This window comes from Tachypleus tridentatus, chromosome 1, assembly GCF_004210375.1.
Source record: "Tachypleus tridentatus isolate NWPU-2018 chromosome 1, ASM421037v1, whole genome shotgun sequence".
Taxonomy (NCBI): Eukaryota; Metazoa; Arthropoda; class Merostomata; order Xiphosura; family Limulidae; genus Tachypleus; species Tachypleus tridentatus.
This window is the reverse complement of record NC_134825.1, coordinates 164,804,218-165,092,575: the sequence shown is the minus strand read 5'-3', so window position 1 is coordinate 165,092,575 and position 288,358 is coordinate 164,804,218. Positions and strand designations below refer to the sequence as shown.

At 34.5% G+C, this 288,358-nt stretch overlaps 1 protein-coding gene and 2 long non-coding RNA genes across 3 annotated transcripts; 2 read left to right on the top strand and 1 right to left on the bottom strand.

The window, feature by feature from the left end:
* Nucleotides 1-48,014: 48,014 nt before the first annotated feature.
* On the bottom strand, nucleotides 48,015-156,846 carry LOC143229694 (uncharacterized). Its single transcript, XR_013016005.1, has 3 exons — nucleotides 156,784-156,846; nucleotides 94,928-95,043; nucleotides 48,015-48,457 (listed from the first exon to the last, which is right to left on the bottom strand). It is a non-coding gene; the product is annotated as an uncharacterized LOC143229694 (long non-coding RNA).
* LOC143229690 (uncharacterized) lies at nucleotides 127,686-131,794 on the top strand. The gene is made up of 2 exons (XR_013016000.1): nucleotides 127,686-131,099; nucleotides 131,319-131,794. It is a non-coding gene; the product is annotated as an uncharacterized LOC143229690 (long non-coding RNA).
* A 216-nt stretch (nucleotides 156,847-157,062) lies between the features above and the next one.
* On the top strand, nucleotides 157,063-265,515 carry LOC143229686 (uncharacterized). Its single transcript, XM_076462388.1, has 14 exons — nucleotides 157,063-157,549; nucleotides 199,437-199,584; nucleotides 230,713-230,780; nucleotides 233,508-233,588; nucleotides 240,958-241,128; nucleotides 243,893-244,014; nucleotides 246,912-247,020; nucleotides 247,450-247,672; nucleotides 250,771-250,835; nucleotides 252,977-253,057; nucleotides 254,473-254,655; nucleotides 258,596-258,681; nucleotides 263,150-263,261; nucleotides 264,292-265,515. Exons 1-14 carry the CDS (start codon nucleotides 157,459-157,461, stop codon nucleotides 264,387-264,389), a joined length of 1,638 nt encoding a protein of 545 aa, XP_076318503.1. The 5' UTR covers nucleotides 157,063-157,458; the 3' UTR covers nucleotides 264,390-265,515.
* The last annotated feature ends 22,843 nt before the right edge of the window (nucleotides 265,516-288,358 follow it).

Below are 288,358 nucleotides of genomic sequence, written 5' to 3'. Positions count from 1 at the left end.
AGTACATTATGTACACTGGGTAAGGACAAGAGTGTTTTAATGGTTTGAGTAATACGCCTATATAGTCCTAGAGGAGACAGTAATAGTTACAGGAGAGCTTGGACTGTACAAAGTTTGTTTGTTTTATGAATTTCGCACAAAGCTATTCGAGGGCTATCTGTGCTAGCCGTCCTTAATTTTGCAGTTTAAGACTAGAGGGAAGGCAGCTAGTCATCACCACCCACCGCCAACTCTTGGGCTACTCTTTTACCAACGAATAGTGGAATTGACCGTCACATTATAACGCCCCCACGGCTGAAAGAGCGAGCATGTTTGGCGCGACGGGGATGTGAACCCGCGACCCTCGGATTACGAGTCGCACGCCTTAGCGCGCTTGACCATGCCGAGCCATCTGTACAAAGCAAAAGAACTCTCAATTTCCTGAAGGATATGGGGACCTTAGGATAACATTTATCAAAATGTGTTTCAAAGATAGGACCAAATGTCCCAGTATCTCGTCAACACAAGGCACTTCCTATATAAGTAGTCTACTTCAATTTTTTGATGTAAACACAATTTATATTTATTATTATAATAATTGTTATCTTAATCACACCAACCTCTTTTGATTCTTGTTGTAATTTTGTACTTTTTAATGTCTGTTTGACTTTTTATGTGAATATAATGTTCTGTTGTTGGTTTTAATTTAGGTTTTCTGATAAACTCTGGTTTAATTATTTTTTTTCTGCTTATGTAAGTATGTATTATTTTTATTCATGTCTTGCATTTTTAAAACACATTTTCTTAAGTGTAATTTACGAATTCAATTTTCATATGCTAAATCAATTTCAGTTTTTAAATTACTTTTAGTATATTGTAAAATTAATCATCGAAGTTTTATGTATTTATATAATTTTTTATTTGTTTAACTTGAATTTTTATCCAGCGATTAATTCTTAGTTTATATGTCTGTGTGTCGAAGGTCCTGGTTCCGTGCAATAACATTAATCTAACTCGACAAACATTTATGGTTGCTTGCATATTTATGGATAAACTTACTAAGGCTATCTGCTGGAGTTCCTCATTTTGAACTGGTGAACAGGTGGATTGTTCGTTTAATAAATTAAGCACAAAGCTAGTCGATGCAGCCAACCTGCAGCAGCTATCTTCCGCTATCCACCCTGAATGTAGCTGTAACTGTTATAAAGCACCTGCAGCTTAAAGTGTGCAGAATATACAGGTTCGAACCCGGATAGTCAGCTCCGAGATCTAGGGTTATACAATAGGGCTAATTCATATCAAAAGAAGAAAAAACAGAGATAAAGGGAGTATTGTTATTACATATCCCATGATTTATCCATCTATAATTAATTTTCCTTAGATTATCACGAAAGTGGGTACTTTCCTGCTGTATTAATCAGATAGTACATTATCCAACACTTGAAAATACGATACCATTCACATGACACTTTTCTAGTGGTCAAAGTGCTCTCATTTTGTCTTCTAATTGGTCTGGTGAAGCTTGATTACAACCAGTTAGCTTCTTAATTTTCTCAACCAAAACACAAAAGAGATATAAAAAGAATAAAGGTTTTGACAACCAGATTACATGACCAACAAGTGAAAGTCATGACGTTCGTCAAGTCAGTCAGAACTTAAAAGTCAAATATATGTGTGTGTGTGTGTGTGTGTGTTGTAAGTTTAAAATAGAATTTAATATAGAAATGAAATATATTTATTATTTTATATCTAATCGTGTCTTCAACGCAGTTTCTTAAACTTTCTGATTGTTTTGTATTTGTTGATCATACTGTACCAGTAACATCTGTTTTACCCTTAGGATGATTTTAGGATATCATTCTATGTTATTTTTATGTGTTATTGACTTTAAAGTTTTAACAACTGATACGCTTTGAATTCTATCCGAATAGGTTTACTTTATAAAGCAAAGTAAAAAGTAAAAACTTGAACGAAGATTATAACTGAAACTTTCATTATTTCTCTTACATTTTTAGTCATATGTCATTAACATAATCGTCCTCCTCTGGGACTGGGGTAAGTCAACAGATTTACAATGTTAAAATCCATGGTTCGATACACCTCGGAGGACACGGTAGACAGAATAAAGAGGCTTTGGTGTAAGAAAACACACACACACATAAACATAATTATCTATACAAACTTCGATGTCGAAGAATGCGTTTTCTCAAATTTAATTATAACAGTTTCGTTGTTACTTATAATTCCAAAAGTATTTATTTAAACATTTGTATATCACGCTGAATAAGAGAAATGTGATTTTTAATGTTTCACAATAAAAAGAGCAAAATATAGCAAAAGAGGTTGAGAAAATAATGTTGAATTTTGTTTTCAAAGTTTACTCAAAATTCATTTAATTTCTATTTTTGGTTTTCCCTCACTCCTTTAACACACGACTGACAATAAATGCCCTGGACAACTAATCCCTTATAATTGAAAGTCTGAGTAAATGATTCTAAACCCAGATGCTGGAAGCACTTTCCCCTGGAACATATTCCTTGAATATGTTGTTTCTTTGCAAGTTTATGGCAAGAATCAACTTCCCTTGTGCTCGTGACATTTCCCACAACACCCTGCTGAGACTAAACATTAAAGGAAGACCAAATACCATAGCAGTGAAGCAATAGTTCCATTTCCACGTGAGCACCAACTTGAGCCAGCCAAAAATAATAGCTTATAGCAAGGATTCTCTGAGCAGTTGTTGAGACCATTCCTAGAAGAAGACTGTTAAGCACAGGCTTTGATGATACGATATCAGAACATAGAAACTATTTCTCCTGAACGTAAGGTACTAGAAACTAGTCGAACGTCAGAAAGATTTCGGTTAGACAAGTGGAATAGTTTATAGATGAGGGAATCTTATCAGAATATCTCAGATGTCGTTTCAAACCAGCAATACATTAACTGAAGAAATAACTATGTTTGTTACATCGAAGTAGCTAATGTTCGTAAAGTGTAATAAAATAGTATGGAAAGAACACTGAACAGTCATATTAAACAGTGACGAAACTTATAGCAATATGGCTGTAATTTAACATATTAAACGGTGACGAACCTTACTTTTGGCAATATTGCTGTAATTAAACATATTAAACAGTGACGAAACTTACTTATAGTAATATGGCTGTAATTAAACATATTAAACGCTGACGAACCTTACTTTTAGCAATATGGCTGTAATTTAACATATTAAACGGTGACGAACCTTACTTTTAGCAATATGGCTGTAATTAAACATATTAAACAGTGAGGAAACTTACTTATAGCAATTAAACATATTAAACAGTGACGAAACTTACTTATAGTAATATGGCTGTAATTAAACATATTAAACAGTGACGAAACTTACTTATAGTAATATGGCTGTAATTAAACATATTAAACAGTGACGAAACTTACTTATAGTAATATGGCTGTAATTAAACAGTGACGAAACTTACTTATAGTAATATGGCTGTAATTAAACAGTGACGAAACTTACTTATAGTAATATGGCTGTAATTAAACAGTGACAGAAACTTACTTATAGTAATATGGCTGTAATTAAACATATTAAACAGTGACGAAACTTACTTATAGTAATATGGCTGTAATTAAACATATTAAACAGTGACGAACCTTACTTTTAGCAATATGACTGTAATTAAACATATTAAACAGTGACGAAACTTACTTATAGTAATATGGCTGTAATTAAACATATTAAACAGTGACGAACCTTACTTTTAGCAATATGGCTGTAATTAAACATATTAAACAGTGACGAAACTTACTTATAGTAATATGGCTGTAATTAAACATATTAAACAGTGACGAAACTTACTTATAGTAATATGGCTGTAATTAAACAGTGACGAAACTTACTTATAGTAATATGGCTGTAATTAAACAGTGACGAAACTTACTTATAGTAATATGGCTGTAATTAAACAGTGACGAAACTTACTTATTGTAATATGGCTGTAATTAAACATATTAAACAGTGACGAAACTTACTTATAGTAATATGGCTGTAATTAAACATATTAAACAGTGACAGAAACTTACTTATAGTAATATGGCTGTAATTAAACATATTAAACAGTGACGAAACTTACTTATAGTAATATGGCTGTAATTAAACAGTGACGAAACTTACTTATAGTAATATGGCTGTAATTAAACAGTGACGAAACTTACTTATAGTAATATGGCTGTAATTAAACATATTAAACAGTGACGAAACTTACTTATAGTAATATGGCTGTAATTAAACATATTAAACAGTGACGAAACTTACTTATAGTAATATGGCTGTAATTAAACATATTAAACAGTGACGAACCTTACTTTTAGCAATATGACTGTAATTAAACATATTAAACAGTGACGAAACTTACTTATAGTAATATGGCTGTAATTAAACATATTAAACAGTGACGAACCTTACTTTTAGCAATATGGCTGTAATTAAACATATTAAACAGTGACGAAACTTACTTATAGTAATATGGCTGTAATTAAACATATTAAACAGTGACGAAACTTACTTATAGTAATATGGCTGTAATTAAACAGTGACAGAAACTTACTTATAGTAATATGGCTGTAATTAAACAGTGACGAAACTTACTTATAGTAATATGGCTGTAATTAAACAGTGACGAAACTTACTTATTGTAATATGGCTGTAATTAAACATATTAAACAGTGACGAAACTTACTTATAGTAATATGGCTGTAATTAAACATATTAAACAGTGACGAAACTTACTTATAGTAATATGGCTGTAATTAAACATATTAAACAGTGACGAAACTTACTTATAGTAATATGGCTGTAATTAAACAGTGACGAAACTTACTTATAGTAATATGGCTGCAATTAAACATATTAAACAGTGACGAAACTTACTTATAGTAATATGGCTGTAATTAAACAGTGACGAAACTTACTTATAGTAATATGGCTGTAATTAAACAGTGACGAAACTTACTTATAGTAATATGGCTGTAATTAAACATATTAAACAGTGACGAAACTTACTTATAGTAATATGGCTGTAATTAAACATATTAAACAGTGACGAACCTTACTTTTTTAGCAATATGGCTGTAATTAAACATATTAAACAGTGACAGAAACTTACTTATAGTAATATGGCTGTAATTAAACATATTAAACAGTGACGAAACTTACTTATAGTAATATGGCTGTAATTAAACATATTAAACAGTGACGAAACTTACTTATACTAATATGGCTGTAATTAAACATATTAAACAGTGACGAAACTTACTTATAGTAATATGGCTGTAATTAAACAGTGACGAAACTTACTTATAGTAATATGGCTGTAATTAAACAGTGACGAAACTTACTTATAGTAATATGGCTGTAATTAAACAGTGACGAAACTTACTTATTGTAATATGGCTGTAATTAAACATATTAAACAGTGACGAAACTTACTTATAGTAATATGGCTGTAATTAAACATATTAAACAGTGACGAAACTTACTTATAGTAATATGGCTGTAATTAAACATATTAAACAGTGACGAAACTTACTTATAGTAATATGGCTGTAATTAAACAGTGACGAAACTTACTTATAGTAATATGGCTGCAATTAAACATATTAAACAGTGACGAAACTTACTTATAGTAATATGGCTGTAATTAAACATATTAAACAGTGACGAAACTTACTTATAGTAATATGGCTGTAATTAAACATATTAAACAGTGACGAAACTTACTTATAGTAATATGGCTGTAATTAAACATATTAAACAGTGACGAACCTTACTTTTAGCAATATGGCTGTAATTAAACATATTAAACAGTGACGAAACTTACTTATAGTAATATGGCTGTAATTAAACATATTAAACAGTGACGAAACTTACTTATAGTAATATGGCTGTAATTAAACAGTGACAGAAACTTACTTATAGTAATATGGCTGTAATTAAACAGTGACGAAACTTACTTATAGTAATATGGCTGTAATTAAACAGTGACGAAACTTACTTATAGTAATATGGCTGTAATTAAACAGTGACGAAACTTACTTATAGTAATATGGCTGTAATTAAACAGTGACGAAACTTACTTATAGTAATATGGCTGCAATTAAACATATTAAACAGTGACGAAACTTACTTATAGTAATATGGCTGTAATTAAACATATTAAACAGTGACGAAACTTACTTATAGTAATATGGCTGTAATTAAACATATTAAACAGTGACGAAACTTACTTATAGTAATATGGCTGTAATTAAACATATTAAACAGTGACGAACCTTACTTTTAGCAATATGGCTGTAATTAAACATATTAAACAGTGACGAAACTTACTTATAGTAATATGGCTGTAATTAAACATATTAAACAGTGACGAAACTTACTTATAGTAATATGAAACTGTAATTAAACAGTGACGAAACTTACTTATAGTAATATGGCTGTAATTAAACAGTGACAGAACTTACTTATAGTAATATGGCTGTAATTAAACAGTGACGAAACTTACTTATTGTAATATGGCTGTAATTAAACATATTAAACAGTGACGAAACTTACTTATAGTAATATGGCTGTAATTAAACATATTAAACAGTGACGAAACTTACTTATAGTAATATGGCTGTAATTAAACATATTAAACAGTGACGAAACTTACTTATAGTAATATGGCTGTAATTAAACAGTGACGAAACTTACTTATAGTAATATGGCTGTAATTAAACAGTGACGAAACTTACTTATAGTAATATGGCTGTAATTAAACATATTAAACAGTGACGAAACTTACTTATAGTAATATGAAACTGTAATTAAACATATTAAACAGTGACGAAACTTACTTATAGTAATATGGCTGTAATTAAACATATTAAACAGTGACGAACCTTACTTTTAGCAATATGACTGTAATTAAACATATTAAACAGTGACGAAACTTACTTATAGTAATATGGCTGTAATTAAACATATTAAACAGTGACGAACCTTACTTTTAGCAATATGGCTGTAATTAAACATATTAAACAGTGACGAAACTTACTTATAGTAATATGGCTGTAATTAAACATATTAAACAGTGACGAAACTTACTTATAGTAATATGGCTGTAATTAAACAGTGACGAAACTTACTTATAGTAATATGGCTGTAATTAAACAGTGACGAAACTTACTTATAGTAATATGGCTGTAATTAAACAGTGACGAAACTTACTTATTGTAATATGGCTGTAATTAAACATATTAAACAGTGACGAAACTTACTTATAGTAATATGGCTGTAATTAAACATATTAAACAGTGACGAAACTTACTTATAGTAATATGGCTGTAATTAAACAGTGACGAAACTTACTTATAGTAATATGGCTGCAATTAAACATATTAAACAGTGACGAAACTTACTTATAGTAATATGGCTGTAATTAAACAGTGACGAAACTTACTTATAGTAATATGGCTGTAATTAAACAGTGACGAAACTTACTTATAGTAATATGGCTGTAATTAAACATATTAAACAGTGACGAAACTTACTTATAGTAATATGGCTGTAATTAAACATATTAAACAGTGACGAACCTTACTTTTAGCAATATGGCTGTAATTAAACATATTAAACAGTGACGAAACTTACTTATAGTAATATGGCTGTAATTAAACATATTAAACAGTGACGAGAACTTACTTATAGTAATATGGCTGTAATTAAACATATTAAACAGTGACGAAACTTACTTATACTAATATGGCTGTAATTAAACATATTAAACAGTGACGAAACTTACTTATAGTAATATGGCTGTAATTAAACAGTGACGAAACTTACTTATAGTAATATGGCTGTAATTAAACAGTGACGAAACTTACTTATAGTAATATGGCTGTAATTAAACAGTGACGAAACTTACTTATTGTAATATGGCTGTAATTAAACATATTAAACAGTGACGAAACTTACTTATAGTAATATGGCTGTAATTAAACATATTAAACAGTGACGAAACTTACTTATAGTAATATGGCTGTAATTAAACATATTAAACAGTGACGAAACTTACTTATAGTAATATGGCTGTAATTAAACAGTGACGAAACTTACTTATAGTAATATGGCTGCAATTAAACATATTAAACAGTGACGAAACTTACTTATAGTAATATGGCTGTAATTAAACATATTAAACAGTGACGAAACTTACTTATAGTAATATGGCTGTAATTAAACATATTAAACAGTGACGAAACTTACTTATAGTAATATGGCTGTAATTAAACATATTAAACAGTGACGAACCTTACTTTTAGCAATATGGCTGTAATTAAACATATTAAACAGTGACGAAACTTACTTATAGTAATATGGCTGTAATTAAACATATTAAACAGTGACGAAACTTACTTATAGTAATATGGCTGTAATTAAACAGTGACGAAACTTACTTATAGTAATATGGCTGTAATTAAACAGTGACGAAACTTACTTATAGTAATATGGCTGTAATTAAACAGTGACGAAACTTACTTATAGTAATATGGCTGTAATTAAACAGTGACGAAACTTACTTATAGTAATATGGCTGTAATTAAACAGTGACGAAACTTACTTATAGTAATATGGCTGTAATTAAACATATTAAACAGTGACGAAACTTACTTATAGTAATATGGCTGTAATTAAACATATTAAACAGTGACGAAACTTACTTATAGTAATATGGCTGTAATTAAACATATTAAACAGTGACGAAACTTACTTATAGTAATATGGCTGTAATTAAACATATTAAACAGTGACGAAACTTACTTATAGTAATATGGCTGTAATTAAACATATTAAACAGTGACGAAACTTACTTATAGTAATATGGCTGTAATTAAACATATTAAACAGTGACGAAACTTACTTATAGTAATATGGCTGTAATTAAACATATTAAACAGTGACGAAACTTACTTATAGTAATATGGCTGTAATTAAACAGTGACGAAACTTACTTATAGTAATATGGCTGTAATTAAACAGTGACGAAACTTACTTATAGTAATATGGCTGTAATTAAACAGTGACGAAACTTACTTATAGTAATATGGCTGTAATTAAACATATTAAACAGTGACGAAACTTACTCATAGTAATATGGCTGTAATTAAACATATTAAACAGTGACGAAACTTACTTATAGTAATATGGCTGTAATTAAACATATTAAACAGTGACGAACTTTACTTTTAGCAATATGGCTGTAATTAAACATATTAAACAGTGACGAAACTTACTTATAGTAATATGGCTGTAATTAAACATATTAAACAGTGACGAAACTTACTTATAGTAATATGGCTGTAATTAAACATATTAAACAGTGACGAAACTTACTTATAGTAATATGGCTGTAATTAAACAGTGACGAAACTTACTTATAGTAATATGGCTGTAATTAAACAGTGACGAAACTTACTTATAGTAATATGGCTGTAATTAAACAGTGACGAAACTTACTTATAGTAATATGGCTGTAATTAAACATATTAAACAGTGACGAAACTTACTTATAGTAATATGGCTGTAATTAAACATATTAAACAGTGACGAAACTTACTTATAGTAATATGGCTGTGATTCTTTCAGACAGAACACATATATAAAATATCCACTTACAGGTCAATGAAATGTAATATTCTTACTCAACTGCAGGTTTTAAAGAATTCTTCATTAAGATACTTCAGTTAATTTTTATGGTAGCTAAACAGATCTTATATATATATCCATCTACTTAAGTTTACTGATCAGGTTAAACTAGTTTTCTTTTAGTTTTTTTGGATTTCGCCAAAAGTACACACGAGATAACTGCGCTAGCCGTTTCTAATTTTGCAGTGTAAGGCTAGAGAAAAGGCAGCTAGTGATCAACTACCAGCGCCAATTATTGGGTTAGTCTTTTACCGACGAATAGTGGGATTGAGCGTTACATTATAACGATCCCACGGCTGAAGGAGTGAGCATGTTTGGTGTGACGAGGATTCGAACCCGTAACTCTCGGATTACGAGTCGAGTGCCTTAACCATCTGGCCGGGCAGGTCGAAGTAGTAGTTTCTAAATATAAATGACAATGATTTAATTTACCATTGTATATTGTAATAATATATAAAAGCTGCTGTAAAGACAACTTGATTCTATGAGTGTAAAAGCTACAAATTTGTTTGTAGAGCAATGTCTTAGATTTCTGATTCTCACAAGCGATGTACTTTGGTCGTCTATCGTATAAATCTGAGATAAGCAAAAACAGAATTTTAAATAATGGAAAACGGTTTTATTTGTTAAATACATACTTCGTTACTCGTTTCGAGAAAACCGAGACATAAAATGGAAAACATTTTAAAAAGGTTTTTAATGTACTGTTTTATGATGAAAGTAAAAAAACATGCCATTATCGGGTTTTCTTTATTGTTTTTGAAATGACCATGTTCACTGTTTTCTCTGTATGTCATTAGAATATTTAGATTTCAGATTATATCCTCGCACGTTTATAAAAATGATCATGTTTACTAATTCAGTACCATAATGAAAAAAAAAATTATTTATTTTCCACTGATAAAAAAATAAAACTCTTAAATCATTTTGGTGAATACAGAAAATTCGATTTTTAGTTTTGAAGGTTTAGTTAATTATAGCCCAATGTATCTCATGTAAACGATGTAATAGCAAATGTCCAGGGTGAAAAACACTGGTTCAACATCTCATGCAAAAATAGTACACGAAACAGTTGGTCAACTGACCTAAGAGTGAAACTAAAGAAACAGTGGGAAGTATTAGGATACGAAATATTTATGATTATCTTGGTTATTCTAAGATAATATCGACCGAGTTATGAAAGTTCACATAGCAACCGAAGTGGATATTTTCAGAGTTACGTAGTAGCACAATAAACAATGACTTCAAAGGTTGTTCTTCCGACATGGGCAGTAAAAGATGGATCGACCTAAAATGGAGGGTCAGTAGAGGGGTCGTGAAAGGACGTTTTGAGAACATTTCTCGGGTAGAGTGAAAACCATTTGTAGATAAACTCAAGGAGTTGTTGATAATAGTCGTTCCGTATTACTGTTAATTAAATAAAGCCTAACTATTAGTTGTACATAGTTTGAGAAACCTTTATTAGAAGCTTTACATGTTTTGAAGAAAGATTTATAAACTCTGTATAAAACAAATCAAGAGAATCCTCCTCAAACACATGTTAGAAAATATCGTGTACTTCGTAATAAAAACAATATAAATATTTTCTCAAGATGACTGGTATGGGTATTAAAACTTTAAATGATTTGTTTGTTTTTGTTTTTCGCACAAAGCTACTCGAGGGCTATCTGCGCTAGCCGTCCCTAATTTAGCAGTGTAAGACTAGAGGGAAGGCAGCTAGTCATCACCACCCACCGTTAACTCTTGGGCTACTCTTTTACAAACGAATAGTGGGATTGAACGTAATATTATAACGCCCCCACGGCTGAAAGGGCGAGCATGTTTGGCGCGACCGGGATGCGAACCCGCGACCCTCAGATTACGAGTCGCACGCCTTAACACGCTTGGCCATGCCGGGCCCTTTTAAATGAAATAAAATAAAGTACAGAGGAACGTTTCGACCTTCTTAGGTTGTATTCAAGTTAACAAAGAGAGAGTTTGCAACTGACCGTTGCCGGGCGTATACGTTGGGGACAAGAGTGTAAATTGGTACGGGATTGTAGGGGGCGTTGCAGCTATATGTTAGGTTATTAATTAGTATAGGAATAAAGGTGTTCCTATATATTTGTTTCCCTTCTCAGTATCTAGGTGTTTTTTTTTATAGTTACGTTATGTTTGTTAAATTGTGTTTATTTGATTAGCAGAAATAATAAAATTAATGATGAAATCAACAAAATAATCAACACTTCATCAACATCAACAAATTTCCTACAAAAAACCGTTGAAAAAATTATATGCACACATCTAGACCAACATCACAGTCAGCAAAAATAAACAACAATAAATCCCAAGATACAACTAACTACAAAACCTTATACTGCTGTATACCATATGTTCCCGACATCAGCGAAAAAATAACCAACATTTAGAAAAAAACTTGAAACACAACACTCCAGTAAAGACCAAATTTATTCAAAAACCAGAAACAAAACTCAAGTTCACACTATGTAAAAACTACACTGACAAACACAACACCAACATAATTTATAAAATACAATGCAACAGCTGTCATGACTTCTGTATTGGAAAAACAAGTAGATAAATGGAAACTAGATTCAAACAAACAAATTTCGCACGGTTTTGAACGCTGCAAATCAAATAAACACAACGTAATATAGAAAACATCCAGATACTAAGTAGGGGAACAAATATAAACAAAAAATAAAATTAAAGATGCCCGACTTATACAGCAACTAAAACCAAAATTAAACCAATATAATGAAACACCTTTCTTTATACCTGTACTAATTAATAACCTAACATCTAATTCCAACGCCCCCTACAATCCCGTACCCGTTTACACTATCGTCTCTAATACATGTGCCCGGCAACGATCAGTTGCAAACTCTCTCCTTGTTAACCTGAAGATGACCTAAGAAGGTCAAAACGTTTTTCTGTACGTTATTTCAATAAAAGTTTTAATACCCATACCAGCCGTTTTAAGAATACCGTTTTACCTCAAGTGAGTTTCTTGTCATCACAAAGATAACAATATAACTTCTGTAATTGTTCGAATATATCATGTATTTCTTATAGAAAACAAAATAAGTCTCAACTTATTGTTAGAAGATATCATGTATTTCTTATAGAAAACAAAATAAGTCTTAACGTATTGTTGGAAGATATCATGTATTTCTTATAGAAAACAAAATAAGTCTTAACGTATTGTTGGAAGATATCATGTATTTCTTATAGAAAACAAAATAAGTCTCAACTTATTGTTAGAAGATATCATGTATTTTTATGGAAAACAAAATAAGTCTTAACTTATTGTTAGAAGATATCATGTATTTCTTATAGAAAACAAAATAAGTCTCAACTTATTGTTAGAAGATATCATGTATTTCTTATAGAAAACAAAATAAGTCTCAACTTATTGTTAGAAGACATCATGTATTTCTTATGGAAAACAAAATAAGTCTTAACTTATTGTTAGAAGATATCATGTATTTTTATGGAAAACAAAATAAGTCTCAACTTATTGTTCGACGATATCATGCATTTTTAAAAAAAAAAAAAAAAACAGTATAAGTCTTGCTAATTTATAACAGTAACAAGGAGTGATTTATAACATCATGGGCGTTTCAGTTATCCTGTTTTAAAATATATATACATGAATGTGATACCAATTTATATATACATCAATAAAGACAACTCTTCTGAGCAAACTTCAAATAATTATTATAGGTAATACAGAGATTAATAGGAGGAAATCAGTACAATTACGGAGAAAAAACAGTGTCTGTGAAAATTCTGCAATAAATGTTGAAAGTTCAGTTTGATAACTAACGGAAAAACTCCCTATTTTCAAGAATAACTAACTTCTCACATATCCTATTTAGGGAACTTTTATCTGTTATCAGAATTTCTCAGCAGTGCAGGGTCGCGTGGAACTGGATGAGGCCACTACTCTTTTTCCTCTGTCTCGTTGCAGAATTCACTAAAAAATTAGTAATTCATTTCAGAATAACTCCAAACCTTCCAATTTTATAAGCCAATAAGAATAATCGAAACATTCGGGGGCATAGTGAGCAAGAAGAAGCATTTAAGGGAATGAATAACATAATGAAGTAAAAAATATATTTCATAAAAAGTTACACTGTTGAACAAAACATTTATTTTTTTACTATAGCGATAGAGAAGATAAAGGCAGTAAAAAAGAGTTAAGATACTCACAAGTAAAAAAGGGTTAAGATATTTACCAGTAAAAACAGCGAAGATACTAACCGGTAAAAAGGGTTAAGATCCTTACCAGTAAAGAATGGTTAAGATCCTTACCAGTAAACAAAACAGTTGAGATACATGCCAATAAAAAAGATTTAAGATATTTACCAGTAAAAAAGGGTTACAATATATACTAGTAAAAAAAGGGTTAAGATATTTACCAGTAAAAAGGGTTACAATATATACTAGTAAAAAAGGGTTAAGATATTTACCAGTAAAAAAGGGTTACAATATATACTAGTAAAAAAAGGGTTAAGATATTTACCAGTAAAAAAGGGTTACAATATATACTAGTAAAAAAAGGGTTAAGATATTTACCAGTAAAAAAGGGTTACAATATATACTAGTAAAAAAAGGGTTAAGATATTTACCAGTAAAAAAGGGTTACAATATATACTAGTAAAAAAAGGGTTAAGATATTTACCAGTAAAAAAAACAGTTAAGATACTTACAAGTTCTTTTGGTGTTTTTTTTCTTATAGCAAAACCATCGGGCTATCTGCTGAGCCCACCAAGGAGAATCGAACCTCTGATTTCAGCGTTGTAAATCAGGTGACATACCACTGTACTGGTGGGGGCTACTTACAAGTAAAAAGGAGTTAAGATACTTACCAATACAAAAGGTTAAGATACTTACCAGTAAAAAGAGCTAAGATACTTACCAGTAAAAAGAGTTAAGATACCAGTAAAAAAACTGGTGAGTTTTTATTCACTTTGTGCCTTAAGTCGTTTCTTACTGATCATCTTACGTCAACTACCACTAACATGTATGAAACCAAAATGGAAACTAAGTGAAAGAAGAAAAATCACATGTATCTGTCACAAGTAAAAAAATAATCTTTATCCTATTGCACACTTTAGTTATAGTCTAAAGTTGATTACTACCATAAACATGGGTTGTTGTATTGATTACTACCATAAACATGGGTTCTTGTATTGATTACTACCATAAACACGGGTTCTTGTATTGATTACTACCATAAACTCAAGAGTTTGTATTGATTACTACCATAAACACAGGTTCTTGTATTAATTACTACCATAAACACGAGTTCTTGTATTGATTAGTACCATAAACACGAGTTCTTGTATTGATTACTACCATAAACACGGGTTCTTGTATTGATTACTACCAGAAACATGGGTTCTTGTATTGATTACTACCATAAACATGGGTTCTTGTATTGATTACTACCATAAACTCAAGAGTTTGTATTGATTACTACCATAAACACAGGTTCTTGTATTGATTACTACCATAAACACAGGTTCTTGTATTGATTACTACCATAAACACGAGTTCTTGTATTGATTACTACCATAAACACGGGTTCTTGTATTGATTACTACCATAAACACGAGTTCTTATATTGATTACTACCATAAACACGGGTTCTAGTATTGAATACTACCATACACTCAAGAGTTTGTATTGATAACTACCTTAAATTCAAGACTTTGTATTGATTACTACCATAAAGTCCAGAGTTTGTATTGATAACTACCTTAAATTCAAGAGTTTGTATTGATTACTACCATAAACACGGGTTCTTGTATTGATTACTACCATAAACACGGGTTCTTGTATTGATTACTACCATAAACACGAGTTCTTATATTGATTACTACCATAAACTCAAGAGTTTGTATTGATTACTACCATAAACACAGGTTCTTGTATTGATTACTACCATAAACACGAGTTCTTGTATTGATTACTACCATAAACACGAGTTCTTGTATTGATTACTACCATAAACACGGGTTCTTGTATTGATTACTACCATAAACACGAGTTCTTATATTGATTACTACCATAAACACGGGTTCTAGTATTGATTACTAAGTGTCTTACCTCTGAGATGTGACTAACTGCGTATGTTTAAAAGTGTCTTACCTCTGAGATGTGACTAATTGCGTATGTTTAAAAGTATCTTACCTCTGAGATGTGACTAACTGCGTATGTTTAAAAGTGTGTTACCTCTGACACATGACTACTACGGCTTGTGAACGTTCAAGATCCGGAAGTACTCTTAAGTTTACCGGATTTCACTTGTGTATGATCCATCTTCCTACACTAAACATAACTCAGAACATCAAGGTAATGGTTTAAGAATTCATTTTTTCGCATAATGCGAATCTTTCGTAAGCTGAAAAAAAAAGAATAATTTCTATTATTTATACACCTATTAATGTAAGTCTCAGACTACAGCAGAGTTACAACATGAATCGCCACCTAACCAAGGTATTATATTCATTACCATATCTGAGGTTGGATGAAATGACATGTTAACAAATACTGAAGTGTAAATATGAAGCTAATTCGTAAAGTTAAAGTTCTTCTTTAGCTAACAGTTATTAGATCTCTAAATAGATAAATATTTATTATAAGAAGGAGCTGATGAACATGTGAAAACCTGAGAGCTCAGAATATTCTGCTCCCTTTTAAAATTAAAAATTTACCTGACAAGGACTGAGATGAAGTGCACTTGGCGGTTTACTCATCTTACTGCTAACCAGAGATATCAAGTGAAACCACTGAATTATTGTTTGTTTGTTTTTAATTTCGCACAAAGCTACTAGAGGGCTATCTGTGCTAGCCGTCCCTAATTTAGCAGTGTAAGACTAGAGGGAAGGCAGCTAGTCATCACCACCCATAGCCAACTTTTGGGATACTCTTTTATCAATGAATAATTGGATTAATCGTCACTTTATAACGCCCTTACGGCTGAAATGGCGACATGTTTGGCGCGACCGGGATGCGAACCCGCGACCCTCAGATTACGAGTTGCACGCCTTAACACGTGTTGAAACAACATTTCATGGCAAATGCTATATTTACAGACTGTTTCACACAACAGGCAGAATTTCGTTTTATACTGGACAGTGTGTGTGTGGTTTCTTATGGTAAAGCCACATCGGGATATCTGCTGTGTCTACCGAGGAGAATCGATCCCCTAATTTTAGCATTATAACTTCGAAGACTTTCCGCTGCTCTATCGGGGGACCATACTGAACAGACTCTTCTGTTCAGATTATTACAGAAAACTTGGTCAAAATTACTCAACATTTGGAACAAATTTGTAATTATTTTATTCACTAAGTCGTGCAGATTCATTAAACAGAAAAACACGAAATTTCTCGAATAATCCGACCAATGAGACAAATCGATTAAGTAAATTTCGGCCAACTAAAGACAGGGATGACATTTTAATTGGCGCGTGATCATTTTTATTTTCTTCTCTACTGATGTTGGAGAAGAAGAAAACAACACATTTCCAGAATATTCAATTAACAACACAAACGTAAAGACAAACATACACCTACAAACACATATACAAAACTGAAATCTGAAATCTATCTCTAACCTGTTGACTGCCAAGTATTTCAGCTGCTACAATACAGCTGTAATGCTTCTTCATTTTCTAACTTTTTTCGTGACGCCATTTTGGATCGTAAGTGAAACAATTTGTAAGTAGGTCAAATGCATGTATGATGTTGACGTCTAGCGTTGAAGTTATGTATTGTTGAGAACGAATTAACTCGTCCGTGGCACTGTGTTACCGATCGGCTTGGACGAGTTATCTCGTCTACGGCACTGAACAGATTAAACACAGGCTAGACGATTAATTGTTAGTAAACGATTTGTGTTATTCAGTGTATATTGTGACCAATAATGTTTTAGAAACCAGGTTGGAATTTGATTGTAAAATATAACAGTTATTAGAAATATAACGCTGTGAACGAGTCAGTATGTAAAAATGTCTGAAGAGAAATCTAAAATATTAAGTGGACAACAAAATTCGTAAATTTATAGCTAATGCTTTCTTTGCTCTCGTTTAAAATCTTTTGAGAAACGCGAAAATTCTTTAATCTGCAAAATAAATTTAGTTTCACGTCATGATTGCGAACTCAGTTCGTTTTTGATTATTTTCCAAAATGAAACTGTAAAAACGAAATCTGTAGGCGTGATATTTCACTTCAGACAAAGATTGCTAAATTTTCGATGTTGTTGAAACGAATAATGTTAAATCGCGGATGAATTACGAAAATTCGTTAAACATTTAAAAGCAACCTCAAAAAAAAAACACCTTTCAAAACGTTCTTTTCAAAGAACAGGGAAAGATTTTTTTATATAATTTTGCATCTTCTTTATTTCTTTAAATTACATTATAATAATCATTGTATAAGCTATACTGTAGTTCATGGAAGGGAAAACAGCACGTGGTGTATTTTAATATCACGGAGAAAGAACGCAATAATTTCTATTTCAATAACGCTGTGTTTGTTTAAATTACTCGTTAGAAAACAACCAGAAGTTAAGTAAATATATAAAGAAAGACTTAAGCTTTTTCTGAAGCAAGAAATAAACACGTTTGTAAGAGCCTTACATTTATATCCAGATACGCAATGGTTAATATAAATTCAAGAACGAGAAACAATACATGCTTCATGATGAGAGGTGTATTTCTCATACAGAGAGTTAGTTTGTTCCTTAATATCATAAACTAAGATATGACAAGTAGTGTAATATATCAGATGGTTGAAATTTGATAAGAATGTAACAATAAAGATAAAGTGAAAGCAAGTAAGACATAATGATATTAAATAATTATGGGTTGAGACATATTAGAAAGACATGATACCATTCTTTTCGGGAAGACCATCAGTGTTATATAGACTTCATAATTTGTTTTTATTTCAAAGAAAATGACGTCACTAAGTGCATATTTGTTATTTCAGAGGACATGACGTCACCAAGGCTATATTTTTACTTCAAAGCAAATGACGTCACTAAGGATATATTTCTGGTTCAGAAAAAATGAGGTCAACGAGTTTCAAACCATGAATTTTTAATATTCCCCAAATAGTTAACAAATGAACGAAAAACGTCCCTGGAAACAGTAAACAAAATGGTACCCATAATATAAATAATAAAATACATGCCGTAAACGAGTTTCTAGAAAGGGTTAATAAAAAGACGTACCGGTATTTACAGTTTAATTTTTTTGGTGTTTTTTTTAAATTTCGCACAAAGCTACTCGAGGGCTATCTGCGCTAACCGTCCCTAATTTAGCAGTGTAAGACTAGAGAAAAGGCAGCTAGTCATCACCACCCATCGCCGATTCTTGGTCTACTCTTTTATCAACGAACAGTGGGATTGACCGTCACATTATAACGCCGACACGACTGAAAGGGCGAGCATGTTGGATGCGACCGGGAATCGAACCCGCAACCCTCGGATTACGAATCGAACGCCTTGACACGCTTGGCCTACAGTTTAATTAATCGAATGAATTAGACAACGAAACTTTGAATTTTTGTTTGTTTGTTTGTTTGTTTTGGAATTTCGCACAAAGCTACTCGAGGGCTATCTGTGCTAGCCGTCCCTAATTTAGCAGTGTAAGACTATAAAGAAAGAAAAGCTAGTCATCACCACCCACCGCCAACTCTTGGGCTACTCTTTTACCAACGAATAGTGGGATTGACCGTCACATTATAACGCCCCCACGGCTGAAAGGGCGAGCATGTTTGGCGCAACCGAGATGCGAACCCGCGACCCTCAGATTACCAGTCGCACGCCTTGACACGCTTGGCCATGCCGGGCCACTTTGAATTTTATCAATATAAATAGCTGTAAGCCATTAATTAAACCTTTCTCAGAAAAAGTTCAAATATATTTTCACTCAATGATATTAATAGTAAACTTTAAATAACCCACAAAACTGAACTGATTGTTGAATATTGCTCTATATCTTTGTACTTATGGTAAAGCTGTTAAGATTATTTGTCGATGTCCGTAATTTGGAGCTTGTGGCCAGAGGAAATCGGGCCAATAAGTAGCACCTTATTATACGCATACTAAGAAATTCATTGTCACTCTTAAAACGGAGACATACTTGTATCGTGGTTGTAGAAGAAGTCATAGGTACTTCTGATATTTAAATAAAGTATTTTTGTATAATACGTTCAATATAAAGGAATAACTTCCATGTTTCCTGGTTTAACATTTCTCTTCTGTGTTCGATTATAATCTCGTATTTTGGATCATTAAAACAAAAATCAACTGGAGTTGATAAGTGTAGGACTATCTTCATTTTTGGTATACTCCAGTGTCAGACTGGTAGTGTTATATAGTACGTGTTAGGCTTCATTTCGTTCTATTAAGAATCAAAAGGTGGCGTATATTGGCGTTATCGTGATTGTCGAACTCTCTCTATATATGAAGCACATATAGCATGTTCTTACACATCTCGTGCGAGACACCAGTATCATTACACTTGTAATAATAGAACTTTCAAGATTTCGAACAGTATTATTACTTGTTATTTGCTGGAAACGACTGACGTAACGAATCAGCGCCACCAGCATTCTGATGAACAAACTGTATATGTAAGTTTCATAATACTAGGGAATTACGCTACACAATTAGCCGAAGTTACAACCGTTTCGTGCAAAACTCTCTGTTAAGAATTTGAATTTAAATCTAAAATAACAAGTTCTTTCTGAAAAGACACGAGTCTATTGGAAATCTAATATGAAAATTATTCACGGAGAGTGAGTGTTAACAAAACACTATTGTACAAAAGTACCTTGCTCTATTAATACTAAAGTAGCAATAGTTGTGAAATAGTCACGAATTCCAGTAGCGAATAATAATTCTGTATAATGAAACTTGTGATGTTGTACAGATTACACCACATTTTGGAAATGAAAACTCTAGAATCTCGTGATGTCGTATAGATTATGCCACATCATGGAAATGAAAACTCTAGAATCTCGTGATGTTGTATAGATTATGCCACATCATGGAAATGAAAACTCTAGAATCTCGTGATGTCGTATAGATTATGCCACATCATGGAAATGAAAACTCTAGAATCTCGTGATGTTGTATAGATTATGCCACATCATGGAAATGAAAACTCTAGAATCTCGTGATGTCGTATAGATTATGCCACATCATGGAAATGAAAACTCTAGAATCTCGTGATGTCGTATAGATTATGCCACATCATGGAAATGAAAACTCTAGCTGTAGCCAGAAATAATGTCATCGATTAATGTAGAGACAGAAATCTAAATAATACGTGGGTGGGTATTATATGGACGAACCTGTTTTATAAAACCTTGTGGTTGTTTTTCTTTATAAAATTTTTAATCTAAGTAGTGTTATTGTTTGTATATTATTTATTTATTTTTTGTACTCAAACTGTTTTTGTTCGACGTTAAATTTGGGGCAGCAAATAGTTAAATTGTTATGAAATTGCGTTTGCGTTTTGATAAAAAAAGTACAGACCACACTTTGTTTTCAGTGATAATATAACACAACTTTAAAACAACATCAACAATAAAACCGTTAAATTCCGAACTGGTGAGCTTTTTTATTTAATATCTGAATTGTATTGTGTTTTTGTTTTGTTTTTCTAACTTATACTTCCGACAATTATTACGTTCTATGTACGTTTCTGTATTACGAATTCTATGGAAAAATCTTTCCGTTTCGTTTATAATTAACAGAGGTGGAATATAGCAGCTCACAAGGGCTTGAAGACTTTGGAAAGCAGAGAAATCAGTTAAAACAGCCCTCATTGAAAACACAGATTTGATAAACTTGAGCAAATAACAACAGGGCAATAAAAAATAAAACTGGATGAAGTAAATAATCAGCAGATTTGGGGATCACCTGCAATACTGTGTAAAAGATGGTTGTTGTAGTTGCTGTTTTGAATTAAGCACAAAGCTACACAATGGGCTATCTGTGCTCTGCCCACCACGGGTATCGAAACTCGGTTTTTAACGCTGTAAATCTGTATACATACCGCTGAGGCATTGGGAGGGCGGCGTAAAAGATGGTAATAAAAACTGACTGGTACACTTTATAATGTTACAAACAATTTAGAAAGAGTTACTGAATTTTACGGAAATATGCGTTTGTACTTTCGTGTAGCGGGTGGTCAACTTTTGTAACGTATTTGTATTGAATACAAAAATATCGTTTATCAAATTAAAAACAAATCTGTTACAACAACAAAATGAAACGTGTTTTTTGTAAAGTTTCTGAATCACGAGACTTATTTATGTATGAAAAACTACACACTACAGACTGAGAAGTGCCAAGAAAGTAGAGTTAATTGTAAATTTACCGTTTCAGTGGTTGGTCATCTTTGTCTCTTATGTCTCTTTAACGAGTGTTCTGGCATTAACATAATAAAGAGATTGAGTGGAAAAAAGTTGTTGAAGAAAGGTTTTTAATGGAGAAGTTTTCTCCAATATTAGAATTATCAGACGTTAGTACTGTAGAGCTGCCTCGATTATGTAATTATCCTGTGCTTACACACTGTCGATTTTTTATTAAAAAAAAACAAGACATTGCTGTACATTAGTCCAGTTTTCTAGGCAACATTATGTAATTTAGAAATTTGTAGGGCCTTTGCTAATTTGGTTGTCCTGACAGTCACTATCTATAAGATCCGGCATGGCCAGGTGGGTTAAGGCGTTCGATTCGTAATCTGAGGGTCGTGGGTTCGAAACCCCCGTCGCATCAAACATGTTCGCTCATTCCGCCGTGGTGGCTTTACAAAGTGACGGTCAATCCCACTATTCGTTGGTAAAAGAATAGCCCAAAAGTTGGCGGTGGGTGGTGATGATTAGCTGTCTTCTCTCTAGTCTTACACTGCTAAATTAGGGACAGCTATCGCAGATAGCCCTCGAGTAGCTTTGCGCGAAATTAAAAAACAACACACAAACAAACACACCTCCCAGTGACCCAGCGGTAAGTCCGTGGACTTACAAAGGTAGAAACCAGGTTTTCATAACCATTGTGGTCACGGCACTCTAAAGGTTTGTGCTAAAGTACAAACAAATGATAGAACTAGAATGAAATTGCCCTTTATGTGTTGTGTCCACCGAAGGACTGAACATATTTATCAGAGAAAGAAGTATTTTTTCCGAAATAAAAATGGACTTTTGAAAATAAGTTTTATCGTAGATTTCTTTGAAAGTCCAAATAAAAGCTCAACGAATTTACTCAGTTTTCGTATTCGCAGTTTTATCAGTGGAGTATAAAATTAGGGATTTATAATACGTTACTGCTCGTGGGCGAGGATTTCTGTTAATAATGGGGTTCAACTTTTTTATTCATTCGACGAAACTAGAGATAATCGCTACTTTGCGTGTTAATACAAAAGAACAGGCGTTTCCTTAACCCGTAATCGGGTTTGGCGATGGTAGATATGACGGAAGCAAGAGGGCACGTGTTCCTCGTGTAGTCTAAATATACATTTATAAGAAGTAGAAAAAGGTAATATTGCATTATCTCATTACGACACGAATGTCTTTCTACTAAACGCTCAATAACAAAATATACTTTCGGTAGAAGTGAAGATAAAACTAGGGGGGTTTGGATAATTAAGAAAACCACTAAAGTGATAATTACACCAGATGTTTAACTATATATTTTGGATTCAACGTTTTCTGTGTTCATTCAAAAAATTCCAGGTGTTTAGTTCAGTGTAAGATTCTCTCGTGACGTCACGAGTAGACGTGTGTATGTTTAACATGGCGATACAAACTATGGCCCGTCATGGCCAAATGGTTAAGGCACTCGCTTCGTAATCTGAGGGTCGCAGGTTCGAATCCAAGTCACACCAAACATGCTCGTTCTCTCAGCCATGGGGGAGTTATAATGTGACGGTTAGTTCCACTATTCGTTAGTAAACGAGTAGCCCAAGGGTTGGCGGTGGGTGGTGATGACTAGCTGCCTTCCCTATATTCTTTGCTAAATTAAGGACGGCTAGCGCAAATAAACCTCGTGTAACTTTGCGCGAAATTCAAAACAAGCTATACAAATTAGTATTTACTAAAGAGCCACGAAAGGGTAAAACAGGTAAGTTATTAAGGCCTTAACGGCTAGTTAACTCTTCTTTACAAGACGAAATACAACGTCTTTATCTATGAATGCTATAAGAGAACAAAAGGTAAAATTAAAGTATTCATTCTACAAAAAATACAGAATATGTTACAATGACTTTTAAAGCTCAAAATATTTTATATACAATTATTATTTTAATTGGTTTTGTCGTTGTTTAGAAGAAAAATCTATAATGGCCTCTTCGCACTATGAGTATTGAAACCCAGCTTTTGGTATCGGAGAATAGCAGGATTACCACCGAGTCAGCTGAGGTTTATTGTTTTATTATTTTAGGGTTAAGGGAAGTAAACATAACATAACAAACTACATTTCATAAACAATTTCAGGACCGCAATTAATCTAAATGAACCTATGGAATGGTGAAATTTTCGATTTTGTAGCTGGCTAACCATATTCGAATCCATGCGATATCACAAAATATCCCCCGTCCACTTCAAGACGTGGGTGCGTAATAAGAGTGACAGTCGACCACTTAGCGCAAACGGTAAATTGTAGAATAGTGTTGACTGGCTAGATTCTCTGTAGTCAGTAGCTCAAAATTAGGGATGGAAACAGATAATCTCAGTAACTTTGTTGTAAATTCAAATACATATCTGTCTATTCTAGGTTAATAAATAAGTTTGTAAGTTATTGTTCTTGGTAGAGTTTGATAAAAAAAAAAACAACAACTGCTCCCTCTACACTCTATATGTTAGTTAAGCCTAAACCAAAATATGCGATTTCTCTCTTCCTTGAACTTTCAGTAGCATAACCTTTCGTTCTTGTCATCAGTTATAATGTTTTGTGGAAGTGTCACCTACAGGCAGACAGATTGTCTTGTTGAAAGAGCATAAAGAATGGCCACAAGAAGGTGAAATAATTCTTTGAGGATTTACAAGCAAAAGGAGGGACGAGCATACTGCAGCTACCTGTTTACTTATTATAGAAAGTAAAATTTCTGTCTAATCCATTGATGACCAACCGTGGCTTGTAACGTGACGCTGTGAGTTATAGCTTCTTCACAAAAGCACAGCATGTACAAAATTCTTGCTTTCACAATAATCGCATAGGTCGATCCGTTATTCACTTTCGTGATAGAGTCATCTCAGGAAGCAATTACTAAATCTGTCAGCTCTGTCCAAACGAAATAATTTATTTTAACATTATAAGATATTGTTGGCAATATGAAGAGGATTTGTAGCTGACTTAAGAGCAGTTTATAAATACGAGGTTTAACAAATTATATTAAAAGGCTTTTGGAGCCTCACTACGTCGTTACAGTCCGTGTCACTATGTTCCATTGTAGTTAATCTGATGACATTACATCTTCAAAAGAATTATAGAATAGTTTCCATTGCGAAAGGCTTCACTGTAAAGTTATCATGTTCAAAGCACATTCCTCTTCACTGCTTGCAGCTCATTATCAGTCATGTTTTAGATGGAAATTGTGTACCCCGTGATTTGTGTCACCTTTCCAGACGCGGATATTTTTTTTATAAGTTACTACTGTTATCTGAGACACGTGGATGGCTTTAGCTACTGACCTTTTGTTCGTAATTTTTGCTTTTTACAAGACATCACACAGCTTATCATGGCTGGAAAAAAGAATGGTTTGTACTTAAAGACAAAGCTACACAATGTTTTATCTGTGCTGTGCCTATTACAGGTATTGAAAAACGATTTTTAGTCTTTAGACTTACCACTGTTTCAATGGGTGGCACGACTTGTTGGAACTCTTTTTTCTGTATATTGCTGGGACCCCAAGTTGATTCATATTTCTTTGTTTATCAAACGTTATGATGTTCTTAGACATATTAAACCATCCAGACTGAACACACTTTTCTAATATAAGTAATGAATGTTTATTGTCAGAAATGGTTGTTACATGCGTTTTCCCAAAATGGTCGATTTTCAGTGGCATCACGTTACGAACGAAACGCCATTCAAATGATGACAAAATATACTTCTGATACGTGCCATCCCACCACGATTTTACAACGGTTGTGGTTTTGAAATGAATCACTGATTTTTCTTGTTCGAAACATTTTAAAATAACGTGTGTGTGTGTAGTGTGTTTTTCTTATAGCAAAGCCACATAGGCTACCTGCTGAGCCCACCGAGGGGAATCGAACCCCTGATTTTAGCGTTGTAAATCCGTAGATATACCGCTGTACTAGCGGGGGCTAAAATAACGTACCCAGTAGTTCATATTACAAACGTGGCGCCCTTTGAAATTCAGAGAAAAAATATATCTTTACTCTGTGTGTTTTAACCACACTAAATAAATCAAGTATCACTACTATGTAATGAAGCCACTCCGTGTACTGTGCACATTTAATGTTGAATCACAGTTTTACGGAACACTAACTTGCACATTGTGCAGAGAAGCGACAAGTCTGTGAGGTTTAAATAAACATGGTAATATATTCTGCTCTCAAACTTAATTTATTAGCAAACTGTCCATATTAAGTGGCATTAAAAGAACAGCGATTTAAATAAATCTGATCAGTTTACAGCTCTCTAACTGAAGTTGAGCTCACTGAGAGTCATTCATCTGTACACCGTTTTTTTAGTACACTAAGATAAACAGCTAACCTAAGTAATGCTCCAAGTCATTTCACTTGGGATACGTACATCCAGTGAAACAGCCGATGCAGCGAAATCTTGCTTCGTATCTTTTACCCCCTAAGTAACTTAGAAAACCGGCAGAAATGTACAGATGTTTTTTCTGTTATGAAATATTGATATTTCAGCTTGCCCGAGTCCACAGACAGCTCACTGTATGCAAAAAAATAAGGTAAGAGCACGTCTTTCCTGCGGACGAGGACACCTTGAGTACTCTTACATATTCTATGTTTTTGAGTAACCGTTAAATTGGAATTTTTTTCATTCTGTTAAATTCTATAAGGGTGAAATAATGTTGTTACTGTGTTACCAAGAGGAATTAATACAATTTTTTACATAATTAAAAAAAATATTTTGTTTCACAACAAAATGATTACGTTCATATAAATCACTTGTTATCATAAAATGTTCATTTCCAACCTATTAATATCTGTTTCTCCCAGCCTGGAGTTCTCGAGCAGGTTCTTGTTAATATCCGTTTCTCCTAGCCTGGAGTTCTCGAGCAGGTTCTTGTTAATATCTGTTTCTCCTAGCCTGGAATTCTCGAGCAGGTTCTTGTTAATATCCGTTTCTCCTAGCCTGGAATTCTCGAGCAGATTCTTGTTAATATCTGTTTCTCCTAGCCTGGAGTTCTCGAGCAGGTTCTTGTTAATATCTGTTTCTCCTAGCCTGGAGTTCTCGAGCAGGTTCTTGTTAATATCTGTTTCTCCTAGCCTGGAATTCTCGAGCAGGTTCTTGTTAATATCTGTTTCTCCTAGCCTGGAATTCTCGAGCAGGTTCTTGTTAATATCTGTTTCTCCTAGCCTGGAATTCTCGAGCAGGTTCTTGTTAATATCCGTTTCTCCTAGCCTGGAGTTCTCGAGCAGGTTCTTGTTAATATCCGTTTCTCCTAGCCTGGAGTTTTCGAGCAGGTTCTTGTTAATATCTGTTTCTCCTAGCCTGGAGTTCTCGAGCAGGTTCTTGTTAATATCTGTTTCTCCTAGCCTGGAGTTCTCGAGCAGGTTCTTGTTAATATCTGTTTCTCCTAGCCTGGAGTTCTCGAGCAGGTTCTTGTTAATATCTGTTTCTCTTAGCCTGGAATTCTCGAGCAGGTTCTTGTTCAGCTTTGTCAGCTAACTATTGTCAGTCTTATATATTTAATAAAAGTCACCACATGGTTTAATTTATATTAGACTTCTGGCCCGGCATGGCCAAGCGTGTTAAGGCGTTCGACTCGTAATCCGAGGGTCGCGGGTTCGAATCCCGGTCGCACCAGACATGCTTGCCCTTTCAGCCGTGGGGGCGGTATAATGTGACGGTCAATCCCACTATTCATTGGTAAAAGAGTAGCCTAAGAGTTGGCAGTGGGTGGTGATGACTAGCTGCATTTCCTCTAGTCTTACACTGCTAAATTAGGGACGGCTAGCGCAGATAGCCCCGGAGTAGCTTTGCGCGAAATTCAAAACAAACAATTAGACCCCTAGTATGATAAAACACTAACAAGCATAACCGGAAGCAAAACCAGGCCTCACACAATGATCACTTTTTAGCCGGCAGAAATAGATTACTCAAATATTTACTTAGAAGTAAATTCAGATACTATTAAAATATCTTCAGTCATGTAACCAGCAGTCGACTCTTTAAGTAGCCAATGCCAGTTTTGTAGTGTTCCACCATTAGTTAAAAATGTATTATTTTTAATGAGTTTATACAAAACGATAATTCAAGTATTTCACGAGATAGGGTACTCGACTCATAATCTGAGGATCGCGGGATTCGAATCCTCGTCATACTAAACATGCTCTTCCTTTCAGCCGTCTGGTCGTTATAAGTTACGGTCAATTTCGCTATTCGTTGGTAAAAGAGTAGCCCAAGAATTGGCGGTGGGTGGTGATGACTATCTGCCTTCCCTCTAGTCTCAAGCTACTAAATTAAGGACAGCCAGCGCAGATAGCCTTCGTGAGACTGCGCGCGAAATTGAAAATAAAATGGACAAGATACGTCACAATTAAAAGTTTCAAAACATTAGCCTTAAAACAAAGAAAATTCTAACTACCGTTTATTTGTATAACATTTAATTCAACTTACAGTTACACATAACTTATGTGAGTAAAATAATATTAAAAAAAACAAACTGGAGACTAGTATTTTAGGTTGAGTCAAAACAGAATACATTTTTGTAACTATTATAAAATACATAAAAATTACAAAATCCTAGCAACATTTGTTAAGAAAATATTTATTCACCATGAGGATAAAACACAGCAATTTCTCACGCTAAATAAACGATCTCTCTTCCTTTGTCTTTTTATAAAAAAATATATCATAATAGTAAAACTATGTTAAAAAAGGCAGTGAAGATTTGAGTGAAGGCGTACATCTGAGACTTTAAGTTCATTAATATTTAATACCATTTACGCTTTGTTCCTTTTTCAGACAGACTCTTCAGTGTGAATGCTGTTTTTAACTGTATCTAAAATTCATGAATTGGTATTCTTAAGTGTGAAAATCATTAAAGCTCTATATATTATACAAAACTTTGATTTTTATAAACAAGTTACACTCCAAGTGAATGTTTAATGATGGTGGTGTTTGGTTCTTGGAAAAAGGAAGAATATTTATTGAACATATATTCTTTCAATGATCTAGTGTATACAGATCTGAATTATCTATGAACTGCAGTTCAAGATCAATGAATGTGATTAGTCTTAGGAAATAAACGCCCTCATATAACGCACGTGGAAAATATATAACCAAAGAAACATTGACTTGCGATTAGAAAACTTATCTGACAGGAGAAACTGCAATCGAAATAAAGGTCAAGAATGAAAGCATAGTGGTTGAGGAGGATTCTCATCAGTGGCACCACATCACCATACCATACAATACCAACATACCACACCACACCAACATGCTCGATTCAGTAAATATATATATTTTTTTAGAGTTGTAACTGTTTGCGTGTTTTCTGTATCAAATCTTATCGTATATGAAATAATGTGATGTATTTTATCAGTAGAGTTATTTCATACCCTGTAGATGAACAAATTCAAACACTACAGCTATTAAAATACCACACAACATACCACACCATCTTAATATATCACACCATACCAAAATACCACACACACTAATATACCCCACATGTTGAGTGTAACTTTAAGAATCATATTTAGATACCGGTATCACCAGTTCGACATGACTTCATACATTATAACAGTTCATAAGGTTAACCCTGCATATCAAATAAAACTGAATAATTTGAGGGGTTCTCACACATAGTTTCATTATTTTACGGGCTTGAACGTTTCCGTTTCATTTTCGTGTTATAAAAATAGTGTTAGTAAAGAGCACGCCCCCTCTAGTACAGCGGTATGTCTCCGGATTTACAACGCTAAAATCAGGGGTTCGATTCCCCTCGGTAGGCTAAGCAGATTCGTCCTTTGCGGCTTTGCTATACGTAAAACACACACAAACACAGTAAAGAGCACAGTATAGTTTTAGATAAATGAATGATAAAAATATATTTAGACACTTTCTAATTATGGTACCTGCATGCTTCCTGCCAGTACGGCGGTATGTCTACGGATTTAGGGGTTCAATTGCAATCAGTGGGCTCAGCAGATAACCTGATGTGGCTTTGCTGTAATAAAACGCATTTTACGAAGTAATTATTTTAAAATATTTTAATTTTGATTTAGTTTTTACCGAAGACCGAAATATATAATTCTATCTCATTATTTCCTTTAAACACTCTGAGGGTCGCGGGGTTCAAATCCCTGTCGCACTGGACATATTCGCCCTTTTAGTAGTGGGGGCGTTATAATGTTACGGTCAATCCAACTTTTCGTTGGTAAAAGAGTAGCCCATCTGTTGGTGGTGGGTGGTGATGACTTCCCTCTAGCCTTACACTGTTAAATTAGGGACGGCTAGCGCAGATAGCCCTTGTGTAGCTTTGCGCGAAATTCAAAACAAACATACAAACTTTCAGACACTCTAAAAACTGTCCAGACAGTTACTTTTTCCTTTACTTCATCATTGTGAAATGATGTTATTTCATATAATACGCACAACGATATTACAAGTATGTGCAAAATTATAAAGAAAACAATTCATATCGCACACACCATTTATGTATAAACAGCAAAATATCAAAAACTAACACATTTAAGTTACTCTTAGAACAATTTTCTTTCTACTAGTTTCGGCATGTTCAGATAAATCTTTTCACGCAGGTGTCATTAGTTTCGTCAGTATTGATAACGGATAAGGTTATTTACAAAAATTGTCATTTTGATACATTAAAGTAATCGATTTATTGGGTTTAAAGATGAAAGAGTTTTTAAACGTACACTAGAATAAAGAAAAATATTATGTGCTTTGAGATTGTTTGTCTTAATTAAGCACAAAGCTAAACAATGGACTACATGTACTTTGTCCACCGCGGGTATCGCATTCCGATTTCTAACGTTGTAAGGTGAAAGAGTTGAGTCACAGGTGCTAATATTAATGTTAACTGTTTTCCAACTATCTAATTAAATCTTACATTTCAAGAATATTAAATATTCTATGTCCTACATATCTGAAGTAACGTTCCAAAAAAACATGCTGGAAAACATTGCTGAAAATAAATTTTTTGTTGAGGTTGTGCCAATAAAATAATCTTATTTCATTTTTAAACGTAATGATCTAATTTATACATTTTTTTCATTGAAGCTCTTGACATATGATTGCTTCTTAAAACTAACTGGTGTGTGTTTCTTACAAAAAGGTTTGATGAGAAAAACCAAACTTTCACTGACACTTCCTATAGTTCTGTTTACATCTCAAGCTATGAAAGAAACAAAAATATCACTTTGAGGAGTTGAAGGAAAAGGTAATTAATATTACTACGTTATTAATATTTTGTTATAGAGCTGACAAGGTTATTCGACCCTCCCAGTAGCGTTTCTTAAACGTTATGTGTCAGCCTGCATTATCTTCATGTCGTACGATACTGACGCTCACAAGTCAAATAGAAATTATGTAGCTTTGTAAATTAATTACAATATATTCTGCCACTTCCCTACGTTACAAGCAAGATAAACATCTTATCTAAAGAAATCCTACGCTAATTAACGTTAAGCTTTCTTTGTTTTCGTAGGAACACAAAGAAGTGTATTTTAATAACAATGATACAATTTGACCCTGGGATCACGTCAGGTATTGGCAAATTAATAAAGAAAAAAACACCTTCTATATTTGCTAACAAATAAAATAACAAAGAAGAATGCGATTATTTTAAGACTGATTAATGGTTTTATCAGTGTTATTATTTTCACCTCTTCTTCAGTAAAACACTGAGAAATACGTTCATTATTTGTCTCACTTTTTTACTATTTTTGAAACTATATTCTAGAGGTAAACTCAACTAATGTTGAAACAAATTAACAAAACATTAACAGAAATCTTTAGGTGAAACAAAACCAAACTGTTTTATTCAATGACCCTTTATTAATGTATTGTTTGGAAAACCCCTTTAAAAAGACAAATATTCCTGTTTGTTGTTTAACTCTGGCCCACATTGTTAGGGCACCAACTCGTAATCTGAGTGTCGAGGGTTCGAATCTCCGTCATACCAAACATGATTGCACTTTAAGCTGTGGGATGTTATAATGTAACGGTAAATTTCACTATTAATTGATAAACAAAGTAGCCGAAAAGTTGGCGGTGCGTGGTGATTACTAGCTAGCTAAATTAGGGACTTGTAGCGCAAATAGTCGTCGAGTTAGTTTGCGCGAAATTCAAAATAAAACTGTTTAACTTTAAAATGCAAAGATAAAGTTTCGAGAGAATGTAATGCATTATACATGATACTTACTATCCGTGATACATTATACATGATACTTACTATCCGTGATACATTATACATGATACTTACTATCCGTGATACATTGTACATGATATTTACTATCCGTGATACATTATACATGATATTTACTATCCGTGATACATTATACATGATACTTACTATCCGTGATACATTATACATGATATTTACTATCCGTGATACATGATACATGATATTTACTATCTGTGATACATTATACATGATATTTACTATCCGTGATACATTGTACATGATATTTACTATCCGTGATACATTATACATGATATTTACTATCTGTGATACATTATACATGATATTTACTATCCGTGATACATTATACATGATATTTACTATCCGTGATACATTATACATGATATTTACTATCCGTGATACATTATACATGATATTTACTATCTGTGATACATTATACATGATATTTACTATCTATGATACATTGTACATGATATTTACTATCCGTGATACATTATACATGATATTTACTATCCGTGATACATTATACATGATATTTACTATCCGTGATACATTATACATGATATTTACTATCCGTGATACATTATACATGATATTTACTATCTGTGATACATTGTACATGATATTTACTCTCTATGATACTTTATACATGATATTTACTATCTGTAATACATTATACATGATATTTACTATCTATGATACATTGTACATGATATTTACTATCCGTGATACATTATACATGATATTTACTATCTTTGATACATTATACATGATATTTACTATCTATGATACATTGTACATGATATTTACTCTCTATGATACGTTGTACATGATATTTACTATTTGTAATACATTATACATGATATTTACTATCCGTGATACATTATACATGATATTTACTATCCGTGATACATTGTACATGATATTTACTATCCGTGATACATTATACATGATATTTACTATCCGTGATACATTATACATGATATTTACTATCCGTGATACATTATACATGATATTTGAAGATTGAAGATATTAATATTGAAAATATCTAATCGTTTCAGAAATAGTTTGTTTGCTTATTTTTAAATTTCGCGCAAAGCTACACGAGGGCTATCTGCTCTAGCCGTCCCAAGTTTAGCAGTGTAAGACTAGAGGGAAGGCAGCTATCATCACATCAACATCTACTTCCAACTATTGAACTACTCTTTTATTAACAAAAAGCATGATTGAACGTACCTTACAACGTCCCCACGGCTGAGAGGCCGAGAATGTTTAGTGTGACGGGGATTCGAACCCCGCGATCCTCAGATTGTGATTCGAGTCTCCTAACCATCTGACAATGCCAAGCCTTTTCGGAAATAACTCAGCGTACAGTTGAAGGAAAAGAGCTAATACAAGTATATATAAATTAAAGATTATAACACCATATGACACAGTTCAAGGAAAAGAGCTAACACAAGTATATATAAATTAAAGATTATAACACCATATGACACAGTTCAAGGAAAAGAGCTAGCACAAGTATATATAAATTAAAGATTATAACACCATATGACACAGTTCAAGGAAAAGAGCTAACACAAGTGTATATAAATTAAAGATTATAACATCATATGACACAGTTCAAGGAAAAGAGCTAACACAAGTATATATAAATTAAAGATTATAACACAATTTGATACAGTTCAGGAAAAAGAGCTAACACAAAGATTATAACATTATATCATCATTTGGCTGCATACCGTAAACGCAAAAATGAAGTGATGATTTTCAGGCCACAACATGAAAATTAAAAGTTTCACTGGGGTCTATGGACTTCTGACTTAATGTTTCACAAATTTGTTTTCGAAACTTTTGTATTTGAATTAACCAAGAGTTTCGTACATTAGGATATAAAAAAGTGCATCGTAAACTAACCGACCGAAATAGATGGCATTAAAAATGAAAAATAAGAGTTTATTAAGTAACCTTTATGAAATACAAGTAAAATATGAAACACTAAATAAGTAAATAAGTTTTATGAAGAATATGTAACTTTAAAGTTCACGATTTTTATGAATTATTCAGTAATCGGTTCGGGATTTACATTTTCTCATCAGTTTGGGAAAGGTTTAATGATAATTATTTGTATGCATTTGTCATTAACTTTTTAACGTCTTTTATTGCTTTAAGTTCGCAATTGTATTTACTAATAGGTTCCTCATGCAAAATCGATTGACGAGCGAGTTGAAGCTTTTGTTTGCTTTTTTTCATTACGCTTCAAAATCACTTTACGAATGCAAAGTTCGACGTAGATCAAACTATACTTTAGTCTTTGAATGACGTAAGAAGTATTCTAAATTTTGAAAATTTGAAACCCATATTGGTGCTGTGTGAGTTTCAGTATGCTCTATGTATCGACCGTCTTTGATAAAATATAACTTTCTTTCTCAGAACAAAGTCATAATACAGTTTCAGTGACGTTTATCTTTCAGCGTGTTGTTTTGAGAGCTATACACTAGCACCCGGATGGTGAACATTTAGGCGTACAGGTGTCGCAGGATTCTTTTTTCATTGTATTTGATTTAACACGCTATTATATGTTTCGTTGTTTTTGAATTTCGCGCAAAGCTACACAAGGGCTATCTGCTCTAACCATCCCTAATTTTGCAGTGTAAGACTAGAGGAAAGGCAGCTAGTCATCACCACCCGCCACCAATTCTTTGACTACTTTTTTAACCAATGAATAGTGGGATTGACTGTCACATTATAACGCTCCCACGGCTGATAGAGCGAGCATGTTTGGTGTGACAGAGATTCGAACTCGCGACACTCAGAATATGAGTCGAGTGCCTTAACCACCTGGCCATGCCAGGATCCCACGCTATTAAACCTGTTCCTGTTCTACATCATTGATTCGGGTGTTTTTTATAACTCGTTTGTTTGTGGTTCCCAAAGAGAAGACCGGGAACTGGTAGCCTATGAGTTAGTTTTCCTACCTCAGTCGTTCTGCTCATCTCTAACGCTATACAATGGAGTTTTTCCTCGGTGGGAATTTTCTCCTGGTCTCTTATCTGCATATTCCTATCTATTTACTGATGTACCGTTATCTGCAGTTCTGCATTACTTATTTTTTATGAGTGATATGATGAACATCAGATATAGAAAATATAACCTTATCTGGTTATTATATTTGGTTATTCATTCGAACCTCATTAGGACGTTCTTTTAGGAGCTAATGAAACATGACACCTGGAGGCGTATATGTTTTTCATAAAATAATGAGAAAGTACGACGCTAAAGTGACAGTTTTGATCAAATAGACGTGACTAATTTATGTGTTGTGTACATGTTTAGTCTCGTGTGTTGGTGACTCATACGACACGTTGAAAGATCTCCTGAAATAACCTGAGAATACTTAGTCTATCTTAAAGGATTTATAGGCCTAACAAAGAAGGAGATGTTACTACGAAACATGACGAGCATTTTCAAACTGAATGCACAGCAGAATTTGAAATAAATTCATCTTTTTATTATGGATATGCTGTTGAATATTTCTTCTGTTTAATCTCACGTGGAGAAATGCTTATATAAACAGTTATATCGCATTAAACAGTTCTTCTTAACGTAAAAACAGCAATGTAATTAGATGGTCGCAGAAAATAATAATAGCAAATATTATGTTTTTGATAACTTGTGGAAGAGATTATCCACACAGAAATTAAACAGTGTTTAGGCATCAGGAAAACAGTGCAGTTAGATCCATGTAGAAAACAAAATAGTGAATTCTATGTTTTTAATCTTCCGTGGAGGAAGTTCATCACATATAAATTAGCCAGTGTTACTTGCCACGGAAACGGTGTAGTTAATCCACTATTCGTTGGTAAAAGAGTAGCCCAAGAGCTGGCTGTCGGTGGTGATGACTAGCTGCCTTCCTTCTAGTCTTACACTGCTAAATTAGGGACGGCTAACGCAGATTAGCCTTTGTGTATCTTTGCGCGAAATTTAAAGCAAACCAAACCAGTGTAATTAATTAGAGAAATTGACAACAGATGTTTGTCACGTGATGAAGAATAGTTTCAAAACATTTAGATCAAACTATCTTTCATTTCGCCGATCAGATAAACTGATAATAGAATTATATAAATCACATTGCATTCTGTTCTGTTCTATCAAAATGATTCGCCCCCCGCTAGTACAGCAGCAAGTCTACGGATTTACAGCGCTAAAATCAGGGGTTCGATTCCCATCGGTGAACTGAGCAGATAGCCCGATGTGGCTTTGCAATAGAAAAACACAAACACAATAAAATTGATTTAAAGAGGTACTTGAAAAGTCTCAGTTACGTTAAAAATATTTATTTTCCGAAGTTTAAAATTGTGATTATAAAACTAATAATATTATTTACAATATGAAGTTTTAACATCGAACCTTACCAACCCGAATTTAAAAACAACAACGGTGGTATTCAATACTTTTTGTAGGAAATTTTGCCGATCGATTCAAATTTTTTTAAAGATTCGTACACGCACTGTTTCCATCCTCACCTGTTTACTTTACCACGGGCGGAATACCACATCAAGCATTCTACGTTCTTCGTCTGGACCTTAATCAATTCTAGTTTTCTTACTTTTGTCACCAAACACTATCTTTCGCCTCTCAGCAAAAGTTTTCTCGAGTCCATGAAACGTTAAAAAGTTAATAAACATTTGAAGAAACCGCTTTTGATTAAATTATCTATCTTGGAATCTAAAATGAAGGAATTGGTTTTAAGTGGAATAAATCAAAATAAAATTTCATTTCGTATTCATTTTGTTGTACATGAAGATGTCTCCAGATACAAAATATTATGAAACTTTTAGTCTTTATGATTTTATAAAGTTTTTTCCAGTCGAACTCAGCTGAATAGTTTGCAAACTTTAGTTTCAAAAAAATAAATTAAAACTTAATTTATAATTAACGAATATTTGTCGAGTGATTGAAGTAAAATTTACATAAGTAATTGTTACAACTTCAGTAATAAATACAGAAAACGTTTTGTTTTACTTGCTTAGGCTTAGACCAAATTCGCTTCTTTCAAAGGCCTGGCCTGGTCTGGTGGTTAGGGTTGCTTGACTCAGCTTGAGCCCCGTCACCAAACATGCTCACCCTTTCAGCCGTGAGGGCACTACAGTGTTATGGTCAATCCAACTGTTTTTGGTAAAGACGTTGGCGGTGGGTTCCGTTGATTAGCTGTTTTTCTCCTTAGTCTATAACAGCTAAACTGGTGGCAGCTAGCATTGGGGCTCCTCGTGCGGCTCTGTGTGAAATTCAAACTAAACCATTTGTTTTTCAACCGAATGAGACAGTATGCAAAAATACTGTTTTTATTAAACTGTAATAAAAAAAATGGAGTTCAGAAATACATGTGCTAATTAACCTTACATATGGAAAATATTCCGAAGAAAGTGGGTGATATAAATATATATTTATAATAATTGGGAATTCAAATGATACGGAACTGGTTCTTTCTATCCACAGAGGAAAGAAACCAGGATTCATTAAATCCTAAAGATGAAATTCAGGTATCATCCATCTTCAAGGTAATAAGATATATGTATATTCAATATTACAGAAGAATAATTAATACTTGGACAAACACGGAATGTCACAAAACTATCAGTATTTCTTTTTATTCAAAGCTTCTGCTCCCAGGAAGAAGACTGACACAAACAAGAGCACTCTAGCAGTTCATGCTGAGTCACCACTATGTACTGAAGAGTCATCAATCTCTTTTTAAATGTGGGCAACTTGCCATCGAAATAGTCAACTTCTACCTCGAGGCTTTCCTACACGCTCGCTACTTTACCACTTTGACTGTAACTTCATCACATTTCCCTCTGGGATCCTTGTTGTACTTACTTCATGAGATTAAGAATTACTTTAAGTACTTATTGTGCACGAACTTAACCGCCATAACAGTTATACGCTAGCAACGTAATCGTCAAAGACTAATAAGGCGTAATGCTCTTTAGGCGACACAAATATTTTAAAAAAATGGACGTTTGTCATTACACGTGTGTTTAAATATGTGTGTCGAAACGAGAACACAATTCGACGTGTTCAGTTTACATTTAACTTGTTATATGAAATAAATAGCTCACAGTGCAAGAAACATGCCAAGTTCAAGTAATAATTGTAAATTTATGTACTTAAACACACAAGTATGGTTATTGTGCGTACGTACATAGATATATATTATGTTATTGTACATTTGTTTGAGCTACACATCTTTCCAATGCTATTCACGTGCAAAGCCTGAATGTTCCTTCAATTGTACTTCCACAGTTTGACTAAAATTAAAGAACCTAATGGAACATTGAGTTACAAATATACAAGTGCCACTGTTTTCAGGTTCAGTTTCTGATAGAAAAGGAATCGATTAACACCAAGCGAATATAATCTCAGAGCAATGTTTTCAAACCCCTGTTCAACTTTGAATGAAACCCCTCAAGAATTTTTAAAAGTATACTACACTTTTCAAAATATTCTTCGTAGAAGAAGTCCGTTGCTGAAGATTTGAAGTCAAGTTTAGAGAAATTAATAGATTTGTATGAGGTGGAATTTCTGAACATAATATCGTTATAATCATAGGTTGAGACGGTCAACTGACCAATCAGAGATTGAATGGAAGACAAAAGCGAAGATGCAGTCTTAGATCAACACAACGTTTTCTTGTGATCAAATAGGGATGAACATTTAAGATGTGAAGACCACTAGCTAGAGAAAATACAGACTAATTATTAGGTGAAAGAATTAAAGAACATTCAGTGTGGTAATTGCTATACCTCACAGAAATTACTAAACAATGAGGGTGATTGTTCCACTGAGAGCAACAAATTAACTTTACTTAATAAAATTCCTCAATGAAGTTAAGATTTAATACAATATTAAAATTATGTAAGTGATTGACTAAAATATATGTAGAATAACGGCCCGGCATGGCCAAGTGCGTTGAGGCGTTCGACTCGTAATCTGAGGGTCGCGGGTTCGAATCCCGGTCGCACCAAACATGCTCGCCCTTTAAGCCGTAGGGGCGTTATAATGTGACGGTCAATCCAACTATTCGTTGATGAAAGTGTAGCCCAAGAGTTGACGGTGGGTGGTGATGACTAGCTGTCTTCCCTCTAGTCTTACACTGCTAAATTAGGGACGGCTAGCGCAGATAGCCCTGTAGCTTTGTGCGAAATTCAAAACAAAACAAAACCAAAACCCTAGAAGAAGAATGTATAAAATCAGTTAACCAAACCTGAACCGACAGTTTTAAGCAACTGATGTATTTATTACTCAGTTATTATCGTTTCGACCTATACTTGATTATAATTGGACGATATTTACAATATTCAAATTACAGCAGTTCATTAACATGTAAAAATATAGAAACAGTGGTGTCAGTATATTTATTGGCTTTTTGTTTTTACTATTATGAAATTATTACTATTATTATTAAACAACTTTGACGAAGACTGTTTCTTTTTTTCTTTGAGGTTAAATTGATAAATATGAAAACGAAATTTTGCTTAATGAGGGTTTTGAGCTTTTGATTAGTAATGCTTTTGTTATTTTACAAAGGTTACTTTCCATTTTTACTTTATGTGTAAGCCTCAGCTTCCTGATCCTTTGTCAAGTTGTGCGCATGCTTCGTGAGTAAGTAACAAAAGAACATCTTGGCTTCCATCCATAATCACGCAGAATGATTAGCGGAAAGGCTGAATTCATTTTATTGGATTTAAATAGAGATTTATAGAATTAGTTTGATTATAGGAAGATACTTCGGTTCAAATATTAATTATATCTGTTACAGAAAACACCAGGTCTTATGATGACGAGAAATTGACTTGAAGTAAAAATGTAACCTAAATACAGCTGGTGTGGGTATTAAAACTTTAATCAAAATAAAATACAGAACAACGTTTTGGACCTTCTTAAGTCACCTTCAGGTTAACAAAAAGATATTTATCTATTTTTCTCACTTATCGTATTATATGTCTCTTTTGACAGAACATAAAGGCCCAGCATGGCTACGTGGTTAAGGCACTCTACTCCCAATCTTACGGTCGTGGGTTCGAATTCCCGAAACGGTCAATTCCACTATTCGTTGGTAAAGAGTAACCTAAGAGTTGGCTGTGTGTGGTGATGACTACCTGCCTTTCCTCTAGTATTACACCGCTAAATTAGGGACGGCTAACGCCGATAGTCCTCGTGTAACTTTGCGCAAAGAGAAAACAAAGTTATGTTATAGAAATTTCTCGAAAAACTGTTATTAATTTTTAATGTATGTTTATATAGACTTATGTGTAGGCTTTAACGCGTACTGCAGTAAGTATCGAAGCTCATTCGTTCTGTGATTCTCTATTTTTCTATGAGAATCAACAGCGTAATAAGAGTAGCTTTATTTCACAACCAATAGTGTAAGATAGAATGTATATACAATTGTTACAGAGGTCTGAAAGAAACCCGAAATATTCTTTCTAGGAGCTTTTACGATAGTGGCACTTAAACTACGAGTAAACAAGTGCAAAAATAGATAAATCACAAGAGAAATGTTAAATAAAGCGGACTTGTGTATACGAAACAACTCCGGAACGAAAGGTGTTTATGTTACAGGAATATAGATAACACTACGTTTCTTGATGAAGCTGCGAAAAAATAAAAGCAAACTAGGAAAGAGAAATCCATAAAAAATAGTTACATCCGTTTAAATAAATTTGAGTTAAAATAGAAAGAAAGTACAACCGATAGAAAAAACAACAACAACCGACATACAACGTAGTGAGCTCTTCAGGAGACTAAACACCTCGTGGTTTAGTTTATCACAGTTTAAACTGTGATAAAAGATCAGATATTGAACCATTTATGTAAAATTAAAGTGTAGCAAAAGAAAGAGTGGGTTTACAAATTAATTTCTGCAAATATACTATTATGATTATTCCATAAATTAATATGTGCGAAATAATATTCAATTTATATTATTTCATTTATAAAGTCTTATATATATTGTTTACTCATTGGTAAAACATATAATCAAAGATGACACGGGTATGGGTGAAAAAAATTTTGTTTTTTGTTAATGGCCTTTCAAAAGTTTTGTAAAACGACACTTCTGATACTTTTAAATGTTCAGAAATTAGCACTTACTGTAAAATGATGGGTTCCCGGAAGGATAACGGTAAGTCTTCTGATTTACAACGCTAAAATCAGGGGTTCTATATCTCTCTGTGGAAACAGCAGATAGCCCGATGTGTCGTTGCTATAAAATAAAACACACTCACAAGTAACACGATTGTTTTAAATGTTTGTTTGTTTTGAATTTTGCACAAAGTTACTCGAGGGCTATCTGCGCTAGCTGTCCCTAATTTAGCAGTGTGAGACTAGAGGGAAGGCAGCTAGTCATCACCATCCACCGCCAACTCTTGGGCTACTCTTTTACCAACGAATAGTGGAATTGACCGTCACATTATAACTTCCACGGCTGAAAAGGCGAGCATGTTTGACGCAACCGGAATTCGAACTCGCAACCCTCGAATTACGAGTCGTAACGCCGTAACACGCTTGGCCATGACGGGCCGATTGTTTTAAAAACACGTAAGACTTACACGCATTAAGAAGTTACAAAGACGGGTAGTGGTAAAGAGAATTCTGGGATATTTCAGTTAATTATTTGGTTTTATTGATAAGAATGTTTTAACATGTTATATATATTCTTTAAAATCACTTTGTTTTAAAACCAACATTTTACCAACAGAGTCAGTATTTTCATGAAGGTATGAATACACTAAGGCATGTCTCTTAACGAAATATTGCAGACGTCAATAGTTCTGGGAAGTTTTCATTGGCCCTAAGAATCTCATTTCTCATATTCGTTATCTAGCTCTCCAAATTTTGAGGCTTGTTCTGAAAGATAGTTGCTATAAAGAAACCCCACAGTCAAAAATGTGCTTGTTATACGTTTGGGGATAGAATTGACCCGAAAATTTGCACAAATTTACCCTTTGGGTTTGCCTTTTGACCAATGTAAAGCTTCCAGTGTTTCACTAGCACTCTCGGACAGCGGTCTCAGATGTTATTCAAATCACTAGTCGTGTAATGTTAAAAGGAGCAGAAAGAAACATAGGGAAAGCGATAGCAACTTGCGAGAAAAGCGCTTTATGTATTGTAGTATTGTATGGTTTTGAGCCACCCTGTATCACGTCCATACTTCTCTGAATAGAATATGGTTCTCAATATGCTTCTGGCGAGCTTCTGATTCCGTACCACAAGTATTTTATAAGTTATAATAACCTTAACTAATAATTGTTATTTATAATTTTTTCGTATTTAGTCAAATAACACAGGTCTACGAATTTAGACTTCATAAACGTTGTTTTGGTTTTCAGTAATGGATTCTTCATAATTCAGCTACTAATATTTCGAAAACAATATTCACTTTTATCTATCACGTAAGGATTTTTTTACAAATCGGGAAGAAACATAATCTTACATAAATCAACTTATTATTTCGTTTATTACAATAAACATTTTTATTATAATGTTTGTTAACAAAAATACAAAACTATGAACATTTTTATTGTAATGTTTGTTAACAAAAATACAAAACTAAAGAAAAGAGAAGATTTTTTTGTTTTAAATTTCGCGCATTTTTTTGTTTTTAATTTCGCTCAAACCCACACGAGGGCTATCTGCGCTAGCCGTCCCTAATTTTGCAGTGTAAGACTAGAGGGAAGGCAGCTAATCATCACCACCCACCACCAACTCTTGGGCTACCCTTTTACCAAAGAATAGTGAGATTGGCCATAACTTTATAACGCCCCCACGGCTGAAATGGAGAGATGTTTAGTGCGACGGGGATTCGAACTCGCGACCCTCAGATTACGAATCGAACGCCTTAACCCACCTGGCCGAGAAGAGAGAATAATATTGATATCGTACTAATATGTATCCCCATTCATCCTGATTGTTTTATGAAACTTACGTCTTTTTGTCTTCTCAAAACTAGGTTTCGTGGTCTTTTTTCATGAATTATGTGATGATATTCTGTAAAACGTCTGTACGTGATGGAGAAAAAACTGATACCCTTTCAAATTCAGTGCACAAGAATTACTGGAGAATATTTAAAAATTTGAAGACTATAAAACCATCGCAGGTCTGTGTAATTTATGTGACAAGATTAATTTAATAAAGGCATTTATTATATAAGATGTCTTGCATAAGTTAAGTAACAGAAGTTTCAACGTGATTGAATAGCATTTATATAATTCAAAAGAAAAAAACACAGTTACTTTTCAACTTGGAATTATTTAAATTGAGGGCATATTTAGAGTGACAAGTTATTCTTATGTCTTACCTTTATTTAGACACTAAGACACTGGACACGGTGCCAAATTGTTGTGTAAGACTAAATTGGAAAGCCCGGCATGATCAGGTGGTTAAGGCACTGGAATCGTAAGTTGAGGGTCGCGAGTTCGAATCCCCGACACACCAAACATGCTCGCTCTTTCAGCAGTGGGGTTGTCATAATGCGACGGTCAATCCCACTATTCGTTGGTAAAATAGTAGCCCAAGTTTTGGGGGTGGGTGGTGATGACTAGCTGCCCTCCTTGTAGTCTTATACTGCTAAATTAGGGACGGCTAGCGCAGATAGCCCTCGTGTAGCTTTGAGCGAAATTTGAAACAAACCAAAGTTATTTTAAGTTGTAAAGACATTTTAAATAAAAAAAAATAAATTTTTGAGAAAATAAAAGTGGACTGTATGAAATTATCACAATATATCTATATTCATATTCTATTACTTGCTTGAAATTAAAGTTAAACAGCTGTCCAAGAAAGCGAAAAGAAACGTGCGCTGCTCTCCTACCACTAACATGAAAACACTTCAGCAGATTTAAGAATTTGAAGTGAATATTACCAACATATGTTTTTGGCCTTTTTTTTCTAACACGAATAACATCAAGGGCTGTTCTTTTACATTATTTACCACGTTACATTTAGATACGCGTTTCAAATGCGTGCGCACTTCAACAGGAATCTGTGATGTCTTTTCTTCGAGTGAATACCTCTCACACTGATTGATTAGACTATTGAAAAATCATCACCATTCACGAAAACATGTCACGTGACTAAATTAGATTCTCTGTCCATTCACTGGGAGGCCGGGAAAAGCAGATGAAAACAACAGAGTTTAAGCTTACTCTGTAATGAAGGCTCTGGAAGTGCAAGGGTATCTTTCTCTCATTAAACAAAGTAACAGAGTTTCTCTAACGTTCCAAGTAATCAGATTTTGTTTCAGCCTGAAACTTTTCTTGAAAAGCCAGCTTTCACTACCATTACCGAGAAAAATGGATGAAGAAAATCGTGTGTGAGGAGTGAAGTCAGTGAGGAAAGGTTTCCAAAGCTATGACCTTACGGAAATATATACGGAACATTATTGAGAAAAAAAAAAAGTTTATTATATATTGATTGTTCTTTGAAAAAAATGCTGATAGACTATTTGAATTCAAAATGTTTTACAGATAAACAGTATCGTAGGATTTTATTTTGAATTAGAAAATCTAAGCGCGCCAAATCTGGTGCTGTATTTCAAAGTGTTTAGAGCTCGATATGTTGCTGCAAGCGAACTTCGAATATTAAAAAGTTGCTACTTTCTAGGAATACAGAGAATGTGTGGTAGCTGTACACGTTTTAAGATCTTATAGCTTTCAGTGTACCTGATGATCTAAAACTTCACCTTTTCCTATAACGCAGGTTTTGGTCACTACTAAGAATTAAGGTTTTAACAATAATTATGGCGGCTTCAGATGGAACACGTTTGTTTCGCACAAGTGCTATAGAACACTGCAATCTAGACAGTATACAAAGATAGAGTGTCTGCGGATTTATACGGCTAACAACCGTGTTTCGATACCCGTGATGGGCAGAGCTCAGATATCCCTTTTTGTGGCTTTGTGTATTATAACCAAAGGAACAATCAAACTGTTCGCCTACATGAACATATTCTATGTAAACTTTGTAATTATCAGATAAAATTGGGACAGGTGTAAATCTAAAATAGCGAAACTGAAGACAATGTTAAACCAGCAATAATAGATGAGACCTCAAGCTATAGGCTGATCTCTCTCCCCTCAATAATGTTCGTATTTTCTACTTTTAAACTTGGCTCAACGGAAACAAAATCACCTTCACCTCAGCAAATGGGTCGCAAGATCCACATATCTGAGCATAACGGAAAAATTTTTTCTCTACACGGTTGCAAACTGATCGCGTTTTATCCAGGAAGACTTTCTGTTCTTGGAACACTGGGCAATACTAGATTATCCGTAAAGGATTTCATCACCATCATAGCTCACTCAAGACAAGATTCCAGGGAATTTTTGGGTCAGAGGTTTACATCCATTGTCAATCTTAAGAATCATTTTAGATAAACACTTGATGCGATTCCAGAAAAGCACTTGTTAATGCGTTTACTAATGCATGTATGCAGAAGTGTTATAAAGTCATGTGGAAGCGGTTTGAGACGCATACTACATTGTATTCCTCTAATGTTCTTTGTTTGAAGAAAAACGCATTTTGAGTTAACGTCTACATAACGAACGATGCGTATAATTATGTTTATGTTATGAGTAAAGACCATAAGTTGCTAATGTATTGCAATTCGTTGTAACTACTGCATTGAAATACACTTTGATTATAGTGAAACTTTAGGTAATTAAAATCTTTTATTTATAATAATATTCAGACAGTGTATAAAAATATCACAAGATGCAAATGATGCGATTAACTCTGAATTTGAAACAGATGTAAGAAATATTCAGAGTTGCTTAAGATGTGCGAAGAAGTATTGTTTGCTTGTTGTTGTTTTTTTAATTTCACGCAAAACTACACGAGGGCTATCTGCGCTAGCCGTCCCTAATTTAGTAGTGTAAGACTAGAGGGAAGGCAACTAGTCATCACCACCCACTGCCAACTTTTGGGCTACTCTTTTACAAATGAATAATGAGATTTACCATAACATTATAACGCCCCTACGGCTGAAATTGCGAACATATTTGGTGGGTCGGGATTAGAGCCCTCAACCCTCCCACCAAGAATCGAGCGCCCTAACCACTTGGCCATCCTGGAAAGAAGTAAACACACAGATTACTACATAATTAGTCAATAAGAATATACGTAGAGGAATTATAAAGAACTCTAACAAATTTCGTACGTCATGTTGAAAACATTAACTGTGTTCATATTTGGAAACAAGTACAATACAGAGAATAATATTTCAAGTAAGCGTAGCCATTATACACAATACAGTATAAAGTTTTACTCTTTGAATTAATACTTCTCTTATAAGTTAATGTCCTACTTAGTATTAAGTAGGACATTAAATTATTCTACTTCAATATTTCAAATGAAATTTCGACCACAAGTATTCAACGTGCCAATTAATGGTTTATATAGATTGTCTTATTTAATTTATAGTGCTCAGGAAGATTGTATGAACGGAGAACAAAGCCTGCATTATCCTACATTTTACAGGTTAATATCTCTATAATAATTATGTGTATACACACACACACACACAGTATAACTCGCTGTCTTGTCTCCACTTGCTGGATTGACTGTCTACTTTTCTAGAATAATCTCTGTGTTACAAAATTCTATTTTCTTAGAAGGCAGAAATCTGATTAATCTTATTAAATCTTGTTTTATTCATGGCCCCAAAGCTTAGCAACGTGTAAATAACCAATTAACTCATATGTTTGCATCTAAATTCTACTTTCTGACTATAATTCGTATTTATTCTTTCTCTAGCAATATGTTTCGCCACACAATAAAATCCGAAGTCTTGGTAACCTTCTCGGGTGTTTATTATTCACTAATAAATAAATTGAGCTGTTTCGAGTGACATATAAGGTTTTCTTCTGAAGACGACAGTTTTCATTCTTATTGTCATCACATTTATTCCATCTTTTGGTTTTATAAAGATAAAAATACATTGTTCTTTTTACAATCCAGAACTTTCTGATGGTCCATGATTTTCATCAAAAATAGAGTTTGGCACTTTAAAAGAACGTTTTTGTTTAATAACAAAAAGCATGGAAATAGTATTTTATAATATAAATATAATACTAATATAGAGTAACATTGAATTAATAAAGTAGAGATGTTTTAATACAACAACAGCTACTAATATCAAGTATTATAAAATGTAAATATAATACTAATATACAGTAACATTGAATTAATAAAGTAGAGATGTTTTAATACAACAGCTACTAATATCAAGTATTATAAAATGTAAATATAATACTAATATAGAGTAACATTGAATTAATAAAGTAGAGATGTTTTAATACAACAACAGCTACTAATATCAAGTATTATAAAATGTAAATATAATACTAATATAGAGTAACATTGAATTAATAAAGTAGAGATGTTTTAATACAACAACAGCTACTAATATCAAGTATTATAAAATGTAAGTATAATACTAATATAGAGTAACATTGAATTAATAAAGTAGAGATGTTTTAATACAACAACAGCTACTAATATCAAGTATTATAAAATGTAAATATAATACTAATATACAGTAACATTGAATTAATAAAATACAGACGTTTTAATAAAACAAAAGCTAGTAATAGTTCAAAAATCTGGGGCCAGGTTTATCCAGTGGTAAGCGTGCCAATATATAAATTTAAGAGTTTGCACGTAGTTGCACCTACTTTGGGAACATTGGTGCGTTATAAGAGTGACAGTAATATTGCACAATTTTACTAGAGTAACCCAAAAGTCAGTGTTAGGCACGATTAACAATTAACTGACTACCTTTAGTTTATAACATCCAAATTAATAGAGACCCCTAACTCATGTAGCTAGCTTCTAACTGACTATTTCCCTCTAGTCCATAATATCACACAATCAACAGAAACCCCTAACTTATGTCGCTAACTTCTACAATATTAAAATTAATACAGACGATTAGCTTTATGTCGCTTTGACCGGGTCAGGCATGGCCAGGTTGTTAGGACGCTCGAAGGTTGGTGGCTCGATTCCTGTAACATCTGCAACAAGTCGTACCTCTGAAATGGTAAATAATGTATTTTTTCATAACAGGCTAGACTCTTAAAAATAAAAGTTAGTGGCGAAAGCGTTCAAACTTGCCAGGGAACTAAACTCAAAAAATTAAAAAAATTGATCTTTGTGTGTATAAAATGGACAAGTCACGTGTACAGAAACTGCTTCAACAAAATACCTGTTCACCAGCTGCATACCCCAAGCAGCTGGAGTATGAAATAAGCATTCCTACTGTTCCATACGAAGACTGCCTGCTAATACAGGGTGCTATCAAGCTGTTTAAACAGACTCTGAGAAGTTTTGTTTGTTTTTGAATTTCGTACAAAGCTACTCGAGGGCTATCTGTGCTAGCCGTCCCTAATTTATCAGTGTAAGACTAGAGGGAAGGCAGCTAGTCATCACCACCCACCGCCAACTCTTGGGATGCTCATTTACCAAAGAATAGTGGGATTGACCGTCATATTATAACGCCCCCACGGCTGAAAGGGCGAGCATGTTTGGCGCGACGGGGATGCGAACCACCGACCCTCAGATTACGAGTCGCACGCCTTAATGCGCTTGGCCATGCCGGGCTTCTGCGAATTAAACAAAATGAGTATATATATATAAATATGAATATATATATATATATATATATATATCAATAAAGTTTGAAGTTATAACTCTGTGACTTATAATGTAGATGTAGAATTAAAAAATACACAGAAAAATGTCAGTTTTCATGTTTTTATTTAATTTATTACAACCTTGAGGTTGTTGTGTGTGTTTTTCTCATAGCAAAGCCACATCGAACTATATGCTGAGTCCACAGAGGGGAATCGAACTCCTGATTTTAGCGTTGTAATTCTGTAAACTTGCCGCTGTAACGGCGAGGGAAGGTTGCTGTGTCATGGATGTCCAGTGGCTGAAAACTTTGCAAGCAAACAACTTAAAAAGAAACGTGGAGTTTACCGTTTATTGGGTGTTTATTAGTACTTACTATTGGTGTTCGGGTTGATGGTGTGACTTTTTTGTGACTTAGATGAATCGTTTTAGTGTAGAAAGACAAAATATTTTGATGCATTGGTTTGGTTTGGTTTGAATCTCGCGCAAAGCTACACGAGAGCTATCTGCGCTAGCCGTCCCTAATTCAGCAGTGTGAGACTAGAGGAAACGCAGCTTGTCATTACCACCCACCACGAGCTCTCGAGCTACTATTTCATCAATGAATAGTGGGATTGACCATAACTTTATAACACTCCTTCGGCTGAAAGGGCGAGCATGTTTGATGTGACGAGGATTCTAACCTGCACCCTTGGATTACGAGTCGAGTGCCTTAACCACCTGACCATGCCGGGCCTATTTTGATGTAACAGATGCGTTTTTTCCATTACTTTATTGTAATGCAATCAAAACACGGCGTAAAATTATTCCAAAATTCAATGCTTTAAAAAAAACATTTTTTTTAGTGACTATACATTCTAAGATGTTTTTATTTTATTGTTGTGTGTGTAGATTTCAATCTCGTAATATTTAAAATCGCTTAAGTTCTAAAATAAAAAGCGCGGTGAATTGAGTTTCATGTGGTACTTCCTGTGGAGAGAGAGGCCTTCTTACTGTTGAAAACATAAACATAAGCACGTAAAGTTTCCGTAAGGTTCATAAAGTAAAGTATCTTGGACACAAACATGAAAATGACTCTCTCTCTCTGGACTGAAACTGAAATACTTTACTCTGACTATAATGTGGCTGTTTGCTGTATTCACTCTAGTAATCCTGACCTCATTTTCCGTTCTTATCCATATTCGTGTCAATTCATAAGAGAAAATTGTTCATTTTACTTTTTTGTTTCTTTTTGAAATTCGCGCAAAACTGCACGAGGGTTATCTACGCTAGTCGTTCATAATTTAGCAGTGTAAGACTAGATGGAAGGCAGCTAGTCATCACCACCCACCGTCAACTCTTGGGCTATTCTTTTAGCAACGAATAGTGGGATTGACTGTCACAATGTAATGCCCTCACGGCTGAAAGGGCGAGCATGTTTGGTGTGACGGTAGCGAAAGGAACTGAACAAGTAAAACTTTTAATATATTAAAATATTCATAAGGATCACCTCAGGTTGTTGTTAATGTCTCTCATAGTAAATGGTCTAAGTAAAGTTTACACATAAAACTAACTAAAAGACTTATCGTTAGTTACGTTTGGGATGTTTGGAAGTGACATTAAAATAAATATGTTTATGATTTTTGCGTTTAAACTCGCAATATAGATATTTATAGCACATCGGTACCTTCATAAATTGTACAAGAAATAGTATACTTATATATCGAAAATGTCAACTGTTGTTTGAATATACTTCTTGCAAAATTAATTTGTACTTTTATTAACTGCAAGTTATTAGACACAATATTATCTACACAAGAACTTAGGTCAGTTCAGTAGATATAATGGACTCAAACTATTTAACACGTCCAACTCTTTCATTTACTCAATGTTTCATAATGCATGTTAACATGAGAGAATCATCAATAGCCGCGGCACTTGAAATTCTTTCAGGCAGAATTAAAGTAAATTAATTTACGAGACTCTTTTTTAGGGAGCCGATTTGAGTTTGTTTTTCTAACTACAGACTTTTAACTCAAACTTCGTCATCTATTGGCCCATTTTAGATCTAGTTACAGTTTTGGATTTAGAAGCTCAGTCCCAATTGGCTGATACACTTGACTGCACTTAAGATCTTCTAGCTGTATTTAATCTAATACTGCGTAAGATATTTTCAATTTGAGGGTAGATTTGTAGAGGTCCTGATGAGTAATAAAATCGATTCGGATATACGCGCGCCTCATGTTTGGTATTGCTGAAACACAAAACTGTAGCTAATAAAAAGAAAAACAAAGGTCTCATAGATTGATTTATTCTAATTCTGCTTAAAAGAATTTCAAGTGCCGCGACTATTGAAGATTCCCTCTGGTTTTCTTCGTTATTAGTTATATTTCTATGCGCCAGCAATACCAACAGTGGGAGAGCTGAAACCAGAATCGATTTTATTACTCATCAGGATCTCTACCCACCTACCCTTCAAACTGAAATTCTTTTAAGCAGAAGTAGAGCAAATTAATCTACGAGACGTTTGACGTGGCCAAATACACCAGTCAAAAGGGGTGACCTCTTGAGTGCCAAAGTGTAATTAGATCTTAAATCGATCAAGAGATGACGGAGCTACGAGCTAAAAATTTCTAATTGAAAAACAAACAAAACAAACCCGGAGCTATTCTAAGAGCCGATATGCCGCAGCTGAAAGAGAGTAGGAACAAATAAAGAACAGTAAGAAGTACTACTGTAATAAACTGTAGAAGAAACCCTATATAATATTTGTTACAACAAAACTGGTGACCGCTCAATTTGCTTTTTACAACAAAGCACGTTTAGTCTGCACACAAAGTAGTATCTATGTGTTTTGTTTTTGAATTTCGTGCAAAGCTACACAATGGCTAGTGTACATAGTCGTCCCTAATTTAATAGTGAAAGACAAGAGGGAAGACAGCTAGTCTTCACAACCAACCGCCAACTCTTGGGTTACTCTTTTACGGACAAATAGTGGGATTGATTGCCACATTATAACGCCCCATGACCGAAAGAGCGATCATTTTCGGCAATCCGAACCTGCAACCCTCAGATTACGAGTGGATCGCTCTAACCACCTACCTGGCCTTGCTGGGCCTCCGTTGTATCCGAATAAAAGCTTAAAACTAAAACGGTTTTAGTGGTAATAGTAAAAACAACCTAGCGATAACCTTTAATAGTGAAATCGGAAGTATACTAAAGAGATGTTTACACACATTGGTTGTTTAGTGCTTCTTGTTAGTATACTTCCGATTTGGTGGTGGACAACTTTGTAAGACATGTAACGGGCTTAATATTATATATTTATTTTAATATCTATGTGGTTTCAGTTTGATATATATTAAGAAATTAATGTAACATATATTGTTAAATGTCTATTGCGAAAGCCCTGCCTGTTCTCTAAATTTGTTGAAGATTCTGGAGAGTAAGAATCAACAATGTATGATATGTATATGTATGTAAAATACTATAGATTCACAGCATTATTGACAGCTGAGTTTTCAAGAGTCTCGCTTAATGAGCATAAAAGGTAGTCACACAACACTTGGAAAGACATATAATATTTCTGGTTCGCTACAGTCAACATACTATAAACCTTGGAAGTTATAATTGTGGTAAACGCTTATTAATCGGAAAACTACTGAAATTTCACCAGGAACGTTTATAGATTACGAACATTACAGACCGTTTAACTTCAGTGAATTAACTTCAAACGTTAGTATTTTTACGAGGACAGTAGGTATTTTGTCGGATATAAAGTGTGAAACAGCTGGTTAGCTTTCCCGTCTCGAGTTGTGTGCATGTGCATCAACATAGAATTAATTCATTCTCCGTGAACCGTCAATAAAAAATTCAGTTTCAGTATTGTTTGTAAGTTTGTAAAACTGTTTTATATAAATCATTATTTGTGATTCACATTATTATAAAATGTATTATTATTTTTGTTTAAAATCATATTTGTGTTAATAATGAAAATTTTATATATCACTCTTGTTGGTAAACATAATAAATTAGATACATATTGACATTCAATTAACTTCTAAGTTACTTCAGGTTATCTGGAATCATAACACCTAACGTCAGCATCTCGTATAATTCCAGGAGTATTTTATGAGCTTCAGATAAGGTATTCTTTCAGCGTAATCTTGTTATAACTTCCACAATTTCTTGTTGAAAGTAATTCATCACAGTATAACATCAGATGTGCATAAGTGCAGAGTCTGGTATCAGGTGCAGTACAACTGGGTCCAACACTGTGTCAACATATCCCAATAACAAGTTCGTCCCTTGGAAACACAATAACATATTTCTGTTCGGTTATACTGATTTTTCGTCACAGCATACTCAAAATTCACTGAAAACGTCTTATTGAATAATGCTGTGCTGAGAATATTGCTTCTGACTTTGAAGCATGAATCTTCTTGTTTGTTCAGACATTAAATTTTATCCTATCTTGAAAAAGCACCACAGCCGCAAAAGAAGTTGTCTTGTAATTCTAAAAGAGCTCCAGAAGAGCAGAAGTGGACCTTCTGAACCACAATCAGACTTATGAAGTCTGTTTCTTGACTTAATGATTAGCGTAAGGCCACGTATGGCCAGGTGGGTGGGTTAGGAAGTTCGACTCGTAATCTGAGGATCGCGGGTTTGAATCCCTTCGCACCAAACATGCTCACCAATCGCCCTTTCAGCCGTGGAGACATTATAATGTGACGGTCAATCCCACTATTCGTTGGTAAAAGAGTAGCCAAAGAGTTGGCGGTGGGTGGTGATGACTAGCTGCCTTCCCTCTAGTCTTACACTCATAAATTAGGTACAGCTAGAACAGAGAGCTCTCGTGTGACTTTGCGCGAAATTCATAAAACAAACAATCAAACTATTAACGCATGTGCATTTAGTAAGCTTTCAAATCTTATTTCGAATTAATTATGCAACGTTAAGCATTCGTTAAATGTTTAAGTTACAACTAGTGCAGAATAATAAAAAAAATGCTTTTGTATTTGTGCACTGACGTAACCACAAAATCTAGAAGTTAAAATTAAAAGCTGTGACAATTCCCTTTGTAATTTTTGTAACAATGTATTTATTTAGGGCTAGTTAGTACCAAGTTAGTAGATCTCAGATATTTATAAGTTTATCACAGGGAGACCATCCAGTGTTCCAAACGTACTATCATATAGAATGAGATACATACAGCTGTGAAATTTTCATCAGTTGAGATATGTTATCCATCCATGTTACCAGCGTTTCCTAACATTGTTAAAAGATGACAGATTGATGGTTACTTTACTAATGCTCAACACGTGAAGTTTTGAAAATAGAATTTGACTGACCAGTGACGAAGAGGAGCAAATTGGAAATGTTATTTTCGTTTAATCATTTCATACCGACACCTCTTGTTATTAGGTCAGTTACAACTCCATATATTTTCTTGTTTTATAAAGTGAGCCATTTAGGAACACACACCCTTTACAACTGCGTGTGTGTGTTGTTAAATTGAAATAAAACAATGGAAGAACTGGACACTATTTTAAAAGACACGGCATGGCCAGGTGGGTTAAGGCTTTCGACTCGTAATTTGAGAGTCGCAGGTTCGAATCCTTGTCACACCAAACATGCTCGCCCTTGCAGCAGTGTGGTCGTTATAATGTTACGGTCAATCCCACTATTCGTTGGTGAAAGATTAGCCCAAGAGTTGGTGGTGGGTGGGTGATGACTAACTGCCTTCCCTCTCGTCTGTCACTGCTAAATTAGGAACGGATAGATCAGATAGCCCTCGTGTAGCTTTGCGTGAAATTAAAAAAAAACTATTTTAAAAAATACATTGATTTAATCTTTTTGGTCTTCTCAACATGATGCACTCCAAGGATAATTTAAATGAATTATACCTTGTTATTATGTAACCAACCACCTCAGAGTAATAGCTTATAATAAAATACGCATTATTTTCAGTAACCGAAATAATCAAACTATCAGATAAACAGTCACCACAACTTGTTTTTACTGAGTACAAAAATATTTTAAGACATATTCCAATGGAAATAGATATTTTTTGAAAATTAAAACGAATTTATATCAACAAGTCGTGACCTAATGTAGTAAATAAATATCTTGCCACATGCTTTGTAAAGAGATTGTGTGTTTCTTTACAATTTCGCGCACAACTAGCTACACGAGGGCTATCTGCGCGGGCCCTTCAAAGTTAAAAGTGTAAAACAAGATGGAAAGCAATTAGTCATCACCTCTTACCGCCAGTTCTTTTACCAACAATTGACCGTAGCATTGAAAGGGCGAGTATGTTTGGTGTGACGAAAATTCGAACCTGTGACCCTAAGATTGCGGATCGAGCGCCATTACCACATGGCTATGTTGGGCTCGTTAGTGAACGATATAGCTTGTGAATTATTTATTGGTACTTGACACTTTATATTGTTGTTGATATATACTATAGATAAATGATTTTGGAAAGTTGTGTTGTTTTAAAGTTAAGTGAGGCCCGGCATGGCCAAGTGCGTTAAGGCGTTCGACTCGTAATCCGAGGGTCGCGGGTTTGAATCCCGATCGCACCATACATGCTCGCCCTTTCAGCCGTGGGGGCGTAATAATGTGACGGTCAATCCCATTATTCGTTGATAAAAAGAGTAGCCCTAGAGTTGGCGGTTGGTGGTGATGACTAGCTCCCTTGCCTCTAGTCTTACACTTCTAAATTAGGGACGGCTGGCACAGATAGCCCTCGAGTAGCCTTGTGCGAAATTCAAAACAAACAAATTTAAGTGTTTTTTTTCTGGTTCTTTTTCCTGATTTTATTATTTGAAATATTAATTAATATTGATACATTTTTACATTAACATTACTATTAAATCCTGACCAGGTACGTGTTTATTAAGTGTTTTTTGGTAAGTCCTAACTTTAATTTCAAGTTTTGTTACAATTCAATAAATTGTTTTATTGTTGAACCCTATATGTAGCGGCGTGTTAATAATAGATTTTTACAAAGTTTCTTTTTAAAACATTTTGAGGATAAATGCGCAAGGTTGCACAGAGTCATTTACAATTTAAGTGAGCAATAAGTTATTGAACAAAGTTACAGATTCTCTGAAAGGCATGCTTTGATCTCAAATACGCTTTTGAAGTTTTGTCAAGGTGAAAACTTTTTGTAGCGGTTCCACAGTACGTCACCTGGTGGCTAGAATCGTATAAAACGTTTAACTGAGCTACGGATATCATTTCTGCATTTACTTTGAGACAATGTGTGATGGGACACCTTGTGTTTTACACAAAACATGTTGCTGCACGTGCGACCTCTATCGACACAGACGACATGTATGTGGTTCTTGATAAATATGTGACCACCTGACAGTACACTATCACCAGTACTAATGTTAAGACTGAAGGAGATTATTACATCACTTTCCAAGCTTGCCACCCTATAACGCCCATACAGCAGGTGTAAAAAGACTCTAAACACCACCTCACTACCCATAGGTTTGCTTATATTTATTGAAATGTTTGTAGACTGGTTGTACAAGACCCCAGAAATGATTGATAACAGCTATAAGTATCACAAACAACTTATACAAGATCATTCACAAAACTCTTTCGTTTGTAAAGACGAGCAAACCAAAAGAACACAAGCTGGTTCTCAGACAAGCTGGTCAGAGAAAGACAAATTACAGATAACTCTATGAAAAAATTCCTAGCACGTGAGAGATGGAAGTTTATTGCAACGTTTGACGAGCTTTGAATGCATGTATTCCAAAACTACAACGAGAAAACAAGAAAGAGAGAGAACAATTTCTCTATGGGCCACAGGATAAGAATTTTCCAACATGAAACTCAGGACGTGAAGAAGGTATCGCTGGTTTGATAGTTGACGAAATTTGTATGTGATGTAAAGTTTAAATATCAGAAAACACACGTTCAGATCGAAGTCCGGCATGGCCAGGTAATTAATGTGCTCGACTCGTAACTAAGGGTTGCGGGTTCGGATCCACCGTCAAACCGAAAAAGATCGCTCTTTCGGTCATGGGGGCATTATAATGTAACGGTCAATCCCTCTGTTCGTTGGTAAAAAGTAGCTAATGAGTTGGCGGTGGGTGGTGATGACTAGCTGCCTTCCTTCTAGTCTTACGCTGTTAAATTAGCAGATAGCCCTCGTGTAGCTTAAAATTGCGCGAAATTCAAAACAAACAAACAGTCACACGAGACCCGACATGGCCAGATGGTTAAGGCACTCGAATCGCGGGTTCGAATCCCTGTCACACCAAAACATGCTCGCCCTTTCAGCCACGGAGGCTTTATAAAGTGACGGTCGATCTCACTATTCGATGTTAAAAAAATAGCCCAAAAGTTGGCGGTGGATGGTGATGACTAGCCTTCCCTGTTGCCTTACACTGCTAAATTAGTGACAGCTAACACACATATTCCTCGTGTAGCTTTGCGCGAAATTAAAATAAAACAAAACGCACAAAAACAGTTACACTCAGATGAACTGAAGCTGTTAATCTTGGAGAGAACGATTTAAATCAATTGTTAGCAATCAAAGTCCCGCATTGTACGACCACGTGGGAACAATATTCCATACACGACACATTTGTAAAGATATGTAGTCTACAAGTTACTCGTTTTTCTTGTAGACGTATTTTAATTAGGAACTTTTTGTGCTTAAATATGTTTAAGCGTAAAGGTGGTATTTTCACCTCGCTGGTTGCATTACCGTTCGTGCAAATAAACATAAAACGATCATTTCATTATTTATGTGTACTTTCTCGAACAAAGATAGCTATAGTGTGTCGTGTGCCAAAGATTTAAATTATTATTCAGGAAAGGAAGCTATTACCTAATCCTAAAAAAAAAACAATCAATGATTGATATTTTATGTTCTTCGAAGCAGAGATAATTGAACATACTCTTAAAACAGCTTTCACTAAAATATTAGTATAATTAAAGATGTATTTTAGAACTGGAATTTCATGCTTTGGGCAGACACGAGCAAAGCCTTGAATATGTACACTAGAGGATGTGAATGCAGTTTATAAGCAGCTAATACTTTCAAAGCATCATGAAGCTACAAAATGTATTTAAAACTATGTTTCACCGAGATTGTTTGAATTTCGCGCAAAGCTACACGAGGGCTATCTGCGCTAGTAGTCCCTAATTTTACAGTGTAAGACTAAAGGGAAGGCAGCTTGTCATCATCACCCACCGTCAACTCTTGGGCTACTCTTTTACCAACAAATAGTGGGATTGACCGTAACATTATAACGCCACCACGGCTGAAAGGGCGAGCATGTTTGGGGTGATGGAGGATTTGAACCCCCGACCCTTGGATTACGAGTCGAGTGCCTTATCCACTTGGCCATGCTGTGCCCGTCGAGATTGACTAGTAACATTAGCTAAACAAATAAATTAGAAATGCAAAATACGAATAAATAATGTAATCTTATGAGCGATCATCTGGAGTTACCCCTCAAGGACTGACATTAGCAACTAACTGGAGTAGTCGTCCCATGGATTGACATTAACAACTAATTGGAGTACTCGTCCAATGGATTGACATTAATAACTAATTGGAGTACTCGTCCTATGGATTGACATTGGCAACTAACTAGAGTACTCGTCCTATGAGCTGACATTAGCAACTAACTAGAGTACTCGTCCTATGAGCTGACATTAGCAACTAACTAGAGTACTCGTCTATGAGCTGAGATTAGCAACTAATTGGAGTACTCGTCCTATGAGCTGACATTAGCAACTAACTAGAGTACTCGTCCTATGAGCTGACATTAGCAACTAACTAGAGTACTCGTCCTATGAGCTGACATTAGTAACTATCTCTAGCATTCGTCCCATGGACTGACATTATGTAAATTCATAATTAAAAAAAGATATGTTGAAAAACGAACCCTTGAGCCCCTTATATGTAACTTTAAAAAAACGCAAAAACTTTCATAAAACTGCAAAACACAAAATGTGAAACCTCAAGTCTGTATGTATCACCCTCCACCTCCCAAAAACCAAAACCACCATATCAAATTTGGTGAGCATCCATCTACAGAGGGCGAAGTAGTGATAAAAAATGCCAATAAAAAGCGTAAACCTCCAAACTAAAAAATTGTATGTACTCCTAATTTCATGGACATACAACAGACACTATTATTATATTTATATAGATTTAATTACAACTAGGTCGAATTTATCCTATACTTCTCTGTTAACATTCTATTATGTTGTATGATACATCTCCATTTTAACTGTATTGTTTGTATTATAGGACTGATGTTAGCTATCCCTGCACTTACTTTTAACTGTATTGTTTGTATTATAGGACTGATGTTAGCCATCCCTACACTTACTTCTAACTGTATTGTTTGTATTATAGGACTGATGTTAGCCATCCCTACACTTACTTCTAACTGTATTGTTTGTATTATAGGACTGATGTTAGCCATCCCTACACTTACTTCTAACTGTATTGTTTGTATTATAGGACTGATGTTAGCCATCCCTGCACTTACTTCTAACTGTATTGTTTGTATTATAGGACTGATGTTAGCCATCCCTACACTTACTTCTAACTGTATTGTTTGTATTATGGGACTGATGTTAGCCATCCCTACACTTACTTCTAACTGTATTGTTTGTATTATAGGACTGATGTTAGCCATCCCTGCACTTACTTCTAACTGTATTGTTTGTATTATAGGACTGATGTTAGCCATCCCTACACTTACTTCTAACTGTATTGTTTGTATTATAGGACTGATGTTAGCCATCCCTACACTTACTTCTAACTGTATTGTTTGTATTATGGGACTGATGTTAGCCATCCCTGCACTTACTTCTAACTGTATTGTTTGTATTATAGGACTGATGTTAGCCATCCCTACACTTACTTCTAACTGTATTGTTTGTATTATGGGACTGATGTTAGCCATCCCTGCACTTACTTCTAACTGTATTGTTTGTATTATAGGACTGATGTTAGCCATCCCTACACTTACTTCTAACTGTATTGTTTGTATTATAGGACTGATGTTAGCCATCCCTACACTTACTTCTAACTGTATTGTTTGTATTATAGGACTGATGTTAGCCATCCCTGCACTTACTTCTAACTGTATTGTTTGTATTATAGGACTGATGTTAGCCATCCCTACACTTACTTCTAACTGTATTGTTTGTATTATAGGACTGATGTTAGCCATCCCTACACTTACTTCTAACTGTATTGTTTGTATTATAGGACTGATGTTAGCCATCCCTGCACTTACTTCATTTGAAAAAAAAAATTATAAATTGTTTGCTTGGTTTTTAATGCAGTTCTTCAACAGACATAAAATGGTTTTATTTATAACCAATTTCTAAAGACAATGAAGTTATACCTGTGATATTTATTGTTTATTTATTATTGACTGGTAATTTCGGTTTCGCTCTGTACTTAAGCTTTGTATTCTAAATACGGCTGCTATGGGTGTTAAAACTTTAAAATATAGTAGAGAACAACGTTTCGACTTTCTTAGTTCATCCTGTACTTTAGCTTCGTTACAGAAACACGTATGTTTAAGAGAAAGCTAACTACAAGGGGTAATGATAACATGATAACACTGTTTGCACTAGAATTATCATGTTTTTAAATTACTAATAACATATCTTATAAAAGCAGATGTTCCGTTTGAAACTATGACAACCTCGGTGGAATCTGTTGAAACCAGTGTGTCGGTGTTGCGTTATCATGTAATAGAAATAAATACCGGAAATAATAACAATAAATTCAAACTATTTGCTCTGATATTTAAAGACATTAACTTGTGACTTAGTCAGTATATAAATATTGTTATGATATAATACAGTGTACATACAGTATTGTAAAGTTCTGATGATCAATTTGAGCCACCTCTACATAAACAGTACTACTGCCTACCTCATATTATTATCATTAATCATGACGAAAGAGTTCCTTTATGATAGAATTACTTTGCGTAAATGAACGAGTTTCGAGTCATTTGCGTTTAACAAAAGTTATAGAATGAAAAGCGTTAGCTAAAAATAAACGTTTTTAACACTATTTAAAAACAGAAAAGCCATTAACGATAAATTACTATTAAAAATTAAACACTAAGTGTTATAATTAATTAAATAAACATGATCGAGAAAGAGATATTATTTCTGTAAAGCGTATATTTACATTTATATGATCAGTCATATAATTAAGACTATTCGTCTATTCGCGCTATCATAACAAATAAATAATTAAATAATAAATACAAATAACACATAAATTTACAAAGATCTAAGCTCCCAGAATGATGAATAAAACTGCTTCCCTATGTTATAATTTCCGTTTGTTTTTTTACTGGTTTCCAGTAAAATTTAAAACTTTACCGATTTGTACACTAATATTTTACTCAATATAACTGCTCAGCGATATGTTAATCAAAAAATCCTTTTCACAACATTAGTATTCTATAAGACCTTAAAATAGTTCTTTTAAGATCTAGATCTAAACATTGCATGTTTTCGATGTTAAATCTAAAAGGAGTAAAGAATCCATGTAATTCAAGGGAAGAATACATCTAAACCATTTCTGCCTGTTATGAAACAATTCAAAAAACAATTTTAGGTTTTTATTCTCTCAAAAATATATCAAAGCATTTTCTCCAACGCAATTTTCTCTGACACGATTAAAAAAGATTCTGAGTCATTAATAAGGAAAATGTTTGTGAATAGAAATGTTTTCAACACAATTTAATAGAAACCAGAATTCGAAATGAATAAAATCGTATTCATGGCTACATACGAGATTTCTTGCAACAAACGTAAACGGAAAAGCAAAGCACAAATACTACTACGTGTGATAAAAAGGTTTTAAACGTAGCTACTACGGCTTAAGATACTTCCAGTCGCATTAATTTAAGATGAACTTTGTTTTGAAAACAAAATTATAAACAGTATACTAGGATCATTAATGGATAGACGATATAATTTATGCCATTGTTCTACAAATTAGAAAACTTATAAATAAAGGTATTTATTGATTTTGTTTCTAAAGGACACGTCGAGTGATCGTCTGAGCTCTTTTACTGAAATACTATGTGTGTATTTTTTTAAAACAAAGCCACGTCGTGCTATCTGCTGAGTCCACCGATGGAATCGAACGCCTGATTTTATCGTTGTAAAATCCGTAGACTTACCGCTATACTAGAGGAGGACTACTAAACTACCTATTAATTTATTCGACTCGTAAAATGAGGGTCGCGGGTTCGAATCCCCGTCACACCAAACATGATCGCCCTTTCAGCCGTGGGGGCGTTACAATGTGACGGTCAATCCCACTATGCGTTGGTAGAAGATTAGCGCAAGAGTTGGAAGTGGGTAGTGATGACTAGTTACCTTCCCTCTAGTCTAGTCTTACACTGCTAAATTAGGGACGGCTAGTGCAGATCGCCCTCGAGTAACATTGCGCAAAATTCAAAACAAAGCAAACCAAACAAATAATTTATTTGTTGCGGAACACACTGTCACAATTATTCAGAGATTCCACCAACATCCTTCACTTCATTACTGAACGAAACGAAACAACTCTAAAGGAGAAGTTAAAAAAAAATTACTTAGGTTATTGACTCGTATTTGTAACTGCACTGGTGCAACCAGGAATAAATTATCTCCGCATAAGTAAAAAAAGAAAAAAGAAAAGTCTGTCCTTTTCGAACCTATAACTCATCTTTAACGTCGTAATAATGAACAGTATCCCTCAGTCTCGTAATCGGGCAGTGTCACTAAAGAACAGACAGAAGCTGTTAATTAAAGAGTAGGAAAAGGATTGGATAGGGTACAATATGTTCCTTTGTAGGCATCTCATCTAAATCCCTTCCTTGTTTTAGCTAGGATGAGCTGTAAGTTCTGAGTGATATGTAATTAGTTATAGCTAGAAGAATGATCATAAATTGATTAATAGCACTTGTACTAAAGGGAAAAACACTAGCGATAGTACCAAGGCTTGTAGAAGCTTAATGAAATGACAGTGGGTGGCTATCTACAGTCTACACATTAGCTGTTTGATTGGGGTAGGTTAGGTCGATGCACGTGCTGATACTCACACACGTTATATACATAGTAACATAAAGTAGAGGTTGGTAGTAAGAAATTCAGGTTTTTTGCTCAGACACAGTCAATTATACTAACAGACTAACACAACAAATCACAGATATACGAGCTTATAGTACATATAAGTATAGAGAATCGAATGGTTATGAAGACAGTGTGCAAATTTTAAGTTACTGTATTAATGCCATAAATAAGTCACTTTCCACTAAATATGCAAAAAATCTTCCGCGTGCTGGAAGTACTAGATTCAGTTTAATAAACTAGTTGTTTTATTTTATTTTTTTATATTTTGCTCTATCTTTTTCTCAAATGGAACTGACTTGTTTGCCCCTTATGTTTTCGTTAATGTTTGTTTGGGTCAGTAATGTGAGCAAACGTGTAGACCAGTTATTAAGTGGATTGTATTTACTTGGTATTCCGGAAAGGAACAAGAAACGATGGAAAACTATACATACGAAGTATACATTTTATTTTGTTTGTTTGTTTGAAATTAAACACAAAGCTACTCAATGGGCTATCTGTGTTTTGCCTACCACGAGTATCGAAACCCGGATTTTAGCGGTGTGGTTTCGCAGACATCTCACTGTGCCACTGGGGGGGAAGGGTATAAATTTTGTACTAACAGACGATTGCCAATAATTACAAAATATATGCGACGTGTTACAGGTGCCTTTCTGGGTGGGCGTGGTGCCCTAAATTCATCTATATTATTTTGTTTTATAATGATTACAAATACAAGGTATATTCCTATCTCATAAATTCTATATTCCTGGTCTTAACATAGCTTTATGATCTGACTATATGAATATTTTGAACCGAAGAGAAGGTTTGCACATCATTTCCGAAAAAGATATAAATTTTAATAGCATTACTTTACACACGATCCAAACAATGCCAATATATATAGTTCTGATACATTCTGTCCCCCCCCCCTATTTCATATCAACTATGGCTTTTACGTGACTTGCTGGCTGAAACCTCAATAATGTGTCAGAGAACGTTTTACACCGAGCGTTCCAGAACATAGAGGGCGTTATTCACTATAGCTTGAGTCGTTGTTCATTTATTGATGTTTCCTTTAAAGGTTTGATTTTTAAATAGTGAATTGAATATCTGTGTTAAGCTCTACAGTCATCGCACATGGTGTAACATGACACACATGAGAAAGATTACCATTGTAAACAAACTTCAGCAGACCTCTAGGAAACTGCGTAAAAAATGTGAAAGGTAGGTCAAATTAGAAACATAAATAAGTCAGCGCTTACATGGAGTTCGATCCATGAATAAAACGTGCATAGCAGCGACCTGATTTTGTTTAGGTTGTTCTGTGGTGAAATAATATTCCAGGCTCAAGTATGATCAGTCTTCGCTTTGACCATAGGATTCATTCATATGAATGAGTATCTGTTCGATACCTTTACTATTTCACCATTTTTAGAAAATTAAATACTCTAACTAAATAAAGGCAAATAAAAGTCATTCAGTGAACTATAGAATAAGACATGCATTTGTAGAAGGTGGTACTTACGATTGTTCAGGGTCACGTGGGTTAAGGCGTTCGACTCGTAATCCGAGGGTTGCAGGTTCGAATCCCCCTCGCAACAAACATGCTCGCCCTTTCAGCCGTGGGGGCGTTATAATGTTACGATCAATCTCACTATTCGTTGGTAAAAGAATAGCCCAGGAATTGACGTGAGTGGTGATAACTAGCTGTCTTCCCTCTCGTCTTATACTAGAAAATTAGGGACGGCTAGCGCAGATAGCCCTCGTGTAGCTTTGCGCGAAAGACCAAAACAAACGATTATTCAGAATATACGATATTTTTATAAACTTACGAACTATAAAATAAATTAATATATTCAAACTTTACTTTAAAAGATTTTAGTTTTTCATGTACAAAAATTCGAGATCAAAAGGTAGTTTATAAGAATTTGATGTAGTTTTGTAAATGTGAAATCTGAGTAAATTTTGCATTCTTCTGATAAATATGTTTTTTAATATTTCAACTTCTTATGCTGTAAACGAAGAAAAGTCATAATAAAATCAGAGAGAATCTATCCAGATGTTGTTAAATGAAAGAATAAAAATGCAATATCAGTAGAATGATATCAATGATATCCTTATTAGTGCTAAAACATAACCAAATTAGAACCCATGATTACATGACAAAAACAAGTAAATAAAAATATTTTTTTGTTGTCTGACTTCACATTTGTGAGTCGTGAGTTCGAATTCCCTCAACGAACATACTCGTCCCTAAAATCAACATCTTAAGCCTTATTTGTCTTTTGACTGTGGCATTATAATCCTTTTAAACATTATTCGCTTTGTATATTGTTAAATAGACTAACAATTCAAACTTAACATAATATTACCACCAAATTTAATATTATTAAACAGGACAAACTTTAAATATTGTTTGATTGTGAAAAGATTCGAGATTTACACGAAATATTTGTGGATTTATACAGAAGTAATCAAGGTGTTACAGAACGTATTGCACACATGGGCAAACTCATATCTTACTGATATACGATTCTTGTACAGATATTGTTTATATTTAATGCTTATGATGTATTATAAATTCTGCACAATATTTCTGTCTGGCCATTCACGTTAATAGCTCATTGCCCTTTGCAATGACTTAATCTGTGAACATGTTTGTTTGGCATGGTTTACGCCATACTAGAGATTCTCACACATAATTCAATAACTAAAGCATCGGAAGTTATTTGATCACCTTGCAAGAGTACCATTTCAATATGTTTTCCTGTGTTCCTCACGTTGCCATTGTAAAGAACCTTAAAACAAAGGTTTGAAACCATTTGTACATTTTTCCAGTGACTTTAATGAGACCATTTATATAATAAATACACATTTTTTGTAAGGTTAAGTCATCATCTGAACTACAGTAATCTTACTCTAACTTTAATATTATATACTTACAACTGTTTTGTTTTGTAGGGGGCGCTGAACTAGTCTTAACACTGTCTTAAGGTAAATCTTTTAACAACTTTCATTTCAAAGGAGGCTGAAGTCAAAATGTTGGTAAAATATTTGTATGTGTGTGAAGAGGTAAGTTCTATTGTACTTAGAGAATGAGCTATTTATTCATAAGGTTTTAGTTTTAGCATTTACTAAGTTACATAACGACTAATGATCTATAACTACAGTTTATCATGAATGCGTCACTTTATGACGTATTAATGTTTGTTTGCTTTTTTTGAAACACGAAGTTACACAATAAGCTATTTGTGCTGTTTTCACGACGGGTATCGAAACCCGATTATTAGTGTTACAAGTTCTCAGACTTACCCACTAAGTCATTGGGGAGCAATATGATAAATAACATATCTTGCCATAACAAACAGCATTAAAAATCTACAATTATCTTAATATCCCCCAACAAAATCTACTAGTATAAATATTTACATTTACTTTTATGGTTTTCATAAAAAATTAATACAAGGAATTTAAAAAAAAAAGGAATATAGATATTAAATAAACTGTCTTCAATATTCATGTATGCAGACGTGTCGCTAAATAAGACATAAAGAAGAAATGGAAAGAATATTTTTGTTTGTTCTTACTTGCAGTTCAAAATGGATTATTTTATCTCTCTTGTGAGAGTAAAAAAAATCATATTTTAAATTTTAAAAAAGTAATAATAAGTTAACGTATGATTAAAGTTAAAAAAACCTTTGTCGATATGAGTCGTTACTTGTATTAGATATTAATAATATAAACATAATTCATAATGAATTAAAAACAGAATATTAGTTGTTTTATGATACTTGGTGCAATCTCTACTTAATACTGTGCTTTCTCCATGTATGAACAAAATAAACAGTTTTCTTTAAGACTAGTCCAGTGAATGGACAGTTCGAGTGATTTATTGGGATGTTTCTTCATGATTCTACTGACTCCATACCGATTGATTTCAACCTTAGACCTGAGATGTACTGTCTCTCATATTTCATTTCAACTAGTGTGATTTGGGTCCGAACGCCACGTGGCGTTTGAGGCACTATTTTGTAGTTGTACGTGTGAGTTCATACGACATTATTATTTTCCAAGACTTTATTTTTAAGGTTTGTAGGATTACAATTTTCCTTTGTGCTCTGTATTTTACAAACCTGTGATTGATTTAGTAACTTTATAGCCTCGATTTTCCGTCAAATATATAGCTCCATTTTGCGGACGGATTTATAGAAATCAAAATCGTAAAATAGTTTGTTAACGTGATTTTCTTTTACAAAATATATGAATAAAGCAATATTTAAAAAAATTATTGACAAAGATAACAATGTACCCTATTTTATAATTTTGTTTCTTTTACTGTCTAACAAAGTTTTGGTTGCAATTGTTTCTTTGGTTTGTCTGATTTAATTCAAAAACTCGTTCTGAAACTTACGTAACATGCTCAACAAACAATGATTTTGCACATAAGTATACAATATTACAGATTGTGGTTTGCGAAATATGAGCTATTATGAATATGTATGATCCATGTTATTTTTTTCATGGATGCGCATTGACTATAGACGTCATAACATAACTTTGCATTTGCAGTTCTAAAAGTGGAGTCTGTTTACTGCAGCTGGCTTAGAAAGCAATTATCTTTTGTCAGTGCCTAAGTCTTTATAGCTAGTGTACAAAATAATAAAGTATGTGTAAATAGGGTTGAAATGTACATAAGAAGACGAAAAAGTCCTTTGTTTTCCGTAACGTAGGCAAACTGAAATTTGTTCTTTGGTCATATATGGATTCCTAGTTTCTTTTTTCTGTCAAATTCATGAACAAAATCGGTTTGTATAATAAGTAAATTAGCATATTAATCGCGACAGCACCTCTGTGAAAGGAGCGAGAAGTTAAAAGTTACTAACACATGCCCAAGGTGTGTACAAACATAGAAAACGGTTATTCGTTTCAAATTAAACGTTTGCTTCTTCATTCTGACGCGAAAGTTTTGACAATAGTCGAATTAGTTCATTTAACCGGAAAATGTCGGCAAGATAATAAACGGTGAACAGGAAGCAGAGGGGGCTCTGCACTCCAGCTCTAAGGGGAAAACATTTCATATGTTTTCGCCAGGGAGAGGCTTTATAGTAGTTTTAGCAGAGGATGGCGGTACCAACACAATGAATTCTTTCTCTGTCTTTAAGCTATTCATACAGGACGATTTTTTAAACAAATATCAAAACGCTTTTATCAAAGACAGGACGCGGGAAGAGCTACCGATGACTAATAGACCTATCATGAAGTGTTATCACGATCGGTCTTTAGACAGTCCACTGTAAAATAGAAGCGACTGGTAAAAGTGTTGACAATGACACAGCCTATTGTTTAATTTTACCCAACGTTTACTTTACAGGTATCCAATATTTCTTTCAGGACAATATTTTTATTGGAAGTTACTAAACAAAATCCTTCTATGAAAATCCCAACATACTACGCGGGGGATTTGCTGTTTTAACAAGACATCACAAGATATTACAGACGAGCAGGACAAGCTCATTTGAACAAACCAGCGCGTGAAGAGTTTTAGTTTTCCATCACAGCGTCGACAAACAAAATAAACTCGCACCCAGGGTTTGAGCTATTCAAAAGAAGGCTTCATGCAAAGATTTATATTACACACGTTTGAACAACTATCAAATCTGGATAGACTTCCTTTTATTTGTTAGTATATTAAAAGCACAATTACCTAGGTGGATTAGAAAACTTGGTTTTCAAAATATATTTTCTCGCCTATGGTTATCATTATTCAAGAACTTTCTTTTTGATGTCAATGACAAAGTACTAAAATAAGATAGAGATAAAAATAAATTTATGTTTACAGTTAGCCTATCAAAGCTAAGAGCTTGTTTGTTTGTTTTTTTTATTTCGCGCAAAGCTGCTCGAGGACTATCTGCGCTAGCCGTCCCTAATTTAGCAGTGTAAGACTAGAGGGAAGGCAGCTAGTCATCACCACCCACCGCCAACACTTGGGCTACTATTTTTACCAACTAAGTGGGATTGACCGTCACATTATAGTGCTTCTACGGCTGGAAAGGCGAGCATGTTTGGTGCGACCGGGATTCGAACCTGCAACCCTCAGATTACGAGTCGAACGCCTTAACCCATCTGGCCATGCCGGGCCCTTTATTTGTAATGCAAAACAAAAAAAGAAGAAACACGCTATATATTATGAGAAGGAAACTAGACTGAATATTGGTTTATAAAATCAATAGGTCAAAACAGTTGGGTCATTAACACCAGAGAGAAGTTTTCTGTGTCACTACTTGAGGCACATGTCACAGTCTTATTGCATTTTGTTTATTTTGTCACATTCATTAGTTCTGGTATAGCGAACGTTTAAACACATTTTTGAAATATGTGCTTAAACACGATTGACCTCTCAGTGGACACTAGCAATTTAAATTCGTTCTCGGATAGTTGTCTGGAAATGTGTTATTTTACCACCATAATAGTCTTTTAGAAGAGCGTAATTACGTAAGAAAGCTTTCTAATTACACGAATACACTGTACTAAATAATTATTAATAAACAACTGGTATAATATTTGTAAAATTGTTACTTTAGTAAGCTGCAAACTATTGCTGTAATATCGTGTAATTCTAAAACAATATGTATATATATATATATGAGAATGACACTTTACCTTTTGGTGACTCACAAATGTTATAACTTTTTGTGGTCATCATTTTACCAAAATGTATTTGTTTTATCCCATTTCGGCCAGGTAGTTAAGGCACTCGACTCGTAATCCAAAGTTCGCAGGTTCGAATCCCCGTCACACCAAAAATGCTCGTCCTCTCAGCCGTGGGAGCGTTATAATGTGACAGTCAATCCCACCATTCGTTGATAAAAGAGTAACTCAAAAGTTTGCGGTGGGTGGTGATGACTAGCTGCCTTCCCTCTAGTCTTACACTGCTAAATTAGGGACGGCTAGCGCAGATAGCTATCGAGTAGCTTTGCGCGAAATTAAAAAAACAAACAAACCCCATTTATTAATAATAATACTCCAGATGGCACTATTAACTTTCTAGAAACGTCAGTCTGGTTAATATTTTGAAAAAAAAATTCTACTTGGACTCGGTTGACTTTTTTATAAACAAATTAATTTATCAACTGATCGAAGGCATTAAACTTTTAGCATAATACATATAATCGTTCAAGACTGTTTTAACTCCTTTTACACAGGTAGGTGGGTGGGTGGGTGGGAAGAAGCTAGCTAGCTATGGAAATTCGCTACTTAAGTTATGAATGATGGATCTCAAATGTACAAGGAAAAATACATTTCGCTCAAGTTTGTAATTTCTATTTGAAAGAGACCACGCATTTTCTAACTGAGTGCTCTGACCGAATTTTCCTGGATTAAGTGTCCATTATGGTAATGCTTTAATGATACAATCATGCCTGCAGAGTTATTAAACCTGACATTTCGACAGAAGAATGGTTCCTTCGAAATATTAACGCATAAGCTTCCTCTCACGGAGTGATTTCTACTAGTTGCTCTGCAGGATAGATTGTATGATACGCGTTAATATCCATCAGCTGTCTAAAATAATAAGCCAAGAAACGGGCTGGTAATAAATTACTTGAAGACGATGAACAAGCAACACTGATGAATTTGCCTGTTATCGGTGGAATGTGGTGAAGTATACATGACAACGTGTAAGTATATACATTCTTCGAAGCGAGTAATAAAAGACGAAACATTATTTGCATGTGGCTAAAAGTAACACGAATAATAGAAACCCGAGCTATTCGGTTTGGGTTGGTTTGGTTTGTTTGTTTGTTTTGAATTTCGCGCAAAGCTAGCTACACGAAAGCTATCTGCGCCAGTCGTCCCTAATTTAGTAGTGTAAGACTGAAGGGAAGGCAGCTAGTCATCACCACCAACCGCCAACACTTGAGCTACTCTTTTATCAACGAATAGTGGGATTGACCGTCACATAATAACGCCCACACGACTCAAAGACGAACATGTTTGGTGCGATGGGGAGCTAGCTATTCGGGCGGGTGATCTTTCTCGTCTATATTTCATCATGCGAGAAAGGGCTCGTTTTTGACTAACAGACACACGCACAAAGATGTTGAGTAACTGAAATATTACAGATTGAGTCACGGCTACAGCAAATGAAAATACATTAACTTAGGTTTCCTAGGAAACGTGTAGTTAGACTTTAATTGAATTTAATTTCTTTGCTTATTTTATTGTTGTTGTTTTAATTACTTTATGCATAAAACTTTCTGTTTTTATATTGTAAGACTGAACACTTCGAAAGTTAATTATATTAAAAAATAAAATTTACGATATGAAAATTTCTTCACGGTTATCGATTGAATCAAACACTGTTAATATTTTTTACTTTAACTATCATCCGTTCAAATGGTGCGTGTGTGTTTCCTTATAGCAAAGCCACGTAGGGCTATCTGCTGAGTTCACCGAGGGGAATCGAGCCGCTAATTTTAGCGTTGTAAATCCGTAGACTTACCGCTGTACCAGAGGGGCCGCACAAAGGGGATCGTTTTAGAATGAAATCAGTGTGAGAACAACAAAAATAGTGATGAAAATGAAGTTAGATCCAGAATGATAATAATTGTACTTTGTAAAAACACTTACAAGTCTCTTGCTGGTTACATCTGGTAAGCAAAGCTTAGAGAACGCAGTTCTGTTCCTAACGTTTTGAAAAAGACAATGGGACTGAAAGGTACCAAACATACGGATACGCTAAATATATTTCTGACTGCTGACATGCAACAAACGATTGTAAGTTTACAAATCATAAAGCACATGATGCATATAAAAAATGAACTGTGAGTAGTGACAACAAAAATGGAAAGACTGATGAAATTGGAATCGATGCATTGATATGGCTTCTCATATATGCTGGGTTGTTGATATGATTTCTCATATATGCTGGATTGTTGATGTGGTTTCTCATATATGCTGGGTTGTTGATGTGGTTTCTCATATATGCTGGGTTGTTGCGTTCAGCAAACGAGGATATTGGGTAGCTTTCACTATGGAGAACTTTAGTAGGCCAATATTCAATGGGATTTGGGTATTTGCAAAATATCTTGATGCTTCTGCACTTTGATGACTTTCAAACCAGGAAAGATTGTAGGAATTCTGTAATCATTTAGAGTTACTCATTTTCACGAATCATTTCCGAGACCAGCCTGGAGCAAACCTGACAGTTGATGAAAAGTTAGTAACATTTTGTGTTATCCTTTCAGGTATTACATGACATCAAATCCTGGAAAGTGTGGAATCAGATGGTGACTTTGTTTTAACTTAAATAATGCTTATATTTGCTGTTTAGACATTTATTATGTCAATCAAGAAGGTCATAGTGGAACAAGACATGTTGGTATAAAGGAGCTTGCACAGTATTGTCGTGGCTCTGGATGAATGTTACCATGGACAATTGTTTTTACGAGTATACCTTTTACAAAGGAAGAACTCCAGCATACTTTTACCTTTGTTGTCACCATCAGGAAAACAAATCATAAATGCTTAAGAATTTTGAGCCATCAAAATATAGATCAAATAATTTATCAGTGTTTGGATTTGATAATAATCTAACTGTGGTTTCTAACTGTGGTTTCTAACTGTGGTTTCCTGTGTATGGAAAAAAAGAACAAATTCATGTTCTTCTCCTCACCTGTGTTTCACACACTTTCCAAAAGTAAGCTTAGTGGAAAGTTAAGTAAAAACAAAGGACTATGATACAAGGAACTGACGTATTGCTAGTTGGAAAAAATATAATTAGTTTTTTTAGTTTCTTTTACTTAAAAAGTAAATTTTTGTTGAAGTGGACATTGAAACATTTTGTAAACTAACATTGAATTTCAATTGACGTCCCATACTCAATAAAGCATATTAAAATATTCACCTTCTCCGTCAAGGTGAATTTTACATAAAGTTTGAAAAGACATCTTTATGCCAATTGGGTTCTATTTTACTCTTGTACGGGTGAGGGTTTAATCCTGGTTGATCAAGTCATGGTTGGTAAACCTCATCTACTGCAGAGTAGTCTCAATTAGAGGTTAAAGTATGTAGACGGAGTGAATGGACAGTGAATGAAGCTTCGCTACAAATATGGAAAGCGTATCATTACCACTCATTGGAGCCTTTTCCAAGCTTGATCTTTTGAGAGCTGGTTCTTCATCATCAAATATGCTTGGAACTTTCCTCTAGAATTTCTGATGTCCTTCGTCCTTTTTACTTCCGAAAGGTGTCGTTCATAAAAAAAACGTTTCATTATTTTTAAGTGCAAGCTCAACCTATGCAGAAAGAAAGGAGAAATATTCAAATTAGCAATTCGCGTGCATTGTAATCTAAATATAAATCAGATCATGTACCATAAAAATATCAATAAATAAGTGGCCTCAGTATGGATTCCTTTGTGGTATGACCCTAGTGTCATTTTGAGTCACTCATAGCTATTATTGAAAATCTTTATATAGTCACATTCTACTTTCCTTAGTCCAGATGTAGTCGATGAACTCGAGGGAAAATTACCTTCCGTAATGTGTCTGTGTCGTGCAAAAGCTCTAACAAACAAATATCATAATTGTGTGTTTATTAGTAGAGTGTTCTTCTATATAATTTTCTATCACGTGCCCTTGGTGGGACATTGCAGCGTCTGGTCATTTGACGAGTTTTCCTTTCCAATGAACTGCTTCAAATAATAACGTGCATAATTTAAATAGGTTCGCTGAAGTTTAGTATAGGTTGGTTGTTTATTTGAATTGCTAATTAAGCATTCGACGCGACCTCCGAATTTAATCAGTTACATCAAGACTCGAAAACAAACCCACTGCACTGGAGATTGTTTTGGGCAAATATTAACCAATTTTTTTTTTCTCTTTGTTTGCGAAGACCAACCGAAAGAAACTTTATTACACTAATGTAAGTGTGCCAAAATTTGCAACGACTTTTGTTTCTAGTTTCAACACTGGAATACAAATAAATAAAGCACATCGCGCGTTATCTATACCTCCCTTTTAGCTTGTCGTATTTATTCGTGAAAATCTCCGACTGGCACTTCGCCAGCACATTTTGTATAAATTCAATATATCAAATGTAAAGTTCTCAAGCCTTTCAGAAGACGCGTATACATAAACGACAGAAAAACAAAACACCAAAGGAAAGGCCAGTGTTTTTATCGACTTTTTTTTTATCACTTTGATTGTCAAATTCAGGAACAAAGAAAGCGGCATGCCCCGTCTCCGAAAACATTGTATGTCACTGCAATAGCCCGGTTTCGGGTAACTCAATCATTACTAGTAAATCTGGAGAATGAGGGGCGAGACAGTACTTATTATAATAATGATGTACAACTTACGTGTAAGATGTTTGTAAAGAAAGCGTAGTTATTTTTATTACCGAGTTCTCCATACGGTTCTGTGTTCGTATGGAATTTCTGAAATTTCGCGCAGAGTTACACGAGGGCTATCTGCGCTAGCCGTCCCTAAGAAAATCTGGAAGATTTCGAAGAATCTTAATCTTCTACACGCAAGTATTCAGTGATTTAAATACACCCATGTATTCAATATCGAAGAATCTTAATCTTCTACACGCAAGTATTCAGTGATTTAAATACAACCAAGAATAAAAAGCAAGATATGTGTCTATATAATAAACAAATAGTTTTGTCTATCGTGTGTGTATTGTGTATTTTCTTATAGCAAAACCACCCCGGTCTACCTGCTGAGCCCACCGAGGGGAATCGAACCACTAATTTTAGCGTTGTAAGCTGTACTAGCGGGGGGCCGTTTTGTCTATCATTTACTAGTCTTGTTTATCCACAATTAAAAGTGGACGCCGTCGAACGTGTCTTAATGGTGTCTCAGAATCTCAGACTGTAAGTGAGAATAATAGTACCTAGTTTATTGTTTAGCAAACCTGAAATATTCCAGTGTAATCGCTGTTTAACGTTCTCATTGTGTTGTTTCTTTATAATGAACATTTAACAAGATATATCGTTGCAAATTATTACTTTTAACATGAAAGAACGAAATGAATCAAGAGCAGTTCATTAATAATCATTCCGTTACTGCGTCACGTTTCCTAAACGTGGCCAGTTAAATCGTTAGAGAGACGTTTCGAGTATGGAAAGAGCGTTCATTACATTTTATCTAGAGAGACATTGTATTTCTTTGTTTTGTATTAGGGCTATCTTAACTACGCTAATACTTAGCGCCTGGAAGACTGAGAGGGAGGGCGACCAGTGCAATAAAGAATGGCTGGGTGAAGGAAACAATGTCATTGGTAAAATGGTCTTTCAAAAACCTTTGTTTTTGTTTTGAATTTCGCGCAAAGCTACTCGAGGGCTATCTGCGCTAGTCGTCCCTAATTTAGCAGTGTAAGACCAGAGGGAAGGCAGCTAGTCATCACCGCCAACTAATGGGCTACTCTTTTACCAACGAAGAGTGGGATTGACCGTTACATTATTACAGCTGAAAGGGCGAGCATGTTTGGTGCGACGTGGATTCGAACCCGCGACCTTCGGATTGCGAGTCGAGTGCCTAAACCACTTGGCCAAATTAAAAATAAAACTATAATATTATCTAATTTGATGTCCGCTAGGGGTCCTCAATGCTGAAATTTCGAAATTTTAAACTCGGATACTGATTTTAAAGAATCCATCGATGTTGGTATTAACGTAAATATGTCAATCTTGTCCTGAATGTTAGAAAAACAAAAATATTTTTCTCTTCATGTACGGCCAAAAAATTTTCAAATAGAAATATGCATAAAAATCTTCAGCCTTAATGTGTGCCAAGTTAAAAGTGCCTGACTAGCAGTAAATAGCCGAGAAGATAACTTCCGAGTTCACTTTGTGTGCGAGAAACATTAGATTGAAACCTGAAACATACTTAAGCTCGGTTATCGAACAGTTATACCTCTGTTTCTCAGTACACAACTATGGAATGAATAAAAATGTTATTGGTATATTGCTAACAGCGTTGTTGATATTTTGTTAGCAGTGGCGATACATTAAATTAGAAACTTGGATTCAGCATTGTCAGTAAAGAAACAAACAGACTTTTTACAGGGTGTATGTATTCTAAGTAATTTATTACTTTTGCTTTTGGCCCGGCATGGCTAGGTGGTTAAGGTGTTCGACTCGTAATATCTGGGTGACGGATTCGAATCCCCGTCACAGCAAACATGCTCGCCCTTTCAGCCGTGGGGGCATTATAATGTTCGTTCAATCCCACTCTTCGTTGGTAAAAGAGTAGCCCAAGAGTTGGCGGTGGGTGGTGATGACTTGTTGCTTTTTCTCTATTCTCACGTTGGTAAATTAGGCGCAGATAGCCCTATGTGTAGCTTTGAGCGAAATTCCAGCCAAAAAACAAAATACTACTTTTATGATATAAAAAAGTATGTTTGAACATTTTTAGCGACTAAATTCTATGTTGAAGCATTGCAACACCAACTAATATGATCGAGAACAAGACACTTTATCAAATTACTCTACAATAACTTTATATAGTAACACTTTGTCTTCGTGTTGGCTTTCTATATACTAAGCCTATTTAGTATCCAAAATGCTTTTATAATTTTCGAAATATTAGGCTTAACTGAAAAGGAGTTTGTGTGCCCATATGCCAAATGAGAGTTTGACAATTACTGTGAAGTTCTTTGCCTTCAGATCTATTATTCAAAACAATGGTAGAATGAGAAGCTAACTATCTATTGAACCTTTAATTATATATATACTTGCCACAGTTGATATGTCAATTCGTATGACATAGCGTGGTGGTTAGGAGGGCATTTGATCGCGAGTGTTATGATGTGATAGTCAATCTCACTTTTCTTTGGTAAATAGTAGCCCCAAAGTTGGCGGTGGGTTGTTTTGAATAGTTGCCTTCTTTTTAGTGTATCACTTTTAAATTAGACAGCAGTCAAATAGCTTTGCGCGACATTCAACAAATCTAACAATCAAAGCTAAGCTCAACTCTCCACATGTTTTAGTGCATTTCAAGAATTTTAAACATTTACCACGAGCGTCATCTGTGCCTCATAAGTTTAATATTCCTATTTGATCAAAAGTCTCGTTACGTTTGACACATCACTATGTTTTGATACAGTAGCGCATTTTCCATCTCATAAAACCTAAGTGACGTACTCTTCTATTTTTTCCTCTTCTTTGGTACAATTTGTGAAAGTAGTTTCTAACATAATTATATATGATTCTTCTAAGAAAACCAAATAAAACAATGTGTGAATTGTAGAAACAGAAGCATGAAGGAAACCGTAAAAGCACAAGTAAAGACTCACTGGGAAAACAATAGATAAACATACATTCTGTGTGAAGATATAGATTTAAACCTATACATTACGGTTTGTTTTTTAAACTGAACAAATCTTCTTTCTTCACTTCTTCGGCATTTGCTTTTTTTATTTTAAGGCTGTAACGAACATAAAGCATCTAGTGATACTTAAGCTATGAAAAAAGCATCTATTTCTACTTAACGGTATGAATGTGTGTTGTGTGTATACGGGTGAACTAAACTAGTGATTGGATGTTACTTTGAAAAGTGCTCTGTGTTCATGTGGAACACGTTTTTTATAAATACACATCTTATTTCAAAATATAATCAGCTTACCATTATTAAAGACTTTCTTGTTGAAACTGCTTTAACTTAATATTTTTTTTTTTTTTTGATAGGTTGTTTTGGGCAGAGTATTCATGATGAACCTTTGTAAAGTGGACAGAAACTGCCTGTTGTGGAGACACAAGTGCAGAGGATGACATTTTGAAAATTTTCTGCCTTTTGGTTTTAGGTCAGTGTGTGTGTAGGTGTTGTCGGTCTTTTATAGTATCCTGGTGGATTGTGGAGAGCATGATTGGTTGGATTATCACTATTCCTGACTGGAGTAGAGATTCACTGACCTGACGACGAAAGGTGGAATGCTTTTGAAACGTCGACTTCTACACTTGTGTTTCCACAACAGGCAGTTGCCCTCTATTCTACAAAGATTCATCTTTTTATTTGTTGTTTTAATATTTTTAGTTATATATGAGGGAAGGTTACGAATCTCAGACTTTATGATTTATTTAACTCTTTTTGCTTGTATATGAAGAAATGCATTCATTATGGCTTAAATATAATTTATTACAAACACTATGATTACTGGTTTCCAAATCTTCACGAGCTTTTAACGTCTGAAACCTAAGTTTTAAACACCAACGTTTGTTAAAAACACCTAAAAAAAATGCTTTTACTGAGAAAATGACAAAGGTTTAGTTTTACGCATTTTCTCAGTAAAAGACGTTAGGGCACAGCGGCCGTGTGGGTGAGAAGGTGCTCCTGAAGGTTTGATTTTATTTACCTAAACTACTTTTATAGTGTTTGAGTTTTCATTTCTAAATTTTACCTTAAAGTCTAAAAGGGTTTATAAGAAGCGTGTGACTTTATTTGAACGCTTCTCAGAATTATCGATTGGGGACTACATCGATTCTTGCTTCCATTCTATATATATATATATAATCTTTACGGCAACTGTGATTTCTAAACCTACTGTGTAAATAAATGTTCTGTGTAGTTAACTCCAATTTTATACACACGTTTTTCTTTTCAAGGCTTTAAATATTTTAAGCTTTCAGGTTATGTATTTCTTTTTAATTGTTTTGAAATCCACTTAAAAACGAAGCCTTGAGAACTCTGCTCTTTTGTATATCTCCTTTTATACTCGCAAAAAAAACAACACCAACAACAAATAGACGATAATTCACACTTCGGTGAAGGTAGAAAACGTAATCTCACTCATTGCTATTAAACAAAAACATTAACGTTTATCCATTTAAGAAGTGCTTTCGTTTTACATTTATTTCCAAAAAGTCGTATTTGTGAAATAAACAAAGCTAATGTGTAAAACAAACATTCCTAACTTACAAGAAAGTCTGTGACACACAGATGGTTCATTAGCATTTTGTTAGCTAACGAATAAGCACATAAAATTGAATACAAAAGCCATTAAACGAGACAACTATTGTATTTTTGAATCGAATAAATGCTCAAGATAGTTTTTTCAAACTCTATGGAATATTACAAAAGTTTCAATTGTGAGAACAAAACCACTTTGTTTCAACACAAACTTCTTAAAAATGATTTTATTAAACACTTCCAAATTGTTTCAGCTGATCTTGGAGTTAAAGTCATCAGTTTTCTGTTTAAGTATTTGTCTTTCTTCTTCCCTCCTTTCAAGATTTCAGCATTAAATTTAAATGTATTTTGATTATTTCAGCAAGTAACATTTTTAACCGAACAGTTTGTAATTGTACTTTATACCATTTTTTACCACTGTTTCGTCGTTTTTAGAACTGTACGCCACAGAGTCTTTGCCACTGTTTCGTCGTTTTTAGAGCTGTACGCCACACAGTTCTTGCCACTGTTTGATCATTTTTAGAACTGTACGCCACACAGTTCTTGCCGCTGTTTCATCATTTTTAGAACTGTACGCCACACAGTTCTTGCCACTGTTTCATCATTTTTAGAACTGTATGCCACACAGTTCTTGCCACTGTTTCATCATTTTTAGAACTGTACGCCACACAGTTCTTGCCGCTATTCACCATTTTAGAACTGTACGCCACACAGTTCTTGCCGCTGTTTCACCATTTTTAGAACTGTACGCCACACAGTTCTTGCCGCTATTTCACCATTTTTAGAACTGTACGCCACACAGTTCTTGCCGCTGTTTCACCATTTTTAGAACTGTACGCCACACAGTTCTTGCCGCTGTTTCACCATTTTTAGAACTGTACGCCACACAGTTCTTGCCACTGTTTCATCATTTTTAGAACTGTACGCCACACAGTTCTTGCCGCTATTTCACCATTTTTAGAACTGTACGCCACACAGTTCTTGCCGCTATTTCACCATTTTTAGAACTGTACGCCACACAGTTCTTGCCGCTGTTTCACACAGTTCTTGCCACTGTTTCATCATTTTTAGAACTGTACGCCACACAGTTCTTGCCGCTGTTTCACCATTTTTAGAACTGTACGCCACACAGTTCTTGCCGCTATTTCACCATTTTTAGAACTGTACGCCACACAGTTCTTGCCGCTGTTTCATCATTTTTAGAACTGTACGCCACACAGTTCTTGCCGCTATTTCACCATTTTTAGAACTGTACGCCACACAGTTTTTGCCGCTGTTTCATCATTTTTAGAACTGTACGCCACACAGTTGTTAATATAGTTACATTATTTTTAGAAATATAGATCCCGCAGTTCTTACACAAGGGCTATCTGTGCTTGCTGTCCCTAATTTAGCTGTAACGAACAAGAGGAAAGGAAGATAATCCCCATCAATCACCGCCAACTTTTGGGCTACTCGTATAACTGTGAAAAATGGGATAAATCATCACATTATGACGCTACCGTAGTTGAATGGGGGAACATGTTTGATGGAAGGAAATTCAAACCCCAGATTATGTGTCGAGTCACTAAATATCATGTCAGACAGAAAATATATAAAAGGAATAATGGTTTCGGATAACACGTTTTATCTTTTAGAGTAGTGAATATTTCAATATTATGTTAATGGAGAAAATATTATTTGAATACATTAGTAAAATCCTTACGGTCAATCCCACTACTCGTTGGTAAAAGAGTAGCCCAAGAGTTGGCGGTGGGTGGTGATGACTAGCTGCCTTCCCTCTAGTCTTACACTGCTAAATTAGGGACGGCTAGCACAGATAGCCCTCGAGTAGCTTTGTGCGAAATTCCCAAACAAACAAACAAAAAATAAAATAGAGGTTGAGAAAGTTACGTTAAAACGATTTGAAATATGCGAGTCACTGAACAAACAAACAGACATTTGAGTTGGTATAGCATGTATAAGAACTACACTTCGACGTCGAGTGACGTGAAGTAGATAGTGTGACACTGAAAATCTTTTAGACGTTCGTGTAACGGTTCTTTTCAACACAAAATATTCTTATAGTTAGATCGTAAAGATGTATTGAAATAGGGTAGTTCGAATCTTTAAGACGAGGATTCTTTGTACTTAATACTATTTAAAAACAATGGAATGCGTAACAGCTTGAGTAATAAGAGGCATCCACGTAAGTTGCCAATGTGAAAATTATTTTATTGCTAAAAGACTTCTAACGTTTAATATACATTTATAGCTACCATATTATAAGTCACTGAAAATTTTAAATTAAATTTATTTTCATAATTCAACATATTTTTATTATAAAGATGAGTGTCCGCGCCCAGTTGTAATTATGTGGTTTACTTACATCTAAATTAAATTATAATTCACAACATTTCAAGCAAGAAAAGATATTCTACTAAACTGCTACACTATTCCCTCTCTCTGTCCGCCAGTGGCACAACGGTATGTTTTTCGACTTCCAACTTACAGGTCTTCCATAATGTAGCTTTGAGCTTAATTACAAACAAGTAGACACTGTATCAGTAAACAATGTTTAAAAAGAACAACGTTTTTAGGCTTAATGATTAAGGTGCAAGTCTGTGAATCCCTGGTTTGTGTCCTATTATTGTACCCACTTCAAATGGTTCTCCGCATTCTGAGACTGTGGATGCATTATAAGAGTGACAGTGAAATCCCAGTATTCCATTGTAGTAGCTCACAATTTGGCAGTGAGGGGTGTTAACTAGCTAGCCGTCTTCCCTCTGGACGACCGGCTCAAGTGGTACTCCAGCATGTTTGTCTGAAATTCATTTAATGGAAGCCACCAAAGCTCTTACTCCTTCACTGCAATGGGCAATTTGTTTCTTTACTGTTACGACTATCACGCATAAACTTAAATCCCTTCAGTGAAGTGTATTAAGTTATTAGTAAGATATATTGGAGACTAAATAGAAAAAAGGACACTACTAATATCATGCAATTTGCTAGAGAGATATAAAAAATGGTGGACTGGCAGTAAGACAGAAATGTAGTTCTTAGCTGTGGTAAGTTATGTCACTCAGTGATAGATAACGTCGTTGAAAAAATGTAGGCCTACCATTACAAAAAAATGTGGAAAAAATATGTGGCTTAAATAAGTTTTTTTTTCTACAAAATTTATCTGCTACGATTTGACTTTTTTTTTTTTTCTCACGATTCAATAAAACCCTACAATCATTTCAGCTTTCTACTCTTCATGTATGAGATGCAGGGTAGATATTTCCGATTGAGTGCAGTATTAGTAATGTTCTTGCAAAACGAGTTTGACAGCTGCACATGGCAACGAAAATTTGATTACTACAAGATGTTTCGCCTCATCGTCATGATGGAAGGAAAAGTGAGGAAACTTGGAACGCCATGCATCAGTTACAGCTAATTTGTCGTCCCGAGCTACATTCGCATGTAAAAAATCGCAGATCATCGATGTCCATTAGGTTTTCGTGTTATAAAAAGAAAACAAAGGCTTTAAAACGGAGAAAAACAGACGAAAATGTAAGATTTCTTCTGTAGAAAAAAAGATAGAACAAAAAACAAGCGAAATTTCAGGACGTGGGAAAGACAAGTAATGGTGTTCAAGGATTAATGGATCATATTTGGTGTAATGAATTTGACATATTTAGATAACTAAAGAAGGATCGGTTAGTTTGGAGGATCGCAGATGAAAAGTTTTGTATACGGTGTTTGGTCTTCATTATGATGGCAGTAAGACAAATCAGCGACTTTAAAAATATAGTGAAATGAAATAGAACACCTTTCCAAGTATTACAGACTCCACCGCAAACAGATATTTATAAAAATAAAACAGTATTCATGTTAATTTTAATATCTAAAGAAAGGTTAGTTTAGAATTATGTCCTTTATGATGTACACAATAACGTCAGAAGCCAAGGGCTTAGCACACGAGGAATAAGTAAGTGGAATTTGTGTAAAAGTATTGAAATGGCGGGAGATAAAATGTGCTTTAGTGACAAAAGTTTCTACGGTCGTATCCTAGCGACAGAAGTATATAATTATATACGTATACAGTAACTTGTAATAAAGATCACTGGAATTCAATCAAATGAATCATTTTATCGTAATCACAAGACCATGAATTACACGTTTAATTATATTTACAAGAGATGTATATTCATCTAAGTTGTTATCCAATATACAAGTAGTCCAAAAAATTCTGGGATCGTAAACGAGTTACAGCTTTTCGTAATTTCAGATACATGACTGTTTACAGAGCTGTCAGAGAACAAGAGGTTTGATGTAGTCCAAATTTGTTTCGAATTATAAGAACAGCACGTGGGACACGTTCTGTAAAATGCGTTCCAGTGCCCGTGGTTTCAGGCTTTTCGGACGCTCTGTATGTATACATGTTATTTAATTTAGTTATTAATAGGTCACGTAGCCACAAACTTCTCCTGTGACTTACACATTTATTAAGGTAAATGTTTTATTGTGAGAAATAACACAGATTAGTAGTTTCTAGGCTTTGTCCTCTGACTTCTAACAAGTGATAATGTGTAAGTGTAACACATAACTACACAGTCACAATTAATTAACCCAATATATGCAGCGTATTTAGTATTGATGGGCTGAATAAGTTTATTCTGTTGTTTCTGTTGTTGGAAAATGTTTCCTTGTAAACTGGAAAGCGACACCCTCTGGTGTTTACCGTTATTTCGTCAGTGGGTTAGTACAATATCAGCGTAGAAATCTGTTTGGCATCATTCTTATGCGCGGCTGTTTCAAGACAGGGATCACGCATGTCGACGAATTTATTCTGGATGACGTCGTTAAATGTTCACCAATGAGAAGCCTAGTCGTGCTATTACTGTCGGCTCACTATGAGAAGCAAGATATCGATACATTATCAAAGCAACACGTGACAAACGCCTTTCTCTAAATCATCACCTATTGATCCGGCATCATGAACTGATTAAGTTGGTCATATCTTAGGCGCAATCTAATGGAGGAACTGATACCTTAGGTTTGTAGAAATAATACAGAACAGTGACGAATATTTCGCCTACATCGCTGTAGAAAGAGCTGCCAACTTCCCAAAAGGTGGCGTTGACCATCTTCTTTGCATGTTCCTTTGCAATGAAAGGTAGTTACAATAGATCCTATCAGTCTCAAGACATTGTATCATTGAAAGAGTGCACGGTGACACGCACGGTCGATCCTATATTCGAGCTATCACAAGGCGTACATTCAGACACACATTGCTTTGGAAGAATCTTATCAAAGCTTATTCACGATACAAGAGCGTACACCATAACACTCTTTATTTCAATTACTAAGTGATTATGCCCCTCGTTTTATTTTTTCTTACTGCTATTTTTCACTGAGCCAAAGTACGTATAAAAGCCTAATCGTATTTCCTGAGCTTCGAAACGTCTTTTCTGTAGCGTCAACAATGTTAGTGATTTCTAACTGCGAACGTTTCATTTAGGTTTGCTACTGCTCAGTTATTTCTCAAATAAAGAAAAGCATTGTTGGCGTTATCTTATAAGCAAAAGAATGTCTTATATTAAGAAAATGAAACATAAAACTTAATATTTTCTAAATAGCAGTACAACGAATGGGTCTGAGAACAGCTCTTACACAGAGCCTTAAAAGTTAAAACTGAAATGAAATATCAGTCTTTACTGTTTGGTTTTTATTAGAATAGTCAAAATTTGTGTTATTTAGAAAATCTTCACGTAAAAGAATGCTTATTATAACATTTGTTCTCAACAGTTGTAAATTGTATTTTCAATGTAAAGTTATACAGGCGTTGTTATTTTGAATTAAGCACAAAGCTACACAATGGACTATCTGTGCTCTGCCCACCACAGTATCGAAACCTGGTTTTTAGCGTTGTAAGTCCGCAGACATACCGCTGCGCCACTGGAGGGTATATACTGGTGAATGTGCTGTTTATATCGCAGTTAAGATATATTTGGGACAGCAAGATGTACGCTGCAGCTTGTAATTATTCAATATTAAACAAAATTATCTTACGTAATGGTGTTTTTTTAGATTTTGTAGCACATATTGGAGATATTTAGACATTTAGACAATAATGTTAGAAAAAAAAAAGTTACCTTTATTCTCCAGGTATTAATAGAATAGAAAAACTCCTTGCTTCAGTCAACGTTTAATCATCATGGCTAACAGTACATGAACTGAAACCGTAATGTTCGGGAAGAATTGTAAAAGGTTTCAATGGCGAAACGTTGTCAGACATGAATTTTTTGCAAATTGTTTGAAGAGTACAAAATCGATTTTTTTTTAACCTAAATATTTGTTCGATATTGATTTTGATCGATAACCGTACAACTGTTTTTTACTAACATTGTTGATTTGTTAAAAATTACTTAAACCAGCCTACATTTCAGTTACGTAAATCGTAATACAAAGTTGTAACCATGAAATTCAGTTGAAAGATCAATTTAAGTTTTTACCATGGAAATCGACCGAACAATTAAGCTATATCGAAAGATTTACCTACAGTGCTACGTGTTGGAAAACTTTTATTTAAAAAACAAGAATAATGCGCACAATTAATGCGAGCGGATACAGACTGTCGAATCGTCAATTGCTGAACAGATATGGGAGGTCCGCATTTATTCTGGTGAACTTTACTTATTGTATACATGATAATTGGAGTATTGCTTCCTGCAGCAAGAAATTTTACGTTTCATACAATTCGGGAAGGTGGGACGAATCTACGAAGTACGTTATTAACTTAGAAAATTAAGTAACTGAATATAAACTAATTCTAACTATAATAAGACCATTAACAGAGAGCTTTATCTTGATAAACTAGACAAGTTAATATTTTGATTTGCACGCGAAGCAGAACTATTTATCATAAGAAAACTAAACATAAAAATGTAGACTGAAAGATTTAAAAAAAAATTAGAACAATTGAAACTAACACTAGATGGCATGTATGGGGTTTTCTGGAACAGTCACATCGGACCATCTGCTGAGCCCACTGAGGAATATCGAACACCTGATTTTAGCGTTGTAAATCCGTAAACTTACCGCTGTACCAGCGGGGGACACGAGATGGCATCTAGAACATATTAAATCGTAGAACATTCTAATCACAATAATACTGATGATGTAATGACACTTAATTTAACTTAGTCAATAACAATAATCTAAAGATACATAGGAACGGAACTTAGTCATAACGTAGTTTTACTGTAACTTTAACTTATTCCTGAATGATTACCAAGGAAATTGTAAAATGAAAAAAGTATTATGATAGAATAGTTTAAGTTCAGGTCAATGACTAAAACTAATTAACACGTCCGTCAGAAGCCTAGGAGTGTCCTTACACAAAAGTGTTAAATATTAAAAGTAATTTCAACCCGGAAACTTTCCGTTTTTGACGTATCATTTCAAGACAAATTTTGTTTGTTAACCGATATTTTTTTAAAATGAAATGCAGCATCCTCAAGTCTCTACAGTAGCTGGTACTAAGGTCTAACCACTGGGAGCAAGTTCAGTATATATCAATAAAGCCACATTCTCAGTATTACTAATTAAACAATTGGTTGTTTTGAATTTCGTGCAAAGCTACACGAGGGCTGCTTGCGCTAGCCGCCCCTAATTTAGTAAAGTAAGACTAGAGGGAAGGCAGATAGTCATCACCACCCACCACCAACTCTTGGGCTACTCTTACCAATGAGTAGTGGGATTGACCGTCACATTATAACGATCCTACGGGTGAAATGGCGAGCATGTTTCTTGTGATAAGGATTCAAACCCATAATCTTTGGAATACGAGTTGAGTGCCTTAACCACCTGGCCAGGCCGGGCCACATAAATAGGTAATAGCAGAAGCATAAAAGGCTGACTATTACTTAATTAGTGTGAATTGACGGTGAGTGGTGATGACTAGCTGCCTTCCCTCTAGTCTTACACTGCTAAATTAGGGACGGCTAGCGCAGATAGCCCTTGAGTAGCTTTGAGCGAAATTCAAATCATAACAAACAAACCTTTTTATGTTTTTATGCAATTCGGTAGGAAAGATCGAAGCATCACTGTAGTCAGCAGTGGGATTAGCATACAGAAACACTGAAAGCAAATAAAACCATAATATCGTACTGTGCAGCAAGTTTCTTAAGCTCCTGATGCACTCACAGATTTGTCACCTTACCACTTCAAATCACTTTTGCCCTATAAACACTAAAACAAAGTGCAGAAATTGTTTTTCCAGCCAATAAAAATTTCACTTCAAATTACGAAAAAAGCGGATAGGGTAGTTTGTTTGTTTTTTTTTGGTTTTTTTTGAACAGAAAATGTCCCCCTTTGGCTCGTGAGGGGCCTGTTGAAGAATGAATAAATAAGTATTAGAGATAGAAATCTTAAAAGGCTTAAACAGCCAGTGCATCAGAATAAAGATAATTTATTTATTTATTCCATTTAAACAGTTAACTTTTGGATAAGTAATATTTGTATGAATCACCTCTAGTTACATAAGGTCAAAGTGTAAAGTAATGTTATTTGTTTTTTTTAGAAATAAGATAAGATGACTTCATACAGATGTATCAAAACTAAACACAAGGACAAAATTGAACTCAGCATCAAAATCTTACAAATCTATGGTGAGTTTATATAGATTATGTGCATTATATGATGCACATTTATGTGCTGTTTGTTTTTGAATTTCGCGCAAAGCTACACGAGGGCTGTCTGCGCTAGCCGTTCATAATTTAGCAGTGTAAAACTAGAGGAAAGGCAGCTAGTCATCACCATCCACCGCCAACTCTTGGGCTACTCTTTTACCAACGAATAGTGGGATTGACCATAACATTATAACGTTCCTACGGGTAAAATAGCGAGCCTGTTTGGTGTGACGGTGATTCGAACCCGTGATGTATGTGCTGTCTGAAGTAAAATTGAATATTTTGATCGTGCAACTTGTGTGTAGCAACAGGATTTAGGTTAGAAAACCAGTGAACAGACGGTCACTTTGCTATTTGCTTAATTAATTTCTCTGCATAAGCTCTATCACTTAATGGAAGCTGTGCATACAATGATCTTTAAATGTGTTAATTAATTTCAATTTCGTAAAAAAAAATACTGTATTACAAAACATTGGTATGCAACGATTTTGACATATTGTTCAAAATAAACACGTTACCCGTGTATAAAAGAAATTAATTAGCTTCTATAAATTCAAGTGGATCTACCATTTTTACCTTTTACGTGATTGGAATATCCAGTGACACGTGCTGATGAAACGTGGTTAATCTGTTAGTGGTACTATCTACGACTATAACATCTAAACTAGCACATGTTTTTAGTGTTAAACACCTGCTAGTAAAGATATTCCAAATCACGTAGAAAGTAGAAATAATAGGTTGGACACTATTTAGAAATTAATTAATTTTTTCATTTGTGACTAACCGTTTGACCAATGTTCCCTAATGTTCATTGTTCGTTTATTTACACAGTGCGGAACCAGCGCAGCCTCTGAAAACTAAGCTCTATCTTAAAGTATTAGTGCATGAACACTGGGGAATATCGGTCGAAACATCAGAAGAGCTAATAATCCGTTTGGCTCTGCAGTATGTAAGCAGAGCCAACACACAAGACATTCGATCGGTACATAGAACTTTAGACTTTCTGCTTCTTCAAACAGAGCTCAAAATAAAATATCTGAAAACAGGAACATTACTACTTAAATACGTCCCTCTGTCTCTCAACAATATCAGTCTTCTTAGAACTGAAAACTGTTCTAAGTTGACTTTCTTGTAATAATAATTGTTTTCATTTTTACAAGTTACTTATGATGGAATCTTTTTTTTTCCGAAATGTTTATTGGACGTATTTTGTTTTCTTACATTGGTGTATTGTTTTCTCATAACGCTACGTTTTCTAGCCAATGAATCTCTTCTGAAACGAAAAACAGTTTTGTTTTGTTTTTACTCTAGTCCGAAACAAACATAACGGTATGTAGTAATTGTATTGACAGGAATGCTGTTGAATTCGTGTACTTCAACTGATATTACTGTAGTTAGTAACGAATGTTCTACTTGTAAAAAGGACCTGGCATGGCTAGGTGGTTAATGCACTCGACTCGTAAACTGAGGGTCGCGGGTTCAAATCCCTCTCACACCAAACATGCTCCCTCTTTCAGCCGAGGGGGCGTTTTAATGTGACGGCCAATCCCACTATTCGTTGGTAAGAGTAGCCCAAGAGTTGGCAGTGGGTGGTGATGATTATCTGTCTTCCCTCTGGTTTTACACTGCTAAATTAGGAACGGATAGCTCAGGTACACCCTTGTGAAAATTAATTGAAAGAAATCGTCATTTTACAATATTTTCAGCATGGTGGCCGGTGTTGGCTCGCTGGACCCGCTGATTTCGTTTAATAGTCATTTTGTCACACAGACGGTGTCATTAGCTGTGTTTTGCAGTACGGTTAATCTATTTTGGGGGGAAATTTTGAGGAATATTATGTCATTCGAAATTGCGTTAGAAGGGCAAGGAGACCAGTCAAAAAACAACTTCTTACCAACTAAATAAAGAAAAAACGGTATCAGTGGGGTCTTAAATACAAGAACTGGACACAAGAACAATGGAGAAAGGTGTTATTCTGTGACGAGACTCATTTATTCTTACAGGGTCAAAGAAGTCTGCATGTTCGCAGATCTCCCGGTGAGAAACTTCAAGAATCTTACATCAATCAGTTTGTAAAACATCCCTTGAAGATGTTTTGGAGTTTTTTCAGCTTCTATGGTGTTGGAAGCTTACATATCGTGGAAGGTATGATGCGAGGACAACAGTACATCGAAGATTTGCAGAGAAGAGTCGTTCCAGAATTGAAAAATAGATTTCCAGGTAAATCTGGCATTTTTCAGCAAGATTTGGCTCCGTGCCACACATCGAAACTTGAAGACTTTTATGACTACAACACGAATAAAGGTGCTGGACTGGCCTGGAAGCTCTCCGGACTTAAATCCTATAGAAAATATTTGGGCGATTTGTAAAGAAAGACTTCAGGGAAAAGACTGTACTACGAAAGATAAGCTAATTGAGGCCATAATTGAGGTGTGGTACCGCGATCCAAAAATTAGTAAAGATTACAGTCAACTCATGGACTCGATGCCAAAGCGGATTAATGATCTTCTGAAAAATAAAGGTGGTCATATCACGTATTAATTTGAGAGTAATTTTTGGATACTCAGAAATAAAACGTAAAAAAAAATTGAAAAATCGTAATTTTCCGTCTTGATTCAATTAATTTGCACAAGAGTGTAGACCTCGAGTAGCTATGTGCGAAATTCCAAACAAACCAAACAATCTACTTGTAAAACGTTAAATTGCGTATTGCGATACAATACTCCAAGAAATCTATACTTCTATTGCTTATTGACTTGTTATACACTAGTTTAACTAGTAGAAAAAATGTAAGTAAAGTAGGCACAAAATAAAAATAACATTATAATAGTGAACTTCAATAACAAAATTTATGATTTTTGTTCTTTAAATAGGGTTAGGTTGGTCATTATTATGTCTGTTTTTGTTTTTTGAATTTCGCGCAAAGCTACTCGAGGGCTATCTGCGCTAGCCGTCCCTAATTTAGCAGTGTCAGACTAGAGGGAAGGCAGCTAGTCATCACCACCCACCGCCAACTCTTGGACTACTCTTTTACCAACGAAGAGTGGGATTGACCGTCACATTATAACGCCCCCACGGCTGGGAGGGCGAGTATTTTTGGTGCGACCAAGATTCGAACCCGCGACCCTCAGATTTCGAGTCGAACGCCTTGACTCAACTGGCCATGCCGGGACCCATTACTATGTCACAGCGTTTTATTTGTTGTTGTTTATAACGAGAAGCCAGGATTACATCAGGTAGTAGTAGAGTAGATTCCTAGTGTTACTTTGTTGTTTTATAATTAAATACAAAAACTGCAGACTTGGGTGTCTGCTCTATCCACCACTGGAATCGGAACCTGGTTTCTGGCATTGCAAGTCCAGAGACATAGTACCGCGCCACTGGAAAGGGCTTTGTTATAGAGACAATGTCTATGTGTATACATGCATTATTTAACTGAAACCAGGAAAGAAATTTGTTATAAATTTGCCAAATGTTGGAGTGGGTATGTTGACGATCGCGTGGTTAAATCTTACCTTACTCTTTAAATTTTCTCACTTTGTATATAACTGGCTGGAGAAACGTGCTTCAAAAACAGCATATTTCTTTGTATTAAAAACTATTCGATAACACTTTACTTATGTACTGTTCTAATATTAAAGTTTTACTTTTTAGCAGTTTAATCACGTACTGCTCTAACATTAAAGTTTTACTTTAACACTTTAATTTTGTACTACCCTGATATTAAAAGTATTACTTTTTAACACTAATTATGTACTACTCTAATATTAAAAGTATTACTTTTTAACAATTTAATTATGTACTACTCTAATATTAAAGTTTAATTTTTAACACTAATTATTTACTATTCTAATATTAAAGTTTTACTTTTTCTGAAGTATTCTGCTACTCTAGGCTATTTTTAATTTTTTTTTATGCACTTGTTTGTTTCAAATGTTTGCGTAAAGCTACACAAGGGCGATCTGCAATAATTTTCCCATATTTTGGAACATGTAGACTAAACCTAGTCACCAGTATCCACTGCCAACACCAGAGCTACTCTAATAAAATATAGAAACTTAATCATTGTTTTTATAATACTTCTATGAACCCAAAGTAAAGGAAAGCAATTTTTTCGCCAAAGGAAGCGAAACGCGAGTCTCAACTCTACGGTTTGACATGGTAATCTCTAGGCCTCGTCAAACCCAAAATAAATAGAAATTCGATATTTATTTGGAACTTATCAATACTTAGAGATAAAACATTTAAAAGTTAAACTACTCACTCCAATGGATACTTCTTCAAATATCCTGAGTGCTGAATATATAATTTTATTCTAATGTTTTAAAAAGCAACCTTTTTATTGTACAAAAAAAAAACCCATTAACTTTAATGTTAATATTTCAATCGAAAGCTTAAATACAATCCTTCTAACATTTATAGGTGTACGTGAATTTCATATTATCTTTACTCTCTTATATTTTAATGACATCCAATGAATTATCTATAGATTAAATAGTGTCGTTTCTGTTAAGGTAGTATTGATCTTACGGCTTGCAATAGATGGTATAACTAATACAGCGTGTTATACAACAACCTTAACTGCTTTCCAGACGTATTTGTTTCAAATAACAAAACACATGATAAATTAAAAATAAATTGCAGGTTAAATAAAGAGATGGTAGTTATCAGATATTGCTTGTTAATAGCTATCTATTTGATTATTTATAAGGCATTAACTCCATAGTTTCAGAGGGCGCTCTCTATTAACACTTATTGTTTTCTCCATCTCTCGTCTGCAATATGCATGTGTGTATGTGTGAGCAATATCATTTTTCGTAGTTGTTTTAATGTATCAAATTTGACATGCAATGAACGTGTAATTTAATCTAATGTTAGCGTGTGCTTAACGTGTACTGCTTTCAATTCCCTTCACGAAAATGTAGAAATTACATAGTCATTTATTATGAATGACAGAAAGCTTACTTGTAGCATATAAAAATTCACTTTCAATTACATTGTAGAGCTATGCTTAAAATTCTGGAGCGGTGTGTATTTTTACCTGTGAGTGTCCAGTGAAATTCATGATAAAATAACACCTTACTCCTAAATTTATTTTTATTTAAAACATTAGGATAAAAAATAAACTATACCCGCAAAAGTTTGTTTTATGTGTGATACCTATTGCAATATAGTATCTTGTTATCAGAGAACATTATTAACTGTGGCACAGTTTTCATATTTCATCTGTTTCGTCAAAAGAAAAACTTACATTTGTAAGTGTTCCCAGTGGCACAGCAGTATCTGTGTGGACTTAAAACACTAGAAACCAGGTTTCTATACCCATGGTGGGCAGAGCACTAATAGCCCTTTGCGTAGCTTTGGGCTTATTTTCAAAAAAAATATGTAAATCCTTTTAGTCAGATTTACACGTTAGGCCTACCAAATAACGTTGTTTTTGGTATCTTACAAAATTTAAAGTAAAATACTGAATATTATTTTTCGGAAGTTTTCAAACTTTGATGTTGAAATTAAAGATATGTAGATTTAAAAAAACGTTACATCATTTGCTCTAGTTTCTCTTTTATTTGTCTCACATCAGTTTCTAAATCAAGTGATGGGGGTTTCCAAAATGCATAATAATTTAAAGTAATATCAGTACCATCAATAGAGTAATTTTTAACATTAATGTGTATGATTTTTATGAATACATCGCTAATGTTTAAAGCGTGAGTGTAAAAGAAAACATTGCAATATAAATTTGTCTAATCATTTGGATTGCAAGAAAAGAGTGTTAGCTGGAACATGTTGTTATCAACAGGCAATTTTGTTGCAATGTTTGAGAGTCTGAATTGTTAGTAAATTATTTATCAAACCTTATTCTACTTTCTTCCACAGAATAATAATGTTCTCTATAGACAAGCATTTAAAATACATTATAAATCACCCATCTGGAACTGAGAGGTTTAACGATAATATAAACTGAGAAAAACATTAACTGTAACATTAAAGCACACACTTGATGATTCCCCTTACGTTGTTTCGTAAAAAAAACAACTTGCATTTATAAGTGTCGGTCCAGCATGGCTACGTGGGTTAAGGCGTTCGAATCGTAATTTGAGGATTTCGAATCCCCGTCGCACCAAATCTTCTCGCCCTTTCAGCCTTGTGGCGTTATAATGTGACGCTCAATCCCACTATTCGTTGATAAAAGAGTAGCTCAAGAGTTGGCGGTGGGTGGTGATGACTAGCTGCCTTCCCTCTAATCTCACTGTTAAATTAGGGACGGCTGGCGCAGATAGCCCTCGTGTAGCTTTGTGCGAAATTCAAACATAGTAAACTGTTGTCAGTGTCCCCAGTGGCACAGCGTATGTCTGCGGACTTAAACCGATAGAAACAGGGTTTCGATACCCGTGGTGGGCAGAGCACAGATAGCCCATCGTGTAGCTTTGCACTTAATTCAAAACACAAACTTAATAATGAGGCCTTTTCAGTTTCTGATTTTTATATTGGCTGCAAAAATATTTATTAAGTTCTGAAAAAGAACAACAACAACAATATAATCACGTGAGAGTAAAATCCAATAATATTCAACGTTCTTGTAGAATGCAAGAAGAACTTCAGTAGATTTCAACAGTACTAGTTTTCTCTTATTGTTAAGTGAAATAATAGTTCAGTATCGAATAATTGTAAAATATTTCCAGTTAAATAGTTTCTATGCTATATCCATAAATCAACATTCATACTATTTAACACTCCTACGAAAAGACGTTTCTAATCCTGATTTCTCCAAGCCCGTTCCCCTGGCTGTGGTTTCGCTAGATAGTAGATAGGGACAGTGGGAATCTCGTTAATCCATTCATTAATGGATTTAAATGGCAATTTCATTTAAATACAAAATTATTAGCCTAATACTAATAACCTTTTAAGTTGCTCTGGGGCCTATTAGGCCCCACTTTTCGTAGGAGTGTTAAACAGTATAACCTAGAAGTTAAACCACAATTTAAAAAACCCTTTTTATTGGTAATCGATATAACACTTCTTAGTTTGCCATTAAAAGCTTTAGAAATACTGTTCTACCAACGCTTTTCGGCTTATTATTGAGATCTTCTGGTGGGTCACTGTTAGGTTCCGAGGTTCGATTCCCGCGGACAGAGTAAATACCTCAATGTAGTTTTTCTCTAATAAAACAGTTATTGTAGACACACGATTAACTTACCCTTAAAGATTCTTGAATATAGGTTGTAATTTTCTTTGTGTGAACTGGACGATATCCGATATACTTGGGTTGTTGGAAGACCTTTGCAGTATGCCTTATTTTGTATTATTTAGGCTCTGTAAAAATACAACAAAAACAGATTTTAGAAGAACTAAACATGTAAAGAGCACCGTTTATCTTCGGTTTACGACTTTTGAATGTTTAAATACAATGAAAAAGAATAAATTAGATTTATTTAAAGTTTGTAATGTTTATAAGTCAGATTTTAACTTAAAACACAAAAGTGTAAATAGGGCGAATTAAACCGTTATGCTATTTTTGGAGAGTATGTATCATCTGGGGGTATCATACATACGGAGTTTGTACGAGTAAAGATTACTAGTGGTCACGACATCATATTTGCTCCTTGTATTAAATAGATGTGTCACAGAAAACAACCAGTTTGTTTGTTTCGGATATTCGGGCAGAGCTACACAAGGGTTGATGTTTAGTCAGACTATTCATGACGAAACTGCAGCTGTAAACACAAATGTGAAAAGGACGACGTTTCGAAAGTCTCGCGCCTTTCGTCTTCCATCAAACTGAGTGTCATACATAAGGGCTATCTTCGCTAGTCGTTCGAAATTTTAAACTGATAGACTACCACGAAGGAAGCTGGTCAATAACACCCACCGCCAACAGTTAGGTTACTCGAATTCATAAGTAAAATTTGGCCGTAGCTCGGTTTTAGCGTGACCATAGACTGTCGGATTCACGGTTCGGCACACTAAACACTAGGCAACGCCGTGTACATGATATAAATGTAAATATTAACATATATTAAGCGTCGTTTTTTTCACATCGGCTACGTTGCTGTTAAAGAGAAACCAGTTTAAATTGGTATAAAAATGAATACCTTGGCTAAACGATTTTTAATCATGGTAAAAAGCTGGTTATATATAAATCTATACACGTTGTAGAAATTGATTTTTGCAGATATTTCTTTTATTTATCATAAAAACGTCAGCAAAACTTTTTTCCAGCTCGGCATACTCACATTTACTAAATATTATATGCAGTTCTCAGATCGTTAGGCGATTGTATCTTTCAAAAAGAAAATGCTTATTTTAAGGTAACATACAGCGACTGGTCTTAAACGTCAAAAGCCTTTTTTGTGCTTTGTATAAGAAATAGCTGAATATACATTAACATTTACCGATCATGTCTTAAAGTCATTAGGTCGTAATTCCTATCGCTTTCGAATAGAAGGAGCAGTTATTCAAACTCTGCATTAACCCGTTCTCGAAAGTGGAGGATGTAAACAAGGTTATTATGTACTGAAACAGATAGAAAAACACATCGTGAAAGATGCATGTTAATATATTTCACGTCAATTGTTGGTGGAGCGGTAAGTCTACGGATTTACAACGCTAACATCAGGGGTTCGATTCCACTCGATGGACTCAGCAGATAGTCCCATGTTGCTTTGCTACATGAAAATACACATACACAAAACAAAACATCTTAAAATTTCAGTTGAAACGAATGATAATTTTGTAATTTTACTTTTAAATTAAAATAAAAGAAACGAGTTCTAACAATTTTTCCAAGTTTTTGTTTCTCGACTACCTTTAACAGTTTTATTATTTATTAAAGACTGTGTGGATTTATCGATGTAAATATTGCATTAAATCTAATGTAGATATATATATATAACAAATCACTTAAGTTTTTTTCACAGAGTGTGTTAGACATATAAATAGCATACAAGTTTAATTAACATAAAAAACGACTTTCTTGACTTAATTTGTTCGTGTTGTGAAGTCAGCGTTTATCATAATAATGAGAAACCAATGAAAATAAAGGTCTTTAGCTTTTATTTAAATAACTAAGCTTCATTAATATTAATATAATATTTGATTATATTACATTCGCTTTGCTATTGGCTTTTGAAGCATTGGATTTAATATCTGTACACGAAAAAGTACGTTTGTGCATCGGTTGCTGTTTTTCTCAAATTTTTAAACAGAGGAGAAAAAAAAATGTGAGCGATCTTTATTTTCTGCATAAGAAATAGTTTTGAGATAATTAATGTAATAGGGATATACAGTTTATTTGAACAAATATTGCATGTTTAAAGTGTATTATACAAACAAATAAATACAAGAAATATTAAAAGGTATCATTAGAAAAACACATATTGATATAATTATTAAAATACAAAAAAAAAAAAACAGCACTTTGGTACATCCAGGATTTATGTGTATCTACTAGGCCTTACCTAACAATAAAACAGACAGGCCAATAGTAGGATGGGCGTCGTAAGGTGGTCGTGTGGAAGTTTTACTTAGTAAAAAGACTAGAAGACGTTTTGGATTATAATGTGTAGTGTAATGTAGACACTGAAGAAGACATTAAGTGTCTAAACATTCAGAACAAAAATGAACGTGTTATCCATAATGGTATGTGAAGAAAACTGAATTCTATATTACGTACTGTGTCGTCATGGGGAGACAGGAGTGGTTTGCTTGTTTGTTTAACAGCAAAGTCACATTGGGCTATCTGATATCTACTACGGGGAATCGAACAGTGGAAGCGAGCTCGGTAAGACCGTATATAGATTTACTGCTGTATAAAGATAAAAAGTAAAAACAAATGTATGTTTAAAGTACACTCGAAAATAAATCTCAACTGATTCTATCGAAACCTATTTATAGTGTGTGTGTGTGTGTGTGATACGAATAAATAACTTGATACATTATATATACTTTCAATAGCATTTTACAAACACATTCTTTCCATATAATCTAAATAAACAGAGTCAACTGATTAATTATAAATTATAATTCATTTACATTTTCTGTTATGTACGATATTTCACAGTTAAAATAATTGTATTAAAGAAATAGTACGTTTCGTAAAAGTTAGGTCAGTAGTTACACAGTTAGCACCTATCGGTTTGTGGATATGCTCTCTAATATTTACCACACCAGAACGACAACAACGTGCGTATTGATACATTCGTATTAATTACAACGTTGACGGTAGAATAATAATAACAACAACAACAAAATATATTTTTTGCTGGGTTTTTTGTTTTTCTTCTGTAACATAACCTATAATCGTTATTAAGACAAACACCAAATTATACGAACATGTTTTTATGTGATAAAATATGATAGGCCCGGCATGGCTAGGTGGTTAAGGCACTCGACTCGTAATCCGAGGGTCGCGGGTTCGAATCCCAGTCACACCAAACATGCTCACCCTTTCAGTCGTTATAATGTGACGGTCAATCCCATTATTCGTTGATAAAAGAGTAGCCCAAGAGTTGGTGGTGGGTGGTGATAAGCTGCCTTCCCTCTAGTCTTTACACTGTTAAATTAGGGACTGCAAGCGCAGATAGAACTTCTGTAGCTTTGCGCGAAAAAAAAACAAACAAAATATGATTATCGGTCTTACATTCCGAGATGATACATCAAGAAATAGTCACGTGATTTTTTTCCCAGAACATTGCATTGTTAAAATTTCCTCAACTAAAGCTGTTATAGCTTCAGTCAGCCCGAAATCTAAATACATGATTAAACCTATAGATGTGGAATGGTAATAAAAACTATCCTTGCTCGATAAGATGTAACAACCGTACCTTGGTTTGAAAGCAGAGAAAAGTGTTATGTGATGTGTACCATAGCAACTTTCTTTTACTGTCAACACAGAGTTATGTTTAACATTTAAGGTTTAACAGGGCACATTTAAATCCACTAAGCACAATAAATGTCTAATGTTACAATAATGTTTGGAATTATCAAAGAGCAACTTTGAGGAAAGTATAGTACAATTATGTCAGCTTGCGCCTCAAGCAGAACTCTAAGACTAATTTTGTCTGAATATATTGTTCTTGAAAATTCGATTTTAATAACTTATTTTATAGTTTAGAAAGACGTGAGATTTATAAGATGTAATTATACTTCCCGTTCTCACAGGGGACAACGAAACGATAACTCGCAAGTGACAGTTTTTCCGTATTTTTAAAACTTATTTGGAGTATTGTGACTCAAAAATTTAAGTCTGTAATACGATTGTTTATACTTTTGGTTATTGTAGCTTTAAAATATTCAGCCTTCATTTCACATAAAACAAATTTCTGTTCGATAGAATTTATTGTACAATCGTTATATCTTTACTGTTTTTCATATTACACACCTCATTTAATATATTGATAGGTACGTTAATAGTGTTACATTTACCTTTATCACGCAGTTTTCTTTTACAATGTTACCACGCACGCTGATTTACAATACGCTCTCATAAAGCTGCCCCTCGCTAGTACAGCGACATGTCTATAGATTTACAACGCTAAAATGAGGGGTTCGATTCCCCTCGGTAGGCTCAGCAGGTAGCCCCGATAAACCTTTATTTTATTTTAATAATTTCTTACTTTCTTTAGTTATATTTCGGTCATTAAATAAGGTTATTTACAGGTAAATTAGGTAAACTTTTGTACCAGAAATAGGAATACCAAATATCTTTCTTGGTATTAGATTACCAAAGTGCTAATGATTAAATATTTGCAGATTTTCAGAGTTAAATGTGAAATACAGATGAAGATATGGCTGCTTAAAGATCGATGTATCAACTATTATTGGAAAAATACCAGAAGGTTAGATAACTCGCGAATCAATTATGAACAGCCTTATTTGGCGTGACTTCATAATATACTGTATGAAGCCAAAACATCAAGTAGTCGGTTGGGTTTTTGATATACCAGCAAACCTGTTGCGGTTTATTTGATTGTTTGTTTTGAATTTCACGCAAAGCTATACGAGGGCTATCTGCGTTAACCGTCCCTAATTTAGAAGTGTAATGGTAGAGGGAAAGAAGATGATCATCACCACTCATCAATGAATAGTAGGATTGACCGTCACATTATAACATCTCCATGACTAAAAGAACACCCATGATCGGTGTGACGGGGATTCCAACCCGCAACTATCGGATTACGAGTCGAGCACTCCAACCACCTGGCCGTGCCGAGCTCGTTGAGAATGGAGCCAATAACACTCACTGGATAGAATACGATGATTGTTTTCATTATAACTCATATTTTAAACTTGTTACTGGTTGCGATTTTTGTTTCAGTTTTTTTTTTATATTAAGTAATAGTTGGCATGATCTATGGGTAAGATTGAAGAGCGTATATTCTTTGGTACTGAAATGTAGTTATACGGTTTGCTTTATAAATAAAATTAAAGCATTCATTTTTTGCATGGCTTTAAATGCGGAAAACTCGTCAGAGAAACACCTATTCCAAAAAAAAAAAAAAAATGCTTCCGATATCGCATACCTTTTTCCATTCTTTCGTGACGAATTCACTTCCATAACCTTCACCATTCCCATCACGAATTAAAACCAAATCGTCGTTAGCAATAAGTTCCATACCGTCATTTTCATCATGTATAACTTAATTATTTATATTCAAAATATTCTAATTGTAATTCAACCATAATCGATTTATTTGACTATTTAATGCATTGTCAGAAACAACTAATACACGTTTCAGCCGTTTTATCTCGTCGTCTCCGAGTCAATTTGGTAAAACTTGATGATTCATCACATTCACGACCACAACACGATCAAACTAAGCATTTTAAGTTTAAAGATAAAATTCTTTTTTTTTTTTGACAATCTTTCACTCTTCATCAATTTCAATCCATTGATTTAAAGCAGCCAATGGTCCGTTGTAACTGAAAATAGTTTCAATTATTTGTCTTTTGGGACAAAGATATTGCTTCAAGTAAAGAAACAGAAAAGAACTTTCTCTGCAATATGTCTTTTTTTTTCTTCCCTAAATCAACACAAGCCCCAATTTTAGAACACGGGCCGTATCATAATAAGTATCAGCACCAATACCACGGCTGTTTTAGGACAACTATAATCAATTCCTATATCTCAGGACGGCTGGTAAGGGTATTAACACTTTTAGGTCATCTTCAGGTTAACAAAGAAAGTTTGTTTGTTTTGAATTTCGAGCAAAGCTACTCAAGAGCTATCTGCGCTGGTCGTCCCTAATTTAGCAGTGTGAGATTAGAGGGACGGCAGCTGTTATTCGCCACCCACTGCCAACTCTTGGGCTACTTTTTAGCAACGAATAGTGAGATTGACCGTTACATGTGCCGAAAGGGAGGCATGTGACAGGGATTCGAACCTGCCACCCTTGGAATACGAGTGGAGCGCCTTAACCACCTGTTAACTGTTTATTAAAATGTACTCGAGAATAACCAGATGCCATTCTAACTGATCAAAATTGTCACATGATGTTTTTGTATTTCTAGACTTTAAATTAATTGGCTAAAGTAAATAAATGCGCTAAGCCATTTCACTTTTGTCAATAACAATTACTGGACAGCTTTTGGGTGGAATATACAGCTAAAACACTACCTTTGATCTGGAAGTTTGAGAAAACAACAACAACAAAACACACTCGCAGAGGAACTGTTGGAAGACGAGAGAACTCGTCGAATATGAAACAGATATACAAATACCGTTAACATTGTTATTCACTTTGCTTTCTAAAATAAATTCGAGGTTTGATCCTCGCTCCAAACACGACATAAGTAGCTCATTTATTAACTGTGATTACGTATAATATTTAAATAATTTTCTTAGAAGCAACGAGCACTATTATCTTACTAAGTATTGTTAAGAAAAAACAGTTAACTTCTTACCATTACCAAATATGGCGAATACAGAAACAATTAACGTCATTTACTTAGAAAACAAAGAAAAAGAACAAGTGTCATTATTTGTTTGGAAATAAAAATTTATTTTCGTTATTGATAACAAAAGTATTATTTTGATTTAATTAGAAGTCGCATTTAAGAATATAGATTTAAACGCTAAAGGCTGGCGAAACGTTTCAGATGAATGTTTGTTTCTCTTCCATTAAGCTAGTCGAAACGTTCCTTTATTGAACAAAATACTTTCAAGGGAGAGACTTGAATGTTACAAAAGTAATTTGTTATAAAGTTTTTATTTGGAATTCTAAAAGGACACGCCAAGAAGGCAGTAAAAAAGACTGCTACTTTATTTTTATCAGAAATATTAAGCCTTATGAATTCCCGCAGACAGTTGTGGAAATGAAACTGCCCTACCAATTAAAGAAGAAACAAATAATTGAAAAAAAGAGAATAAGAAAAATAAGGTACTATCATTTGGAAATAAGTAAGTTAAGAACTTACCTCTTAAAATTAGTACTTCAGCCCCCATTATAATAGAAAGACACTAATTGGTAGCCCAGTAAACGAGTTATACTTGTATGAAGAGTTCCATCAATTTACTTAAATAAACTAGTATAAAATCACCACCCATTTAATTACGTCTGCTGTAACTGACATCTCTCTCTATTACGGCAGGTGTTTAGGTTTAAAATTAATATTTCCTAAGAAACATTAATTCCCTGGGGTGCTCGAAGACTAACTAGTCCTCCTTCAACCCCGCACCAGGTAGGAATTTGTAAATGTAACTGTCATGCTTTAAACAGGCCTTTATATGTGACAAGGCGTACATCCGCATAAAGTAGTGCCAACTTGTTAAATCACCTTCTTCATAACTAAAAATAGTTATTATAAGATTTTTTAGCAAAATTCATTTATTTTGTATTTCTTTATATTTATTTATTACATTATTGTATTCGTTACAGAATAGTTTAATGATTTTAAATAAAGTTTTTCTCTTAAGTTCATTAACTATTAACTTTTGTATCAATATTTTCAACATCACTGATAAAATATTGTAATTTATTACAAATTTTACAATATCTGAATAATTGCGAAGTTATAACAGAAGGGTGTGGTACATTACTGTTAAAAGCTGGTGAATCATAAACTTGAAAGGTAAAATATTTTATTTTCTCTGAAATATTTACATTAATATCCTTATCAATTATTTTAATTTCTAAATCTAAATAATGTATTTCAGTATTAGATATTGAAGTATTTTCTATTTCTAATTATTTTGGATAAATAAATAACATTATTTATTTTAGGATTATTTATACTGATTAGATCCAGCTATATATCTAAGTTAAAGTAAAAATATTAGGATTTGTGTAGTTTTCAATAAATCTGTTCTCATACTAGTAAAGATATAAATTTGCTACACAAGTAAAATAGTTAGCTTCTATTGGAACTCCTGTCACTTCTTTAAAAACTTGTTTATCAAAAAATATATAATTATTATAAATACAGAAACTTAATATACCTTTTATGTTTTTGGAACTGTATTTTCTTTCTTCCAGTTCTATAAAAGGATAACAGAACTGTTCTATTAACCAATTTGAAACACAGATTAAATCTTGTAATTGAATTGTGGTGTACAATGTGGTGAAATCAAATGTTTCAATATCATTTATTTGCTGTTGTTGTTTTTGAATTAAGCACAAAACTACACAATGGGCTATTTGTGCTCTACCCACCACGGGTATCGAAACCCACATTTTAGTGTTGTAATTCCGCAGACATACCGCTGAGCCACCAGGGGGATTATTTATTTGTTCACAGTTTTTTAGATATTTTAAAACACGTTAATTATTTTCTATATTCTAATAAAGTATGTTTTTATTATTATCACGTACATTTTTAACTTTATCAAGTAAATATTAGATAATTTATTTAATATATTTAGTTGTTTAATAATTCTTCTTATTGAATTAGAAATAAATCTAAGTTTAATTAGATATTTATAAAGGTTGGGAATAACATAAAGAAAAGGTAATTCCACATTAGGATTTTGCTTAGAATTATAAGTTTATTATAAGCTTTAATGAAATTATTAATTTTTGTATCTTTGGATTTGCTTAATTCATTTAGATGTTTGTGTACTATTGATTTCTGTTATTTTAAATAATGCATAAACGTTTTTGCAAATGATACCAGTGTTACAGTTAGCCTTGAGAATTAGTCATAGGTTTGAATTTGCTGTTTTCAATGCAATACTTCCTTTTGATTTGGCTTGGCATGGCCAGGTGGTTAAAGCACTTGACTCTTAATCTGAGGGTCCCGGGTTCGAATTGCCGTCGCCCCAAACATTGTTCGCTCTTTCAGCCGTGGGAGGGTTATAACGTTGACGGTCAATTCGTTGGAAAAAAGAGTAGCCCAAAAGTTGGTGATGACTAGCTACCTTCCCTTTAGTCTTACAGTGCTAAATTATGGACGGCTACGCAGATAGCCCTCGTGTAGCTATGCGCGAAATTAAAACAGAACAATACTTTTGATTTTGTTTACTTAAGTTTATCTGTAGTAATTTTCTCTAAAAAATATATATTACTCACTACAACAATAGTTGGTTCCATTTTAAATGTTTTTTTCATTCATTAACAATTCGTATATGTGCATAATAAGATACCTAATAATATAAATTACATCATTCTGTTTAGTCCTAGTTCAAGTATTCACCGAGAAAAGTTCGTACTTGCATTTCACATGTGCCCCATCTGATGGACCGGCATGGTCAAGCGTGTTAAGGCGTGCGACTCGTAATCTGAGGGTCGCGGGTTCGCATCCCGGTCGCGCCAAACATGCTCGACCTTTCAGCCGTGGGGGTTTTAATGTGACGGTCAATCCCACTATTCGTTGGTAAAAGAGTAGCCCAAGAGTTGGCGGTGGGTGGTGATGACTAGCTGCCTTCCCTCTAGTCTTACACTGCTAAATTAGGGACGGCTAGCACAGATAGCCCTCGAGTAGCTTTGTGCGAAATTCAAAAACAAACAAACCCATCTGGTATTATGTCGCTGCCGACGAGACCTTTCGCCAACACCGGATTTCATCGGGTAGGTTGGTTGTAATATGTAGAATTTTCGGTGGAAAGGTACTTTTTTAGTCGCTTATGAAACAAGAAATGTTAGTGTGTATAACAGCGTGGACTGCATAGCGTGACAATTAGGTAAATGTTACGATTGTTTTAAAGCCCTACTGTAATGTAATATGAAACGTATGTTAGCGACGAAGGAAGTTTGAACAAAAAGCTAAAACGCCGATTAGAAACAAGAATTAAACACGTGTATTTTTGAGTAAGATTTTATCAATAGGAAATAATGTGATTTTATTTATCTTGATAAAATGACAAACTTAGCACTAAAAATAACAACAAAGTTTTCGAAAAAAATTATAATGTCTTTCTGTTGAGGTTAATTAGATGACCACAGAATTCATTTCAACGTGTCAAAAATTTCTAATTTAGCTGCATATATTAGCTGGATAAAAAGTCTAATCATATACAACGCCTGAGGTTGATCAGTTATGTACGTCTGATTTTGTCATAATGAGGCTGAAAAAGATATATGCCATCAAAACAGACACTAGTGTTACTGACATGACATATATTACCCAGTGAGGGATGATTACTTCTAGTCGTTCTTGCCCAATATTATCCATACTTTGGACTTCTACGTTCGTTTATATTGTGTAACATTCAGGCTCGGCATGGCTAGGTGGTTAAGGCACTCGACTCGTAATCCACGGGTTCGAATCCCTGTCACACCAAACATGCTCGACATCTCAGCCATGAGAGCGTTCTAATGTTGCTGTCAATCCCACTATTTGTTGGTAAAAGAGTAGCGCAAAAGTTGGCGGTGGGTGGTGATGACTAGCTGCCTTTTCTCTAGTCTTGCACTGCAATGTTACTGACGGCTTGCGCAGATAGTCTTCTTGTGGCTTTGCGCGAAATTCAAAACAAACCAATGTAACATTCAGCGGTTGGTTTAGTCATGACTGACGAACGATAGATATTGAAGTAGGTATGTTTGTTTGTTTGTTTCTGAAATTCGCACAAAGCAACTCGAGGGCTATCTGCGCCAGCCGTCCCTAATTTAGCAGTGAAAGACTAGAGGGAAGGCAGCTAGTCATCACTATCCATCGCAAACTCTTGGGCTACTCTTTTACCAACGAATAGTGGGATTAACCGTCACATTACAACGCCTCAACGGCTGAAAGGGCGAGCATGTTTGGCGCAACACGGATGCGAAACCCGCGACCCTCAGATTACGAGTCGCACGCCTTAACGCGCTTGGCTATGCAGGGCCATTTAAGTAGGAAGCAAGTGGGTGGTTATATTCTAGTAGGAAGCAAGTGGGTGGTCATATTCTATGTCCATTAAGATGATTATGTCGCACACATGTTTACCACTACGAACGACCAGTCAAAATAAGTTGTCTTTTGTCAGTATTTAGAACAATCACTATAGAAAGGTGTGTAATTTAATGAAATGTAGTCTTAACATTTTTGTAAGCGTAAGTGTTTTTATCTTTGAATTGGTTTTAAAGTATTCTTGATATGAGTAATGAATGATTAATGTCGCTATATATATATTTCTCTATCTGGCTAGTTGTCTGTCTATCATTTATTTTTTCGTCCTTTCGTCTGTCTGCTTTTCATCCTTCTGTCCACATACAAATAAATGTTCTTTAGTAAAAAGGAAAAAGTTAAAGAACAGTTTTATTGTCAGTGGAATGACCTGGTAGACTGAAGATATTGTGACTTTGGATAAGAGTTTCAATTGTACAAATAATTAGGTAGATACGTTGAAAGTCACTTTTTATTGTCTATCTGAATCAACTTTCATTTCAAGTGAATTCGTTAAAAAATGTGGACTAATTTGCAGTTTAAAAATATAAATATACAGTTCTAATACTATTAATTACATTAATATTTAGTAGACGATTACAATGAGCACTATAAAACAAAGGTGAACTTAATTAAAAATAAACCATTTGTAGAATTGCCGTTATCGGAACTAGTAATTAACTTGGTGACATAACGAATAGTGTATGGGGTAATAGAACGTCGGGAATATCCCATCTATCAGACATAACCCAAACATAGTAGAAATTGTAGGGTGGTTTTATTTCTATTTTGAGAACTCTAAAGGTTTTCCAATAATTGACTACAGACAGTGAAAGGCAGTTGAGAGTTGAAGCGTTGTGGGTGTAATTCCTTCTCAGTTGAATGCTATTTCATCTATCAAACAACATCCAACCACTTGTTATAAACTAGCCAGCTAGTATGGAAAATCAGTTAGAAGTATCGAGTTTAGTGATTACAGCCACATCGCTTCAACTCTCAACTGCCTTTCACTGTCTATAAATACCATTGTTAGTCCTAGTTGTCAGTTTGATGTCATAACCAATAATGCTTATTTAATGTTTATTTTATGTATTTATAAAGATGTCGATATATCTCACCCTAAACAGAAATTGAGTTCATATCCGAGTACTTGTCAGTGTTATTTAGACCTGTCTCAGTAGCATAAGAATGCTGCGTGAAATTACAAATTAATTGGTTAAAATAACTTAAGATATATCGTTTTATATTCCAATAAAAACATATTTAGAAATTTATGCAACCATTGGTAAAGCTTGCGTTAAACTTTTCGTACATATATAGGCAGTTTGATACACGGATATATAGATATATATACATTCACATTGTGCGATTGTTATACAATTTCATTTGTACCCATTAACTCTAAAGACAGAGAGACGAGAGACATTTCGAAATATTTCACGGTGTTCTTAATGCGAATGGCTTTAAAGTTTTTCCACCTGAAACTGTTGAGGAACATATAACTCTCACGTCTCCCGTTGTGCTGAGCCCGAGAACGCTAGTATGTTATTATTATCAAGCTAACTTTCACCTTGACTGCACCTAATCCTATAATAGGTAAAACAATGCACGATACACCTGCGTCACAATCTTATGCCTTTGTAGAAAACAAGGTTTAAATCTAATTTACGAAGAAAGGACAGAAAGCAATGTAATACACCCAAGGAAGATTATCATTTATCTTGATGTGTAATAACGTCTTTTGTAACCGTTGCTACCCGGATTATAGCTTAATCATTTAATGAATGCAACAGTGCTCGTTTTCAAGTTACGTTTAGCCTTAAACGTAAGTAGTTACATACGAATACGGAAATATACGTGGCACTATCTTTTCCTGCCTGCTTTCTATTGCCATTTTACAAATTGAGTTTGCAAGAGGAAAAATTCTATTATGAATAAATCAAAGCTGGTTAGAATATTTCATTCCAATTTTACCATAATAGTTCCATTTTTTGTTAAGCACAAAACTACACGACAGGTATCGAAACCATATTTTAGTGTTATAAGGTCTCTGAGTGGAACCGTGGTTATGTTTTATTTATACATATATATACATATATCCTTAGAAATGTTTCATTTCTCATTAACTAAAGGCTAACAAAGAAAAGTTGTTGTTTTTTCCATTCAATAAAACAAATGTCAGAATAAGTAAAGCTGTGTTGTGTATTTGTGTAACAAACAACAGATACGTTGTTTTTACGAGTGCAAATAACACTGGAGAAACAGAAATTCATGTATTGTATAAATGGCCCGGCATGGCCAAACGTGTTAAGGTGTTCGACTCGTAGTCCGAGGGTTGCGGGTTCGAATCCCGGTCGTACCAAATATGATCGCCCTTTCAGCCGTGGGGACGTTATAGTGTGACGGTCAATCACACTATTCGTTGGTAAAATAGTAGCCCAAGAGTTGGCGGTGGGTGATGATGACTAGCTGCCTTCCCTCTAGTTTTACACTTCTACATTAGGGACGGCTAGCGCAGATAGCCCTCGAGTAGCTTTGCGAGTAATTCAAAAAACAAAACAAACAAACAATATATTGTATAAATTTGTATATGAAACTAGCAAAATAAAAACGTAGATTTTAGGAGTTGAAAATAACACTTAATAAATGAAAAGAAAAAGTAGTTAGAAATGAACAATACTGAGAAACGAAATAGAAAAGTAGTGCAGTTAGTTTGGAGTTATAATTCAACAAACTAAGTTATACGTACGTCTATTCATAATTTGCTCTCATTGCGCCATAATGTGAGTGTGAAATTTCACTATTCAGTTACTTAACATGAGACCGAGTGTCATAAGGTCAAAATTTTGGACTGGTTGATATATGCACGTTTTCCTTTTGGGTAGTTTGACATTAAATTTTGAAGTAATAAATGCAAAAGTAATTGAAAAAACATTTGCTTTTAGACACGCGTAATCGATGTAAAATAGTAGTCCAAGAATTGGCGGTGGGGTGCCTTTCCTCTAGTCTTACATTGATAAATTAGGGACGGCTATCTGCGCTAGCCGTCGTGTAGCTTTGCGCGAAATTCAAACCCAATTCAGTGTATAGGTTATATATTTTTTATAAAGATATAAACTGTATACTTATCAATATATAAGATATTTTATAAACATATTCATTGGTCCGTTCGGTCTTTATGAAATTAAAGAAAAAAAGGTTATTAGGATGTTAGTTTGTTTTTTAATTTCTTTCAAAGCTACACGAGGGCTATCTTCGCTAGCCGTCCCTAATTTAGCAGTGTAAGACTAGAGGGAAGGCAGCTAGTCATCACCACTCACCGCCAACTCTTGGGCTACTCTTTTACCAACGAATATTGGGATTGACCGTCATATTATAACGCCCTCACGGTTGATAGAGCGAGCATGTTTGGTATGACGAGGATTCGAACCTGCGACCCTCATGTTACGACTCGAGTGCCTTAACCACCTGACCAGGCCAGGCCTTATTAGGAGGCAAATAAAATGAAGATTGTAAATTCTTAAAGTGATCAACAGTGATCAACAACAGCAAACAAAGCATGATATTACTGGACGCTAACGTCACGGTCTTTAACCTTTAAAGATTCGTCGTAGTGGACATATTTTACTAAAAACAGACTAATCACATTCCCTGAGATCAGTGTTATAGATGCCACTAAACATGCGTAATTTAAATGCAAATCCGTAAGACTGTTAAAACAATGGCAAAAGATAAAAATTATGAGATACTTTGTACAGATTTCAATCAAAATTAAAATGACTTGTTGAAAGGTTTTACTCATCACAGTGATTGGTAAAAGTCGGAGGTACGTTTTTAAATGTCTCCAAAAACTATTTACCGTGTATCTGCGTAGTGGCATAAGTATCTCCCGCCAATTTAGGTCGAAAATTATTCCCTGGGTTAAGTTCCAGCCCTCCCCCCTTCCCCTCGAAAAGTTGGAGGTAGTCGATGATTGTTTCTAAAATGTCTTTTTTTAAAAGCTACCTCCAACACCTTAGGGAGCCCAAACTAGACCAAGGGTTTAGTTTTCGATACAAAGAAATTGCTGAAAATACTTGTGCTGCAACCCCAGAAATCCATGGGTATACGTAAGAGCAGTTCCTTTGTCTGAAGACATTTTAAAACCTACCTCAGGCTACGTCCAACTTTTACCCACACCCACTAAAGACTGTGTTTTAACCGCATCATATGTCATTGACAGTTTCTCAAGATACTCTCTTTTGATATATATATATATTTTTCCTTTTTGGTGAAGTTAACAATAACCTATTAAGTGAATCATGACATCAATATTTCTTTACGGCATATCTTTAAGTACATAAGATAGGCCTTGCAAGTTGCTCGATAATTGACAATATAATGTTGAAAACTATATAAATTTACCATATCGATGCCTCGTTCCTAAACGTTGTGGAACAGAGCTAAATGTTGTTGAATCACTGTATCACAAAATCAAACATGGCTGAATTAGTTAGCACCTAATACCAAACATACATGCCTAACAACAACAAGGACAGACTGTGATAATTTAGTTGTACTTATGTTTTTCTTTCATATTATCATACCGACGTCTCGTTCCTTAACGTTATGGAACAGAGCTAAATGTTGTTGAATTACTGTACCACAAAATCAAACATGGCTGAATTAGTTACCACCTAATACCAAACATACATGCCTAACAACAACAAGGACAGACTATGATAATTTAGTTGTACTTATGTTTTTCTTTCATATTTGTATATGCAGAAATGCGGCTACTTTAAAGAGGGTTCTCACCATTTATCATAACGATTTGCATACTAATGCGATGACGTGTTTCGTCAGATGGTGGGTAGTCATCGCGTCCCCTGCGGCATATTTATCACGTTAAGTTCACGGTACGTTAAATACTGCAAATACCAGCATGAAGAACTCTGGCTGGATATAATCATAGTGGCGTTATTAAGTGAAACAACACTTCAATGAAAGAAACCCTCAGTTCCGCGAGACTTCAGAAGCAGAGCGGTCTGAATATACAACCAAAGCCAATCTGGAAGGATGCCTTCAGGCACAAAGAAAGGTTGTGATTACAGAAGAGAACCTTCCGACCCAAAAAGTAGTTACGACAAAAATTAATACATCTCCAGATACAAGATAATAAACAAGGACTTGCAGATGATAAAATTTTATAAGCCGAAACTTCACAATATTTCATCCAAAGTGCGTAAATGTTATATATATAAAAAACGATATTGCCAAAAATCTGATATCACAGCATTTCTGTTCGTTCACATGTCTATCAAGTCCTCAAATAAATTTCTAGTCAACTTTTGTGTCTTTGGTCTACAGTTGTCTTGCAAGATGATATTCTCTTACAAGTGTGACAAGATATCTGGTCTAATACCAACCTTGTCTTCCTTTGTGTAGGTGTTAAGATATCTGGTCTAATACCAACCTTGTCTTCCTTTGTGTAGGTGTTAAGATATCTGGTCTAATACCAACCTTGTCTTCCTTTGTGTAGGTGTTAAGATAGCTGGTCGAAAAAAACCTTGTCTTCCTTTGTGTAGGTGTTAAGATATCTGGTCTAATACCAACCTTGTCTTCCTTTGTGTAGGTGTTAAGATATCTGGTCTAATACCATCCTTGACCAATCTTCGTAGATGTGACAAGTTGTATGGTCTAATACCATCCTTTCCATAATTCGTTTATGTGTCAAGGTGCATGGTCTAATATAAAATTTGCCATCCTTTGTGTACATGCCAAGAAGTATGGTCTAATATCAAGCTTGCATCATTCATGTACGTGTTTCTTTATAAATTTACATTCGAACGACAATGCTACCATGGTGAAACTGAATTAACATATCGCATTTAAATGAGCTAGACAACATCGCCAAAAGAAAAACAACTACATTTTTTTAGGTGATTTATCTTCACAACGTCTACTTTCTTTTCTCATTACCCTCTCACGCATTTCAATTCTTGTCTTGAATATTTAACAATTCAGATTGTAATGATTCAAAAAAAAAACTACACAGCTAGTTATCTGTGTTCTGCCCACCGGCGGCACTATAGCCCGATTTTTAACTTTATAAGCCTACTTACAGCAGAGCCACCAGTGGCCCTTAGCAGAACTAATATATACATTGTAAATACGTGACTATTTTGTGCAGGTAGTTTTAAAACAGACTGAGTTTTATAAGTTTTGTTTTCGTCAGTACCGTCTCAAATAACAACCGATAAATCAACTAAATTACCTCTATTTATTCCAAAAACATATATAAAACATCCTGAACTAAATTTGGGACTAAAAAGTTTTTCCATGTGTCAGCAACACGTTTCCGATCTTACAAGGTTAAAATCTAGGGTTTGATCCCTCGTGATGAAGAGTATAGAGATAACCTATTAAGAAGTTTTTATGTTAAATATCCAACACGAACAATAGGACGAAGAATTAAAGTATGACGTAATTTGACCTTTTTGTTCTGGTCATAAATAAAGGTAATACGCTTATAATTATCACATATTTAACCAGCAATAATACGACCTTCGTATTATGTAGCCGTTGTGTTAGACGTATTTGTTTTGTGTACCCTACAATACAACGTACATAGTATATTTGTTTGTTTTTTTTAAGCACAAAACGACACAACGAAATATCTGTACTGTGCCTACTACGGGTGTCGAAACCCGGTTTTTACTATTATTAGTTTTTAGACTTACCACTAAACCATTGGAGGGCTGTATAGTTTATTTAGAAGGGGAAACTTTTCGAAAACTCCATTAGAATAAACAACGGCACATTTTGATATAAAATATATTTTTGACAGGATGTTGTAGCGATTCGTACATTACATGACCAAATATAGAACAATCGCTTACTAAAACAGAATATTCTATGAAATCCCTTACCGAAAGCCAACGTTACAGTGCAACAATTTGTATATCAGTATATCAATATGATGCTTTAAAATTATCATGTACTTATTTATTTGAAATACAACGCTGTCATAACATCAATACTCCACTTAAGAAAGATATAATAGTCCACTTGAAAACATTAGAATACAGTAATAACTGTACATTACAGCGCCAGTTGTACATTTTAGTAGAATACAAAAACTACCTTATTTTATATCACTGATAAACTGATCGTTTTGTCTTTGAACACCAATACCTCTCCTCTAAAGTTTGATATACCTAAAATAAATAGAAGTATATTAATAGGAAGTTAGCTGATTAAACAAGTACTGTATATATATTTCTCTCTCTGTTGTAAGTAAGTATTTCAGGTATATTATTTTTAAAAGTTGATATTCACGATCTATAAACTCACATGTTCTAACTGCACAGAAGAATATACCAACACGACAACCAGGTGGTTGTCTACCCATGATAAAGTTTATTCGCTTGTCCGTTATTATATTGAATTGCGAAGCTACACATAACGGGCTATTTCTGCTCTGCCGCCAAGAGTATTGAAACCCGATTTTAAGGCCTTAGATCCATACATTTACCACTGAGCTACTGGGAAATGGGAAGGCAGGTCCATATTAACAGTTACATACCTTAACAAATGAACTTGTTAACACTCCTACGAAAGTGGCCTAATAGGCCCCAGAGCAACTTGAAAGGTTATTAATATTAGGCTAATAATTTGTATTTAAATGAAATTGCCATTTCATTTGATTTCATTTCATTAAAAACATATATAACATATATATAACATAAACATATATATATAAACATATATATATGAAATGGCAATTTCATTTAAATACATAATTATTAGCCTAATATTAATAACCTTTCAAGTTGCTCTGTGGCCTATTAGGCCACTTTTCGTAGGAGTGTTAAACATTATAAGGTATGTCAGGACAAAATTCAATGTCAGCTTTGTGGTAACCAGCGTAGCGTGAAGGAGGTGATAACATCAGAAAACACGAGGGCGATTTTATATCAGTTGAACCCACGTATCTGCTTCTCACCAAATGGTAAACGTTTTACCATCACATCATGGTCAGTTTTTCAGCTAGATACGTTAAAAGTAAATATACATATGGTTATTAATAACTTATTTCATTAGGATATGGTACTGACTCCATCATCACGCTCTAATTTATTTTATTAGGATATAATACTGACTCCATCATCACGCTCTAATTTATTTTATTAGGATATGGTACTGACTCCATCATCACGCTTTAATTTATTTCACTAGGCTATGGTACTGACTTCATCATCACGCTCTAATTTATTTCACTAGGATATGATACTGACTCCATCATCATGCTTTAATTTACTTCACTAGGCTATGGTACTGACTTCATCATCATGCTCTAATTTATTTAACTAGGATATGATACTGACTCCATCATCATGCTTTAATTTACTTCACTAGGATATGGTACTGACTTCATCATCACGCTCTAATTTATTTCACTAGGATATGATACTGACTCCATCATCATGCTTTAATTTATTTCACTAGGCTATGGTACTGACTTCATCATCACGCTCTAATTTATTTAACTAGGATATGATACTGACTCCATCATCATGCTTTAATTTATTTCACTAGGATATGGTACTGACTGCATCATCACGCTCTAATTTATTTAACTAGGATATGGTACTGACTTCATCATCACGCAACAAAAAAAAAAACATATTCAAATAGAACTTGGAGAAAGTTCTGTTCCATACTTCCTGACGTTTAGTTCAACGCGATCTGTTAACTTACATAATCATTGAATGTGTACGGTCTTGTTTTTTGCATAATGCACGAGCGAAAAATAGCTTTCTTGAGCCGTCGATGCTCTGACTAGAGCATGTTTCAGGAAAACAAAAATCGAAATTCATCATTCCACTGAATTCGACGCGTTGTCTCGAAGTTATTTTGAATTTTAAAATCAACAACTTTCTTTCGGTTGAAACTAGATTTTGAATAAGGATAAACATTTCTTGTTTTTGTAGTGAGTTTAAAGCGAAGTTCTTAGTATGTTAAGTATTTGTGTGATTGTACGCTTATAATAAGTTTAATGCGAAGTTATTGTTCTATTAAATATTTGTATAATTCTTCTTTTAAACTGAGTTTAAATAAAATTATTATTCTAGTAAATATTTGAGTAATAGTACTTTTGTACTGCGTTTAAAGCGAAGTTCTTACTTTATCAGAAAGCTGTATATTGGTAATTTTTTATTGACTTAAAAGTGTAGAAAAGAGGATCTCTGGAACACTCTTTCTGTACTTATATATTTTTTCTCTTCAAGCTAGTATGTGTCTTTTGAAGAACCCGAAGACACGTTCCGGTCTTTTTTCTCCTATTTACTCGGTAAACACGACCTGAACTTCCTCAGATAGTGATCCTCTTAACTTAATAGTCTCTCTTTGCAGCAAAGGTATTTATGCGGCCTCCTGTTTGATGGAATAGCAGAGAGTGTGTTGTAAACGTCAGCCATAAGTTGTAGTCAGATATAGAAGCTTTTATGTTCCTTTCGTGGAAATCGATGACGAAACTTTACCAAGTCGTGCGGTTAGCGTAGTTATGTGTATGCTGATTTATAGCAGTCCAAGCATGAAAGTGCATTTGGCATCTGTTATTAAGACTGCCAGATCCCATGTTTTTTAAAGCTAAACAGCTCCCCATTTCCGGATAATAGTAAGATATAGCCGCTTTGTAAGCAGCGTTGACCAGTGAGAAACACGTCAAACGTTTGTCTGTCGTATACAAGGGTAAGTTGTGCATTACGGCAAAGGTCAGATGTTTTATAAGGCAGAGAAATAAAGACACTATATGACCTAGCAGTAAAATCTCTTTTAGTCTAGTACCCATTACGATTATTGAAGTTTACCACAATACTTGCCTAATGGTGAGATCAGCTCGTTAGGGCAATGTTCTGTAACGCAAATAATAAGAATTTCAACACACTTTCTTAGGACCTATAACATCAAGTATGCATGTTAAAAATATTTTAAGGATGCTCAAAACTAAGTGTTTTATTAGACGCACGTGTTACTTTCTCAACGTAGTTTGCTTGAATAATCGGAAACGTTGCTTAATAAACATAGAATAAGAAAATCAAATATATATTGCAAATTCAATTTGTTAAGTAATACTTATTTTGAAAAATTTATTGGATAATTTACTATCAAAGTGAAATTGTTTTCGCATGGTGTTTCTCGTATTTTAGACGAATAGAGGATAAAATACCATGTTCTAATTCTCCTTAATATATTCTATAGACTTACAAACTCAAAGATTAAATTAACAGATCAATCATAGGATCACCTGAAGTTTTCATGGTTTAACACTTGTGTCAAAATTCAGAATTTTGTAAACATTATCTGATGTTCACATACTTTATTATAATTCTTTGTGAGTTAGGAATTTTCTCTTATCACCCCGTACAACGTATCTGATATTAAGTGGGTGTTCTGCTTTAGTAAGATCTGTTTGGATGCCTTGTCTGAACATCAAACGTTTCAGTCCCCAAGAAAAGTCTCTTGCTGGTACAGCGGTAAGTCTGCGGGTTTCTAACCCTAAAATCAGGGGTTCAATTTCTCTCGGTGGACTCAGCTGATAGCCTGATATGGCTTTGTTATAAGAAAAACGTACACACCCTAAGAAAAGCTATTGTCATTGGAGTGATTTTTTTTTATATATACAAATCGGATTTTGTTCACAAATATATATGCAAAAACGGCTCGTTTGGGTTGAGAAAATATTTTACGTAGAAGAGCGAACAACGTTTCGACCTTCTTCGGTCATCGTCAGGTTCACAAAGAAAAAGGTAACTGACCAGAACCTGACCACATATTTGGAAGGGGTTGTGTAACTAAGTGTCGGAATGTAGAGGGCGGTGTTAGATGTTTGAATATATAATTTTATTTATTATATTTAATATAGGTATAAAGGTGTTCCTTTATATTGGTTTATTTTGGGTTTAAGTTGTTGTATAAGTAAGGCTTCTTTAATTTTGCGTTTGTTTATGTTTGTTTCTTTATTTAGTATTTGAGTGTTTTCTGTGGTTATGTTGTGTTTATTTGACTTGCAGTGTTCGAAAACGTGTGAAGGTGACTTTTTATGTTCTTTGAATCTGGTTTCCATTTTGCTACTTGTTTCTCCAATATAGAAGTCGTGGCAGTTATCACATTGTATTTTATAAATAATGTTGGTGTGGTGTTTGTCAGTGTAGTTTTTACATAGTGTAGACTTCAGTTTTGTGTCTGGTTTTTGAATAAATTTGGTATTAACTGGAATGTCATATTTTGTTACTAGTTTTTGCCAAATGTTTGTTATTTGTCTGCTGATGTCAGGAATATATGGTATACAGCAGTATATGGTTTCGTGATATTTTGTTCGTGAGATATATTTACTTTAGTTGGTTGATTTTGCTTTCTGTCTAGGTGTGTGCGTATAATGTTTTCTACGGTTTGTGGAGGAAACTTATTGATGTTGATGAAGTATTGTTTTATTTTGTCTAATTCATCGTTAATTTTATCTGGTGAGCATAGTTTTATGGCTGTGTTTATTTGGTTTCTTAGTATGTTGAGTTTTTTGTTTTGTTTCATGTGCTAAGTCCCAAGGAATGTATAGTCCAGTATGGGTTATTTTTCGGTGGATTTCTGTTTTAAATTGTGTGTCGGTTCTTGTAATTTTGAGGTTAAGAAATGACATTTGATTGCTTTCTTACTGTTCACATGTGAAGTTAATATTGGGATGTATAGAGTTAATGTGATTGAAAAAATTAAGTATGTGTTCTGTAGATTTGAATCCCGCAACCGTGTCATCTACATATCTGTACCAGTATAGTGGTGAATGTAACGCTGTGTTAATTGCTTGTGTTTCAACTTGTGTCATAAAATATTGGCTGGAACTGGTGATACTGGGATGCCCATGCTTAAGCCATTTGTTTGTATATAGTTGTGGTTGTTGAACATGAAGTTTGTCTTTATCGTGGTGAATTCTATGAGGGTTGCTAATTGGTTACTGGGAATGTCTATAGTTGGGTTAGGGTCTCGGATATAAAGTTCTAAGGCTATCTTGCAGGCTTCAGTGGTTGGAACTTCTGTAAAGAGGGATATAACATCGAAACTGGCCATTAAGGCTTTATGATTAAGTTGATTTAGATTAGACATAAAATTAAAAGAGTCTTTGATGAATGAGCGGGCTGATATTACATATTTGGAGAATGCCCATGCTATGTATTTACCAAGATTGTAATTAAACGATTCATATGTGGACATTATTGGTCGTAATGGACAATCTGGTTTATGAGGTTTGGGGATGCCGTATATTTGTGGTGTGCGTGAGTCCGTTTTACGTAGGTAGGAATTAAGTGTTTGTGAAATTGTGTTGGCTTTTTTCATTTGTAGTAGTAATTTGTTCAGTTGCGTCTCGTGTGTCTTTGTTGGATTTGTGTGTATTGGTTTAAATTTGTTCGTGTTTGATGGGATGTATTCATTCGTGTTCATTATGACTATAGCGTTACCTTTATCTGCTTTTAGAATTTTTATGTTTTTGTCTTGTTTTAGATTTTTAATGGAATTAATGTCTCTTTTTGTAAGATTGTTTTTTAGCTTTCTGTTTTGTGAAATTATGTTGATGGTTTTGTGAGAAAATTCTTTGAAAAAATCGTTTAAGATGTTGTTTTTAGGTGTTTCTGGAAATTTCTTTTGTTTTACAAAAACAAAAACAAGAAAACAACCAAAAACAACCAACAGAAAGAAGACAATTTAATTTTATTGACATCCAACAACCAAACTTCCCAGATAAAATTAAAATAAACCATTATAAAGGAACGCCTTTATACCTATATTAAATATAATAAATAAAATTATATATTCAAACATCTAACACCGCCCTCTACATTCCGACACTCAGTTACAAAACCCCTTCCAAACATGTGGTCAGCTTCCGATCAGTTACCTCTTTCTTTTTTTGTGAGCCTGACGATGACCGAAGAAGGTCGAAACGTTGTTCGCTCTTCTACGTAAAATATTTTCTCAACCCAAACGAGCCGTTTTTGCATATATATTTGTTTACATATGTTCTTGGATAGATAGGATGATAACTGTTTATACTTGGCTTCAAAGGATCTACAGCAATTTTTTTTGCAATGGATCGTTGAGGAGAGGTTTTATAAATCCATGGAATGACAAGGTCATCCATCCGTTGGAAGGAAGGTCCACAGTGTTGAGAAAGTAAATTTTTCCTACAGTGAATAAACCAATGAATTCCAAAATAAATGCGTGCTGCAGATACTCTGTGTTTGTGCTTTTGAACTGTTTGTAAGCGAATCAACATTGGTATTTAATTTTGTAAAAATAATTGTTTTCTGTTTATCTGTGAAAGGTATTATAGGTAAGGTCATATAGGACAGTTTCAAACGGTGGGGTATTAGAATCCTATCGGAGGCGTAAAATTAATAATAAAAATAGAGAGAATTATGACAAACAAAAGCTCAGTTATAAATCATAAAACACCCACTGACTCCAACAACACTGATCTTTAGACATCAAATACTAAGATTATTTTACGAACCGTTAGAAATTTCTCAAAGTAAAACAAAATGATGTAATTTCATGCATGTCGCGTGTACATACAAACGAGTTTGTTGTAATTAAAAGCACTTATCTCTAGCAACTGTTCATACTCCCAAGTGAAATGAACTAATGTGTTCATCCCTAAATTTCTTCAAAAAGACAAGAACTGGAAAGGAAAGAGAGTGGATTATACTTGCGACGAATATTTACAAACGTATATGCACTTGTTCGAAACGCCTCCCTAACAGATGTTTATATTCAGAATTAGATAATGTTTTCGTTAACAGAGCACTAAATAATATTTCACGCTTCGCGTTTCTCCCTTCCTAACAACAAAGCTGGTAGTGTGATTTTCTGTTGAAATAGTTTGTTTGTTTGTTTGTTTGTTTGGGAATTTCGCACAAAGCTACTCGAGGGCTATCTGTGCTAGCCGTCCCTAATTTAGCAGTGTAAGACTAGAGGGAAGGCAACCAGTCATCACCACCCACCGCCAACTCTTGGGCTACTCTTTTACCAACGAATAGTGGGATTGACTGTTACATTATAACGCCCCTACGGCTGAAAGGGCGAGCATGTTTGGCGCGAAGGTGATGCGAACCCGCCACCCTCAGATTACGAGTCGAACGCCTTAACGCACTTGGCCGTGTCGGGCCTACCAGAAAGAAACACTACGAAATGTTACCGAAGCGCCTACCAGATAGAAACACTACGAAATGTTACCGAAGCGCCTACCAGATAGAAACACTACGAAATGTTACCGAAGCGCCTACCAGATAGAAACACTACGAAATGTTACCGAAGCGCCTACCAGATAGAAACATTACGAAATGTTACCGAAGCGCCTACCAGATAGAAACATTACGAAATGTTACCGAAGCGCCTACCAGATAGAAACACTACGAAATGTTACCGAAGCGCCTACCAGATAGAAACACTACGAAATGTTACCGAAGCGCCTACCAGATAGAAACACTACGAAATGTTACCGAAGCGCCTACCAGATAGAAACACTACGAAATGTTACCGAAGCGCCTACCAGATAGAAACACTACGAAATGTTACCGAAGCGCCTACCAGATAGAAACGCTACGAAATGTTACCGAAGCGCCTACCAGATAGAAACGCTACGAAATGTTACCGAAGCGCCTACCAGATAGAAACACTACGAAATGTTACCGAAGCACTCTTATTGACAATCAAATTTCATGACTATTGCAAGAAATTGTTACTAATTAATATAAGTTTACTTGAAGATCTCTCCCTGAATTTGAGTAAAAATATCTTATCAAATTGTAAACTTAGGCCTAAAAGTATTTGAATTAAGGGAAAAGAATATTAGATCTGATATAAAACATGAATAGCTGTTTGTGTTTTCTAGTGCTATCGTTGTCTAACCCTTGTAGACGTAGTGTATGTCAGTAATATTTGATGTCGTGCTTATTTGGAAACAACAACAACAGCTTCTAGTGTAATAACTCTTCTTGTTGCATGTTATGTTGAAAAATAAAGATAGCTTGTTCGTCAGTGTATTTAAAATACACTCTTTATTATAATCGTGTTTATAGGAAGGTTCATGTTCAAAATACGCCCTTCAGTATACCCATACGTACGGGAAGGTCCATGTCTGAAGTATACTTTTTAATATACCTGTACTTGTAGGAAGGTTTATATTCAAAATAACGTCTTTAATATAACCATACCTGTTGAAAGGTCCATGTATAAAATGCGTTATTCTATATGCATTGGAATTTACTTTCATTATATAGAATTTCATTTATTTATTTTTCTTGTAGACAAAACCACATTTAGCAACTTTAATAAAGTAGGTAACCGCACATATAAAAACGTATATTCCGCGACACCGAGTGTAACATAAGTTTCTATATAAAACTAATGTAACATAGTCTAATGTTCTAAAACAATCGTTTCATTTTTTCTGCCTAAGTAGGATTTCAACATGATGGAGTATATAGGTTATACAAACTTGTAGGCCACGTGACGTAGTAATCGGTTCTACTTTCATTGCATCGTATACTAAATTTGCAATAGGACAGGATCACTTGCTCTCACGTCTTAATAAATATTGGATGTTTAGGAATATAAGCTTTATATCTAGATAAACCAGAAACAGATATTCGATGTCCAATGTAAAAATTATTTTTATCGTATAAAACTCCACAAGGAAAACAAGCGATGGGTAATATTTCTTCTCTATATTTTTCCTTTTCCTCTTTTTTATCAGCACATATTTATTTTTTAAACATATGTGTTTCGAATGCAAGTTGAAAAATATATTACATTTCAAAATATATCGTTGATGAATGTCTGCAAATTAAATTAACTTTGGCTCTGAAATTTATTCCATAAAAATGTTGCCACATGAAACTATTAGCATTTGTACGACAAAAGATTTGTAATGTTTTTTACTAACGCGGCAAACGAAAATTTGGGTTGAATCGATAAAACTTTTTTTAAAGTTGAGAATTATCAGACAGCAGCTTGCAGTTTTGAGCAATTCCTTACGTTTAATATATTCGGGTGATTTTGGTTGGAGGCGACAATGAAAGAAAACCTTTTTAATAACGAAAGGAACACTTTCTCTGAAACAGACTTCCTAGAATCTATTTAATAATCTCAGATTGTAGCAACAAAATAATATTGCGTCGTTTGCAATTTTAATCAAGTATTTATGTCTAAGTAGTTGATGTAGTCATATTATTTTTCACATGAGTTCTCGTCTTAAACATAGACAAAACTGTAATTTACACTCCAATGAGAATATATATATACATATTAATTTTTGACGCAATATTTTATTTACTTATTTCGCAAAAGTGGAGTTACTTGAAAGAATATCTGTATGAAAAAAACAATTTTTAAGGTCCTGAAATAGTCCATTAATTTGAATTAATTTAGAAAAAAAAATTGTCATATACTTAAGGTTTCGCTCCAATATCAATTATTTGTTTTGTGTTTGAACTTAATCACAAAGCTACACGACGGACTATCTGTGCTCTGCTTATCACGAGTATAGAAACCCGATTTATAGCGTTGTAGATCCGCAGACATACTGCAGTGTCACTAGAGGGCAGAGTTAGTTAATTCAAAAATTAGTGTTTGACTGTTTTTGTAAGCTTAACACAGGTGTGCTTTTAGCCTATTGGAGATAAACACATATAGTAAAAGAAACTAGCCAGCTATCTAAATAACGCTGTTTTGATTACGATAATGATCACCTGAAAGCAACAAACGGTGAATCTTCAATATACTTAAGTGGTGAATAACTTGTCAAAACGTATCCCCCACATGTCTCTAAATAGTCTACTGAGCTTTTATATCATACACATCAAAACGGCATTTGATCTAATACTATAACATATCAACTGGAAACATCTAAGAAAATACAGATGTATTCTTGGTACCAGAAGTATTGTTATGAAAAATGCGCCTTTGTGAATTATATGAACGGAAATACATCTTATTAAGTATCTTCAATACAGCTTACGTCATTAGAATGATTCAGTTTTGGTGCATTAAACATATGACTATAGTGTTAGTTTGTTTTGAATCTCACACAGATTCGTCCCTAATTTAGCAGTGTAAGACTAGAGGCAAGGCGGCTTGTTATTAACAACTAGTATCAACCCTTGTGCTACTCTTTGGTTCCCCGCTAGTACAGCGGTAAGTCTACGGATTTACAACGCTAAAATCAAGGGTTCGATTCCCCTCGGTTGGCTCAGCAGATAGCCTGATGTGGCTTTGCTATAAGAAACACACACACACACGCTACTCTTTTTCGAATGAATAGTCCGATTGACTGTCACATTATAACTCTCCCAAGGCTGATGGGGTGAGCAAGTTTGGTTGATGGGGATACGAACCCGCTACCCTTAGGTTGCAAGTCGAACCTTGGCAATGCCGGGCCCTTTAGACGAGTAGATATATATATAAATACGTGTGTGTTCACTCACAATCTTGGGGGGTTTCTTTTGTCCTGTCTTATACTTAGAATGGCCCTTATCCACAATAAATGCATTTTTCAGTGTCTACAACGGTTTATATTCACTATTTCTTGTTTTACCTAGAAATTACATTTCATATAAAAAGGTTTATATCCACTATATTTTTTTAAACTACAAATTACATTTTATATATAAAGGTTTATATCCATTATATTTTTTGTTTTAACTACATATTACATTTCATATAAATAAGGGTTACTTCGAAACATTTTATGTTGTCAATCAATTCAACATAATTGATGAAAACAACATTTAAACTTAATATGGTTGTTTTACCCCACCTTCCCTTACTTTATATTATAAACATTTTTCAGTCTCACCATGTTGTTACAGTCCATGTAACTATGATAGATCATGAACTAGCTGATGTTTTTGATTATTCATAACAGCTCTGCATCGTAGTTTTCATCGCAATAGCTTTATCATAATTTTGGAATTTCAAAGCATACCATTCCTCCCTGAGGCTTTCTATAATCCATCTAGTATACGACATCAATGGTTCTCAGCACCTGCCTCAACAGTCCGATCGTTCAAAATTCCAGAATTAGTGCGACAATCGATTTGATCAGTATGCTCTCTGTATGAAATATCACGAACACCCATTTTATTCTGTGGCTGCTTGAAGTATGCAACAGGGAGTGGATATGTCGGGAGAAAAGCCTGTGTTAGCCTGGGCACGTGAAAAAAACTTTCCATGTTAACAATTGTAATCGTGAATTCTGATATGTTACAAGTCATTGCATTTACTTGGTAATACCAAAGCTTGGGTACAACTTATTGCAGGGCTCTCTCTGAATGTTCCTCATGATAAAATGTATTACTTTGCTTTTCAAAGTCATTAAGTTCAAGGAATATGGTCATGTTGGAAATAATAGAATTCTGACATGTACATCTTTCTTTTTTTATTGTAAGGATATTTGGCATTATTGTTTGTTTGTTTTTTTTGAATTTCGAACAAAGCTACTCGAGGGCTATCTGTGCTAGCCGTCCCTAATTTAGCAGTGTAAGACTAGAGGGAAGGCAGCTAGTCATCACCACCCACCGCCAACTCTTGGGCTACTCTTTTACCAACGAATAGTGGGATTGACCGTCACATTATAATGCCCCCACGGCTGAAAGGGCGAGCATGGTTGGCGCGACATGGATGCGAACCCGCGACCCTCAGATTACGAGTCGCACGCCTTAACACGCTTGGCCATGCCGGGCCATTTATTTGGCATCAAGAAGTGATTATTTTCAGTGGATCACACTATCTACGTAATGCTAGTTAATTTCAAACATAGTTCTGATATAGACATTAAAATCTTTTTTTGATAAAACGCATGTAAATCTCTGCATATTAGTGCGTCAAAAAGAAAATAAATAACACTATAATTATTAAAACATGGGTGAGACGTAATCTGTTATATTATGAAAAACATTATATTAAAGAAGTGGTAATATGAAAACTTATGTTTTCTACCAATAAGAGAACTATTTGTTCATCCAGATTTTTATGATTTACATATCGCTTACAAATAGCTTTAAGTTAACATAATTTAATTCGAATTTTTAATATCGTTAGAAGAAAAAGCCGAATTATCCGATGGTGGTGAGGTTTAAAGCATTAGGAAAGGATTCCTCTGTTACCTAATTACTTCAAAAATGTAGGTATTAAATAAAAAAAAACCCATAGAAACACGTCTGTCACACAACAGTCATAACAGTTAACAACGATTCATATGATGATCAGCTGAAGAAGGACCTCATATACGGACAGTGTCATATCTCTTCATACCAGTTGATTTCAATAGTTACCAAAACAGTTGGTACGAAGTAAGCTCTTCAGTATCTACGTTATGACTTAAATTCATAAATTTGAAAATTAAAAAAAAATTCATGTGCATTTATATTTATATTTTATATAAAACAATTTATATTAAATTAATTTATAAAGTCTACCTTTTACTAAATCTTTGGTAATCACAGTTCAAGTATTTATTTCAAACTGAATTCAAACTACAAAAGAAATAAATTGCTTTTGACAATGGTTATACAACAATGTTAATCAACAAATTGATGTTTTAAAAAAATGTAGACTATAACATAATAATACAGCGATTGGCTTCCTAAAGGCTCCAATTGTATGGTGTACAAAGCGCTGAGATTCTTCATGCTACAGTCATGTAGAGTTCATCTACTTTTGGCGGGTAATTCTTCTTTCACCCTGTACTTAAGCCTTTTAAAGAAGCGTCAGATGGTTGTTAAAGTGTTAACTTTAATAAGAAGTGATGATAAAATCGTTTACACTAGAATTATGATGTTTTTAGCTTACGTAATATAAAGAAGTTGACTTTTCTATTCCCTTACGACCTTCACTTTACCGTATTTAGTGTATTATACAAAAGAATTGAATGTAATATACCAAACCATTTCTGTTGTACACTGAGAGAAAATTAATAATGAGATATATAATCACAGATAATAAACATAGAAATGTTAATCAACAATGTCCATCTTATTATGGACGACTTTCGCTTATTTTCATTCAGTGACAAAGGTTTGTACTGGTGCGGAGAAAGAAACCAGTTTCTCTTGATATAATCGGGGCCGGTGCAACTCACTGGTTAGTGTGTTGGACTGTAATGCTAGGTTCAGCGTTTCGTTCCCAGTTACCGTTGAGACAAATTCGCGATCCGAAGTTTAGGGCCGTAGGTGCGTTATAACGGTGGCGTTTGTTTGTGTTAAGTAAAAAACACAAAGATATATCTGTGCTCTACCCTCCACGATTATAGAAAACCCGGTTTCTCACGTTCTACGTCCGCAGACACACCGCTGAACCACTGTGGGGCCAAGAATGGCGTGTTCACATCCCGTTATTTGTTCAGAGTAGTCTACGTTTTCGGTGGGTGGTGTTCACTATCTGTCTCCACTTTAACTTATCACCGAAAAATTAGGGTCAGCTGGCGCAGTTAAAGCTCTGAAAGCTTTGCCAAAAATTCTATAAAGAACAACAACCTTCCAAAAATTATTAATATTGATTGGAATTTGAAATTTAATACACGTGTAATAAATGTCAACCGATTACGTTTAAGGCATTGAGATAACTGAACAAGTCCTTAGAGTTTGTGCGTAATAACCTACTTGAAATAAAATAGTTGATCATTACAACTATGGCACCAAGAGTTATAGTTACGATTCGCAAAATATTGTAATTAAAAACAAAACAAAAAGGCTGATAATTTGTATAGCAATCAAAATATAAACAGTTCTTTTCTGCATAAAAAAATACAATATATTTAAAAATGAAAGTTTTTTTGTGTTTTTCTAATATATTTGTTTGTTTCGAATTTTGTGCAAAGCTAGTCGAGTGCTACTGCGCTAGCCTTCCCTAATTTAGCAGTGTAAAACTAGAGGGAATGAAGCTAGTCGTCACCACCCACCGCCAACTCTTGGGCTACTATTTTACTAACGAATAGTGGGATCGAACGTCACATTATAATGCCCCCACGGCTGAAAGGGCGAGCATTTTGGTGCGATCGGGATTCGAACCCGCGCCCCTCGGATTACGAGTCGAACGCCTTAACACACTTGGCGATGCCGGGCCTTGTTTTGTTTTAATAAGTTGAACCCCCAGTATACTCAGCGTCACAATATGCTAGCATTGTCCCCAGTATACTCAGCGTCACAATATGCTAGCGTTGTTAACGACTTATAAAGTATCAGCGACTGACGTTCCTATTTTTAGACATGATACCACTATTCTACATTTAATATAAAAATGAATAACTATACATTGGGATGAAATATAACAATTAGTAAAGTGAAAAGTTATAAAATGCAAAATAAATAAGTGGAAAACAAGGTTCAAAGTAACATTTAAAATACAAAACGAACACAGAGACTCAAGCTCAAGAAGTTGTCGTTGTTTTGAATTAAGCCCAAAGCCACACAATGGGCTATCTGTGCTTTGCCCACCACGGGTATCGAAACCCGGATTTTAGCGTTGTAAGTCTGCGGACATACCGCTGAGCCACTCAGGGGCTGTTCAAGAAGACACAGAAAACAAAATATTACGAAAATATGGCCTCCGTTGTTATTACATTATTTTAATGTTGAGGAAACCATTCTCTCCATACTTATGTGTTGTAACCAGGTCTGGAAGGAGATTTTCTGTCAGCTTCGAACATCCTGTCTCGTAACTTGATTTGCACGCGCTTCCGTTGTGTTGCCTTCCTGTTTGCGGTTGTTTTGCTAAGTTGCTCTGTGTAACTAACGAGAGATTTGAGTTGTGGAGTCTTTGTGAAAACACTAACACTTTCATTTAATCGCCCACAGTGAATATATAATCGTAAACATATTTTAGAAGTTCGTCTAAAATGTTTAAAATGCGTCTTCTTGAGAAGAGAAAAATTGTTCACCATTTTTCTGGTTTTATATTCTTTTTAATGTGATTTGTAACATGAGTTACTATTGTTTGTTATAGTCCTAGAACTTGAGACCGGATTGGCACCTCTCAACAATAACGTGTATAGAGGAAGGAACAGTTTAACTTGGGAGCTTATCCGTTAAGTGTGAACGAGAAAGTTACTATTATCTTTGTAATATTGTTACTTATCCGTTAAGTGTGAACGAGAAAGTCACTATTATCTTTGTAATATTGTTACTTATCCGTTAAGTGTGAACGAGAAAGTTACTATTATCTTTGTAATATTGTTACTTATCCGTTAAGTGTGAACGAGAAAGTTACTATTATCTTTGTAATATTGTTACTTATCCGTTAAGTGTGAACGAGAAAGTCACTATTATCTTTGTAATATTGTTACTTATCCGTTAAGTGTGAACGAGAAAGTCACTATTATCTTGTAATATTGTTACTTATCCGTTAAGTGTGAACGAAAAAGCAACTGTTTATCTTTGTAATATTGTTACTTATCCGTTAAGTGTGAACGAGAAAGTCACTATTATCTTTGTAATATTGTTACTTATCCGTTAAGTGTGAACGAGAAAGTCACTCTTATCTTTGTAATATTGTTACTTATCCGTTAAGTGTGAACGAGAAAGTTACTATTATCTTTGTAATATTGTTACTTATCCGTTAAGTGTGAACGAGAAAGTTACTATTATCTTTGTAATATTGTTACTTATCCGTTAAGTGTGAACGAGAAAGTTACTATTATCTTTGTAATATTGTTACTTATCCGTTAAGTGTGAACGAGAAAGTCACTATTATCTTTGTAATATTGTTACTTATCCGTTAAGTGTGAACGAGAAAGCAACTGTTTATCTTTGTAATATTGTTACTTATCCGTTAAGTGTGAACGAGAAAGTTACTATTATCTTTGTAATATTGTTACTTATCCGTTAAGTGTGAACGAGAAAGTCACTATTATCTTTGTAATATTGTTACTTATCCGTTAAGTATGAACGAGAAAGCAACTGTTTATCTTTGTAATATTGTTACTTATCCGTTAAGTGTGAACGAGAAAGTTACTATTATATTTGTAATATTGTTATTTATCCGTTAAGTGTGAACGAGAAAGTTACTATTATCTTTGTAATATTGTTACTTATCCGTTAAGTGTGAACGAGAAAGTTACTATTAACTTTGTAATATTGTTACTTATCCGTTAAGTGTGAACGAGAAAGTTACTATTATCTTTGTAATATTGTTACTTATCCGTTAAGTGTGAACGAGAAAGTTACTATTATCTTTGTAATATTGTTACTTATCCGTTAAGTGTGAACGAGAAATTACTATTATCTTTGTAATATTGTTACTTATCCGTTAAGTGTGAACGAGAAAGTTACTATTATCTTTGTAATATTGTTACTTATCCGTTAAGTGTGAACGAGAAAGTTACTATTATCTTTGTAATATTGTTACTTATCCGTTAAGTGTGAACGAGAAAGTTACTATTATATTTGTAATATTGTTACTTATCCGTTAAGTGTGAACGAGAAAGTCACTATTATCTTTGTAATATTGTTACTTATCCGTTAAGTGTGAACGAGAAAATTACTATTATATTTGTAATATTGTTACTTATCCGTTAAGTGTGAACGAGAAAGTTACTATTATCTTTGTAATATTGTTACTTATCCGTTAAGTGTGAACGAGAAAGTCACTATTATCTTTGTAATATTGTTACTTATCCGTTAAGTGTGAAGGTGAAAGCCACTATTATCTTTGTAATATTGTTACTTATCCGTTAAGTGTGAATGAGAAAGTTACTATTATCTTTGTAATATTGTTACTTATCCGTTAAGTGTGAACGAGAAAGTTACTATTATCTTTGTAATATTGTTACTTATCCGTTAAGTGTGAACGAGAAAGTCACTATTATCTTTGTAATATTGTTACTTATCCGTTAAGTGTGAACGAGAAAGTTACTATTATCTTTGTAATATTGTTACTTATCCGTTAAGTGTGAACGAGAAAGCAACTGTTTATCTTTGTAATATTGTTATTTATCCGTTAAGTGTGAACGAGAAAGTTACTATTATATTTGTAATATTGTTATTTATCCGTTAAGTGTGAACGGGAAAGTTGCTATTATCTTTGTAATATTGTTACTTATCCGTTAAGTGTGAATGAGAAAGTTACTATTATCTTTGTAATATTGTTACTTATCCGTTAAGTGTGAACGAGAAAGTTACTATAAAAATAGAAACACGTATCAGACACCATTATCGATTAATTACTTCTCGATTATGTATGTCTAGACCATCTTTTATTTACGTTTAAAAGAAGCCAATTACATGAATATATATATATATGTATATATTTGTGAGTATTCATGAGTGCTATACAAGCGTGTTAATCTATTTTAACACATAAAATGTGGGTCTGTCTAATTCAAAATAGAAACCCTAAAAAAACTTAAGCTTTCAATCTAAGAACTATTCCTGATAGTGTGCGCCCTTTACATTTCTCTTACTCAAATAGCACTATGTAACAAAATGTTTATTTTTCCTTGTTCCTGGACAGAAAGTGTTATTTTCCAATTACTTATACCTAAAATAAATAAAAACAACCTGGTTTTCTCTTCAAACTTTGTTTTTGTGACCTGGATAATGAAAATTTCAAATTTACCCATTTTCCAAAACATTCCAAGTAGATTCAGTACTGAGTAGCTGATAGAGTATTTCCTCAAACTTACAAAAATTTTCTAGAATATTGTAGAACTTACGAGAATTTTCAAGAATCTTTTAGAATTTTCTAGAACTTTCCATAGTAATATATATATACAGGGGCTCACCACTTCAGTTTACTTCCAGCTGTCTAAGTGAACACATAGACCTATCTGATTTTACCAGATGGCATCAAGAAGCTACAAGCATTCTCCAGACGCTTTATGCTTCTTATGTGGCCAATTTATCAAGATAAAAGCGAAAATGTACGGTGTGACAGCATCTGCTAAAATGTGTGAAGCCTACAAGGCGTATTTCGGTATGTCTGTTGGGGATCAAGATAAACCCTGGGCACCTCATTTTACCTGCGAACACTGCAAAAAACTGTAAAAGGTAAGACGGACAATTTTTGCTCGCTTGAATAATAAGATTTTATCATACAAATTTTAGACCTTTAAAATTTTAAATATCTTTTAATTTATTTTTTAATTTCCAGTAGTATAGAAAAAAAAATATCACATATAAAATATTTTACATGAACCTCTTACACATTAGTTGTGGACGAAATAAATTTATTCTTCATAATAACAATTTTATTTTGCTCTTTTGCAGGATGGTACAGAGGGGAAAAGAGAGCCATGAAGTTCGCTATTCCAAGAATTTGGCGTGAACCCATTGACCTCTCAAACAATAGCTACTTCTGCATGGTGGACCCTTCCAAACGTCGGACTAACAAGAATGCATCTACTATCATGTATCCGGACTTTCCATCGTCCATTGCCTCAGTGCCACACTGCTCTGAGCTCCCTGTATTCACTCCGCCAGAGAGAAAGCAGCCATCCTCAGAAGAGAAGGTAGACGTTAAAGATCCAGATTACAATTTCAGAGGTGCAGCTGGTGAGAGTAACTCATACTAAAACAACGTGAGAGACCTCAATGACTTGATCAGAGATCTTGGTCTTACAAAGTCGAATGCCGATACAATATTTGTGGGCTGATACGTGAAACGTGATACGAAAAAACTACTCACTTCTAAACATTTTTGTTCGTTTTTGTATAACTTTTGTATAAATATATGTAAATCTTGATTTATATGTTGTTTTATTCAGACCTTATGTAAATGTAAATGTGCAAATTTGCCCGTTTTTACGCATAGATAGATTAATTTCTAACTTTCATTATCGAGGTCACAGAAGGAAGGTTTGAAGGGAATAATGGCTATTTTCTCTACTTTCACAACACAAGCAATTAAGAAATAACACATACTATCCAGGAACAAAATTTGTGTTACATAGTGTAGTTTATACAGAATAGCAGCTTTTCTCAGATTATCTTATACTTCGGTTATTACGAAAGGTTGTCTTGAAGAGGATTTTTCAAAGGCCAACCCAGATGAGACATTACTAATATTAACGTGTTCAATGAAATAACTTTGGAGATACAGGCGAGTTTACCTCCAAATTGGCCACGTATTCAAAACTCGGTGCCTGATATGGTGTGAAAATGTTGTTTCTTATAGAATGAAAATTAAAGCTTTTATGAAAGTGGTATGGCTAAGAATTCTAACAAACTGTCATCATCTGAGCAAATGGTCACCCAGTTAAGAGCAGAGTGGCTATAAGAGTGGACTTCTAACAACTTCTGAAATAAAGAGTTGTGTGGCCCAACTTTTTGCTAAACAGTGGTGGATATCTTTAACTCAGTATATATCATTGCACAATAAGGCTAAAATGCTATAAACAGCATAAAACAGAATGGAGGAATTCTTGTCAGTGGTATAGAACATAATGAAAATATAGTTGTATGGAAACTCATTAGGAAAAGTTTCCAGTGGTAACACCATATTGCGAACTAAATCTTGCATTGGTAGTAATAGTACTTGTCAACACCAAGAATTAGTCACTGTGATGTGGTCAAGGTATGCAATAAAGATCTGTTTCACTGTTTTCAGAGTTGTTGTGAAACATCAGTGCTGTCACCTTACGTCATTGTTGAAGAGTTCCCAAATTTAAAAACAAAATAATGATCAAATTTATTTTTTCTTCGTAGAGTTCATGTGAAAATTGATTGTCCTACCTACTGTTAGATTAATTTATATTTCATTTATTTATGTTAGTGTTTTTACAGTTAAGATAAAATATTAAATTTCTCCATACAGTTTGATACTAAACACATAATTTATTTTGTTTTCTTTTTGCTAAAGTATAAAAAACCAAATTTTGAGTTTAGATCGACACGTTATACCTTGCTACAATTAAATATAACCCTAGTTAATATTAATTTCTCTACCTTACACCTTCTGGTCAGGATATTACTGTAAAAAGGAATGGTCATTCTGGCAAATATACCTTATTTTAAGGAAATGATGTTTTCGTGATTTATGTATACATTAACACTTTCTTTTCGTATTCCAGTCTACAGCTTCCAGTAGCTTAGCGGTAAGTTTTAAGATTAACAACGTTAAAGATCGGGTTTTAAATACTTGTGCTGTAAGCTGCTCAGTTAACATATCGGATAGTTTTACAGTTAATAACAAAGCAAACGATATACAACCTATATGAATGTCGCAGACTCAAAGGATAAGATGCAATGAGTCGGTTGAAAGTAGGTCAACACATGTACAGAATGATTGTGTTTCTTATGAACTGGATGTGAAGAATTAAACTGAAAATATTTTATTTGTTTTTAATTAATATAAAAGTAAAAGAATTATCTTTCACATCGAGACTTTTATTTAAATATGCGGTTTGTGTGCGTCATATTGAAGTTGCTAATAATTTGCGTTGGTTAACAAACCTTGATTTATGAGTGAACAGAAGATCTTTAATCCTTTACTCATCTCATAAACAGATTAGATCAATGATCATTATAGATTATAAACAGATTAGATCATGGGTATTATAGGTTATTAACAGATTAGACCAGTGGATGTTATAAGTTATAAAAGAGACCGGCATTCAACTCGTAATCTGAGGGTCGCGGGCTCGAATTCCCGTCACACCAATCATGCTCGTCTTTTCATCCGTGGTGGCGTTATTATGTGACGGTAAATCCCACTATTCGTTGGTAAGTGGTGATGACTAGCTGCCTTCCCTCTAGTTTTACACTGCAAAATTAGAGACGGCTATCACATATAGCCCTCGTGTAGCTTTGGGCAAAAATTCAAAACAAATAAACAAACAAGTTATAAAAGTGGGATATGAAAGACGAAAGGTCAAAAGAAAAGTGTGTGCATATACTTATATTGAAGATGTTTGGAAATCATATCGATGCGTTAAATCAATTAAACACAAAAATTCGATACTCTATGAACCGATCACGTTTGAAATGTTTATCATTGTTCTTACACACTCTGAGATGCAGAAGTCCGTTTAGAATACAATAATAAGAACTGAATAACAAGAAAGTTGTATTTTTAAACGTATTTGTAAGATACAATTACTTTCGTCTGATACTTTAGCATGGCCAAGCGCGTAAGGCGTGCGACTCGTAATCCGAGGGTCGCGGGTTCGCGCCCGCGTCGCGCTAAACATGCTCGCCCTCCTAGCTGTGGGGGTGTATAATGTGACGGTCAATCCCACTATTCGTTGGTAAAAGAGTAGCCCAAGAGTTGGCGGTGGGTGGTGATGACTAGCTGCCTTCCCTCTAGTCTTACACTGCTAAATTAGGGACGGCTAGCACAGATAGCCCTCGAGTAGCTTTGTGCGAAATTCCAAAAACAAACTGATACTTTAATACATTACGCATTTTTATGATTTTTTTCAAAGGTTAACCAAAATTATAAACGTTTCAACGTAGGCAAACGTATATCGGAAACAAGTGACCAATAAAATTGTGAAAAATTGACGTTAGACGTGAAGAAAATAGTTTAACCTTGGCTACATTCGATAAACTATGTAATAAAATCACGCAAAAGCATAACTTACACTTTTGTGCAGTTTCGATAGACAAAAATAAAATCACACATTTAGCTAAGTGGTAAAATGTGTTGCAACTTTCCCAACTCCTATATTTTATGAAGCAAAATTTATAATATATAATAAAGTAAGCTTAATGTTGAATATAGTTGAAAAGTAAATATATATATTACGTAAGTTACTTTGACTAAGAACAGACGGGTCCTACTTTTAGTGAAAGTGCTTGTTGATTGTACCAACATTTAGGTGAGCTCTTCAGTTTCAACCGTGCACTAAGTAGACACAAAATGTGGCCCACCCAGTTTGGTATACGCTCCAAAATTAAACCTTGAATAAGTCAGTAACATATGCCCCCAAGTGGCTCAGCGGTATGTCTGTGGACTTACAACGCTAAAAACCGGGTTTTGATACCCGTGGTAGGCAGAGCACAGATAGCCCATTGTGTTGCTTTGTGCTTAATTCAAAACAACAACAACATCAGTAAATGATATAGTCAAAAATATTGTAGGTTCCAGTGTCTGTAGGGCTTACAAAGGTCGATATCATTATACATATATTAACATTACAAATGTATTAGGTGATGTTTTTCCTATATATGTAATTACTACTCACACGGTAACGTTACACCTAAAACGTCTTATTTTGGGGGAAACATGTAGTATGTTTCACCAAACATAAATCACTTCTACATGCTTATATATCATTGTTTCCCAACTTACTATTATATTAGCATAATATGTTTCCTTACTTAAGTACCTAATAGTGCAGTTACAGTAAAGTGTTACATTTAATATATAAAATGTTAGAAACTACTTAAGACCTTATCAGTAAATTTCTTTATGTAATATAGAGCGCAAAAAACTCACCTACGAACACGACGCATGAGCAAAACTAATGTGTGAATTATTAAACAAAAATCATAAAAAATATGAGAATATATTTGTGCTTTCGTAAGCACAATTTGTGATGAAATACCATTACATCTGTTCTGTTAGAGTTATTATCTCATCAAACTAATACTGTAACTTAAATACACATTTATATTGAGGGAATTACATTTATATTTGTAATCCATTTGTATAAACTACTAATGCACGTTTTACCTCACTCGAGCTCTATTCTTTAACAAACTCAATTAACGATGTTTTTTGTGGGTGTTTTTTTTAGTAAACATGAAACACTAGGTTTGAAAATACGGATTGATCATCCGACGTGCACGTGAATCGGAGAAAATATGAGGTGGAAGAAAAGAACAGAACTAAAATATTTTATGAAGATATAAGAGGAAGGAAACAAAAAAAAATGTCACTTAACTTATTGAAGAGAAATCGAAAACATTCTCTTAAGACTAGTTTCCGTTATATGAAACCAATAAACCATAAGTATAGAAGTTAAGAAAAAGATTAATTCTCTTTAATGTGCTTGTGTGATTAATACATCGTGAACTAGCAATAAATACAAGATATTTGAAGCTGCCGGAATGTGACATTATTTTGTGCCGATAAGGATTGTGTTGAACATAAAAATAGATGTAAATCATAACACCATCTTGTATCCGTTGGGATCATATTGAACAAATAAAAATATAAATTGAAAATACATGGCTCTACCATTTCTTTCTATGTTAAGCGTAACATCGTGATATTTTTTTCGTCAGAAACCCACGAAAGCTTACTAACACCAGTTAATAGTTTACACTAAAGGGTTAACGTCGTGTTTTGCGCAAATAAAACATGTAAAATAAGACAGATATATTCACAAAGTTCAGTTTTTTGGTGTGAAATTTCAACTTATTTTGAGATACAAGTAGCATAAATATATTTTAATATAAAATGATTTATCGTAAAAATAATAGAACTGTCGACTGTAAGAGATAAAGAATAAGTTTTATCTTAATTTTGTAAGCAAGTCTTGATTATTAATTCATATTTTGTAAGGCCCGGCATGGCCAGGTGGCTAAGGCACTCGAATCGTTACTCGAGGGTCGCGGGTTTGAATCCCCAAAACATCAAACATGCTCGTCCTTTCAGCTGACGGTCAATGCCACTATTCGTTAGTAAAAGAGTAGCCCAAGAGTTGGCTGTGGGTGGTGATGACTTGTTGCCTTCCCTCTAGTCTTACACTGCTAAATTAGGGATGACTAGCGCAGATAGCCTTCATGTGGTTTTACGTAAAATTCAAAAACATAACAAATAAACAAATACAAATTTTAAGAGAAACTTATTAGCTTGCGAAAGTGAAATAACAATGACCGTCATAATTCCTAGTTGTTCAGTTGGAAAGCCCAAATTTCAGGGTGAAATAATATGAACCATATCTTTAAGGTAGTTCATATCAAGTTAGTGCATAGGCGGTCGTAAACGTCAAATATGATTTTATTATTAGTAAGTTATGACAAAAGTATGGGGCATAGAACCAATACTTCATCATTTCTTCTTGAAATAAGGCGAAACGGTGAAAGTTAAGTCGTAGTTTGTGTCACGCAAGATAAGTTTGTTTGCGTCACGGCACCTGAGGAGGACTTTTCAAAGACAAGCCTGAGTGGTCAAGTACAAGCACTTGGCGTGTAAATATCTCGTGGATGCGTGCCGAAAGACATTTCGCCTTTGTGTTGGGACACGCCTGGACCAATACATTTTAGTAAAAGCTTTACGCGAAAGTTTAACTGGAATTTTATTGTGAACTTTGGTCAACTTTTATGTTGAGTCAACGGAAATCATTAAAGACAGACTCTAAGAACATCAATAGGAAAGCGTTAACTGAAGGTAACTGTTTAAACATAATAAAATTAAAATGAATTCAACTTTAAGAACTCTGAAAACAATTTAATTTGTTTCGTGTGCAAAATCTTCGAGGAAACATAAATAAAGTAAGATACTTTTATACTTTTACACTGAGATCAACAGACATACCAATATAGGATAAATTCAATTTAAAATCATTGTTTTTCATACATATATGCATTTTCTTCGATTTTTTATAATCTTTAAATGGTACTGATAATCTCGTATGGGAAAGGCCTGGCAAGGCCAGGTGGTTAAGGCACTCGTCTGGTAATCCGAGGGTCGCGGGTTCGAATCCCCATCACACCAAACATGTTCGTCCTTTCCGTCGTAGGGGCGTTATAATGTTACGGTCAATCCCACTGTTCGCTGGTAAAAGAGCATCCCAAGAGTTTGGGGTTGGTGGTGATGACTAGCTGCCTTCCCTCTAGTCTTACACTACTAAATTAGAAACGGCTAACGCAGAAATTCAAAACAAGCCAAACCAATCGTGTGGGAAAAACTAAGGTTAAAAAGGTTTGGAGTTACCTTACACCCATCTTCTACATCAGCATCTATAAAAGACATTCTATACTTATCCATTAAACAAAAACAACATCTTATTCAACATATATTTCAGCAGACTTTCTGTTTTATATCAAAAAAGTCATTTTAATATTTTGTTGACAGAATTATTGAGGATATATATAGATGGTCTGTAATACAGCAGAAAGAATAAAGTCTAACCTTGAGCTACAGGGATACAACGTTTTTCTGTAACTGGTATCATATGTGTCATATCTTCTGGAGTAACTAAGGAACAACTCAGCCAATACCACAGGTGCTACAGAATAGTGGTTATGTTGTTTGTTTCAACAATTAATACATATGTTGTTTTATAAAAGAAAACGCGTTCCTTAAGGTTAAATAATACATCTGGACTATTGGTAAAAGCAATTACATTGTCTTACAGTTTCAAAGAATATTTCATACTTGGCTTCAAAACAAATATCACGCCTGACATCTTGTACCATATATGTTCTTTTGCTGTTCCAACCACACATCTGTGATATATCTACAACGATACAGGTTGTTTCAAAGTTGAGAAAATGCAAAGTTTCTGTCCTTAATGTGATTATTATTTTTTCTTTGAGCATCTGCGGTTTTTAGAAACATCAATATTTTTGAAGCTTTAATAAATTTTGGTGAAATTAATAATTGTTTGGAAATTTCTCATAAATTTAAATGAAGTACAGATTTCAATACATTAGTTCCTAGAACACTTCTGATGGATACAATATGTTCTCGTTTTTCTGTTTGTTTTGAATTTTCTCGCATAGCTACACGATGGCTATCTGCGCTAGTCGTCGCTAATTAAGCAGTGTAAGACTAGAGGGAAGGCAGCTAGTCATTACCACCCACCGCCAACACTTGGGCTACTCTTTTACTAACAACAAATGGGATTGATAGTTACATTATAACGTCTCTACGGCTGAAAGGACGCCCATGTTTGGTGTAACGGGGATTCGAACCAGCGGCCCTCAGATTATGAGTGGAGCGCCCTAACCATCTGGTCATGTCGGACTGTTTTATTTATTTGTTTTCTAGCAAAGAAAACTTGTCAACAGTAAGTTCTCCTTGTCATTTATCTAATTGAATATTGAGATATTAATTTTACATTTTGAATTTTATATCTAAAAGCGAATAAATTTTGTCTTGATGTAATTTATAAATAACGTTCACCGTTAACTTACTTTATTCGAATGAATTGTTGTTGTTTTGAGTTAAACACAAAGCTACACAATGGGCTGTCTGTGCACTGCCCACCACGGGTATCGAAACACGGTTTTTAGCGGGACTTTATTCGAATAAGTCATATTGTGTCTGCAACATATTTTTACGTAAGCTTTGACACTTATATTGCTTATTTTAAACATGTGCTTGCTAGAAGAAATTAACATATAAAAATTTTTAAAAATATCTATTTCGCCAGTTTGGTATTTAGAGGTAAAAACTAGGCACGTCATTGTTTATTAAAATCTATCGTATTTGACTGTTTACGATTTCTTAAAATTTTCGGCTTTATTAAAGTTTCAGGACTCAGTAACAAAACAAATATTTGAGTGGAATAGTACGAAGAACAAACTATCCATTCTTCGTGTAATATAAATGAGTTTTTCCAAAAGTTGAAAACCGAAGATCCATTTCACTTCAACATGATGTTATGTTATACATTATGTACGTTCAACAAAATATTACGCATATATGTGAATTAAATGTATTTAGTGCATAACTTCATAAATAGCGCAGCCTTAAATAAAATATCAAGCTGCCGAAAGTTTGAACCGACTAAGAGAGAATGACCATATTCAATATTGAGAAAAACAAGCCCTCAACATGAAAATATAGTTTGGTTTTAAGCCTAATTTGAGTTAACAGGACTGTTTAAAATGAAGGTCTATGAAGAACCACCCGAGAATATCACTGAATTTAGTTAGTATATTTGTAAGACTTATAATTGTTGAATACTTTTCTATTCTAGGGCTATCTGCGCTAGTCGTCCCTAGTTTAACTGAGTAAAACTAGAGGGAAGACAGCTAGTCATCACCACCCACCGGCTACTCTTTTACCAACGAATAGTGGGATTTACCATCACATCATAACGCCTCCACGACTCAAAGGGCGAGCATGTTTGGTGTGACTGGGTTTTGAACCCGCGATCCTCGGATTACGAATCAAGTGCCTTAACCACCTGGCCATGCCGGGCCATTTCGACACAGGAAACGTTCGTTCAAAACACAGAGACATTTTTTTGTTAGTCTGAACGTGTTTATTTACTATTGTGTTAGAAATTATTAAGTCATACAATTGACCACAAAATGAACGAAGAAAATATAAATTAGATTATATGACTCAATTTCACTTGATAGCCATACGTTACGAAATTTTTCATTTTTCAGAAAAGTTCAGTTTTAAGTTTTTTATTTGAAACTAATGATTAATAAATTTCTAAGCATTCAAGAGTATTCATTGTACGTTTTTTGCAAACATCTTATGAATAATAAAATACTTTAATGATTTACATAGAAAAGTCAACGAATAACTTTTATGAATTTTTAAAATGTACAAGTTCGGATTACGTTGATGGTTATAACTTCTACGATCTCTTTGCTTCATAATTCCAAATTAACTGCCAGCTAAAACGTTAAGAGAAATTAAACTTCAGTTTTGGCTATTATTGTTTATCAACTTCAATTGTTCATAACAACTCGGTCAATTACAAGCGTTGCTAACTTCATAATGACAGTGTTGCACACAGAACCTGCACATAAATTACCTGTGTGTCGCTGGAAGAAGATTTTTCTTGTTACTCCGGATATTCTTCTGTAATGAGGTTCTAGCGACATCTTCATATTTAACATTGCAGAAAGTAAAACATTAGATATAGGCACGTTTTACTGAGAATAAGTACTGTATTGTTGGTGTATTTATTGAATTTCGCACAAAGCTACACGAGGGCTATCTGCGCTAGCCGTCCCTAATTTAGCGGTGTAAGACTAGAGGGAAAGCAGCTAGTCATCACCACCCACCGCCAACACTTAGGCTACTCTTTTACCAACGAATAGTGGGATTGACCGTTACATTATAACGGCTGAAAGAGCGAGCATGTTTGGTGTGAGGGGGTTTCCAACCCGCGGCCCTCGAATTACGAGTCGAGTGCCTTAACCACCCGGCCATGCCACAGCCTATTATTAATGAAACAATTAACGTGTTTCAAAGAAACGAACACTCTGTAGTTAATAATGTTTATTGAAAGAATGTAAAAAACACTCTAAAAACATGAACCCAAAAAACACAAAGGGTGTAAACTGCTACTACGTCTTCAATTTTAACACAATATTAAAAATACGTAAAAATAAAAACATGAACCAATAAAAGGATGCAAAGTGCTATTACGTCCCGATTTTACTCCAATATTAAAGGTACGTAAAACCCTAAAAATAAAAACGAGCCAAAGAAACACAAAGGTATTGTAACAGATTTACAATGCTCTAATTATTTTAATGTTAGTTTCATTTAACTATATATATATATATATGTGTGTGTGTGTGTGTGTGTGTGTATATACATAGAAATGTGTATTGCGGAAGTTCCATCTCTAAATTTGTGTAAGATTCTTGTATGTAAGAATCAACAATGTATGACTACCAGTATTACTGTCCACTAAACTATCGAGAATGTCTCTTAAAATGTCTATAACTCAACTCGTCAGTAGAATATACTGCATCTCAGAACAGCTGGCATGGGTATTAACACTTTTATTATTAGAGCAGAGAGTAACGTTTCGACCTTCCTAAACCACCTTCAGGTTGCTTATGAAGGTCGAAACGTTGATATCTTCTTTAATAATAAAAGTATTAATACCTACATCAGCCGTTCTAAGATAAAGTTTCATTTCAAGTGAGTTTCTTGTCAAGAAGAACAATAGAATATTGTTTGTTCGCTACGTTCAGTATCCTACAACCCTCGAAATCTATCAGAAGGCTACAGAATTTGACCAGGAACGTTTATAAATTTCGAACCTTTTGAACATTCAACTTCAGAGAATAAACTTCGTACGTTAGTATTACTACAATAATATTAGATATCTACCTTCTCTGAAAAGTAAGCTTATAAATAGCGTTAGGCCAAACCAAATGGAACTAGCTAGCAAATGAAGTGTATATTTGTATCAACATAAAATTAATTCGCTCGACGTGGACCTGCACCGTCTATAAAATATTCAGCTCCAGACCAGATATAAGACTGAATATTTTTTTGAGACTTGTTAACATTTCTGTAAATAAATAGTCATTTATAATACGGGTTATTATAAACTGTATTGTTTCTTTTGTATAGTAAGATATATTTATGGTAAGAAAGAAAGTTGCATGTGTCAGTCTTGTTGGCAAATATAAATTTTATACATATTGACATTCAATTAACTTCTAAGTTCAAATTTAGATTTCATTTTAATTGATATCGAGATACTTAACATAATAAATCGGAAACTTGTCCGAGATCGATTATATTACGTAACAGTACAAACTATTAAAATTTAAAAAGCAAATTTTTTTTTTGAATTTCGCGCAAAGCTACTTGAGGGCTATCTGTGCTAGCCGTCCCTAATTTAGCAGTGTAAGACTAGAGGGAAGGCAGCTAGTCATCATCACCACCCACCGCCAACTCTTGGGCTACTCTTTACCAACGAATAGTGGGATTGACCGTAACATTATAACGCTCCCACGGCTGAAAGGGCGAGCATGTTTGGCGCGAAGGGAATGCGAACCCGCGACCCTCAGATTACGAGTCGCACGCCTTAACACGCATGGCCATGCCAGGCCAAAAAGCAAATAAAAGAAACACAAATAGTGAACGAACTGCTATTGCGCGTCTAACTTTACAAAAATATTAAAAATACGTAAAAACCTAAAAAACAAACAATAAACACAAATAATGAACAAACTACTACTACGTCCTTAATTTCACAACAATATTAAAAGTATGTAAAAAAGTAAAATAACGAACAATAAACACAAATAATGAACAAACTACAACTACGTCCTTAATTTTACAACAATATTTAAGTACGTAAAAACCTAAAATAACGAACAATAAACACAAATAATGAACAAACTACTACAACTTCCTTAATTTCACAACAATATTAAAATTACGTAAAAACCTATAAAACGAACAAAAGAAAGACAAAAGGTACAAAGTACTGCTACCTTCCCAAGTTAACCATTCTATGCCTTTTCGGTTCGTTTTGAAGTTAAATATATGCGTTCTACAGTTATACTAAATTTCAATTTACATTTATATAACTCCCGATATACACAGAATGTTATCACTGTCGTTTCTCATGAACACAGAGATATGTACTGTGACTTCTTCAACAAATACACTGTTTGAAAGATACATAAACTGATTAATTTCTTCTGTTGAAGAAATCGTTTCAAAATGAAGTGAAAGAGAAAGGTAGGAACTGTTATAGTAAGATTTATATTTCTGGTTGTATATCATTGTTTAAATACAAAGTTATACACTAGGCTGTCTTCACTCTGTCCACCACGGGGATCCTGCAAAGCCAGATGGTTAGGGAGCTCGATTCGTAGTTTTTGGGTCAGGGCTCGAATCCGCGTCACAGAAAACATGCTCGCCCTTTAACCGTGGGGACGTAACAGTGTGACGATCAATTACAGTATTCGTTAGTGAAAGAATAGCCCGAGGGTTGGTGGTAGGTGATGATGGCTGTCTCTCTTCCCTCTTGCCTTACACTGCTAAATTAGTGCTGGCTGGTGCAAATAGCCCCAGTGTAGCTTTGAGCGAATTTCTAAACAAACAAACAAAACTGTAACACTATGACTTTTTTTTTTTTTAGTTTACCAAGGGATTTTTAGAATGCGGGTTTGATTATAAGACCAATAATTATTGTAGTTCGAAAAGGGCGGAGAACGTGTTTGACCGACGTATACTGACACATCATTTGTTCAACTGATAATTACGCTACTCTTGCTACATTCCAGTTAAAAAGTTTACTTTCCAAATCCGAAAATTCTGTAACAGTAATTAATAAACTTTATTTTAAACATTAAATCTCCATATACATACACTGTTATTGTTTTCATAGGTCAAAGCTATACAATAGTTACTCGAATTGAACCACAGATTTTAGAGTTGTACTTCTGCGAATGTACCGTGACCAATCGAAGTTCATGTGAGTTTCTCATAGCACTTTACTGTGTATATAAACACATGCATATGGTGTATGGTATTTCAATTTTGTTTAACGTGTATTTCGGTTCATAAGCGACCTAAATTCTTGAATATTAGCATTTATATTTATAATAAATGTTAATCGACTGGCATTACAAACTAACCAAATCAATTTCACTGAATCAATTTGAAAAATACAACAACGGCTAATGTTTTAAACATGATCAAGGGTGTATTTTCAGTTTATGAACGCTCACTTGTTTTTTTGAAACTCGAGATCTGATATTTTGATTGCAAAATTATCGAAGTACAAGTTTTTCCGTATTCATCAATATTTTATTTGTATCATTAACACTCTATTAAAATAGGAATGGTTTTTCTCGAGTATTTTCCCCCACTAAATCTACAGTTCAGTTTGAATTACAAGTGCCAATATTTATTTTAAGTTCTTGTGCTTGAATGAGACGCCTCATGCACATTTCTATTGCTAACTTGACAAACACTAACTTATAACGTACGTCTGCTCTGATGATGGTTCTAAAAGAACATTTTTGGCAAGTTAATTCATGTAAATTTTGTGAATCAGGTGTTACACCGTCATGTCCAAATAGAGAAGAAATATTCTGAGATAGCATACACTCACCACGAAACTTTTATATCATTATTGAGATGGCTGATAAACGTAACCAACGTTGGCGTGATTGTTGTGCGTTTATCCGTCTTGGATATGAGCATTACCATAATAATCGACTCTATACTTTCCCCAAAGGAACAATATTTAGACAGTTGCCAGTTTGATGTATCGTTGGTATGCGTTTAGAGAATGAAAATGTAGATGAGGGACATGTCTCCAAGAGGTTGAAGAGAGGAGAGATTGAAGCGTATATATGCTACAGCTGGAATAGACATGTGTAACAATCACGTTAAATGACCAATTTGCCTCATATGCACATCACCTGCTGCCCTCTAATAGTTTCGTTTGCTTAAAGAGATTTGTATTGTAATGTTGAAGACAAACTCGAGTGCTTCGATGATATGGCTCATCGCTCAAACTTTCCTTCCTCAAATTCATTTATAAAAATAAAGAATGAAACATTTACTGAGATTAGTCTAGAAGTACACACGTAACATGACATATTACTTCGTTTGTTCGTCAATATTCACTCAATTTAATTTCTACAAACACTTGTCGATACATTTGTTTTTCAAAGGAAACGAAGGAGTTTGAGACTTGTAGTCTCGTTTAGTTTTTCTGTATGAGTGAAAAGGTTTGGTTAGTGCAAGATTATAATACACAGGAGAGAAAATGTTTTTGTTTTTTTGAATTTCGCGCAAAGCTACTCGAGGGCTATCTGTGCTAGCCGTCCCTAATTTAGCAGTGTAAGACTAGAGGGAAGGCAGCTAGTTATCACCACTCACCGCCAACCCTTGGGCTACTCTTTTACCAACGAATAGTGGGATTGACCGTAACGTTATAACGCCCCCACAACTGAAAGGGCGAGCATGTTTGGTGCGACAGGGATTCGAACCCGCGACCAAAATGTTTGATTAATGCAAGCTTATGATATTTAGGGATAGATTATAATGTTTGAAAGTTCAGTAAGAGGAAAGATGGATAGTTAAAGTCTGTTGATTCAGGTATTTTTATCTGTCTACATAAGTCACTTGATACTCAATCTAATGAGATAAGCTATTTTATGCAGTAAGGAACAAACAACTACAACTCAACTTAAAATATAACTTATTTACTTATGGAATTTAATTATATATTATCTCAAAATTAAAACCTTTTTAACATGAACTTTCATTTGTTTTGTTAAAAAAATCGTATATTTTGTTTTGCTCTCTTTTCCTTAAGGTCTGATGAAGCTGTCGTGGTAAGAAGCACTTTGGCCTCTTCACTTCATGAGCCTCGTGACTGTGAAGAGCTCACACGTCTCGTGACTTCGTAGGTTTTTGTTCTAACTGTTAAGTTACCAACTTGTTTATATACTTCATTATCCATGGTGATCCCATATTGTATCATCTTGAGCAATTTTGTGTTCCTGCCAGTTACAAAACCCTATGCAAAGGAAATTCCAAACGCAGTAGTCGTGATAACTAATTTCTACGTGAAATACACAAGTGATTCTAACAGTAATTAGAAGAACTAATTTCAACTTTTTTTAAGTGACTTATGTGTTATTACGTATCTTATAAATGACAATATTTATTGTCAAGCACTTTTGTGCATAGCAACGTTAGAATTATGTGGTTAAAAAAAAGAACCGAAGGGATGAGTCCGTATGGAAGTCCATCGTTAAGACTTCCCCGATGGTACAGCGGTAAGTCTACGGACTCCCAACGCTAAAATGAAGGGTTCGATTCTCCTTCGTGGGCTTAGCAGATAGCCCAATATGGCTTTACTATAAAAAAAAATACACAAACCATCGTTAGAAAAGACAGCTTTAACTTGCAAGCATTCATACTTCCTTCAACGTATCTACTTAACATGAGGAGCAAAACTGTATTGATTAATTACACATATTTTGTCACATTATATTACTATTATATTCCTGAGTTATCAATACGAGTTTTCTTTTCTTTCCTGTGATTTGTATTTGTGTTATGTGTTACGGTAACCGTAGATGTGTTTTAAATATTTAAGTGTTTTCTAAAATAAGATGTGCTCTTCTGTCATAGACGGCCAGGCATGGCCAGGTGGGTTCAGGCGTTCGACTCGTAATCTGAGGGCTCGAATCCCCGTCACACCAAGCCGCGGGGGCATTATAATGTGACGGTCGATCCCACTATTTATGGGTAAAAGAGTAGCTCAAGAGTTGGTGGTGAGTGGTGAATACTAGCTGCCTTCTCTCTAGTCTTACACTGCTACATTTGGGACGGCTAGCGCAGATAGCCTTCGTGTAGCTTTGCACGAAATTCAAACAAAATATCCTGTGCTAAATACTTTGCCACACCAATACATATAACGAAACATAATACATCTCAATTAACATTTGCTTAGCTTTTCTTATAACATTTGCCTATTTAATAAAATATTTTAAAACCCATTTAAGCAAATTACTAACCATCCAGACACGTGATGCAAAACCTTTTAAAGCTATGACAATTGTCAGTGAGGGTTCAGGCTGGTTCTGCAGCTGTCACGCCTCTTATATTACTAGAGTGCAGCTTGCCACGTGTCCTACAACGGGGACAATGAAAATTTCGTGAACCAAAATGAACGAGTTCGTCGTTCCGAAACTACAGTGGTACTTGTTATGGTACTATAGTCGTACACCGTTTGACAGGTTGCTATTTTGCTTAAAGACTCAAACAGCAATCCTAAATCTATAGTGTCTACAGAAAGTATGCATAATAAAACCGCCTAATAGATGAACAATATGTGTTGGTCTAAGTTTAATCTATTGTGTAATAAAACAGCCTGAAATAACACAAAGAGTTTCACTAAGCTGAAATACATTTTGTTTTCAGAAGTACAAAATATTCAAGAACAGTTCTATAGCAGCCAGTGAAAATGTCACACATCAGTAAAAATAACACAGTTATAAGTTTGTAAAAATGGATAGGAGCTAGTCTATAACCGTTAAACCACATTTAACCACATTTATTTCGAAAACCGATGTATAATTTTACTAAAAACATCTATACATTTAATAAAGTTAATGAGTCAGTGACACCAATAATATATTGTTAGTTGTAACTTGTAAAACACGAGGATACTTACATTAAAACTGGTCATATTCAGATAGTGACTAATTAAAACTGGTCATATTCAGATAGTGACTCTATCGCACCACAAATTAATCCGCCATTGAAACACTTAAATTAGGAACGTTGCACTGCACCTAATGATATACATCTACGTCATCACACACGAGCTGTTCGATCGTTGATAAAGACAGAAAAGCTTGGATCAGTATTGTGTTAAATGTTTGTCTATTTATTGTTTTTGTTTTTGGCTTGATATAGTTTGTTGTTGAATTTCTGTGATACATATTGGTGTACTCAAGACGTATTAATGTTAGAAATGAACGACCTTTTAACTGTTACCAATAAGTTGTTTTTGTTTAATTAAACACTCAACGTTTCGCTATGCAGACTCTTTTAGGAGCGTTCATTAAAACACAAACCGAAATTGACAACAGCTTCATATACATAATTCTTTACACTGGAAGTTTCGATTTGTATTTTAGTGAACGCTCCTTAAAAAGCTGTAAAGCGAAACGTTGAGTTTCTAATTAAATAAAAAACAGTTGGTGTTATGAGGTCGTTTATTTCCAGCATTAAAAGGTTGTTGGAAGTATGTAACAGTTGCTTAACTAGACACCGAATGAATGCAAATTACGTTCAGTCAGTTAACAACTTTTCATGATATAAAATCAAATCAATGTGCTTTCGTTTGAATCAAATAATTTTACGTCATTTACATCATTTGAGCCTTTAGGGAATAGCCTTCACTGTGAATCACTTATATTTTAGTTTGTTTGTTTTGAATTTCGCGCGAAGCTACCCGAGGGCTATCTGCGTTCTAATTTAGCAGTGTAAGACTAGAGGGAAGGTAGCTAGTCATCACCACCCACGGCCAACTCTTGGGCTACTCTTTCACCAACAAATAGTGGGATTGACAGTCACATTATAACGCCCCCCACGGTTGAAAGGACGAGCATGTTTGGTGTGTTATATTTTAGTAAAAATAGTTATGGAAAGAAAAAAACAGGAAGCGTGAATATTCCGGGCTGACATGCTTTTATTACGTAAAGAATTAACTACTCCAGTGTATATTCATGATTGTATTATATTCAGGGTTACACCGTGAAAGTATGTCGAAAAGAAAAAAAAAAAATTACCTTACCAACAGTAAAAGAGAACATCTAAAAACTTACCCTGAAATCGAAACTAAGAAACTTATTTCTATTAATTGTTAATCCCATTGTTCATCTCACCCTGTAAAAATAAGAACACAAAACACACTTAAATCCCGGAAATGAATCATTTTATGTAATTATACTGTGATTGGTTGTCATCCAACCAATTAGCACATCAATATAAAGCATGTGAAAGTATGGGTAATATTAGCATGATTCCAGTCATTACTTTCAAGAATGAAATATTGAATGAGGAGAATGTAAAAACCCAACGTTTCATTTGGTTGAAGACAATCCATAAGAAAACCTCTGGCAGGGCTCCAAATGTGGTATGTGAGAATTGTACTGTTAAAACAAAAGTGTTTTTAAATAGGAAACCGAAACTCTCCAAAAACAACTTAAGTACTTGAGGGCATGTTATGTACGAGATAGCTATGCAAAGAGTTTGTTTTAACTGCAACGTTATCCCTAAAATAGTAGGATACACATTAGTAAGAAGTGATATCAAAAGACGTGTAACTGCTTAAAAACAACTGTTGATAAAAGTAACTCAACTGAAAGGTTGAAATTGACATTATGCTACTAACAGTGGAATGAACAAACCTGGAGACGTCGGCTCTTTACAAATGACTCCAAATTGTTCGGTGACAGTTCAATAACAGTTTCTTGGATTAAAAAAAAAGAGGAAGCGTATTATGTCAATGGACAATGTCTAGAGAAAATCGTGATGGGATATTGTAACACGTTTGGGGCTGCATCTAAATCAACCTGTAGGTGATCGGAACATAATGTATGAAATCCCGACTGCTGACAACTACAGACGGATTCTGATCCATCATGCAGTTCCCTTAGGAACACGATTTGCCAGACAGGGATTTAGCTTTCAGCGAGCGTACAATAAAAGTGGTTAAGCGACATCTTGATGGCGAAGCGAGCAACCTTCGCGACCCTGACTTGGCTTGTCCAGATTCTTGATATGGACATACTCAACGCCGTATTGGCTTACGAAAATAAACAAATTGGAAAGATCCAAGGGCGATCCAACGAATTAGTTGACTTGTTGGAAGTACTTCGAGACCTTCTGAACGATATTTCACAATCGCACATCCACAAATCGTAAAGCAAGGTGAATTGCTCTGAGTGAAGCAAAGAAATTCCATGGAAAATACTTGTTTGTTTTCCTTTTTGTATTATCTATAATAATATTTAAAGTTCTGTTCCGTTTATAATTCCACTGTTACTCGTGTCTCCTGCATGAATATCGCTTGCGTGTTTACATTGATAATTTCATTATAGTTTATGCTCTTCAGACATTCATGTTTGTCGAGTACCTTTTCTAAAAATTAAAAAAAACACTCCTTTTAAACATCTGAACGTTTCAGCGAGTATTGCTGGAAAGTTAGATACTTCTGTCTTCCCTTTTTTAAACATCTGAACGTTTCAGCGAGTATTGCTGGAAAGTTAGATACTTCTGTCTTCCCTTTTTCAATCTCTCTTTGATGTCTCTCCTCATTCAAAACTCTTCTTGCTTTTACAAAGAAATAAAGAAAGTTATTTTGTGCAATAAAAAGTAAAACGTGTTATCGCACAAAATAACCCTATTTATTTTCGATGCCCGTGGTGGGCAGAGCACAGATAGCCCATTGTGTAGCTTTGTGTTTAATTCAAAACAACAACTAACTATACGAAGACCAGTTGCATCTCGTATAGTAATCCAAAGAAGATGATTTAATATGAGGCAGAAAAATAACAATGAGGCCAGTTAATGGATTTAATAGAATAGGCCAGTTGATAGATTTAATACAATAGGCCAGTTAATGGATTTAATACAATAGGCCAGTTAATGGATTTAATACAATAGGCCAGTTAATGGATTTAATACAATAGCTCAGTTAATGGATTTAATACAATAGCTCAGTTAATGGATTTAATACAATAGCTCAGTTAATGGATTTAATACAATAGGCCAGTTAATGGATTTAATACAATAGACCAGTTAATGGATTTAATACAATAGACCAGTTAATAGATTTAATACAATAGACCAGTTAATAGATTTAATACAATAGCTCAGTTAATAGATTTAATACAATAGACCAGTTAATGGATTTAATAAATAGGCCAGTTAATGGATATAATACAACTTATTTATTTTATATTATCTTAAAGATGAGGATCTCGAAACGCAAACCGTATTAATAAAAACTGTGTAATATATTAATGGCAAAGACATTTATAGAATGAAAGGAACATTCGAGAAATGTCACACGTTGATGTTGTTATTGGTGTCACATATCAAGGTATATGTCTTGAATGGATGATCACGTACCGGATTTAGTTAGGCAGATCCGATGTGATTAGTATGTTTATACAAAGGACTACAAGTACAACGAAAAGCAACAATCATCTTTGGAGCAATCATTATTCGAATTAGATAAATCAGAAGACTTAATGGAATATAGGTTATTAGGTTTGAAGTAAATAACCGAGAGTGATGACGAAATAGGCAGAAACGTAAAATATTAAGAGTAAAAACAGATAGAAATAAGAAATAGAAGACCAAAATGCCAGAGTTGTCAGAGGTATTCTGTGGAAGTGGTAATGAAATGCGAAAATATAATCAACATATACAGAGCTCGAGATCAAATAGAATAGTCACCATAACGCTGTAAATCATAAGACTCATAACCGTTCATTCAAGCCTTGTTACCAGTTTGATTCTTTCCAAACATCCTTGTCCATGTCTTATTGGCGCTATACACACGTTTGTAATGCTCTAGTATTTTCAGTTGAACTGGAACTTGGTCGACATGCAGAACGTGCTTTGAACCAAATAACTTTTCAGTTATCGATCTAAGCCACAAGTTTCATTTGGACAAATATAATTATTTCTTTAACTTACACGTGAACTCTGCTCTCGGCTACGACAGTGACTTCATTGATTTACGTTGTGCTCGGGTAACTTAGTGAAAATAAACATCAGTGTGAACGTTCCAACAGCCTGCTTCTCTAATGGCTCGCTTCATTATTAAATAAGTATTCTCGCTAAATGGCTGAGACCCCTCTCAAATATCTGTGCAGGCCTAATGAGACAGTATTTACTTTAAACACTTGAAGATATCTCGAGATTGGTGCTGACCTGTTTATTTGCTGTCTTACTTACATTATTAAATGAGCACTGATTTATTTGCTTCATTATTAATTCTTGTGAAGAATGTAATTCATAAAATAAATGCACAAATTCGGCTCGCGTCGTAATTTCAATTCATTCTCCTTTTTGTATCCTGAAGATTATATGACTTAAAAGAAGTAGACATTTTGTATTTTGCTAAATAATTCTACGAACCATAACATTGAATTTGTTTTTTGAACTTGCGTAAAGCTACTCGAAGGTTACCTGCGCTATCCGTCCCTAATTTAGCAGTGTAAGACTAAAGGGAAGGCAACTAGTCATCACCACCACCCGCCAACTCTTGGGCTACTCTTTTAGTAACGAATAGTTGAATTGACCCGTACCTTTATAACACCTTCGCGGCTGAAAGGGCGAGCACATTTGGAGCGACGGGGATTCCAACCCGCGACCCTAGAATTATGAGTCGATTGCCTTAACCACTTGGCCATGCCGGGGCCTACACGAGTTTAAAATAACTGGACAACATTTCCCAAACTCATCAAACGACGAATTCAATTTTAACCAAAATGATTATCACTGAAAACATTTTTTTGTTAAAAAAATATTTCATTAAAAGCATAAAATTAGTGATTTAATGATCTATTTCATTTAACAAAATCTTTTTTTGCAATTATAATATCATTCATTTAGGCCGCATAGTAAGCCTTTAAGAACAATGATTAATAATCTATTATTTTGTTACTCCAATACGTAACATTTCTCCTTCGAACTCTCGTGTACGCGATGCTTTTACGTCACGCGTCCATTGCACTGCTGTCTTGAATCAAAACGTCGTGTAAGGATGCAAAAAATACGACTGCATTTAAAAAATATTTTGAATGACTGAAGAATTTCTCGACTTAGGTATGAAATTAGTTTTTCTTTTCCTATTTTATACTGCATTAAAGAGCTGTTTATTTAAGTTGAAGGTAAATGGTGGTAACGATCCATTTCGAAAGCTTCATCCATTTCTGTATAATTTTCAAGCACATTCTCCAGTTCATTGCATAAATCATCATGAAGTGAAACTCGATATGCAGTCTTTTAATTATAGCGTTTATGTTTGTCCATCGTTGTAACTATACCCATGTTTAAGTCAAATAATACTGCGTTATTATGTCGAGCGCCACATGATATACTTTGTTAAGAAATATATCATGACTCATTTCTTTGATATTTACAGACCTGCGCGTTAAAAAGTCAAGTGACATCAGGGAAAATGGATAAGATTACAGGTTAGGCCGGAAACATGATAGGTTCTATTTGGAGTTTTAAAAGTCACAACCCCAATTCTAAAAGCACCTGCAATGAAGTACAGGAGGTAATACTGCACTATAAGTCACAAACGTATTAACAAGACGTTTGTCTTTCAACTGAAAAAAGACGCCCTTCTGGAAATGACATGAATAAATGTCTTTTTAAGAGGTACAGGTTGAGAAAATACACGATGTCTTTTTAAAAGATACAGGTTGTGAAATTACACGATGTCTTTTTAAGAGGTACAGGTTGTGAAATTATACGATGTCTTTTTACGAGATACAGGTTGTGAAATTACACGATGTCATTTTAAGAGGTACAGGTTGTGAAATTATACGATGTCTTTTTACGAGATACAGGTTGTGAAATTACACGATGTCATTTTAAGAGGTACAGGTTGTGAAATTACACGATGTCTTTTTAAGAGATACAGGTTGTGAAATTACACGATGTCATTTTAAGAGGTACAGGTTGTGAAATTACACGATGTCTTTTTACGAGATACAGGTTGTGAAATTACACGATGTCATTTTAAGAGGTACAGGTTGTGAAATTATACGATGTCTTTTTACGAGATACAGGTTGTGAAATTACACGATGTCATTTTAAGAGATACAGGTTGTGAAATTATACGATGTCTTTTTACGAGATACAGGTTGTGAAATTACACGATGTCATTTTAAGAGATACAGGTTGTGAAATTATACGATGTCTTTTTAAGAGATACAGGTTGTGAAATTACACGATGTCTTTTTAAGAGATACAGGTTGTGAAATTACACGATGTCTTTTTAAGAGATACAGGTTGTGAAATTACACGATGTCATTTTAAGAGATACAGGTTGTGAAATTATACGATGTCTCTTTACGAGATACAGGTTGTGAAATTACACGATGTCTTTTTAAGAGGTACAGGTTGTGAAATTACATGATGTTTTTTTAAGAGGTACAGGTTGTGAAATTACACGATGTTTTTTTAAGAGATACAGGTTGTGAAATTACACGATGTCATTTTAAGAGGTACAGGTTGTGAAATTACACGATGTATTTTTAAGAGGTACAGGTTGTGAAATTACACGATGTCATTTTAAGAGGTACAGGTTGTGAAATTACACGATGTCTTTTCAAGAGATACAGGTTGTGAAATTACACGATGTCTTTTTAAGAGATACAGGTTGTGAAATTACACGATGTTTTTTTAAGAGGTACAGGTTGTGAAATTACACGATGTTTTTTTAAGAGGTACAGGTTGTGAAATTACACGATGTTTTTTTAAGAGGTACAGGTTGTGAAATTACACGATGTCTTTTTAAGAGATACAGGTTGTGAAATTACACGATGTCATTTTAAGAGATACAGGTTGTGAAATTATACGATGTCTCTTTACGAGATACAGGTTGTGAAATTACACGATGTCTTTTTAAGAGGTACAGGTTGTGAAATTACATGATGTTTTTTTAAGAGGTACAGGTTGTGAAATTACACGATGTTTTTTTAAGAGATACAGGTTGTGAAATTACACGATGTCATTTTAAGAGATACAGGTTGTGAAATTACACGATGTATTTTTAAGAGGTACAGGTTGTGAAATTACACGATGTCATTTTAAGAGGTACAGGTTGTGAAATTACACGATGTCTTTTCAAGAGATACAGGTTGTGAAATTACACGATGTCTTTTTAAGAGATACAGGTTGTGAAATTATACGATGTTTTTTTAAGAGGTGCAGGTTGTGAAATTACATGATGTTTTTTAAGAGGTACAGGTTGTGAAATTACACGATGTCTTTTATCGTGTGTCATTTTTTTAACAAGAATAATTTTTCGCAAGTTGCCTCTAGCTCAAAATACCACTGTTTGATTGCTGTTTAACTTATATATACGTGTTATGCGTTCGGAACACAGTTCGATATAAATGCATTTTCATTCTCACTTGTTTTCAGTACCTTTATTTTACCTGTGAATATTTTATGAAGAAAACATTGATATTTTAGAGCGATATAAGAAGTGGATATGTTTGAACCAATTAATTCTCAGGTTCTAGGAAAAGCAAGTGGTATTTGTACCGAAAACATTCCCAGTCTAGTTACGCCTTGCTTTTATAAATATCAGAGAACCAATCCTGCATCGTTCGATACGTGTAACATTATTCTTCCGAGTACTTTAAAAATCTACTCTCTAACGAAAGTGAAATTATATCTCAATACCATAAATTAATCGTTATCGAAAAATTATCTGTGTTATAAGCAACTACAGACATCCAGGACGATATCCATTAAAATGTAGGACGTCACCAGAACTTACTTTGAATCAAACGGCGCCTGTTGAAAGTTAAGCCTACACACGTGCGTAAAAATGTAGCAAATGCAGTTAATGTGCCTGCATTTTAACACATTGCCAATACCATGTGATTATCATTAGTCTAAACTGAACACAGCTGAGTTAGCTTCACATGAAACTATTGATTCAAAAAAACTCAACGAAAGATAATGAAACTTTGCACAATAACATCATTGGACCATAAATGAACTTCATACACTGATTAACTTCAACAAGAAAATAAACCATGCTCTACATATTGACTATGACAATGATATCACTGATGTATGGATACTGATTGACTAATATCTACTTACTGACTAACTAACTTCGATAAAACCAAGCTCTACCAATTAACTGATAAACTGAATGAATCTGACTTATTTCCACAAACGTACTGGCTAAACCAAACAAATTTGACTTATTTCTCAAAATGTACTGATTAAAGTGAACAAATGTGACTTATTACTTCAACCTCACCGGCTTAATCGAATAAAAGTTTAAATAATATCTTCGTTCTGACTGACCATGTCGAAGAAAATCTTAACGAGGACCACATGTCGATTGAACATGTTGAAAGAATCTTCAAAGAGGCAACATACTGAACACTAGAGTAAACGAATTTGCATATCGGGAGGCTGTAATAACTACAAAGTAAAATGTGATATTTTCAGTAAAACTGTTTACTGAAAACTACTTCTTGTCAAAGAAGATTGAGACACAAGAAGGTTGTATAGTTCTGAAGTAATGATAATAATAAAAACACGTATGTGTTACGTAAGAAATGTATAAGATAAAACTAACTAAAATGATAAGTGATAATCGTGTGTGTTAGTATTTTTTATACTATTTGTATTTATGTTGATACTCAGATGAGGTTTGGTAATCAAATATATTAATTACATTTGACAAAGTAATGAGTAAATATTTTACTTCTAATATTATTTTGTATTTTAGCAATTTTAATATATACATATATACATAATTAGTCCTCGATTTAAGCCTAAAAAGTATGTTTGACCTACCTGCGTGCGCTTTGAAAGCTTGTTTCGTTTCATGACGTTGGTCATAGGTACAGTGCGTGCCCTTTTAAAAATGTTTTATGCGCATACCAGTGGTATCTTACAGTAAAGCCTAAAGTAACCACGGAGAGGCGCCACATACCAGCACTTTTCAGTTTATGGGTTAAGTGAAGAAAGTTGCTTAGTTTCTACACGCACATATCGACCAGAAACCCTAGTGTGTTATATGACGTGATCACTAGCGAGTTTCTCTTCTGAGATATATAAGTCCCTTCATTGTGAACAATCGCATAACAAGCATCAGGCCGCCAGCTGTCTAACGCTCGTGGATTGTCTGAGGAGCTCTAGCACTGGTCACGTTCTATTACTGGCACGTATGAAAGACTAAAGACCAGAGGATATCTGGACACGTACAAATATGACAACCACTCTTTTCCGTCGCTGAGAATCTCAATAGCCACTGTCTCTACCACTCAATACTTTGGGCGTTGACTTTATAATAAGAATACCAGTTTTGTTTTGGGACTCTTGTACTCTGTGTCTGAAAGAGCAGGAAACGTTGTGTTTAGGAAACGATTTGTTGATTTGTTTATCAGAGTTTGTTACTTATTCCATTACTAGTAGATTTTTTTATGAGCAAGTGAGAGTTGGCCTGGCGTTTCGCTGATTATCTATATAATGAAATCGAATACACTGAGTGATATGAACAAACTTATAGGAACTGCAATAGCGAGTTTGTGCGTGACTTCTCTCTTGTTTCAACTTACTGGTAAGTTTAGTTTGTTTCATTTAGTGTGTTGGACAAACGTTTGAGATGAAAACTATGAAAACTTATCGGATGGAAACCTAAAAACAAATTATTTATAGGGTGCAGATGCACAACATTATTACATTTAAGAGCTAAATTTGATGAATAACTGTTTCGTCAAAAGGTATGTTGCATGTTTGAGACTAAGTAGTTACAAGTAACGAGCTATTAATTTTAATAAAATGTAACTCTCAACGTTGATCGTGTTTCACTGCACTTATTGTCCACAGTAGATTACGTTTTATTGTACTCTTCCTCCATTAGAGGAATAAATAGTAGTCAAGCACTTTTAACATTTAAGTTGTGTCGAAAGACACTAATAACATTGTCCTGATGTAACTGTTTGAAACATATCAGATTTAAACATATAGAGCATTTCTGAGACCATACGTATTGTAATCGTAACGTAATTCGCATAACATCGAAAATGATCTTGCATAAACAATACTGCTGATCATTCAACTGTTAGAGCCTAAGCTCTAATAAATCATATAAATTAATATGAGCTAGAAATGTGAGACGAAGTTGAAATGTTTTACGTAAGAAAGCGTTCGAATTCAAAATATCGATTAATTGAGTTATTATACAACGAATACTGCTTCTGTTATCTTCATCAGAAAGACATAGAATAGATTGTTACATACTCTTGATTCGGTTACGTTAATACAAATATATATGTATCTCTATAACAAAAACCAAGCTTTCATTCATAAAACAATAAAACCATAAAACTGGTTTTATATTAAAGTGTACGAGCATTGTAAGAAATATCAAATATTCTTCTTTACTTTACTTGAGTTCACACCAAATTAATTATATTTCAAGTGTCCGAGTAAGTTCAATCTGCATATAGCACGACTCGGTTAATCTGTTCCACACAACACTGCTTACATTTACAATAACCAGAGCTAATTTAAGCACTTTCGTAGTGTCGAAATTAATAATCGAGTACTGAAATAATATTGGTTCTAAGCTTTTCATTCAGAGCGCTTATGTGTAACTTGTTGATCAGGTTGAACTAAACAGGAAGCATACATAGATCTGCTTATCGACTTTAGCTTATGTATCCAAAGTTCTAAAGCTCAACTAATCATCTGTGTCAAGTTTTAAAGATTTGCCGTTAGCCTTACATTCTTGGTGTATTCAACATAAAAAATCTTCTGTTAAACAAATACATCAGATTTAGAATCAGACTACTTCTGGTTAAAAACACCTTCATTAAAATATGTAATTAACCAGTGTTTGATGGCATAAAATAATTCTAAGTTTATTTATCAAAATATCATGTTTGCAACTTTCTCTTGCACGTTAATGAATTCTTAGTCGATTTCTATTTCATTTTGTTGGGTTTCTTTAAATGATGTGATTTTTTGGTTGCGTGTTTCAATTTCACCACCCTTTTCTTCTTGTTCCCCTCTAAACTTTGACTTTGTATGAATTTTTTAATTCATTAGCTATCGTTTTTCTGTGATTTTGACAAAGTGAGATTTAATACGTAAATTAAGACGCAGTTTCTATCTATCTTAGTTTGATTTCATGACTTAGGATGCAGCTCCTATTTCTTTTAGTTTGATTTCCTGACTTAGAATGCAGTTCTTATCTCTCTTAGTTTGATTTCATGACATAGGATGCAGTTCCTATCTCTGTTCGTTTGATTTCATGATTTGGGATGCAGTTCCTATGTCTGTAGGTTTGATTTCATGACTTAGAATGCAGTTTCTATCCCTTTTAGTTTGATTTCCTGACTTAGGATGCACTTCTTATCTCTGTAAGTTTGATTTCATGAAATAGGATGCAGTTCCTATGTCTCTTAGTTTGATTTCCTGACTTAGAATGCAGTTTCTATCTCTGTAAGTTTGATTTCATAACTTAGGATACAGTTCCTATCTATCTTAGTTTGATTTCATGACTTAGGATACAGTTCCTATCTATCTTAGTTTGATTTCATGACTTAGGATGCAGTTCCTATTTATCTTAGTTTGATTTCATGACTTAGTATGCACTTCCTATCTCTGTATGTTTGATTTCATGAGTTAGTATGCACTTCCTATCTCTGTTAGTTTGATTTCATGACTTAGGATGCAGTTCCTATCTCTGTAAGTTTGATTTCATTATTTAGTATGCACTTCCTATCCCTGTTAGTTTGATTTCATGACTTATGCAGTTCCTATCTCTGTTAGTTTGATTTCATAACTTAGTATGCACTTGCTATCCCTGTTAGTTTGATTTCGTGACTTAGGATGCAGTTTCTATCTCTGTTAGTTTGATGTTATTTTCACATCAATTCGTACAGAGCTGTGCTAATTTCATGACAATTTTACAGACTTCGTTCTAGCTTTTGCATTAATTTCTCCACATGTTATTCTAAATCCGTTATCCCCAGCTTATGACTGGTGAACTATAACAGCCTTATAATCTAATTTTCTAACATTTTCGGTTAGTATACAAAAGTTCTTTTCAGTCACAAATATGAAAGCAGAAAGAATATTTATTTCTTGTGATATTGTTACAAATAAACATAGAATTAGATATGTTTAAAAGAATATACTTAGAGATTATAGTCCACAACTTTGGAATGAAAACCATCACCAAATTTATGTATTTTGTTACATTCAAAGTTTATTTTAAATGGCATATAAAACATTTACTGTATTATCACTGAACTGCACGAGCTGACTGAAGCATGGCGAGACCTTTGAATGTACGGCTCAAGTTTTACATATTTATGTATTTGTTGACCGTAATGTTAACTGATCTAATCAGAGAATATAGTCTTCGTCATGTTTGAATATATGTTAATGTTTCGTTTTCATTTGCCTTGTTGTTGTTTTTTTTAAATCCTGAAATTTTAGGATGAAAGGTTAGTTATTATCGCAGTTAGACCTGAATTGTGAATTTTTAAAAACAAATAACACTGCACCAAAACAAAACAAGATAATTTCTTCTGATTATTTTGGCGGGCTTTGTTCAGAGTCTTAAAATTTGAAAATTGAAGGAAGTTTATGTTTCTAGCTAAGCACAAATCTACACAATGATATCGAAACTTGGGTTTTAGCGTTATAAGCATTCTGAATAACCGCTGAACAACTGGGGGACACGAATGCAAAGTGACCCAAAATAATGAAAAAATACTAAATGACACAAAATAACCAATAGTTCTGACTCTATCATATGAATTAATTTCCTGAGTTACAAGAAAAAGTTGCATCACGTTTTATAATGTAAAGAGACATGTTTTCAACTACCCATTACGAAACAGAGCAATGTGATACAATAAACAACGTGGATGATGCTTGTCTATTTAACGGTGAATTTTCGTATTATAAGGCTCAAAAGCTGTGTTGTGTAAAATGCAAATCAACAAATTTAAAGTTTATACATATTGGTTATATGCGAAAAATGGTCCAGCATGGCCAAGCGTGTTGAGGAGTTCGACTCATAATCCGATGGGTGCGGGTTCGAAACCCGGTCGCACCAAACATGATCGCCCCTTTTAGCCGTAGAGACGTTATAATATGACGGTCAATCCCACTATTCGTTGGTAAAAGAGTAGCCCAAGAGTTTGCGGTAGGTGGTGATGACTAGCTGCCTTCCCTCTAGTCTTACACTACTAAATTAGGGACGGCTAGCGCAGATAGCCCTCGAGTAGCTTTGCGCGAAATTAAAAAACAGATATATACGAAAAAACAAACTAGTGCGAGTTTTAAAAAATCGGATAGCAAATCGTTTTGGAATTTTTAATTTTTAACCTTCAGGAATATTTGATTTCTAAATTTATTTATTTGCTAATAAATATACTATAACTTCATCATATTATGCAGATTCCTCGAAGTTTGTCCCCCAGTGGGGACAGCGGTAATTCTATAGACTAACGACGTTAAAATAAGATAAGTGACAGAATTTAAATAATTTCATATCTTTCATATTCCAATGACTTTTATCAAGAGAGACAAATGGGAAAGGTTTAATAGATTCTGTTTGTTTTTCAGTTTGATTGGTGTACTTTTCTAAGTTACATGTAATGTAGTCTAGACGTGAGTCCTAACTGGGTTAGAAGAGTATTGAATCAATTCTAACCAAAGTTTATCTAAAAAGAATTGCCCAGTTCTTACAACAAAACTTAGGTTCTTCATGATATTATTTAGATTGGTATATTTTATTCGTGGAAAAGTTTATTTGCGCATTTAAGCCAATGTTTGAAAAGTCTTAGCTCTAATAATTGCACGATCCAGCTAGAACTGGATTTTCTCGAATTATGACAACTTGTTTATTATATAATCTGAAAGTGCAAATATTTATATCCAAATTTGGAAATACACATACGCTAAAAACATGCTAACAGATTCAAGTCATAAGAAGATGAAAATAACCGTATTTATTATTACATACAAAAGGTAATACGTTCGTGTTTTGCTTATATGTTAACTGTAATAAATATTAATATATACATATAATCTTATGTTTGTTTTGGAATTTCGCACAAAGCTACTCGAGGGCTATCTGTGCTAGCTGTCCCTAATTTAGCAGTGTAAGACTAGAGGGAAGGCAGCTAGTCATCACTACCCACCGCCAACTCTTGGGTTACTCTTTTACCAACGAATAGTGGGATTGACCGTAAAATTATAACGCCCCCATGGCTGGGAGGGCGAACATGTTTGGCGCGACGCGGGCGCGAAACCGCGACCCTCGGATTACGAGTTCGCGCGCCTTACGCGCTTGGCCATGTCGGGCCATAATCTTATGAAATAAAGCTAAATATGCCTAGGACTAACACTGAGTTTTGGTGTGGTCAACTCAATTATTTGTAGTAACTGTTCGTGTTCAAATAATGATGCTTGATAATAAGGGCAACAGACAGAACCACGTGTGTAGATCATGTCTGCTCTGAAGGTTTACAATCGTCTTCGAGAAAGAGATTGCGTTAATATACACGCGTAAAGAAGTCACTGTTCGTTAATCCGTTTGTTTAGTAATATAAACACGTACTACACCATATTTTCATACACCATAAGATGATAAATATAGCTTTATATTCACAAACAAGTAATCACGCAGGAAAAATAACATGGAACAGCTTATTGGGAAATGAGTTTGGGAAAAGCGAAACCTAACTCAGATAATGGAATACTTCTTGAAGATATAACGTTTGAGTAACTCAATTTCTATAAGCTACGTACTAATTTTATGTAGCTTCAAACCTCGACGTAATTTCGTTATAAACGATGCACTAAAATATTCTTTATAATAAGTCAGAAGGGAGTGGCGTAGATCGGTACCGAAACCCTAGATATAAGTAAATCGACTTCATTTAATATTCCTAGACAACCATATTGTAGCAGTTAAATGTAACCATCACAAATCCCTATGGAGCTAAAAGGCTTAAAGAACATTTCAAGCTTTTAACTTAAATTAGGATAAGGCATGAATAATTATCTTATCTGGAATAACAATGATACAAACCTATCTGACATTATTGTTTGATTCTGTTGAAGCCACATAATATACATCATTAAAGTTCTACAAGAGACACAGACCTTTTAGTATATGCTTAGGATTTTGTTTAATATAGTATGCTCTGCTCATTAGTTCCAAACAATACTTAGCTATTTCATGCATCCAAAGACTTGCGACGAACTAAGTCTCCTTGAATAAAACAGAAAACAAAATCAGACTTATAAAGTAGAGAGGGAGGGAAGTAACCGCCCTTTCACTAAGAGATCCGAATGAACAGATTAAGAGAGTGGTTGGTTGTGTGTAAAGAATAGTATTAGAGCTCCATTTTCACTGAGCATGCTTCACTGCTTTCATCACGCACAAAGCACACACACACAACAGAGAAACATAAAACTTAATTTTTATCTTGCACGGATTTATGGGAACGTTTTGCTATCAACTTCAAATGAATATCTCAACATTCTACTGAGACACACTTCTTTCTCCCATCATGGTTGAACAGCGTTAAACGGACGGACTTACAGTGCTAAAATCCAGGGCTCGATTCCTAACAGTAATAAAACACAGCATATATATTCATATAACCTTGTTGTAAAATTAAAAAAGAAATAGGCATCTCTTGAACGACGTACTTTGCCTTATAATTATAAGCACAATGCTTAAAAGAAAACAGACATTAAAATATGATCAGTGAAAGAAAAACGTTTTTATCAACCACAATGTCCGTTATAACACAATACTCATATAGATCGCATTATAATTGGTCATTAGGTTCTTTCTATATATATAGGACCGGCATGGCCAGGTGGGTTGAGTGTTCGACTTGTAATCTGAGGGTCGCGACTTCGAATCTCCGCCGCACCAAACATGCTCGACCTTTCAGCAGTGAGGGCGTTATAATGTGACGGCCAATTACACTATTAGTTGGTAAAATAGTAGGCCAAGAATAGGCTGTGGGTGGTGACGACAAGCTGCCTTCCCTCTACTCTTATACTGCAAAATTAGGGACGGCTAGCGCAGATAGCCATCGTGTATCTTTTCGCAAAATTCAAACAAAACAAATCTTATATAATAATAACACGTTTCACAAGCAACACGATGGTCATTAACATAAACGAAGGAAATACACTTGAATAAATAATGAACTCCATCTTATTTTATTCATTTTATAATGTAATAACTGTGCTTAATATTTACTCCATTATTTGAGTGTTGCATATAGGAATAGGAAAGTGAACTTATTGAATAGAACTAAATGGGTTCTAAGCGTCTAAATTTTTTTTGGATTTGCTTGTTTGAGTTTAACGTTATTACGTCGTTTATATGTAATTTTAGTCTGAACTTCATTAGATTCTGAGAAATTCAGCATATTTCATACACGTTTCATTCTCATTTTTGAAGCTCGTCTGTATGTATCTACGTAGAAGATTTAAAGTTGACATTATAAACGTTTAAATTCACACAGTTCACACATGAAAAGTATTTACAAAAATACACAGTTTTAAGTTGCTAATTTGCAACCAACATTTTGACTTTTTGTCAGGATAGATACATGGCCCGGCATGGCCCAGCGCGTTAAGGCGTGCGACTCGTAATCCGAGGGTTGCAGGTTCGCATCCCCGTCGCGCCAAACATGCTCGCCCTTTCAGCCGTGGGGGCGTTATAATGTGACGGTCAATCCCACTATTCGTTGGTAAAAGAGTAGCGCAAGAGTTGGCGGTGGGTGGTGATGACTAGCTGCCTTCCCTCTAGTCTTACACTGCTAAATTAGGGACGGCTAGCACAGATAGCCCTCGAGTAGCTTTGTGCGAAATTCCAAAAACAAACAAACAGGATAGATACACTCGAAACGTCGGTAAATGTTAATTTTTTCTTATCTAATCAAAGGCCGCATTTTGTAAATAACAAAAAGTGTCTTTTTTTTTTATCTAAACAAAAAGTATTACTTTATTATCTCATTGAGGAAATGGTTCCCCATGGCTTTAGTTCGTCATTTTGTTTTTCGGTGACTGACCTTGACAGTCTTAAGAGAGCTAAGACTAACGCAATTCCATAGCTCGAAAACATAAATCAACAATCACCAGGGACGCACGTCTCCTTCTCGTAGGCAAACTCAGTGGAAGCTTCTGAAAGAACTTTGTTAAGTGATAGCTTAGAGACAATTCGAGGTGGCTACGCTTGTAAGTAATGTTTGATAGCGTTTATTGAGTTTCTCTACAAAGGTTTCTTTCTTATATTCGCTTCTACTGCATCTTCACTTTCTTTCAACCAGTGTGATGTAAATTAGTTCCAGAATCATGAGGGTTGAGATATGATGGTGAATTTCCTGTGGTACGAGTAGTAGTTTTGTACATGACACGGCCGTATAAAGAAAGGCAATGTTGAATGCTAGGAATATTAATAATATTTTATATACTTATGAGTCTTATAATCAAAAGTTTTGTTTTATTTTTATCAGGTTTCTGTAACCAGATACATTTTTTATTATGTTTGCCTATTTTCGGATTAGATATTCAGTAATAAATTGTACAAGTAAAGTAGATATGTTATTTTTATCAACGATACTACATCCATAGAGGTTTGTTTTTTTAATTGTGTCTTATATAAGAGTTTAGTTCTATTCTTTGAAGTAGTTTTAGTCATCATGAACAGGAAACTATTTGACAAAATCCTTCTAAAGCGTGATGATGATTTTATTTCTCGGTAGTTTTGTTGGAATAGTCACGTGATAAACTACGTATCTGTCGTATTTTTGCGCCCCTCCCGCCAGTACAGACGTAAGTCTAGAGATTTACAACGCTAAAATCAGCGTTTCGATTCTCCTCGGTGGGCTCAGCAGAGAGTCCGATGTTGTTTTACTATAAGTAAACACACACACGTATTTTTGTTTAATTATAAACGTCACTATAAACATTGTAATAGTTGAAGAATCCATGCTTGTATGTATCTCAAAATATTACCCAGAATTCAAACTGCTGATCATTTAATTCAGTTTATTAAAAATTAATTAACAATGAACAAATTATTTCAAATTATGAATATAATTTCCGATTGATCTGCTCATTTCGTTCTCTATAAGTTGTCTTTTGTTTTCCTAATAATTTATTAACACATTGATTACGGATTCCTTCTCTACACGAATTTAAGGAACCACTTGAGAAAAAATCTTCCGTATCGATTGTTTGTTTTGGAATTCCGCACAAAGCTACTCGAGGGCTATCTGTGCTAGCCGTCCCTAATTTAGCAGTGTAAGACTAGAGGGAAGGCAGCTAGCCATCACCACCCACCGCCACTTCTAGGGTTACTCTTTTACCAATGAATAATGGGATTGACCGTAACATTATAACGCCCCCACGGCTGGGAGGGCGAGCATGTTTAGCGCGACGCGGGCGCGAACCCGCGACCCTCGGATTACGAGTCGCATGCCTTACGCGCTTGGCCATGCCGAGCCCCTTCCGTATCGAAAATAAAGTTTGAGTAAGACATATTCAGTGGGACAGCGGTATGAATGTGGACTTACACTTGCAGGAGAGCGGTATGAATGTAGACTTACACTGTAGGAGAGCGGTATGAATGTGGATTTACACTGTAGGAGAGCGGTATGAATGTAGACTTACTCTTGTAGGAGAGCGGTGTGAATGTAGACTTACTCTTGTAGGAGAGCGGTATGAATGTGGACTTACACTTGTAGGAGAGCGGTGTGAATGCAGACTTACTCTTGTAGGAGAGCGGTATGAATGTAGACTTACTCTTGTAGGAAAGCGATATCAATGTAGACTCTGTAGGAGAGCGGTGTGAATGTAGACTTTCTCTTGTAGGAGAGCGGTGTGAATGTAGACTTACTCTTGTAGGAGAGCGGTGTGAATATAGACTTACTCTTGTAGGAGAGCGGTGTGAATGTAGACTTACACTGTAGGAAAGCGGTATGAATGTGGACTTACACTTGTAGGAGAGCGGTGTGAATGTAGACTTACTCTTGTAGGAGAGCGGTGTGAATGTAGACTTACTCTTGTAGGAGAGCTGTGTGAATGTGGACTTACACTTGTAGGAGAGCTGTGTGAATGTGGACTTACACTTGTAGGAGAGCGGTATGAATGTAGACTTACACTGTAGGAGAGCGGTGTGAATGTAGACTTACTCTTGTAGGAGAGCGGTATGAATGTAGACTTACTCTTGTAGGAGAGCGATGTAAATGTAGACTCTGTAGGAGAGCGGTGTGAATGTAGAATTACTCTTGTAGGAGAGCGGTATGAATGTAGACTCTGTAGGAGAGCGGTGTGAATGTAGACTTACTCTTGTAGGAGAGAGGTATGAATGTAGACTTATACTTGTAGGAGAGCGGTATGAATGTAGACTCTGTAGGAGAGCGATATGAATGTGGACTTACTCTTGTAGGAGAGCGGTATAAATGTGGACTTACTCTTGCAGGAGAGCGATATGAATGTGGACTTACACTTGTAGGAGAGCGGTATTAATGTGGACTTACACTTGTAGGAGAGCGATATTTATGTAGACTTACTCTTGCAGGAGAGCGATATGAATGTGGACTTACACTGTGGGAGAGCGGTATGAATGTGGGCTTACACTGTAGGAGAGCGGTATAAATGTGGACTTACACTGTGGCAGTGCGATATGAATATGCTAGAAACAAGGGTTTTGATACATGTGATGGGCAAAGCCAAAATTGACCATTGTGTAGTTTTGTGCTTAATTCCAGACAAACAGTTTTTTTACGTGTCCCATTTCTTTCAAACTATTAAAAATTTATTTTTAGTTGTTAACTCCCTTTTTTATAGTTCCAAACTAAGTTTTGTGGTAATACAGCCTAAAATCAATTACTTACGAGATTATGCGAACAACAACTAATTAGTTTTAAATAATCATTAATAAACTATTAATTGCATTTATCTTTAACGGTTTTAATTTATTATATTAATTACTATGAGTTTATCAAACTGATAAATATAATTACCGAACTTAAACTGATAGATATAATCACCGAACTTAAACTGATAAATATAATCACCGAACTTAAACTGATAGATATAATCACCGAACTTAAACTGATAAATATAATCACCGAACTTAAACTGATAGATATAATTACCGAACTTAAACTGATAAATATAATCACCGAACTTAAACTGATAGATATAATCACCGAACTTAAACTGATAGATATAATTACCGAACTTAAACTGATAGATATAATTACCGAACTTAAACTGATAAATATAATTACCGAAGGTTTTTCTTCGACCACGAGAAGTGATTTATAATACTGAAAATATATTCTTAAGAAAACAAAGCATACGGAAATATAAAGAAAAATTGTTATGACCAAAAAAACTATTTTCCTAATCGCCAAGAACATCCCACATCCTTTTAAAGATGAACAACCACTACCGTATTTAACAAGTAAGTATTATGACAGTACCTCAATCTTTTTAAAAGATGAACAACCACAACCGTATTTAACAAGTAAGTATAATGACAGTACATCAATCTTTTTTTAAAGATGAACAACCACTACCGTATTTAACAAGTGTAATGACAGTACCTCAATCTTTTTAAGATGAGCAAGAACTGATCATTTATTTACGCTTCCTCAAAGTGTTTAAGAAATATACACTTACACCGAGTGTTCGCTTTATTAGGACTGAAAAACACAGGTAAGAACATTTCAGTTGTTTCAATTTGGAATACAGACTTACGATATGATGTGTTTGGTAATTGTATTAGCCTTTTACATAGAGAAACATTGTCATACCATGGTTGTACTGATAAAACAAAAAACAGTGGGATTACTGTGAATTTTAAAGGACATGAAAGGAATTTTCTATCCAGGGGAATGTTTTTATCAAAGATCGTCTCCTTAGACAGCACATGAAAAATATTACAGTCACAAAAAGTGTAATGAGTGATTTCATTTATACCTGGTATAAATAGGGCTAAAATACTTTGATATGCAGCTTTTAATTATCACAAAATGTTTGAGTTCAGGTGCACCTTTAGAGGTTTGTTTGTTTGTTTTTTTTATTGAATTTCACGCAAAGCTACATGAGGGCTATCTGCGCTAGCTGTCTCTAATTTAGCAGTCTAAGACTAGAGAGAAGGCAGCTAGTCATCAGCTCCCACTGCCAACTCTTGGGCTACTCTTTTATCAATGCATAGTGGGATTGACCATCATATTATAACACCCCATGGCTGAAATGACGAGCATGTTTGGTGCAACATGGATTCGAAACCGCAACCCTCAGATTACGAGTCGAGTGTTTTAACCACCTGGCCATGTCGGGCAGTTGTAGGGAAACATAGAATATAAATTGTGGATAATAATGACTTGAAATGTGTAGTTTCATCTGATGAGTTTGTTATTTAGTTTGTTTGTTTTTCTAACAGAAGAATTAAATTACGGAGTAAACCACATGGTACACTTGGCTCAACTTGTGCTGTTACGAAAGTGCACGATGCTGTATTAGTTAAAACTATGGAGTAAATCACATGAAATAATTGACACTACTCGTGCTGTCTCAACATGAAATAATTGACACTACTCGTACTGTCTCAACATGAAATAACTGACACTACTCGTACTGTCTCAACATGAAATAATTGACACTACTCGTGCTATCTCAACATGAAATAATTGACACTACTCGTGCTATCTCAACATGAAATAATTGACACTACTCGTGCTGTCTCAACATGAAATAATTGACACTACTCGTGCTGTCTCAACATGAAATAATTGACACTACTCGTGCTGTCTCAACATGAAATAATTGACACTACTCGTGCTGTCTCAACATGAAATAATTGACACTACTCGTGCTGTCTCAACATGAAATAATTGACACTATTCGTGCTGTCTCAACATGAAATAATTGACACTATTCGTGCTGTCTCAACATGAAATAATTGACACTACTCGTGCTGTCTCAAATGTGTATGATACGTCATAGAAGGTGGAAATCCTGTAAAATGGGCTATTCAGTGTTCCTCACTAAACTTTAATACAAAATGTTGAAAAGTAAATTTGGATAATTTAATCTGATGAAACAATATACCATTTAATAATGACTTATTTCACGATTTTCCTTAAAACGAGTATTTATAGACAAAACTGGCACTATTAATTGAACCAAAAATCAGAATAGCATATGTTTATAGGTGGTGTTTCGTTCCTGCCATGAGAAACGGTAGCGAAAAATATCCAACTGCATCTGGGTGAGCGAATTTCGTTTCGACGACAGGAGTAGAATTCTAAGATGAAAATACCAACGTTTCACTTACTTCTGAGTCCGTTTTCAAACTACCTAATTTATTTTTAAAAATTCAGTGAATGTTATCTCTATGTATGCTTCCATTTAATACAATCTTAGCCAAAATGTTTGCAAATTTTGCAACAAATAAAATCATTATTATTAAGATGAAATACAGATACACCCAGTACTGTTAATTTGTGAAATATATGCTATATTAAACATTTACATGCGTAAGTTGTATAATTACATAGGTTCTATGGACGTCATGAATGACTTATTAGGACAGAAAAAATTTTATCGAACACCTGTAGAAAGAATTGTAATTCAGTATTTCATCTACCACAAGAAAACGTTACCAGAGCATATGTAACGATAAAATATAATATAAAATTATAGTACGTAGGGATTCTAACCGTATATTAGTTCGTAATAAACATTCAATACTTGAAATGGTCCTTTTCATACTCTTATAACATCCGCTAGACGACGTGGCATGCTCTCAATGGAATTATTCATGTAATCTACCATGATTACATCGACTTGTTTCTAGAAGGAGTTTCAGTTCAGCTACGGCAGCTGTTTTTTATGGTCATGCTGATAAATCGTTTGGCTAAGTTCTCAATAGGATTACTATCTGGTGAATTTGTTGACCATAGCAACCTTGTAACGTCCTCTGAGTCGAGATAATCCTGTACAAGCATTGTACATGAGCAATGTGAATAATAACATTGCCATCCTGGAACACCAAGTTAATGCCAGACTTTACCCTAGCAGAAGGCGCCATCAACATTTTTTGTAGGATATAAATTGCAGTTTTCCACCATAATGAATAGCTGCCCAAACATGTACTGCACCACCTATAGAAATATGTGTGATTCATCATTTTACTAATGCCGTTTCACTGTGGGAAAGACAGTCTTCTCTCATCTGTTGTCAAGAAAAACGACAAACCTGAATTATACCATAAGCTTCAACAAGTCAGAAACTGGACTCATTTGAAAAGATGACATGTTGCAAGTGTTCTAGTTACAAGTTGGTATGCTGTCTTGCCCAAGTAACACGGTGACGACTATGAATTTTGGTTAATATCAATTTGCAGATATCGCTTCTTGAAAATAATTCGTTTGGTCAATCTCATATTGACTGTTCTCCTGGATACCATGAAGTAAATGTGTTCATCCCATCCTTGTGGTAAGTTGTGGCAAAACTTCTTTTGCTTTTGATGTGTTAAGATGATGGAAACACGGTCATCTGAGGAAGTAGTTTATTTGGCATTTACAACTAGACTTTCTTGGAACAAAATTTCCTATAATCCGATGACGTTTCAGGATTCTGGATACAGTATACTGGGGACATCCTACTGTTTTGCCAATGTCTGTTTGTTTCATGCCATTTCTGGACAGTCGAGCAATTAGACGCTCTATAACTTATGACATGTGACGAGGCTTAGCTCTACAACAAGTACAGAAAAAATGTCTGAATAAAGCGTTGATCTGTTTTTATAAAGATTATAACAAACGTACATTCTTTTATACAAACAGGTGTGTATGTGTGATGCTCAAAACAGCTTAAACAGACCAAAATAACAACTCGTAACTGTTTGTCCAATCATACGCTACCTTCTCTGTTAACACTGGAGCATTTGCTCAATAACTACTCCATGCATGTAGACAATAACATCAATATAGAACAGTACACAAACAATTTGGTCAAAACTGTATACATGTATGTTTGAAAATATATTCTCTTTCTTTCGACATTTTATTTTATGTTTTGGATTTACTGTTATAAGTTCCAAGAAGAATTCAAATAGCAGGAAACAGGATATTAATTTCATGTTTTAATGGAAGGAAAAATGATTTCATATATGCTTATTTTAAGTTTTAAGTTTCATTGTGAACCTATACACAGTACACAGACTTATGTATTCCCGAAAACGTATCTACTTTGACTTTGGAGATACCTCGCTCTTGTTAAACTGTGTTATTTTTTTTCATTATTCTAAGTTAAACCAGCTGAAAATATTTCAAATTCTACACTATTTGGCTTAGCATTACTGTGATAATCAAATCTCTTTAATGAATTGTAATTAACATTTGGATGTCAATGGTTTGCTTAACCGACAGAATCAACGACATTTCAACTCTTTTGGTACTTAAAGACAGATATGGGCCCGGCATGGCCAAGCGTGTTAAGGCGTGCGACTCGTAATCTGAGGGTCGCGGGTTCGAATCCCCTTCGCGCCAAACATGCTCGCCCTTTCAGCCGTGGGGGCGTATAATGTAACGGTCAATCCCACTATTCGTTGGTAAAAGAGTAGCCCAAGAGTTGGCGGTGGGTGGTGATGACTAGCTGCCTTCCCTCTAGTCTTACACTGCTAAATTAGGGACGGCTAGCACAGATAGCTCTCGAGTAGCTTTGTGCGAAATTCAAAAAACAAACAAACAAAAGACAGATATGAATATAGAATACAAGAATTTCTAACTGAAGATACCAAGTGATTCTTGAATAATTTCTTGAAACACTCGCTAAAATTATTATAATAATGTTCAGTTTGTGTGTCTTGAAAATGTGCTCGTACCTTACTTTCTAAATGCACACATGCGCGAGCACTTTTTTATTTACGAATATAAACAAAAAGTGGATGTGAATATATTTTAGGATGGATTTTGTACAACAATATATCAAAAACTTATCAAAGTTCTTAAAAAAAACGGTTTAACATTGTCGTAGAATAGCATTATAAATGTATTTATTGATAATATTAAGTACGGTAACATTTAGCCCTAACTAAAGGAAAACAACAACAACAAAAAAAAACGTACACAGTTTACATTGTTAATTTATCTCTTTACAGAATACAAGTTGTTCTCAACAAAGGCGTAGTTATTGTTAGGCCTAAGACATACGGACTTATAGATTTAGGTGTCTGTGAATAGTGGTCGTTTGTAATATTCTAGAAATCCTGTATTTTAGGAAGTATTCTTGCAGTAAATATACTAAAATTACCGCATATTTTTTTAGGGTTTTTACTAGTAAAACTGTAATATATTTACCCTAACTCCAAGTTGAATGATTTGCTAATTTATATCATTCAACCAAGACATGTAATGACTTCTTTAGATCTTAGTTACAGTGTGAAGAAATGTGACATAGTTTTCAGCTGCAAGTATTTTATAACAAAACAATTAAATGCTTCATAATTCTTGCAATTGGCAGGCCAGGTATTTCGCATTACAGCCTACAAATCATGTTTAAAATACGCATGCGTGACTAGCTATTTAAGAAAATAGATCAAGGATACAATTAAGACAATATACTAAATAGTTCTGGAAATAAGTCTGAAAGAAGAAAATTACCCTAAAACCTTAAGATTGGAAGCACTTTATGGGCGTTAAGTCAAAACAGGTCTAGTAGGATATATCATTTGTTATCAGGTTATTGTTTAGATGTAAATCCTCATTAACCTACTTATGGAAGTTTTAATTTCACTAATGAATCATTTAAAACCAGACTTGTATGCTTTGGAAATCGCTTGATATTTATTATGTATGAAGCAACTCATACATTGAGAATGTTTTTGTGATAAACAGGATTTTGTGAAGACCTTTTCTCACATTCGAATCATTACGATAAAACCTTAGTCAGAGAAGCGCAACAAATACCCGGTTTTTAACGTATGTTTGAACTTAATTTTCTCTGATTGTACAAAACTGAGTTTGAATATTAAATGGCGATAAAGTAATACAGATAAGTGCAATAACATTCTGAAAGTACCTTTGTAAGTTCACACTTATTATGAATGGAGTTGAGAAAGCTAGAAAGGCTCAACTGGCGTGCATATCGATAAGAATATCTAAAAATATCAAGATAAACAGTTTAAATGTTTAAGGAAAATGAAGCACAATCCAGTTCACATTTCGGTTCATAGAGGGAAAGTTTTTCTTGGACTGAATTTCGCGCAAAGCTATACCAAGGCTATCTGTAGTAAGGAGAAGTCAGCTAGTCAATACCACCCACTGTCAACTGTAGGGTTACTCTTAAGAATAGTTGGATTGACCATCACATAATAACGCTCTTAAAGATGAAAGGGAGAGCATGTTTAGTGATAGAGAATCGAACACCCTAACCACTAGACCATGCCAAACCAAGAAGAAAAGTGAAACTCTAAAGTGTTCCATCTTCTCAAGTTTAATAGCTATAAAGAAGTAACTCAGGTTAATTAGTTTCACAATATTTACTGAACTTGTAAATAAAGACATTAAAAGAGTACAAAAAACAAATGTTTTTAATTAAAATCGAGACAATAAAGTTAAGTAGACAATGACTTTCCTTTATTGGATATTTGATAAGATCTACCAAACTAATTACAAGTTTAAATTAAAAAAAAAACGTATGAACGCTCGCGCATGTGTTTTTTTTTCTTATAACAAAACCACAACTGGCTATCTGCTGAGTCTACCGGAGGGAATCGAACCCCCTGATTTTAGCTTTCTGAATCTGTAGATTTGCAGCTGTACTAGCGTGGGAGTGGATGAACGTATTACCTAAAAACGTAAAGGGAAGTTAAATTTGTAAATTATGATGGCCAAATTAAAAGGTCAAAATAAATAATATTTTAATTGTAGGGCATAAATAAACCACATATAAATAATAATAATGTATAAGATAGGTGAAAGAACAAAAGAGGAACCACTTAAACATAGTAGTGAAATATTCATTCCTAACGTAATAATTGTTAGAGGGCGTCTCTGTTGAAAATAATTCATTTCTAAGCAACGATAAATAAATATCTCCATACCTTTTTTCTATACTCTCAATAACTGTCAACCTAGATAGTATTAAGTCATTTATTATAAAAGTTAAAGAAGAGGCTTCGCGCGCAGTAATCATCATAGAAAAGTTATTCAAACTATGCGGATGTAAGTCAAAACAATTTACATCAAACGTGTATTATACATATTTTTCGTATCATCGCTTTCTGAATGTGATATATGATGGATATATGGTTTATCCAACTGGGATCGTATTGGAACAATACACGTAAAGAGTGGTGGCAGCTATTAAACAAACTGTGAAAACAAATATTTAGCGCTCAATAACCAAAAACAGACCAGTGATAAATTTTAAGTGACCTCGAGAAATGAATAATTAATATGCGATGTTACGGATGGACGAGATGTGGCTGAATGTTTACGTTCTACAATGTTTGTGAATTACGCTTAATAAAAAATATCACAGAATTCTGAGTATATATACGATATTGTAACGACAAACCTAAAACCGTATTTAAACTATAAATGAAAATATAATTGTCTAACAATATAATTAATTACTGGTAGACCATATTAACATTATGTTAATTACTATTCACATATCATCTTAATGTTGGTTAACGTGAGAATAAGTTATATAAATAATGAAATCGCCAGCAACTATCAGTTGAAAATAAACGGCTCGTTTTTCGCTATCGCTGTATATTATTATGGAATCTCTAGAATACAGGTGAACATGTATTGTATTTTCTTTAAACATGGAACTACCTTCTGTTTTCATGTCACCATAAGTTTAACAATGTGTGATTGTAAAAAAAACAGACAACGTCCTTCATTTTTGTTACAGTTCGGGTGTTTGGTTGCCCTGTATTTGCTATATAGGGGGAAGTAGCTTTAATAATTTTCATATCAAAATTTTGTGCAAGACGAAACATAATTAAAAGTGTTCCATTGTCATTTCACAACATCTGCTGCAAACTTAGGATCATTGTCTCAATGGAAGATAAATCTTTGCTGAACAGGTTTTATTTCTAAGAGAGAGACCGAATAAAAACTTGCTTGTAACTGTAATAAGTCTGGATGTCATTAAGAACTTGTTTGTAACTGTTAACAGTCTGGATATAATTAAGAACTTGTTTGTAACTATCAACAGTCTGGATGTGATTAAGAACTTGTTTGTAATTGTGTGTAGTCCTGATATAATTACGAACTTGTTTGTAACTGTGAGTAGTCCTGATATAATTACGAACTTGTTTGTAACTGTGAGTAGTCCTGATATAATTAAGAACTTGTTTGTAACTGTGAGTAATCTGGATGTTATTAAGAGTTGTTGGTAACTGTCAGCTGTCTGAATGTCATCAGTTTTATTCATTCAGATATTCGTCAACATCAGATAAGATGCAGCCCACGTATGTTCTGCTTCATTGTTAATGACGTACATTTATCGAAACGCCGTTCTTCTTTCTATCATCGAATAAACTATCATTAATTATTAAACACAATTTTAATTTGGATCCATATCCAAGGATTACACTTTTCACTTTTCCTGATTTCTTTCTTTAAAAGTCTTTTGGTTTCTATCTATGTCATCTCTAAACAGCGGTTTTTGAACTGAAGCTTCTTCGTGTTAAAGTGTGTTTTACATTTTACTGTTCTGGTTTGTTTGTTTGTTTTTGAATTTCGCACAAAGCTACACGAGGGCTATCTGTGCTAGCCATCCCTAATTTAGCAGTGTAAGACTAGAGGGAAGACAGCTAGTCATCACCACCCACCGCCAACTCTTGGGCTACTCTTTTACCAACGAATAGTGAAATTGACCGTCACATTATAACACCCCCACGGCTGAAAGGGCGAGCATGTTTGGATTGTTGTGTATCGTGTAAAGAGCTTACCCAAAGTTGAGTTATTTAAAAGCTCCTTGGAAGAGCTTGGATTTCCACTTCGATCACTTGTATTACAACACTCCCATCGAATATACGTCATAAATTTAACACACTTATGTTAATTACACTGTGTAACACAAATTGTATTTCTGGATAGTATGTGTTATTTCTTAATTGCTTATGTTGTAAAAGTACACGAAATGGCCATTATTCCCTTCAAACTTTGCTTTTGTGACATGGATTATGAAATTTAGAAATTAAACTATTTTCTATGTAAAAACGGACAAATTTGCACATTTTCGTTCACATAAGGTCTGAATAAAATAACATATGAATGAAGATTTACATGTATTTATACTAAAGTTATACAAAAATGAACACAAATGTTTAGAAGTGAGTAGTTTTTAGAGATTTGCGACTGTAATATAAATCACTTTCACGTATCAGTCCCCAAGTATAATCTCCCATCATGTTCTCGTTATACGCTCCTTGGTAGCGGCTTTCAAAGTCTAGCATATCTTGATGGAATCGTCTTGCTCCTCTGAGTATGTTCCCATGTTCTTCTTGAATTTATCAAGATGAGCGTCAAGGATATGGACTTTCAGGGACATCCTGCAGCCCATTTTGCCGTAGTTCTTCACCAGATCCTCAACCAGTTCCACATAATTTTCAGCCTTGTGATTGCCCAAGAAGCCCCGAACCACTGCGACAAAGCTGCCTTGAGCTTTATTTCTTTTTACTGAGCTTCTTGGGGAATTCTGTGCACTCCAAGATTTTCTTTATTTGTGGTCCAACGAATACATCAGTTTTGGCCTTTGCCTCAGACAGCTTACTGAAGAAGTCTCGAAGGTACTTGAAGGCTACAGACTCCTTATCAAGAGCTGTGACAAATTGTATCATGAGACCAAATTTTATGTGCAATGGTGTGAACAACACCTTCTGGAGGGCCACTTGTGGCTCACACTTAACATTGTGCCTCCCCACAGAGAACTCGGTCCGTTGTGGCCAGTGCTTCTTGTTGTAGTGTGCTGCGGTGTCCCTGTTGTCCTAAAGACAAAGATAACAGGAAAACATGGTAAAGCCTCCTTGGAGACCCATCAAGAATGCCACCATTTTGAAGTCTCTGATAACCTCCCAGCCGTATTCATCATACTTCAAGGCTTCTAGCAAAGTGTTGACGCTGTTGTATTCCTCTTTAAGGTGCACCTAATGAGCCAGGGGAAGAGATGGATACTTATTCCCGTTATGGAGCAGCACAGCTTAGAGGCTTCTGAATGTGCTGTCAATGGAAAGGTGCCACGCGTTCGGGTTATAGGCAATTCCAACTGCCTCGCACAGACCGGATACGTTGTGACAGAAGCAAAGCCCATCTTGACGAGTGAAGAAGCTTGAAAAATGTCGGTGACGCTTCCTCTGACTTGCGACTTGCACATTTTCATCTAACAAATTCCACTCTTTGAGCCTAGATATCAAAAGTTCGGCATTCGACTTTGTTAGATCAAGATCTTTGATCAAGTCATTGAGATATCTTTGGTTATGTTAGTATGGGTTTCTCTCACCAGCTGTACCTTTGAAATTGTAATCTGGATCTTTAACGTCTACCTCCTCTTCTGATTTGCTCTTCTCTTCTGAGGATGGTTGCTTTCTCTCTGGCGGAGTGGGTACAGGAGTTCAGACCAGTGTGGCACTGAGGCGATGGATGATGGAAAGTCCGGATACATGATAGTAGATGCATTCTTGTTAGTCCGACGTTTGGAAGGGTCCACCATGCAGAAATAGCTATTGTTTGAGTGGTCAGTGGGTTCACGCCAAATTATTGAAATTGCGAACTTCATGGCTCTCTTTTCCCCTCTGTACCATCCTACAAAAAAACAAAATAAAATTGTTATTATGAAGAATAAATTTATTTCATCCACAACTAATGTGTAAGAGGTTCATGCAAAATATTTTATATGTGATATTTGTTTCTATACTACTGGAAATTACAAAATAAATTAAAAGATATTTAAAATTTTAAAGGTCTAAAATTTGTATAATAAAATCTTATAATTCAAGCAAGCAAAAATTGTCCATCTTTCTTTCTAGATTTCTTTGCAGTGCTTGCAGGTAAAATGAGATACCCAGGGTTTGTCTTGGTTCTCAACAAGCATGCCCAAATATACCTTGTAGTCTTCACACATTTCAGCAGATGTTGTCACAAAGTACGTTTTTCGCTCTTGTCTTGATAAATTGGCCACATACATAGCAGAATGTGTCTGGAGAATGCTTGCAGCTTCTTGATGTCATCTCTGATAAAATCAAATAGGCCTATGTGTTCACTTAGACAGCTAGAAGTAAACAGAAGTGGTGAGCCCCTGTATATATATTACTATGGAAAGTTCTAGAAAATTCTAAAAGGTTCATGAAAGTTTTTGTAAATTCTACAACATTATAAAAAGTTTCAGAAAATTTTCTATCAGCTAATCAGCACTGAATCTACCTGGAATGTTCTGGAAAATGGGTAAATTTCAAAATTTCATTACCCAGGTCACAAATGCAAAGTTTAAAGAGAAAAATAGGTCTTTTTTCCATTTATTTTAGGCATAAGAAATTGAGAAATAAAAATTTCTGTCCAGGAACAAGAAAAAGTAAAAGTTTTGTTACATAGTATTATCAACAGAATTAGTTTTATGTGTCACTTCAGAGTTTCCATACAACTCCTTCCAAACATGAGATTTTGTCTCAGTATGTCGTATTGAGTATTCTTGAGTAAACACTTATATCTTAACTCACTTCTCGCGTGTCATGTCTGCCTCGTCTGGAATCAGCTCATTCACCATATTACTGCTGAGAATGCTAGCGTTGGATTCTCTAATTGGTTGAATGGCACTCAATACCAGCTTAAACTATACGAACATGTGAATGTTTTCTTGTATAGTTTATGTCTGTAGAAAGTAAGGGTGACAATCTCATAACATTAAATGATTATATCTACATGAAATAATTATATCTAATATTATATGTCCGTAATACCATAAGTATTTCTCATAGATGCATCAAGCTATGGCTTCAATAAGGCTTAGCTTAATTAAAGCTACATTCATCATTTTGTCACATCGTTATACGTATTTTCAGGTTCATGTTAGAAATGTTTAAACTATGGCATTTCAGTGTTTCAATGTTCACTCTGCTTTGTTAAAGATTCCGTGGGTTTTCATCACTACTCTCAGAACATTTATACAAATGTAAATACACTTTCCTTCAGTAAAGTGCAGCTTATGAAATACACTTTTATACAATACTGAGAGTAATCTGAGATAAATACTCACGAATTACTTACAACATTCTTAGATACAGGTAAACTTACACTTTTTAATATAAAATACAATCATATCCGATTTGACGCATCTACAAACAAGCACTGAATTTACATCAGTATCAGTTCCTTATAAGTACAAACAGTCGGCTTATTACTACTCAATACTATCATGTTGATGTTATTACCTGGTAAGCCTATCACCATAACGCATACTTATACATGAGGTATGTGTGTGTGCAAATGTGTAACAAATTTTCTCTTGAGTGTAAAATAAAATCGAAAGTAAGAGATGATATTTTAAAGACCACGTACGTTATTCAACCATCTAATGTGCAATAGATAAGACAGTTATTTATACTTGTATTTCGAGGTGCCACATTTTATAACAACGATGTGGCTTAATTGTTTTAGCACAAACACGTGATATCGTGTTTCTCCGAAAATAAGACAGGGCTTATATTAATTTTCACTCCAAAATATGACACTAGGGCTTATTTTCGGGAGATATCTTTCTTTTTTTGATATATTAAAAAAATGAAGTTATAAAGTAAAACTATTAAACTAACCATTTAAAATAAACTATTATTAAACTATTAAACTAACTGATTAATACTTAAACAAACTAATTAACTAACTATTAAACTAATTAATAAATTAATTTTTTTTATTTCTTTCCTCTTCCTGCCACTCTTAACTAGGGCTTATTTTAAGGGTAGGGCTTATATTAAAACTATCCCCAAAAATCACACTAGGTCTTATTTTATGGGTAGGTCTTATTATCGGAGAAACACGGTATTTCGACTTGAGGAAACGCATCACGTCCCACTTCATGGGATTTTGTATCATCACTTCTCTTGGACTTTCTAGTTAGGTATGTTGATGCACATTTCCCTAGGCTAGCGTGAAGTTTGATATTACGAAGTTTTAAGTGCCTTTGTTATGATATATCAATATCATCCACTATAAATCAACGTCTTTTTCATGTCTCTACAGCCTACTTTTTTGAAGACATAATTAGAATTCTATGCATACTTTGTGTCGTGCGCGAGGCCTTAAGCAGTAAAAGAACTATTCCAATTAAAATACGACCTCGTGCATTCCTTCCTTGCCCTAGAGACTAAGATGTGGAAGTAGATAATGATCCAACTTCTTGTGCTACAGTTCTTAGAAACGTCGATTGTGCAGGGTAGGCCTCACTTTCAGAAGGTTAAATTCAGGTAAGGAAACAAGGAAATACAGAAACATAACTTGAAATGTGCTTTAGAAGAAATGACAACTCCTGTGTACATTCTAATGTATGCACATGTATTGAGAATAAAACATTTTATGATAATTGTGTTGCCCCCAGTGGCACAGCGCTATATCTACTAGAAACCGGTTTACGATACTCGTGGTAGGCAGAGCACAGATAGCCCTTTGTGTAGCTTTGTGTTTAATTCCAAAGCAAACAAACATAACTGTGTTCAGATCTTTATCGAATTCAGCAAGACTTATGACTATTTTGGCCAACTGACTTATTTTAGAACATTATTAAACAACTTGTTTTTAAACTATTCCGTTTATTAAATGCTACCGTGATCAACCCCAATCTACTACTTTTAAAATTTAAATTTTCTCAATAAATGATAATCAGATATTTCAAATACTTATTTATAGTTTCTCACAGTCTACTTCTTTATTGTTAATTATCAGATGCGATCCAGTAGGGGGATTTAACTAATGAAATGACTTCTGTAATATTGAGGAAAACGAATCGTTGGCCTGCATTGCCAGGTGGGTTAAGGCGTGTGGCTCGTAATTTGAGGGTCGCGGGTTCGCATCCTCGTAGCACCAAACATGCTCGTCTTTTCAGCCGTGAGGGCGTTATAACGCTACGGTCAATCCCACTATTCGTTGGTAAAGGAGTAGCCCAAGAGTTGGCGGTGGGTGGTGATGACTAGCTGCCTTCTCTCTAATCTTACACTGCTAAATTAGGGAGGCTAGCGCAGATAGCCCTCGAGTAGATTTGCGCGAAATTAAAAAAAACACATTATAATGCCCCCACAGCTGAAAGGGGCGAGCATATTTGGTGTGACGGGGATTCGAACCAGCAACCCTCAGATTACGAGTCGATACTTATATGTTGTAGGGGATACTCATATAACTGGCTCGATCATTGGAGAAACAGAAGTATAGTCACAAATTAAGTATCTCGATGTATTATCATAGTTGTAAGTTTTAGTTTGGTAGAGCTAAATTATACAGAAAACTACTGTAGTTAGCACGTTAGAAACAGAATAGGAACTACAGTAACCATGTTAAAAAATAAAGGTTCAGTAAATATACTACGATCATTCTATACCAGCACTTCAACTATATTTAGACTGTAGATATTCCTATCAGGAAGTTACTCACTCCAATTTAAACATAATACATGTCTGCTTATTACTGGTGATGAAAAGCAGTAACACATAAATTTAGAAATAGGTTTTATTTCTTACTAGCAAAGTAATACTTTCTTCCTTCGCCTCTCTCGATTTATTCACCTTCTCTCACACACATTTATCGGTCTTCTTCCTTGTTCTTCATTGAATTCCTCTTCGTAATATTCCTTTCTCAAACCCACACCGAACCAGTCCAAAATTTTCTGCCCTTGCACCTGCTTCCTATTTATCAGTTTATATCCTTTTATAATCGTAAGGGTCTTGTAGTTTTCATACCAGATGAACTTATAATAAGGGTGGCACGCTATGCTTGCTTTTTCCAATCATTTCTATTGGCCGAGAGTAATGTAAACCTCTAATTTCTTTAAAGGCTGTTCAAATATTTGCCGCTTTTTTCACATTGTCTATTTCAACCAATAACACTTTAGTAACAAACTATCATATCACAAAATTAAGATGCCAAAACAAAAACAAGAATCTGGCTATTGAAAAGAAGAAATAGGAAAATATTATGGTTAAGCCTATTCTCAAAGCTGTGCAGAAGTAATACTTATTTGAAGAGAAAATGGTGGGGAGCATTTTTAATGTTACCGAGAAATTTTTATTCGAAAGTAAATTCGTACAAACAAAACTGCGTCAAACATTAACTTGACAAAAATATTGTTCCATGTTTATTTTATGTTGCTTTTGATTTTCAAGCTTGAATTATTTGATTGTTTTAACATAAAGCGCTGACTAACCGCTGCTCCACTGGGGATAAAGTTCACAATTCTTGTAGCTAAAATGTTATATATATATATATATATATATTGAACTTTAAACTTTGTATAGATGCACGATTTCGTGTATAAAGCGTATGCTTGTATTAAGTTAAATGGCATTCGTTATGTATGATATAAATGTCACTTTAAACACAAAAAAGATAAAACTTAAAGGCATATAGTAGATGAAACAACTGTTTGCTTGTATATTTAGTGTAAAACTAGACAATAAACTATCCGTGTTCTGCCTGCTGCACGTATCGAAACCCGAATTTGAAGGACATAGGCCACAGGCTTATCGCTGAACCACCAATGGTTACAGTTGTGTGCATTATGTGTCTCTTTCGTATTTACGGAAACTCTAACGGGAATACTCAATATAATTGTTAGATATATATTTACAAGTATATTTCAAATATGTTTGAAGTAAACTCTTAATTTGTCGGTTATGTGTGTGTTTGTGTATTTTCTTACAACAAAGCCACATCTGGCTATCTGTTGAGTTCACTGAGGGGAATCGAACCCCTGATTTTAGCGTTGTAAATCCGTAGACTTACCGCTGTAACAGCGGGGGAAGTCTCGGTTATGACGTCAAACCGGTGCATTTGAAAACAGCAATGTTATAAACATTTTGTTATTTGTTTTACAGCAAGGCCTCTTGGTTTTTTTACTGTTTTCTCCGCAGGGAATCGAACCTTGGATATTAGTGTTATAAGTTTATAAAGTCTGGTTTCTTAATACGTATTTTTGACTTCATGGTAGCGCATATGTCTCTTAATGTTTAACTTGCAAGATTTTTTTTTATAGGCCTCTTTGCTTATTTCTGCAAAATTTTGGTTTCTGTTCATTCTGTCCAAAGTTTTGACCATCACTGCTTGAACCAAAGACAGCACCAAAAGAAAACATGCATTCTACTTTTACTGACCACCTTACCCAACATAGTATTGGGTTCGAACACCTTTCTTTACGTTAATAGTCTTTAATACGATACATAATATATACAGTGCCGTTGGATGTCATCTTCGATTTGTCTGAGAATACGGTCGACGATTGTTCGCAGACCTGAAATGAAAGTTTCAGGCTAATACCCAAAATTATTTACCGAATTCAAATACTGTTATTGTAATAGCTAAAGAAATTGGCTGAAGTCTCCGTCATGATCTATGAATCAAACTCAGTCAAACTAAGTGCTTTTTGTTTTGGAATTTCGCACAAAGCTACTCGAGGGCTATCTGTGCTAGCCGTCCCTAATTTAGCAGTGTAAGACTAGAGGGAAGGCAGCTAGTCATCACCACCCACCGCCAACTCTTGGGCTACTCTTTTACCAACGAATAGTGGGATTGACCGTGACATTATAACGCCCCCACGGCTGGGAGGGCGAGCATGTTTGGCGCGACTCGGGCGCGAAACCGCGACCCTCAGATTACGAAGCGCACGCTTTAACGCGCTAGGCCATGCCAGGCTAACTAAGTGCAATTAATTGTTACACATTAACCTTTCTGCAATGTTCATCAGTGTGTAAGTGTAACACTGTAAAATGTGAATGTTTTACAGTAACTACTGACTAGTCATTATATATATGTTTCTAAAGAAATCAGCTTCTGTTATGAAAAAGGATTTTCAGAGATACGCGTCGATTTTTCAATGAATAAATATTATTGCTTTTCACATGGATATATCATAATTATAAGTTCTGTTTAAGGAATCTGTTTATAATTAGAAACAGATTTACGCCTCTTGTACAAGTGTGTTTAGTTGCTTTTCTTCTAAACATTCGATGAACATCGACTGTTGCGTCCCATGTTTTAAGAACTTTTGCACGTGATAAAGAAACAGGTTTCATTAGGCCAGTACCAACTACGACCACCCTCGTTCTCCAGTGGGTCAGCAGCTAGCTGACAAACTTACAATGCTAAAATAGGGTTCGATTTCTTATGGTGGACGCAGCATATATATTATATGATATAATGTTGGTTTGCTTTAAGAAAAAATAATAAAAAAACACCCGTACCACTTTGAAAGTCGATCAGCTCGTTGCACGTACCTTTTGTTTTACAGTCTAACCGTGATATAATACACATTTGTGTTCAGAAGTATGAATCAGTCACCTGGTATATCACATTGTAGTCTTTTTGGCAAAAATATGAAGTGTTTAGTAAAGCGTTTGAGTGCGCGCGTATGGTTTGTTACGAAAGGCTCTGTACAGTATAATATAAGTTTAAGTGTGAAGGCTCTGTACAATATAATATAAGTTTAAGTGTGATGGCTCTGTACAATATAATATAAGTTTAAGTGTGAAGGCTCTGTACAGTATAATATAAGTTTAAGTGTGAAGGCTCTGTACAATATAATATAAGTTTCAAGTGTGAAGGCTCTGTACAATATAATATAAGTTTAATGTGAAGGCTCTGTACAGTATAATATAAGTTTAATGTGAAGGCTCTGTACAATATAATATAAGTTTAATGTGAAGGCTCTGTACAATATAATATAAGTTTAAGTGTGAAGGCTCTGTACAGTATAATATAAGTTTAAGTGTGAAGGCTCTGTACAATATAATATAAGTTTAAGTGTGAAGGCTCTGTACAGTATAATATAAGTTTAAGTGTGAAGGCTCTGTACAATATAATATAAGTTTAAGTGTGAAGGCTCTGTACAATATAATATAAGTTTAAGTGTGAAGGCTCTGTACAATATAATATAAGTTTAAGTGTGAAGGCTCTGTACAGTATAATATAAAAGGCTCTGTACAGTATAATATAAGTTTAAGTGTGAAGGCTCTGTACAATATAATATAATTTTAAGTGTGAAGGCTCTGTACAGTATAATATAAGTTTAAGTGTGAAGGCTCTGTACAATATAATATAAGTTTAAGTATGAAGGCTCTGTACAGTATAATATAAGTTTAAGTGTGAAGGCTCTGTACAGTATAATATAAGTTTAAGTGTGAAGGCTCTGTACAATATAATATAAGTTTAAGTGTGAAGGCTCTGTACAATATAATATAAGTTTAAGTGTGAAGGCTCTGTACAGTATAACTCGGTGCAGATTCGAATTCTGGCCACACCAAACATGCTCGCTCTTTCAACCATGGGGCAGTATAATGTCACGATGAATCCCACTATTCGTTGTTAAAAGAGTAGCCCAAAAGTTAGCGGTGAGTGGTGATGACTAGCTGCCTTCCCTCTGCTAAATTAGGAACGGCTAGCGCAAATAGCCCTCGTGTAGCTTTGCGCAAAATTCATAAACCACAAATAATACAGTGTATTTTTATTTATATTTTCTCATATATTCTACCTTTCATTCTGATCTCTTGTTATATTATTTCCTTTTCTCTGTTGTTATTTCATAAATTATTTTTAATTTGACTGCTTTTATTTCTTTTTTTAAAACTCGTCTTTCTCTGGATTAACTGGGTTTTGACGAGTGTATTGGCCACAAGATTCTGGAATGTTCTGTAACGAGAGTGTTGGCCACAAGATTCTTGTGTGTCCTGTGACGAGTGTACTGGCCACTAGAATTTGGTGTGTCCTGTGACGAGTGTGTTGGTCACAAGATTCTGGTGTGTCCTGTAACGAGTGTGCTGGCCACTAGATTCTGGTGTGTCCTGTGACGAGTGTGCTAGACACAAGATTCTGGTGTGTCCTGTGACGAGTGTACTGGCCACAAGATTCTGGTGTGTCCTGTGACGAGTGTGCTAGCCACAAGATTCTGGTGTGTCCTGTGACGAGTGTGCTAGCCACAAGATTCTGGTGTGTCCTGTGACGAGTATGCTGGCCACAAGATTCTGGTGTGTCCTGTGACGAGTGTGCTAGACACAAGATTCTGGTGTGTCCTGTGACGAGTATGCTGGCCACAAGATTCTGGTGTGTCCTGTGACGAGTATGCTGGCCACAAGATTCTGATGTGTCCTGTGACGAGTGTGCTAGACACAAGATTCTGGTGTGTCCTGTGACGAGTATGCTGGCCACAAGATTCTGGTGTGTCCTGTGACGAGTATGCTGGCCACAAGATTCTGGTGTGTCCTGTGACGAGAATGCTAGCCACAAGATTCTGGTGTGTCCTGTGACGAGTGTACTGGCCACAAGATTCTGGTATGTCCTGTGACGAGTGTGCTAGCCACAAGATTCTGGTGTGTCCTGTGACGAGTGTGCTAGCCACAAGATTCTGGTGTGTCCTGTGACGAGTATGCTGGCCACAAGATTCTGGTGTGTCCTGTAACGAGTGTGCTAGACACAAGATTCTGGTGTGTCCTGTGACGAGTATGCTGGCCACAAGATTCTGGTGTGTCCTGTGACGAGAATGCTAGCCACAAGATTCTGGTGTGTCCTGTGACGAGTGTACTGGCCACAAGATTCTGGTATGTCCTGTGACGAGTGTACTGGCCACAAGATTCTGGTGTGTCCTGTGACGAGTATGCTGGCCACAAGATTCTGGTGTGTCCTATGACGAGTATGCTGGACACAAGATTCTGGTGTGTCCTGTGACGAGTGTGCTAGACACAAGATTCTGGTGTGTCCTATGACGAGTATGCTGGCCACAAGATTCTGGTGTGTCCTGTGACGAGTGTGCTAGACACAAGATTCTGGTGTGTCCTGTGACGAGTGTGCTGGCCACTAGATTCTGTTCTGTTCTGTGGTTTACTACGTTTTATTGAAATATTGCAATGAATTGCTGAGAAACACTGACTAAAATATTCAGAATCACATTTTGTACACTGCATTGCTTACGGACATGAAATACATTTTAATGAAACAGTAAATCTTATTCATTTTTATGCACTAATGTAAGGGCTTTCTATAGAAGATAAAGTCGAAAAAGATGAAATTCTCACTAGTTTATGATGAAGAGTTGGAACGATGGTTCCAGCTTCGTAACATTGAAGAATGAACCATTATTCTCCAGAATAATACCACGACTAAAGGAATATAAATGCGCCTGTCTAACCTACAAGGAAATAATATTAAGACGAAAATCAATTTACCAATTGTAATATTGATATTAATTTATTAAGTGTTTCAATCGCCATTTTTGTTGAGGTTATGTTTATTAAACATTATTTGTTTTGTCTTCTTAAACTACCAAGCTACTGACAACTGCAAAGAAATGAAAATTGGCACCCCTCATGAAAGATCGTTGGGTAGATTGTAAATTTTGAGAATGGCTACGTTTACCTTAATTTATCCAAGCCTAATTTGTTTAGTTTAACCGTTCACATTGCTTGTATATCAATTACAAGTATCAACAAACATTCGTTAACGGGTTAAACTGTTAAACTAGTGTGAAAACAGCTAGTAAGCAGTACCCACCATCATCTCCTGAGCTACTCTAATCAAATAGTGGAATTTGACTGTTACACTAATAACCCATCCAAGAGAACAAAGTACAAAGAGTGACTTGTTTTTCTCTCCATGGTATGCAAGTCTTCAATCCTCGGATCCACGGCCCTCTATACTAACTGCTATGTCACGCCTTTTGTTTTGGGAGGGCGTAATAGTTTCTCAGACGACAATCATTTTAAAAACATTTACGGAAAGCACCATCTGACTAACTTGGTGTAAAAACCAGTAGAAACTGTAAAATGTTCAGTTTATTATCGCGACATACATAGAGAAATGGTTAAATAAGTCCATGTCTCGTTTCCTCGTATGTTCATAGGAAGCTATATGAAGCACACCACCAAGTTTTAGTAACACATCGAAAATGGTCATAGGAAGCTATATGAAGCACACCACCAAGTTTTAGTAACACATCGAAAATGGTCATAGGAAGCTATATGAAGCACACCACCAAGTTTTAGTAACACATCGAAAATGGTCATAGGAAGCTATATGAAGCACACCACCAAGTTTTAGTAACACATCGAAAATGGTCATAGGAAGCTATATGAAGCACACCACCAAGTTTTAGTAACACATCGAAAATGTTCATAGGAAGCTATATGAAGCACACCACCAAGTTTTAGTAACACATCGAAAATGTTCATAGGAAGCTATATGAAGCACACCACCAAGTTTTAGTAACACATCGAAAATGTTCATAGGAAGCTATATGAAGCACACCACCAAGGTTTAGTAACACATCGAAAATGGTCATAGGAAGCTATATGAAGCACACCACCAAGTTTAGTAACACATCGAAAATGGTCATAGGAAGCTATATGAAGCACACCACCAAGTTTTAGTAACACATCGAAAATGGTCATAGGAAGCTATATGAAGCACACCACCAAGTTTTAGTAACACATCGAAAATGTTCATAGGAAGCTATATGAAGCACACCACCAAGTTTTAGTAACACATCGAAAATGTTCATAGGAAGCTATATGAAGCACACCACCAAGGTTTAGTAACACATCGAAAATGGTCATAGGAAGCTATATGAAGCACACCACCAAGTTTTAGTAACACATCGAAAATGGTCATAGGAAGCTATATGAAGCACACCACCAAGTTTTAGTAACACATCGAAAATGGTCATAGGAAGCTATATGAAGCACACCACCAAGTTTTAGTAACACATCGAAAATGTTCATAGGAAGCTATATGAAGCACACCACCAAGTTTTAGTAACACATCGAAAATTTTTGTTCTTTGATATCGTACCCACGAAATCCAAATATATAAACTAGCACAGGAAACCACCAACCAGCTTACTGGGATTGAATAAATGTAATTAGAAATGAACATGTTAGAAAACTGTATTTTTTCAACTTGTTTCTTGTAAACGTTCTTGTCTGAATACAAATGTATTCACTAGTTGTAATTTAAACGCAGCAGACTTCGTTATCTTCATCACGCAAAACAGTGTTTATCATTTACAATTACTGCTTTTCTTTACTCAGTTAGAGAAAAGCATTCTAGGTAATCACGGGATAGTAGTTTATTAAGGATATACATATATGTACACATATGTGAAACTTAGAGAATTTTGAAGTACTGTGGAAGCGAATGTAGCTTTATATCAAACATCGCCTGGAAATTTATAATTGCGTAGGAAAATAAATATAATGTTTTAATATTACTACTTAGCTCACGCCAGTATTTTAAATCACGTTTTTTAGGATCACTGGAATTTGATGATGTTTTTAAAAAACAACACACATGTGATGAAGTAGGAGGTATTCATTCTTTTTGGAACATTTTTAGAATCGCCAAGATAACAAAACACGTCACAGACGTTTAAAATAACACTAATAATAAGGAGAGACAATTTTCTTAGTATATAATTGTGCTTATCTCTAGTTTAGATGTTTTCTTTTGTACTTACATAATCTTAGGGTCGCGGGTTCGAATCTCCGTCACACCAAACTTGCTTGCCATTTCAGCCTGTGGGCTTTATAATGTGACGGTCAGTCCTACTATTCGTTGATAAAAAGTTGACAGTAGGTGGTGATGACTAGCTGAATTCCCTCTAGTCTTAAATTGATAAATTATGGACAACTAGCGAGGATAACCCTCGTTTATCTTTGCGCAAAATCCAAAACAAGCAAACAAACAAACAATCACTTCTACTACCTAAACATCCTATCCACAAACGAAAAGTCAGAAAAGAGGCAGATAAAAATACTTTATTAGAAACACAGAAAGACAACACTCACGCACAGTTATGACTGTAATCTAAATCCAGCTCTATATCTGTCAGCGTTACATAACAGAGACAGTGAAAGAAAAATAAATGTTTAGATTCGTTGTTAATTTGTTAACCTGAAGATGATTTAAGAAGGTCGAAACGTTGTTCTCTGTTTTATTAGTAAAAGTGTTAATACCCATACCAGCCGTCCTGAGATACAAGTGTTTAGATTTATTAGTCGATAATACAAATCTATAAGAATCATCCCTAAACCTATAAGATCTGTTATGAGACCCTGTAATTACTTGAGAACTGATCTTTATGAAAAAAGAAACTGGAAAATAAAGAAATATATACCAATTATGAATCTATATAGATATCATAGTATAGTGTATTGTATGTCCAATTACTTCGCAGTGTATGGCTGGCTCTTGACTGGAAAGTCTGTTGGGTCCATGGCGAGATACATGCAGCAAGATACTTACAACGCTATAAACTGGGTTTTTATACTCATGGCGGGCAGGTCACAAATAGCCCGTTGTGTAGCCTTATACTTAACTTCAAACAACAACCTAAGATAACCTTCCCTTAATCACGAACTTACGTAACCTTCTACCAATTACTATTAAATAATTTTTCAAATGAACAGCTACTTGCAAATAAGTTATGAATATTTTAAATACAAAAAACGTGTTGCAGCTCAAATTGCACACAATTTATATAATTAAGGTATGATTTAACTGACCCAAAATGATTTATTTCATCAACAAATACAATGTGTTAATCTTGATAACGAAAATAAGAAAGAAATAATTCTACACTTTTTTCTAATAAGAAAGAGGGCCTGGCATGGTCAGGTGGTTAAGACACTCGACTCGTAATCTGAAGGTTTAGGGTTCAAATCTCCGTTACACAAAACATGCTCGCTTTTTCAGGCGTGGGGACATTATAATGTGACGGTCAGTCTCATTGTTCGTTGGTAAAAGAGTAGCCCAAGAGTTGGCAGTGGGAGCTGATGATTAGCTGCCTTCCCTGTAGTCTTACACTGCTAAATTAGGGACGGCTAGCACAGATAGCCCTTGAGTAGCTTTATGCGAAATTTAAAAAAATAAAACTAATAAGAAAGAATCTAAATATTATAATTTCTTCTTTCCATATTTATAATAAACAATTTATGAACCTATTTCGAACAGTAACACTAATGCCTCTAATTTCTCGTAATCACAGTATCGTGTAACTCGATGCCTCGTTAAAATAGAGTTTCAAGCATCAGTTATCTTATCCAAAACAACTAGTTATGAAATATGATTTAAATAGTGTTTACTTTGACGTTTTTTTAATTATTCTATTTGCGATCGTCTCAAAATACAAAGTGAGTGCCCCAATACTTATTTATATCTATAAGTAACTGTTGTTACTTTGCGCAGTTCGTCAGCAACAAATTGGAGCGTAACATTCATGTTTTACTTTCTTAACTGCATAGCTTAGATGATTGATTATGTTTGTGTGACAAACGTTTATTTTGTTGTGTTGAATGGCCTATTTGTTCTCGACAGCTCACTGGACTTACCTAGTATGTTACAAAAGAGAATTGGTAATGTACGAAATGATCTCTTTGATGGTCGGTAATGTTTAAACGATTTTAATTTACTTTCACATTATGATTTATGTTCATTTGCGACGCATTTAGTACATATTATGCTAGATATTTTTAACAGAAAAAATTTCGTTATCGCGTTGTTTTAACGTTTCATACTTATAATAATAAAAAAAGTCTTAAAGTTGCTTGTTAGATACAGAGATAAATTATTCATTCGTGGCTGTTTGTATAAGGTACTTTTCTAGTCGTCCCTAGGACAGCAATGATAGACCAGAAGGAAACAACTAGTCACTACTACTGGTGTGCTTCTGTTTTACTGACGAATAATGGAATTAATTGACATATAATAACGCCCTTACAGCTGAAAGGGCCAGCATGTTCGGTGATAGAGAGTCGAACACCCTAACCACTAAACCATGCCAGACCAAAAAGAAAAGTGAAAGTCTAAAGTGTTCCATCTAATCTTCTAAAGTTTAATAGCTGTGAAGAAGTAACTCAGGTTAATTAGTTTTACAATATTTACTGAATTGTAAATAAAGACATTAAAAGAGTACAAGAAACAAATGTTTTTAATTAAAATCGAGACAATAAAGTTAAGTAGAAAATGTCTTTCCTTTATTGGATATTTGATGAGATCTAACAAACTACTTAAAAGTTTAAATTTCAGTAAACTATATGAACGCGTGTGTGTGTTTTCTTACAGGAAAGCCGCATTGGGCTATCTGCTGAGTCCACCGGAGGGAATCGAACCCCCTGATTTTAACGTTGTAAGTCCGTACTAGCGGGGAACTGGATAAAATCATTACCCAGAAATGTAAAAGGGAGTTAAATTTGTAAATTGTGATGTCCAAATTAAAAAGTCAAAATAAATAATGTTTTAACTTGTAGGACATAAATAAATCACATATAAATAATAATAATGTATAATATAGGTGAAACAGCTAAAGATGAGACATAAAAGAATATTTATTCTTAACGTACTAAATCTTATAGTGAGATTTTCAACATCACCCACCACTGGCTCTTAAAATACTATTTTACCAGCAAAACATTGAAATGTCATCACGAGGATTCAGGCTACCCTCAAATTACCTGTCGAATAACTTAACCATAATGCTGTGCCACCTCCAATGCGTATTTTAAGTACAGGCAACAAGTGTTACGTTTTATGTTGGTATTTAGTGAGAATGTAAATACGAAGAATGTGTTTAATTATTCAAACATTAGTTTAATTTGCTTTTAAAATTAGTTTGTTTATTTCTACCTTATGGTAAAATTTATTTTCGAATATTAATTTGCTAATTAAAGCAGATCCAGGATAAGGTCGGTTTCCATTTTCGTAAGAAAAGGGCCCGGGATGGCCAGGTGGTTTAAGGCGCTCGACTCGTAATCTGAAGGTCATAGGTTCGGATCCCTGTCATACCAACATGCTCGTACTTTCAGCCGTTGGGGCGTTATAATGTTACGGTCAATCCCACTCTTTATTGATAAAATAGCAGCCACTGCTAAGTTAGGGACGGCTAACCCAGATAGCCCTCGTGTAGCTTTGCGCGAAATTCAAAACAAAAAACAATCATAAGAATAAGGTATAATAATAGATCTGTGAGTCGTGAAACGTGTGTAAGTTCTTAATCGGACACTGTTTTATTTTAATTGAATAATCACCAATGAGATGAGAGAATATATTTCTGTATTTTTAAACACAGTCACTTACGATGTTCCTTTCACGAAAAGTTCTTGAAGAACGTCTGAAAAAGATGTGTTTTTTTTCCTTCAAATAATAGGTTTAGTTTCAGTTAATGTTAACTGTTTAAATCTCACGTTCCTTTTTATGGTAACTGAAACAAACTTGATGAGTCTTGGTACTTAGTTAAACAAGGTATGCTATTAGAGAATGGGTTAAAACATAAAGTCCATCATCCTGAAAATGAAATACGTGTCTTTCTAATAATATGAAGGTCACAATCGAAACTGGAAGTACATTCGTGCCTTTGGTCGTCCTGCTTAATAGGCGTTTCAGTGATGTGGAAAAGTCGATAAACGTGATACGAAATAATATTTACGTGTACTACCAATCCATTAGCAAGTATTCTTATTCAGTATTAATTGCAAAGAACTCCGGTAATCCTCTTTGAAAATGCACAGCAGTGTTTCTGTTTTTCTGAACATTAGCTTGCACCATGTTTATTTATTTGGTAAAATTATGCGATAAAGAAGCATTACACTCCAAGCGTAAATCGCTCAAAAAGAAATTAAAATGTTCATTTCCCAACCTCATTCTTCGGTATTTACTTCCTCAGTAATGATAACATGCGTTTTCGTCTAGGGAATTAATTTGGAATATGCTATTATGGTGCCAACGTTTCTTTGAATCAGAGCACATCGGATTAACTCAGCGCAATAACGCTGTTCCATTATTTCTGTTACAATCCCTTCGTGTCTTTAATTATAGATTATTGAATAGATATCGAATGGAAGTCTGCTATTTGTTCCTTGTGTTTCGATGTCATATTTTTTTGATAAATGTTACTTAAAGAGCAGCAACATTCATTTGAATTTTTTATTTTCAGTATTCATTTGTTGTATTCGTATGAGCCTTAACCCTAAACTATGTGTAAATAAATATAGCTCTTAATATTAAGTTTCAATGAAGATATAACTTATGAACTTTTCTTATTATAAACTTGGTTGTTTTTGGCTTTCAGTAAAATAAGTGACCAAGAGTTTCATTTAAAGTGGTGGAGTATCTGTTTTAACCACTGAGTTATTCAAAATAAGTGATCAAGAGTTTCATTTAAAGTGGTGGAGTATCTGTTTTAACCACTGAGTTATTCAAAATAAGTGATCAAGAGTTTCATTTAAAGTGGTGGAGTATCTGTTTTAACCACTGTGTTATTCAAAATAAGTGATCAAGAGTTACATTTAAAGTGGTGGAGTATCTGTTTTAACCACTGTGTTATTCAAAATAAGTGATCAAGAGTTACATTTAAAGTGGTGGAGTATCTGTTTTAACCACTGTGTTATTCAAAATAAGTGATCAAGAGTTACATTTAAAGTGGTGGAGTATCTGTTTTAACCACTGAGTTATTCAAAATAAGTGATCAAGAGTTTCATTTAAAGTGGTGGAGTATCTGTTTTAACCACTGTGTTATTCAAAATAAGTGATCAAGAGTTACATTTAAAGTGGTGGAGTATCTGTTTTAACCACTGAGTTATTCAAAATAAGTGATCAAGAGTTTCATTTAAAGTGGTGGAGTATCTGTTTTAACCACTGAGTTATTCAAAATAAGTGATCAAGAGTTACATTTAAAGTGGTGGAGTATCTGTTTTAACCACTGAGTTATTCAAAAATAACCGAAAACTTTTCACACAACACCTAAGAGCTAAGCTTGGTTTCTTTTGAATTTTGCGCAAAGCTGCACTAGAGCTATCTGTGCTAGCCGTTCCAGATTTAACAGAATAAAACTAGAGGGAAGGTCATCACCACCTACTGCCGACTCTTGGCGTCCAGGAAACGAGTAGTCAGGCTAGTGTGAAATAATTTTAGGGGGAAACAGCTCATTTTCCATAACTTCAAAAGATAAAAGTCTATTGTACTAGCTTCATCATAACAAAAATACGAAAACAAAATCAGTGAAAAACAGTTATTTTTTTCAACTGGTTTTCTCAAACGTTTGCGGAGAGCTTGCCCTTAATAACTGATAAGCATATCAATTATTAAGAGTACTACTGTGCTACCAATAAATAAATAAATATATATTTCTAATACTTAAATAGAGACAATAATGGGAAGTAGCACTGTTGGGCTACCAATAAATAAATAAATATATGTATATATTTCTAACAGTTAAATAGAGACAACAATGAGAAGTAGCACTGTTGCGCTACCAATAAATAAATAAATATATGTATATATTTCTAACAGTTAAATAGAGACAACAATGAGAAGTAGCACTGTTGCGCTACCAATAAATAAATAAATATATGTATATATTTCTAACAGCTAAGTAGAGACAACAATGAGAAGTAGCACTGTTGCGTTACCAATAAATAAGTAAATATATATATATATTTCTAATACTTAAATAGAGACAATAATGGGAAGTAGCACTGTTGGGCTACCAATAAATAAATAAATATATGTATATATTTCTAACAGTTAAATAGAGACAACAATGAGAAGTAGCACTGTTGCGCTACCAATAAATAAGTAAATATATGTATATATTTCTAACAGTTAAATTGAGACAACAATAAGAAGTAGCACTGTTGCGCTACCAATAAATAAATAAATATATGTATATATTTCTAACAGCTAAGTAGAGACAACAATGAGAAGTAGCACTGTTGCGTTACCAATAAATAAGTAAATATATGTATATATTTCTAACAGTTAAATTGAGACAACAATGAGAAGTAGCACTGTTGCGCTACCAATAAATAAATAAATATATGTATATATTTCTAACAGTTAAGTAGAGACAACAATGAGAAGTAGCACTGTTGCGTTACCAATAAATAAGTAAATATATGTATATATTTCTAACAGTTAAATTGAGACAACAATAAGAAGTAGCACTGTTGCGTTACCAACAAATAAATAAATATATGTATATATTTCTAACAGTTAAATTGAGACAACAATGAGAAGTAGCACTGTTGCGCTACCAATAAATAAGTAAATATATGTATATATTTCTAACAGTTAAATTGAGACAACAATAAGAAGTAGCACTGTTGCGTTACCAACAAATAAATAAATATATGTATATATTTCTAACAGTTAAATTGAGACAACAATAAGAAGTAGCACTGTTGCGCTACCAATAAATAAGTAAATATATGTATATATTTCTAACAGTTAAATTGAGACAACAATAAGAAGTAGCACTGTTGCGCTACCAATAAATAAATAAATATATGTATATATTTCTAACAGCTAAGTAGAGACAACAATGAGAAGTAGCACTGTTGCGTTACCAACAAATAAATAAATATATGTATATATTTCTAACAGTTAAATTGAGACAACAATAAGAAGTAGCACTGTTGCGCTACCAATAAATAAATAAATATATGTATATATTTCTAACAGTTAAATGGAGACAACAATGAGAAGTAGCACTGTCGTGCTACTAATAAATAAATAAGAATAAACATATATTTCTAACAGTTAAATAGAGACAACAATGAGATTTTTAACACTTAGCTGATCACATTCTTTGAGAAATCAAGGTTATCAAGTTTGTTAGGAAGTTTGCACAAAGCTGCACGAGGATTATCTGCACTAGGTGTCAGTAATTCAGCAGTGTAAGACGAGAGAGAAGGTAGCTAGTCATCACTACCCACCGCCAACTCTTACACCACTCTTTTAGCAACGAATAGTAGGATTGACCATTATGTTTTCACGCTTCCACAGCTGAAAAAGAGAGCGTGCCTGGGGCGTGGAGATTCGAAACCGCGACCTTCAAATTGCTGGAGTCTTGACAACAGAAAGCTGAAAACTATGGCATCTAATAATATAATTTATTTTATACATTATATAGGATGTATTGTTATTCATGCGTTGATAAGTCCTTGTTTAACCGCCGATATGTTTTGTTTTTTGTTTATTAGGAAAAGTTTAAGGTTGTCCAGATAAATATAGCATTGAAGGTTTGTTTTTTTTCATCTAGTGACAATGAAATAGTAAAGAAAAGAAGGTATTAGCACTCATCTGGCAGCAAAAACAGGCCCCCTAGTGAACCTTTATTTAACCTTGATGTTGAAGTTGGTTTTCTGTTGTTTTGTTTTTTTTGTGTTCGCACATCTACCTGTGATATTTCTTATTACTAAAAATATGGTAAATTTAAACTTGACTGCTGTTGCTATAAAGCTGCAGCTTGTAGCATATATTTCAATGTGAGCAAAACCTTTCTCATCAACAAAAATTCAGACTTATGAAAATGGAATCGAGGAAAATTGTACTGGAAAAATATACTGTATTGTGTAAAATGTAATAACACGTTTGCACGCAATGTTACATGCCAGTTACATTTCGAATCCTTGTTCTTTCACCGTTTTTATGTAAATCGAAGACCCTTTGGTGAATACTAACTAACCCTTGTTAATTTGGTTAATTTATATATTGTTATATTGTGAAGATATCGTGATACTGTTGTAGTTATGTTCAGCTTAGCATGAATGATTGTTTTTCTTCTCTTTACGGTAACTTCCTCAAACTTTCTCTTTTTGTTTTTGGTTTTCGTATCTTCGTTAATTCGTGAAACGATTGAAATATTCTTCAGATTAAATTTTGATCACAATGTGTTTTACTGTTCAGGCCAACATTAGCCTTCGTTAATTCGTGAAACGATTGAAATATTCCTCAGATTAAATTTTGACCACAGGGAGTTTTACTGTTCAGGCCAACATTAGCCTTCGTTAATTCGTGAAACGATTGAAATATTCCTCAGATTAAATTTTGACCACAGTGAGTTTTACTGTTCAGGCCAACATTAGCTTGACTATAAGTATTCTAAATCTAACTTTTCAATTTACTCTAAAAACAACGCTTTGCTTTTTCCTTTAAATGGACAAATTTTATTTGTGAAATATTCAAATGAAACATCTTTGCATGAAAGGTTTATCTCAAGTGATATTATGGTCGTAGCAACTTTCAGGGTCCTTCCAAGTATTTCTTCCAGGTAGTGAGTAATGTTTTTCTTACATATCACATACATCTCATTATTTTAGGTTGTTTTTTAGCTTAACTAAATTTTATAACACCTCAAATACCGGTATCACTTACCTAAAGGAATTTATCTATTTGTAGCTTCTATCGAATGTCAGTTTCCCGCTAGATGGACTGGTCTGTGGTTTCAAAAAGGATTGGAGCCGCCCATAAGAATAGAGGGCGACACTTTCTCCTGGAGGGGAAAGTGCATTTATTCAGAAGGAGATTTATTTTTAATTGATGACAGGTGAGTGTTAAACAGATGATAACATAATAAACTATTAAATATAAACAGTTATATTCAAGTGTTTAATTATACCAGTATAAAACTTAAACTTGAAAAGCAACTGGTTTTTCAGTATTTTTTCTCAGATTCTTGTTTTGATTTTCTTACATATTAATTCGAACAATTTTATATTCATAATAGACGATAATTTGTTAATATTCTTGTACTGTATCATCGTATTTTTCATGAAATAACTGGTTCAGTTAAAAAATTAAAAACTCTTAGCTTCTGTCAAATGATGATGACAGATATCGAAGGCAAGACAAATGTAACACTGTTTGTTTGTTTGTTTTTTATTTCGCGCAAAGCTGCACGTGGGCTATCTCCGCTAGCTGTCCCTAAGTTACCAGTGTAAGACTAGAGGGAATGCAGCTAGTCATTACCACCCACTGCCAACTCCTGGACTACTCTTTTACCAACGAATAGTGGGATTGACTCTAACATTATAACGCCTCCACGGCTGAAAGGGCGAGCATGTTTGGTGTGACGAGGATTCGAACCCGCGACCCTCGAATTACGAGTCAATTGCGTATACAGAAATTTACAAGGCTGCAGAAGGATCACCTGATTTTAACACTCGCGCCATTATACAGTAGCGTTTTATCTCTCAGCCATTCAGATGATACCAAAACGAATTCCCAGAGAAACGATTAACGTTGCAATTTCTACTGCCGTAAAATCAGCAAAAAGTGAGCATGCCATGAATCACGAGAAGAATTATGCACTCTGTAGGTAGAACACAACACGACATATGAACTTCAAAACGAGAAATAAAAATATATACATGTGTTAGCCTTAATTTTGTTTTTATTTACTCTTGAAAGAGAACTGTTTCTGTTACCCTGAAGAAATACATCTAGTATTATACTCAGGGTAGGTAACCTAGTCAGTGCGATAAGGATAACCAGTAAGGAAAATACTTCCTTTCAAAACTATACCAAATTTGGCATTTATCACAATGCACAGAAATGAAACACCTTATTTAAAAATAAACGAAAAATAATATTTATTGTTTTCGTTCGAGCGACCAAACTATAGCTATTGTCGATTTAGTTTTGAATTTTGTTTATGAATGGAGTTGAACGTTTTTATGTATAATATCGTCTCATTTCCATTTTATGGACGAAGTTTTTCTTTTATCATATGCCAGTAATCACATTGCACATTTGTAGGGTACAACAAACACGAAATCACTCAGGTGAGATAAAACAGTAACGACTTACAAGAGCATATGTTGAGCTGGTTTATCGTTTCGCCTTTATCAGCAGTACAGTGGGATCAATATGAAAATATATGCGTGTGGATAACGTGATATGTCACGTCACTAACCAACCCGACTTTCTGATAGTGTTTTATTATCGTACTGTGTGTGCTGAAGACCAATATCAATGGTGTTCCATTTGGAAATTGTGTGTTTGTTTGTTTGTTTGTGTTTTATTATAGCAAAGGAACATCGAGTTATCTGCTGAACCCACCGAGGGGAAGCGAACCCCTGATTTTAGCGTCGTAAATCCATAGACTTACTGTTGTACTATCGGGGGCACTAATTGGAAATATTACACCTCTAGAGCACAAAATCCTCAAAAGGTATTTTTACGCTTCGTCTATTTTAAATTGAAACGGTTTAAAACACTCTGGAAAAAACTGATATGAATTTCAATACCAAAAAATGAGAATAAATATATAAAACTAGATCACAACTCCAAGAAGTTCAAGTTTATTGTTTACAAAAACAGGATGTGCTCGTGTAGAATGGGCTCCGTGCTTTTTATTGTAACTCAACGACTATAATAGTATGCATCAGAGATTAAACATACCGTTGTAATTAAGTGATAATTTAATTGTACGTGAAACGCACGTCCATCATCCTCTGTTTAATTTTTTGTACACACCCATCAAGTTTATATAAGTGACTTTATGTGTGTGTTGTTTTTTATGAAATCTTCAACTTCAACCCGTGTGTACGTGAATGATATTATGTGTTTTGGATGAAACGCTGTTTATATTATGTCTATTCGCTTCTTTGACAGAAATAAAATGTTTATTCTAAAAAAAATGAGAAAAATATGCCATTTGTTATTACAAACTGGGGTAATTTTCCCGTATTTCCGCGATCCACTCGTTTTGATACATTTACGATTGTTCTTTATACACAAACTAATCAAGTTTTTGTACGCCTGTCACATACCAATATCAATTTATACCGGAAATGACACGCGATGCCAGAGCTTTCAATAACCTACTTTTTATAACCCACTTTTCGACTCTCGAAATTTATCTTAGAAATTTTCTTTAAATTTTGCTTACTTAAGGTAATTTTAAATGTGGTTATACTTCTGCGTGATCAAGAGCTTTCCATGATCAGAACAACCGTCAAACTACAGGACTGAATCTCCAAGATTTAACACACTTCCTCCTCAAGGCATGAACTCTCCAACTTTATCAAGAAATACACGGCTATCTTAATAACAAAAAAACCAATAACCTTCTAAAGTACCATCGAATAATGAGCTAGTTTCAGCATATTTTTCTATATATGAGTGTTCCAAGGAAAATAAGGGTAAGAATATTTTGATTATATGGAAATGTAGAAAATGATAATTGTAATTACGTATGATCCTCTCTAATATGTTAAAATGATTATGTAGTACGCATTTTTATACAGGACCCGGCATGGCCAGGTGGTTAAGGCAATCGACTAGTAATTTGAGGGTCGCGGGTTCGAATCTCTGTTGCATCGAACTCGCTTGTCCGTTCAGCAGTGAGGGCGTTATAATGTGACGGTCAATCCCACTATTCGTTGGTAAAAGAGTAGCTTAAGAGTTGGCGGTGGATGGTGAGGACTAGCTGCCTTCCTTCTTGTCTTACACTACAAAATTAGGGACGGCTAACGCAGATAGCCCTCGTGTAGCTTTCAGCGAAATTTATTATATTTACTCCACTTTCTTCAATTCTCCAACTATTATCTGTTTTTTTCCGACTCCTAAAGATTCTTTTTTATTCGTCTATATCTGAGAAAACGTCAACAATGAATTCAAAATTAGATGTTAATTTCAGTGTATCATTCTACTTACTGTTTTGAGTAATTTGTGTTCGGGTTTTGTACCATTACTGACCACCATACTCTAGAAAAGTAAATTAAAATTTTGGCACTTAGTTACAAGGACTTTGTTTAATGAACAGTCTTAGTCACGCTATTTGTTTATTGGCTATAATTAGGCCACGTGCTTAGTGCTCAATACGCTCACGAGAATAAACTGCCAGAATTAGGTACTATTTTCTGGATTAATGAGGGTCTGGTGATCTTACTTTGGCTGGTTTAAAGCTTATAAATAAAAAACAACCAGAAACTAATTTTCATATAAAATATTTGGCTTATCTTACACTCATATTTCGTTTGGCCATATTTCAGCTATTTTCATTCCTGTTTGAAAATTCCGCATCAAACACAACTTATTTTAACTTTTATCATATTGAGCATAAATTTTTTAATTTAGGCCTCACATTACAAGACAGATGTACATTGTTAAAAAAATGAATCTCACACCCATTTATTTTTACATTTTTTATGTTAAGGTATCCAGAAAGTATTGGAATAAAATACAATCGTTTAAACCTAAAATTGTACGTTTCGAGTTATAAGTTCCTTATTGTTTGTTTTTGAATTTCGCACAAAGCTACTCGAGGGCTATCTGTGCTAGCCATCCCTAATTTAGCAGTGTAAGACTAGAGGGAAGGCAACTAGTCATCATCACCCACCGCCAACTCTTGAGCTACTCTTTTACCACCGAATAGTGGGATTGACCGAACATTATAACGCCCTCACGGCTGAAAGGGCGACATGCTTGGTGTGACCGGGATGCGAACCCGCGACCCTCAGATTACGAGTCACACGCTTGGCCATGCTGGGCCTGCAAGTATCTTCTAAAAATTTGTTAAACATTATACTTTTAATATGACTTACTTTAATTAATTATAAATATAATTTCAAAATTCAATGTCCTGTTTATTATAAGTTGTTTTTTTTAATTATAGACATTACAATGGAAAATCAACTCTGTTTTGTAGTTATTTATAATTAAAAGTTAAGTGGAAGTGGCAAAGTTTGGCACATTGCCGAACAATCAATGTCAACTGTGGCCCATCATTTTAATGTTTTTTGTAGCTTTAAACGAATAAAGGATAAGTTTGAATATAGACTTTTACTAGGATATGTAATTAAATCTATATTAATAACCGAAAGCTCTCTGAGCATTTTTCTAAGATCAGCTTTCAGTAAAATAAGTAAATAAAGAAAGGAAGTTAATAGTGGTAGGTAGCATTATTGTGTATATACTTAAGTTATGCAAATTATTAGCGTTCTGTAATTAACAGTGTTTAGTCAATTGAATGACCTGTAAAGAAACATCATATGGTCGCAAGTTGAATGCTTAGGCTAATGACTCCAGTTTTACTTTGAATCTGCACCTAATATTAATATTAACGTTAAAAATAATCACAAGTATCTTTCTTCCCTTGTTCTGTATCTTCACACTGTCCCCTTGCTCTCACATATTGTCAAACAAGGTGTCGGTTCTTTATTTATTTATATGAACACAGCAATATTTCTGAAAAAGTAGAAGAAAAGAGAAAGAAACGTGAGAATAACTGAACATTTAGATATAGATCTAGAAAACAAACAACAACTGTAATTAATCCTTACATTCAAATGACAAACAATAACACAACTTCAATGTATTTCCTATCAATGATGGTTTATTTATGTTTCTTTCACGAAAGAAAACACATCTGCTCGAGTAGAACAAATGATAAAGAAAATGATAATTTTCAACGATCACTGTTTTCTAATGCATGATATATGTAATATGTTATATTATACATAATATGTATTAATATGATATTCTTATAAATAACCCAAAATAGATAGGAAATGACTTAAGCTGTAGAGACTTCCTGTTATTATTTTTAATTTCCTCCAGTTCCTGCTGAAAGTCATTTGCTATTTTTTTTCATAAAAGCAGCTGAACCAGTTTCTCTTGTACTGTCATATCTTCGAGTGTGTGTGTATGTATATAAAAGCTACATCAGGCTATCTGCTGTGTTTATCGAGGGGAATCGAACCCCTGATTTTAGCGTTGTAAATCCGGAGACATATCGCTGTACCTAGCAAGAGAAGCTAAGTAAACCTACGTTTTAATTAATAAAAGTTCAACGTTCACAAATATAAATCGTGTAGATGGCACCTTCCTTTTTCAGACTAATATGCACGAGAAGGGAAGTCGACCTCACCAGAACATGGTCTTTATTGAACGTTACATTTTAATAATGTGTTTTGAAATATTTGAAATAATTCAATTTGTAGGAAACTCTGGTGGCTGATTCCCAAATTAAAGCTGATATTGTGATATTCTGAATCGTCATATCGCTGTACTAGCGGGAGGCTAAGACTACAAAAAAAAAATAACCAATTATGACATCAAAATGTGAACATGGTCTTTATTGAACGTTAATTTTAATAACGTGTTTTGAAATATTTGAAATAATTCATTTGTAAATTCCCAAATTAAAGCTGATATTGTGATATTCTGAATCGTCTTTTAATTGACATCAAAATGTGCAGTAAATAAAACATTACACGAAGTTTGGAAACAGAAGTATTATTATCTACTGAAACTTCATACGTGTATAACTCAGACGCTTCTGCGCAATCTCTGCAGAATCTTACTTTTATCTTATGGGACATTAAGAGAAAAAGCTGCATTGTGATGAAATATTATTCCAGTGTTTGTAGCTTCTTACATTTTTCGTCACGCTGCACTAAAGCGATAGAACAAATACTTCCCATAAGGGTAATTTGAACATTGGAGTTAAAAGGAGGCAACCAGACGTTAATTCCCAAAAAGACATTGGAAACCGACTAGTCATACCATTCTTTATGTAGCTGAACTATGTTTATCGTTCAAAAAGTGCGTCTAATGAAAACTTTTCGTTTCTTCTACGCACCACTGAGTACTAAAAGCAAAACTAATGTCGTTAAGAAACTCTATGTTTTGTATATATCGGTTTTGAATCGTTTGTTATTATTCCACGCTATTACTACCAAAACACTAGATAAGTTCCTGGAATATGAGTGCATTTGTCGTTAGACTCGTGGGGTAGGAGTTTGTTTGTTTTTGAATTTCGCGTGAGCTACACGAGGGATATCCGCGCTACCTGTCCCTAATTTAGCAGTGGAAGGAAGATTAGAGGGAAGGCAACTGTAGTCATCACCACGCACCGCCAACTCTTGGGTTACTCTTTTACCAATGAATAGTGGAATTAAACGTCACTTTATAACGCCCTCTCTGATGTGACGGAGATTCGAACCCGCGAACCTGGATTACGAATCGAATGCCTTAACCAGCTGGCCATGCGATACCTGTTATAAAATTAATTAATACGAATATTAATGATCAATCTTAAACTACACCCAATGTCTGTCTCAGAAGTAATTTTTGTTTGTCTGTAATTAAGAACAAGGCTACCTAATGGGATATCTGTGTTCTGCCTACCACATATATCGAAACACGATTTGTGCCACTGGGAATCAGAAGTATTTGGAATAAAGCAAGTGTATTTTACACACCGAATTCCATTTTTCTTATTAAAATGATTCTTTATATAAAATAATACTGTTTGATGACATGTGAACAGTACATTTTATTTTCCAAACGTTCAAGAAGGTATTATTAAATTTAAAAAAAATGAACTTCTATCGACTTTTAAGACACTTACAACATATATGACAGAGGGTTTCTCAAAAGCTGGTTGTCTCAAATTAGTACACGAATTTTATTTTCATCTCTATCTACTACAGTTTAACGTACAAATATTTCCAAGTACTACATTCGGGACACATAAACTAACATTGATGTTGCAAGACAATCGTTATCCATAGGAATGGTGTTAGTGTTGAGAACATAACTTTTAAACCAGCCCGTACTTGTTATACGAACCTATAGGTTTGATTGACTATTGCTTATGCCTGGAATATGCAAAACAATGATTTACAACCAAAATGTAAAAATGATGTCCTTAAATAGTTATTTTAAAAAAAATTGTTCCAGTGTTCTATCATAAACACAAGGGAGTGAAATAATAATTAAAAAAAATATTAATATTATGTTGTTTGTTACACAGATACATTCCCCTATTACATAACCAAAATAAATGACTTACCTCTTTGACAATGTTCTCAGAAATTAGCATAATTAAAGAGTGTGTGTATGTGTGTGCTTGTTTGTTGTCTTGAATTAAGCACAAAGCTACACAATGGGCTATCTGTGCTCTGCCCACCATGCCGCGGAGCCACTGGGGGGCGTGTGTGTGCTGTGTCAACACTTGTTATGGGTTAAGTTAACACTGATGAAATTCAATCAAAATCACGTTATTTGTATCAGTGTATTAGCTGCACGTTTAAGGAAGTTAAATCAAAGACACAATATTAAATTCGAACAATAAATAAAATGCAATATGAAAATAGTGGAAACGAAGCAATTTGAAATTTGTAACGATTTTAATTAATTTTCCGTTAATTTTAGCATAAAATATTAATTATAAATAAAAATTAATTACATATTTTGTATTATATTTCGTTTTGTTTTAGGAACATAAATATAGATGCAAATTCCTTATTCTGCTCCATATAAAACGTGTTAACGTGTCTGAAATCGCCGTTTTGCTGGAAATGATTGTATATTAACAAACAAAATTATGTACTGTTATTGAGTGGAAATAATGCACTATCACATACTTTACTGTCTAGGTGCAAAATGTTTACATTCTGTTCTGTATTAACTTTATTGTCTACATGCATGGAGTAGTTACTGAGCAAATGCTCCAGTGTTAACAGAGAAGGTAGCGTATGATTGGACAAACAGTTACGAGTTGTTATTCTGGTCTGTTTAAGCTGTTTTGAGCATCACACATACACACCTGTTTGTATAAAAGAATGTACGTTTGTTATAATCTTTATAGAAACATATCATCGCTTTATTCAGACAATTTTTCTGTACTTGTTGTAGAGCTAAGCCTCGTCACATGTCATAAGTTATAGAGCGTCTAATTGCTCGACTGTCAAGAAATGGCATGAAATAAACAGACATTGGCAAAACAGTAGGGTGTCCCCAGTATACTGTATCCAGAATCCTGAAACGTCATCGGACTATAGGAAACTTTGTTCCAAGAAAGTCTAGTTGTAAATGCCAAAAAACTACTTCCTCAGATGACCGTGTTTCCATCATCTTAACACATCAAGAGCAAAAGAAGTTTTGCCACAACTTACCACAGGGATGGGATGAACACATTTACTTCATGGTATCCAGGAGAACAGTCAATATGAGATTGACCAAACGAATTATTTTCGAGAAGTGATATTTGCAAATTGATATTAACCAAAATTTATAGTCGTCACCATGTTACTTGGGCAAGACAGCATACCAACTTGTAACTAGGACACTTGCGTCACGTCATCTTTTCAAATGAGTCCTGTTTCTGGCTTGTTGAAGCTTATGGTAGGATTCGGGTTCGTCATTTTTCTTGACAACATATTAGAGAAGACACAGTTAAACGGCATAAGTGTAATGCTGAATCACACATATTTCTATAGGTGGTGCAGTACATGTTTGGGCAGCTATTCAGAATGGGGTAATACTGCTCTTCATATTCTCCAGGGAAATGTCCACAGTTACAAAATTGCTATAATCATTTAATATTATTTTTTGTCATTATATATGTTTCGATGAAATTTTGTTGTGATAGGTGAAATTCTGAATTATACATCTTTCTAGAAGTATCTGATAAAACTGTTTGCTGTTCCAATAAATCATTCATGATGTCCATAGAACCTGTCTTTTTATACAAATTACATAGTAGATGTTTAATATAACACACATTTCTCACTGTGACAACGTTAAGTGTACTTGTGTTCCGTCTGAATAACAATGATCTTATTCGTCACAAAATATGCAAACATTTTGGCCAAGACTGTAAAACATAAATTCTATTAACAAGGTATTTAACATAATACAGCAAAATATTTGCACCACAAAATATGTACTAAAGTACAGTAAAATACCACGATGAAACCATAACTGGAAGTAATTCGTATTTGAATGTGTTAATGGTCATGATGCATTGACACGTCTACCACCATCATCATATAAAACTTATTGCACCATTTTAACCAGTCCTGGCTTCTCGTATTTTTTTTCATAAACACTTAACAATATTATTTTAGCTATTTGCTAAAATATTGCTAAAATTACTCTCTGTCCACTATTCTTGAAAGTTCCTGTGGGCTCCGCATGGCCAGGTGGATTAAAGCGTCCGACTCATAATCCGAGGGTCGCGGGTTCGAATCCCGGTCGCACTATACATGATCGCCTTCCCAGCCGTGAGGGCGTTATAATGTGACGGTCAATCCCACTATTCGTTGGTAAAAGAGTAGCCCAAGAGTTGGCGGTGGGTGGTGATGACTAGCTGCTTCCCCTCTAGTCTTACTCTGATAAATTAGGGACGGCTAGCGCAGATAGCCCTCGAGTAGCTTTGCGCGAAATTTAAAAAAAACAAACCAAAAAAGTTCCCGTGATGTACTGAAAGCTTTTAAAATCAAAGCACAGTAGAAACTGACCAATAGCTGACTAAAGTATTTGTTAATCTTAAGACGATAGTCTGTTTGTTTGGAATCAAGCAAGAAGCTACAAAATGAGTTATTTGTACTCTGCTCACAACGGGGTATAAAGACCCAGTCTTTAGCTTTGGAAGTCAGCAGACGGTACTCTTTGACAGCCTACGTATTGTGGAATACAGTCGAGGAACTGCATGGACGTAACGCTTGATTTTGTACAGGTAATCATTCCTATAGAGATAGGAACTGTCAAGGTGGGTATTGGTTCTCACCGACTCCTTTCAGTTCGAATTAGTTATTTCATTTCTCGTGTTCTAAATTGTTTAAGTACGCAACGTTAGCTGCCAAACTCGATGACAGAAAATCTATTTCATCATCACTCTCACATCACTGCTGACCATGTTCCTTATTAAGTGTACCTTGTATCATTCCAAAACAATAATTCTAGTGTCCAGCCTCCATCTATGACGTTTTGTTTGTGATTTTACGAATAAGTGTGTCCGCCATTGATGTTTTTATGTATTAAAGTATTTAAGGGTATATACCGAATAAAAGTATAAACGTAAAATACATTTATTTTCCACTTTTAATATAGTTCAGAATCTGTTTATTAATGTATCCGTATATCTGATTTATTTAGTCGCCCGCTAGTACAGCGGTGTGTCTCCGGATATACAACGTTTAAATCCGGGGTTCGATTCCCCTCGGTGGGCTGAGAAAAACACACATCTGATTCATTTTTCCTTTTATTTTAAAATATACTTAAGAAAATGTTAGGGAGAATAACAAAATCTGTAAAACATTTGGTGTTATAAACTTTTAATGTTAATTAATCAAAACTAGTTGTGCAAAAATTACAGTTACATTATAACACTCGGTTGCAAGAATATACTAAACCTGAGCAACAGTAAAATTGCAGTTTATTGGTTAACTAAGTTGGTTTTAGATGGTCAACGAATATCTAACTTATTTTAGCTTTCAAATAATTCTGTCTCGTTTATTCGCACCGATTTCTCTGGAAAGATTACATTCATTCCCTCAAATGGCAACATTAATGTTTTAAAATTATATAGTTAAAATGAGGCTTTTAGCAATGTAAATGGAAAACATTTAAAACGTTAAATTCGCGCACACACCAAATGTTTCACAAAGCCACGTTATGGTTGATTACACCGTATTTTATTAGCAATTGGAACGTTCGATCTGTTTTTCGTTAGAAAAACCTATTAATGGAAGAAAAAAATATTCACCGCCTATTCAATTAACGTTCTTATACGAAACTAACGGAGTTACAGTAACGCTGAATCAACAATTAGAGATAAAAGTTTATTGAATAAAATCGCCTTCCTTAACCAAGCAATGAAATCTTGAAAATTATGATTTCATTTTTGATGACTGCTACCGGGAGATAAAGCATTATTAGGGGGGAAATCGTTTAAGTATCTTTAACGTCTTTTCTGTCGTGTCGTCATAAATATTGAGCTTACATACAAATGTAAAGAAAAAATTTAAATTGCTCAACATTTCACTTTGGTTAATTTGATGTCGTTCGCAAAGGTGATTTGTGCTCGGCATGGCCAGGTAGTTAAGGCGTTCGACTCGTAATTTGAGGATCACGGGTTCGAATCCTCGTCACCACAAACATCTTTGCCCTTTCAGCCGTGGGGATGTTATAATGTGACGCTCAATCTCCCACTATTCGTTAGTAAAGGAGTAGCCCAAGAATTGGTGGTAGGTGGTGATGACTAGCTGCCTTCCTTCTAGTCTTATACTGCTAAATTAGGGACGGCTAGCGCAGATAACCCTCGTGTAGCTAAGCTTTGCGCGATACTCAAAACAAACAAACAGTCACACCAGGCCCGGCATGGCTAGGTGGTTTAGGCACTCGACTAGTAATCTGAGAGTCGCGGGTTTGAATCTCCTCACATCAAATATTCTTGCCCTTTCAGTCGTGGGGCGTTATAATATGACGGTCAATCACACTATTCGTTGATGAAAGAAAAGTCCAAGAGTTGGCAGTGGGTGGTAATGACTAGCTGCCTTCCTTCTAGTCTTACACTGCTAAATTAGGGACGGCTAACGCAGATAGCCCTCGCGTCGTTTATCTTTGCATGAAATTGAAAACAAACAAACAAACAAAGGTGAATTAATAACATAAAAAACATCATTAATGTTGAAATGTTCCCGCAAATGCAATCGAAACACACACACACACACACAAAACATAATTAAATTCACATGCACACTAATACTGAAAGAGAATATTATAATGTCACAAAAATATATCTGATACATATACCATGTATATTAATCTCTTTAGCCTCCTGTCTCTTTCTCTTTATTTACACACATATTATTGTGCAAACACGTTGTCTGCGGGTACAGCGGTAAGTCTACAGATGTACTACACTAACATCAGGGGTTCTATTCCCCTTGGTGGGCTTAGCAGACAGCCCGATGTGGCTTTGGTATAAGAAGACACACACACACTCATTTTTTGCAAACACTCAGAAGTAACCTGACTCCATTAACATTTATCTGTATTGGATTACAACTTTAGTAAAGAACAACCTACGCGACAAGGAATTTTTTAATCTCTTCTCTCGTTATTTCGATGAAGAAATCTGAAGAGCAGTGCATAGAAGTAACGTGAATTTTAATGAAACTGAAATCAATGTCACTTTAAGTCCACCGACCAAAGTCCATGGATGTGCAAGTCAATTCTTCTCAATGTCAATCGTACTATCAGCCTCAGTTAGTCCGTTTGTTGAATGATAAGAGTTCTTGCTAATGCGTGTGAGGCGTGAAGTGAACGCGTCTTTTGTATTCGACCTGTCGTTGCACCGCGGTTAAGAGATAAGATGCTTGAACAACCTTATTTGCTTGTAGTTATGCGTGGCAGCATGAAAAGTTAATTAAATTCAGTACTCCAGGGTATAAAGATTCATTCCACTCACTTCATGTTAGATTTTGTTTATCCCATGGTTCCATCAGGAAGTCGCAGCAACGACTTGGAAATTATTTCCTCAGCAAAATCAGACAAGTTCGGAAAAGGAACAATCACGTGTCAGTGTAGACTAAAGAAACGATATGTGACTTCCAGAAATAGCTCTTCCGGAAATAAAAATTCGTCTAATAGAAGAGTAACGTTTCTTACGCCGTTACGTTCAGAGTGAAACATCAGAACAGCATAAAACCCCAAAGAAAAACATTTCAATATTTCAAGTATAATTCTGGACCGATCGTTGAGAAATAAGTTTTTCGTTTTTCATGCAATTGAAGCTTCGTTATACAAATTATATATCTTATGACGAGAACGACAAGCAATCAACTATTTATTTGTAGATGGTGTGTCATCTGAACAAGGAGTATCACGTTCCTCCACATCATAATAAGAAGTATTGCTAGCCAGCTATTTATTTGTAGATGGTGTGTCATCTGAACAAGGAGTATCACGTTCCTCCACATCATAATAAGAAGTATTGCTAGCCAACTATTTATTTGTAGATGGTGTGTCATCTGAACATGGAGTATCACGTTCCTCCACATCATAATAAGAAGTATTGCTAGCCAACTATTTATTTTTAGATGGTGTGTCATCTGAACAAGGAGTATCACGTTCCTCCACATCATAATAAGAAGTATTGCTAGCCAGCTATTTATTTGTAGATGGTGTGTCATCTGAACAAGGAGTATCACGTTCCTCCACATCATAATAAGAAGTATTGCTAGCCAGCTATTTATTTGTAGATGGTGTGTCATCTGAACAAGGAGTATCACGTTCCTCCACATCATAATAAGAAGTATTGCTAGCCAGCTATTTATTTGTAGATGGTGTGTCATCTGAACAAGGAGTATCACGTTCCTCCACATCATAATAAGAAGTATTGCTAGCCAACTATTTATTTGTAGATGGTGTGTCATCTGAACAAGGAGTATCACGTTCCTCCACATCATAATAAGAAGTATTGCTAGCCAACTATTTATTTGTAGATGGTGTGTCATCTGAACATGGAGTATCACGTTCCTCCACATCATAATAAGAAGTATTGCTAGCCAACTATTTATTTGTAGATGGTGTGTCATCTGAACAAGGAGTATCACGTTCCTCCACATCATAATAAGAAGTATTGCTAGCCAGCTATTTATTTGTAGATGGTGTGTCATCTGAACAAGGAGTATCACGTTCCTCCACATCATAATAAGAAGTATTGCTAGCCAACTATTTATTTGTAGATGGTGTGTCATCTGAACAAGGAGTATCACGTTCCTCCACATCATAATAAGAAGTATTGCTAGCCAGCTATTTATTTGTAGATGGTGTGTCATCTGAACAAGGAGTATCACGTTCCTCCACATCATAATAAGAAGTATTGCTAGCCAACTATTTATTTGTAGATGGTGTGTCATCTGAACAAGGAGTATCACGTTCCTCCACATCATAATAAGAAGTATTGCTAGCCAACTATTTATTTGTAATGGTGTGTCATCTGAACAAGGAGTATCACGTTCCTCCACATCATAATAAGAAGTATTGCTAGCTATTTATTTGTAGATGGTGTGTCATCTGAACAAGGAGTATCACGTTCCTCCACATCATAATAAGAAGTATTGCTAGCCAACTATTTATTTGTAGATGGTGTGTCATCTGAACAAGGAGTATCACGTTCCTCCACATCATAATAAGAAGTATTGCTAGCCAACTATTTATTTGTAGATGGTGTGTCATCTGAACAAGGAGTATCACGTTCCTCCACATCATAATAAGAAGTATTGCTAGCCATAATAAGAAGTATTGCTAGCCAGCTATTTATTTGTAGATGGTGTGTCATCTGAACAAGGAGTATCACGTTCCTCCACATCATAATAAGAAGTATTGCTAGCCAGCTATTTATTTGTAGATGGTGTGTCATCTGAACAAGGAGTATCACGTTCCTCCACATCATAATAAGAAGTATTGCTAGCCAGCTATTTATTTGTAGATGGTGTGTCATCTGAACAAGGAGTATCACGTTCCTCCACATCATAATAAGAAGTATTGCTAGCCAACTATTTATTTGTAGATGGTGTGTCATCTGAACAAGGAGTATCACGTTCCTCCACATCATAATAAGAAGTATTGCTAGCCAACTATTTATTTGTAGATGGTGTGTCATCTGAACAAGGAGTATCACGTTCCTCCACATCATAATAAGAAGTATTGCTAGCCAACTATTTATTTGTAGATGGTGTGTCATCTGAACAAGGAGTATCACGTTCCTCCACATCATAATAAGAAGTATTGCTAGCCAGCTATTTCATTTGTAGATGGTGTGTCATCTGAACAAGGAGTATCACGTTCCTCCACATCATAATAAGAAGTATTGCTAGCCAACTATTTATTTGTAGATGGTGTGTCATCTGAACAAGGAGTATCACGTTCCTCCACATCATAATAAGTAGAGTATTGCTAGTTCCTCCACATCATAATAAGAAGTATTGCTAGCCAGCTATTTATTTGTAGATGGTGTGTCATCTGAACAAGGAGTATCACGTTCCTCCACATCATAATAAGAAGTATTGCTAGCCAACTATTTATTTGTAGATGGTGTGTCATCTGAACAAGGAGTATCACGTTCCTCCACATCATAATAAGAAGTATTGCTAGCCAGCTATTTATTTGTAGATGGTGTGTCATCTGAACAAGGAGTATCACGTTCCTCCACATCATAATAAGAAGTATTGCTAGCCAACTATTTATTTGTAGATGGTGTGTCATCTGAACAAGGAGTATCACGTTCCTCCACATCATAATAAGAAGTATTGCTAGCCAGCTATTTATTTGTAGATGGTGTGTCATCTGAACAAGGAGTATCACGTTCCTCCACATCATAATAAGAAGTATTGCTAGCCAGCTATTTATTTGTAGATGGTGTGTCATCTGAACAAGGAGTATCACGTTCCTCCACATCATAATAAGAAGTATTGCTAGCCAGCTATTTATTTGTAGATGGTGTGTCATCTGAACAAGGAGTATCACGTTCCTCCACATCATAATAAGAAGTATTGCTAGCCAACTATTTATTTGTAGATGGTGTGTCATCTGAACAAGGAGTATCACGTTCCTCCACATCATAATAAGAAGTATTGCTAGCCAACTATTTATTTGTAGATGGTGTGTCATCTGAACAAGGAGTATCACGTTCCTCCACATCATAATAAGAAGTATTGCTAGCCAACTATTTATTTGTAGATGGTGTGTCATCTGAACAAGGAGTATCACGTTCCTCCACATCATAATAAGAAGTATTGCTAGCCAACTATTTATTTGTAGATGGTGTGTCATCTGAACAAGGAGTATCACGTTCCTCCACATCATAATAAGAAGTATTGCTAGCCAACTATTTATTTGTAGATGGTGTGTCATCTGAACAAGGAGTATCACGTTCCTCCACATCATAATAAGAAGTATTGCTAGCCAGCTATTTATTTGTAGATGGTGTGTCATCTGAACAAGGAGTATCACGTTCCTCCACATCATAATAAGAAGTATTGCTAGCCAACTATTTATTTGTAGATGGTGTGTCATCTGAACAAGGAGTATCACGTTCCTCCACATCATAATAAGAAGTATTGCTAGCCAACTATTTATTTGTAGATGGTGTGTCATCTGAACAAGGAGTATCACGTTCCTCCACATCATAATAAGAAGTATTGCTAGCCAACTATTTATTTGTAGATGGTGTGTCATCTGAACAAGGAGTATCACGTTCCTCCACATCATAATAAGAAGTATTGCTAGCCAACTATTTATTTGTAGATGGTGTGTCATCTGAACAAGGAGTATCACGTTCCTCCACATCATAATAAGAAGTATTGCTAGCCAACTATTTATTTGTAGATGGTGTGTCATCTGAACAAGGAGTATCACGTTCCTCCACATCATAATAAGAAGTATTGCTAGCCAGCTATTTATTTGTAGATGGTGTGTCATCTGAACAAGGAGTATCACGTTCCTCCACATCATAATAAGAAGTATTGCTAGCCAACTATTTATTTGTAGATGGTGTGTCATCTGAACAAGGAGTATCACGTTCCTCCACATCATAATAAGAAGTATTGCTAGCCAACTATTTATTTGTAGATGGTGTGTCATCTGAACAAGGAGTATCACGTTCCTCCACATCATAATAAGAAGTATTGCTAGCCAGCTATTTATTTGTAGATGGTGTGTCATCTGAACAAGGAGTATCACGTTCCTCCACATCATAATAAGAAGTATTGCTAGCCAACTATTTATTTGTAGATGGTGTGTCATCTGAACAAGGAGTATCACGTTCCTCCACATCATAATAAGAAGTATTGCTAGCCAACTATTTATTTGTAGATGGTGTGTCATCTGAACAAGGAGTATCACGTTCCTTCCACATCATAATAAGAAGTATTGCTAGCCAACTATTTATTTGTAGATGGTGTGTCATCTGAACAAGGAGTATCACGTTCTTCCACATCATAATAAGAAGTATTGCTAGCCAACTATTTATTTGTAGATGGTGTGTCATCTGAACAAGGAGTATCACGTTCCTCCACATCATAATAAGAAGTATTGCTAGCCAGCTATTTATTTGTAGATGGTGTGTCATCTGAACAAGGAGTATCACGTTCCTCCACATCATAATAAGAAGTATTGCTAGCCAGCTATTTATTTGTAGATGGTGTGTCATCTGAACAAGGAGTATCACGTTCCTCCACATCATAATAAGAAGTATTGCTAGCCAGCTATTTATTTGTAGATGGTGTGTCATCTGAACAAGGAGTATCACGTTCCTCCACATCATAATAAGAAGTATTGCTAGCCAGCTATTTATTTGTAGATGGTGTGTCATCTGAACAAGGAGTATCACGTTCCTCCACATCATAATAAGAAGTATTGCTAGCCAGCTATTTATTTGTAGATGGTGTGTCATCTGAACAAGGAGTATCACGTTCCTCCACATCATAATAAGAAGTATTGCTAGCCAGCTATTTATTTGTAGATGGTGTGTCATCTGAACAAGGAGTATCACGTTCTTCCACATCATAATAAGAAGTATTGCTAGCCAGCTATTTATTTGTAGATGGTGTGTCATCTGAACAAGGAGTATCACGTTCTTCCACATCATAATAAGAAGTATTGCTAGCCAACTATTTATTTGTAGATGGTGTGTCATCTGAACAAGGAGTATCACGTTCCTCCACATCATAATAAGAAGTATTGCTAGCCAGCTATTTATTTGTAGATGGTGTGTCATCTGAACAAGGAGTATCACGTTCTTCCACATCATAATAAGAAGTATTGCTAGCCAACTATTTATTTGTAGATGGTGTGTCATCTGAACAAGGAGTATCACGTTCTTCCACATCATAATAAGAAGTATTGCTAGCCAGCTATTTATTTGTAGATGGTGTGTCATCTGAACAAGGAGTATCACGTTCCTCCACATCATAATAAGAAGTATTGCTAGCCAGCTATTTATTTGTAGATGGTGTGTCATCTGAACAAGGAGTATCACGTTCTTCCACATCATAATAAGAAGTATTGCTAGCCAGCTATTTATTTGTAGATGGTGTGTCATCTGAACAAGGAGTATCACGTTCTTCCACATCATAATAAGAAGTATTGCTAGCCAGCTATTTATTTGTAGATGGTGTGTCATCTGAACAAGGAGTATCACGTTCCTCCACATCATAATAAGAAGTATTTCTAGTAACTATTTATTTGTAGATGGTGTGTCATCTGAACAAGGAGTATCACGTTCTTCCACATCATAATAAGAAGTATTGCTAGCCAACTATTTATTTGTAGATGGTGTGTCATCTGAACAAGGAGTATCACGTTCTTCCACATCATAATAAGAAGTATTGCTAGCCAACTATTTATTTGTAGATGTGTCATCTGTATCACGTTCCTCCACATCATAATAAGAAGTATTCTGAACTAAGTAGATGGTGTGTCATCTGAACGTTCCTCCACATCATAATAAGAAGTATTGCTAGCCAACTATTTATTTGTAGATGGTGTGTCATCTGAACAAGGAGTATCACGTTCTTCCACATCATAATAAGAAGTATTGCTAGCCAACTATTTATTTGTAGATGGTGTGTCATCTGAACAAGGAGTATCACGTTCCTCCACATCATAATAAGAAGTATTGCTAGCCAGCTATTTATTTGTAGATGGTGTGTCATCTGAACAAGGAGTATCACGTTCTTCCACATCATAATAAGAAGTATTGCTAGCCAACTATTTATTTGTAGATGGTGTGTCATCTGAACAAGGAGTATCACGTTCTTCCACATCATAATAAGAAGTATTGCTAGCCAGCTATTTATTTGTAGATGGTGTGTCATCTGAACAAGGAGTATCACGTTCTTCCACATCATAATAAGAAGTATTGCTAGCCAGCTATTTATTTGTAGATGGTGTGTCATCTGAACAAGGAGTATCACGTTCCTCCACATCATAATAAGAAGTATTGCTAGCCAGCTATTTATTTGTAGATGGTGTGTCATCTGAACAAGGAGTATCACGTTCTTCCACATCATAATAAGAAGTATTGCTAGCCAGCTATTTATTTGTAGATGGTGTGTCATCTGAACAAGGAGTATCACGTTCTTCCACATCATAATAAGAAGTATTGCTAGCCAGCTATTTATTTGTAGATGGTGTGTCATCTGAACAAGGAGTATCACGTTCCTCCACATCATAATAAGAAGTATTGCTAGCCAGCTATTTATTTGTAGATGGTGTGTCATCTGAACAAGGAGTATCACGTTCTTCCACATCATAATAAGAAGTATTGCTAGCCAACTATTTATTTGTAGATGGTGTGTCATCTGAACAAGGAGTATCACGTTCTTCCACATCATAATAAGAAGTATTGCTAGCCAGCTATTTATTTGTAGATGGTGTGTCATCTGAACAAGGAGTATCACGTTCCTCCACATCATAATAAGAAGTATTGCTAGCCAGCTATTTATTTGTAGATGGTGTGTCATCTGAACAAGGAGTATCACGTTCTTCCACATCATAATAAGAAGTATTGCTAGCCAACTATTTATTTGTAGATGGTGTGTCATCTGAACAAGGAGTATCACGTTCTTCCACATCATAATAAGAAGTATTGCTAGCCAGCTATTTATTTGTAGATGGTGTGTCATCTGAACAAGGAGTATCACGTTCCTCCACATCATAATAAGAAGTATTGCTAGCCAGCTATTTATTTGTAGATGGTGTGTCATCTGAACAAGGAGTATCACGTTCCTCCACATCATAATAAGAAGTATTGCTAGCCAGCTATTTATTTGTAGATGGTGTGTCATCTGAACAAGGAGTATCACGTTCCTCCACATCATAATAAGAAGTATTGCTAGCCAGCTATTTATTTGTAGATGGTGTGTCATCTGAACAAGGAGTATCACGTTCCTCCACATCATAATAAGAAGTATTGCTAGCCAGCTATTTATTTGTAGATGGTGTGTCATCTGAACAAGGAGTATCACGTTCCTCCACATCATAATAAGAAGTATTGCTAGCCAGCTATTTATTTGTAGATGGTGTGTCATCTGAACAAGGAGTATCACGTTCCTCCACATCATAATAAGAAGTATTGCTAGCCAGCTATTTATTTGTAGATGGTGTGTCATCTGAACAAGGAGTATCACGTTCCTCCACATCATAATAAGAAGTATTGCTAGCCAGCTATTTATTTGTAGATGGTGTGTCATCTGAACAAGGAGTATCACGTTCTTCCACATCATAATAAGAAGTATTGCTAGCCAGCTATTTATTTGTAGATGGTGTGTCATCTGAACAAGGAGTATCACGTTCTTCCACATCATAATAAGAAGTATTGCTAGCCAGCTATTTATTTGTAGATGGTGTGTCATCTGAACAAGGAGTATCACGTTCCTCCACATCATAATAAGAAGTATTGCTAGCCAGCTATTTATTTGTAGATGGTGTGTCATCTGAACAAGGAGTATCACGTTCCTCCACATCATAATAAGAAGTATTGCTAGCCAGCTATTTATTTGTAGATGGTGTGTCATCTGAACAAGGAGTATCACGTTCTTCCACATCATAATAAGAAGTATTGCTAGCCAGCTATTTATTTGTAGATGGTGTGTCATCTGAACAAGGAGTATCACGTTCCTCCACATCATAATAAGAAGTATTGCTAGCCAACTATTTATTTGTAGATGGTGTGTCATCTGAACAAGGAGTATCACGTTCCTCCACATCATAATAAGAAGTATTGCTAGCCAACTATTTATTTGTAGATGGTGTGTCATCTGAACAAGGAGTATCACGTTCTTCCACATCATAATAAGAAGTATTGCTAGCCAACTATTTATTTGTAGATGGTGTGTCATCTGAACAAGGAGTATCACGTTCTTCCACATCATAATAAGAAGTATTGCTAGCCAACTATTTATTTGTAGATGGTGTGTCATCTGAACAAGGAGTATCACGTTCTTCCACATCATAATAAGAAGTATTGCTAGCCAACTATTTATTTGTAGATGGTGTGTCATCTGAACAAGGAGTATCACGTTCCTCCACATCATAATAAGAAGTATTGCTAGCCAACTATTTATTTGTAGATGGTGTGTCATCTGAACAAGGAGTATCACGTTCATAATAAGAAGTATTGCTCCACATCATAATAACGAAGTATTGCTAGCCAGCTATTTATTTGTAGATGGTGTGTCATCTGAACAAGGAGTATCACGTTCCTCCACATCATAATAAGAAGTATTGCTAGCCAACTATTTATTTGTAGATGGTGTGTCATCTGAACAAGGAGTATCACGTTCCTCCACATCATAATAAGAAGTATTGCTAGCCAGCTATTTATTTGTAGATGGTGTGTCATCTGAACAAGGAGTATCACGTTCCTCCACATCATAATAAGAAGTATTGCTAGCCAGCTATTTATTTGTAGATGGTGTGTCATCTGAACAAGGAGTATCACGTTCTTCCACATCATAATAAGAAGTATTGCTAGCCAGCTATTTATTTGTAGATGGTGTGTCATCTGAACAAGGAGTATCACGTTCCTCCACATCATAATAAGAAGTATTGCTAGCCAACTATTTATTTGTAGATGGTGTGTCATCTGAACAAGGAGTATCACGTTCATAATAAGAAGTATTGCTCCACATCATAATAAGAAGTATTGCTAGCCAACTATTTATTTGTAGATGGTGTGTCATCTGAACAAGGAGTATCACGTTCCTCCACATCATAATAAGAAGTATTGCTAGCCAACTATTTATTTGTAGATGGTGTGTCATCTGAACAAGGAGTATCACGTTCCTCCACATCATAATAAGAAGTATTGCTAGCCAACTATTTATTTGTAGATGGTGTGTCATCTGAACAAGGAGTATCACGTTCCTCCACATCATAATAAGAAGTATTGCTAGCCAGCTATTTATTTGTAGATGGTGTGTCATCTGAACAAGGAGTATCACGTTCCTCCACATCATAATAAGAAGTATTGCTAGCCAGCTATTTATTTGTAGATGGTGTGTCATCTGAACAAGGAGTATCACGTTCCTCCACATCATAATAAGAAGTATTGCTAGCCAACTATTTATTTGTAGATGGTGTGTCATCTGAACAAGGAGTATCACGTTCCTCCACATCATAATAAGAAGTATTGCTAGCCAACTATTTATTTGTAGATGGTGTGTCATCTGAACAAGGAGTATCACGTTCCTCCACATCATAATAAGAAGTATTGCTAGCCAACTATTTATTTGTAGATGGTGTGTCATCTGAACAAGGAGTATCACGTTCTTCCACATCATAATAAGAAGTATTGCTAGCCAACTATTTATTTGTAGATGGTGTGTCATCTGAACAAGGAGTATCACGTTCCTCCACATCATAATAAGAAGTATTGCTAGCCAACTATTTATTTGTAGATGGTGTGTCATCTGAACAAGGAGTATCACGTTCCTCCACATCATAATAAGAAGTATTGCTAGCCAACTATTTATTTGTAGATGGTGTGTGTGTCCACATCTGAACAAGGATGGTGTGTATCACGTTCACGTTCTTCCACATCATAATAAGAAGTATTGCTAGCCAACTATTTATTTGTAGATGGTGTGTCATCTGAACAAGGAGTATCACGTTCTTCCACATCATAATAAGAAGTATTGCTAGCCAACTATTTATTTGTAGATGGTGTGTCATCTGAACAAGGAGTATCACGTTCCTCCACATCATAATAAGAAGTATTGCTAGCCAGCTATTTATTTGTAGATGGTGTGTCATCTGAACAAGGAGTATCACGTTCCTCCACATCATAATAAGAAGTATTGCTAGCCAACTATTTATTTGTAGATGGTGTGTCATCTGAACAAGGAGTATCACGTTCCTCCACATCATAATAAGAAGTATTGCTAGCCAACTATTTATTTGTAGATGGTGTGTCATCTGAACAAGGAGTATCACGTTCCTCCACATCATAATAAGAAGTATTGCTAGCCAGCTATTTATTTGTAGATGGTGTGTCATCTGAACAAGGAGTATCACGTTCCTCCACATCATAATAAGAAGTATTGCTAGCCAACTATTTATTTGTAGATGGTGTGTCATCTGAACAAGGAGTATCACGTTCCTCCACATCATAATAAGAAGTATTGCTAGCCAACTATTTATTTGTAGATGGTGTGTCATCTGAACAAGGAGTATCACGTTCCTCCACATCATAATAAGAAGTATTGCTAGCCAGCTATTTATTTGTAGATGGTGTGTCATCTGAACAAGGAGTATCACGTTCCTCCACATCATAATAAGAAGTATTGCTAGCCAACTATTTATTTGTAGATGGTGTGTCATCTGAACAAGGAGTATCACGTTCCTCCACATCATAATAAGAAGTATTGCTAGCCAGCTATTTATTTGTAGATGGTGTGTCATCTGAACAAGGAGTATCACGTTCCTCCACATCATAATAAGAAGTATTGCTAGCCAACTATTTATTTGTAGATGGTGTGTCATCTGAACAAGGAGTATCACGTTCCTCCACATCATAATAAGAAGTATTGCTAGCCAGCTATTTATTTGTAGATGGTGTGTCATCTGAACAAGGAGTATCACGTTCCTCCACATCATAATAAGAAGTATTGCTAGCCAACTATTTATTTGTAGATGGTGTGTCATCTGAACAAGGAGTATCACGTTCCTCCACATCATAATAAGAAGTATTGCTAGCCAACTATTTATTTGTAGATGGTGTGTCATCTGAACAAGGAGTATCACGTTCTTCCACATCATAATAAGAAGTATTGCTAGCCAACTATTTATTTGTAGATGGTGTGTCATCTGAACAAGGAGTATCACGTTCCTCCACATCATAATAAGAAGTATTGCTAGCCAGCTATTTATTTGTAGATGGTGTGTCATCTGAACAAGGAGTATCACGTTCCTCCACATCATAATAAGAAGTATTGCTAGCCAACTATTTATTTGTAGATGGTGTGTCATCTGAACAAGGAGTATCACGTTCCTCCACATCATAATAAGAAGTATTGCTAGCCAGCTATTTATTTGTAGATGGTGTGTCATCTGAACAAGGAGTATCACGTTCCTCCACATCATAATAAGAGAGTATTGCTTCTTCCACATCTATTTATTTGTAGATGGTGTGTCATCTGAACAAGGAGTATCACGTTCTTCCACATCATAATAAGAAGTATTGCTAGCCAACTATTTATTTGTAGATGGTGTGTCATCTGAACAAGGAGTATCACGTTCCTCCACATCATAATAAGAAGTATTGCTAGCCAACTATTTATTTGTAGATGGTGTGTCATCTGAACAAGGAGTATCACGTTCCTCCACATCATAATAAGAAGTATTGCTAGCCAACTATTTATTTGTAGATGGTGTGTCATCTGAACAAGGAGTATCACGTTCCTCCACATCATAATAAGAAGTATTGCTAGCCAACTATTTATTTGTAGATGGTGTGTCATCTGAACAAGGAGTATCACGTTCCTCCACATCATAATAAGAAGTATTGCTAGCCAACTATTTATTTGTAGATGGTGTGTCATCTGAACAAGGAGTATCACGTTCCTCCACATCATAATACTAGTAGAGTATCTGAACAAGGAGTATAGTTCCTCCACATCATAATAAGAAGTATTGCTAGCCAACTATTTATTTGTAGATGGTGTGTCATCTGAACAAGGAGTATCACGTTCTTCCACATCATAATAAGAAGTATTGCTAGCCAACTATTTATTTGTAGATGGTGTGTCATCTGAACAAGGAGTATCACGTTCTTCCACATCATAATAAGAAGTATTGCTAGCCAACTATTTATTTGTAGATGGTGTGTCATCTGAACAAGGAGTATCACGTTCTTCCACATCATAATAAGTAAGTATTGCTAGCCAGCTATTTATTTGTAGATGGTGTGTCATCTGAACAAGGAGTATCACGTTCCTCCACATCATAATAAGAAGTATTGCTAGCCAGCTATTTATTTGTAGATGGTGTGTCATCTGAACAAGGAGTATCACGTTCCTCCACATCATAATAAGAAGTATTGCTAGCCAGCTATTTATTTGTAGATGGTGTGTCATCTGAACAAGGAGTATCACGTTCCTCCACATCATAATAAGAAGTATTGCTAGCCAACTATTTATTTGTAGATGGTGTGTCATCTGAACAAGGAGTATCACGTTCCTCCACATCATAATAAGAAGTATTGCTAGCCAACTATTTATTTGTAGATGGTGTGTCATCTGAACAAGGAGTATCACGTTCCTCCACATCATAATAAGAAGTATTGCTAGCCAACTATTTATTTGTAGATGGTGTGTCATCTGAACAAGGAGTATCACGTTCCTCCACATCATAATAAGAAGTATTGCTAGCCAGCTATTTATTTGTAGATGGTGTGTCATCTGAACAAGGAGTATCACGTTCTTCCACATCATAATAAGAAGTATTGCTAGCCAGCTATTTATTTGTAGATGGTGTGTCATCTGAACAAGGAGTATCACGTTCTTCCACATCATAATAAGAAGTATTGCTAGCCAGCTATTTATTTGTAGATGGTGTGTCATCTGAACAAGGAGTATCACGTTCTTCCACATCATAATAAGAAGTATTGCTAGCCAGCTATTTATTTGTAGATGGTGTGTCATCTGAACAAGGAGTATCACGTTCCTCCACATCATAATAAGAAGTATTGCTAGCCAGCTATTTATTTGTAGATGGTGTGTCATCTGAACAAGGAGTATCACGTTCCTCCACATCATAATAAGAAGTATTGCTAGCCAGCTATTTATTTGTAGATGGTGTGTCATCTGAACAAGGAGTATCACGTTCCTCCACATCATAATAAGAAGTATTGCTAGCCAGCTATTTATTTGTAGATGGTGTGTCATCTGAACAAGGAGTATCACGTTCCTCCACATCATAATAAGAAGTATTGCTAGCCAGCTATTTATTTGTAGATGGTGTGTCATCTGAACAAGGAGTATCACGTTCCTCCACATCATAATAAGAAGTATTGCTAGCCAGCTATTTATTTGTAGATGGTGTGTCATCTGAACAAGGAGTATCACGTTCCTCCACATCATAATAAGAAGTATTGCTAGCCAACTATTTATTTGTAGATGGTGTGTCATCTGAACAAGGAGTATCACGTTCCTCCACATCATAATAAGAAGTATTGCTAGCCAGCTATTTATTTGTAGATGGTGTGCCATCTGAACAAGGAGTATCACGTTCCTCCACATCATAATAAGAAGTATTGCTAGCCAGCTATTTATTTGTAGATGGTGTGTCATCTGAACAAGGAGTATCACGTTCCTCCACATCATAATAAGAAGTATTGCTAGCCAGCTATTTATTTGTAGATGGTGTGACATCTGAACAAGGAGTATCACGTTCCTCCACATCATAATAAGAAGTATTGCTAGCCAGCTATTTATTTGTAGATGGTGTGTCATCTGAACAAGGAGTATCACGTTCCTCCACATCATAATAAGAAGTATTGCTAGCCAGCTATTTATTTGTAGATGGTGTGTCATCTGAACATGGAGCAATACTTCTATTGCCTCTGGGCTTCCTTTGAGTTTATTACGAAGTCAGGATTTTAATTTTTAATAAAGTTCATCGTATCAGTTTTTGTTTCTTCTTTGTGATATGCAGTTTCTATTCGAATGTGTTTGTTTATTAATTTCAACACGATTCTTTTGAAGCTTGACTCGTTTTCAGATTGATCCAACTTTCGTTAGATAATTCTAATTCAAGACTGATGTTGGGCATTTGCTTTCCCAATCTTTTCTTATTGATGATCTAAACATTGTTGTCTTTTAATTAACTGTCTCTATCTCTTATTTAGTTACTGAACAACATGTTCTCGTTAGTCGTGGTTGTAACTGTTTGTTTAACAGAAATATATTTGTTGAAAGGTTATTTTCCGTTATTAATGTTCTGGAAACCTTCAGATTAAAAGGAAGCGTACTTTGAAAGTATTCTATTGTTTAAAGTTTGCGTCAAACCTTAGAATATTATTCAGACTTTATCACCCTGTATTTAGATTTATGGTGGCCCTGATTTAGTGTTGTATAAATGTAAACTATCGTTTGTCTGGGTGAACTCAAACGTCTTTAAAGTTTGTTTTCTCTTTTATTCACTACAAAGTTTAAATTTTCAAATTATGTTACTTCAAAAACATAAATTATTTATGCCTCTTGCCCTCCGGTGGCTCAGTGGCATGTCTGTGGACTTACAACGCTAAAAACCGGGTTTCGATACCCGTGGTGGGCAGAGCACAGATACCCATTGTGTAGTTTTGTGCTTAATTCAAAAACAGTTATGCTTGTCTTTGAAATTTTATTTTTACATCTATTTTATAACCAATGTACCTACCTCTCCTTTACCTTCTGATTTTTCATATCGATGAATATGCAATGTATGTTGCACGAATCGATTGTTTCTTTGAAATAAACTTAAAAGTCTAAGCCTTTTTCTTCTTCCCATTGTTTCTTTTAAGGCAAGGGTATGAATTTATATCAGAGAATCAGAATACAAATAGAGCTATTTTCATTCATTTATTTCTAGCTGAGACATGGTTCTGAAAAGAAATAAAGCCAACGCCACGTTTTCGATCACACTTGAGTCTAGAGAATCTCATGTGACAACCATCTATTTGCACCTGTTTTACATATATTCTGTAACCGTGGTAACCATATTTATTTACTTCACGGTTAATTTCATTCATTCGAATGTTCACACTAGAATCCTTAGTTGTTGTTTTAATACAATAGAATCACATTTGTTTAAGGAATCTTGATTAAATGTTTACTTGTGGATTGTTGTGTCATCCTATCCAGACGGTCACATCATACATACTTACCACAACGTTAGGCCTTTTGAACCAACAATCTTTGTAACGTCTGTACTAAAGGTGTTTGTGCTGCAGTTCTTGAAGTTTAATTGTAAAAGTAAGCCCAAAGCTTCATCCAGTGTAAGTGGAGAGGCCTTGTCTCCAAGCTTCATCCATTTACACCAGAGAGGCCTTGTCTCCAAGCTTCATCCATTTACACAAGAGAGGCCTTGTCTCCAAGCTTCATCCATTTACACCAGAGAGGCCTTGTCTCCAAGCTTCATCCATTTACACCAGAGAGGCCTTGTCTCCAAGCTTCATCCATTTACACCAGAGAGGCCTTGTCTCCAAGCTTCATCCATTTACACCAGAGAGGCCTTGTCTCCAAGCTTCATCCATTTACACCAGAGAGGCCTTGTCTCCAAGCTTCATCCATTTACACCAGAGAGGCCTTGTCTCTAAGTTTCATCCACTTACACCAGAGAGGCCTTGTCTCTAAGTTTCATCCACTTACACTAGAGAGGCCTTGTCTCCAAGCTTCATCCATTTACACTAGAGAGGCCTTCTCTCCAAGTTTCACCCGCTTACACCAGCGAGGCCTTGTCTCCAAGCTTCATCCACATACACCAGTGAGGCCTTGTTTATAGGCTTCATCCAGTAACACCAGAAATGTCTTGTCTCCAAGCTTCATCCACTTACACCAGAGAGGCCTTGTCTCCAAGTTTCATCCACTTACATCAGTGAGGCCTCGTCTCCAAGCTTCACCCACTTACACCAGTGAGGCCCCGTCTCCAAGTTTCATCTTCTTACACCAGTGAGGCCTTGTCTCTAAGTTTCATCCACTTACACCAAAGAAGCCTTGTCTCCAAACGTCATCCACTTACACTAGAGAGGCTTTGCCTCCAGGCTTCATCCATTTACTTTTAACTAACATTGAATTGTGTGATCCAAACTTTACTGGTAAACGAACGTATGGTACCGTCACAGTTAAATTACCAATGAAGTATGTTTGGTCCGTTCTTTACCGAAAGGTTTCACCTGCGGTATTGAAATTATATTTCGATATATTGCGCACTATATATATATACGAAACGTCCTCGTCTAATAATTTGGTATAACACCAAATATAACAAAAACTATCTTTCGCGGAGATTTATTGGTGTAACAAGTCAGAACAGAAGTCTGTTTCAAGCCTAAGCTTATTTTACTTAAATAATGTGTGTGTGTTTTCTTATAGCAAAGCCTCATCGGGCTATCTCTTGAGTGTACCGAGGGGAATCGAGCCTCCAATTTTAATGTCGTAATTGCGTAGACTTACCGCTATACCAGTGGGGAACAATAATTTTGTACTTCACACACAATCGTCAAAGGGATAAGATAAATAAATGTTACTTAAATAAAGAATACATTTTACGTTTTTAGCGAAATGTTAGTTATTAAATAAATCGTCCCTAATTTCTACCCAAACGTTTAGAACAGATTTATTTCATTGCATTTGTTTGTTTGTTGTTAAGCACAAAGCTACACAATAGATATATGTGCTCTATGAATCTCGGGTATCGAAACCCGATCTTTAGCGATATACGCCATCATTAAGAACTTTAAAAGTTACTTTTATTTTTCGAGACAATTGAAACATTTTGGAATATATCAACATAATAATACAATTATAATGTCGAGTTTCTTCAATAAAATAATTAGTTGATTTGTCATATTATGAAGCAAACAAAAAGTAACAACATATAATTATCAGTAGCCAATACTCTTTAATCGTCCAGAGGCGATTTAGGCCCTGACATGGCCAGGTGGTTAAGACACTCGACTTGTAATCCGAGGATCGCAGATTCGAATCCCCATCACCACACACATGTTCGCCCTTTCAGCCGTGGGGCGTTATAATGTGACGGTCAATCCCACTATTCGTTGGTAAAGGATTAGCTCAAGATTTGGCAGTAGGTGGTGATGACTCGCTGCCTTCCCTCTAGTCTTACACTGCTAAATTAGGGACGGCTAGCACAGATAGCCCTTGTGTAGCTTTGCGCGAAAGTTAAAAACAAACAAACAAAATTATACATATAAGAAAAAGGTAACTTTTTATTGGCAGTTTAATTACGCAATAAAGTGAACAAAATGTTTTACGAAATCAAAGAGTGAATTGTAAACTGAAGTATTTATAGATCCACTTGAAGAATTGATAGTTTGCAAAGGAAGACGTTTCACCCATGTTTAGTTTGTTTTTTACTGAGCGGGGCAATATTCATTTCTCATACTTTCTTCTTTATTTGTTCGAATTTTTGTTTATCGATGCCATACTTTTAACGTTTCTATCTGATGTATTAAGTCGATTACCTTTCCATAACAAATATATTTCATTTGTGGTACTTTTTTTCACACACTCTGTGGAATCTTTCCTACCTCTCATATCAAATATATAAATAAATATATATTTATAAAGGTATTCCTTGTATAAACAAAATGTGTAATTAATAGTATTGAGAGGAGATGGGGGACATAGGAAAAAGGAAAGTATTGAGTGAGGATCTTATGACATTACTTGTCAAAATAATATTTGTGTTACAGAAACGTATTTATTGAGGAAGTGAAATTGAACTGTTGCACTAACACGAGAAAAACATAACTCTTCTTAACGTTAGGGGTAAACAAAACTCCTAAATTAGCGCTTTGTCATTCATAAAGTTCACATATTTCTAAAGAGGAAATTTCTTCATAAGCCAGTTTATAAAATATGTAATAATTATATGTATGCAGAGTGGCAAATCTTGAGCAAATGACATACTAAGCTCAAAAATGACAAACAAGCTGAAAAACCCATGAGTGGTGAAACGTATTGAAATATTTTAAATTATTTATGGCGAGGATAATTTATATGTACTGAAAGAACTCTATTCCAAGTAACGTTTATTTGCTTTTTTTTTAACATCAAGTATTTTTATTAAACCATTTATTTTTGCTAAACTTTCAACCTATAAGAATGTATTCTGTTGTTTTCATCAGTAATGTTTCATTTTGCAGCCAGTTAGGATGCTCAAGGTGTGTCGTGATCTACGAAAAACATCCCAATGTCCTACAGTATAGAGAGAGTAAGTGGATTTCCATTTCAATGTCACATTGTAAATACACTTCAATCTCTAGCTTTTACATTTGATTCGTCTGTTACGAAATGAGCATAAAAAGTTGTTTTGTGACAGTTTTCAGGGTATTAACCGCCAGTCAAACAGTTAAACGAATAATATAATATAATATAATATAATATAATATAATATAATATAATATAATATAATATAATATAATATAATATAATTGTTCTATTTGAGAGCTGGTACCATGAAGATTTGTCTTTGTGTATTTTATTGAATAAACATGTTAACAAAAACAAATGCAAATGTAAAGTAATTAATAAGAAAGAAATACAAGAATATTGGATGAAACACAACAGTTTACAATTGTAAGTTCATGTTAAAGTAGAGGAAATGCAGTTTTGCTTTATGTACAAGTACCACGTTTCATATCACATTCAATCGGATATGAATTTTCATTCTAACGTAACTGAATTTGAAATAATAAACAAAGTTCCAATTTCAAACACTCCAAAGTGATTCTTCAACATTCTTGTGGGTATTATAAACCAGAACGGGAAAATCGAAAACTTGAAGAAATAGATTGGAATGATAGTTTTGTTTCTCTTCACTATTCTGTTTCCCATTATAAATTTACCCTGTTTTATTAAAGAGCAATGAAAACTACGTTAGTGTTGTCACAGCTTACTGACAAGGACTTTTCAACCTTGAATATCGGCAGAATACGCTATTATACATCGTTCCTGATATTTTGATAGCTTTTGTGATTAGTTCCCCGCTAGGACGTGCTTGTATATAAACCATCATTTGTAGTAACTGTTTGTTTGTTTTCGGAATTTCGCACAAAGCTACTCGAGGGCTATCTGTGCTAGCCGTTCCTAATTTAGCAGTGTAAGACTAGAGGGAAGGCAGCTAGTCATCACCACCCACCGCCAACTCTTGGGCTACTCTTTTACCAACGAATAGTGGGATTGACCGTTACATTATAACGCCCCCACGGCTGGGAGGGCGAGCATGTTTGGCGCGACGCGGGCACGAACCCGCGACCCTGGGATTACGAGTCGCACGCTTTACGCGCTTGGCCATGCCAGGCCCTTGTAATAACTGATAACTGTCATTATAAATTGTATTTTTTGTACATTAAAAATATTTGTGTTTAAAATAATTGTGTGTATCAATCATTTTGCCAAATACCATAAATTTGAGACTTATTAACATGCCCCCCTTCGCTGAGACAGCGATAACTCTGCGGAGCTAAAATCAGGGTTCGATTCCCCTTGGTAGACACAGGAGATAGCCTGATTTAGATTTTCTATAAGAAAATACATACTTTTGTAATCATTATTTATATGTACTAGACCATTTATTTTGTTCTTAGAAATTAATTTGGATTAGAACTTAAAATATTCAAAAACTTATTATATCACCTTTTAGTTTCTCAAGGGTAAAATAGTTTGAATTAATTTATATATCCATCCATTTTGCTGTTTAAAATGATGTGGGTTTGAACTTAAGGGATTCAAGGAAACAGAATGTCACCTCATAGTTCCTTAAGGATAAAATAGTTTTAAAAATACTGATTTTAAAGACTGACTTTGTTTTCTTCAACCCGTAATTGAAGTACATGCCCAAAATAGCATATCAGTTTTTATTGTACGAAGAGCAACTGACGGGCTTTATTTTAGCCACACCTAATCCCAATTGACTTACACTACTTACTGACTAAAAAATGAAATGTCAAAAAGACCGTGGCTTGTGATAAATGGTTATATTACAAACCCATAGTTATCAGTTGTGTGAGTTTCTGAAGGTTTTATCCTGTCGTTAAACGAGGCGTGTAACGCTTTAAAATAGTTTATTGCGAGTTGGAAAAAAAACTTACCATGTACTTACATGTTTTCTCGTAATTTGACATATATGTTATAATTAGCATTAATAACACTCCACCTCTTATCTCTAAAGAATATTATAATTTTATCGTTTCAACTTTATCAAATATACGTTAGCATATAAACATTTCTTTATATTAATAACCAAAGCAAGATTCATGTCAGCAGAGCAGTTTTTGTCCATCTACATGAAGAATGACAGTTTTATTGTAACCTTTTTCTCTTAAATTAAAGGTTTAGATGTATAATTAGCTAATTATGAGAACACTTAGATTCACTATTTATCACAAATAAAATCATAAAATATTCAGTCGTATCATGTGATATCTCTTAGTGTTATGAAAAACTAATATGAGAAGGATTATCCGCAGGTGATAATAGTGGATTATCTTATCTTTTAAAATATATTTGACTTTTTGATTTTAATTTCGCAGGTTGGACTGACACGCAATCAACTAATATATATTCTTTATCAAAAAATTTCTAAATATTGATAAATTTTAATTTGATTAATGAAAAACACGTTGCTGCTTACGTATGTGCTATAATACGTTTCTAACCCAGCTCAACCAAAGTTATACTCCAGTGAGTAAGTTAAAAGAGAAATTTGCTCAAAGAAATTGAATACACTTTTCACACTACTGTGATAGACTTATTTTTTCAGCATTTGTAAAAAAAGAATTATCTGTACGCATTCACACTGTAAGGATTGTCATATCTGTACGCATTCACACTGTAAGGATTGTCATATCTGTACGCATTCACACTGTAAGGATTGTCATATCTGTACGCATTCATACTATAAGGATTGTCATATATCGATAATTTTTGCTCTTTACAGCTTTCTGCGAAAAGCATCAGAATCTCGATGAAGCATGCGCAAAGTTAAGTGTGGATGCTCATCTCCACTCCATGTTTAGAGGTAAATATGTTCTATATTTAATATACAATCCATGTTTAGAGGTAAATATGTTCTATACTTAATACACAATCCATGTTTAAAGGTAAATATGTTCTGTATTTAATATACAATCCATGTTTAGAGGTAAATATGTTCTGTATTTAATATACAATCCATGTTTAGAGGTAAATATGTTCTGTATTTAATATACAATCCATGTTTAGAGGTAAATATGTTCTCTATTTAATATACAATCCATGTTTAGAGGTAAATATGTTCTGTATTTAATATACAATCCATGTTTAGAGGTAAATATGTTCTATATTTAATACACAATCCATGTTTAAAGGTAAATATGTTCTGTATTTAATATACAATCCATGTTTAGAGGTAAATATGTTCTGTATTTAATATACAATCCATGTTTAGAGGTAAATATGTTCTGTATTTAATATACAATCCATGTTTAGAGGTAAATATGTTCTATATTTAATATACAATCCATGTTTAGAGGTAAATATGTTCTGTATTTAATATACAATCCATGTTTAGAGGTAAATATGTTCTGTATTTAATATACAATCCATGTTTAGAGGTAAATATGTTCTGTATTTAATATACAATCCATGTTTAGAGGTAAATATGTTCTCTATTTAATATACAATCCATGTTTAGAGGTAAATATGCTCTATATTTAATATACAATCCATGTTTAGAGGTAAATATGTTCTATATTTAATATACAATCCATGTTTAGAGGTAAATATGTTCTGTATTTAATATACAATCCATGTTTAGAGGTAAATATGTTCTATATTTAATATACAATCCATGTTTAGAGGTAAATATGTTCTGTATTTAATATACAATCCATGTTTAGAGGTAAATATGCTCTATATTTAATATACAATCCATGTTTAGAGGTAAATATGTTCTGTATTTAATATACAATCCATGTTTAGAGGTAAATATGTTCTATATTTAATATACAATCCATGTTTAGAGGTAAATATGTTCTATATTTAATATACAATCCATGTTTAGAGGTAAATATGTTCTGTATTTAATATACAATCCATGTTTAGAGGTAAATATGCTCTATATTTAATATACAATCCATGTTTAGAGGTAAATATGCTCTATATTTAATATACAATCCATGTTTAGAGGTAATTCTATTTTATATTTTATGTATGATCCATGTTTCGAGGTAACTGTTTCGCTATATTTCGTATATATCTATTTTTCGAGGTAAATGTTTCCTTATATTTTATATATAATCTATGTTTAAAGGTAATTCTGTCCTATATTTTATATATAATCTATGTTTAGAGGTAATTCTGTCCTATATTTTGTATATAATCTATGTTTCGAAATAAACGTTTCCCTATATTTTGAGTATAATCCGTGTTTTGAGTAATTCTGTCCTATATTTTGTATATAAGTTTCAAAGAATTAGAAGAAAACTTGATCAAAACTTAACACTAACTTTTACTAAAAACACTTCTTGATCTGCTGCTGTGATGCTACCTTTATCTGCAACAATTGCAATGACAAATATTGTCTATTTTGTCTGAATGTCGGTTTTTTTCTAGAACAAATAGTAGTTTTTTTTTGTGGAACTACAATTCAAAATTATGATCAAGAATTAGAATTAAACGGCTTAGATAACTAGATTATACTAAAAGTGATCCTAAACGAATACACAGAGTACGGAAGAATTGAATTTATTATGAGAACGAGTTTTGCTATGTATTTATGTAACATTAACCTGGAAGCATATGGAAAATACTCCAGAGACTTAGTGTTTCTGCATTAACTTCTCTTATTGTCCAGTTCCATTAGCTGGAACCTTTCCGAAGTAATGTTCTTTTCTTTTCAAAGCTGTATAATATAGTGTCGTGACTATAACAAACTCCATTAAAAGAAAAGCTTCGAAGACTTACAGTTGTATTCCTCGTCTCACTTTGATGGGATGCACATTGTACCTTAAAGAAATGGGAAGAAAATCTTACCTTGTGGCAGTGATAGCACAACTGATCCTCACAAGCCGTTGGAGGTATTATCTGCGTTGAAAACAAAACAAAAAATTCCAAAATACCATCGTCTTGTACTAACGCATTATGAATGATCTACGCGCGACTTTAAATTGATCTGTTGATATACTTTAAAACGCAACACAATCTTGTAGCTATCTTTATTATTCTATCTGTTTCTAGGATTTTGGATAATACAGTTATATTGGAGTAAAACCGTTTAGAAATTTAAATGGACTATTAAAAAAAACATCTAAACCCCAATGACGAAGAAACATTGAAAGAGTGAATCTTCTATATAACACTGAATTTTATTAGACAGTCACCAAAAGACAGACTTTAGTTTATAACTTTCGGATAAAGTTCAGGCTTAAGCCTATAGCTTCAATGACATGTGTAAACCCAGAGTAGAATATCATAATAATTAGATTCTAAACGACAAACTTGGATTCAGGCTGTAAAAGAATATTTTGTTGTTTAATAAAATTCCTATACTTCCATTCGGGTTTTATAAAATAAGATTGGTTGAATTTAATTTTAAAATTAGCTTAATATTACAACTTAAAATGCAGTAGCTCTAATAAATTTTGTTAATGTTTTAAAGGTGTATATATTTGAATTGGTTTTGTTGGTTTTTTTTAAATTCGCGCCAAGCTACACAAGGGTTATCTGCGCTTGCCGTCCCTAATTTAGCAGTGTAAGAATAGAAAGAAGGCAGCTAGTCATCACCAACCACCGTCAATTCTTGGGCTACTCTTTTACCAACGAATAGTGGGATTGATCGTAACATTATAACGCCCCCACGGCTGAAAGAGTGAGCATGTTTGGTGTGACGGGGATTCGAACCCGCGACACTCGGATTACGAGTCGAGTGCCTTAACCACTAAACTAAACTAAACTAAACTAACGTGGCAGGGGTTCAGTTTAGAGAGAGAGAAATCAGAAGAGTTCTCTCTCCAACCGGGGTGTTCAGGAACGTTGTGGTTCCTCTTCGTCCCTTTTCGTGGATTGTTATTAAGATTAAGTGGTGGTTTTTTTTTATTATTTTAATAAATTAATTATCGTTATTATTCTTGACTTTTTGGGTAGAGAATGTCTCTCTAAATGTTGTTTTGGGTGGAGGCAAAGGCAGCAGTGGAAAGAAAGGCCGGGACCTGTCCCGAAAGGAAAAAGTTGGGCAGATGTGAACATGAATGTAATTCATTCAAATCCAGATCAAATCAAACGGTCCGATTCAGGGTCTGGCAAAAAAGTTGCCTGGGCTGGGATCTAGAAATCCAATGCCTGAAGATGCCTTAACCACTTGACCATGCCGGGCCTTATATATCAAAATGCTACAATACCACACGCTTTATTAATACGATAATAAAAAAGAAAACACTGTAGAATAATACGCAATTTATTAATAATGGATGTTATGCATTCGGATTTATTTTACGAACGGTCAAACATTGTTAAAGAGTAGCACGATCAAACAATATTTATCCAAAAGACAATACTGACGCTGCCAGATTTGGGCATGAGATACAAAAATATATTCTGAAACATGATGAATTAGCATCAAAGGGTAATCAGATTTATCCTGTAACATCATGGATAACATTAAAAGGTGATAGAATGTATCCTGTAACATCATGGATAACATTAAAAGGTGATAGAATGTATCCTGTAACATCATGGATAACACTAATTTGTGACAAGATTTATTCACATTCATGTAAATTAATTGTCAAAAAATTGTAAATTAATTGTAGTAAATACATATGTTAAATGAAAACACGTTGGATGTTTTAAGAGGGCAACGTACGTTTGTGGCGTGCAAAAGAAAAAGGAAAGAAAATTCCGATCAGTTTCAAGCTTTAATAAAAATATTGCAAACAAATGTTCAAGTTAGAGCTTAAGATCCGTCTTCACGGATTACACTCCATCAGAAATAATAAACAGGACTCCGAAGAAACATTTGTCTGGACTGTAGAGATAAGGATTCTAGAAAGTTCAAATAAAGTAGAATTATTCTGATGAAGTGTTAAATACGATCGAAGTTCTGTCACATTCGTGAATAGAGATAAAGGAAGATTGTTTTATATGTAGGCAGCAAGGGGGATGAATGTATTAAACTATCAGTTTGTTTATCGATGATCGTACATGGCAGGTCCGTGTTGGAGACTTTAAAATAAAATAATTTTCGGTAAATAGAGTCTATTTCTGTAAATACATAATAGCTACAGTGTTCAACGTTGATACTAGTGTTTTCTGCCCCACCAGTGACAAAGTAATATGTTTGCAAATTCACACCCCCTTTAGAACCTGAGTTTCGATACTCGTGGTGGGCAGAGCACAGATGGCCCATTGTATAGCTTTGTGATTAACTTCAAACAAACAAACAACAAAATATATACATATATTTTATATGAGTCGAGAAAAATCTGTCTTTTAAATATGTTTAACAGCTTTAACAACGACATATTGGTTTAAGTTATGAGACAAAATTGTTACAAAACCCATTGGCCCGGAATGGGCAGGATGTTAAGGTGCTCACCAGTGGGACGTTATAATGATAAGGTCAATCCAACTAGTCGTTGGCAAATGAGTAGCCCAAGAGTTAGCGGTGGTAGGTGATGACTAGCTGCCTTCCCTCTAGTCTTACATTACAAAATTAGGGACTGCTAGTCCGGACAGCCTTCGTGTAGCTTTGCACGAAATTCAAAAACAAACATAACCCAATACGTTTCCGTTGAATACGATCTTGTTATACAAGTAGCTGGAAAATAATGAAACACTTCAAATGTTAATTAAGCCTGACCTGTAATGTGGACATTCAGCTTATGAATATATTGTAATATTTAAACAACACTCAGCGTTCTTCTTCTAGAAGTGAATTTTGTTTAGTTTCAAGGCGATTCGCTTGGTGTATTTGATGAACGATAAACATCCTGGAAGTCACAAAGTTATTTTATGACATTAACTTTTAGCACCGTACACTTATTTTAAGACATGATAATACTTATCTCTATTCGGCCTGTAACATTCAGCTGGACCACTTATCCCAGAAACCGGATATCCTTGAGGTATTTCATTTGGTTCGAAGTCCTTACGACACATCTCTGTCCTTACCACATTGAAAATGGAAATACGTATGTTGCTGACGTCAATAATGTGTGTTCTTCGTTCCGTGAGAAGGAAAAACAACAACAAAAGGAACGGAAACTGGAAAAATTTTTTTAATGTTTTCGTTCTTCATGATTGAAACAGTTCACGTTCTTGTGAAGAACTTTCAATTTTTGGAAATTTTATCCTCCTGTTTCCTTTTTATCATAATACATCTGCATTAGTAATAATGGAAATATTCCACAACAAACTCAGTTCACACAAGCTACTCAGCTGAATATCTATTTTAACATAAACATATTTTAGTTTTTTCTCAAATTGCATTCATTTAGAATTATTCGCCCATTTAAACAGAAGTTTGGTCTGTTTACTTGATAGTTGTTATTTTTTTACTCAAAATACAACATTAATAATATTCACTAGACATAATCGATCCAAACGTGCTCGCTCTTTCAGCCGTGGGGGCGTTATAATGTAACGATCAATCCTGCTATTCGCTGGTAAAATTGTAGGCCAGAGAAATAACGGTAAGTGATGATGACAAACTGCCTACCCTCTAATCTTATAGTATCAAATTGGGGACAACTAGCACAGATAGCCCTCGTGTAGCTTTTCGCGAAATTAAAAGCAACAAACAGAAACGATGCTCCTAGCGGCTTTGCAGAAAGTCTGCGGACAAACAGTTAAGCATTGGATTTCGATGCACAGATAAGTCATTGTGTAGCTTTGCACTTAACAACAACAACAAAAAACGACGTTTCTGTCAGCTTATTTTGCACCAAGATTGTACTGACAGCTGTTAAACCAATGTTTAAAAATCACTCTTTTGCTTAACAAAAATCCTCATTTTTAAATTTGTATGTTAGGATGCAGACTTACAAAATTAAAATTAGTGGTTCTCATCTCCAGGGTGGACAGAACTCAGGCAATCCGTTATGTAGCTTTGTAATAAAACAGTTGGTATAGTTCTATTAGTTTCGTTTATTTTGAATTTCACGCAAAGCTACACGGCTATCGCCGCTAACAGTCCCTAATTTAGAAGTATAAGACTAGAGTCTTATACCATCCACTACAACTCTTGGGTTCCTCTTTTACCAACGAATAATGAATTTAGCCATATAATTTTAATGCTCCCACGGCTGAAAGGGCGAGCTTGTTTAGTGTTGACGAGGATTCGAACTCGCATCTCTCAGCTTGCAAGTATAGCATCTTCACACCCAAGCCATGCAGAGCATTTTTGCCGCTATGGCCCAGTGTGTTCAAGGATTTAATAATTCTCTCTCGTCCCGCTCGCGAAAGATGTTACTCATTTTTTTAACGAAAAATATATCTATAATAACAAAAAGATATATCTGTAGGTCTGTGTTTGTATGACTGTCATATCTCCAAGAGAAAAGAACCTAGACACGTGTATTTTTGCACCGATACCAAGTGTCCCAGAGGGTGTGCACTTGGGTATTAGTTATTTTATCCATCGTTTTATTGGGATAAGAAAACAGGATTGTATAGGTGGTATAGAACGATTAATTTTTTCGAGCACAAAAGCAGAAGACATGTTTTAAGCAAAATAAAGCGAACGAGGAGCCAGAATCATCGTATTGCGCGAATGTTTTTTTTCCTGTAAAATACCGATGAATTTGTTTGAAATTGAAATTAAGCACAAAACTACCACGTGGGCTATCTGTGTTCTGCTAACCATGGGTGTCAAAACCCGGTTTCAAGCAGTGTAAGTCCGCAAACATACCGCTTGTTACTGGGAGAAGCATACTGGTGGGAAGTTATTTTGTTTGGTTTGCTTCTTTGTTTTATGAATTTCGCGCAATGCTACACTAGGGCTATCAGCGCTAGCTGCCCCTAATTTAGTAGTGTAAGACAAGCGGGATGGCAGCTAGTAATCACCACCCACCACCAACTGTTGAGCTCATCTTGTCCCAACAAATAGTTGGATTGCCCGTCACATTATAATGCCCTCACAACTGAAAGGGCAAGTATATTTGATGTGACGGGGATTCGAACCCGCGACCCTCAAATTACGAATTGAATGTCCTCCCCACTTAGCTCACGCATTTTATTGTTTGCTTGTTTTACTTTTTAGGCCTTTTACAGCATTACACTAGGGTTTCTGAAATCAGTCGTTCTAAAATAATGTATTTATTTCAAAACTTTGTTTTTCAACTGTTCTTATTTTAACTTTCCTACAGTATCTCAACTGAAAGTTATTTTAATTGCTTCTTATTTCTACCCAGTTGATGCTGCTCCTGTGACCTGTCCTTTCAAAGGACCTTTCACCTTTACCTATAGCCGTGGTCATGGGGAGTGCAACTATCCAGTGTCCACCATCGACTCCTGCACCGACAACTCAAAACTTTTATTCCGGTTTCAAGCCTGTGTTGATGTGATTAAATCGGAGAGCAGTGGTAAGCTATTTCAACTTATTCTTCGCACGAAACCAACATTAAACATGTTGATATAAAATATCGGGATTACGGGATTTAATCTCAGAAACTTTAGATATAATAGTAGATATAACAGTGTTAATTGAAAACCGTTCCTAAAATATCAATGCAAGAATTATCAAACTAATTTACGTGCTGACATTAAAAGAGGATTAAAAATGGCATGAGAAATCCATATGTAATTACAGTCTGGTTCACTCAGAATTAAATATCAAACAAATAGATTTAGTGAAACTTCGAAATCAATATAAAAATTACTGATCATACACTAACCGAAAGCGTACAAACACAACTTACAGTGCACTGGGTTTGTAGAGCCGTTGGTTCAGAAAGTTTAATGAAAGAAAACAGAGTTTCTACTAGGAATAAATATTACAATAAGTTTGTGGATTTCCGATCTCAACCCTGACACAGGGCATAAGATTAACCAATTCCTCAAGAAACACCAGAGTCAAAAAATTAGTAGCACAACCTTTCACATCTGTGATTTACTTGAAACTCACAAGCAAGTTTACTCTTCTCGTTTTATAGCAAAGGTTCACAGTTTCATCCCCTTAGCGAGATAGGTTGTTTGTTTTTGGAATTTCGAGAACCAACACGAATGCGTTAGCCGTCCTTAATTTAGCATTGTAAGACTAGAGGGAAGGCAGCTAGTCGTCTCCATCCATCGCCAACTCTTGGGCTACTCTTTTACCACAACGAATAGTGGGATCGACCGTCATATTATAATGCTTCCACAGCTGAAAGGGCGAGCATGTTTAGAGTGACGGGGATTCGAACCCACGACCCTCAAATTACGAGTTGAATGCTTTAACCACCTGGCCATGCCAGGCCCGATAGGTTGTAGATATAATGTAAGAAACATCTTCACACCTTAAAAAGTAAGTTAACTTAGCAAAGATGATAAAAGCAACCAGAATAATCTCAAAAGGCAGTGACAAGCTTTAACCTATCCAGCCTTATGGTTGATGCTATTTTCCGTAGCACCTATAAATAATTCGACACCACTTGTAAAATTATATAAATCTTATGGAACGCACACAAAAGACTAGAACTCACAGTCTTCTACATCAACACAACCAGCTTCCACCATAAGAGTGAACACTACCAACAATAAGAAGGCTCACCTCTACCACCAAAACTCAGTAACTCTTATTGGTCATATTTTACTGTTAATATCCTCAAAGTATCTCTTTTGCTTTTCGCGATTTGGCTTAGATGTGTTGATGATAACATGGCCGCATATTACAGATAAGTTTGAGAACTCACGAATCGCTTGAACGGACAATATTTCACGATATAATTCAAAATCGAAATAGGAACTAAACGATAACATACCCTTTCACCGGAGGACAGTTGGTTGGAGTCGCTCGACTTGTAATTTGAGGGTCGAGGATTCGAATCCCCGTCAGACGAAACGTACTTGCACTTTCAGCCGTGTTGGCGTTATAACGTTACGATCAATTCCATCATTCACTGGTAATAAAGCAGCCGAAGAGTTGGCGGTGGGTGGTGATGACTAGTTGCTTTCCCTATAGTCTTACACTGCTAAATTAGGGACGGTTTGCACAGATAACTCTCTACAACTTTGCGTGAAGTGAAGTTCAAAAACAAAAACAAATAAACCTCTTCCAAGGCACATAACAGAAGTCTCAGAAAACACACTGATGATTTTATAAATGAAAGAGGCCAGCAATGTTAATACAAGCGTCATAAAGTGCCTTACTTTGCGAGTGAACAGGATTTGTAATTCCGAGAAAACTAAGAAGAAAAACAGTAAAAGATTCATTAACAATTTTAAAAGTTAAACAAACATATAAGTTAAAAACTAGAGCACATAAAAACTAAGACGAGAATGGCATGGATAACCCATTATGTACCTTTTGTGCGTATTTCCAAACAACCAATCCTGGGCTCGACAAGCTTTCGAAAGACGAACGTTTCTTCTTCAGGAAGAATCTTAACAATTGGTATCTCGAACACTTGATATGGAGAAAGATGAACATTAGGACAAACAGGAATGAAAATACAGCCACCCAGCCGTATTCTGTTATGACAGTGGCCTATCTATGAAAATACAGAGAGCATGTGTAAATTAGGTGAAGTCAGGATAATATTCGTAAGATGTAACACGAAACACACGTAAATATCCAACTGAGAGAAAAATACAACTTACAACTTCCCATGTGAGTGTAAATTCCATTACAAAAGTTACGATTTGGGAACACGAGAGACATCGATTCTTTCTGTAATAGCCAGTCATGTCAAAAAAGATCGTAGCATACACTAGAAAAGCAATAAGATAATAGGATATGAGACATGCATGAGAAAAATGAAATTAACGTTATTTATCCATTCACCTGGTAACACGGTTAATCTAGAATAGAAGCCAACAAAATATGGATAGTTTCATGGAAACATCATGCAGTTCGTTCATGTTGAGTGGACAAGACACATTACTAAAACAAAATTAAATTTTGAATCTTGTTCACTACCATCACAAATATGGTCCTTTTCAGGACGTACGTAAAGGCAGGTAGAAGCCAAAACGTGAGATAAAAACAGATAGCAATTAATATCTAGTTATGTAAACAAAATTATTTACTATAGGCACCTAAGATCATGAAAACATTTCCATTGTGAGTGTATGATGAAGGTAGTAAAAAGTCAATTATACACATAAGAAAATTAGTTTTAATTATATATTTGATTGATTTGTTTGTAGAAGAAGAACTGACCTGTGTAGCCACGTGGAAGGAAGGTTCATCTCATTATCTGGTTGGCAAGATGATAAGGAAGAAAAAACACAGGATCTCTTACAAGGATGAAGACACTTACCGATGTTTTGTACGTTCGCGTTTGTAATTTTGTTTGACTTTTTTAAAATCTAATTACAACATTACTCGTAGCTATATCGGATTATGAAAAAAATCATGCTAATAATATATGCCTATATGTATACACATTATTTTTCTATTAGGCAAATGACTATATAATCATGCATTGGAATTTCATAAACATAAGCTTGTGACTAAAAGCGTATTTATTATACAACTTTCTTTCTCAGAAAGACAAGAAGTTATACGTTGTTGTTGTTCTTTTCTCAAAATAAAACATGATCCACTCTAACTAAAATGATTTCTATTAATCCAAAACTAGTTTAGTTTCGGTTTTCAATTTATGTCATGCCGATTATCAGCAACTTGGGCCTGGCATGGCCTAGCGCGTTAAGGCGTGCGCTTCGTAATCTGAGGATCGCGGGTTCGCGCACGAGTCGCGCCAAACATGCTCGCCCTCCCAGCCGTGGGGGCGTTATAATGTGACGGTTAATCCCACTATTCGTTGGTAAAAGAGTAGCCCAAGAGTTGGCGGTGGGTGGTGATGACTAGCTGCCTTCCCTCTAGTCTTACACTGCTAAATTAGGGACGGCTAGCACAGATAGCCCTCGAGTAGCTTTGTGCGAAATTCCAAAACAAACAAACAAACAAACAAATCAGCAACTTATTAATTAATATTATTATTTTAGCTTTAAACCTCAGGTGAATACGTCAAGTTAACCAATCCTGAACAAAATATATATTTATTCGTATTATGTTATTCATAACTGAAGAAACAACCTGTTTGGTTGGCAAGATTATTTTATTCTTAAAAGACGGGGAATTAATCTGATTTCACGTGTAACTAAAAAAAATGAAGCCAATCATTTTATGCCATTGAAGCCATTACTGTTACGTCGCTCTATCAAGGGACACATAACAGTAAATACTGATAACAATAGATATAGATAGTCGATAACAAAAATATGTTTTATTTAGGATTTTACAAATTTGATCAATGTAAACAAATATAAAAATACAGTAATATATTATTTATGATGAAATTTAAAAATATATTAAATATAATAATACAGTAATGCTTTATTTATGGCAAAATAAAAAAAACATATTAAAACGAAAAAGAGGCCATATTTTTATTTATTAAAAAAATATTAATACAAAAAATACAGCAATGTTTTACATGTAGCAAAATAAAAAAGATTTTGAAACTAAAAATACAGTAATGATATACTTATGTAAACATTTTTAAAAAAACATTAAAACAAAAATAAGACGACGTGTTATTTATGTCAAAGTTTAAAAAAATGTTAACCCAAAATTACGGTGGTATTTTACATATGGAAAAATAAAAAAAATGTTAAAAATACGGTAATATTTTACGTGTGACAATAATAAAAAATATAAGTACAAAAATATGGCAATGTTGTACGTATTCCAAAATAAAAAATATGAAAAGAAAAAATACGGTAATGTATCACATATGACAAAATAAATAAAAAAATATTATATATCCTGAACTTGGAGATTAGGCTTAGGAAAGAGTACACTTTGTACGAGCCCTAAACAATCTAGTTGAATATTTATGAGTCGTTAAAAGTGTACTCTTTTCTAAGCTTATTCTCCAAGTACACGATTTACTTATCAGTAAATTGTTGAATCGTATTTTGTAGATGATTCTTGAGCATTTATGTAATTACCTATTTATCATGTCTATGAGAATTAAGTACCTAAGACAAAATTAACATCATAGGATATATATAACTCGGTGATAGTGTTCAAAGTTTTGTATTCAAATATGTTAGACTCGGCATAGACTGGTGGTTAGCGCACGCGACTTCAGTCGCGTGTTTGATTCCTAATCGATGGATATGCTTACCCATTCAGCTGTGAGACATTTATAATGTGACATTCAATCCAACTATTAGTTAGTAAGAGAGTGTCCTAAGGGTTGTTGGCAGGTGGTGTTTACTATTTGCTTTCCCTCTAGTTTTTTTTTTTTGTTAAATTAGAGATCACTATCATATCAAGTACTATCTAAAAAGTAATGATGGTGCGTTAGGTGGTTTGACAGTCGTAAGGACTAACTTCAGACTAAATAGAAGAAAAAAAAGTAGCATACCAATGGTTATACTTTCGCTAGAAAGTTTAGAAGCGTTAAAATGTGAGACTATTACTGATATAACTAAAGAAATTCTATAATATGCGTGTTTTAAAATAAAGAAACAGACATTATATTATCTAAAAAGAAAGTGGTAATGACACATTTTGATTTTGTAAAGTACAGACTGATAAGATTGTTTGTTTGTTTTTTGAATTTCGCACAAAGCCACACGAGGGCTATCTGCGCTAGCCGTTCCTCATTTAGCAGTGTAAGACTAGAAGGAAGGCAGCTAGTCATCACCACCCACTGTCAACTGTTGGGCTACTCTTTTACCAACGAATAGTGGGATTGACAGTAACATTATAACGCTCCCAGGACTGAAAGGGCGGGCATGTTTGGTGTTTACGGGAATTCGAACCCGCGACCCTCAGATTACGAGTCGAACGCCTTAACCCACCTGGTCATGCCGGGCCTTAACTGATAAGACAAAAACATTGGAATTATCAGATTGGGCACTGGTGTCACATGTCTTTTAACGATTTGTCACTATGACGTGTCTGGAGAGCGTTAACACGTACGAAACATATCAATTTTCATTCGAACATACAATGATAATAAAACACGTATATGTTCATTAGATCATCGTTGTCTCAAAAGCAGTTATTCAATATTACACGTTTAGTGGCGCTACGTTTACTCACCACGTGTTCTTTAAAGATACGATAATGTTACTTGCACGAACTTACACTTCATGAAAATGTCTAATTAAGTGAACCAATGTGAGTACCGTTTTTTTTCTCTATTAGGTGTACGACAGTCTTCCAGACAGCTTCCTTTTGTCACAGTCAGCTGACGCCACGTGTGATGGCCTTGTTTCACCACGAGAAGGTTATCGGACCATGCGCCTTAGAAAGAGTATGGTGTTCTAAGTTCTCAAAAAGTAATGACCATAAGTACTAGTTCAATGATTGCCCCGACAGATCCCGATTTCCTTGTTAAAACTATTAGATAGAGCAACGTAAAGAATTGATGTTCACATTGTACAGATGTTTTACAAGTTCGTTTAATGCTATTTTCATGTTGTTAAATACCAGTGTTGTTTCAATGCCATTCCATCTGATCTAAAACTTCATAAACTAACTCATTATTTTTACCTTTTGGAGGGCAAAGAAGATCTTTTAAACATGATTCTCTTCTATAAAACTCAATCTTATTGGTTATGATCACTTGAAACTATTACTTGTGGTTTTGTGGCTTTAATATTTTCCCACATTCTTTAGAATTTGTATTAATTTTCTTTCCTTGTTTATGTTTTTATTTTTACATTTTTGTTCTCTTTTGCAGGCAAACATCCTTATATAGACTGCCAGTTTCCTGGTTGGGTCACTGCTCATCAACATTGGCATACTCTAGACAACAGCAAGTCCTATATATTCAGCCAGTGGAATTCTAGTTTCCGCATTAGTCATAATGATCTTGGTTATCAGGACACGAAAGTTACCTGCACCAAAGAGGTTTTCAACACAATGAATACGACAGTAGTGGTGGCATACAGTACATCAGGATGGTAAGTCGTATTAAACCATTAGAAAAAAGACAAACAAACTTAGTACAACAAAATGGTAACACAGATTAAACGATAAAAAAACACAGTGAAACTTAGTACATCAAGATGATAAGTCAGATTAAACAATGAAAAAGAAGACAGAGAAATTGAGTACATCAGGATGGCAATATAGATTAAACAATAAAAAAGAAAACAGAGAAATTGAGTACATCAGGATGGCAAGTCAGATTAAACAATAAAAAGAAGACAGAGAAATTGAGTATATCAGAATGGCAAGTCAGATTAAACAGTAAAAAAGAAGACAGAGAAATTGAGTACCTCAGGATGGCAAGTCAGATTAAACAATAAAGAAGAAAACAGAGAAATTGAGTACCTCAGGATGGCAAGTCAGATTAAACAAGAAAAAAGAAGACAGAGAAATTGAGTACATCAGGATGGCAAGTCAGATTAAACAAGAAAAAAAAGACAGAGAAATTGAGTACATCAGGATGGTAAGTCAAATTAAACAATAAAAAAGGAAAACAGAGAAATTGAGTACCTCAGGATGGCAAGTCAGATTAAACAAGAAAAAAGAAGACAGAGAAATTGAGTACATCAGGATGGCAATATAGGTTAAACAATAAAAAAGAAAACAGAGAAATTGAGTACATCAGGATGGCAAGCCAGATTAAACAATAAAAAAGAAAACAGAGAAATTGAGTACCTCAGGATGGCAAGTCAGATTAAACAGTAAAAAAGAAGACAGAGAAATTGAGTACATCAGGATGGCAAGTGAGATTAAACAGTAAAAAAGAAGACAGAGAAATTGAGTACCTCAGGATGGCAAGTGAGATTAAACAATAAAAAGAAGACAGAGAAATTGAGTATATCAGGATGGCAAGTCAGATTAAACAATAAAAAAGAAGACAGAGAAATTGAGTACATCAGGATGGTAAGCCAGATTAAACAGTAAAAAAGAAGACAGAGAAATTGAGTACCTCAGGATGGCAAGTCAGATTAAACAATAAAAAGAAGACAGAGAAATTGAGTATATCAAGATGGCAAGTCAGATTAAACAGTAAAAAAGAAGACAGAGAAATTGAGTACCTCAGGATGGCAAGTGAGATTAAACAGTAAAAAAGAAGACAGAGAAATTGAGTACCTCAGGATGGTAAGTCAGATTAAACAATAAAAAAGAAGACAGAGAAATTGAGTACATCAGGATGGCAAGTGAGATTATACAAAAAAAAGAAGACAGAGAAATTGAGTATATCAGGATGGTAAGTCAGATTAAACAATAAAAAAGAAGACAGAGAAATTGAGTACATCAGGATGGCAAGTCAGATTAAACAATAAAAAGAAGACAGAGAAATTGAGTATATCAGGATGGCAAGTCAGATTAAACAGTAAAAAAGAAGACAGAGAAATTGAGTACCTCAGGATGGCAAATCAGATTAAACAGTAAAAAAGAAGACAGAGAAATTGAGTACCTCAGGATGGTAAGTCAGATTAAACAATAAAAAAGAAGACAGAGAAATTGAGTACATCAGGATGGTAAGTCAGATTAAAAAACCATACGAAAGAGGACAGAGAAATTAAAACAGATATCATTTATTTTACTATCAAGTAGGAAATAAAGATTCGAACAATTGTTTAGTTTTACATTTTTATTTTAGATAGACTTTCAATGTTATATACTAACTTATCTATTACATTATGTACGTTAACCTATAATCAAGCAACTACTTCGCTTCATTAGTAGTCGAAAAAAAATTGAGAAAGTATACTTTAGTGAATATTTAGTTATTATAACACAGTTTAGTGGTTTAAAATTAAAGTGAGATCATTCTCTCTTACACCAGAAATATTTTTGCCAGTTACATGTACGAGTATGAATGCGGTAATAATCCGTTTTTAATAAAGTTGTTTTAGGATTATCTAGGGATTTTACAAAAAAAAATTAGAAATTCTATAGATAATTATCATTGTTACTTGAAGTGAGCATTATTTATTAAGATATTTCGTGAAATAAATTACCAACTGGTATTCGTAAATGTCCAAGATAAAGACGGCAGGTGTTCTCTTCATAAAAGTAAATACCATTCATTGAAAGCAGACAGATTTAACGTAACAGAAAAATTGGTTTAAAACTCGAGTAAAAAAACAGGGTGAATATAAATTACTTTATTAATTGAATATAACTAGAGATTTATAAGATAAATAATTGTTGTTTGCAGTGTAAATGGCTCAGAACTCAGGTTTATTCATGACCAGTGGCACAAATAGTGTTTCGATCATAGTACGTCTTCATCCACGTACTATCATCTCCGAAGTACTCGTCGCAGTTGCGTTTTCTGTTCGTCACGTGCTGTTTTATTGTATTATAGACTGTGTCCACCTCTATCTAATGAAGTGTTTCTTTTATACAGAATCAAACACATCAGATTTCAGTGTCTTACATACTTCAAACCGAAACTGTTTATATGATGTAGTTCCTATTATATTGAACTGTGAAAGTGGTTCAGTAATTTATGGATAGGCTGTAAAAAGAACACGCTATGCTGGTATATATATATACATACATATATATATACATGTAGGTTTTGAAACTCTTCTCTTGTGGTAGCAACAACACATTCGCACTGAGCTTAAGATAGTTGGTATATATTTACGTAAGAGAAGCATTGGACTACGTATATATCATATATTTCACGGTTATAGTTTTATTTCCACTGCTTTCCGCTAGGCTGCCCTCCTTCATTTCCAAACAAGCTGTTTTTATATTTGTACGTATTTCCTGGTTCCATTTAAAGCGAGTTTCCGGTGAGAATAGAAAAGTACGTTAAATCTGCTTTGTTTATGATTTTGTATAAAATATCAAAGTTTTACAAGTTTGAACGTATTTTCATTCAATAAATGTAAATGACAGAGGTTGAGTAACATTATATCCTTCGGAAGTAAGGTGACTATTCCTTATTGGCTTATTGGAATAAGTCTCGCATTAATAAAATACAGCTAGAAGTAGTGTCGAAAACATTATTTGAGTAAAAATCGCCATCCTAATTTACATTTTAATTATATTAAAATCTCAGTTATTTTTCTTGAATATTTGTTTTCAGTGACAATGGTTACGTGTGCATAAGTTTCCATCGTCGGGACAAACACATCACCGAACTTCAGATTGGTAAGATGTTCTGTTACAGGGCATTTCTCTATTGGTAGTTCTTTAGTGTTTTACTTTGTCTTTTAAAAACAAGTTTGAATCTTTGGAGGTAAAAAAAAACTGAAACGATTTCGAATATTTGTCAACAGTTGTTAACGTAACTGAAAGTTCTCTATTATGTTGAAAAATTTAAATTTTTTATAACAAGAATGAAAAGCTGAATTCATTTTAAAATAACATTATTTTTAGCAAAATAAAACTGTATATTTTTGAAAACTTTTATAAAAAATATATCGGTAAAGTTTTAATTTCTTCTTAGTATAAAAAGCGCAAATTTGTACAAGTTAGAATATTCTATGATAGTTTTGGTTCTGCTCGCATAAAGCTCGAGCTTGTAAAAACTAAATAGTGTTAATAGTTGTCGCTTGAATATTTTCGGTTTCTAAAATGATCTTCTTTACAACTATTTGATATTTACTAATTCAATTAGTATCTAGACTGATCTCCAAAAATTTTTAATTATGTAATAATTCTTAAGTATGAAAATTTCGTAAAAAAGACAATTTATTTTTACGAATCACTTTTGACGATCTTTAAGGGTGTGTTAGTAAGCTGCTCACAAGTTAGCTATAATGTGAAATAGACAAGATTAAGTACATAATATTGAAACCACTTCAAATTATTTTTATGTGGTTGCAATACATGTTACCGTGTCCACTCATGTTCTGTTTGACAATCGTGTGTCTTTACAATAGTCCTGCATGCGGCGTAGTTTCCATTCCAAAATATTCCGTCGTAGGACTGTCTTGTCCAAATCACACCATTCTCTCTTATATGTTTTCCATAATCCATTTGCTGTAGGGGGACGATGGTTTTCAAACGTTTATTTTAATATTCCAGTCGCAAAAAAAATTCAAAGACACGGATTCGCTGAATCTGACGATTTGATATGAACGTTTCCGTATGGAATAGCATGAATAAACGTTTCTCTCTCCAAGTTCTCCAAGTACTTGGAGTTTATGAATATCCTTCATCATAACACTGCTTTTGTCACTGACCTTTGTGGCCATGGGTCTTCTCATCTTTCACAGCATGTTCTTTGCTTACCACACCATCTAACAAGTCTTTTTTCTGATTGGTCTTGGCGCTTCAAGTATGTCCCTTTGTTTTGCGATGTTCTTAAATAGAAAGAATATTCCCATCCTAGCCATTTCTAAATCCACGATCTCGACACGTAATAAGAGGCCTGTGTAACATAACAACATTTGCCATTGCTTGTTGCTACTTAGGTGGCGTGATGGTAGTGATTTTTGAGAAACGCATTTAACAGCCCTTCCTCCGCAACTTTGCATCACTTATGGATGTCACGTGACTTCTCCCCCACGTGGTATCCCGCTTTGAAGTCATTAATAGTTAAACTGTTTACTACACGGCTCTCAAAACAGCGACATTTTGTTTAGTCCTACGTCCTCGATACATTATTCAATAGCAGAGTGTTTTACGTAAATAACCAACCAAATAGTCAATGACTGAAAATATCAAAGAATAATGAAACTTTCTAGTGGTATAATTCAAGTGCACCGAAGGAGTTTAAAGAAAATTTTTCTTATAGTACTGCTAATATTCAGAACGATATGTTGGCTTATTTTAAATACGACCAATGACATTTTATTTTCATTCTATTTTACATTTTTGAAAACCAGACAGTAATTATTTTGAAGATAGATTAAAAATAATAATAATCCTGAAACAACTCATAGTAAAATAGGCCCAAAGATAAAAAAACAAAACAATTGTAAACGCTAAGGAAAAATAAATAAACCATTTCAATTTATGATCCAATTTATTTCACACATGGGTGGTTTGCAAATTTTGAAATAATTTCAAAAAAGCAGAACGTATCAACTGAGACAAAAAAACGATTTTAGAGAATTTAATCATAAAATGCAAATAAAATTCTGAATTAGTAGAAACTGAAACTTAACTAAATGGAAAGAAAAATTCATCGTTTTAACCTAAAACAACAACAAGAAAAATCTTTCAAAGATGCAACGCTTTTTCCATTCGATAAATCTCGTAGAAACTGATAAAAGAAAAAGTATTTTGTGACGAAATAAAAATATCTTATTAAACTATAGCTAAACTTAAACATGTTCATCTAGGAAATTTTGCTAGAAGAGCTGAAGACGCTTGCCTTCCTCCGGTCCATGTTCCTGGTAGCCAGGAGTACATTACTTTAGTGAGTAAGTACCGGTTGAGGGAATTTGGAGAAATAATTAAACAATGCTTAGTTTTAATAAGTTGATGTATTTTGTGTGCGTTAATACTGCTGTACCGGTGTAAATGGTGTGGATACTTATAACTTACGATCATTATTAAACAATGGTTTGTTTGTGTGTTTTAGAATTTCGCGCAAAGCTACTCGAGGGCTATCTGTGCTAGCCGTCCCTAATTTAGCAGTGTAAGACTAGAGAGAAGGCAGCTAGTCATCACAAACCACCGCCAACGCTTGGGCTACTCTTTTAATAACGAATAATGGAATTGACGGTAACATTATAACGCTCCCACGGCTGAAAGGACGAGCATGTTTGATGCGACGGAGATGCGAAGCCGCGACCCTCGGATTACGAGTCGAACGCCTTAACACGCTTGGCCATGCCGGGCCTATTAAACAATGGAAAGAGACATTAGCCTTACCTGTTCGGAAATATTGGTCCTTTATGGACAGGTGGCTAGGGTGACCGACTCGTAATTCGAATCTCTGTCATACCAAATACGCTCGCCCTGTCAGCTGTGGGGCGTTATAATTTACGGTCAATCCCACTATTTGTTGGCAAAAGAATAGCCCAAGAGTTGGTGGTGGGTGGTGATGACCAGCTGCCTTCCCTCTAGACTTACACTACTAAATTAGGGACGGCTAACGCAGATAGCCATCGTGTAGCTTTTCGCGAATTTAAAAGGAAACAAACAAAAAAGTTCATATGTTTTACATAGTGTTAACAAAATATCTGTCTGATGTTCTACATATATTACAGAACATCGTTTTACAGTATACGATGAATATGAAGACATAATATAGGCCCAGCCTGACTCTGACAATATGTAGGCAAAAGTCACAGTGATCTGATAAGTTTAAATAGCAAACACGAATTTAGCTTTTCACAAATGGAAAATAATAATAATAATAAAAACCACGTCAATTTACACAAGTCAGCCATAGCAGTTGACCTAATTTAACCTTTTCATCCCAGCATCTGCTTATTTACGTCTTTATTAAGACGTATTTAATTTTAATTTCTTAAAATAAAGATGCAAATACGGATTCTTCTGATTTTTTTAACCCATCAAAAATTATAATTTAGTCAAACATAATTATTGTTGATTTTTGGTCAAAATTGAGAAAAGAAAATATTCTTATTGGGCATTTGCGTGAGAGACATCGAAGCTTAATTGGAATGTTTCAGATAATACTCGTGTTACAATGACGTAGTTATAAAATATTTTGACAGAAGTAAGCGTGTTAGAATTTCGGATTGTTCTACAGTGACATTGTTCAGGTTTGTTTGAGCCTTTGTTTAATGATTTACTACAAGTAAAGAAAGGTTAACAATGAACCATTATCAAAGGTTATTCATAATGTTTTCTTTAAAATTTCTAGCTTCCACGCCCCATACTAACCTGTGTCCAGCAGTGGCAGAAACTGATGGTCTTCGCGTAGAGACAGGAAAACTTGGCTCCTTGCCAGATAAATGCACCCAATACTCTACAGCCGTTGTTGGTTGTAGGAATGACAACACCTTGGAATTTTTAACGAAGTGTGCATCGTATCAAGAATTGAAACGTGAGATTGTTTTAATATTATTTTTTACAAAAGTTAAACAAATGGTGCAAATCCACACATCTTTGGGCATTATCATTTCAACATGTCGGCATCAAAATCGACGGTTTCTGTTTATATTTTGATACGTTTTCAAGTTAGGCACCTTATCAAAAATTCTCATGAACCTTTCAGTTGTCCTTCAGAGATGTTTTACTGTTTATGTATTATACGATTCTATAACTTTTTATTTGTTGCATGTACCCGATTTGAAACATGTCATATTTCTATAGATTTGTATTCTTATTCAAATCTGACCCCTTATATGTTATTATTTATTATTTGTTGTTATTTATATGTGATATTTGATTTATACGTCAAACAATAAGCGTTAAAGAAATAATGTTTCTCCGAAAGAAATTAACTGATGTTACAGGAATATTGTGGACATTAACGAACATTTAATGTAATTATTGGGCCCGGCATGGCCAAGCATGTTAAGGCGTGCGACTGAGGGTCGTGGGTTCGCATCCTCGTCGCGCCAAACATGCTCGCCCTTTCGAAAAGCCGTGGGGGGTGTCATAAAGTGACGGTCAGTTCCACCATTCGTTGGTAAAAGAGTAGCCCAAGAGTTAGCGGTGGGTGGTGATGACTAGCTGTCTTACACTGCTAAATTAGGGACGGCGAGCACAGATAGCCCTCGAGTAGCTTCGTGCGAAATTCAAAAAAACAATGTAGTTATTTTAATCACCGTGAGCCACGAATAAGCCAAAAAAGTATAAATATTTTTGTGCTCAAATTTACATCAACATCACCATAAGAGTATAAACAAGCTATAATAAAATCGATCAGTAATTTTGAATTCAACATTGACTAATCCTATGAGAAATTATACTTGTATTTACGTAAGCTACGTTTGTCAGCATATTTGTTACTTCCGCCATCTAAAGTGGACAGAGGTTATGTTTTTATACCTGTGAATGTGTGTGTCAGAAAGACTGAATACATTTGGACGAAAGTTAGAAGTTTTTAGGTTTTGGAGGTCAAGATCACGAACAACGAAGACGTGAGAACCAATTTTGCACACTGTTTTTGTTCTACTCAGTCAAAAATGATTGGATTGCGACGAAACTTAATAGACTTAGATAAAATATTATTCGTTATTTTTATGTCGAAAACGATCCGTGTCACTTGGTAACGACGAACTATGAATATTTTTTCATATCTTTTGATAATCGAATGCTATCACGTTTTGGTGGTGGAGATGTGAATGCTGAGTGAGTGCCTTTGTAGTTTTATTTGGCATCACCATTTCAAAATGATGTCCTGAGACCTTATCCACGATAAGGCTTAAAGCTCAGTTTGCTCTCTAAATGCATGCATTTTCACGTAAATTATTTACCTGCTCAATATAACACAATTTTATATGAATTAATCTAAGTTTAGATATATATTAGACTTGGAAACATATGTCTATAAATACATATAAGTGAGCATTGCTACTTCATTTTAAGGGCAAACACATCTTCCGCAACGTGATAAAAAAGAAATACATTATGTAAATCTTAGTGAATATATATTTACCCTTTAAATTTTATTTAATTATGAGCTTCTGTGATGAAAAATCTTGATACATCTAATCGTCCTTGTAAATCATGACAAACACAAAGTTCATAAAAAAAACATTAATGTAATTTTATCAGTTATTGATCTTGGTTTACGAAGCTGTTGGTGTCATCTTTTTCATGATAAGTCCACGTTGTTTTACTACATTGATTTTACTTGTAAGACTGTATTTGGCATAAAGGAGCGATCGCGTTTTAACGGTAGAATAAGCCACTGTTACATGGCACTATTAAATGGTACTTAATACACTATTACATGGTACTTAATGGCTAGTCTTCGCTGTTTCTCATTATAGAAACATATTCTTACTCTTAAAATTAATCCATTTCTTCTGGTCTTTAACGACCAAACCTGTTAGGAATTTGAGAGCGAACTCGGTTTTCATCCGTGAGCTTTTAATTAGGTGTAATGAAGTGTTCAAACTTTAAATCTTGTGCTCGTGTGTTATTTAACACAATGAAGCTGAGGTCTTCACTCAGCCAGTAGGCTGCGAATGTTCGGTGGCCAAAGCGTTGCTCGTGCCTTCTTATGATGCATTAAAAGTATTAAAACCAAACTTTAAACGAGAGAAAAAAAAACAGCTAGTGCACATTAAAATTAAATTATGAGTTTTATATCCACAGAGGACAACTTAGTTTTGTTCGTCAACTGATGCAAAGTTTCAAAATAATTACATTTTGAACCATATATATTCGGAAACTCTTTTATTATATTTTAGTTTAATAACATTAAGTGGCGAATAAAATTTATTAATTAGCGTGTTTCGTTACGCACTGAAAAATTCCACACATTTTACTGAATATTTATTTGACCTATGTACTATTAATACTCAAACAGTAAGCTTAACTAATTCGTTACAAAAACTGAAATTTTGTCTCGTGTCTAACAACAAGAAAAGTAGTTACATTTAATGTTCGATATCATTGATTTGGTTTGGTTTGAATTTCGCGCAAAGATACACGAGGGCTATCTGCGCTAGCCGTCCCTAATTTTGCAGTATATGACTGGAGGAAAAGCAGCTAGTCATCACCACCCACCGCCAACTCTTAGGCTACTTTTACCAACGAACAGTGGATTGACCATTACTTTATAACGGACCCGCAGCTGAAAGGGTGAGCATGTTTGGTGTGACCGGGATTCAAACCCACGTCTATATTATTGTTAAGTGAAAACTTAAATGGTTTAAGCCCAAGCCTTTTGGCCCGGCATAGCCAGTTGATTAAGGCAATCGACTCGTAATCCGAGAGTCACGGGTTCGAATTCCACTATTCGTTGGTAAAAGAGTAGCCCAAGAATAGGCGGTGGTGATGACTAGCTGCCTTCCCTCTTGTCAAAATTAGATATGGCTAGCGCAAAGAGCCCTCGAATAGCTTTGCGTGTAATTTAAAACAAACCAAACCCATGCCTTTCAGTAAGGAAGAGGTGCTTATGGAAGGAAAATTTTGTATACGATAATTTGATCATATTCAAAACAAATTGGAAAGTTTTTATGGCTTAAATAACGTTTACTATAAAACGTGTTCCTATTCAAGAAATCAAATAGAAGTTTAATGTATAGAATTTTCACAGTTTTTTGTTTTAGGGGGGGGGACTTACAGCTTCATTCAGCTTGTATATCCCTTAAACTTTGTCATATTTTATTTCTTTTTGAAATTTTGCGCAAAGCTTCTCGAGGACTGTCCTTAATTTAAAAAAAAAAATGAACTAGAGGGAAGTCAGCTATCAACACTACCCACCGCCAACTCATGGCCACCATTTACTAACGAAACGTGGGACGATTGTCATATTATAACGCTCTCACAGGTAAAAGTGGGAACTTGTTAGATGACGAGATTTAAAATCCCTCTTTAACCGCCAGATCATGCCAGACCTTAAAACTTAGGATTGTGGTTTAGCTTTCATTCTTTCTTGATGTTGAATATCACCGTGTAAAGCTAAGTATTGAAGTTTAGATTTTTCAACTGAAAATATTTATTATACATGAACTTCAAATTATGCTAAATTAATTATATATATATATATATATTTCCGTACTGTGTTTTTGACGTTACTTTGTTCTCAATTAGGTGCCGTGGGTGCGTTATAGAAGTAGCGGTCAAATCCAATTGTTTGGTTCCACCAAAGTTGTTCTAGAGTCGGTGGATTTCTCTCTACTCTGTCACTTCAAAATTAAGGGCAATAAGCGCAGATACTCTTGAGAAGCCTTGTGCAAAAATGAACAAAAAATTAATTGTTTTATTGAACAAAAAAGTTATAAATTGTTTTATATTCAAAATTAGTCATGTTTCGAAAAGACTTCAAATTTTATATATGTCTGTAAAAACCACCTTTTTCATAGGGTTTCAGTGTCATGGCACGTGGGAAGAAAAAGGTCGAACGTATCTTGTAACTGGATTGAGAGAATCACGAAGCAAATTCTGTTTTGTAAGTATTTGTATCATATTTCACACTATGTTGTTCAGTGTCAATCACATGCTTTCCTAGTCATGTATTATTATTACTATTTTTACTTATGTACTATTATTACTCTTTCCTAGTCATATAATCATGATATTTAATATAAAAAAAACAACAAGGAATTTTCAGTAGCCGCGGCTGTAATTAGATCTCAAATCAGTCAAGAGTTGACCTTGGGAAAATAACAATAACAAACAAACATTTGAGAACCATTTTGTTAACTGCTGTTCTGCGGTCAATTAGTATTACAATATATTAAAAAAACGTGTTGAATTTATACAAACACAAATGATTTTTAAAAACCGGGGGCATTAAACAGATACTGTAGAAATCGATTATTTGTTTATACATAATATTTGGTTAAGTTTTTAGTAAATAGATTTATTATTATTTTTTGTTTGGAATTAAGCACAAAGCTACACAATGGTCTGTCTATCTGTGTTCTGCCCACCACTGGTACCGAAACCCGGTTTCTCGCGGTGTGAGCCCTGAGATATAGCGTTGTGCCACTAGGGGGAACAGTTTTAGTAGTAATTTTAGGTGTTCTTTAAAGCATATTTCATAAGACTGCTAACGACTATAAATATTGAGCGTATTAGTGAACCGTGATACAGCGAGTACCCCAATGGGTTCGCGAAATGTTAACTCTAAAATTTCAGGGTTCGATTTCACGTGGTGGACAGTGTGAAGACAGCACTTTTGAGTAGTTTTTTTTTTGCTAAAAACAAAGCAACTAAACAAAGGTAATGAAGAGAAATCATTGAATTTAAATCCATTTACACTTTACAGAACTTATGATCTTGTTTTATATTGCAAACCACGTTTGGTCATAGGAGATGATGTTCTAAAACGTTCGTTTAGATTATAAAAGGTTATTACAAAAATCAGTTCAAGGGATGAACGTTTAGGTTCTGCAAAGATTGAAGGTTATCGACGTGATTCAACTAAATTGTTTTCCATCATTTTCCAAATGAAAGAAACTTAGCTTAATCAAAGATAAACTTACCTGAATTTTAAACTTTCTGTTATGTGACTGAGCTAACGTGACACTTTTTTTATTAAACACGGTTGGTTTGATCAATTTAGGTATAACAACGACACCTAATTTGTAACGCTTGAAATATGTTCTTAACAAGATGAGAAATAAGTTTGACTAACTATTTTCTCAGGAACTTTCATTGTTTTGTTTGTTTTCGTACTAAGAAGTTTATATTATGATCTGAAACCAACTCCTCAGGTTATATCAATTTATAAAATATCGATGTTATTTAGCGCGGAAATTACACGTGTAACTATAGTAAAACAATTAGAATCACATTTCATAAGTGGTTACGCTGTAGTGTTTTACATATACTTTTGTCGCCTGGTATGTTTATTTTCATTACGTGTACTAAAGAAAACAAAAGTCTGTAACGGATTTCAATAGCTGTTACACAGTTTGCTTTTTATTGTTGCTAAACGAAACAAGAAGTTGCTAACGCTTCTATACTTAATAAAATAACACACTGGTCAAAATAAACTTCTCCCAGGAGAAGCCTAAGTGATCCTTTAACTCAACTCTCAATCGTCCCCCAGTGGCTCAGCCGTAAGTCTGTGGTGGGCAGAGCGCTCACAATTTATTGTGTAGTTTTGTGCTCAACAACAAACAAACATCTTTTAGTCTTCAACCAAGACCTCCGCAGGGAAAAGGAATGAAAGATCTAAGTCATAAGTTGTTGCACTGATTCGTATTATTAGCTAATGACCATGTATCAATTTTACAAGCTACAAACATTAATATAATATTAAAATACTCTTTCAGTTAGAATTACATTTATAAATAATGCTACAGATAAAGAGCCATGGGTTTTAATAAAACAAAATATCTAAGTCTAAACATATTATCACGATATTTTGTAATTTTCATTTCGAAATTTGGTAGGTGCGAGCGAAGAAGGTCCTTGGTGAGTCATCACTAACTTCAAAGGTTCGATTCCCGGTGGCGGATAAACCGCGAATAGCCAACTGCGTCACTGCGCTAAAAACAAACAAAAGAACGAACCAAGTAATGAATCACTTATAGATGCTATCATTTAGAAACAACTGTAAAAAAACTTACACCATAAATGCTAATTAGCTTTTGATTAATAAAATATTGAAGACAACTGTACTTTTTAAGAACAGTGTCCAACGTTCTGTGCCACTCTTGGAACTGAATAACTTCCACTCATTAGTAACAGTGATCCTCCACTGACCCAGCGATATGCCTGTGGACCTATAGTGCTAGATACCCGTGTTGGGCAGAGCACAGATATCCCTTTGTGTAGCTTTGTGCTTATTAGAAACAAGAACAAACAACTGACATTGTAACAATACAATGGTCATAATTATGTAGTCAAATATCAACTGTGAGCAGCTCAGTGGCATAAAAGTCTATTGAGGTTGCATATGGTACTTGACAAATATATGGTCAAATAAGATTGTTGTAATTTTGACTTCTACCATTTTTTTCCTTTTAAACAACGTTGGTTTCTGAGCTTTTATGACAGATTGTTTATTTTTACCCAAGAAGAGTTACAGGGTATCTCCAGCTTCATTGCAAAGTAATTCTTTATGAGTAAAGTGATTCTACGTTTTATCTACCTTACGGATGAGAGAATTACAACAAGTTGGATAGGGACGCATTTTTAGAGCCTTTGACTGTTCTAAATGTTTCTCTGTGCGAGTTCGTTTCGCCTCCAAGGAAAGCATTAATGGGTCCATCCTTGTGTCTATTGGATCTACGTCAGTTAACGTCCTAACAATGAATATCGTTCATCAGAAGTGGCTCTAACATTTTCACATGGTGGCATTGCACCATAGAATGATCGAGAATTCGCCATGAACCAAAAACATGTATACGTGTGTCTTTGAGACCCATCCCATTTGGGGCGACACTATTTCATTAATCATAGGCAACGCATCCAAATAAAGGGATATAATCTCGCTCTCTGCTGCCTGTTTTTCAGTAATTAAGTGATATTTAACTTACAGTTTCTTATTGTTCGGAATCAACTTGAATATGATCAACATTTCCAAATAAACAAAAACTAGTTGGATAGTTGAAGTTTCATTCTTCTGTATATAATGTTCAACTAATGACAGTTAAACTTTTTCAGCTTAGGAGAAATTGGTATGTTCCACTAATGCCTAAATTACCGGAAACAGTTAGGCTCGGAAGCTTTCGATTCCATTCCGACGTCTTGAATTACTGGTAACGACCACGAGGCAAATTCGAGACTGTAGATTACTCTGGCTCGTGATCGACCCATTTGTATGTCGTTTCGGAATAAGTAGGTGATTTGATATTCTAAGAGCCCAAAAAGCTTTATTATCATGCCTCTTTCTTCGGAGCCGTTCTTTAATCAGGTAATGGATGGCTTGAAGTGGTGGTGGTCATTTAAGTAAAAGCCCAAACTATCTTAATGAAGAACTCGTGAACCAGACCTCTAATTAGCTTTCCTCTCTTCATGTTTTCTCCACCCTTACATCATCTTAACGAAAGTAAAACAGTCAAAAATATTTTTTACTAGTAGATAAAAACGGAAAACAGTCAATATTTGCGAGCTAAAACGTTTTTTATTTTTTTCTCCGCTTATCATTCACATATTAGATAAGCGGATGTGAGTTAGTTCTGTTATGAATTCGGAGCAAATAGGCTTATATTAAATCACGTAAAAATATGTCTTGAGTACATTATAGACTATTTTATTCTTTGTCTAAGAAACACAGAATTTTCAGATATGACATTTTATGAAACAAGACGTCGTTTTTTCACATTTTATCCTATTCGCTCTGAAGTGACACCGAAATAAAACAATGTTTTGTTATCTAATGTTATGTTGAGTTACATATACCTAGTATAGAGAATTATAAATTGCTGAGTAAAATTCCAATTCATTGTGAAATTCGAACATGTCAATATCAATTAGCATATTTAATTTTGGAATTGTAGATTTAATTAACAAATAAATTTGCAGGGTAATATTTTCCTCGTTATGTGAATTTTCTTTTGTGAAAATTACTTTTCAGTGCAACCCTGCATGGCCAAGCTGTTAAGGAACTCGACTCGTAATCCGAGGGTCAAGGATTCAAATCCCTGTCACACTGAAACATGCTCGCCCGTGATAACGTTATAATGTGACAGTCAATCCCATTATTTTTTGGTGAAAGAGTAGCCCAAGAGTTGGTGGTGATGACTAGCTGCCTTCCCTCTAATCTTACACTGCTAAATTCAGTGCATGTTAATAACAAATACCTCCTCAGTTGTCTTGCTTAAAAATGATAAAATAAACATTTATGACACAACTAAACAGGTGTAGTAGTACGGTTTTGTGTTTAATTATCACTGTTGTGCAGCGAGGAATAATATGTATACATATATCACATGCATTACAATATACAAAATATCTCTCAGGTGTTCTCATCTAATTCACGAGTGACCCGGATGTCAGGTTTACACGATACCTGTTCTCGTAGTATTCAACCTGGTATTACTGGGAACCTAACCTTCAACATTACAGCAGCAGGTAAGGTAAAATTAGAGTAAAAATAATATATAAGTAAAATAATCTATTTGCATTTAAGTATTTGTAAGAAGATGAAATATAAACATTAATTCAATCTACCTCAAAGTTTAGGTGGTAACTAAAAGAGTTTTTTTTTGTGCTTTTACTTTTATAAATTGCTTGTAATTAAAAAATATTTGTAGACAATATGTTTCTGTAGCAACTTTATGTCGATTTTATTACTTTATGATTTTGTCTAATATTAGGCGAAACATCATTTCAAAAGTAATTAGTCTTAGCGGCTCACTAATTTAATTTGTATGCATATTTTAAGTCATTCAAATGATTCGTTTTCAAATATTTTTAATATTTCCAAAACGTTTGTGTTGGATAAATCGATTTATATACGAAAACAGCGAAATTTATTATTAGGGCAGCTAACTTTCATAACAAGCTGCTAAAATTTGTCTCCCTTAGCATCCAATAGAGCTGTCTGGGGTGTACTTTTCTTCAGATGTGCACTGTCTAGAAAATATTACCATAGTGTAGTTTTTATGAGGTCTATATATTGTCCAAAACACAAGTATATGGTGTAATTTTTATCAGATATATACTCTCTAAGACAGCTGTCTGTGGTGTATTTTTCAAAAGATGTGTATTTTCCAAAGGGTGACTATGGTATATTTTGGTCAGATATATATTGTCCGAAACAGTTGTACATGGTGTACATTTCTTCAGATGTATACTGTCAATGACAGCTGTCTAGGGTATATTTTTCTTCACATATATATGTCAGTTTTTATAGGCTCTATTAATGTCTTCCTCTACGCTGGGGCATTGTCACTGTTTTGCAAAAAATAATACAATAAAATAAGATATAATGTAAGGGAGAAAAATCTAAAACGTCAGTTTATTAAAGTAAGGACTAAATTACAGATACTCTAAAACTATATATTTGTATAAATATAGAGAAATGTTCTTGCAATTTTGAATTCCTAGTTGAAACTTTATAGATTAATGGCTGTTTTTTTTTCCAAACTCTTTCTTTCAGGAGATTGTGACTATACTTTAAACGCAGTCACCAGTCTCTCTTATTCGAGAAGCCTACTTTTTGCTACCTATTTAGTTCTTACAAGAAACAGTCGGTGATTTGTTTGCCAGGGATGTTTCTCGTGGAAGCTTCCGATGCGTTTAGCAGGAAACCGGGAGAGACAAGAAGATCATATAAGTGCCTCTTTGTGAAGTCCTTCTCACGGTTGCTAAACAAACTTCCGAACAGTGACTAGTCTTTCACAGCACCTTGACATATTTTCAGAAGATGCGATAAAGTAAATTAGTGACGTTTAATTTATTAAGATTATCAGAATTGTGAACACGAGAGAAACTTAAAAGTAATTATATTTATTGTAAAATAAAGTGCAATCATTTTGGACGCTGTGCTTAGTGTTAATATCATAAAGACCAAAATGAAGATATTAGGTGAAGGATATATTTGTACGTGTACGTGTAAGTGTATGTTTAACCTACTAGGTAAGAGAACCGACGATATGGGTGTGTTATGGAAGACTTACATAATTTTCTTTTTAGCAAACAATGGAACAGCTTTTTTTTTCTGAGAAATCAATAGACAAGAAATACGTGTTTTTTTTTTCACTTGTGACAAAAGTACATTTCAATTAATAACATTGACTGAGAACGTTAAGTAATTAAAACTCGGTACACTCCCGTTCTGTAACAAATATACATATTTTTTTTGCACAGGCTTAAATGTTTCACAGTAGAACATATATTTATAAGTCCACAACGTTTATTAATAACCTGACACATAGTAACAATTACATTAAAACATACACACAAATGTACACGTATAGTACATATATATATATATACATGAGACAAAAATAATAAAAAATTCATGCAATTTGAAATAAAATGTCATATAATGTTCATTGCTCATATTCTAATAACTCTTTCGTGACGGTATCTGTGTAGTTTATCAGAAAGAACTCTTTTTCTTTAAAGAGAACTTTCAGTGAGTTCAACGAATCATCCTGCTTTGAAATGCTCTAAGTCTTGTACTTGCTTTAGAATTACGTAATTTTAAATCTTTATTGTGTGTAAAGGTTTTTTTTTTCCAAGCACTTCAGATTCCCAAGTCATGGGTTCGAACCCTGTCGCTGTAATCCGATGTCTTTCCGTAACTCACAGTAGCTGTATGATTCCTCTATTTTGTACCAAGCCAAAAATATTCAATAAAAAATAAATAATGAGCAGATTTAGAATATGTTCCAAAGTGTTTTGTTTTTCTGCATTCTATTAATTCCCAAGCTTTAATATATATATTTATTTAACCTATTATTCCTTAGCCTCTCTAGAATGTCCAAAAAATATAAGAGAATTACTAGGAATATTGCAATCAATGTACTGACATTTAGTGGGTCAACGTTAGAGGTGCTCGCGTTTCTACATAACCTTATACATGTCTATTGCACTGTAAAATCTATGAACATTCTTTACAACAGATATCTAATGTAATTAATAGTTTCGTTCTGAATTTACTCACCAGTTTTAAGTTGCATCGTTTACAGCAAAGAATAATTATGTCACAGTTTGTTGCTAAGCGACACAGAACAGACAGTTACCAAAGGACAACAGGCTTTTGTGCAAGTTAGATAACTAACCATTATTTCAACTTAATGAGCTGACACGTATGTTTATTTACATTCCCAGCGAGCAAATATAAAAGCTTTTTATGGAACGTTTTTTCTTTCGTCTATGCTTAAATCAAGGAACAATAAGTTTTAGAACAGGTGCGACGTTTCGATTTCGATTCTTAAGAAATGATGACACCAGTGATCGAAACGTCGAACCTGTTCTAAAAGTTATTCTTCCTTAATTTAAAAGCTGTAACTTGTAACCAAACAATAACTATTACAGATGTTTAACGTACTTCAGTGTTTATTATTGACAGACAAATTGAAAGAAATACTTTTTTTCATTTAATTACTTTTAAACTTTTAGTAGACTCCAGTTGGAAGCAGTTTAGAAATCTCAGACCAAAAATCAAATGAAATTCATAGCTAATATAAAGTTATCGTAATTTCTGTTATAGTGTGTAACTGACACAGTGTAATTTTTTACTGCATCATAAGTAAACGTTATTACCCGAAAGTAAATTTAAATTTCGACGCATAAGATAAAAACTATTAACTGATATAATTTAAATGATAATTCTTTTATATATGAAATGAATTTAACCGAGGTATGTTTCCTTTTATGCTATACTTGTAAACAATATGATACCCTGACGAATTTGTATTTTCCGAAAGATTACACTATGTAACAAAATTTTTACTTTTTCTTGTTCCTGGGCAAAAAGTGTTATTTCCCAATTGCTTATTATTTCTAATGTAAATAAAAAAAGACCTATTTTTCTCTTCAAACTTTGCTTTTGTGACCTAGATAATGACTTTTTCAGGTAGATTCAGTGCTGAGTAGCTGACAGAGAATTTTCTCGAACTTACAAGAATTTTCAAGAACTTTCTAGAATGTTGTGGAACTTACGACAATTTTCAAGAACCTTTTAGAACTTTCCATAGTAATATATATATAGGTGCTCATCACTCAGCAATTCAGTTTAGTTCTAGCTGCCTAAGTGAACACATAGACTTATCCAAGGAGGCTTTACCAAGTTTCTCTGTTATCTTTGCCTTTGGGACAGCAGGGACACCGCAGCGCACTACAACAGAAAACTCTGGCCACAACGGACCGAGTTCTCTGTGGGGAGGCACAATATCAGGTGTGAGCCACAAGTGGACCTCCAGAAGGTGTTTCTTCCACCATTGTACATGGTAGATTGGGTCTTATGAAACAATTTGTCACAGTTCTTGATAAGGAGTCCGCAGCCTTCAAACACCTTCGAGACTTCTTCAGTAAGCTGTCTGAGGCAAAGGTCAAAGGTGGTATCTTCGTTGGACCACAAATGAAGAAGATTCTGGAGTGCACAGAATTTCTCAAGATGTTCAGTAGGAAGGAAAAAAAAAGCTTGGAATAGTTTTGTTTCAGTGCTTTGGGGCTTCTTGGGCAATCACAAGGCCGAAAATTATGTGGAACTGGTTGAGGCTCTGGTGAAGAACTACGGCAAAATGGGCTGCACGATGTCCCTGAAAGTCCATATTCTTGACGCTCATCTTAATAAAGTCAAGGAGAACAGTGTACTCAGAGAAGCAAGGCGAACGATTCCATCAGGATATACTGGACTTTAAAAGTCGCTACCAAGGAGTGTATAACAAGATCGTGATGGGAGACTATATTTAGGGTCTGATACGTGAAAGTAATTTACATTACAGTCGCAGATCTCTAAAAACTACTCACTTCTAAAATGTTTATATAACTTTAGTATAAATACATGTAACTCTTGATTCATATGTTGTTTTATTCAGACCTTATGTAAATGAAAATGTGCAAATTTGCCCGTTTTTACGTAGAAAATAGATTAATTTCTAAATTTCATTATCCGGGTCACAAAAGCAAAATTTGAAGGAAATAATGGCCATTTTCTGTACTTTTACAACACAAGCAATTAAGAAATAACACATACTATCCAGGAACAAAATTTGTGTTACATAGTATTGTAGAAATTATGATGACTGTTCTCCACTACCAAATCACCTTGAGACAAACTCATAAAACGGCGGATATATTTACAGAATTGCAAACTTGGAAGTTATTGATAATATCTTTACTAACACAATCGGTGACAAATCGACATCAAGAAGTCTCTCCGTATAACAAGGCCCTTGGTTGAAGTTACTGTTTCCTATTATTCCAGATTATACAGTAACACTGTAAAGATGCAGAATGCTTCATAATCATTTAGCCAATTAAGGTGAGATATACCATATCTTGGGAGCATAGAAGGTTTTATTTTCATTTATAGATTGCATCTATACAGTTCTAGGCTCTTTAACAGAACACTTAGAAGTTACATGTAAATAACATGGTATTCTCTAGCAAAGAATGTACAATAGTGTCCAGATTCCTGATTTTTCGCCAGATCTCAGTGAAAAATATCAGTTCAGTTCTCTTAAGTTGTGACTAATGTAGTCACAAACCAGAAGTTTACGTCTGCTGGTAAAACTAACTAGCAAGAGGCAATTTTAGTCACTATTGACCTCTGACATCTTTTTTTGTGTGTGTGCGATCATGTATTGAGTTTCAAAAAATAACTGTAATTTATTTAAAACTGAAATGTAACCATATTTAACAATAGGTGCACAATAAACGCTATTAAAATATAAGTATAAAACTAGTTATAATATATTATTTGCAAGTTAAGGTTGTTGTTTTTTTTATAAATGAATTCATATAATTGTGCAATGTAAGAAAGTGTTTTATTTCACTTTGGGGATCTATACGAGTCTATAAACACAAAAAATAATAGCGTGTGTTCTTTTCTTATAGCAAAGCCACATCGGGCTATCTGCTGAGCCCACCGAGGGAAATCGAACCTTTGATTTTAGCGTTGTAAATCCGTAGACTTACCGCTGTACTAGCGAGAGGGAAATAATAGTAAAAATTAGAATATATATATCACATATGTATACAAAACAAGTTTTGGAAATTTGCCTGTAACATTATAATAACGATTATAAAACCCTGAATCAGAATAATATTTAAGAAAACATTACTTCAAGGTATTCTACTAGTCTAAAACATGGATCTATGAAACAATTGATAATTCTATTTTCCTATAAACATGTGTAATCCCTGGAAAGCTTTTCCCTGAGATGTCATAAAGCACAGTTGAGACGAACATTATTATAATACATCGTAATTTATATTCGTTATTCTTATTAAACATTTTAACCTCAAAACTTTCAAAACTTGTTGTTTAATAAGTGTAATAGGCTGTCAATGATTGAGGACTTTCTTACGGGTTTAAGGAGCATTAAAATGGAAGTTTGCTAGCACCTCTGATGTTACAGCTGCTTGCCTGAAATTGACATGCGGTTACATATTATGTTCTTTGAATATTACTGGTATTATTACAGAAGACGTTGAAATATTGTATCATAGCGAGAAGAATTTATAAACTGATCTAACACATGTTACGCAATGTTCGTGGACTTTGATTTTATCCATAATAATACATAAGATACATAAGATTTTATCCTAAAAATAATATCTTTCTAAAGGTGTTTAGAATACAGACATGGATTTAGGTTTTAAAACATGTTCCAGTTACGTTATTTGAGAAACGTTTCAATTGACGTAATCGAGTGATTAACGAACTTTGTTGAAATAATCTTGGGATTGCTGCGAAAAAGAAGAATTAATCATATTAAAACACATATAGTACATTGCCTGCGTATGGCATTAAGATATACTTTGACAAGATAGTAAGCCGAAATTAATGAAGCAAAAATCCACTTATAACGGTAGTCTGGTAATTGAGATTAATACGTTCTTACTTTGGAGTAAACCTGATGAATTGAACGTATAGACACATAAACTCATTCAAATATTCTTGGCGCAGTCTATCATTGGATGCTTTTTGTAATCAAAACATTGTTGCCAATTTAAGTTGTAAAATTCAACTTAACATTAAATTCCTTTTCAATTTAGCAGAATCAGGCCGCGCAGTGTAGCCAAGCTTTCACAGCAATGTTTGTGTTACTAAAAATGGTCTTCATAAATTTATTGATCTTTTCACTTTGGAAGCTAGAACATGAAACGTCAAAGAATGCAATTTTTTTTTCACGACAAATCTGTTTGCTTCTTTTATACTAAAGGGTTAGTTATTAAAGTTACGATTGTAGAACTGTGACTTATGGTAGGTAGGGCAGGAAAAATGTAATTACTATGGATGCAAACCCTTTAGTTTTTTTTTCACGCCCTAATTACTACTTATTTGTTGAAGAAACATGCATATATTTATAGAGATGCCAAGTCAGACATACAGAAATACACTGTATATATAGGCGTTTTTTTCATTCTTATCTTTCGATAATTAACCAATTTTAATATATATATGAATGTGTATGTGAAAGAAATACACAGCTCAACATATTTTACCGCACTCTGATATACATAGAAATATGGTTAAATCTCATATTATATCTCGATTGAAATCCTAAGCTTTTCAATGCTTTCTAAGTTACGTATTTGTAGCTCTTAATATATTATTATTTATAAATTGAAGGCAATAATATAAACATTGTTACATATTATAATTTATTTCGGACAGGCCTCCGATTTATTATGTTAAATATGTTAACCTGTTACTTTACCAATTAACCAGAAATGTAAATTTCAATTTGAAGTTAATTAAATGTTAATATTTGTGTGTGTGTATTTTCTTATAGCAAAGCTACCTCGGGCTATCTGTTGTGTCCACTGAGCGGAATCCAACCCCTGATTTTAGCGTTGTAAATCTGAAGACTAACTACTGTCCTAGTGTCAAGTTTATGATATTTGTTAACGAGAATGATACACACAATTTTTTTTTTAACACAAATATATTTTAATACACAAGAAATTTATGATAACAATTATTACAAATCATGTTTTAAAATACAAGCATTTTACTAGTTTGCAGACAATATTGAGTCTTATATATGATCTAGAATTGAATATTTTACTGACGATCTAGGTTCACAACGAGCAAATTAATTCTTTGTTGATAGACCTGGACATTTCTTTTTCAGGCTAACTAGCTTGAAGCTCCTGAAGGTGTTTTGTTTTGTTTTTTAGCTGGCACCAATATCTAATGTTTTCGTAGAAATACTAACGTCCGTAGTTAATTCACAGATATTAAACGGTTTTTAATGCTCAAAATGTATGAACGTTTCTGGCCAAATTCTGTAGTTTTCCAATTAATTTACGTTAATCACAATTACAGTGTTCAAGGCCTGTAGCCTACTGACTGTAACTGATGAATAACATTCTTCTTCTATTACTGTCTCATGGCTATTTGCAAGTCTCTTGAAGTTTCAACAATGTTTTCTTGAAAGAAATATTGTTGATTCTTACTCTCAAGAAGTTTCTACAAATTTCGAGAACAGGCAAAACTTGTGCAATACAAAATCAAGACTATACGTCACATGCAAAAAAAAAAAAAAAGAAGACTATAATGAAACAAATCCAGGAGTTAAAATAAAAGCATAACGGTAAATCCGTTACACCATAAGCTTCGAATATCATTATGGTAAATAGGATTTTAAACTTCAATAATAATAGAAAAAAGCCAAAATCTTAAAGGTAGTATCAAGGTAGCTTACATATATTTATATAGAATATTATTATAAATCGGACTCACGATGTTAAAATCAGGGGTTCAATTCCCCTCGGTGGCCTCAGCATATAGCCCAATGTGGCTTTGCTATAAGAAAACACACACGTACTATGATAAATAATGCATTTTCCTCAACCAAAATATACAACTTATTTACAGATACATCTACTGTATACTCAACCAAAATGTACAATTTGTTTACATATACATCTATTGCTCTTAAAAAATATTTACATAAAACTACTGCGTTTCCTCAACTTTTGACCATTCTAAAAAACAAAACAAAAAACTTTTACCCAAAGGTGCTTCATTCCCAGAACATATAAGCATGTTAATACTTAATAGGAAGAACAGATCCAGACCACTGTGTGAACGCACGTGATTCAGCAGGGTGCACCAGTTTTATCAAAACTAGTATTATGTGCACTATACGCTTAGCAGGTAGTTATACATTTCTTTTATTCTATTATTAGTATGTTGTTCGATAGCTATGTTTTTGTTGAAGGGATCGCAAACGTTCTATTGCTACACAGACGTCAAAGTGAATGATATTTTTCCATCATTAGTTCATAAGAAAAACATTACTTCTTACACCCACTCCATAGCCTTTCGATTAATGTCAATATTTAGTAAAACATGATTTTTAAATGAATTATATTTTCTTTATTACTTCCGAATTAAATATTAAGAATTGTGTCCAGATTCCTACATCGTGAATTTTTAATGCATTATATTTTTAGTTTTGTAGCTAAGCAGTGAGCTTAAGCTGATATTTGTAATATGTTGTGAATATTAATTGAATGTTAATGCCTTAATCATGTATTTTGAAGTATTTTATGACACCTGAATGTAGTATAGCCATTATTTCTTTACTTTATTACTTTCGAATTAAGTATTAAGCATTGAGTTACATCATGTCTTTTTGGTAAACATGACTCTGTTGTTACGTTGCCACTTTGAACTAAATACCACTTTTCTCTCACTTGGTGATAATATATAAATATAATATGACTATTGTTTCACTTGCTTGTAAATTTTGAGCCAAGTTATACTATATTTTTGCTCCGGAATGACGTTTTCAAGTAAATGTTGCTATCTCATAGTTACATCATGACTTTTAAGCGAATGTTATATGTTACATTTCAAAATTAATACAACTAATATAAACAGAATTATCCTGTCACCACAACATAGTTGTTGAAGTAAACAGAATTATCTGTCACTATATCATAGTTGTTGAAATAAACAGAATTGTCCTGTCACTATATCATAGTTGTTGAAGTAAACAGAATTGTCCTGTCACTACATTATAGTTGTTGAGGAAAACAGGATTATCATGTCACTATATCATAGTTGTTAAAGTAAACAATATTATCCCACCACCACATCATAGTTGTTAAAGTAAACAATATTATCCTGCCACTACATTATAGTTGTTAAAGTAAACAATATTATCCTGCCACTACATCATAGATGTTAAAGTAAACAATATTATCCTGTCACTACATCATAGTTGTTAAAGTAAACAATATTATCCTGCCACTACATCATAGTTGTTAAAGTAAACAATATTATCCTGCCACCACATCATAGTTGTTAAAGTAAACAATATTTTCCTGCCTCTACATCATAGTTGTTAAAGTAAACAATATTATCCTGCCACTACATCATAGTTGTTAAAGTAAACAATATTATCCTGCCACTACATCATAGTTGTTAAAGTAAACAATATTATCCTGCCACTACATCATAGTTGTTAAAGTAAACAATATTATCCTGCCACTACATCATAGTTGTTAAAGTAAACAATATTATCCTGCCACTACATCATAGTTGTTAAAGTAAACAATATTATCCTGCCACTACATCATAGTTGTTAAAGTAAACAATATTATCCCACCACCACATCATAGTTGTTAAAGTAAACAATATTATCCTGCCACTACATCATAGTTGTTAAAGTAAACAATATTATCCCACCACCACATCATAGTTGTTAAAGTAAACAATATTATCCCACCACCACATCATAGTTGTTAAAGTAAACAATATTATCCTGCCACTACATCATAGTTGTTAAAGTAAACAATATTATCCTGCCACTACATCATAGTTGTTAAAGTAAACAATATTATCCTGCCACTACATCATAGTTGTTAAAGTAAACAATATTATCCTGCCACTACATCATAGTTGTTAAAGTAAACAATATTATCCTGCCACTACATCATAGTTGTTAAAGTAAACAATATTATCCTGCCACTACATCATAGTTGTTAAAGTAAACAATATTATCCCACCACCACATCATAGTTGTTAAAGTAAACAATATTATCCCACCACCACATCATAGTTGTTAAAGTAAACAATATTATTCTGCCACTACATCATAGTTGTTAAAGTAAACAATATTATCCTGTCACTACATCATAGTTGTTAAAGTAAACAATATTATCCTGCCACCACATCATAGTTGTTAAAGTAAACAATATTATCCTGCCACTACATCATAGTTGTTAAAGTAAACAATATTATCCTGCCACCACATCATAGTTGTTAAAGTAAACAATATTATCCTACCACTACATCATAGTTGTTAAAGTAAACAATATTATCCTGCCACTACATCATAGTTGTTGAAGTAAACAAGTAAGAAAAATTTGTTTCCAGAAGAGGTAAAACGTTTAGATTACTGGTGCTGTTATTCTCAAGTACAAAAGTTACAACATTGTTCATGCATATGGTGTAATCATACTGTGCATTGTAGTTATTCCAGGGTATTACATGTTGGTTGTAAAAACAGTGATATTACCCTGTTGGACATCATGGTTGTTGAAATGGGGCATTACTTGTTTGCATGTTGGTTGTAAAAATAGTGGTATTATCCTGTTGGACATCATGGTTGTTGAAATGGGGCATTACTTGTTTGCATGTTGGTTGTAAAAATAGTGGTATTATCCTGTTGGACATCATGGTTGTTAAAATGAATGACATTATTCAAGTAAATTAATGTTTATGAGGTAAGTGAATTAACTGGTTTCTTTTACATGCAAAAACGGCTCGTTTGGGTTGAGAAAATATTTTACATAGAAGGTCGAAACGTTGTTCGCTCTTCTATGTAAAATATTTTCTCAACCCAAACGAGCCGTTTTTGCATATAAATTTCTCAACAAGTGGGTTTCTCGACATCACTGATTATGGTTTCTTTTACCTTGAATTATTAGTGAAAATATTGATCATTTGAAAAAATAAGTCTTAACTTTTGATTAACTCTAAATTTATATTACAGTTTCTCATTCGAGCACAGTTTACTTCTGGATGGTTTGTTTGTTTTTCAATTTCGCGCAAAGCTACACGAAGTCTGTCTCCACAAGCCGTCGCTAACTTAGCAATTTAAAACTAGAGGAAAGGCAACTAGTCATCACCACCCATCGTCAGTTCTTGGGCTACTCTTTTACCAACGATTGACAATCACTTTATAACGCCTATACAAATGACATGTTTAGTGTGACGACTATTCTAACCCGCAACCCTCAGATTACGAATGGAGTATCCTAATCACCTGTAGATTACCTAATGACAGTTAATACAACGATGTTATGTTTTTTGCTGGAAATATTGCATGTTGGTTGGTGGAGAAACAAGTAATAGTACACTCTTGATATTTTACAAGTTATCTCGTATAGAGATTACAGTTCTTACTAATAACTTGTAATCATTAATTTATGTCCTAAAAACACGTAGGTCCAAGAAGTCTTGATAAAAATGAAATAGAAATCCTATAACCCGAACGCTTTCTTACTCAGGAGCTAAATGGGAGTGATGGTGTGACAAAACAAGTGATTTATAAAGTGGGTATTTAGCAACATCATGGTGGTCATCCGGTTTTCCGGGAATTGTTTATTTCTCTGTGTTCTGTTTTGAGAGTCTCACTTTCGGTGCAATGTTGCCGGTGGCGAGAGTGTGTGTGAAAAGATGTTTGTGATATTTTAATTTTGAAATGGCTGAATGTATGTGTATTTTTAAACAAATATGCTTAGGTGTTTAAGTGAAATGAATTAAAGATAACACCTGAAGAGTGATTGAAAGAGATATTTGGTATACCACTTTTAGAGAACTATATTAAAGCTGTAGAAAATGACATAACACAGATCTTAAAATATTATAAGCAGTGTGCTAATACCATTAACCAAAACGAAATAAATGCTTCAAACAATCTTAAATCGAACAATAATACCATAACAGACAAGGGTGGAGAATTTTTATTCTTAACAAAGATGGCTATATCACGAAAGCCAACCAGTAACTAGAAGGCATTAATTTCTATTAAAAAAAAAACTCTCACATGATCCTTCAACTCAGTTTATTAAAACCATAACTGATAAGTTAAATAACTCCTCAAAAACAATGCAATTAACCAAGAACCTTTCATTATTTGATACCAAAACAAGCTTTTCCTGGTAAATGTTATTTCTTACCCAAAATACACAAACCAAACAACCCTGGTCGACCCATAATTCCTAATATAAACATGACCACTGAAAAGCTGTCCACTTTTATTGGCCAACACATAAAATGTATTCCCTATACCCTCCCCTCTTACATAAAGAATACTATCCACTTTCTCAACGTCATAGAAGATAATAATACTGACAGACAGTTACCACCAAATACTCTTCTTTGCACAATGGCTGCTTTTTCCTTTTATACCAAGATCCCACATGATGAAGGATTAGAAACTCTAAACTCCACATTAAACCTAGCTAACCAATTATAATTTCAAATAATAACCGATCTTGCCAGCCTAATTCTAACTCTGGACAACTTTGAATTCAATAACGAGCACTTCATTCAGGTTAACGGTAAAGCAATAGATACCAGAATGGCTCCCGAATTCAATACCAAACACTACATTCAGGTTGAAGCAATGGATACCAGAATGGCTCCCAATTATGCCAACATTTTTATTGGTTATATTGAAAACCAGCTTTTACAACTCAACCCTGTAAAACCTCGTATATGGAAACGTTACACAGACGACATATTTTTCATTTGGGCAGCCGACCTTGAATCATTTAAAGAATTTATCACACACGCAAATTCTTTTACAAAACAATCAAGTTAATACGCGATTATTCGCTTACGCAGATTAACTTCCTTGATGTCATAGTTTCTCTGAAAAACGGAACTTTACAAACCGACTTGTACTAAAAAAACCTACAGACAGACCACAGTATCTTCATTATAAAAGCTGTCACCACTCTGACAGTTAAAGGAACATTACCTACAGTCAAATTTTGTTTGTTTGTTTAAGGAATTTCGCACAAAGCTACTCGAGGGCTATCTGCGCTAGCCGTCCCTAATTTAGCAGTGTAAGACTAGAGGGAAGGCAGCTAGTCATCACCACCCACCGCCAACTCATGGGCTACTCTTTTACCAACGAATAGTGGGATTGACCGTAACATTATAACACCCCCACGGCTGAAAGGGCGAGCATGTTTGGCGCGACGGGGATGCGAAACCGCGACCCTCAGATTACGAGTCGCACGCCTTAATACGCTTGGCGATGCCGGGGCCAACAGTCAACTTCTTAGAATAAAGAAAATATGCTCAGATGAAACAGACTACACAAAACACATTGAGGATCAAAAACAAACCACGTTACAAAGACAGTATAAATATACCGAAATTGACAAGCATATTTAGAAGGCTAATAATACTCAGCGGAAAAGCATCCTGAGTCAGAGTAATACCAAACTTACAAATAGAAATACTCTTGTTATTTCCTATCAGTTTAAACTTAGAAATATTTCACGAATTTTGAAAAAGAACATTTTTATCTACTGCGGCTCGATAGTCGTCTCAAACAGATATTTCCTGAAGTTCCCGTTGTCTCCTTCCGAAAAAGCAGAACTCTAAAATATATCTTTGTTCACATAAAAATAAACTACATCCCACCCCGAAATGGTTTTCGTCCATGCAATAAAGCCCGTTGTAAAACCGGAAAATTCATAAAAACCACTGACCCATTTTCGAACAAGCATAATGAAAGAAAGTTTAAAATATCTAAAGAAATCGCATGTGAAACAAAAAATCACCATTTATCTTATACGGTGTAAAAAAATTCAGTCATCAGTATGCAGGACGTACACAAACAATTCTAAAGGAATGTTTTAACCACCATAAATATTCTATTAACACCGAAAGAGATCTACCAGTCACTTAAACCAACATGGTCGTTCCATTAACGATGGTATTCTCACTGGCGTTGAAACAGGATTTAAAACTAAAGCAGACAGAGAAATAGAAAAAGCTTATTGGATTGCTAATCTGACTACTGTTCAACGTTTCGAAATTAATCTAGATCTAGGAATCAGTGACCTCTGGTCATTAGTTTTATCTCTGTCAGAAAAATAAAAATAACTTTTTCTTTACTTGTTTTTTTTCACGAAATATCACAGCTGATATTTTTTATATTAATTACTATAATATATCTTTTTCAATCACACTCCAGGTGTTATCTTTAATTCATTTCACTTAAACACCTAAGCATATTTGTTTAAAAATACACATACATTCAGCCATTTCAAAATTAAAATATCACAAACCTTTTCACACACACTCTCGCCACCGGCAACATTGCACCGAAAATGAGACGCTCACAACAATACACAGAGAAATAAACAATTCCCGGAAAACCGGATGACCACCATGATGTCACTAAACATCCTCTCTCTATATATATATATATCACTCGTTCAGTCACAACACCACTCCAAGTTTGCCCCTGAAGAAGAAAGGTCCACCTTTCAATAGGACTTGGGTTATAGGGTTTCTATTTTGTTTTTATATACGTTGATTTTATTTTCAGATACGAGCATGAATTACAAAACTTACTTTAATATGCTTACATCGTATAATCGTATAGCAATTTGGCAATATTAAACGAGTTTTAGCCATTGTTTACACCGCATTTCTTGTTTTAGCAATTTACGAGGCTTAATATCCTTTAGTTATTCCCAAAAAATCCAGAATGAGCACAGACTAAATTCAGAAAATCGGAACGTATTCTAATTGCAAACAACTGAGGCTTAGGTTCTTTTAAATCCACTTAGGCCTAACGTAGATGCCAAATAAGCTTATTGATAAAACATAGAGTTCGTATTTTGAAATAGCCTTTTGAAAGGTTGCTATGAATATTTTTGAGCAGAGCAGATTCTATGATCTAAGCTCCGAAATTTTAAACTTAAATTCTACTAAATGTCACCTGGACATAAAAAAGTGAAATTGCTGTGAATAACAGGTTTAACAGTTAACAGTTTTTATATTGCAGGTAATTTTAGAAAGTGAAAGTACAAAAGAAAGAACATAAGAAATAACAACAAACATTTGTATCAACTGGTATTTCAATTTTTATGTATTTGTTTTATCATTACTAAAGCTTGGTGTAGGTAATTTGCAATAATACCTGGGGGGTGACATGGAAATATTGTGTTTATTTGTGTTTATTTATTAACATAATATGGAAGTGGGAAATTCACAACGTTTTTCATTTTTACAAATATCAGTTTGGATTTCAAACATTTAGGTTTCTATCCTTTTTATTACATCGACGTTAAGTGGTAGCAGAGGGTCTAGCATGACAGACCTTGTCCTTTATATTTTGTATTTTAGATTTCCCAAACATTAGTTAGTATTACAAATAAATCTAATAAAAATACAATTTTTTTCAGTAACATAAATCATGTTATTTATTATAATACCATTATAACATTTAATGTATAAGAGTTTTTGTTTCGAACTTCGTCAAAGCTACACGAAGGCCATCTGCGTTAGCTGCCCCCTAATTTAGCAGCGTAAGACTAGAGGAAATGCAGTTAGTCATCACCACCCACCGCTAACTCTTGGGCTACATTTTTTTTGCAACGAGTTTACCGTCATATTACAATGCTTCCACGGGTGAGAAAGCACACCTGCACCCTCATACTGCGAGTCAAGTGCCCTAGCCATCTGGCTATACCGGGACCTTAAAATATGGTTTAAGTTATTGTGACGTATTTGTTTGAAGTTAAGCAAAAGCTACATAATTAGCTGTCAGTGCTCTGCTCACCACGAGTATCAAAATTCGGTTTCTAGCGTTGTAATTCCGCAGACATAACCGTTGTGTCACTGAGGGGGAAGCTGGTACGTTGTAAGTCCACAGATATAACCGTTGTGTCACTGAGGGAGGAAGCTGGTACGTTGTAAGTCCACAGACATAACCGTTGTGTCACTAAGGGAGAAAGCTGGTACGTTGTAAGTCCGCAGACATAACCGTTGTGTCACTGAGGGAGGAAGCTGGTACGTTGTAAGTCCGCAGACATAACCGTTGTGTCACTGAGGGGAGGGAGTTGGTACGTTGTAAGTCCGCAGACATAACCGTTGTGTCACTGAGGGGGGGAGCTGGTACGTTGTAAGTCGACAGACATAACCGTTGTGTCACTAAGGGAGGAAGCTGGTACGTTGTAAGTCCGCAGACATAACCGTTGTGTCACTGAGGGAGGAAGTTGGTACGTTGTAAGTCCACAGACATAACCGTTGTGTCACTGAGGGGAGGGAGTTGGTACGTTGTAAGTCCGCAGACATAACCGTTGTGTCAATGAGGGGAGGGAGTTGGTACGTTGTAAGTCCGCAGACATAACCGTTGTGTCACTAAGGGAGGAAGCTGGTACGTTGTAAGTCCGCAGACATAACCGTTGTGTCACTGAGGGAGGAAGCTGGTACAACAGTTTGTCGATTATAAATATAACAAGAACAGAAATCTTAACATTATAAATTTTCTTCTCAGTACAAAAGAGAAAATCGTGCATGCTATTCAAATCGAATTGAATTATTACTAGAAATACACTGAGAAGCTTATTAGAGGATAGAAAGCCTGTTCTAAAACCGGCACCAAACATGTCAAGCATATAGCGGCAGAATTAAAATCACTGCGTACGCGGAGTTTAAAAAAATTTAAAATGAAATATGAACAATAATAAAGTTAAAAGTGGTTGATGCCAGCTGGTCGCTTCACTGTGTTCCATTGTTTGGAATTAGAAACGGCGCCAAACCGCTTGGACTGCGCACATTTAGTGCACAGATATTCTAGACCAAAACTACATCAGTGAAGCGATATATTATAGAATATCAGAAGTCGTTTTATGGTTTCAACAGTATATCTTATTTGTTAGAAAGCATATTACTTTCGGGGGGCCTATATGAGCAAAGCAATAATCTAACCGGCTGATTTGTTAGCCAGGCCTCGGTCATAGTGCCGTGTGGTCCTGAACAACGATAAAGAGTTAACAGAGCGAACAAAACTGTTTGTTGTTGAAATTGAGCAGAAAAAATATATTGCTGAACTTACTTTCTTCATGTATACGTAGCGAACTGTTTGTTAGTCAGTTTCATAAGCTAATTTAGTTTGATAAAGGAATGCTACAGTTAACTTGATGGATTATGTGATAATCTATACCGTTCGACTCCAACTTTAATCAGTTCAAAGTGACTGCAGATATTTCAAGTTATTGAATATTTTCAGCTTGTGTGTATATTGTAAACTACGTTAATCAGGCATTTAAAATTTGTCTACGGCAAATCCATTTGTTAAAGCTTTGGTACTTCTCTTCGTAATAAGAATTATATCGAATAATTTAGGCGGACTGTCTTTAATTTCTATCTATTGTATATCTTCTAAATCTCTGATTATAATAGCAACGAGTATAGTTGTGTCATTCACGCAGGCAGACGAAACTACTAATTGGTAACCTGTAGAAAAAAATTACATTAACTAACGTATGAATACCTAATAGAATATAGCATGTAATTTAAGTCGCGAGAAGACGTGCAGCGATAAATGACGTGTTCCAAGACTGGGACTGTTTACTTAAAACAATACGCAGTTAAAATGACTTTAACATGTTTAAGTGAAAGAACATGTCAGCATTTCAGAAACCTGAAATACTATGATCATATAATAATAAAATGTTAATTGACTTTCATGAATATATGTAAATAACATGACTCTTCCACGCAAAATATTCAAACAAACGTTTAGATAGATCATTTAGACACTTAAAGTTGGGTATATTCCTTAGACTTAGTGACATAGGAAAACAAAGGAATATATAAGGACAAGTATGGAATACCAGATAAATCCAAAAAGAATCCTGGAGCTAATTCTACAATGTAATGACAAGCAAAGTATGTAGGTTTGTTTGTTTGTTTTTCTCGCGCAAAGCCACACGAGGGCTCCCTGCGCTAGCCTTCCTTTACTCAGCAGTTTAAAACTGGAAGGGAGTCAGTCAGCTAGTCATCACCACCCACCGCCAACTCTTGGGCTACTCATTTGCCAACGAATAGCGTGATTAACCGTCAAATTATAAGGCTCCCACGGCTGAGAGGGCGAGCATGTTTGGAGTGACGGAGATTCGAACCCGCGACTTTCAGATTACGAGTCGAGCGCCTTATCCACCTGGCTATGTCAGGCAAATGCGCAGGAATCTTTTGTGATGGAAGATATGCGATAGGACTATTTTCTAGATGCGTTAAATGAGACATTACCGGACTTTGTGACATGGACTGTAAGTACGTGATGAAATCTCAAACTCGCTTTAGTATAACGTACTAAAACCTCTGTTTAAATTTCAAAATCTTATGTTTGTATCGAACATATTTCGACATGTGGCAAGTTGTTCAAAATAAAGAAATTTTATGATAAAACGAGCTGAAACGTTTCTTACTTTATTGAAAGCAGGTCCTAATAAATCACATCTAATTTGCTTACAAGTGTTTATGGTATAATGCGCGTGAGTGTGTGTGTGTGTGTCTTTCTTACAGCAAAGCTACATCGGGCTATCTGCTGAGTCCAGCGAAGGCAATCGATCCTCCAATTTTAGCGTTGTAAATCCGTAGACTTACCGCTGTACCATCGGAGTGAGGTTTATGGTATAACGGTTAATTACTAAACATTTAATTGAACTACGTTTCTCACTGAGGTACTCTAAATCTAATGAAAATATTTTTTATTGGAATAATGAAATTATATACTGCTTACGTGATACAGTTTGGAAGTAAAATAAATAATTTTTATTTTCTGTTTAACATAAAAACTAGGTTAGTAAATATTCTTATTTGATATAAAAAGTCCTATTCAACATGTCGTCTGACATGTATAGTACAAAACAGTTAATGTCACAGTTTTAAAGATCAGCATGAAGCCGGAAAGTCAATTACGTTTTCATGTTTCTCTTAAATAATTCGTTACACAAATAACAATCCTATCTTAGGCTTATAGGCTTGATTGTTTCGTCAGCTTTTGAAATTCAAAACCATGACATTATGTAGTTTATACTTTACAAAACTACTGTACTGAACAACATCTTTTGTAATACAAATCTCTAATGTTAGGCCTAATTATAATCGTTTAAGCTTCCTCATTGAAGTGATTTGATTACCTATAAATTTCAGTTGAAATTATATACTATATACGTAATGATCAATATAAATACATGTTCATATATATATACGTTTGATACCCTACAACTGAAGAGAAACGAACAAGTTCCTTGTCATGAATAAGGTCTGCTTGTCTGTAAATTTTCAGTGGTTGATTACAATAATATCACAGACTTCTGATAATGTGGACTTCTTCGTTAAGCCGATGATAACTAAAGTGGTAAATTTAAACGTGAGTCCAGCGTTTTTGTACAATGGCCTTTTTTATTTCCCTTCATCCTTTACATTCAAAACGTTTTCGCTTCGAAAGAAGTGTAATCACATTTCACAGTCCTAAAAAATAAATACATTCAGTTTCAAAGAAACATCTTGAAGTTTTGAACGTGACTTTTCAATTAAAATCTTCCAACCGACTGATTTTATCTTAGATGTTGACAGCAAATTATGTTTTAGTGATTTTTATGGCGATAACAATTTGAATTTAGCTGATTAATTTGATTCATTTTAAATACGCAATTACGAGGTAGTTTATGCCAAACATTCGTTAGACGACAGAATAACTTTATTTAAAAGTTACATTGCGAGACACTAAAAACAAATTATATATTAGAAACCTTTGTGAATAGCAGTAAGATATTATTAGGTGTGTGTACGAAGACAACTATTTCTCATTTTGTATTTTGTACATACAAATTACCGTGATGTTTGTTTCTATCAGTTTCTATCAGTAATAACTCTCAGTGACAACCAACAGTAATATATTATTAGGTGTGTGTAGGAAGACAACTATTTCTCATTTTGTATTTTGTACATACAAATTACCGTGATGTTTGTTTCTATCAGTAATAACTCTCAGTGACAACCAACAGTAATATATTATTAGGTGTGTGTAGGAAGACAACTATTTCTCATTTTGTATTTTGTACATACAAATTACCGTGATGTTTGTTTCTATCAGTAATAACTCTCAGTGACAACCAACAGTAATATATTATTAGGTGTGTGTAGGAAGACAACTATTTCTCATTTTGTATTTTGTACATACAAATTACCGTGATGTTTGTTTCTATCAGTAATAACTCTCAGTGACAACCAACAGTAATATATTATTAGGTGTGTGTAGGAAGACAACTATTTCTCATTTTGTATTTTGTACATACAAATTACCGTGATGTTTGTTTCTATCAGTAATAACTCTCAGTGACAACCAACAGTGATATATTATTAGGTGTGTGTAGGAAGACAACTATTTCTCATTTTGTATTTTGTACATACAAATTACCGTGATGTTTGTTTCTATCAGTAATAACTCTCAGTGACAACCAACAGTAATATATTATTAGGTGTGTGTAGGAAGACAACTATTTCTCATTTTGTATTTTGTACATACAAATTACCGTGATGTTTGTTTCTATCAGTAATAACTCTCAGTGACAACCAACAGTAATATATTATTAGGTGTGTGTAGGAAGACAACTATTTCTCATTTTGTATTTTGTACATACAAATTACCGTGATGTTTGTTTCTATCAGTAATAACTCTCAGTGACAACCAACAGTAATATATTATTAGGTGTGTGTAGGAAGACAACTATTTCTCATTTTGTATTTTGTACATACAAATTACCGTGATGTTTGTTTCTATCAGTGACAACCAACAGTGATATATTATTAGGTGTGTGTAGGAAGACAACTATTTCTCATTTTGTATTTTGTACATACAAATTACCGTGATGTTTGTTTCTATCAGTGACAACCAACAGTGATATTTTGCTCTCATCATTTTTTGTTTTACCAGTCCTTTGTTTTTCTTTAAATAAAAAACAAATAAGATATTCTCTGGTATAATCTGTTATGAAATTTACAATTTTGAAAGAAATTGTATAGCGTTGTTTGTTTGTTTCGTGATGACGAGAAACCCACTTAAAGTAAAAATGTATCTCAGGACGGCTGGTGTGGGTATTAACACTTTTACCAAAATAAAGCAGAGATGTGTCTTGAGATACATGTTTGTTTTATTTTACAGGAAAATACCCACACGATAGCAGTTGTAAAAATACAGTAGTTATCTAAAATGTTTGTAATTAATAGAAGGTCTTCTATATATGAATGTTAAAGAGAATCTAGGTAAAAAAAGGAAGAAAAATCTTTAACATAAATATATATATATATATATACACGCTACATAGTCAAAAAGTAAATTCGACAAAATATCATAACATTATATACCTTTACCTGAATTAATTTAGGTTACTATATTATGACGTAAACGACATACATAACAAAACACCTTGTGATTTGACGAGAGCATCAAATATTTCGTTTAGAAACGAAGCTATAAGAACAAAAGCTTAATAATACAATATCGCTGATAATCAAGTTTAGATCCCCGCAGTGGGTAGATCACACATATCTCATTGCTCAGTTTTGTGCTTCGCAACAAGAAAGCTGTTTCAATATTACGAGACTGACAATTTCTCTCATTTTTATTTCTTCTTTTAAGCGCAATGTATGGTTTGCCTTTTCTACAGTTAAAGCACTAGGAAACAAAAATGGCGACCTTCAGTGTCGCTTTCCATAATTATTCCTTGTGTTATTGTCAGTATGAAGTCAGAAATCAAATAATAATAATATCTATTCCTCTCCCAGTTTCAATCTGAGACAGCGGGATGTTTTCGAATTTAAACCGCAATAATCATGGGTTCTATTCACCTCGGTAACTTCAGCAGATAGCCCGATGTGGCTTTGCTATAAAAAAAAACACACACTTTACAAGAAAAACATGTTGTTTTTTTCTATGAAAATCTGATTTTTTTAACTGTTCATAATAAATTAAACTACATGTACATATATGTCCAAGAGTAATATATTTTGCGTTCGGGATGCGATGTCGCCAAGCATCATCTATATGTTCAACTGGAAACAAATCGCAAAAAAATGACAAATATTTCCACTATTTGGTTCCAGTAATTAGAGGCAGCCCTTGTGATGCGCTTCTGGTTGGTTACCTCTCTTTGGTTCGAAGCTCAGAATTTGGAATCGCTATAATCTTAGACATGAAAAACTTTGAATGTCTCTATTCATTGGCAGGTCCGGCATGACCAGGTGGTTAGGACGCCCGACTCGTAATCTGAGGGTTACGGCTCGAGACCCCATCGCACCAAACATGCTTACACTTTCAGCCGCGGGGGCGTTCTAGCGTTACGGTTAAGCCCACTATATCGTGGTAAAAGAGTCGCCCAAGAGTTGGCGGTGGTTGATCACTAGCTGCCTTCCCTCTAGCCTTACATCGCTATATTAGGGAGGGGTAGCGCAGATAGTCCTCGTGTAGCTTTGTGCGAAATTCAAAAGCGAAAACAAAGAAACTCTTCACTGGGTTAGCTTAATGGTCTTGTAGCTTCAATATTTGAGTACATTACATAATATATTGGTTTGCTGGAAAACCTTTACTGGAAGGGATAGACGAATAGAGTTTTATTGAGTCAAGCTGAATTTTATGTTTCTAAATAATATTTTTCTTGACCATTTCGAGCAATTATTTGGATCACTTCACTCTTTATTAGTGTTCAACTTGAAGCAAGTCAACATCTGTATGTCTTCTATGTTCACCGCGGTGAAACGAACCCCGAATTTTAGCGTAAAAAAAATCATCTGTTCCACCGGGGCGACATTATGCAGCACTATATAAACAGTTATGCTGAGGGTTAATCGCACCTTACGTTTCCTATCGAGTTCAGTTTGATACGCAGGATTATGTATTACTACCGAACAAAACAATCTTCACTGTGTCAAACTCACGAGAAAGATGGCGACTTCAGTTCACTCTCAGGCCATACATTTTGAAAATATTTTAAACAAAATTTTAGGAATGTCGACCTCAAAGACCACGTTCGAGTAGGCCAAAAGAACAGAAGTTTATTGAAGCTAACATCATGGGCCCGTGATGGAACAGAATTAATATGATTTCTGTTTCTTAATTTGTTTTGACATTTGTGTCATGTAAACAACCATTCCTCTTAAGGTGTGGATGGAAGCTCACGAATCTTATTCAGCTTAGTATCGTTGTTTATTACCTTGTTATTGGTAAGAACCGATATGTTCAGCTTTATCTCAATGACTTTTGAGGATAAGATGGATAGTTCTTTTATCATCCCTTTAAAGATAAAGTCATTGTTCTGGTTTGACTAGAAGGGGAAAGGAGGCCAGAGCTTTTCCTATCTACTGGAACTTTGTTTCCTCATCCTTAGACAACAATAAAGCCTGTTTTTCTCGCGACATTGTGTTCTTCCATTCTACTTTATTGGGGAACCATATTTTACATATATATATATATTTCCTTTTAGGAAAGACTGATATGTATTTTCTCCAGTGATAAAGGCAATCCGGTGTCATTGTACTGTCGAATGTTTAAAAAATTCACACGGTTTGCTTCTTAAACAACATATAACTGCATCAGCGTACGATTGTTCTTATAAAAGTAATTCACTTCATGTATAACCATTAGTTACTGGGAGAATGTTTCACTTATTGACATCATATAGGGTTGTGGAGGTGTCATAAAATTTTCGTAGAAGATCTTTCCAATTATTCATCAATGTAACCATTGATATAAACTAAATCTACCTTAAAATGTCCGAGATTAAAATATTAAAATTTAACTGAACAATCAAAGCAAGTTTACTCTAAGTTTTCTGCTATCAATGCTGTTATCTTGAAAAAAAATCATGTTAATAACATTACTAAGTATTATTACCTTCACGATGTTTCATGGCTTTTATTATTTATTATTATTGATGTCTCTCGATTCCATAAAGGAACATAGGGCCGCAATCTCTTGCGGATTCATTAACAGGCTGGTTTTTTAAGTGAGTAGATTGTTAGCCCACCGCACAACCCCCAACCAGGAGGAGAAACCTTAGCCGTCCCTAATTGTGCAGTGTAAGACTAGAGGGAAGGCAGCTAGTCATCACCACCCACCGCCAACTCTTGGGTTACTCTTTTACCTACGAATAGTGAGATTGATCGTACCATTATAACGCCCCCACGGCTGAAAGGGCAAGCATGTTTAGCGCGACTAGAATGCGACCCCGAGACCCTCGGATTACGAGTCGCACGCCTAACGCGCTCGGCCATGCCGGGCACTTCATGGCTTTTGGCATTTAAATAATTTGAGCTCATATATCAGATGTTAAGTAACACAAGTTAGACAACTGATGCAATTGAATCTTGGCTAACTTTCCTGAGACTGTTGTGTTCTTTTTCATATCTCTTTGATTTCCTGTTCCTCTCCGATATAACCCTTTCAGTAAATATGATATAAACAAAATATAAAATGTCGAAAAGA

Excerpts from the sequence above, each read along its gene's own strand:
- LOC143229686 (XM_076462388.1), top strand. The coding sequence starts at position 157,459 with ATGAAATCGAATACACTGAGTGATATGAACAAACTTATAGGAACTGCA. Across the intron at positions 230,781-233,507 it reads TGTCCTACAGTATAGAGAGA|CTTTCTGCGAAAAGCATCAG; the intron begins GTAAGTGGATTT and ends TGCTCTTTACAG. Across the intron at positions 254,656-258,595 it reads ATCGTATCAAGAATTGAAAC|GGTTTCAGTGTCATGGCACG; the intron begins GTGAGATTGTTT and ends CCTTTTTCATAG.